The sequence below is a fragment of the Mus caroli genome, unplaced genomic scaffold (assembly GCF_978045245.1).
Source record: "Mus caroli unplaced genomic scaffold, Mus_caroli_1 scaffold_20, whole genome shotgun sequence".
Classification (NCBI taxonomy): Eukaryota; Metazoa; Chordata; class Mammalia; order Rodentia; family Muridae; genus Mus; species Mus caroli.
In genome coordinates, this window is record NW_028227275.1 from 40,135,791 (window position 1) to 40,424,148 (window position 288,358).

A 288,358-nucleotide genomic window follows, 5' to 3' on the forward strand; every position below is an offset into this window, starting at 1 on the left:
GCTTTATGTTTCTCCATGCACGGATCACATTTATTTACCGAAAGTATGCATTTATTTTTATAGTCAGGAAATATGTGAAATTATTTAGATGTGTTATGCATTTTATTGCTGGAAGCTAACTGCTGGTTATTCTTAATGCAACTCATTCCATTTCGTGAGGTTTCCCCTTTGGAAATTTTGTGAAGTGAATTTTCATAATGTATGGGGAAGACATTTTAGAGAATACTAACTATGCATTTCACAGGCTTGACTTCATAACTTTAAATATGAGCTGTGCCATTAATAAATATAAGACATTTGGCATTGTACCCTTAATCCAAAGAGTTTTTATAGCAACTCTTTAACAATTAGTAAAATGGAAAAACAAACTTTATAGCCATTTTATTAGGAAAAGATAGTTTTGCATAACCCTATAAAGACACACACACAAACACACGTGTGCACTCACACTCACATCCACACAGCATGGACTTTCCTATGGATTTTTTTTTTTTTGGCCAAAAATGCATGGAATATATTGCTTAGCTATAGAGAGATTATATATAATGACTATAATAATTTACACATTTTATCTCTGGTTTACATATGTATTGACAATCACTCATGTGAAATATACTTAATTGTTTTACACTTGTTAGTACAATAAGCATTCTTACTTAATGGGTAGAAGAATAAATGAAAGAAAATCTAATACTAAATTAATCCTTTCTTAATTAAGGATGAGTTTATTTATTTTACCATGATATGTCATGTTCAAATTGCTTTATCTAGCTTTTAAAATTGCCATAAGTTTTTTATTATTCATCTATTTTTTAGGCAGTGTCTATTCTCTAACTCCAATATTTAAAATCAATCTCAATTTATATCAAAATATTTTGAGTCAATTTATTATTACATTTTTAGTATCAATATATACTATTAGTATATAAAATATAGTATCTATACTGTCTGGTTTTGTCTGTTAACTTGACACAAGCTGGAATTAACACAGAGAAAGGAGTCTCTGTTGAGAAAATGCCTTCATGAGAACCAGCTGTAAGGCATTTCCTCAATTAGTGATCAATTGATAGGGTCCACTGCGGGTGGTGCCATCTCTAGGCTAGTAGTCCTGGGTCCTATAAGAAAGCAAGCTAAGCAAGCCAGGGGAAGCAAGCCAGTAAGTAACAGCCCTCCATGGCTCCTGTATCATTTCCTGACCTGCTTGAGTTCCAGTCCTAACTTCCTTTAGTGATGAATAACAATGCAGAAGTGTAAGCTGAATAAACCCTTTCCTCCCCAACTTGCTTCTTGGTCATGATGCTTTGTGCAGGAATACAAACCCTGACTAAGATAGTATCTAATCCTACCAATCTAAAACTCTAAAACTTTAAAAAAATTTGCTTTTACATTTGATTATAAAGCATATATATATATATATATATATATATATATATATATATATATATGTCAAATGCATATATATCTGCATTTTGGTTTTGGTTTTTTGGTTTGGTTTTTGTGTGTGTGTGTGAGAGAGACAAGGTATCTCAGTGAACCTGGAGCTTACTGCTTTAGTGAGACTGCTGATCAGCAGATCCTAGACAACCCCCTGTCTCTGATCTGCCAACAGTGGAATTACAGACAACTAACCTGTGTCTGGATTTTGACTTGGCTGCTGGAGATCTTGACTCAGTTCCTGTGTTTACATAGCATACATACTGACCGATCCATCTCACCAGCCCTGAGGTTTATAATTTGTAACGATTGGTGGGATTACTACAGTGAGGGTCCCTGCTGTGTGGTGTACATCTCTGCCATGAGGTCAATATCCCTGCCATTGAGTGGGTATTTGTCCCAGAAGGTATCCTTGCAGTGGAGGATCAATATCCCTGCCATGTAGTTAGTTAGTCAGTATGTCTACTTACACTTTCTCACTTTTTTTTTTCTAGACTCTCCATTTGTAGGTAGGGGAACTTGGTCTTGAGGATGGGCCCCAGTATGGAGTCTCTTCACATCATAGTGTTCTGAGGTTCCTCTCTGTCTGCTCTTGTTATATGGGGACAGTCTCTGATCAGTTTTCTTCCTTTCCAGTGCCCACAGTAAGCATACAACTATACCATAAGCTACCTGGACCACATGGAGCTTTTGCCTTTGGTCTTGAGCTAGATGGAAAATGAAGACCTTGCAGAAGTTATAAGTAATCAAAGAAGCAAATATTCCATCAAGTTCTCTGTGGCACTGGATGGCTGGAACCTTAGTTGCAGCCAGTAGGTGACATTGAGTCAGAGACACGCAACAATGCTCAGGCTAAACTCCTGGTCCACAGAAACCTGGAGGTAATGAATCCTCAGTGTGTTCTGTGGTTGAAGCTATAAAGTGTATATTAGCCAGCAACAGATAGCTTGCCTAGGCTCAGTGAGATTGTACTGGCTGGTTTTTCTGTGTCAACTTGACACAGGCTAGAGTTATCACAGAGAAAGGAGCATCAGTTGGGGAAAGGCCTCGATGAGATCCCACTGTGGGGCATTTTCTCAGTTGCTGATCAAGGTGGAGGGTGGGGAGGGCCCATTGTGGGTGGTGCCATCCCTGGGCTGGTAGTCTTGGGTTCTATAAGAGAGCAAGCTGAGCAAGCCAGGGGAAGCAAGCCAATAAGTGACATCCCTTTATGCCCTCTGCATCAGCTCTTGCTTTCTGACCTGCTTGAGTTTCAGTCCTGACTTTCTTTGCTGATGAACAGCAACATGGAAGTGTAAGCTGAATAAACCCTTTCCTCCCCAACTTGCTTCTTGCTCATGATGTTTGTGCAGGAATAGAAACCCTGACAAAGATAGGGGTCTTCAACGGTGTCATCAAAGGCCACTTCCTTTTCAGCCATGGTGGCAGGTGAGTTGGAAGTGGTTGGGGGATCCCAGGGTCGTGCATTGCAGGAAGGGTGAAGAGTCTACTAGCCAGGCCTACACACTCTTAGCCCCAGATGGTCCCACAACCTAGGCAGCAGTGAAACAACCAGCTGTTCCCGGATTTGGCCAATATTCCAGCTTTTTGCCCCCGCCCCCCCGCCCCCATAACAATGACCCAATATCAGTAGGAAGAAGTCATAGGCAATTTCATTGCCCCTTATTCATTTATTATCAACAAAAGGCTGGGATGTTTGGTTTCAGACCCCAGAAAAATAGACTGAGGCCCATATCTTACATACCAAAGCAGACTTAGCCTCTAGGTTCTCCCATCATCCCTCAGCCCCTACATGGTATATCCTGCCTCCAACCATGAACTTTCCAGCCCAGGGGCTGTCCTGGTCTTCCTCCAGAGGCTCTTCCCTATATAATACAGACATTTTGTTCTCTCTTATCCTCCTTTCTCTTTTTCTCTACACACACCTTCTTTTTTCCTTTTTCTTCCCCCTCTCTTCTCTCTCTTTTTCTATGGAGACTTCCATGGGGCCAGTGAACTCACCTGAGAGCAGCTTTCCAATAAACCTGCATTTAATAATATATATGGGTCTTCAGTTAAATTCTTAGTAACACACACACAAGCACACACTTGTCAACCAAAAACAAGGGAGAGGATTAAAAACTCTTAAAAGAGGGTACGTGTCTTATATACACTTTCCATTGCTCTAAAGAGACACCATGACCAAGGCAACTCTTATAAAGGACAACATTTTATTGGATCTGGTTTACTGGGTCTGAGTTTCTGTCCATTATCATCATGGCAGGAAGCATGGCAGCATCCAGGCATGCATGGCACTGGAGGAGCCAAGAGTTCTACACTTTAATCTGAAGATAACCAGGAACGGACTGATGATATTCCTCAGGAGGAAGCTCTCTAAGCCCAGCCCTACAATGCCACACTTCCTCCAACCAGGCCACACCTCCTAATAGTGCTACACCCTGGGCAAAGCATATTCAAACCACCACCAGTATGTATGGTTGTTTCATGTAAAAGACTGAGGGGGAAAACAAGTTTCCAAATTATGGCAAAAGAATTAGATATTGACACTAGATGCAGGAAAATAAAAAGATACAGAAAAGAACAGGTAGAGGTACACATGAACCTGCTCAGAGCTCCCATGGAAGGTTGTAGGAGCCACTTTTCTGAGACTTCAGGGCCAACTGTTAGCAGGAAGAACAGCCCATGAACAAGTGCTCATAGCGTTGACTTGTTCTAGCATCATGGGTGGTCTCCCTTTGGCCTGTTGGGTATTTTCACCGTCAAGTAACTTATATACACCGAGTAAGGATGGGAATTCTGCTCTTCAGATCTTATCTGCTCCAAGCTGTCTCTTGATACCTGCTGTCATGTTTTCTAAGAAGAACCTAGAGGAATTTAGTCTACTGTAGCAGAGCTGTCGGTGTATACATAATCAATTCTCTGTGTCATCACAGAGTTCTTTATCTGGTAAGTCCACTGTTCTCTAAAAGACAGAACCAATATAATATGTATTATAAAGGGGGGTTATTGGTTTGGCTTATATGATAAGATCTAGGTAACTCACAATGCTTATTTCTCCAAAGGAGAGGCTCAAATCTCTGTAGTTGCTGAGTCCAGAAGGTGAGATACATTATCAGTCCCTGAAATACTGAAGACTTGGAGGATTCCTGGATAGTCACTTATTTTCCTTCTAGTTTGGAAGACTGAAGAATCCAGGGTTTCTGATGTCAGGAAATGTTGGAATACACATACACATAATTTGTGTGTGTATGCATATGTGTGTGTGTGTGTCTGTGTGTGTGTGTATACACTCGTACATTCACTTTTTCCTTGGACCTCTTTGGATTAGGCCAAAGTTGGATAGTGCCACACACTTTCTTGGCAAGTTATTTTCCTCTTAGTTAATTGATCCTGTAATGTTCTACCAGAGGCTGCCTATGGTTTATCCTTGCAGTTCAGATAAACAACCTGAGTGCATAAATAATAGCCATTTCATGGCTACCTCTACCATGACTTTTGTCTGTGTCTAGCACAGCACAAACCCAGCTCTCTTATGATAGTTTAAAAGCCACAAATTCACTCCATCTATCTTGGGAACACTGCATACATTAGCTCTGTAGAAATGTCATCTTGAGGGTGGCTTATGCAGTTAACTGTGACATCCTTGTAAATGGAAAGCATATACTACGTCTCTGCATTGTGTTTGTCTCAAATTGTGCCAGCATACACACTTGGTCTTTTGCCAGAATCTGAGTGTGTGACAGGGCAAAGGGTGAGAATGCATCTTCTTTTCTACTGCAGTCAGTTGCTTCCTCTATTGAGGAGCTTTGTAGTTCATAGTTCCTGTTAAAGTTGTGTCAATCAATCCTTTAAAACTTTTCAGGACAGTGTTTCTGAACTGATGTCTTCTGTAATCCTATAGGGGCAGGTGAAAAAGCCTGAATTGTTGAACCCCTGCCAGGTCTGCTAGAATTCCCCACCTCTTACCTTTGTTCAGACATTACTACCACTGGAGTATAGACAGTGACTGTTTCCTCTGGGGAGAGGCACACCTTCCCTAAGTAAGGTGAGACCTGCATAGTGCACTTCATCAGAATGTTTGAATGTGGGAAAATTGCTGATGTCTCCAGGGACAGAAGTGAACATTTTAAGAATTAATCCAAAGTTTGGAAAAAGGGAGGTTCAGAAAAGGGTGGATCAGAGAGCCAACATGTTGACCATTCTATTCTATGCCTATGAGCCAGTAGGTGCCCTGCCATCTTCACAACACATGTTACTCTTACTTTTGATGGAGGCCTTCTGCAACAGAGTTGATTTGAGGGAAATAGGATTGTGGGAATGTGTGACCTTAGAGAATATAAGATGGCCGCTGAAAGACCTTGCTAGAATGGCATGCTGGGGATCTTCCGCTAGAATGTTGTGATGAACACTCCCTTCCCGGAATGACCCAGCAAAACAAGCTTTACAAGAAAGCAAGGCAGGTGCAGATAAAGACCAAAAATATTTCAGTTCCCTATTCTGGTGACTAGGACCTTACCTCACCGGAGTGGGGGGTGGGGGGTGGGGCTATCAATGCTGCTTAGGGAAGGTCATGAAACACTTGCCTCTCCAGAAGGGAGAGGATAATTACCATTTCTAAAGGGGGAATTAAAAGGTCTGAGTGGGCCAACAATGGGCTTAAACCAACTCATATGTTGTTACCAAAGTCTACCCTTAAAGTGTATAAAAAGTGTGTGCTTAGGAGATTTGGGGTTCCCTCTACCCGGATTGCAGGACGACCCCAGCACACTTGATCAATAAACCTATTGCTTGTTGCATCTATCTCTATCTCTCTGCTTCTGTGAGTGGGGCATCTTGGACATAAGGCTCTTTGGGTCGTACAGGATCTTCCCTCAGAATAGTGCACATCAGTCTGCCATAGAGGAATCTGATACCTCCAGCTGCACATGTGTGTTTATTCCTGATGTTTTACTCACTCTGTGGACATACCTGCACAATTGTGTTCCCTCCCTCAGATTTGTTTCAGATGCCTCCATATTTACATAGCCTAGACTCACGTTACTCATTTTGCTTGGGAATAGTGTGTATACTGGCTAGTTTTATGTCAACTTGACATAAACTAGAGTTGTCAGAGAGGGTTGAGCCTCAATTGGGAAAATGCCTCCATAAGATCAGGCTGTAGGGCATTTTCTTACTTAGTGATTGGTGCAGGAGTGCTCAACCAATTATGAGTAGTGCTGTCTCTAGAAATGGCCCTGGGTTCTATAAGAAAGCAGTCTGAGAAAGTCATAAGGAGGAAGCCACAAGCAGCTGCACTCCATGCCTCTGTATCAATTCCTGCTCCAGGTTCCTGCTTTGCTTGAGTTCTTAAACTAACTTCCTTTCATAATGAATTATTGAAAGACGCCCGTATCAAGTCTTGGGATGACAACCTCCCTCCCCTCCCCCCGAACTCACAAGAGACTGTCCTTGCTGCAATCACACGAGATTTATTGACAGGAACCAGCATGCTGGGGTCGACTCATATCCCATGCAGGGGTAGAGGAGTTCGACCCTGAATAGCTGGGAAAGGGGCTTTTTAAAGGAAAAAACACAACCCAAGGGGGTTAGCAAGGGCGTTGAAAGACCCACAATGTGAGGACTCCCCCACGTTCTGACTCAGGAGAGGTGACACCCCAAATCATTCATGAGAAACAGTCTTGATGCAAACTGCAAGAGGAGTTTTATTTTAGGCGTGCTCTGAGGCCCACAGTCGTACACCCACCACACAGGGTAGAGGACTGTGGAGCCCCAAGTAGCTGGGTAAGGGGGTATTTAAAGGAAGAAACCACAACTCAAGAGGGTGGGGAGGGCGTGGTTGGAAAATACCAAAAATACCAGCTAAGAGTCACAAGGAAGTGCAAAGTCACAAGGAATACCTGGTAATTGTGCCTGTTATTTCTCAAGACAGTTTCTATGAGTCCCTAACAATAGCACATTTCCATATCGGGTTCCAGGAGCAGTCAGGGTGACTTTCTTTGAATGAACACTCCCTGAACCCAGGAAGCAGGTGGGTGAAGGAATGTTGCTATCTGTTTTATGATTAGCATGCCTTGGAGCATTGAGTCACAAAGGTCACATTCTCAAGCCTAGGCCTAACTAAAGGCCTAGTCTTTTTGTTTTTATGGTACACTTTTTCATTCCCCACTTCTACTTGTTAGTAGTTCTAATCTTAGAACTAGACACCGTCTTCTCCCTGACATACTTGATCTTTTAGGGCATGGTACTGTTGTCTCAAAACTAAAAGCTGCATTGCACTAATTCTTGTTCTAATAAAGGTGACTAGCCTATTTAACACACATGGACCTATAATTAAAAGCAGAAGCAAAAACAAAGGTGTCCCATAAGGGTAGAAAGTAGGGTGGTCAAGAGTACAAGATAAGGGCCTTTCCAGCAAGTCTCAAGGTTTTCTGCACAGTGGCATCTAATTGAGTAGGCCTTCTGTAGCTGCTTCCATGCTTGCTGTCACACCCATTCAAGCGCCTTCAGCCTAGAGAACAAAGGCTGGGAAAGCAACACATTAGCACTATATACAGAGGCTATTTTTACCAGCGGAGGGGCCCCCCCATAGAGTAATTCATAGGGGGTCAGTCTAAACTGTTCATGTGTGTTCTTAACTCTGAAGAGCACAAAGGGTAGGAGAACTATCTATCCAATCATTAGCACCAGTCTTAGCTGTCAATTTGGTAAGGGTCTCTTTAATGGTTCTATTTATCTTCTCTACCTGTCCTGGGTTTTGGGGCCTGTAGGTACAATGTAACTTTCAATCAATCCCCAATATCGTGGCCAGTCCCTGACTTACCTGAGCAACAAAGGTATGCCAAGGAGCAATGATCCTGGCAATCAAGGAGCCTAAAGATTGTTATGGTGTCAGAAAGACCAGCTTTAGATACACCCCTGAAGACTATCAAGTTATGGACAAATTAGGGCTGGTAAAGGAAACCCCGTATGGGGTAGTAGAAACAGAAGAAGAAAAACTAGTCCTCCCACGGGGAAAAAGGATGCAAGTATGTTACCAACTTACATTACTTGACCCACTTGGGGGTCAAGAAATTAAAAGGTGTGGTTAGGTCCTCCGACTACTATGTTATAGGACTCTCTGACTTAGCAGAAGAAATAGCCAAAAGCTTCAAGGCCTGTGCTATGACTAATACAGGACACTCCATGTATACTCATGGGAAGAGGCTAAGGGGTGACCGGCCTGGGGCCTACTGGGAGGTAGATTTTACAGAAATTAAGCCAGCTAGGTATGGCAACAAGTACTTATTAATGTTTATAGACACCTTTTCAAGCTGGGTAGAAGCTTTTCCTACCAGGACTGAGATGGCCAATGTGGTAGCCAAGAAGATCCTAGAAGAAATCTTCCCAAGGTTTGGGATACCCAAAGTAATCAGGTCTGATAATGGACTTCACAATCTCTATATTCAACCTGTTCGTTTCCTTTCACTTTTAATACAGACTGATGGGTTGAAACAGTAGTTGGTAGCCCTTAATTGACATTACTGGTGTAAAAAAAGCCAAAATCAAAATACGCTCCATTTCCAAAACCCCCTTGGGCATGTGACTGGTCCACTGTGTCTATTGCCCTAAGAGAAAGATACCATCACAACTCCCTATTTGGACCCCTTTTAGAAACCAAGGATTCGTTTTAAAAAAATATTTATTTCTTTAATGTACATGAGTACACTGAAGAGGACATCAGATCTTATTACAGATGGTTATGAGCCACCATGTGATTCCTGATTGGTTGGCTCTGATTTGTGGGTTTTAGTTTCTTTTTATTTATTAATTTGTTTTTTTTTTTAAATCAGCTTTCATTTCAGCTTTTGTATTATTAACTCTATTTTATTAAATATCCATTTTTCTTTGAATTTTTTACTTGTTCATTTTTCTTATTTAAAAACTCTTGTTAATACTTAACTCTAAAGAATAAAGGCTTTCATTGTGCATGTAATTGAACATTTCTATATACTTGCTCTTGTACTTCCATCCAGTCTTTCCATGTACTTAACAGTTCACCTATCATTAACCATCACTCTGCCATGTCACCTATCAGACAAAATATACCCTGGAGTGTCTTGGGTAGCATCATATTTTGTTATAGCATCAGTGTCATGGCGGGCCTCCCATCCTCTTGATGCCCATAAATACCAGTTTAAGAAAAGGGATTGGATACATTGAGAATTAGAGGTGCTTTCTGTCAAATGTGAAGTTCCTGTGGAATTTTGGGTCCAGAGGGAAAAGGACATTGCAGTAGCTATGAATTCATCATCTTGTAACCAGTCCTTCTAATAACCCAGGGAAACAATAAGCACTCTTAGTCTGCCTTTGTTGTTACTACTGCTTTTATTATTATGACAGTCCAAAATGTCCTTATAGTTTGAATGTGAAAGTTCTCACAACCTCTCATGTGCTTGAAAACTTGGCAGTTAGCAGGCAGTGCTGTTTTGGGAGGTAAGGACATTTTGGGGAGGCATAACCTATCAGGGGAAAAGAACTGGGTCACAAGGAGGAATGGTGGTCTGGCAGATCTATATGACCAATGAATGCTTCAGACCCATTTCTCAAGACCTCCCATGACAATGCCTTCCCCATTCTCTGAAACTCTGAGCCAAAATAACCTATTTCCCTTAAGTTGCTTCTTGCCACAGATTTGGTCACAGGCATGACAGAACTACTAATATATTCCTGGGAGATAGCCTGTGAGAAAAATCATTATGGTTTGTAGCCAGCTATGACTGGTCCACTTTGGCTGTGACCCCCAGGAACAACCTTTGTGGGGAATGTTAGATAACCTACCTATGTAAAGCACAGGCTATGGATGAGTGTTGTCCTGATACTGCAAAGACACTCTTGGTTGACTGCATAGAGGTTGGATCTTCTTTGCTCCCGATACACTTGCACAGTATCTTTTGAATTGGACTTTGGCACTCCACTTTGACATAAGCATAGTGAGTTTGTTTCCTGATCCATGGGGCATTTGGTTTATATTGTGATCTATTGTTTTGGTTTTGAGTTTAATGTTTTTCCAGGATTTAAAATTATCATCCTTTTTTTCTTAACTATTTTTTCAACTTTTTTGATATCTTATGCTTTGGTTTGTTCATATTATTTTAAAATTTTGCTGTTATATATTACTTACATAAAATAAGGAATGTCACTATGGCATTCACTTGGATCATAGTCATCTGTTCTGTTTCTTATCCACAGTCATTTCATGTATTAAAACTTTCCTTATCATATTGTCTGCACCCACTCCCCCAACCATGTCACTTATTAGAAATGCTCTCAGTTGTCTTGAGGGACAGTGTATTTTGTTATAGTATCATTATTAGGGTAGAGCTACCATCCTATTGATGCCCATAAATAAGAGTTTAAGTAAAAGGAATTCAGTATCATGATTATTGTTACATCTGCACCAAAAGGCCATTTAATCAGACTGTATGTCCACTCTTGTCAAAACCATGTCCATACTCTAAAAAAAAAAGCACAAAATTGAGTCTTTCCTCATTGTTGCTACTGTGTTGGCTTTTGAAACATGCTCTTACCTTGTAACTCTGGCTGGTCTGGAACTCAATATATTGACCAGGCTGTCCTAGAACTGAATCTTCCTGTCTCTACATTCCCAGTGCTGGGACAAAAGATATGTGCAACTATGCTATTCTTAGTTAAAATGTTCTTTTTAATGTTTTGAATGTGAAAGGTCTCAGCCCCATCTCACATGTTTCAATGCTTGTGGTGCTGTTTACAGGGCTAAGGAACTCTTGAGAGGTGGAAGCTTAGCAGGAAGAATAGAATCACTAAGAAAATGATAACCTGACTATGGTGTAACCAACTGCTTCTGATGCCTCTCCTGAGCCACCAGCTCCTCCCAGGATGTCTGCTGAAATCCTGATTCAAATTGAACCCTTCCATTCTTAGACAAGTGGATGAATCTGGAGGATAACATCCTAAGTGAGGTAACCCAATCACAAAAGAACACACATGATATATACTCACTGATAAGTGGATATTAGCCCAGAAGCTCAGAATCCTTCTTAGAAGGGGGAACAAAATACCTATGGAAGGAGTTACAGAGACAAAGTTTGAAGCAGAGACTGAAAGAACCATCCAGAGACTTACCCACTTGGGACTCCATCCCATAAACAGTCATCAAACCTAGACACTATGGCAGATGCCAACAAGAGCTTGTGGACAGGAGCCTGATTTAGCTGTCTCCTGAGAGGCTCTGCCAGTGCCTGGCAAATACAGAAGTGGATGCTCACAATCATGCATAGGATGGAGCACAAGGTCCTCAGTGAAGGAGCTAGAGAAAGTACTCAAGTAGCTGAAGGGGTTTGAAGCCCCATAGGAGGAACATCAATATGAACTAGCCAGTACCCCCCAGAGCTCCTTGGAACTAAACCAACAATAAACAAACAAACAAAAACAAAAACAAAAAACATAAAACATGGTGGAACTCGTGGCTCTAGCTGTATATGTAGCAGAGGATGGCCTAGTCAGTCATCAATGAGAGGAGAGGCCCTTGGTCCTATGAAGGCTCTATGCCCCAGTATAGGGGAATGCCAGAACCAGGAATGGGAGTGGGAGGGTTAGGGGGAAGAGGGGAGATAGGGGATTTTCAGAGGGGAAATCAGGAAAGGGGCTAACATTTGAAATGTAAATAAAGAAAATATCTAATAAAAAAAGTTGAACCCTTCCTCTTCTAAGTTGCTTCTTGCCAGAGATTTGGTCACAGCCATGGGGAAAGTAACTAATGCAGGGGACAGAAGCTGAGAGGAACCACTTTGGCTTGTGCCTAGCTGGATTGGGTTCTTCCTTGCTGTGACATCACAAAGAACCCTTGTGAGGAGTGATAGACACTGGACATATAAGGCACTGATTAGGGCTTGGTTATGTCTTCACACTTCAGAGAAGCTGGAGTTGGTTGGAGAGCATTCATTCCTGTTGCTTATCAACTCAAAGTTTCCAGTCTGTGGACTCTGACATAAGGAGTTTCACAGTTTGTTGGTTTGAGCGTTGATGTGTTTTGTTCATTTTATTTATTCAGTTAACTGCTTTTGCTTTGGAGTTTGAGTTCATTTTCTTGTTCATTAATTGTTTTATTTTCAAACAATTTTTGTTTGACTTTTAAACTTTGGCTTTATTTTTTTCCTATTTATAATTGTGTTTACAATAACTGTACAAAGTGAGGAATTTCAGTATGACATTTCCATACATACATACAATGAATGTTAATATCCTGTTTTCCAGCTCTGTTATATTTCACAGCCACTGCATCTATTTAACAGGCTCCATTTTTTACATTAAGGTCTCATTCATCCACCCATGTCTCTAGCTAAACAAAACATGTGTCTATGGAACTGGCTTATTACATATAACAAACTATTTTTCCATGTATATTCTAGAACATGACAAAATTTCTTCATGGCTGAGCATGAAACTCTTCCCTTGAATCTGATTATATGCCCGTTGTTGAGGCATTTGTGAATATAAAATTATCCTGGGATTTTTAACAAGCATTGCTGAACACTTGTTAAATATGAAGCATCAAACCAGGATGTGGTGGCATATCCCTTAATGCCCAGTACTTGCAGGCAGAGGTAGGTAGATCTCTGAGTTTGAGGCCAGTCTGTAGAGAACAAGTTCCAGAACAGCCATGCCTACACAAACTCTGTCTTGAAAAACAAAAACCAGACAACAACAACAAATCCCCAAATCATGCAAAATCATTGTTGAAATGTGTTGGTGAACTTTGTGTCAAATATTAAATATTTTTACTCAGGATATTCCTGTAAATATTCTTAGAGAATACTGACTTACACTTTTCTATTTTAGTTGTGTCTTTATGTGATTTTGATATTGGAGTATTACTAGACTTGTAGAATAAGGTTTGAAATGTCCTCCCCTCTTCATTTGATAGAACAGTTCCAGGAGCACTGTATCCTTTATTTTTACTTTTTCCTCTTCTTTAACAGTTCGTGCATTTCATCAGCGAACCTATTGATTCTGAGATCTTTGTCGGAAGATAGAACTACTCCAATCTTGTTCCTTATATTGGTCTAACTGTTTTATAACATCTTATTTCAATTTTGATGTTGGTTGAGTGAGTCTAGAAAACTATCCATTCCTTTTAGATGGTCAACTCTCTGGAGTATATGTTTTCAAAAGATCCACTTGGGAATGGTGGTGCATATTTTTAATCCTAGCACTTAGTAAGCAGAAGCAGGTGAATCTCCATGATGTCCAGGCCAGCCTGATATGCACAGCAAGATCCAGGCCAGTCAAGGCTACATAGTAAAGTCTCTAGTGATCCTATCAGTTTAGTTGTGTCTGTTGAAACATCCGTTTTGCTTTTAATGTCATTAATTTGCATCTTCTCTTGGTTAGTTTTGTCAAGAATTTATCAGTTTTATTAATCCTTTAAAATCAGCAATTTCTTTGGTTTTTGTTTTGTCCATTTGGTATGCATTTAATTCCAGATCTTTCCTTTATCATGCTTTGTCATCTACTGCCTTTGTTGGTTTGGGTTGTGCTGGTCTTTCTATGACCTTAAAGTACCATCATTAGATTGTTTGGAGTACCTGTGGTTTTACTATGTATGAAGTTATAGCTATAAACTGTAAAAGTAACTTTTATTCTCCAGATGTAATTGCCATCTCAAAGGCTTACTGCTGAATAAACTGACCCTTTCTAGCTCTTTATGAATTCTAGGTTGCTTGTTCAACTCAACTATTCTGGTCGAAACTCATTTCTAAGCTGACTGATTCAAACTGGCTTTTTTCATCTGACTGAATTGTTCTGCTTGGCCTCAAACTAACTCTGTGTTAGGGTTAGTTAGGGTTAGTTAGGGTTTTACTGCTGTGAACAGAATCCATGACCAAGGTAAGTCTTATAAAAAACAACATTTAATTGGGGCTGGCTTACAGATTCAGAGGTTCAGTCCATTACCATCAAGGTGCAAGCATGGCAACATCCAGGTAGGCATGGTGAAGGCAGAGCTGAGAGTTCTATGTCTTCATCCAAAGGCTACTAGTGGAAGACTGACTTCCAGGCAACTAGGGCGAGGATCTTATGCCCACACCCACAGTGACACACCCATTCCAACCAGGTCACACCTATTCCAACAAGGCCACACCTCCAGATGGTGCCACTCCCTGGTTCAAGGATATACAAACCATCACACTGGCAATCTCTTCTGATGGCTCCTCCTCATTCTCTGGCTCATTCTGTCTTCCCCTGAAAACTGTGTGTCTGTAAAACTGGCTCCTCTCATATTTTCTCTCTCTCTCTCCTGCTCTAAGTTTCCTCTCCTTCTTGTGTTGTTGTATTAAGTAGTCTCTCTTTCCTATGTGGTTTTTGTGAGAATAGGTATTCTGCCAAATCTTTATCTGGTTGATCATTTTATCTACCCCTCAATTAGATTTCTCTTTCAAACATGGCTGATTTCTTCTACAAACTAATTTTACCTTCATTGTTAAGGATTAAAGTTGTGTATTAAGGGTATATATTCCAGCAAGAGAGATTAGAGGGATGTCATTCCAGCCAGATCAGTTGGACTTAGAAGTTTTTTCGATGTGATCCCTTGCCAGAGCAGCCATGTTTTTAGAGTAAAATTCCTTCCTAGGAATTTTACATGATCGTAGGAATTTACAAAAAACTTCCTTCCTAGAGCTGCCTTATTTTTCTAGCATTGTGTGATGATGATAGTGGTGCATTCTCCACAAGTGAAGGGGACTTAGGGAAAAGAAGTCTTTTGTTTTCAAAAATAAAATAGCGAGATGAAATGCAGTGTCCAGGTCTTCTCTGAGTCTCTTATAGCCTTTGTGGGAGGCCCAGCATTCCCTCTACACCTTTGAGACCTTCATATCCAGTTAATCTTGTTCTCAGTTACTCATCTCACAGTGTCCTCTGCTTTGTTGTGCTCGCTTCACATTCTCATAATGAATGGCTGTTTCCAAAAGTAGTTGAACTCATGCATATTCCCCAGTCAAAATATATAAAAGATCCGGATTAATGCCAGTCCTTAATTTTTAGCATCACCAAACATTGATTTCACCAAAATAGGTAAGAACTAAAACCCCTTTTTGTAGTCATTATTTCTAAGTCATCGTGATTTCTATTACCTAAGCCTGAGTTGGGGCTCTTTTCTTGTATTGGCTACAAATCTCTCTGTATATAAAGTTACCTAGGATTTTGCTCCAGGTGAAATGGAAGGATCCTCTTACTGGCATATGACATGATCCCAAATATATTTGTGTTTTCATGATCTTGCTGAATACCTTGGGGTTGGTGACAGTGAAGCTGTATCGGGCATATGTTCCTGACACACCTTTGTTATGTCCTTCTGTATGGTTAAGACTAGAAATACTTGTGACCTCTAATAATACTCAACTGTTAGGATTTCCTTGGTCTGAGAGTATAAAAAGTATTTCCTATTAGTGAATTACACTGCTATGAGTCAGGGCTTCCTATTTGTTTTACTAGAAATAGTACCAATGCTGGATGTGTTTCTGTAGACCCTCAGACTTGGAAGAAGAATGCCTCTAGAATTGTAGTATATTACAGTCTTAAACATTAAGCATTAAGTATCTCAGACTGGACAAGCTGGACAAGTGTCCTGCTTCAGGCTTTTAGACCACGTGGGGCAGAGAACACAGAGACTTTGGAACCTGCCTTGAAAAATCAATCAACCCTTCTCTTTCCTTTAATGTGACCAGTTGTTCTGATTCAGTTATGGACTGTACTAGAAATCAATCTAATACTGTACAAAAGGAAATGACAGTGGGCATTTAGAGGACTGGTTCTAGACATCTTTAGAGACATATGTGGAAATTTGCAGCTGCCTTGTATGATGTTATGTTTGCTGTGGATAAAAATGGAACAGGTTCTGGAATTAAGACAATTATGTAACATACTGCATTACCCCATCTAATCTTTTACTAATTGGGAATGCTACCTTTGTTATTGGCTCTGATAGTGAGTTCAGTGCTTCTTGTTTTAATTGTCTTTTGTTCAGTTGTGTTTCTGCACTGTCTGATGGTCAATCTGTAATGGTAGTACACAGACCAGTTTTTATTATGATTCTTGTAAATTTATCTGAACCTTGATATTCTGAAAAAGGCTTACAAATATTGGAAGAATTAGATAATGCTCTGACAAATGTATGGTTGGGCTGATCATTATTGGTGTTTTTGCTCTCGTAACTCTTATAGTCATTACTACTACTTCTGCATTGTTTTTAGCATGGGTAGTACAGACAGCTAGTTTTGTTAATCATCTTGCTGAAAATATAACCAATGCCCTGAGCATACAAGAGGAATTGGATACATGGCTAGAACAAAGATTTGATATACTGCAGATCATGAGAGATGAGGTGCAAGGAATGAAAATCAGAAGCCATTTGGAATGTCAAGGATATGGATTTGTACAACTCAAAAAATGTATAATGAGAGTCAGCGTAATTAGACCAGATTAAAAAGGCACTATCCAGGTATATGGCACAATACTAATATTTCTTTGTATTTATTAGCCCTGCATAAGAAAGACAAAGCTTTTCTTTTGATGCTGCTAGCATTGCAAATAATATTTTGTAAAAGCTACAGGCTGCTTTTCCTTCATGGTCCTTGTTTACATTTATCTTATTGGGCATAGCAGGATTTGGCTTGATGATGTTTTTTATGGCAGGTCTGTTACCTGTTCTTTTGAGAGAAATCATCAGAGTCAGGTTCAGTGTCTTCCCTAGCAGACATTGGTAGTCAATGACAGGTAAAATCATCTTGAAAAATCGTCTCAACCTAAGACAGGCCATGATTACAAAATTATTTAGGTGCCAATGACAGGTAAGAGCTGTGTTTTCAGATGGCAACCTAAGACAGACACAACATGACTGATAAGTTGCAAGGCTGTTAACTAAAAAAAACAAACACAAAAACAAACAAACAAACAAAAGAGGGTAAGATTCTCTCAGAGGTGGATCAACCTAAGACACTTCATGAATGCCAGAAATCATGTACCAATGACAGATGAGGTGCACATCTTGAAGGGATGCCTAAGACTGCACCAATAGCTGGGACAGCTTTGGCTTGCATGGATTAAAAGGCGGGACATGTGGGGAACACATCCAGAATTATCTTGGTCTGACTTCTTGCCTGTGACTAATTACGAATGAGTCTATGGACATCTGTCTTTGTTTTTAATTAAGATATGTGTTATATCCTGCCAAGTTCCTCGTCTTATGCATGCATCCTTGAGAGACTGCCTAAGTCTAAAGGAAATGGCCTTAGTCAAACATGGATACTGTGTACCATAAACTGATCATGTGAGCATTTGTGGTAGCATTTAACTTCCTGAAATTGGTCATGCTTTCTGTTGTTTACCTTTAAAAGACACTGAGAAAAGATACTCTTTGCTGTCATAATATTGACCAACAGCCCTCTTATATCTGTCTCTTGTATCTTCTTTCTGCCTTTCCTATAATCATCCTTACTCCCCTAGTCATGGTTCCTGCATTGACAGACCAGGAAGGCCCAACAAATTAGCTTCTCAGTTTGCTCATTTTTACTGTTAGGTAACATTCTGCTTTGTTTAATATATATTTTTTTTAAGATTTATTTATTTATTATATGTAAGTACACTGTAGCTGTCTTCAGACACTCCAGAAGAGGGCACCAGATCTCGTTACGGATGGTTGTGAGCCACCATGTGGTTGCTGGGATTTGAACTCTGGACCTTCAGAAGAGCAGTCGGGTGCTCTTACCCACTGAGCCATCTCACCAGTCCTTAATATTTTTTTTAAGATTTATTTATTTTACATATATGGGTACTTTTTTTTTTTCCATGTACACCAAAAGAAGAAATCAGATTCCATTACAGATGGTTTTGGGCTGCCAAGTAGTTGCTGGGAATTTAACTCAGGGCCTCTGGAAGAGAGTCAGTTTATCTCTTTAGCCATGTTTAATATTCTTAAATTGTTATTTTATAGATACCAGGTCCTGTATCAATGTTTTTGTTATCCTTTGTTATGCCACATTGTGAATAACAGCTTCTCTTGACAATATGGCAAAGCTTTTGGGGTATAGTCTTCATGGCACAGCGAATGTCCAGCTTAATTGCATGTTGCTGGCTGTTTCCAAAGTAGTTGAACTCATGCATATTCCCCAGTCAAAATATATAAAAGATCCGGTTTAATGCCATTCCTTAATTTTTAGCATCACCAAACATTGATTTCACCAAAATAGGTAAGAACTAAAATCCCTTTTTGTAGTCATTATTTCTAAGTCATCGTGATTACTATTACCTAAGCTTGAGTTGGGGCTCTTTTCTTGTATTGGCTACAAATCTCTCTATATATAAAGTGACCTAGGATTTTGCTCCTTAAGGGCCTTTGGGTTACATTAAACCTTTACCTTAGAAAGTATCTCTTCTAAAAAGCCTTAGTGTTCTCCTGTTGCAGGGCTCATCCTTCTCACTGAAAGACTATTTCTTATACTAATACTTATGGCCTGCAATGAGCTGTAAATGGCAGCTTCTACTTTATTGGGCTTTAAAACATTTTGACTGCTCTGCAGTGGTAGTGCATGCTTTTAATCACTGCACTTGGGAGGCAGAGGCAGGAGGATGTCTGAGTCAGCCTGGTCTACAAAGTGAGTTCCAGGAGAACCAGGGCTACACAGAGAAACCCAGTCCCAGAAAAACAAAAACAAAAGCAAAACAAAAAAAATTTTTGACTACAAGAGTTTTACCTTAATGTGGTTTAATGATCTTCATGATTTTTCCCATTATTGTTACTACTTTTGTTCACTGTTGTAATTTTGTAGGTGCAAAGCTTTTAAAAGTATCTTTTGTTAACTTATTTATGTATTCATTTTTAGAGTTTTATATTTATGCTTTTGTTAATATAACTCAGGTCAAAGTGAACATTAATCTGCAATAGAACCTCATCTCTTTATTAAACTACCCTGGATGTCTCTAAATATAAGTACTCTGATAGCTGTGTGACAATCCCAGTTAAGATCAGTGCCCCACAAAGGAAAGATCTAGAAGCTATTTTATAAAACTGAAGTTGATTTGAAGCTGTCATTTGGACCTTGCACAGGCTAAAGTCTGCACACGAGTCTATAAATTCCAAAAGCATCATGTGGTGAGCAGAAATCGATTCGCAAAGCCAAGGGCTGCTCTGGTATACATGTGCCAACAGGATCCATTTCAGAACATCGATTCCTTCTGCCAAGGTCAGCGTGCCAGGCCTGCTATCACCAAAGTAACCAGAGAATGCCAGAGTCCTCGGGCTTGAATCCTGGCTTCTTTTGAAAATTACACTGTGGCACTTTTTGTCCTTTCTCTTTTCTTTTCAATGATGGAAAACCTTTCTAAAATTCTAAAATGCAGTTGTCTTCCTTTCATGACAAACTGTTAATAGAGAAAGCAAAAAGCTATACATCCAAGGTCCCTTCACCCCTTCAAAATAACAATTTTCTCTTAGAGGTGGTTTTTAACTTCACAAAAGTTGAAAAAGGGTACAGTGGGTCATGTCATGCCCCATAGGTTGAAGATAAATACTAAGTTGAAGGCTCTTAGCTGTGCAGCCTTGACCTGGAGTTCAGGTGTGGGCGTAGCTTCGTTACTTACTCATTTAATTTACCAAGTAAACCTAGTGGCTAGTATTTCTCACCTTTCTAAGAGTGAACTGACACTGCCCTCACTATATGTAATTAGGACAAAGCCCTACGATGTAGGACTTTATAAGGGAGACAGAAAAGTCCAGACAAAATGGAAAGAAAACAGATCTAAGCTGAATATGGCATATAGGGTCACACCAATTTTGAGTATAAGGTACAAATGGGACCCTTTGACCTGATTGCTTCATTCTTAAATGGTAAACTAAACAGCCATGAAAATTTAATAGTGAGGAAATTAGTACCTTCTTATGTTTCAGACTGTGAAGTGGCACCAGGGAGACTCTGTGGCAGGCAGTAGGCAGTGTGTGGAGGTACTAGATCAAACCTGCAAGTTTTGCCCCTTCAACGTGCAATTCCTGATTAGAGACATTCTGGCAGGATACCTTCAGCATGCCACCCAAAAAAGGTATTTCGAAATAACTGTCTGTTTGTGGGATTCTGTGCATTTCTTAGAAGGAGAACTTTCCTTCCAAATGTTGTTTCAGCATTTTTATCCCCTCTTGGGCATTTCTTCTGTTTTCCTGTGGTTGAATTTCTTTGTTTCCTGAGTACTTGGGATGTTTCTTAACAGTTCCTCAATGTCTTTTCCTATATGCTTGTCCAGTCTCTCCCCTGGCAAATGACCACATTTAGTTTTCTTATGTTAAGGAAGCAATGCACATGGAGATTCTGGTGTAGCAACTCTTAACTGGGCTTTCTGCAGCCAAAAATCTATGGTCAGAACAGCATGAGGGCTTACAAATTTTGATATACATACCAAAGTCCTGAATTAAATGCAGCTCAGGAGAGAGAACAGACTAAGAGAAAGCTAAAAGGCATGACATCACATATTAGAGGGTTTATAGATAGAGGTAAGAAGCTACCACCCACGGATAGTGTTCACATTGTGCAGTGTTTGACTAGCTTTCATTGGAATCTGTTTCTGGCAGCATTTAAGCTCCCTCAAAGACAAACTGGTCGAATTTTCAAATGACAGACGCCTATTTGGTTTTGGCTGATCCATATAGTCTTGTTATTAGCTACTTCATTTCATCTTAGAATGGAAAGTGAAGGCTGAGAGTTCATTGTAGAGATAGTCTATGAAAGCTATCTAGCCTCAGGCTGGTATCTCGGAGATCTGAGCAGCAGTAGTATCCTATTTAATATACTCAACCATTTTTATTAAAGTCTAACACCTGGGGAATCATAGGAATATCAGTATTTGAAGTTATTTCTTTTAGAAAGAACACACATGCATCGATCGAGGGGGGAGGGGAAGGGGAGAGAGAGGGAGAGAGAGAGAGAGAGAGAGAGAGAGAGAGAGAGAGAGAGAGAGAGAGAGAGAGAGAGAGAGAGAGAGAGAGAGAGTATGGAGTTGATTTTCCAGTAAAATCTTAGGCAAGATTTTTCTAACCTGAGGTTCTCAGGCTTCTAGGTTTACCTAGTTTGCTATTGGAGGGCTTTGAGTTTTTTGCTTGTTTGTTTGTTTGTTTGTTTGTTTTTATTAGCTCTCCAATAATCCTTTTAAATCTGTAATTATTAATGTTAGAATTAATAAGTTTATACTCAAATGTGGTGCTGGATGTTAAGCAAAGTGCGTCACACATGCCAGGTAAGGGCTCTCTGACTTAGTTACTTCCACAGTGTTAGAGGCTCTTGCTTTCTATTAATTCTATCATATTTCATTTAGTAATTTTTCTACACAATAATATAGTTTGATAGCTTATTAAGAATGTAATATGCTGTTATACAAAATGTATAAAATTTACAGAAAAAAATTGCCTTAGAATTCTCTGATGAAAAGATATAATCCTACTACAGAAAGATCAGCATAAGCATTTGGTTATCTTCCAGATGGGTTTTTTATGATAATCATGTCTGGCTTACATTTAATAAAATAGGCATGATGTCAGCATTACTTTGGGTCCCATGAATAGATAGCATATGTAATTTTTATTTGTCAATTAAAAGTAGAATGAATAAGTGAGGTAGATGCAAATTAATTTCATAAGTAACTGAAAATAGTTCCATAAACTTTAGTTAGGCTGTTCAAGGAAAGAAAGAAAGCTTTGACTCTTTTGGTTGATGGGCTGTCAGTATGTCATGACAATTGTGTCTGTAACTGAGGGCTTGCAACACGCCGGGCTCTAGATGATGTATTGTAGTCATTCATCGTGGTGGCTAGATGTGAAGCAATGACAAGCAATTACTTATTGCATTTCTGTCACTTCCAACAAGCTATGAAAGAATATAGTGTATCAGCTATAAGTTCATGGCTCAGTATGTAGAAATTCACTTGTGCTTTTGGGCAGTTAGTGGAAAGATGACGGGCGGCAAATCTGATGGCCTGGGTCCTGCTCATGTTTCCATCCCATGTGGAAATTAACAACACAAAGGTACTCTTGGTTCTCCCCATGGAGGGAGCATCACCCTATCATGTCCCATCCTGTACTTATCACATGGTGTTGCATCCAAGTATCAGGGAGGAAGGGGTCCTCAGACTCTGGAGGTCCATGTTGCTATTTGCTTGGCCCTTCCAGCAAGTGATTCGTTGGCCAGGGATTCAGCTGAAGTCTTGAGAAGGCCACAACTGAGGAAGTTTAAAGATGAACTTGAGGTTTGTAACATAGAAAAGTAGAAATTTTGAAACATCTGATCCATGTAAGTCCTAGTCCTTCCTGAGGTTTAATACGGAAAGATGTGCTGTGAATGACTTCCAAGTCAACTGAGTAGAATTCAATTCCAATAAACAAAACCAAACCACAGCAGAAAGGGAATGTGGAGTGAGAGAGAACTTGACCTGTTGTCTGCAAGGCCTTTTGTTAAGAATAAGCTGAAGAGTGAGGTGGGTGTTGGAAATATGATTTTAGTAGTATTGGGGATCTTAGCATTATAATTATCTACCTTACCTTAATTTTTTTAAAGTACCTTGGACATACTAGGCAGGCACTATGTCACTGAGTTACTTACCAGTTACTCATGTGGCTGCTGAAAACAGCATATAAATGACAAGAGAAAGTGGCAAACAGACAAAATGAACCTTGCACAATGGCAGCACTGAGAGGCAGGTAGGGAGAGATACAGTGGGTGACTTATAGGGGGAGCCGAAAAGATGGACAAGAGAGGTGAGAAGAGATAATGTAGAAAGGAAAGAGTAGCTGGGAGCTCCAGGGAGGCAGGTGATGAGTGAAAATCTCAGGATGCATCAGAGAAACCTGAAACATGGACACAGGCTATCCATATCTAATCTATATCCATATAGAAGGATATATATCTTTTGCACTCATTTTTTAATTTAATTTTATTTTTTGTGTGAAAAGAGTCTCAATTCTGGACTGTCATATAAAATGTAACTACTCTTTCTCTTAACATTTGAGACAGAGTAACAGAATGCTAATTAGAAAAGGTGTCTAGAAAATTCCCAAGAGTATGTCAATGAATCCTAGAACTAAGACAGTTAGTAATTAAATGGTATTCACAAATGAGACCATGAGCTCATGCAAAACATTTGTAAATTACAAAGTGATGTGCTAATAAAGGTTTCAGTTACCACTATGCTGCTATAGTGTTGCTTGGCATAAGAATGGTTTCTTTTGTTTGTTTGTTTGTTTTTTGTTTTGTTTTGTTTTTATTTTCACTGTCAAACAAATACTTTATATAAGAATAATTCCCTTTAAGTATTTATATACATGTTACCATGTAACACTGTTAATCAAACCCATGGTTTACTTGTTTAAATAAGATTAAATAAGTTGCCTAGATCTTTTAGATCAAACCTCAGCATGGTATAATGAATACATGGGTTCCTTGGACAACAACAAGAAGCTCAATGTTCATAGTGTGTTCGAGTCTCTAGATCAAGGAGAGCTTTATTAAGTCATACGCGCTTTTGTGATGGTGCCAAGGTCTAAGTTTTGAAAACAAACTAATTCAGAAGATCTGCTCAAATAGTAGTTTTTCTAAACTAGGTGGAAGAGTATAATAAAATTCACTGAACTGGCAATTCAAAATTGCACTGTAGGGCTGGCGAGATGACTCATCGGTTAAGAGCACCGACTACTCTTCCAGAGGTCCTGAGTTCAAATCCCAGTAACCACATGGTGGCTCACAACCATCTGTAATGAAATCTGATCCCCTCTTCTGGAGTGTCTGAAGACAGCTACAGTGTACTCACATATAATGAATGAATGAATAAATAAATAAATAAATAAATAATCTTTTTAAAAAATTGCACTGTCATCCAGATATACATTTGGATACACTGTCTCTCACATACCTGATGCTGGACTATACGAGTTTTTCCCATTGAAATATACATTTAATTCTACATGGTCTTATGTTATATCCACTATATCTTCCTCCTGAAGAAGGTGATTTCTTTACCATGCAAAGATAGGCCTCTTTTCTACTTGAGCAAATTAGTTAAAACTCTGAATGTCTGGAGCTCAGATGATGTCCTTCTGTATCTAAAGGCAAACAGACCGCATTTTCTACAGGAGATGTGGCTGTTCTATGTGTGTACATATTGGATTTTATAAATTACCATAGAAATGCACCCCATTAATTAATTAATTTGACCATCTACTAGTTCCTTTGACAAATAATTCATTTGTTCTTGTTATATGCTTTTGGTGGTTTGAGTGAGAATGTCTGTAATAGGTTTATATATGTTTGAGTGCTTGATCCTCAGTTGCTGGAACTGGGAAGGATTAGGAGGTGTGGCCTTGCTGAAGGAAGTATGTCACTAGAGGTAGGTAGCCTTTGAGGTTTCAAAAGGTTACAGCATTTCCTGTTAGCGCTCTCTCTCTCTCTCTCTCTCTCTCTCTCTCTCTCTCTCTCTCTCTCTCTCTCTCTCTCTCTCTCTCTCTCATTTGTGGATCAGATGTAACCTCTTAGCTCCTGCCTATTGCCATGATCCCTGCCATGATGGTCATACACTCACTCTCTGAAACTTTAAGCCCCATGGTAATAGACAAGTCTCAAAAACAGTGCTCCAGGAAGAATGTGCTGTGACAAACTCATAAAGAATACACACATTCAAGTGCTAAAGGAAGTACTCAACAATTATTGGAACAAAGTCACGGAGAAACATGTTACAAACGAAAGATTCTTTGAAAATTAGCAACTTGAAGGGTTTGCTTCTAAGGTAACCTGTGTTCTCAAGGTTCCTCTGAGCAGAGAGCATTTCTTGGGCTTGGTTGTTAAAGGGTAGTGTCCCATTAACTGATTAAATGCTGTTGCATATTTCCATTTCTGTTTTCCTACTTTATGTAGGAACTTTATGCCCAACAACCTGCATGCATTTCAAAAGTACAGACTGAAAGTCTTGGTACATTTTTATGCCTCATCATCACAACCATAAATTAAGATTTCCAGTGTTCCAAGGTACGTTATGTCTTTTTTCAGCACAAACCTACAAACAACAGCCACAACTTTTCTGTATACTCCCTACCCCTACAACCAAACAGTTAGCTGCTTTTCCTTACTAGTGGTTAGTTTGTGGTTTCCACAATTTTAAATAAAGGGAAACAGTAAACACAGTTTTTGTATCTGGAATCTAAAGAAAATTTAAATCATTTTTATTGATCTTAAGTACATGTAATTAAAAAGCAACGTCATATGAGTATCGATCAGCACATATTCTGTGAAAGCAGTTACAATAAGTGTACTAGACCAGGGCCTATCTTTTGTCTGTAGTATAATCATTGAGACCCCCCTGCATTGTCAGATACGTTAGTAGTTTGCAGCTTCTATTGCTAATCACAACCTGTCTTGTATTTCCCACCTGGTTGATCCATTTACCTTTTGATTAACATTAGAGTTGTTTTTGACCTGGGGATGAATAAAGCTCTCTGAACATTTGAGTGGGACTTTAGGTGAATATGTAGACTAAAAGAGCTGGGTTTGTGTCTGTGCTTTGGTCACTGTAGAATTGTTTTCCAAGGTGGCTGTGTCATTTGTTTTACACTTCTGCCAGTAGTGTGTGAGGTCTTGTTGACCCATATGCTCACCAAAAGTTGGTATTGTGGATGGATCTAATTTAAGCCTTTTGAGAACGTGTGTGGTGAAGCCTCATTGTGGCTTTAATTTGCATTTTACTAATGGTTAATATATTTAATATGCTCATTCTTTTTCTTCTTTTACCCGCATCTGTTCTTTGTCTTTTGTTTTCTTATCTTCATTTAGATTAAGTACTTCTTTTATTACATTCTATCTCCACAGTTGGTATCTATTATGACCTGTCACATTTCCATTCTAGTAGCTTTACAAAAATTTATCAAAGTCTCTGTGTGTGTGTATATATATACATATATATGTATATATGTACAATACTCTATGTCCCCTCTTGTATCTTGTATTTTTACATACATTTTTGTCTATTATAAATTGTATAACCTACCATCTTTGCTTGAAACATCAATTACACACACACACACACACATACACATATGTGTGTATATATATATACGTATATATATGTATATATGTATATATATGTATATATATATGTGTGTGTATATATATATGTGTGTGTGTATATATATATATATATATATATATATATATATATATATATATTTAGTGCTGGATCAAACCTCACCAAATTCTCTACCCCTGAGTGCAGTTTAAACCCTAAACATTCAATTATTTATTTATTTATTTATTTATTTATTGGTTTTTCGAGACAGTGTTTCTTTGTGTAGCCCTAGCTGTCCTGGAACTCACTCTGTAGACCAGTCTGGCCTCCAACTCAGCCTCTGCCTCCCAAGTGCTGGGATTAAAGGCATGTGCCACCACTGCCCGACTAAGTTATTTTTTAAATACTTTAAAAAATCAGGAAAGTTTTTCTCTTTATCTATATTTCGTGTTTCTAGTGTTTTTTTTCTCTTCAATTTCAGCTTCAAACATCCATCTAGTATAATTTTCTTTCTTTTAAAGGTTTTTTTTTTATTATATTGTGTGTGGATGTGTGTGTCCATGACATACACACATGTCACAGCACATATGTGGAGTTTTGAGGACAGCTTCGTATACTCAGCTCTCTCCCTCAACCCTTACATGGGTTCCATTATCAAATTCAAGCCACTGTGTTTGCACTCTTGGGCATCAAGCAACTTTGTCACCTGAGCCATCTCCCCAGCCCCCGGTACTGTTTTCTGTTGGAATATACTCCAATGATGCTTTGGATGGTAAAATCTGTTGCCAGTCATTTTCTCAACCCTTGAGTCCTTGAAGATCTTCACATTGCCTATATTTTGGAAGCTCAAGGGACATGGGAGCCTGGCTGTTCACTCTTCATGGCTCCTTGATACTTTAAAGATTTTTTTAGTTTCTGAAGGGAAGAGATGCTATTCTTGACATTCTGTGTCCTTGCTTTTGGATTTATTGATCAAGCATTTTAGAGTTGCCATTATAATTGTTGATGAATTTAATATGATTAGTCAGGATTTCCTCATGTTTTATTCTGAGACCAAGAAGTACACATCCATTTTGGAATTACTGGAACGCTTCTGAGACTTGTTTTGTGTTTCATTCTGGTGAGTTTGGCTAATTTGGTCTGGGACTTTGAACAAAAGGATGAATTTCTTCCTCCCTCATGTAAAAAAATCTCACCTGTTTCTAAACGTTGTGAGTTCCAGGAACTGTTTTGCCCAATCCTCTTCAATGCATCTTTTTCTGGACCCACATCTATACACATTGCAATGCTCAGCCAAGTTGAAAAGTTAGAAAATTTTTCTTTAGGCAAAAGATAGAGAAGTGTATGGCTTGTCTCATTGACCTTCATCCTTCCAGAGGTCATGATTCAGGGGGTGCCTATTGAACAAGCTATGAAAAAGAAATCCCACATATGTTTTCTCTGACTTCTTGATTGCCTAAGAAAGGCAGAGGAGTCTAGTTATTTGTATTTTACTGAAAGAGAAATTCCAACACTGCTTTTATAACTGCTTAACTATGTGAAGATTCTTTTTAATTATTATAAATTTAAATTATATACAGAAGCCAGTGAAAATCTAAAGCATTTTTTATAGTGTAAAGTATAGACTTCTCAAAATCTACATTTTACTGAGGGCTATGGTTTCTCATAACTAAGGTTCTTCGGCTGGTATCTGTAAATTTTACATCTATCTATGTGATAGAGTACAATGAGAAAAATGATATTCTGCTTATGTCTGATATCTTCTTTGGACTTGGAGATACTTGGAAGAGGGTCATGAAGTCTGTAAACTCACATTAAGTGATAGAGCATCAACATAACCTAAAACAAAGTTATTCTAGATAGTGAAAAAATATCACCCTGACAAAACTGAATTCTTTAAGCATTTTTCTCCGTACCATAATTCCAGAATTTAACAGTTACTTCTATTTGGAAAAGCATTCTTAATATTAATTCAAACATTTCACTTTAGAATGTGATAATTCACCCATTCTTCCAGTGTGGGACAGTGAAATGTCACTTTCCATCAAGGCAAAGAGTAACAGTGTGATAGCTAAATTACACCATCATTTGCTCCTGTTTCAACAAGTGTATAAATTTAATTTTAATGCACCTAAGGTAGTATCTAAAAATCTATTGATTATCAAATATCACAAAAATAAACAGCTTCTCATTAAGTTTAAGAAACTCATAACTTAATTGGGTAGATAAGGCAAATACATAGGATAAGTTGAAAATAACATGTCATCACAATGAAAAACTGTTTTTGAAGAGGTAGGAGGTATGGGGTGATTGCATAGGTGATGTATCAGCCTATTACTGTTTCTCCTGTCCAAACCTCTATTTCCTCTGCTTGTCTGATGAAGAGTCTCAGAAGTGTAATGGATGTTTTTCAGTCTGTCTAGGTCATCTGTTGGCTGCAGAGCTGAAACTGCATCTGGGAACTGGATCTATTCTGATTGTATTAGATGATCACAGTTCTCCTTGCTCCTGTTTGGTTCATGCATCCCAGACCTGGGCTTGCTTGTGTAGTGAAACTGATATTAGAATCATAAGTCACAAAGTCAAGTGTGTACAAGCTTTACACATCAAGCTGCTGTGGGAGTGAAGGGCAAGTTGGTTAAGAACAAAATATACTAAGTAGCCTAGACTTCAGGAGGGTAACAGGAAATAATTCATGAAGCAAAAAGGCAAGAAAAAAGGTGAGCCCCGGGATTAGCTGGAGCCAGAAAAACCTGAGAACAAGTCGTGTGTGTGTGTGGGGGGGAGAGCTTTGACTTTTACCAATTTCTTCCCCAACTCTCCATTCTTTCTGTGTAACTTTCCATCCTTTGCCTTAATAACGTTCTGTTAAAGTTGTTCAATGAAGAATACAATCAACTGCAAATATGCTCTGATAAAACTGGATTGTTATAAATAGCTTACTGTCCTGTCATTTTTCAAGGCAAGGATTTATGATTTCTTCCTGAGCCAAGACCACGCCGGAGAAATAGCTGTGATGACTGTTCTTGAGACTTGCTTGTTTAGGTGAGGGCTGTGTGGCTATGGGAGGCAGCCTACAGGATAAACTTTGGGATAATACTTACAGCATGTTGTAAAAGATGTAGAAGAATCCATAGTGTGATGGCTCCCTGTAGGCAGAAGGAGACAGTTGCAAAGGACTCACAGCAAGAGCTGCTGGAGAAGGGGTGCTTCGATAGGATGTGAGCCTTGGACTGGATATTGTAATGCCTGAAAATGAATCCACATTAGCAATGTGAAGTGGTTTGTCCCACAGAAAACCGACTAGAGAGCTCCATGATATATCTGAGAGAAACATCTTCACCGTTGGAGAAGAGCCTGAGGATGATTCCTTTACATTTTAAAGTATCTTTACATACTAAGGTGAATGATGAGTGCAGTTCTAGGGTCCACACTTAGCTTTGGTAAAAACAACTGTTTCTTCTTGAGGGCAGTAGTTCAACCATCTGATTAAAGAATTTCTTGTGGATAGATAGCTCACCCACTGGCCCACCCCCCCTCTTTTTAGCCTTTGTTCTAATCTTAGCTAAGATTTCCATTTGGCCTTAATTAGTGATTGCTGGGCGTTGCCAGTCAATTGCATTCTAACCTTGAGAATGACTGTGTGATGGCATGAGTCATTTTCTCCCTGTGCTGTGGTCTGTGAGTTTATCCTGTACATCGTTTCTCCTTGAAGTGGTGGGTGGTCCCTATGCTGTGTATATTCAACAGGTCTTCCTGTACCTTTGATGCCACCGTTCTCTTCTGCTTATTAAAAACTGGGCTTGCAACTGTTTCCCTAATTTTTGGGAACATCATGGCCTTTTCAAAGTAATAAACAACTCAGCATCCTTGCCAGCAGTCCTAGCTGTTTTGTTTTTATACTTCACAGCCAGTATTGTGTACAAGTGACTTGTGACTAGCCTGAGGCTTCACATATGGTGATTTTTGTGAAGCAGAGTCCTCTACCTCATATGTATTTCCTTCTTAACTTGTATTATATTCAGGTCAATTGTACAGTTCCTAGACATCTAGTATTTGAGAAGTAAGGTCTAATGGAATAACCAATTGTTTCCCAATTCTCTTTTGCTCTTGATGCAATTAAAACAAAAACAAAGAAACTGTTCCTTCTCTACTTCTGCTCCTCCCCAAAGACACAATTTTAAGAGAGTTCCTAAGTGTCTGGCTGTACACATAAGATTCTGAATACAGAAACAAGATGTGTTGACAATACTAGCCTCCCACTGAATCCTTGGAGGAATACATTTATTCTACTTCTTAATATTTTTCTTAGCTGTATAAACAGACACTTCTCTTAGAAAAGTATTTCTCGGTCCATGGTGAAGATGTTCAGCAGTCCTGATCAAAACATATGAAGCACTCACAATCTGCTGCTTGTGGCTTTTCTATATTACACTACCACTGTTCTCTAGAATCCAGTGCCTCTGAGCTCTTTGTCTGTTGTCTCTCATGTTTGCCGGTTTTCATCCAAGTATCTTTATGGAAAATATTAGCACGTTATTTGTACCCTAGAATATAGAAATTTCTGGTTGCCTACTGTTGTATTTTCAGCCACGGCTCACATTTGTCAGACTGACCCTCTAGCATCAATGCATGGTGCCACACCCATTGTCATGGAATGAGGTGCTTTGCACTGCAGTTGCCATTTAGACTTTTTTTTGTTGTTGTTTTGCCATTTAGACTTTCTAAAGCAGAATGCCACAGTTTGAACTTGGGTCTTTCTTTTAGTTCTTATTTGGCTTACATCATTGACTCACTGTATGGCTCCATGAAGCAAGTCTCTTGAGGCTGCTTTGACATTATAAGTTACAAAATCTAGGGTCACTCCATTTATTATTGATCCACACGATCATTCAGTAAACAGTCAAGTCTTAGCTGTTTTTATGGCAATAGAAATATGTTATATAAACTGTAAGACATACCCCTGAATTCTCAGATTTTCCAGTATAATTGGTGACCTCAGAGCATATCTTGAAATTTCAAGAGAAGTCCTGATGACAAATATTTCATGGATAAGATCATTGCTGCAGAATTTAAAAAAAAAATTGTTTATGCAAGGAAACATTTATTTTTGGATCATAATAAAATTGCATCATTTCTCATTTCCATTTCTTCCCCTCAAACCCTTCTCTATCTTTGTCCTTGCTCTCTTTCAAATTAAACGCACATGTATACACACACACACACACACTTTAAAAATGAATCTTATTAAATAAATATGTTTTACTTGTTAATTACAGTAAAACCTTTGAGTGCTGTTAAATATTGGAATATAAATGCTGAGACTTGCTTCATGTGGCCATATGAAGAGTTATGCCCACTCTAGTTCCTACTCCTTGTCCTTAGCTTCTGCATGAAGGGGTGTTAGAAACACAAGTTGACCTTGGTTCTGTTTCCCTTAATACGTGACATGTTATCTAAGGCAGGTCTTAAGGAAACGGGCCTTTCAGATGTAGGGATTCTTAAGGTAGATTGCAAATAGCAAGTAGTGCAGAAAGATCTCTCAGTGGGGTCGTCACTGCCTGGGTTTCAGCTCTTTACTTCACTGGTTTGAGAAAGGATAGGAGGGAGCCCTGGTAGAAGAAAATCAATCATAGTAAGCTCATCAGAGTGGTGAGTAGGGGCTGGAGAGATGGCTCAGTGGTTAAGAGCACTGACTGCTCTTCCAAAGGTCCTGAGTTCAAATCCCAGCACCCACATGGTGGCTCACAACCATCTGTAATGAGATCGGATGCCCTCTTCTGGAGTGTGTCTGAAGACAGCTACAGTGTACTTACATATAATAAATAAATAAATAAATAAATAAATAAATCTTAAAAAAGAAAAAAAGAGTGGTGAGTAGTAGCTCAGCCTCTCATGAGAAGACCTGGATATCATAGTTTGCGCTCTGGCTTACTGAAGCTGCCTGACTTTAAAGACTCCAAACGGTACAGCAGCTTGTTTCATATATATATATGCATGTTTTTTATTGCCCACCAAATTTTTATTGGTGTGTGCTGGATGTAGGTACGGGCACTGGGCACTTGTGCTCTGGGAGAAAGCCCCCCACTCGTGAGCAAACAGCCTTTGTTTTGTAGGGGCTTCATGATGGTTTCCTGATCATCTTTGGTTGCTCTGCCTGTTAGGAGAGGTTACCTGGGTTATGGCAGTGTAGAAGCTGACAGGCTCCAGAGTGCTGCAATGAGATGGCAGCAGACACACAAAAAGAGATTTGCAATCGCCACATTAATATAAAGGCCAAGAGTGATACACAGTCTGGTCTAACCACCCCCTGGAAGCTGCACACTCTAGCTCAATTTACCTCTATTCCCATTATGACTTCTTCCTCCTTGAGACTTTGCTGTGTTCTAGGACATCTGGGATCTGGTTTCAAATTCTGTAGTGAAACACAGCCTCCTTCCCCTGGCTTGCTTAGGTCTCTTTGCCGGGTGTCTCAGTGTTCAATTGCTGTGAAGAGACACCATGATCATGACAGCTCATATAACAGAAAGCATTTCATTGGGTTTTGCTTACATTTTTAGAGGTATAGTCCATTATGAACATGCAGAGAAGCTAGCAAACATGTTGCTGGAGAAGGAGCTAAGAGTTCTATATCTAAATCTTCAGGGAACAGGAAGAGAGGGTGACACTGGACCCAGCTTAAGCTTCTAAAAACCCCAAAGCCCTCCCCCAGTGACACAGTTCTTCCAACAATGCCACATCTATTCTAACAAGACCAAACCTACTATAGTACCACTCCCCAATATCCAAACATTCAAATCTATGAGCCTATGGTGGCCATTTTTATTCAAACCATCACACTTGGATAAGCCTGTTCTTTGTCTTCTCATTCTAAAACTGCCAATTAGCCATTCATTGGTTGGCATTCATTGCTTTTGTCTTGAGAATTTATACCTTGATTCCTTCTTCTTTACAATACACTTGGATATTGAAGTACTGCAAACAAACAAACAAACAAACAAAAAAGTACAATCCATCATATTTCTTGCCTTCATTGTCTGCTTAAACCTGAGAAAGTAACAAAGTCATGACTGGGCTTTCTCTGTGGAGACCACATGCCCCTAAACTTTGTAATTTTAAAATATCTTAGCAGTGAAAGAGTTAGGTAATGACATTTATGCAAACGACCTACTCCCTCTTACCATAATGGGGCAGTCCTTCCTCTCTGGCAGGTCTCTAGACAGATTTGAGAAGTCTCAATTTTCAGGATGGTCAGCTGACTTGCTTATTGGAAGTTTGTTGCTTGTAGAAAGGTGGAATAGCTCCTTACATCTAGACCCTCAGTTTCTGCCTCTATCTTTGCTATAGGTGTGTCTGGCCATTTCTGGTGCAAGGTTGCCTGTTTTCCTCTTAGCTCCTGTCCTGGACATTCATTATCAAGGCACAAGATTACATTTCTCCTCACCTCTTTTATGTGTACGTATTTTTATTTTTTATTTTTTTTCTGGGTAGGTTGTGACATTCTGGTGACATTCTGAAATCAGAAAGTATTTACTTTATAATTCTCATTTTTTTTTTTTTAGATTAACGTAGATTGGAGTGCTTTTCTCTCCATCAGGCCCTGGCACATTTAATATTTATGTATTAGAGAACTCTTAGGAGATTATGATTTGGGAAAATTAATGAAGTGGAAACAGATGCTGAGAGATTAGAAAAGTACCACTTCTTATGTAAAACATGAACTCATTTATCTGAGTCTCAGAACAAAATATTGCTCTTTCAACTGGAGCACATGACTACTCTTGAAGCTAAATATATTCTATTAAGTGAACTAAGGTGTTGCTTATATACATGTGGCTGTACTTCCATTTGTTTTGTAAAACGAATGTAAGGGAAGGCACAGTGAATGCCCTGAACTAAACCACTCTGTGGATAGAAAGAAAAGTTTGAGGAACAAACTGCCAAGGTTATCTCTCAGGAGACAGAAAGGAACAAGGAAAGCAGGCATGGTTTTATGGCAGCGGGGTGAGATTCTTTGAACTGCTACAGGCTGTTTGGATTGACCTGGAACTAGAGGCCCTTGCCCAAGATAGTTGACCTTTGTGAGAGGATTAAGGGAGGCTTCTGGTGAATAGAACTTCACCTAAAGAAATATGCTTTCCTGGTGAACACAGAAACCTCCCTCTTATAGGATTCCCAAGGAATGCTGAATTTACCCAGTAACAATCCTTCTCTTTACCTGGCCAAAGTCCTTCTGTTTAGGACATCGTGATGATAGCTGGAAGTAACAAAGATCATGACAGAATTTGATGTAAGAATAAAAGGGTCTAACAGAGTAATTTGGTGGTCAATAGGAAGAAGAATTAATTGACTAAACAATTACATCTATCACATCTCTAAGTTTCTGGGGTATTTCAAAAGCCTAATTCTGAGCTGTATTACATGGTGGATATTTTAGCCTCTTAAAAAAAACAAAAACAAAAACAAAACAGGTTTTTCTAAGTTACCCTCCTGAACTCATGGAATGAGTTTGGTAGTATTCCTTTCCTTTTTATTTAGTGCAATAGATCACAGAATAATGGCATAAATTCTTTAAAGGTCTGGTAGAAGTTGATGTTGAATCTTTTCAGTTCTTGTCTTTTTCTGTCGGGTGACTACAGCATTGCTTCAAATGTTTGCTTGTTGTTGATCTTCTTAGGTTTACGTCCTGTTGGTTTGTTTTAACAAGCTCACTATGTCTAGAAACTCATCTGGGGTTTTCTTCTAGGCTGCCCAGCGGTTTTGAAATATGTTTGTAAACTACTTCCTAATGACCATGTGGATGTGATTGGCACCTGTTATTATGCTTCCCTTTTTAATTTCTAATTTATTAACTAGGCTCTTCTCTCTACAGAACTTGTCAATCTCCCTTATGGTTTTACAGAGCCATCTCCTTGTTTAATTTTTTTCTATGTTTCATTCTCTTAGTCCCCATTAACTTTTGCCCTCATTTGTATTAATTTTTCCATGTATTGCCTTCGAATTCACTTTACTTTTGTTCAACAAATATATTGAAGTACTTCAAGGTAATCATTTTTTAAATTAATTTAAAAAAATCAATTAATTAAAATATTCTCATATATATTCATTGTACATGGTACTGTGTCACATATGGACATTTTCATGGTTGCTTTTTTTTTTTGCTATTGATTTCTAGCTATATTACACTATGATTGGAAAAAATTTAAAAAATCATTTTGTTTCTTTTGAATTTGTTACTTTTTTTTTAAAGATTTATTTATTTATTTTATGTATACAAGTACACTGTAGCTGTTTTCAGAAACAACAGGAGAGGGTATCAGAAGAGGGTATCCCATTACAGATGGTCGTGAGCCACCATGTGTTTGCTGGGAATTGAACTCAGGGCCTTTGGAAAAGCAGTCAGTGCTCTTAACCTCTGAGCCATCCGTCTAACCCAAGACTTTCTTTATGACCTAAAACATAACTTACTTTGAAGAAAGTTCTATCAGCTGCAGAGAAGAGTTTGATACAATACTATTATAATGTCTTTTTTCCTCTGGGCATAACACAAGAGTCCCATCACTGTCTTGGAGTACAGAATACCCAGGATGTGTATTCATAATAACAAAATAATCAAAACAATACTAAGATAGCCACGTCTATGATAACATTCACTGAGCCATTAACCGTCTCCTTAGCATTCTAGGTATTAGGTACTCTAGACTACACCCCAGATGCAAGCAGTCCTAGGAGATACTCCAGGAAGTATCTTAAGATACTTAGGAGAGAAACAAAATATCCTACCCTAAAACATGGGTTCAGAGGTGAAATTAAAAGAAAAAGCAACAAAGTCAGTTGTAAATTTCTCTTTTGATACTGTGTTCCAAGATAAATGACAGCTTTTAACAAGACAAAACTCACTCCTGATTATAAAGGGTTTTTAAAATTACCTTATTAAAAATATGTATTTATTCTTTCACTTTATTTTCCAAAGCCTCTTTGAAGTAAACTGTGAAGTGCCTGAGTACCAGTGACCATGATGTCACACACCCGCTTCCTTCTCTTCTCAAGCACTCATTGTTGTTTACCTTTAACCAATGTGCTAGCTGGCTCTGAGGCCAGGCCTGCTCCTACAAGAGTGATTTCCAAAGTACTTCATCCCCCAGACCTTTCCTCTCTTCGATTCCTCACAAACGGGGTCAGCTTTTACAAGGTGGGTTTTTATTCTTCTGGTGAATGACATCAAATATTCTAACGACACATTTTGAGTAAAATACTGAAACCAAATAGGCTACAAAGACCCAGCTCAGAAATCTGAACATGTCTGGACTTGCAGTGCCACGGGCCACAAAAGGGCAAAGTCTTTTTCTCCCAAGGTGTGAAGATAATTTATTTGTGGAAGTGGTGTTTGTTTGTTTGTTTGTTTGTTTGTTTTTAAAAAAACGTGTCTGAAACCTATCACCTCGTGGTTATTATTACCAGAGCCCCCCCACCTTGTTAAGAAAACCATTTTGCAATTCAGCACACATCTGTAGCTGGTATGGTCCTCCAAACCAATCAGTCGAGAACAATACCTACATTCTAGTACATTCTAGGTCATTGTTCCAATCCCGGCCTGGTTGAACAATATCTTGGGATGGTTTTGTGATGTTTCTCCCCACCCCCACTACCCATATCAATACTTAAGGGTGCAGATGACTGTTAGGTAGTTCTGCAGTAAAAAGTCAGGCCCTGTGGTAGGTTTATCAGCAAATAGTTAAAACGAGTCTCGGTTGATTTCTGTAAAGTTTGACCTAATGAACGCCCATTTCATCAGTGAGAGCACTTGCCCAGTGGATATCACTGTGGTGGTGCCATCAGGGAATTCCCATCACATGCCAGCCAGAATTAGTGATAAGTCTGCCCTGTGGGTTCGCGCAGAGGAATTCGGCCTCCTGGAGTGAGGTTTGGGATGGTTTCTGATAGACACCAGGAGGCCAGTTTGGATTGAGAGCTGGCCCCTTCACTCACTTTGTGCGAGTGTTGGAACCCCTGGCTTCCGGTTTTGGTTTTCCTGTAACTCTGTCTTCACTATTCTCTTCTTTGTTTCCATCCCCCCTTTTAGAATGCATATATGATGCTATGAACAGAAATAAACGACTTATACAGTGAAACAAACAAAAAGATACTTAGGAGATAGGCAGGAATTTGAAGATAGGCGTGTCCCTATAATTCAGACCTGATTCTATAAAGTCGCCATCTATGATGAGGTAACCCTTTGCAGTGATGCAGCTGTTTTGAGGTCACCTAGATAAGTAACTCCTCACCCATGTATCTTAAGCAAGCCCGCTAAGCTCAGCTGTCAGTGTCTTATGTGAGGATAAGTGCCCTGTTATTTCTATTTGGGAAAAAGTCAGTGCAGCATATATTCTATAGTTACCTATGGCAAAGCTTAAATCTGAGATTTATTTTTAGTGTGGATGTAAATATTAAAGAGTCTGGGCTATTGAGGTGGTGGCAGAATTTTCTTTATGCTACATTGTTCTTGTTTCATGCCTCACAGAATGGGACAGACATGCAGAGTATGAGGAATAAGCAAGCAAAGAAAGCTTTCTTGGTCCAAAAGTAAAAGCTAAAACTCTTGGCTGTTGAGAAAGGACCCCCAAAGGTAGTTGCTGGACAGGGAAAGGGCATAGCAGGGGCTTAAATATCTCATGGTAAGAAAGGCAATGGATTGTATATGTTAATGTTGAAAGCCACCTGTAGGATAACAGAATAGTCATTGTTGTGGAGGGCCGTTCAAGAACCAAAGTCCCTACTGTACTCACCTGCACACATGCACACGCATAACTGACATCTGAATGTAGCATTTCCTTGACCTTTTCCTCCATCCCTAGCACTCTCCTTTTCCCATAGTTTGTTCATGACGCTTTTCTGATGTATTTGATTTGCTGAGCACTTCATTATGTCTCTATTTTTTTCCCCTTCAAAATCTTAATTTCCTGGCCTAATTTCTCATCCATATTGCTGTCTTTCTTTTGCTTCAAGTTTTTACTTAGGATTGAGCACGCATGTTTGGGGGGGGGGAGAGGGGGAAAGGGAGAGGGAGAGAGAGAAGAGGGAGGGGGAGAGGGGAGGAGAGGAGGGAGGGAAGGAAGTTGCAGCAGGGACGTGAGGTAACTGGTCATATTGCATCTGCAGTCAAGAAGTAGAGGAGACAAGATGGCTGAATGGTGGTGGCACAGCCCTCTACTTGCAGCTCTTGGCAGGCAGAGAAAGACAGATGCAAGTTTGAGGCCAGCCTGGTTTACAGAGTGAGGTGGATGAATGTTCCTACTCAGCTCTTTTTCTCCATGCTGGTCTGCCTAAACACATTACTTCTATGATACTACTTATCATAGTCATTCAAGACATTGCATATCTCTTACTGAAATTGAATTTATGATTAAAAATCTCTTGAGACCTATTTACTTCACTAGATTATTTGCCAAAAAAAATCGAGGGGGAATTCTAATTATGTAAAAACTTTTCTAGGAAGTGGAGGAGGTAGGAATATTTCCCAGATTTCTGAGAGATAGCATTATTTTAATATCAAAATCAGACAAATGCATTCTCTAATTTTCATTTTTATTTGCTTATTTGTGTGTGGGTCTGTGCACATGCAGTGTGTGTGTGTGTTGTCTTAGAAAACTTTCTATCCTGTTGAGACAGAGTCTTCTCTTTTATTGTGTCAATTTTAAAATTTATTTTTTTTCCTTTTGAGATTATTATTTAATTACATTGGTTCTTCTTTTCCTTTCCTCCCTCCAATCCCTCCAGTATACAAAATTAAACACCATTGTATACAACTACAAAAAGAAATTTGAGACATGTCATTTACAATATTACAAACAAGAGGAACAAAGTAATTAGGCCCCAATTTGAAATGAAAAAGTACTACAAAATTTAAACATTGAGGACTACAAAATATTGCTTAAAAAAAAGAAATAATTAAAGATGGTAGAAATAAGTCCACCTAATTTGTGAATAGAAGATCATTATTAAGATATCTGTGACTTGAGTCAGTTAACACAATTTCACTGTCCTATGACGCCTTTCAAAATGCTTACATTAATTCACTGACCAGCCTTAAGATTTGTTTAAAAATACAGAGGACCTCCAGGAAACAAATAAACCTTGAAAAGAAAAAAAAAAAAAGAGACATGTATTTGCAACAGTAATCAAAGCCTCATTAGATCAACCTAATGACAAAGACAGGTCACTTCTAGGACAGAGAAGTTAAGTTTCCTCAAACAAGGGGATGGTTACTCTCTAACCTGTCCAGCAGGTTGCTTCAAAGCAATGGTTCACAGATATACTCTCTCAGTACCAGCATGACCTGGAAGCCATAGAAATGATGGAGTTACTGAGCTTATGCAAGAGCTTCTAACTAGTCATACTCTCCATGGTAAGATACTGGTGTCTGTTTTCACAGGCTTTCTGGGTGACAATGATGCATGTTAAGGTTGGAGGAGAGTTACCCCAGCTTCTCCTTGCTAGAAATCTGTCAATACTTGGGAGACAGAAAAAAAGGTCTGCAGGCAGCGGCAGGTTTCAGGGACTCAGAGTAAAGAAAAGGCTGATAGCCTTTGTCCAAGAAATCCACATTAAATTTTATTCTAAATGTTGCCAGACTGAGCTGATAAATTAAAAATGAGATAATTTCAAGTCTAGTCATGAGGACGCTGATGATAATTTTGCTTGATGGTAAACAAACAGCTTTATCAAACACAATATGTTGTTTAGAATTAATACTCTGTAAATAGATGCTTAAGAGAACTATAAAAGTTGTAAAAGAAACTCAGAATTCTAAACCCTACAATATATCTTTAAAAGTCCCTCTCTCCTACTGTCTCTCTCTCTCTCTCACACACACACATACATGCATACACTATAAGCACACGTATATTTACAGTGATATTTCATACCTCATGAGACAGGATCAAAGGGCAGTTTTGATCGCTTTTAAAAACCAGAAGTAAACCAACCAAAGAGGGACCCATGGCCCTGGCTGCATATGTAGCAAAAAATGGCCTTGTCAGGCATCAATCGGAGAGGTCTTTGGTCCTCTAAAGGCTCAAAGCCCCAGTGTAGAGGAATGGCAGGGTAGTGAGGTAGGAGTTGGTGGGGGAGCACCCTCATAGAAGCAGGGAGAGGGGAGACAGAATAGGGGGTCTGCAGAGGGGAAACAGGGAAAGAGGATAGCTTTTGAAATGTAAGTATATAAAAAGGATTTGACCCCTCCAAAAAAAAAAAAATAACAACCAGAGATGAAGTTCTATGGGGGATGTTTTTGAGCTCTAAAGTAGTTTTCGGGATGGGGGCATTTATATGAATTAGAAATTTGAGTAGCTCTGATGCTAACCTACTGCTTCTAGTTCTAACTTCAGCATCTGAAAAATAAACAAGACCAAATGAGTAAGCAGGTTCAGGTTCACTGTGTGGTCTTCTGATCTTGCATAAGGGTGTGGTTTATCCCAATAGCCAAAGTGATTTCATCTCCAGTAAAACAAAGGAAAGGGGGAGGAGGGTAAAAAGGAGCTAGTATTTGCATTTCTGTTTCTCTAGAAAGAGCTCCGCTTCTTACACACACACACACACACACACAGTACACAGACCACATATACACACCAAACACACACACATACCACAATACCACACATACACACCAAACACACAACATAATACCACATACATACATACCACACATACACACACACACCACACATACACCAAACACACACACATATACATACACACACACACACACACACACACACACACAAACACACACACACACCCATTCTCACCTTTCTGTTCTCTTTCCTATCTGTCTATAAGAACACTAGGTCTCAATCTTAGACCATCGCCCTTCCTTGCAGGATGTGATGGTTACAATTATAGTCTCAGCCTTTTGGCATTTAATCAAAATAAAATTGATTACCATAAATGAAAAAAAGTCTCATAATCTTAATGCAGAATGTATCAGGAAGGAGAAAGTCCAGACTTTCAGGATTTGGCAGCCTGTCGAGCCTTCACTAAGTGCTCCCCACCTCACATCTCCTTTTTATCTGTTGATTCATAGTCATGATAATTTGTCCTCTGAGTACCAGAACATTGCCAAGAAAAGAAACTTGAAGCTGTGTGAGGAAGAACATAGAAGTCTCTTCTTGCATACCCCATTGACTGCTGGGATCTTTCTTTGTATTGAACTGGTTTTGTTGTTGTACTGAAAGACCTAACGGTTATTCATCCCCTGTTTATTGATCAAAGTCTGTACCACAATTCTTCCCCTAACTTCTAAGGATAACAACAATAACAACAACAGGACAAAGATGCTGACTGCTGGCTAGGTGACGTAAGTTTAAATATGGCTGCCTCTGCTTTCAGCATTGGTTGTTATTAGAAGCCTTGGATGCCAGAGGAGCTATGAATGTCAAGAGAGAGAGCTAGAGTAATATATTTTTCCTAGTCAGTAGCCTTTAATATGACCTCAGAACAAATATAATTTCCCTACTTGTAGAATCTGAAGTATGGCATGATCATGATACAAAACAGATATATTTTCTTCTAGAAGTTTAGATGAACTTTGCCCCAGACTTGTATAGACTATTACAAACTTTTTGTGCCAGGCACTATATTATAATGAATGCATGCATTTAGTTTGCTCAGAGCCCCTGAGGCTGCATAGGCAGCACAAGGAAGAAAGAGACAGCAAAGATGCATTACAGAAGCATGCATGGGCACCTTCAGTAAAAGAGAGCACCCACGCTATCCTGAACTTACATGGCTAGTAGAGCCCCTTGCATTATCTCTATCCTTAGCCTTTCAGAATTCTTTTTATGATGCATCTAATGCCACAGTGTAACTGCAGCCTCACATAAGAACAGAAAAGAAGCAGACTCACTTCCTGAAGAGGCCAAGCTCTTTATGAGTTTTGTCTTCCTCTCTTCCCCCTTAACAAACCCTGAGATTGCAATGAAGACTCCAAATGGGACCTCTCTGTATATAGAAAGAAAAGTTTACTGAGAGAACACGCTACTAGTTAGCACCCAAGAATAGAGATGTACATCTAAGTGAGAAAGTAAGCAAATTTTATATGCTAGCAAGAGGAGAGTCTGGTAGCAAGATGAGCTGAAGCAGGCTGTTAGGGGTCATTGGGAACTAGATGTCCTTGCCTCAGGTAGTTGACCATTGGGGCAGATGAGGAAGGAAATGGGTTTCCTGGTACACAGAAAGCTGCTGTGTGAGAACCCCAAGTTTAGGCTTCTGTTTACCCAGTAATAATCATTCTGATTATCTGGCCAGAGTTCTTCTGTTTAGGACATTGTGGCCTGGGGACATTTGGAGTCCCATTTTGAACCCAACACAAATAATCCTTTCTGTTAACACTTTTTCCTATGGTGTGCATTTTTCCTATGAGATTCCTCCAGAGTCTGTTTTCTCAAAGACCCTACTACTAATCCTAGCATAATGGGGACTTAGACTTCAATATGGAATTTGGGGGAAGAACATAAATATATCCATATAAATAACATTTAAGGATAAAGTTTTATTGGCTCCTTACATTATGCAATTAAATATGATTTTAATGGTGTTACAGGGAGACCACCACGGATAAGCACTCAGACACTGTTTATGGCCAATTGAAAACATTTATTCTAGCCATCTGGGACCACACTAAGGTATCTGGGTTCTGAGTGTAGCCCTGAGCATTAGAGTAAAGGGGTCTTTAAAGGTAAAAGCCACACACTGGAATCTAGCTGCTGGGGGAGGGCTTTGCAAAGCAAGCAGTTTAATAGAAACTATGTTAGCTGGGATACCTTGACCTCAAGGTTTCTGGAACCGAGTTGGCAAATTGTGGTTAAACCTGAATAGCCTTTCTGCACTGTAGTGCCCTGCCATATTCCCCATTGGTTCTATGGGCCTGAGTCAAATTACTGACTTGTCTTGTTTCTAGTGGTTTAACCATCAGTAGCGTAACTGAGTTTATTCTGTGTTTGATGTAGTTAGCCATGCAGTTGAGGATGCAAGGTCCCACCATTAGCCCATTCAGAATGAGAAGCAAGTCTAGATATTTCTGACAGTAAGGTGCTCATCCACAGAGATCAAATAAACAGAGCATGGTACCAACTATCTGATCTATGTCTCCTTCCTTCCCTTTCTTTCACGTTTCTATGTTCACGGCAAGGTTTTTCCTAATAACCACTGATTGAATAGCATAGAACCAGCAAGTTTTTTTCCAAGACCATGCAATGTACTCCCCATCTAAAAAAGGTGGGGGGCAAGGTGGAGAGGAACCCATTCTCTTTTAGTTCTGAAGTACTATCTCCAGCCAGGAAATAAAATTCTTCAAATGTCAAGTCTATCTGGGAACCAAGTTTCCTAAAGTTTTTGTTTTCAACAATCAAGACTGCAAGGCCTTGGCGGATGCATTGACTCTTCCTGCCCTTAGAAGGATTGGAACCAATTGGAGCCTGTTTTTCATTAACATTGGGTCAAGGCCAGTGTGAACTCTCCCCTCTTCTCCATTATAGGCGTATACTTGGAGTATAACATAGACCAATGTGCATCCAGTAGAGGTCATTGGTTATTTCAGGGAAACTGATTGTTACCTTCAGAGTTTGGGAACATCCAACTTCACCATAGCAATATTGGCAGCTATCAATGTGTCATAGCCACAGTTTCCACTGGAAGAGGGCCATTTCATTGTGGATAGTCATGTGTGACCTTTCAGCCTGGGGAAATTATATACCACCTTGGGGGTAGAAGTGGTGAAGGTCTCAGGATAACTCACTTCTTTTTCCACTTTAGATTGTTTTCTCCAATCAACAGAATTAACAAAAACACAGAGAGACATATAAAAATACACACAGGGAGACCAACCTAGTCAAACAGAGAAACAAGTAAAGACAACTGGGACTAGCCACCACACATTCATTCCTGAGAGTAGACCAGGGAAGTCCAGTGACATTCCACGTGGATACTGGACACAGGATCTACATTCATGTATGACCACACCTCTTGTGTCCAAACCATGAGTACCGGCTAAACTAACCTCCACAGGTATTCAGACCAGATTATGTTTTATTTACCTTTTTGGTTTTTTTTGAATGGCAGTGTTGGAGTCCCTCTGGAGTGTAAATGTAACTTTTATTTGCCAATCTAGTGTTGTCTTAGATGTTTACTGCTAAATAAGGTTATTCTTCCTAGCTCTTTCTGAACTCTGGCTGGCTGATTCAACTCAGCTGTTCTGTCTCAGACAAGCTGACTGATCCAATATGGCTTCTCTTGGCTTCTTACCAAATTGCTCTGCTTGGCCTCTAACTATGGCAAATTGCTCTAATCTTCTGGCTCCTTATTCTCGTGCTTTGATGGCCTGTGCTTACCTGTAATGGACTGTATGAACCCACTAATAAACTCAGTTCCACTGCACTGCACTCATCTCACTGACTCCCAACTGACAACTCCTTTTCCCTGCACTGCTCTTACATAGTATCTCTTTCATGTACTATTCTCATGAGAATTGGATGTATCCTATCTCTGACTCATTCAAATCAAATCTTTGATCCATCACTTAAATGTCACTTTCAAACACGGATGCTTCCTTCTACAAACTCATTTTTCTTTAAGGGTGGATACTAAGGTCTTGTCTGTATTCCAGCCAGATCACACAGATCTAGGACTTTAGAAGTGATCCCTTGCCAGAGCACCCATGCTGCTGGATTAAAATTCCTCTCCATGGGAGGATTTGGCAGTGATCAGTCAGAGAGGATTTTCCGGGACCCAGGAACATCTCAGGTTGTACACCTGCTCTGAGTCTTCTCCAGCCACTCTTCCCTGCTCCTGGAAGTTCCAAGGCACCTAAGTGTCAGAGGTCTCTGACATCTCATTGGTGCTGCCAAAATGTTACAAGGAGCCTCAAAGTGTTATAGGGAGCTCACTTGACCCCACCCTCTCAGTCAGTCTACAGGTTCTCCAGCATGGGGAGTGAGGATTAAAAAGAAAAAAGACAGTTAGACAACTTTGTAGCATGACCCCAGTCAACTCTGAGACTGATGGCAAATTTAATTTTCCCAATCTGCTTTTTATACCATTTTAATTACATGCAAGTATTAAGGGCGAGCAGTACAATAAGGAACGAACAAGGCAGTAAGCAAAGTCGGGGGAATACTGCCATGACAGTTGTTTAAAAGGGCTTGTCATAATGACCAAAAAACTTGAGCCCACTTCCCAGTCCAAGTACAAAATCTTGCCTGAAGCCTACTTCTTTTGTTGCACCCTAAAATTCCTGCCTTACTCCACTTCCCTATTAGAGCCTAAAGTTAGATTCTTGCCAAAACTTACTTCCTTATCATGCCCTAATGCCAGATTCCTGCCTGAGCTCACGTCTCTGTCATGGCCAATGTCAGATTCCTTCCTGAAGCCCATTTCCTTGTCCTTGGCCAATGTCAGACTCCTGTCAAGTGGCACCCCAAAAGACCCTCCACACCCACTAAAGATAACCACTCAGACACAATTTAAAGCCAATTGAAAGGCTTTATTCCAGCAGGCTAGGTATAATGTCTCAGATATTTGGGGCCTCAATAAAGTCTTGAGAATTTAGAGCTAGGGGCTTTTAAAAGCAAAAACTATAGTATCTTGATTGACAGCTGTAGGGGAGGTTTTGTGAAACCAAGCAGAAGCTAAGATAAATTAGCTGGAACATTTTGACCTTGGGTTCCTAGAATAGAGTTCAATAATTTTCCATAGGATTCTCCATTAAGGTGATCAAGTTCTAGATAGGCTTGAAATGTGCTAAGCAAGAATACAAGAAGGAGGAACATCTGCATTGTCTTGTCCTGTCACATGGTTTTTGAAAAATACATATAAATTTGTGAATATCAAAATTGTTCTGTGTTCTCAATTCTTTTGTCACAATGTCAAAAATAGAGAGATGACAAAATTTACCTTATTGGATATGAAGAAACATCAGTGTCTATAAAATTATTAGTATATATGTTGAACAAGTGAGCACAACCTTATGAGCAAATGTAGAATTGTACTCATGGCTCTATGTAATTGCATGCACTATATTAATCTGGTGGGGCAAGATTCCTGGACTGAGAGATGGTAAGATGCCTGTAACACCGACAGTGACTAAGGCAATAAAATCAATAGGCCTGGGTTTTAGATTTGGGATGGCTTTTTAAGGCAAACCTCAGATATTCAAGTTCTGCTGAGTCTACGAGGGAAAAGATTGTATAGGTGGATGGATGGTCAAAGCTCTTATAATGGGAACCTAGGGTTTGGAATCATTTTCATAGTCTATATTGACTATGTTAACTATATTATCTATGAGTAAAAAGATGAAATAAGGAAACGAAAGCATATGATTGCTTATGTATGGATGAGAAAGCTTGGTGTTGATAGAGAGAGCATAGCCAGTTACAAGCAGGCATACCTGGGCTGGGTGAGTCTAGAGTGGACATGACTCTGAGCCATATAAGGAGATGGAGGAGGGAAAGGAAGAGGGTAGAGAGGAGACCCAGGTACAGGAGCCAGGACTCCAAAGGCACAAAATGGACAGGTAACTAAAATGTCTGGATTATATAGGAAAGAGCCTCTGGGGGGAAAGGCAGCCAAGTCCTTAGGCTGGGGACTTCAGGGTAAAAGATATGGAATGTCAGCCATACCCTGTAACAAGTAGGGAATTGAGGATGCTCAGAGAACCAGGTCGACTTTCCCCAGGAAGCTAAGGCTCGTCAGTGTCATAGTATTACTGCTAACCTAAGTAGACCTTAGGAATTTATAAATCTTGATTATCAAATATACTTTATTTATTAAACATATGTTGTTACATAGTTAAATGTTTTAGAAGCCTGGTTTTTGAACAGTTAGTAAAGACACTAGTAGTTAGGTGTAAGTGTCTAAGCCAGCTTTTGTTAACTTGAATAGACCTCTATAACCTTAAATTTTTATTACCATATAGAGTATATTGTAAACCAGAGTTGAATTACATATACAGTATGTTTTAAGCAAATGTAACCTTAAATTTGTATTATCATACAAAAACCCATATTAGTCTAAAATATTTTGGAAAGTTGTTGCTTCTTTAGTCTACAAAAAGTTATAATGATAAACTAAGGGCTCAGTAGGACTGAGACGTGTTATAATTGTTGCTTGATACCATATGGTCATCTTAAGATTGTGAAGTCACATGGCAAGTCCCTTTTAACCTTAGTAAAGATGAGTGCCAGTGATGTGCAGCTTACAATTTGAAGGTCATCAGCCAAGATGGAGGGGAGCCACATGGTTGCTATCTCAATCATTTGTTTTCCTAGTAAATCTATTTTTAAAATAAGAATTGAATCCAAGTTTCATATACAGTATAGTCTAGACAAGAGCTGAGTTACATATATACCCATATATGTAACTTTATTTTATAGGCCTTTTCTTATAAGTTTTAAACTAAATTTTGTTACAAATTCTTTAGGCACACCCAGTGAATTTATACAATCTGAGATAGACTGTTTACACAATAGTCTTTAAGATTCCTTGAGAGCAGAGCACAGAGAAGTCATAAAGATAAAACATTTAAGAGTGGAAAATAAAAAGTAAAATATTAAGAGACAAGAGAGTTTGGGATTATTTGGGTGGCAGAAGTTGTTACAATATGCAAGAATTTGGAACTCCGAATGTCTTAGTCAGGGTCTCTATTCCCGCACAAACATCATGACCAAGAAGCAAGCTGGGGAGGAAAGGGTTTATTTGGCTTGCACTTCCATACTGCTGTTCATCACCAAGGAAGTCAGGACTGGAACTCAAGCAGGTCAGAAAGCAGGAGTTGATGCAGAAGGCCATGGAGGAATGTTCATTACTGGCTTGCTCAGCCTGCTCTCTTATAGAACCAAGACTACCAGCCCAGAGATGGTCCCACCCACAAGGGGCCTTTCCCCCTTGATCACTAATTGAGAAAATGCCTATTAGCTGGATCTCATGGAGGCATTTCTTCAACTAAAGCTCCTTTCTCTGTGATAACTCCAGCTGTGTCAAGTTGACACATAAAACCAGCCAGTACACTGAGTGTGCCATCTTTGGCTATTGAGTTAAATGGAGGCCGAGCTGAAGAAGTATTAAAAAAGTATAGCAAAGTAAAAACAAAATTCGAGGCTTTTGGGCCCAGGCTTGGGAGTGTAGCCTTTGTGGCTTAGTGCTCCAGGTACTGGTCATAAAACAGATAGCGACATTCCTCCACCTACCTGCTTCCTGGGTTCAATTCAAAGAATGGCACCCTGACCATTACTGGAACCTGCAATGCAAATGTGCTATCTTTAGGGGCTCTTAGATTGTTAGGGGCTCTTAGAAACTGTCTTGAGAGATAACCTGACACTTGTGACTTTATACTTCCTTGTGACTCTTAACTGGTATTTTTGGTATTTTCCAACAACGCCCTCCCCACCTCCATGAATTGTGGTTTCTTCCTTTAAATACCCCCTTACTCAGCTACTCGGGGCGCCATGGTCCTCTACCCCTGCGTGGTGTATGACCACAGGCCCGAGAACGCTCTCCAATAAAAATCCTCTTGCAGTTGCAGCAAGACCGTTTCTTGTGGGTGATTTTGGGGTGTCGCCTCTCCTGAGTCAGAACGTGAGGGAGTCCTCACGTTGTGGGTCTTTCAGAGCCATTTTCAGGAACACAGTGAGGCTTTAACCACATCTCTGAGCCCGAGAAAGGAACTGAGACTTAGGAAAAGGAGAAAAGGAGATGAATGAATTCCATCTGATAGGTTGTTTCTCTGCTGGTGAAATGAGACAATTTAAGCCAGATTAGATTATGTTAAATGCAGGTTTATTGGGGAGTTGTTCTGGGGGTGGGGCGTGTGGAAGAGAGTTCCCTGCCCAGAGGCTAGGGAAGTCACCATGGGAAGATTAAAGAGGGAAAGAAAAGGAAGAGAGAAAGGGCACGTGGTAGAGAAGAGGAGAGAAGAAGGAAAATATCTGGTTTTATAGGGAAGAGCCTCTGGGGGGAGGAGGGCCCAGCCCCTGGTTGGAAAGTTCTGGATTGGTGTCAGAGTATGGCAGCTAGGGACTGAGGGAAGCTGGGAGAACGTGGAGGCCAGGTCTATTTGATATGTGAAATATGCATCCCACTCCCTTGTCCCAGGTCTGAAACCAAACATATCATAGGGAGGACTGGGCAGCTAAGAGGGAAAGAACGGTGTCCTCACAAGGGACAAGGAGGAACAAGAAGGAACTCTACCTAAGGGAGGGTTCCAGTATCACAGAATCTGTGAGGGCCTAGAGGAGCTTCAGGACTTACCAGGCAGCTCCTAGGGGAAGGTGAGCTAACTCAAATGCCCTAGGAGGGCACAAGGAGAGATAGGACAGGTATCTGAGGGGAAGGATGCAATGAACCTGTTGCAGACCTAGAAGCTTGTAGGCAGCTTCTATGAGAAGGTGAGGGAGTTCCAGGAAGGAATCATGGAGCTGTGATGGAGCAGAGGGATAAGTGTTGTGGTAACAAGAATTTCAATCCAGGGCATCCCCAAGTGGACTGAGAGACATGTCCCAAATCATAGAGGAAAAATTATCCCTTTCCACGTGTTAGGTACCAGTAGGGCAGGAGGAAGTTTTCTGGCACACTGAAGTGGTTTTTGTAGTAAAAGCAGACAAAGCAGGGAGTTCTATAGTGACACCTAGTAGATGGGGAGAGACATGTAGTTAGAGGAGGAAAGAGCTAGACAGGTACACTGAGAGAGGCTTTTGGAAAAAAGAGGGTTTCAATGGAGGGAGAGGAGTGTCTTAGTAAATAGAATTGCCCACTTAATAGGACCCCCAAGGCTGTTGCAGTGAGATAAGATGCCCAAAAGAGCATAGCAGGGAGAGAGGACACTTACTGAGTACTAGGCAAGATGAATGGATGGTTAAAAAGATGGAGGGAAGAAGCAGCTGAAGAGGTGGACTCTAGAATCAAGTTTGATGGGTGACAAAAGCCAGAATAAGCACAGGATTCATAGGCACCTTGGGAGTGCTAGCTAGATCAGCCTGTAGCTGAGTTTCTTATGGAGGGAATTCATTTAGCTACTACAGGGTTTTGGTCCCAGACGAATGATAATGGGAATAGTAAAAAAAAAAAAAAAAAAAAAAAAAACAACAAAAAATAGCTGCTCCTCCGGTGAAACTGGAAAAACTTTATTTCAAATTGTCAAGGCTGTCTTCTGGGAAAGCAAGGAGAAGCGACAGAGAGGAAAGATTTCCAGAGTAAAATGGGTGAGGGTTTAGAAAGGGGGCTTGTGAACTGGGCTGAGGAAAGCTAAAGGCTAGCATTGACCTTGACAAGTTAATAGGCACCACCGTTATAAGTTAATGGAAAAGCCACTTCTTTAGCCAAAGGTAAGGAGAATTACTCTTTTAAGCAAGCAGGAACTTCCTTCAAGCTCCCCCCCTCCTCCAGGGAAAGGGGGCTTTGTCTAAGTGCCTGACCTTGGGAAAAGGACTTTTTTGGGGGAATAGTCAGTCCCCACTTGGGTAGAAAAATCTTATAAAAAATGGTTTTTAACTTTAGGATAAAACAAGATTTAGTCTGGTACTCACTGGACTTGCTTTGTCTGTTGTTTAGAAGAAAATGAACAAGCACAGAATTTCATCCTTCTCCCTGTTTAGGCTGTTGCCAAAAAGATAAGGGCATAGTATACATTCCAATCGCTCCCCCTCCCCCCCTTCCCTCCCTCCCCCACCTGGTTTTCAGTTGCAATCCTTTCAGAACTACTTGCTCTGCTCCTTACTGACTTTCCCTGCCACCACTCCTTTTCCTTCTCTGGATGATGCTGATTAACATTTGCTAATGTATGCTAATGAGCATTAATTACCATCTCTGATGTGAACAAAAGCAGTACTACAAAAGAAGGATAAATGGGGGGGAAGGGGTGTTCCTGCTTCATCCCCTCACTTCTTGATGCTCTTTTGGGAAATGACCTTCTCTGCTTTCCTGCCTCTCAAAATTCCTTAGTATTTTTTGTTTTATTCTGTTTATCCAGGACTTCTGACGGCCATTTGTCAGCACTTGGGATATTATAGACATGCTCTGGAGAGTTGAAAAGATTTCCTTTTTGCTCTAAATAATCCGAAGATAGAAGGGTAGCTGCTGGGATTTTACAGCACACGTTTGTTCTTTCATCTGGTGGTTATTTTGGTATCTGATTACTACAAAAGACTGTAGCCACGAAAGCTCCCAAGGGGAAGCGTTTCCCTTGCACGGCACTTATTTACCAGGACTGCCCTGCATGGAGGTAATTGCAGTGCTAGTGCACAGACTCTGATTATGTATTATGACAGCATGGTTTCAATAAGAGACTCCCCTCTCCTCCAAACAATCTAACCCAATGAACTGAGTAACGCTCACCACTTCTTGTTTTGTTTTGGTTTATTTATTTATTCTTCTTTTTTGCAACCACAAAGAACTCTGAATGCCTTCAAAAATAGCTATTTATTTGTTGAATTAGGTGTAGTTTAAAAAGGAAAAAGCCCTTGTCCAAAACCACAAAGCCTAAGGAGTTGTTTGTCTTTTTGTAGACTGCTGGGATCATGAAGGATCTAATTGTAGTTTCTCACATGTACTTCAGTGTGTAATTCTCCATCTGAAGAACTCCACCTCAGCATTTTAGATTTCTCTTCCAAAGTAGGGGTGGGAGAATTTGGAAGCATACCAGCTATTCACTTCAGCCTAGGTTTAATTATAATTTATTGTACAAAAAATGCAAAAGGAAGAAAGACAATAATTTGATGTGCCTTCCCTTCCCTTTTTTAGCCATGTGTGTGTACATATACATAAATGGAAATAACTCATCTATTCAGTAATATATAAATATATATATGTATATATATATATCAATGCAGATGTATATACATGAATATATATGGAAATTTATATATATATATTCAAATATACATAAACAGTGAATTACTTCCAATCTAAGGTATACCTTGAGTGAAGTTTCTTTTTCTTTCTGTTCTTCTAAGAGTTGACAACCTTTTGTCTTTTTAATCTCATAGTAAACATGTTTTTCCACTGGCTTCTTCCTGTTCAATTTGGCAACTTCAATATTTTATATTGCATTTCTAATAAGGCAGAGATCAGGTGCTAGTCGTTTTCTTCTTCTGGGCATCCCAGAGTCTCTACGAATGTGTATGATACAGAAGGAAGAACACTGGAACGTCAAACACCTTACCCGAGTACCAGCTTACTATTCTCTTTATGATTTTAAAACTATGGAAACTTAAAACAGCTTCATAGTATCTTTTAGACATTATAATATTAAAAAATATGACCATTTTAAAGTTGTTTTTATGTAAATTTGTTGTTATGTATTTGTTTAATATATATGAGTATACTGCAGAAGTCTTCAGACAACCAGAAGAGGGCATCAGATCCCATTACAGATGGTTGTGAGCCACCATATGGTTGATGGGAATTGAACTCAGGACCTCTGGAAGAGCAGTCAATGCTCTTAACTGCTGAGCCATTTCTCCAGCCCCTAATGTAAATTTTTATTAGGCGATTTTGAGATTTTGATAATATTGAAGTGTAATTGTTAGCATGCCTTCTGAGCACTGCCCCACAATTACCTGGCAATAACCAGGTATGCCTGGCTTACTACTATAAAAGTGACTGCTCACTCCCTCCTTGATGTCTTAACCTCTTTCTCTCTGCCCCTCTGCCCTTTCTCTCCCTGGCCCCTTTCTCTCTCCCCCCCCCCCCACCCCCATGTTCCTGGTTAGTCCTATGGATGGTACCTAAGGGGGAAGGGATGCCTTAGCATGGGACCACAGAGGAATCCCCGCCCACTTCATGATGCCTGGCTCTACCAAACATATCCTTGGCTTCTTTTTTATAAAGCACAACAGTGATGATCTCATTGTTTTTTCTACCCCTGAGAATTTTTAGATGTCTTCTAGTTTGCAGGTTTATTAAGATAGTTTATTGACAAGAGAATCAAGGAATTCTCTTTACTCAGTGGTTTCTAAAATTCTCAAGCTCCATCCCACCCCTGGGAGGAGTAGAACTGCTGCAGTGAATGTCACACACACACCATTTCTTACTAAAAACAGCAAAAATCAAAGGAAGGAGAAGAAAAAGAAGCCCAGTATGATGTGTTAGAATGGTGGGTCTCGTCGCAACAGCACACTAGGCCAAGACAGTTCCATGTGGAAGAGGTTTTATTGGAAGAGAGAGACAAGGTAGTGGCAGAAAGAGAAGAGGGGAAGAGAGTGAGGGAGGGAGGGGCATTCTCCTTATTTATATGGAGAATGACATAACACAGGTAAAGGTGGGAGGTAGCCAAGTGGATGTTAGGAATGTGATGCCTGTTGCCTTGGCAACTGGTCTGCTGGTCACAGGTTGAGCTGTCTCCTATGTAATCATAGATTTGGGATGTCCTGATGCCAACACAGTACATCATTGTCACTCAGTTTTGTTGTTAATGGTGGCTTTTTCTCTGTTTCATTCTCACAGATAGAGTAAATCAACAGAAACTTCGAGTTGGGCCTTTCTCTGATTGTGGTCTGATGACTTTGACTTCAATACATTATAAGGTTCACTGTCTAGAAAGTCGTCTCTAAAGCTAAATTTGTTCATTCATTTTGAAATTTGGATTTTTTTTGTCTAATATTTAGGAGAAACAATTATATTCAGGGCAGACATACACATGTATGCATGAACATGCACACACACACACACACACATGCACACAAGCATAAACTGTGTTCTCTATCAGTTTCTGCCTCATGTTAATTTTGTCTCTCTTGTGAAACACAATTTATGATTTAAGGGGCCTAGATGGCTGCAGATGTGGAGTTTTAAGAAGATTAAATTTCCCAACTTGTCTATTCATGAGATTTTACAAGTTTAGAGAGATTTAAGAAATGGCTACCTTCTGCTGGTTTTCTGATTTTTTTCCTTAAATGGAAGGATTTCAGGATTTTGTTAATTGTTATTATTTTACTTTGCAATACACCATCCCAGACTTTTACATTTTCATTGATGCAAAATATTGGTAGTGAAAATAGATGGAAATGATCTGTTTGGAAGAGGAAGAAGAGGAAGAGAAAGAAGGAGGAGGAGGAGGAGGAAGAAGAGGAAGATGAAGAAGAGGAAGAAGAGGAATAAGAATAGGAAGAATAAGAACAAGAAGAAGAAGAGGAGGAGGAGGAGAAAGAAGGAAAAAACCCAGAAAAAAGACAAAGGAAAATCATTATCTTACTCAAAAAACATATTTGAATGCAACAGAACCTTACAGTGGTTGCTAGGGAGTGCGGAATTCTGGGAAGAAAAGTACCTTATCTCATTAAAGGCCATTTATTTCTCCTGTCTCTTCTGCAAGATGAGTCTATCTTCATAGGAGTGGTCTTACCTTTCTGAAGGGTGTTCTCCTACCTGGTCCTACCTTTGTGAAACCTGTTCATCTTGAAGTTTAGGTTTTCAGCCAGGCAGGAGACTTCATTTTCTTGACCAGGAGTAGAAATAGATCTCTTCAATGGTCCCTAAGCACTAATGTGACATGCTAATCTCTGAAAATTTTAAGATCAGGGATGAGAACACTCAAACACTAACATTCTTGGCCTTCAGCCTGGACAGGCCCAATACCATTTTCAGTTCATAGTCAGAGACACGAATGAAGGTCCTTGTCCCTATACTGCCCTTTCCTATCTCTTGTTCTCAGTACTCTTTCTTTGCCCTTCACTTCTGTTTGTTTTTTTTACCTTCTTAGTGTTCTTATCTGGTCTTAAGGCTTTCAAGGATTTCCATGCTAATAATTTCAAGTTCATATTTTTAGCCTAATCTTTCTTTTGAACTTCAGGTTCAAATACTCAACCACCTATTTCATGCCATGACTGAATATCTTACAGGCATCTCATGTATAAACTCAACCTCAAAAAAAATCATTACAAAGGCATTTTTATTTTAATTATTGAATTAGATAAAAGCACTCCTTAAATCAAGGGTGTTTTATTTAAGACTTTATACATTCCTAACCCAAGCAATTGCTCTGTATATCTTTGTGGAAATATATTTACTAATAAAAAACAGAATTTTCAGTTTCCTAAAGAATAATCTGATGTAACAACATCACTTTATATGCTGAATTTGGTCAGAGGAATAAGCAATATGAGTTCTTCTGCCCACTTGTTTACTATCACCCTGAAATACAAAGGATGACTTTGAGAAGAACTGCAGATTAAATGAGAAAGCCCCAGACAACATCCACTTTTCTGAATAACTCCAGTGCTTCTGAATTATGACATTTTGCTGTTGTTTCCTTTTATGGTTTTTTAATTACCGTTTTTATTTGCATGAAATGAGGATCTGGGTTGCCTAGGAGTTCATCTGTTCCTACTGCATATTCTTCTCTTAAACAGGCACACTCTGATGTGGCTCCCTTACTGCCTCCAACATTTGGACAGATCTTGCTGTCTTTTCCCCTTTCACTGTCTTCTCATTACTCTCAGATAGAAGGGTTATTTTACAAGTAGAAGATCTATAGAGTTTTCAAAGCAGCCAATGAATTATGGGGAGGGGAGGCGGGGATCATAGGATTGGGAATAAGCCATGAGGAATTGCTAAGGAAAAAGATGGCTGCAGTCTTTTTCTAAAGATTGTGTGAAAAAGGAAGAACAATGCCTTAGACAGGGTGTGGCCTTACTCGGGTGTGGTCTTAGACTTCTTAACTTGATTCTTCAGCGCTGTTTTCAAACAGCACAGAATACAGAGCAGTGTATGTGCTTCCATTAAAATGAAGCTTGATCTAAGAATTTTGATAATCTTAAATCTTAATTTAGTTTTTGATGCTCATGATACCTTAGCTGAGAGTTTGGGAACAAATCGAGAATTACCTCAGTGACTATAAAAATGGTTTTGGTCAGAAAAAGGAATACTAGAGCAAAGACAGTACTCTGTGAGAATAAGAAGTGATCAGACACAGACCAGTCCACTCAGAGGGAAGGGGGCAGCTGTATTGCAAGATTCCTGGCATTAGGAATCAGTTAGTTTTTAGTTCCTTACTTGACACTACAGGGATATTTGGGTTTTATTTGATGGACAGTTAGAATTATCATTGCTCTACTAAGAAAAGATAATCCTGGACTCCAACTGTGCCCCACCTCTACCTGTTGTTAGAGAAAACCCAATTTCTGATGACGATGCTTTTGTTGAGTATGTGGCCTTTCCTAAAGATTGGATTATACTTTTGTTCACTTCATAGTTTTCCTATCTTGATTTTTTTTTTTAACCATCAGATCACATTCCAACAAGTGGCTCATTACAAATCAGCACAATATCATACTCATTTAAAAAAAATTGCTTTGGATTAATTGGTGTGCTAGCTAGTTTTATGTCAACTTGCCACAAGCTATAGAATTACCTGAAAGGAGGGAACCTCAATTCAGAAAATGCCTTCATAAGATCTAGTAGTAGGACATTTTTTAAAGACTTATTTATTTATTATATGTAAGTACACTGTAGCTGTCTCCAGACACACCAGAAGAGGGAGTCAGATCTCGTTACAGATGGTTGTGAGCCATCATGTGGTTGCTGGGATTTGAACTCAGGACCTTCTGAAGAGCAGTCGGTGCTCCTACTGAGCCATCTCAACAGTCCCAAGGACATTTCTTAATTAGGGATTTATGGGAGAGGGTTCAGCCCATTGTGGGTGGTGCCATCCCTGGGCTGGTGGTACTGGGTGGTACTGTGTTCTATAACAATGTTTCTCAACATTCCTAATGTTACAGCCCTTTAATACAGTTTCTCATGTTGTGGTGACAACCCTCAACCGTAGAATTATTTCATTGCTACTTCATAAATATAATTCAGCTACTGCTATACATTGTAATGTAAATGTCTGATATGGAGAATATGTAATATAACACCCCCAAAGGAGTTGCAACCTACCGATTGAGAACTGCTATTCTATAAGAAAGTAGGCTTTGCAAGCCATGGAGAGCAAGTCAGTAAGCAGTACCCTTCTATGGTTTCTGAGTCAGCTCAGGCCTTCAGGTTCCTGCCCTGCTGCAGTTCCCGTGCTCACTAGTTTTGATGATAAACTGTTATATCATTGGTTCTCAACCTTCCTAATGATGCAGCCCTCCACTTTTGTCCTCAGGTGGTTCCATATTTTACATGCTGGTAAGCACCTGCTCCAAGAACAGTCACATTGCATCAAAATGTCTTGCTAGGAAATTATTTAACTAAAGAAGCTTGGAGGTGTGGTTAACTGCAACTAAGGAACCTAGCCTATTATAGAATGTAGTCTGCTCACATGTGTCTGCCTTCATTACTACAAAGTTGCTGTAGGGACATAAAAATTCTACACTGTGCAGACCGAGTTCCAGTTAGCAATAGAAGGCATGTGTTCCACTCTGAACAAAAGAACATTTATTTCCACAGCCCAAGGCTGATGTTGATAAATAACGTTTTTTGCCTGTCTGAAAGTTTTTATGGAGATAATGTTTAAAAGCAAAAAAGTGCTTTCACAATAATCTGCTTTGTGGATGGAATTTACATCTCTGGGTGTGTGTTGCCTCTTTGATATGCCTGTCATCTGAAAAAGGACTTTTTGTTTTTCAGACAGAGTCTCAGTAGTAGGTAGTCTGAACTGGCCTGGAGTTTGCTATGTAGATGGCACTGGATTCAGACTCATAGAGATTGACCTGTTTGTACCTCCTGGATGCTGTGATTAAAGATTTGATGTTGACACAAAATCAAAATCACAATCAGAAGCTGTTTCTTCTGTCATACTATCATTTTTTTTTTGCCATCATGGCGTTTTTAGATTTATACTACCCCATCTTAAATTATAACAAGTTACTACACTTTGGGTTTCTGATGTTTTTAAACTTTGCTTGTATGTTTAGAGGTGGTATGCTTATATATACATGATGTGTACACATGTCCCCATATGTGAGTGCTCACATGGGCACATGAATGTGCAGGCCTGGAGTTGACATTGGGTGTCTTCCTCCATTATTCCACACTTTATTTATTGAGGCAGAGTTTCTCACTGAAGCCTGAGCTCAGGGATTCCCATTGTTAGCTTTCTGTCTAAACTCCGCCCCCACAGTTGCATGGCAACAGTCAGGTATGCTCCTCCCCACAGTTACCTGGCAATAGCCAGGTAGGGACCCACTATTAAAGGAGCTGCTTGTTCCCTCCTTCCTCTCTTACTCTTGCTTCCCTCTTGTTTTTCTCTTGCCCTCTTAAGCTCTTCCCTTCCCCCTTCCCTTCCTCCCTCTCTCGACATGCTCATGGCCATGGCCGGCCTCTATTTCTCTACTCTCTCCCTCTCTCTGCCTTTCTCTGCCTCTACTACCCTCTTTACTCCCCTTTTCATATCCTGAATAAACTATACTATACCTACATGTGGCTGGTCCCTCAGGGGGAAGGGATGACTCAGCATGAGCCCCGCTGAGACACCCCTTCCCTCCATACCTTATCACACCCCCATAGAACATATCTTATATCTCTTTATCTTTTTATAAACACATCACCCATTAGTCTAGCTAATCAGATAGTCAATCTGCCATGGCCTATGACCCTCAATTTCTGCCTCTGGAGTTCTGGAATTGCAGAAGGCTGCCACATATGCCTGGCGTTGAAAGTGTTCTAGGGTCTAAACTCCAATCCTTACAGGTCGGCAGCAAGTGCGCGATTGACTGAGCTACTCTCCAGCCTCTGGCTTTTAATTTCTGTAAGACTATTTGTAGAGCCCAACCTCTGACAAGTGGTGATGCCTGAAGTTATGAATTCAAGTTTAACATTAGGGGTTAATATTAGGAAGATTCTGCCAAATCTCACACTTTCAACATATAATTACACTTCTAAAACTGTTATAAAACCATTATATATTCCCTTACAAAAATGGAGCAACATTTTTAGGCTGCATTGAGTTTGGGTACAGAATAAACAGAAGTCTTGAATGTTAAAGTCATGGGTCATGGACACATGGATCACATGCAGGGACATTTAGCTGCACTGATATAAGGCACATATTTGTAACTAAAATTGGAAAGATCCAACTTTGATCATGTTTATACAGGATTTTTTGTAGTTTTGATTTTTGGCAAAATAGGTTAGAATGAATTATTCTCTTTTAAAATAATAAATTTGGTTATAGTTATGTATAGAAAAAAGGAAGCTGTTATATCCACAAGTGGCCTACTTGTGCAGACTCTGATACCTTGGTTTGTTTTAGGTTTTTGAGATAGGGTCTGCTATGTAACCCAGGCTGGCCTTGAACACATGGTCTTCCTGCCCCATTTTCCTGAGTGCTGTTATTCTGGGTGTGTTTTTAGTTCTGTAATTGTGTGTCAGTTTATATCCGTGAGAGTCTGAGGAAACACCAAATAGTAAACGGCAGTAGTCTGGGGAACTTGGCCTGGTGGGTACTGGGTTACCAAGTCCTAGCTTCCTCCATCATTTATGTTAAACACTTGAATTTTTTTTAAGTCAAATATTTTGTAATATTTGGATATTTTATATTTATCATACAATCAGGTAAAACAGTAGTTTCCAAAATGTAAATAGAAAAATGTTTTTAAAATATTTATTTTTTTATTTTGTGTGTATGAAGGTTTTGTGTGTATGTATGTATGTGTACCTCTTGTGTGTCTGGTGTGTTTGACAGCCAGGAGAGAATATCAGATCCCCTGGAGATGAAATTACAGACAGTTGTAAGCTGCCATGTGGGTGCTGGGAGTAGAATCTTGGACCCCCTGTAAGAACAAAAAGGACCCTTAACTTCTGAGCAATCTCTCCATCTCTAGGAAAAAAAAATGTGTTCTTACCTGCACAAAAATGTTATGATGAGAGTGATTGAGGTATAGGATGTTATTGACAGTTACACATGCATTCAAGTAATTGCTGCCCATGTCTCCTTTCTTCAACAGTGCAAATCCAAGTGGAGGAGAAAGAAGAGGATACAGAGGAAAGCTCAAGTAAGCAAGGGTGGGCTGCTTAGGAAGAGGTCCCTGTGCATGGGAGGGAATGCCCCTGCCATCTTGTTCCTTGAACTACTTTATAAAATCACAAGAATGTGTGGGCATGATTTTTTCTAGTCTCATTGATCACTGATGAGAATCTTTACTCAGCAGGTACATGCACAGCCTGAATATGCACATATACATGTGCACACACACACACACACACACGCACACACACACACACGCACACACACACCTTTTAAGTTGTTCACTATTATGTTTAACATTTTCTCTTCCATTTCTGTTCTATTTTCTTTGGGGGAAGCCTTGGTTGATGGCAAAATGAATTGGCTTGCAATGAAGTATAAAATCATCTATTTTGTGCTAGGCTTGGTGAGCAGAGGCAGCTGAATCTCTGAGTTAAAAGCTAGAGTTGACTATATAGTGAATTCCAGTCTACTGTTCTCCCTCTCCCTCTCCCTCTCCCTCTCCCTCTCCCTCTCCCTCTCCCTCTCCCTCTCCCTCTCCCTCTCCCTCTCCCTCTCCCTCTCCCTCTCCCTCTCCCTCTCCCTCTCCCTCTACCTCTCCCTCTACCTCTCCCCCCTCTCTACCTCTCCCCCCTCTCTACCTCTCCCACCCCCCTCTCTCTCTAGTTTGAACATGTCCAAGGTGATTATATACCAGGATGTTTGGGTTGATCAGATGGCTCAACTAAAACAAAAGGGTTCATCTGCCCTGTATACCCAGTCCCTAGACAGTCTATGTGAATTGCTCTATTGTTTTCACTTTGGCTAAGCTCAGCTCTTTCTAGGCACTCAGGCCACTCTTATTAAAAAGACTATTATGTGAGCAAATGTTTTGAATTTTTTAAACCAAAAATGAAATAGCATCTAAAGAAGAGTTCATTTAAGGGGCACCAGGCTGACATTTTAATACCCAGATACAGTAAGCAGACCACCAATGGTGCATTACTAAGACCTCCTCACCCCTCCCAGTCCCCTCGCCCAAATGAAAGCAGCCTGGAGCCTTACTATGCCTTAATGTCATTGCTTAAATGAGAATCAAGTCTGTTTAAAAAATGTCATTTAATAGACAACCTGAAACATTCTCTGCTTACAGTATAGAGCTTTAGAAACGAGATAAATTACGAAAGCGGGTAATTGGAATAGTATATATGTTACCCATGGTAAAATCATGTAGATTTAGTAGAATAGATTTTTCATGAATATTTCAAGCAAGTTTATTTAGAGCTCCCCCTATTCCCCATCCAGCTTTATGGTATATATAAAATCACAGACAGAGTTTTATGCACACCAGCCTGGCAGAAGAGTTCTGGCGCTCACAGTTCTTCCAAACTGACCCATCAGGATTAGCGGCTCAAGGAGCTGGGAGACACCAAGACCTTCTATCTTCCACCTTCACAGAGTTCACATACTAAGGAGCTGTTTTAAAACTTAGTTCCACTTAGACTGAAACCACACTGTGTAACAGCAGAATTCTTATACACACTGATTTTTGTTTATAGCTCAGAATGGGACTTACTCTGGTAGATATTGAAGTGTTCCCTGAATATATGTTTGTTCGGCAGATTGATTAGTCTATAGATATTAACTAGGTTAAACTGGTAAACTACACTTACATTTATCTTTATTTACTTATTTTTATTGTTATAAGAACATATAATAAGAGGTTTATCCTGTTAATGTTTTCACAAAGTGTGCAACATGCTACTGGTATACCTATTAGGATTGGTTTCAGGGTTCCAAAGAAACTCCGAGTCTGTAGATGCTCAAGAGCTTTCTATAAAATGTTGTAGCAATTTCTTACCTGTGGACAGCTGTGTTATATTTTAAATCATCTCTAGGTTTATCATGTCTAGGATGGTGTAAACACTCTTGAGATAGTATTAGGGGATAATGGTGAAGAAAAAAAAGTAAACATTCAGTAAAGACAGCTTTTTTTTTTTTTCCTACGTTTTTTAACCCATGGTTGATTGAGGCTATGGATATAAAATGCAAGAATATGAACAGCAGACTACGCTAGCATTACATTGTAGAGTAGATCCCTAGGACTTATTTTTTTAGCATCTGTAATTTTATGTCTGTTTCTAAAAACAGGCCATTTCTGGCTCTTCCTAGCCCCTGGCAGTCACAATTTCATTATTTACTTCTGAGCCTGAATAATTTAGGCTTTTCATCTAAGGGCAATCATGCAGTATTTTCTTTCTGTGTGTGGTTTATGTCACTGGATGTAGCACCTTCAGTGTTCATACACGTAAGATACAGCAATATTCCCAGCATTTGAGAGTCTGAGGATTCCATTATATGAACATAATACATATTCTGTTTCTGTTGACAGCCATTTTTGCTCTTCCTATATCTCAGCTGTGGTGAATAACACATCAGTGGCTATAGAATAACATCCCCCTTTCAGGATCTCAGTTTAGTTCTTTTGGGTAAATACCTGCTGTTGGCAATGCTTAAGCACCAGACACTTCTATTTACTATTTGAAGAATTTCATGTTTTTCATGGTGGCTGTGTCATTTTACCTTCCCCTGATCAGGACACGTGGGTTCTAATTTCTTTACATGCTTGCCATCAATTCCTATATATTTTTAATAATACTTGTCCTAATGAGTGAACCAATAACTCAGAGCAGATTTGGGTTTCATTTCTCTAATGATTAAACATGTTGAGCATCTCTATTAAAGGCCTTTAATAATTTTGAAGCATAGACCATTACTTTTATTTTTATTTTATTATTTATTCATAGGCATTCCTTATGCATTTTGGATATTAGTCCTCTGTAAGATACATGGTTTGCAAGTATATATTCTATTCTGTAGATTATCTTTTAGTGAACTGTTTCCATAGCCATGTAAAAGCTTTCCTTTGATGAAGTCCTATGGCTAAACACAATGATTCTTTTCTTGACGAGTACAAAGCAGGTAAACATGGCCCAAAGGTAGAGGAATAGAGACAGGTTTACTGCCTGCAGCTTCCACAAGAGCACTGGAGTTATTGCAAAAGCAGTGCCTTCTTTGAGTCAAGAAAACCTGAGGCTCTAATGCCGGCACTGAACCTAAACCTATTGATGTAAGACAGCTCTTTAGAGGTGGTACCTCCTGAGCACCCTTGTTTTATGATGTGCAATCTGGAGCATGATCTGGCTAAGGTTATAAATCAAGAAAGAAAATTAGTCAACACATTCTTGGGCATGATCAGTTAATGCTTATGGGCATATATTAAAAATGTCACAATGCTGGACAAAAATATTTCTAGCCACATTTAGCAGGGATCCTACAGGTGGTAGACAGAACATTTTAGTTCACTAAAGTGCTTTTCTCACAAATGTTTTTAGCTGAACCCATAGGAAAAGGAGATCTTGAAGTAGTGTGAATGTAGGACTTTGCCCTTAAGGGCACCTTCCTCTCTTGGCTCCTAACTGCCCTACTTATGATTTTTTCTTTGATGTCTTAGACTTTTTATGTTATATCCAAGAAAGCATTACTAAAATCGATATTATAAAGCCTTTCCAGGATATATTTTCGGAATTCTGAAATTTTGTGTCTTAAATCACATCTAATACATTTTTAGTTGAAATTTATTTATAGTGTCAACTAGGGTTTAAGTTTCTTTTTCATAGAATGACCTAGTTTTTCTAGTGTTAATTGTTGTGACCTTATTTTATGTAATTCGAGATGTTTTTGAGCATCACTTGACTATATATTTGTGTTTACTTTGGTGTTCTCTGTTCCCTACTATTGGGGTACATTGATTTTTGTATGTGTGTGTGTGTGTGTGTGTCAACATTTTGGTTTTATTACTTAATATTTATATTTTGGCATTAGGTAGTGTGTGGTACAGATTTCTTACTCCTTTTAGATTTTTATTTATTCTTTTCTAATTTCACAGATAGTTAATGTGTTTTGATCACATTCTCCCCATTATCTTTGGTTATTCTCTTCCTTCTTTTAATGAAGTCCTTCTTCTTCCAGTCAACATCTACCTCCTATTTTGATGCCATTTTTGATTGTGAGCTGCTGCATATAGCTAGAGTCCTCTGCATGTGACTAGGTCAGCAGTTATTTATTTGGTCAGGACAAATTACTAGTTGCCGTGTTCCTGAGATAAACGAGTATCCTCCATTTAACAAGTAACTGTCTATAGTTCCTTAGTGATGGACTGGGACTTAGGAGCCCCTATGCCATGCATGTGGGATGTGCAGGTAGCCACTGATGCTGTGAGCTTATAGATACAATAGTCACGTCATGTCTGGGAATAAGCTTTTTCACAGCACGTCCTCCCATGCTCTGACTCTTAACATTCTTTTTGTCCCTCTCATTTGCAGTGTTCCATGATCCTAAAAGGGGCTTAATATAGATGTCTCATTTGTTTAAGGCTGAGTACTCAAAAGTCATTTATTCTCAGAACTTTAACCACTTAAAGAGTCTCTGCATTGCATACTCCTTATTGTATCAATCAATCAATCAATCAATCAACCACTCAATCAATCAAACAAAGCTTATTTGGCCAAGGTTAAAGCACTATTAGTCCAGGGGTACAGCCAGATATATTTACTAAGCAGTTTATCAACATGTCTGTTAAGCAAATTAGCTGTAGTAGGTCCACATCCCTAAAGGACCAAAGACCTCCCAGTCACAGGGTTTTGATCAGGTATATAGTAGAAGGCATGAAATCCCTCCTGTGGAATGTATCTCAAATCCAACCAGGAAGTAGTTGGTTGCATTCATAGGAGTCATACTATTATTGTACCACTGAGTGCATCTTGCCTGGGAAGTTGGCATTGTAGTTTGCAGGATTCTGAGTTGTGTTCTTTTAAATAATGAACATTTTCTATTTTCAGTCCTTTTATTATTTCATATGAATATTTTGAATTTATTTCCTATTGAAAAAAATGATATTGAGATTGTTCTTGAGTTTTCATTGAATATTGCACACTACTATGGACATTTTTATAATACTCAATATCTCAAGACATGGATGTGCTATGTCCTTCTACTTGGGTCATCATTAACTGTTTTTTTTTAAATCTTTTTAAAGAATTTTCTAGTGTATATAAAGTTTTGGACTTCCTCAGTAAATTATTCAAAGCTAATTTGTTCCTTTTCAGGCCCTTCTATGTACAATTGCCTTGTTAAGCCCCCTTTTAGATCATTCATTCTTAGTATAAAACGGACAACTGAACTTTATATCTCAATATAGATTTTGTAAGTTCTGTGGTTCTTTACTAAATTCACTTATTTATTCTAACATGTTTGCAGAGTCTTGTGGTTTTTTCCACATGTAAGATTATCACATCTGTAAACTGGCAGTTTATTCGATTGAGAGCCTTTCCTTCTTTCTTCATTTTGCTGTGTGATGGTTCTAGTGCAGCCTTCTCAATACACTGTTTAAAAAAATTGATTTTTTTTGGCTTATTCAGTATTTAAGAGGGAAAACTTGTATTTTTTTCCCTCGACTATTGACCATACTAGTAGTATTTATACATGACCTTTATTATGGTGAGGTGATTTTTGCTAATCTTATTCTGTGAGAAGCTTTTACATGAACTTTTACATGTTCAGTTTTGTTCAGTGCTTTTCTACATCTATTCATGCAATCTTTGTCCTTCATTTGGTCAGTGTAGCAATGGAGCAGTGTCATCTTATTTGATTTTGGCATCTTGAACCATCCTTAGATCTCACTGATCAATCCTACTTGGCTATGGGTACGGTGTATAGTCCATTTACTCTGTTGCTATATTTAACTAATGTTTTGTTGTGAAATTTTGCAAATGATTTCGGATATAACAGTGGTGTGGGTCTCATGTAATAAGTTAAGACATCTTCTTCCTTTTCAATCTCCAAGTGTTTCATTGACTTGCATTAACTCTTCTCAAACGTTTGGAATTTATTGATCAATCAAGTAAATATAGAAACAATATATTTTTAAAAGGATATAAAAATACAGTTTTAGAAAAATAAGAAAGAATTATTTGGAGTAAACAATGAAAATTAGTTAGGTGTGGTATTTGACTGAAGCAGGATAATGGATTGAACCTACTAGCTTGTGACAGCCTGGCCACATTAAGCAAACTCCTAAAATGAATAATAAAATAGTAAAACTAGGGTGGATAATTTGAACTGGGAAGAGTATAAAGGATCTTTATCAATTTCTCTAAAACTGTTCTAGTTTGTAGAGATTTCCTTGTGAGCCCTGGTCTGTGTTCTAGGAAAAAGTAATAAATAAATACACAGTGCTTTATAATTTTACTATTACCTGTTAGATGGTAACCTCCAAACTTGAACCTGTTTTTAGTGTATGCTGAAATCATTGCTTTATCTTAACAAATAAAGACTGAAACTGTAAGGATTAATTGTAATGCAGAGATTCCATTTTTACATATTTGAACCACAAAGCAAATTAAGTTAGGTATGTTTGTTTGTGTATGGGGGAAACTGAAGGTTGCCATCACCAGTTTGTGACACAGTTACTAAAAAGCAAGAAGTTGTTTGTTAGTGAGAGAAAACTAGCAATTTCTGATGTGTCAACTGCTGTGTTCAGGTGAAGAAGAAGAAGATAAACTACCTAGAAGAGAGAGTTTGAGACCAAAGAGGAAACGGACCAGAGATGTCATCAATGAGGATGACCCAGAACCGGAGCCAGAGGATGAAGAAACAAGAAAGGCAAGAGAAAAAGAAAGGCGGAGGAGGCTGCGGAGAGGAGCGTAAGTTATTCCTCTGGTATAACTGACAGTATTGTTATGTAAAGCCACGAGACAGAAGGTTGCTGTATGTGAGGACTTCACTGGGATAAAATCAGTTATTAAATCTACTTTTAATAAGACAGGCTTAATCGGGTTATGCCATTTTACTATACACATACACACACAAATATATATACACATATACATACATATATATACATTTGTTGTTGTTTTGTTTTTTTAATTAATGTATTTATTTTATGTAAGTAAATAGCTCTCTTCAGATGCACCAGAAGAGGGCATAAGATCCCATTACAGATGGTTGTGAGCCACCATGTGGTTGCTTGGAATTGAACTCAGGACCTCTGGAAGAACAGTCAGTGTTCTTAACCACTGAGCCACCTCTCCAGGCCACACTTAAAAATATTTAAATACTAACATAAAAGTTTTTTTTTAAAAAGTGAACACACACTAAGAATGTATTATGAGAAATTCCCCTGTAAAAGACGCAAATTGTTACAGGTTGTTATAATGTTATGCTTGTTTTAAATATTTGAAAATTATAATATCATTTGTATACAGTGAAACCTAAGATACATAGAAGGTTCCAGAGGAATGAACTCAGGTCTCTTTCTCTTATGGAGAGGTATTTGGTAAAGTCGGACTAAACTGAATGTAAGAGCTATGAATACTTTCTATAGTTTTACAGGGTTATTAATAAAGGATACAAGTAGAAGTCTGAGTTGCTTGTAGTAGCCACAGCCTAAAATGCTAACTGCTCTGCATTTTATAGAAAAAAAATATGCTGGCCTGTGTTATAGAGCATCGGGGAAACACACACACACACACACACACACACACACACATATATACACATATACATACATATATATACATTTGTTGTTGTTTTGTTTTTTTAATTAATGTATTTATTTTATGTAAGTAAATAGCTCTCTTCAGATGCACCAGAAGAGGGCATAAGATCCCATTACAGATGGTTGTGAGCCACCATGTGGTTGCTTGGAATTGAACTCAGGACCTCTGGAAGAACAGTCAGTGTTCTTAACCACTGAGCCACCTCTCCAGGCCACACTTAAAAATATTTAAATACTAACATAAAAGTTTTTTTTTTAAAAAGTGAACACACACTAAGAATGTATTATGAGAAATTCCCCTGTAAAAGACGCAAATTGTTACAGGTTGTTATAATGTTATGCTTGTTTTAAATATTTGAAAATTATAATATCATTTGTATACAGTGAAACCTAAGATACATAGAAGGTTCCAGAGGAATGAACTCAGGTCTCTTTCTCTTATGGAGAGGTATTTGGTAAAGTCGGACTAAACTGAATGTAAGAGCTATGAATACTTTCTATAGTTTTACAGGGTTATTAATAAAGGATACAAGTAGAAGTCTGAGTTGCTTGTAGTAGCCACAGCCTAAAATGCTAACTGCTCTGCATTTTATAGAAAAAAAATATGCTGGCCTGTGTTATAGAGCATCGGGGAAACACACACACACACACACACACACACACACACACACACACACACACACACAATTTGTTTGTTGTTCTTATTTTGAAGATAGGGACTTAATATGCAAGCTTTGGCTGGCCTGGAACTCACTAGTAAACGAGGCTGGCCTCAGAAGTGCTAAGATTCAAGGTGTGAGCCACCACACACAGCTTATATTTATATTAAAAGTATTCAGCATTTTTTTAGCTCCAAAATTTTTACTTCTGACACTGTAGAGAGTCATGTGTTGAAATGCTATTTTTAAAAGATTATTGCTTGGATTACTGGAAATTTACAGATGGCAGGGAGGGAAAGTGTGCCTGCACACAGCTAATCATGGAAAACCTAGACCCTCTTGCAAGGAGTCAAGTGACAAGGCAGTCTGTCCCATAGGTTTGAAGGTCGCAGGGCTTTGTGGACTACCACGGGGCAGTAGGGTGCAATATTCCTCTACCTTGTCCACCTCTGAAGATACCTTTTAGTATTTGATACCTCTGTTATGTTATCCCTGAAATAATCATTATTAAATGAAACCATATGGAAATTTGTCAGGTAGAGAGGCAAAGCTGTATTTCTGTCTAGATGACAAGTAACCAGATTGGTTCTTAATGTTTTAGCGTCAGTTTTGAATTTCACTTCCACTGTTAATTCTTTTTCCTCCCTGAAATTTTCCTTTCCTCTTGACTACCATGATAACATTTGCTTTAAATTTTAACTGATACTTTTATTTGCATTTTCTTTTCAGTGAGAACTTTTTTTTTTTTAAACCAAAATGAAATCCAATTTCAAGACCCATGTAACATTATGATCGTTAGTGCCATTCCTATACAGGAATACGTCCTCTTAGCAAAGCTTGTTCTTCTTTGGAGGTATTTCCTCAGGTGAACATCATCCATGTAACCACGTGTGCCGTAAATTCCATAATCGAATTTGCTTTTTCTCCTCATTTATGTCTGAGGGGAAAATCTTTATGAGAAGATAAGTTGAGCTGGAATTTTTCTGCCTTAAGACATTCATTTAAAATGCTCAGCCTCTGGGAAACAGACCTGTGGCCATGCACTGGATCTTCTTCTATGAGAGTATCTCACCTCAGTTTATCTCACTCCCATTTTGAGAAGATTCAAAGCACCTTTATGTCACTCATCAACTCCCCAACCCTCTGTATAGCCAGCCAACTTTAGTTGCATACTGTTAGCATTTATTTACCATGGCTAGCTCTGACTAACATTTTAGCATCCGTTTTCTATGTAGTTGAAAATCTTTTGTTTAAATGGGATATGTTCTTGAAATTCATTTTGAAAAAAAAAAACTATTAGACAATCAAGGACAGATTGATTGAAGTGCATTAATGGCAAATGTTTTTCTTTTGATGTTCTAGCAAAGCCTCGGGGAGTTTCCCTTGCCCTCGCACAAATTTTCTAGCAAGTAACTCTAAGGTTGTAATGCTATCCTTGGTCATAGTTAAGACATATTGCCAAGTTAGATACTGTAGAGTATTTCTAGTGACATCACAGGCTTTTCTTGACCCACTTTTAAACGAGTAAGCAAAATGTTCATAGTAGTGAAAAAAAATTCAGTATGTTATGTTTCTTTGCCTCACAAATGCTGGTAAGCTTAAGATAGCCTTTCTTGCATAGAGCACTTCTGAATTTCAGAAGATAGAACATATGTGATATATATATATATATATATATATATATATATATATATAGTGTGTAAAAATGCTTTAAGTGGTTTCTAGATAAGCAGTTTTCATGTAACGGATGAAAGTGATATTTTAGTTGCTTGTGTACACTGTAAAGTACATCAGGATCCTCTTGGAGCTATCATCAACATTTAACAGCAAAGTTTTTAAACACATGGAAGCCTCAGGTCATGTAGGGTAGAATGTACATCTTCCCACGTCATTGTCACCTTGTGGAGCATTGCTGTGCTCTAGGATGCTTTGATTCAATTACTGGGTTCAGGATGATAACTCAATGCTATCCAGAAAAGTTTAATAATACATAAATGTTTCTTCAATAAATATTTATGCAGACCCCCAAATTCATAGTGTAGTAAGGGAGAGGGTACACAGACACAAATTATGGTGGAATAAGATAGAATATATGTGCTGGAGAGAAAATAGGAATAAAGTGTTTGGAGATCTAGAGAAGTAGACATTCCTGGAAAATGAGTATTAACCCTACATAGGAAGTAGGGGCTTAGTATTAGAAAGGTCTTTCTTAGATGCTCCCTGAGATTTGGCATGCAAATTTATAACCTTTGAGATCATTCAGGCATTGATTGGCTCGTTCTTTTATCTCACTGAAGACTGTCTTACACATGACTCATAGTGGAACTCAGCAATGAAGTACATTATCTTAGTTAATGTACATATGAATTATTCAGGTAAAGATTTGAAGTATCAAATAATTAGGTTACTAATTTTAAAGATTTTTGTTGTTGTTGTTGTTTTTTTGTTTTGTTTTGTTTTGAGACAGGGTTTCTCTGTATAGCCCTGGCTGTCCTGGAACTCACTCTGTAGACCAGGCTGACCTTGAACTCAGAAATCCGCCTGCCTCTGCTTCCCGAGTGCTGGGATTAAAGGCGTGCGCCACCACTACCCGGCTTTAAAGATCTTTTATTGCAAGCTGACTCCAGTCTTGATAATTCCACTCATCCATTCCATGCGCTAGCTTTCTTTCTCTTCAAGAGAGGTATGTTTTGATTTGTGTTCCTATCTATAGCTATATGGAAACAAGTTTAATTATCTTAAAACATTTACATTTAAAAACATATCTATCTTTTCTAAGACTAATTAACCCAACCTCTATATTGCTTCAAATTGTCAAATTATAAAAGTAACAAAAATTGTGATTAGAGATATAGTATTTTATGCCATTTTTACATAGCATCATAGGACTCAGGGTAATAAACACCAAATGATGAAATAGAAAGAGCCGAATGATAATGCACGTTACATCCTAGTACATGCCCCTATATAATTTTCTTGAACCAAGTTTCCTATTCTAAGCAAAATATTTGTCCTAGTTTTCTTTCTGTTGTTGTGATAAAAACACTGACCAAAAACCAGCTTGCTCAGGAAAGGAAGTTAGGATTTCTCACCACAATCTATCACTGAGGGAAGTCAAGGCAGGAAATCAAGCAAGAACAAACCATGGAGGAGAGCTGCTTACTGACTTCACCCATGGCTGGTGAAGTTTTCTTTCTTATACCCTGGTCCATCTGCCAAGCGTCAGTATCCTCCATAGTAGACTGGGCCATGCTACATCAGCTAGGATCAAGAAAATGCCTACTAGACATGCCTACAGGCCAGTCTGATGGAGGCAGTTCTTCAACTGAGGTTCTTTCTTCTCAAGTATCAAGTTGACAAGCAAGGTTACCCATTTGTATTGCCCCCAAACTACCACTAGAAGGTGTTATTTTACATGAGTAATCTAAATTTTATTTTGTATGAGTAATAAAGGCATGATTAGAAACTCCAGATTCACAACAAGTCTGCAAATCTGTCTCCCTGCATTATAATTAATCATTTAAAAATAGCTTTCCCCCATATTCCTATTGTGTCCAGTAATAAGCTTAGTGAACTATAAAATGTGTGTTTTTATTTTTAAAAAAAATGAATAATTTACAATTTCTTTTTTAGTCTGGGTCTAGTGAGTTGAATACTGAGAATCCTGTATGAGAGTTGTTAGCAGTTGTAAGTAAAATACTTAACTAGATCTTTGGAGAAGGCAAGCAGGAATATGAAATAGGATGGCACCAGCTGTAAAAAGCAGCTAGCGCTTGTGAGTTGGAATCCTGGGAAGGGTTAGAGTGAACATGTCGAGTGGAGAGGAAGGAGAAACGGAGGGAGCTGAAAGTGGAAGCTGGTCCCACATGGTGGAGATGAGGAAGCGAATTCTGCTAGCATTGGGAGAATTCTGCTAGAATTGGCAGAATAGAATCACTTCCAGCTCTGGGAGGGGCTTTTAGCTCCTGGAGTAAAGTGACGCTAGGGAGGAAGTGTCAGCCTGGGAGGCAAAAAGAAGTAGGCAGGAAGCCACAGGAAAAGATGGAGGGCACTTAGTAAATCTCACAGTCTGAACATAGCGTTGAAAAAGCAAACACATGGCTGGTAACAGAGCCACAGCCTCATACCATAATATTAAGTATGAAAGCGTGTATTTAAAATTGAGACAGTAGCCTAATAATTAAAACAACCTATTGCCAACAGTTTGATTTCTACAGTATAGTATTACATTGCTCCACTACGCCATGTGGCTTCTGTTTAGATTTTGTTTTCTTTAGCTTCTAGTTTTTCAACAGTAAGATCACAGAAAAAAAAAAAAAAAGAGAGAAGAAAAATTCCTTTGAAGGGGGCTTCAAAGCATTTGCTTCCACCAAAAGTATTTCAAGTTGAATTTTATCAAATGAAGTTTTTGGGTGTAATTAACAGATTAGGCTTCTTTTGAGAAACAGAATTTCCTTCTCCCTGTTTCAATTTTTCTCCCTTTTCTCTGGAGACAGGGCTAATTTAAAAATTCTAAGGACACTTCAAAGACATCTTCACCTTTAAGTTATTATCCTTATTGAAAAATAAGGATAGGAAGGAAACATAGAATTGGGGAGGATAGCTGCCAAGGGGAACAGAGGAGAGACGCGCGTGTATCTTGATGGATCTCTAACTCTCCTCTCCCCAGCTTCCTTGTTCTGACAGCCGGAGGCTGAAGACATAAAAGAACAGTTCCATTTTGAGCATTAGAATGCAAATGGCATTGTTGAAGGTTATAATAATCCTCAAGCCGGATTGCAAGTGTTGAGATGTGAATTCTAGACCTTAGGGAACGTCTCATTGGCTTTGGGCAGCTGAGTTGGCAAAGGGGGGCTGCGTATCTGACAGGCGTCCTTGTAGGTTTAGAAACGAAGTTTAACCTTTGGTTTCATTTCCTTTTAAAGGGAAGAAGAAGAAGAAATCGACGAAGAGGAATTAGAACGGTTAAAAGCACTGCTCGATGAGAATAGACAAATGATCGCTACTGTCAAATGTAAACCTTGGAAAATGGAGAAGAAAATTGAAGTTCTCAAGTAGGTTGCTCCTTTTCACATACAGAAACAGACATCTAAGAAATCTGATTACCTATGTATTATACATGATGTTATAGTCTCATGTATGCACAAGCTAGAGGGATTTGGGATTAATAATTACAAGCTGAAAACAATTTTGAGCAAAATCGGCACATGGATTCCTGTAACCTCTATGGTCGCCTTGAATCCTCTGCTCCTCAAACCGGGGTTCCCTTCCTTACTACGTCTCTTTAGAACAGTATGCTTGAACCTTACCGGGTTGCGTGGTTACTTACTCTTGTTTCTCTGTGGAGTTTATAGACTCTAATGAACTTTTCCATCGTAGTTCTCATGAAAGCACAGGGAGACTGTTATACTGGCAGAGCAGTGCACAGGATTCCGATTAAGGATTATGCTGCCAGCTGGTCCTTGATCACGTCGCAGAGACCCAATTTCAGTTTCATGACTGCTGAGGTGGGTGCAAACACACCCAGCACACGGCTTTCGAAACTTCTTGGATGCAAAGAGAAACAAGCATCTCTCTTTGGGAGCAGGGGTTGCTTGTATGAGTGCACATGTGTAGGGTATGGTAACATTGTTTCCTTGTTGTGATTTTGGGAGTGACAGGTGGTGTGCAAAGGAACATGTCTGGATTGATGCCTATGTCTTCCTCTCTCAATCTTGCTACAGATGCTGTATTTTTCCATTAGACTGTTTTATATATGGTGGTGTGTTTCTAAAACCATCTTCCTTCCAGCCCATTTCCAGAATGATGCTGTCAAATGGTAGGAACACCTAGTTGTAGCTGGTCCTGATTAAAGGAACTGAAGGAGCAATCCGGATTCTGCTCCTCTAGACCTGATTCTTCTAGAGCCGGTGTGTTATTTCAGGAAATTATTTTACAATTTAGCTCCCCAGGAATCCAGTTATTTCATTTAAAAGAAAGAAAGAAAGAAGAAAGGAAGGAAGGAGGGAAGGGAGGGAGGAAGGGAGGAAGGAAGGAAGGAAGGAAGGAAGGAAGGAAGGAAGGAAGGAAGGAAGAAAGGAAGGAAGGAAAAAAAAGAAAGAAAAGGAAGAAGAAGACCTTACCTTTTGTTTTTGGATCTGGATGTCCTTTACAGAGTTTGTGTCAGGTTTTACCTTGTGAATTAAGGTTTTCTGGGCTCCAAACAATACTGTTTCCAGTGGTAAGCACCACTCTTTTCTACGCTCCCCCCCCACCTCTGAGTGTGTGTGTGTGTGTGCACATACAGTATCTGTGTATATCTGTGCATATAGCCCATGCACTTGTCAAAATACTTTTCAGTTAATGCGATGGTAATACACTGACATAGGTTTTGAAGTATTTTTATTTGGCAAATTAGAAGCCTTTTCTGGCTCCTAAAATATATTTTGAGATATAAATAGCTCATAAAATCTTCCAACCTGGGATACACACATGCAAATATATAGAGATGTTCAAATATTAGAAAGTAGTAATGCCATGAAGTTCCAAAGAATAAAATGGAGGAAGAATGTCAAGGAGCAGCCTGGAGCTATAGAAGAACAATTTTACTCACATACACACACACACACTCAAACACACATAAACACTCACATACATGCACACACATACACATGCATATACAGGTATGCATGCATATATACATGTAGGCATACATGCACACATACACACACACACACACACTCACACACTCACGCACACATAGCTCCTTTACTTGCATTTCCCATGTAGGACAATAGGACAGTTGAATAGATATGGGTTTCAAATTTGAGTTTGAATTTCTTGTCTTCAGTTTATTGGCTGAACAAAATTGGAGGACAAGCGTAGTTGTTCTTCCCCACTATCTCCCATGAAATTATAGACGATGTGCCATGGGAAGCACTTGGCACAGTGTCAACCAAAGCACAAGTCTTGAAAGCCCCACTGGGAACAGACTCCTTGCCCCATGCCCTGCAGTATGATAGAACACAGGGAAGAGCTGGAACCTGACAAGGTTGGGTAGCAGGAAACCGAGCTATAGGGAGCCCCCAGGGGATGGTGACACACTGGGGGTATATGGATTAATTACCATATTTTAAAGTGTTAGCAGAAGAAAATAGAGGATATCTTGACAGTTTGGCAGAGTCTGAGGCAGACCACTCCCAGGTCTCCAGAATGCTTTTAATATGCTTTGGCTATAGTCTTGTGCATTTCAGAGTATGCCAGCTTAGGCTGGACTGTAGAAATTAGTGGCTTTCTGAACACAGAGAAATAGGAATCAGAATGAAAAGAAGGGCAAACTTAGCCACAGCACCAAGACATGAGTTGAGAATGAGAGCTCAGAGTGCATACAGAATTAGGTAGTTTTTGTTTGGCTACTGTGGTATCATTTTTTCCTTAATATTTTTTAAAAGTATTTCTTTTATGTATATGAGTACACTGTAGCTGTCTTCAAAAACACCAGAAGAAGGTATTGGACCCCATTATTGATGGTTGTGAGCCACCATGTGGTTGCTGGGAATTGAACTCAGGACCTCTGGAAGAGGAGTCAGTGCTCTTAACTGCTGAGCCATCTCTCCAGCCTCCAAATTATTAACATTGAATCACAGCAAAATGTACACTAACAAAATTAGCCACTTTTTAAAATAATCATTTTCTTTTACGTATGTATACCTTTTAAATGCAGGAGATTTTATGTTTTAAAAAAAAATGTGTTATGTTCAGCTTCTTATAGACAAGTGGCACACCACATTCCTACTTGAAACAGCTGGAGTTAGGCAAGAGCTGTCCTGTATAAGTTATTCACTCTCAGTTTGAACCAGATTCTGCACTGCTCTTTTTTTTTTTTTTTTTTTTTTTTTTTTTTGCTTGTTTGTTTGTTGTTTTCTGCTTGGTTGGCCCTTGCAGGCATTCAGATCCTCTGCCTCCTAAGAGACCAGCTGGGGAATCAGCTGGGTACCAAGACAGTGATTCAGAGCAGCCTAGTCAAAGTCAGCCACAGCGTAGAAGAGATAAACTGTGGTTGTTCACTTGTGGGCATAGCTCATTATCTCAAGATGATTCTTCAAGGCTGGGCAACTTGACTCAGAGTCCATGGCTCTATGTACCAGTGGTGCCCAGTGTTGTGGCCTCCCTAGTTTTCCTGTGGGCAGAAGATGTTAATATTAATGTTGCATTTATCTTCCTCTGCAGGCTTTGAAGCTGTGTGAGCTAGCTTCTCCCATATAGATTCCAACCACACTGTCAGCCGGTGCTCACTGCCTCATAGAATGTGTGCCGGGAAGTTCCCCTGACTCTGCTTTGCTAGGGCAAGGGAGCCAGAGAGCCTTTCCTCTGCCTCTATCTCTTTCAGAGTGTGCTGGCTAGTTACTGTCAACTTGACACAAGCTAGAGTCATCTGAGAGGAGGGAACCTCAATTGAGAAAATACCTACATAAGATCGGACTTCAGGCAAGGCTGTAGGGCATTTTCTTAATTAATGATTGATGTGTGAGTCCTGGGTTTTATAAGAAAGCAAGCTGATCTAACCGTGGAAAGCACGCCAGTAAGAAGTGTTCTTCCGTGGTCTCTACATCCACTCCCATCTCCAGGTTCCTGCCCTGTCTGTGTTCCTGTCCTGACTTTTTTCAATGATGAATAGTGATGTGGACATGTAAGCCAAATAAATACTTTCTTCCCCAAGTTGCTTTTGGCCATGGTGTTTCATCACAGCAGTGGTAACTCTAATTAAGACACAGAAAAATCTATTTGGGAAATGTTTTCAAGACTATGTTTTATTCATAGAAGCAGCCTCAACGACTGTTGGTGCTAAGTCTGATCAACCAAGACCATAGGCTCACCATTATTGGAACAGGTATTTTGTCACAGGTTTAGGTTTGTGTGGGACACCAAGACTTCCCTTTGTGCTCTGGACTCTAAAAATATATAATATTTCTAAAACTGATTGCAGGTAGGGACAATGTATTTGAACTTTCAATAATCATTCTCAAATCCTTAATGCTTTTTGAGATTGTAATATAATTACATCATTCTCCCTCCCCTCCAAACTCTTCAGTATAGCCTACCTTTCAATTCATGGCCTCATTTTTCAATGTTGTCATGTTTGTGTGTGTGTGTGTGTGTAAATAAAGCTTTTCAGCTTATATACTGTTACTTGTATATATGTTTTCAGAGATAAACTTTTAAAAAACATTTACCACTAGGAATAGAAGCATCTTCAGGACTCCCAGTCAAAAGACAGTGATGGAGCCAGGGATGTCACTCAGTAGCAGAGTGACATCCCTGGCTATGCATGTAGGAGGCTCTTGGTTCAATTGCCAGTGCTGCAAAAGTGGGTGAGGAGGAGAACTGGGTAAGCAGTTACTATGTAGGTAGGAAGCTGTGGGAATGTTTAGAACGTGTATAGTCTTTAACCAGATATGCATAAATCTTTGCGTAGATGGCCCAAGATGGAAGTGTTTTCTTTTTTATTCTAAAAAATCACCAATAAGAAAGCAGGATCTAGAGACACTGCTGAGCTCTGAGAAGCAGAACGTATTAAGTCCATCACTCTGAGGAGTGAGCACAGGGCGAGGGGAAAGTGGTGCTGTATTTCTCATTGATCCGAAAGCCAAGGGTAATTTATATTCCTTATCTATAAAACTTTTTTTCTATTGTGAGTAATAAGTATATTGCATATTTTAGTTACTCACAGATATTCGCAGAGGTTGGATGGCTAGATCTTCTTGCTTGCAAAGGCAGCCACACTCACCTGGCTGTAACTAATAAGGGTGAAATAACACACCTGGGCAGAAAATAGCTGGTGTACTTACTACTCGCCAGAAACAAAACCTTTGACTGTAACACAGCATTATGACTAAAGCTAACTTGCAAGTACATTATTTTGTTGCTAAGATGTAGCCTTTAAAAAATCAAGGGACTGCCCGGGCATGGTGACACATGTCTTTAATCCTAGCACTTGGGAGACAGAGGCAGGCTATCTCTGTGAGTGTGAGGCCAGCTTGATCTACAAAATGAGTTCCAGGACAACCAGGGCTCTGATATACAGAGAAACCCTGCCTCGGAAAAAAAAAAAAAAAAAAAAAACCCACAAAAGACAAAAATGAACACAATCACACATCCCAAGGGACTAGACTGTGATCTTAGGCTATCTTGAACTTCAACAATTTACAAATCCAAGAGGGTGGATTGTCTGTAGTTTTCAAACTGGTGTCCTCAGAAGTCAAGTGGTTTAGTCAAATCAGTTCAGGGCAAGGAAGGCCAGAGTAAGAAGAAGGCCACAATGTGGTTCTTGCCAGCTACCCCTAGCAAGGGCCCATGCTGTGCTATTATAAGTGTTTGCCTATGAAACACTCATGGGAGAATGAACGCTTCTGTGGACATTAAAAGAACCATCACAAAATGACTCCTATATGGGTACTGACTAATGCTTATTTTAGGGAGGGAATAATTCTAACTTTTCATAAATCAACAAATAAGAGTGAGGTCTTTATTTCATGGGGTTGGCTCATAGAACATCAAATAGTATGATATACGTTAGATACTAATGAAAATTAGACATCATATTAAATAATTTCTATGCTTTGTGGAACCCTGACCCAAATGGTTCTAGGATCTGTCCATTTTTGTATCTGTGATTTACTAGTTATGAATGAAAAGCCAAGTAAGTTACCCTTAGCATCTCATTCATTGGGGATTATCAGTCGTGAAGCTAATATTTCCCCCTGTTCAGTGTCACTCACCCTAACCCCATTCACTGGCTTTTTATGCACTTATTTCCCCTTTAGTTTTTTGGGTGAGGAAGTTACCATATTTCTAGAAAAGTGAGACCAGACTACAGGTGATTTCCTGTGCTCAGCTCTTAGTCCCAGCCCCATTCTGTGGGCTTGTGTTTACTATGAGCAGTTGTCATGTGATATGGAACATACATATTTTCTTCATCAGACATCGTAAGGAAATGAAAGATAGCACAAATGAGGACTTCTCTGCATGTGTATACACTGAGCTCAAACTTTATCATGCTGGTTTCTTTTTTAGCTAAGACCTATAATGATACACGGGTCTCCCTGTCCGACTCCTCAGACCATCCAGTGACTAGATATCATTTTTCACCCAAAGAACAAGACATTTAAACCCGTGCATCTAAATCTCTGTAAATGGCAAGTAACCAATTAGCGCTTCCTCCCGGAAGTGGGCGTGGTTCTGCTGTTGTTGGACCTGCATTCTTAAGGCAAGAGAACTATGGCCACAGCTGCTCTGGACAGTTCCATGATTGGTGACCAGGTGAACAGAGGACAGTATAGAGCTGACTCAAGTGCCCCAAGATCTGCTACTTTGCATAGTGAAAGTGCTTTCAGCTGTCCACATTTTTATTTAATTTTAATTCATTTTATTTTTTGAGTTGTTCTTAAGAAAGTCACACTAAATAGGCTGACCTCAAGTTTGGTTCTTTCTTCCGTAGTCTCAAGAGCTAGAACTCCAGGTACATCTTACCATGTCTGCTTCTCTTATGACCGGTTTTGAGCTGCTTGCAATTAAAAAAAAATTCCCCCTTTCATTGAAAATTGGTTTTTTCCTCACATAATTTATCCTTGTGACAGTTCCCTCTTCCAGTTCTTTCCCACATCCCCTCTTGTCTTTCTGTCTCTCATTAGAAAACAAAAACACAGCTGGGCAGCATGGTGCTGTCTCAGCAGAGACAGGTAGATTCCTGAGATCCAGGCTAGCCTGGTCTACAGAGCAAGTGCTAGGACAGGGTGTGGGGGCTATACAGAGAAACTTTGTCTGGAAAACAAAAACAAAAACCCAAACCAACCAATCAACCAACCAAACAGACAAACAAAAAATGAAAACAAGCCAGGCGTGGTGGTGCACGCCTTTAATCCCAGCTCTTGGGAGGCAGAGGCAGGTGAATTTTTGAGTTTGAGGCCAGCCTGGTCTACAGAGTGAGTTCCAGGACAGCCAGGGCGATACAAAACAAACAAACAAACAAAACCCCCCAAAACCAAACCAACCAGCCAAACAAACAGGCTTCTAAGGAATCGTAATAAAATATAATTAGATAAAATGAAAAAAATAACACACCAGAATTGGGGAAAAAAATACCAAAACCAAAACCAACAAATAGAAGGAAAGAGTACAAGAGAAAGCATTTGTTCTCCCACTCTGGGTTCTCATAGTGACACTAACCTAGGAGTCATAATCTATGCATTAATGACCTGGTGCAGACCCCGGCAGGCCCTGTGCATGCTGCCTCGGTCTCAGTGAGCTTTGATCGTGTTGGTTTAGATGGTCTTGTTTTCTTGGTGCCCTCCATCTCCTCAGGTTTTTAAACTCTTTCCATCTCTTCTTCCACAGGGTTTTGAGCCCCATGAAGGGAGGGATTTGATGGAGACATCCCATTTTAGAGCCAAGTGCTCACTTCCTTCACCATGTCTGACTATTGCTCTCTGTATTTCATTTCATTTGCTACAGGGGGAAGCTTCTCTGACGGTGGCTGAGCAATGCACTGATCTGAGTATAGCAGCCTTAGCAGAATGTCATTAGGAGTCATCTTATTGCTACTTTTTTTTAGAATTGTAGTGCTGATTTTACTCTAGGTCCTTGACTATCTAGTCTGTGTCTAGGCTACATAAGCAGTGTTGGATATAGGTTCTATCTCCTGGAATAGGTCTCAAGTCCAATTAGATATAGATTGGTTACTCTCACAAGACTTGTGCCACAAGGTATGAGGTATGCAGATTACCGTTGTAGATCACAGGGTTTGTGGCTGGCTTGGTGTTTACATTTCTATTTTGGTAGTGTGCAGAGTACCTTCCCGTACCAAAGACACTCTCGTGTAGCAGTAAAAGGCTCTATGGAGGCACCAGCTCAATGTCTCAATGTTCCATGAGTTGTGAAGGTATTGTGTTCAGCAATTGGTCCTTTCTGTCAGTTTCTGGAGAGTGACCTAGAGGCTTGGCAATAGCCTGAGTTGTTCAGGCATTCCCATGAGACCCCTTTGAACAACAACTCAATCAGATATAACCCAGTCCCACTACTGGAAGCTTCATTTGGTGACAAGAGGTGGCTAGCTGTGGCTCTGTCACTCCTATTACTTGGCAATTTTGTTTAGATGACCTTCATTTATGTATATATTTTAGGAAGCTTCTATTATAGTAGTCTCCATACCACCCCTCAAATGGCCCTTAATATTAATTTCCTTGTATTCTCCCAACCCTCTCTTCCCTCTCCTTCCCCACTTGATCCTTCCATTCCAGCCTCTCCATCCATTCACAACTATCGATCTATTTCCCTTTCCTAATAAGATCTATCTATTCCCCCAACTACCTTACTCTATACCAGACCTAACTTATGGATTGCATCTTCGTTAAGCAGCCAATTTCCATATAGAAGCAAGTACATAATGGATTTGCCTCTCTAGGTCTGAGATAATTCACTCAGGATGATTTTTCTCTAATTCCATCCAATTATCTACAAATCTCTTGATTTCATTAAAATCCAAACCAAAACAACAAAAGTATGGCTGAGTAATACTATGCTGTGAAAATGGACTCCATTTTTCTTTATTCATTCTTCTGTGACGGACACCCAGGTTCTTCCCCATTGCTGGACATTATGAGCAGAGCAGCGACGAGGACGGTTGCGTGAGTGTCTCTGTGGTAGAATGCAGTGCACTTTGGGTATATGTCCATGAGTTGTTTACCTGAAGATTGAGGTAGACTGATTTCCATTTTCTTGAGGTGCCACCACACTGATTTTGACAGTGGCTCTACCAGTTCTTTACTCTCCCCAGGAATGGATGAATGTTTTCCTTACTCTACATCTTTGCCAGCATGAGCTGTCATTTATTTTATTGATCTTTGCCATTTTGATGAGTGCAAGATGAAATCTTAAAGTGGTTTTGATTTGCATTTCCCTAATGGGTAAGGATGTTGAACAATTCTTTGTTTCTCAGTCTTTTGAGTTTTCTTTTTTTTTTTTTTTTTTTGAGAGTTCTGTTTGGATCTGTACCCCATTTACATTGAGTTATTTATTTTCTTAAAAGTTTTTTGAGTTCTTTATGTATTTGGATATTAGCCCTTTGTCAGACATGTATCAGTGTTCTGTTCAGGAAGTTATCTCATGTGCTAATGCATTTAAGGCTATTCTCCACTTTCTTTTCTATCAGGTTCAGTGTATCTGATTCTATGTTTAGGTGTTTGATCTATTTGGAGTTGAGTTTTGTCTAGGGTGATAAGTATGGATCTATTTGGGTTCTTCTATATGTTAGTGTCCAGGTTGACCAGCACCATTTGTTTAAGATGCTGTCTTTTTTTTTTTCAGCATGAATTTCCAGCTTTCTTATAAAAACATAGGACCATAGTTGTACAGATTTATATCTGGATCTTCAATTTGATTATGTTGATCAATGTGTCTGCTTTGTACCATTCAATTTGATTATGTTGATCAATGTGTCTGTTTTGTACCAATCTTATTGTCTGTTTTTATTACTACATTTCTGTAGTACAATTTGAGATTGGGGATGGTCGTATCTCTAGGCATTCTTTTATTATTTTGGATTGTTTTAGCTTTGCTAGTTTTGTGTGTGTATGCATTTGTTTCCATATGAAGCTGAAAATTGTTATTTCAAGACCTGTGAAGAATTCTGTTGAAATTCTGATGAGAATCACATTGAATCTATAGATTGCTTTGGTAGGATGGCCATTTTTACTATATCAATCCTACTGATCCATGAGCACGGGTATCTTTCTGTCTTCTGATATCTTCTTCTGTGTCTTAAAGTTTTCATCATACAAGATTTTTACTTGCTTGGCTAGAGTTACCCACATGATATTTTATATTACCTGAGGCTATTATAAAAGATGTTGTTTCCCTTAGTTTTTTTCTCAGTCTGTTTGTCTTTTATATATAGAAGTTTTATTGATTTCTCTGAGTTTATTTTATATCCAGCTACTTTGCTGAAAGTGTTTATTAGATCTGTGGAATATTGAGGATCACTCATGAATGCTATCATAGCATCTGCAAATATATTTTGACTTCTTCTCTTCCAATTACTTCCCGATTGACCTCCATCAGTTCTCTTATTGTTCTAGCTAAGACATCAAGTACTATATTGAATAGGTATGGAGAGAGCCTTTTTCCTGATTTTATTTGAATTGGTTTGAGTGTCTTTCCATTTAAGTTGATGTTGGCTATGGGCTTGCTGCAGCTTCCTTTATTAATATTGAGGTCATCCCTTGTACCCTTCATCTTCTAAGCCTCTTATCATGAAGGCCTGTTCTATTGAAAGCCTTTTCTGTGTCAGATGTGATGATCACGTTGCTTTTGTATTTCAGTTTATTTATACGGTGGACTACATTTATCATTTTATGTTTGTTGAACATACATCACTACATCTATGGGATGATCATGGCAAATAATCTTTATGATGTGTTCCAGGATTTGGTGTGCAGGTATCTTATTGAGTTCACAGAGGAAGTTGGCCTGTAATCCTCTTTCATTCTTTGTGTTTTTATGTGGTTTGGGTATCAGGGTAAGTGGTCATACAAAATACATTAAGCAACATGGTTTCTGTTTCTATTTTGTGGAATAATTTGAGAAGTATTTGCATCAACTCTTCTTTGAAAGTCTTGTTTAACATTTTTTCTTTTTTCCTTTCTTTTTCTTTTTTTCTTTTCTTTTCTTTTTCTTTTTCTTTTTTCTTTTTTTTTTTTTTTTTACTAAAACCACCTGGCTCTGGGGTTTTTTCTTTTTGTTTTTTTTTTTTTTTTTTTTTTTTGTTGTTGTTCTTATTTGGTTGGTAGATTTTTAATTATTGTTTCCATTTTGGTAGGGAGGTGTTAGGTGTTATAGAACTGTTTAGATCGGATCTTGAATTAACTTTGGTAAGTGGTATGTATTAAAAAAAATCATCAATTTCTCCAAGACTTTCATAGTTTTTTGTTTGTTTGTTTGATATTTTCTTTATTTACATTTTAAATGTTATCCCTTTTCTCGGTTTGTGCCCCCATCGGGATCCCCCTTTTCCACCCCCCCATTTCTATTAGGGTTTTTCCTTACCCATCCATCCACTTTCACCTCCCTGCCCTCACATTCTCCTACATTGGGGCATAGAGCCTTCAGAGGACCAACGGTCTCTTCTTCTATTGATGCCCAACAAGGCAATCCTCTGCTACATGTGCAGCTGGAGCCATGGGTCCCTCCATGTGTACTTCTTGGTTGGTGGTTTAGTCTCTGGGAGCTCTGGAGGGTTTGGTTGGTTGATGTTGTTGTTCTTCCTATGGGGTTGTAAACCCCTTCAGCTCCTTCAGTCCTTTCTCTAACTCCTTCATTGGGGTTCCCATGCTCAGTCCAATGGTTGGCTGCAAGCAACCACCTCTGTATTTGTCAGGCACTGGCAGAACCTCTCAGGAAGAGCTCTATCAGGCTCTTGTCAGCAAGCACTTATTGGCATCCACAACAGTGTCTGGGTTTGGTGATTGTATATGGGATGGATCCCCAGGTTGGTCAGTCTCTGCATGGTCATTTCTTCAGTCTCTGCTCCACACTTTTTCTCTGTAACACCTTATATGGGTGTTTTGTTCCCCCTTCTAAGAAGGATCAAAGTATCCACACTTTGGTCTTCCTTCTTCTTGAGTTTCATGTGGTCTGTGAATTGTATCTTGGGTATCCCAAACTAATATTCACTTATCAATGAGTGCATACCATGTGTGTTCTTTTGGGACTGGGTTACCTCACTCAGAATGATATTTTCTAGTTCCATCTATTTGCCTAAGAATTTCATGAATTCATTTTTTTAATAGCAGAGTAGTACTCCATTGTGTAAATATACCACATTTTATGTATCCATTCCTCTGTTGAAGGACATATGGGTTCTTTCCAACTTTTGACTGTTATAAGTAAGGCTGCTATGAACATAGTGGAGCATGTGTCCTTATTATACGTTAGAGCATCTTTTGGTTAGATGCCCAGGAGTGGTATAGCTGGGTCCTCAGGTAATTCTATGTTAAATTTTCTGAGGAACCACCAGACTGATTTTCAGAGTGGTTGTACTAGCTTGCAATCCCACAAATAATGAGGAGTGTTCCTCTTCCTCCATATCCTCGACAGCATCTGCTGTCACCTGAGTTTTTGATCTTAGCTATTCTGACTGGTGATTACCATAGATGGAGAAACCAAGATATTCCATGACAAAACAAAATTTACACAATATCTTTCCACAAATCCAATCCTACAAAAGATAATAGGTGGAAAACACCAACACAAGGAGGGAAACTACACTCTAGAAAAAGCAAGAACATAATCTTCTTTCAACAAACCCAAAGAAACATAACCACACAAACATAATTCAACCTCTAATAACAAAAATAACAGGAAGCAGCAATCACTTATCCTTAATCTCTCTTAACATCGATGAACTCAATTCCCCAATAAAAAGACATAGATTAACAGACTGCATAAGTAAACAGGACCCAGCATTTTGCTGCATACAGGAAATGCACCTCGGTGATAAAGACAGACACTACTTCAGTAAAAGGCTGGAAAAAAAAAATCCAAGTAAATGGTCCCAAGAAACAAACTGGAGTAGCCACTCTAATATCTAATAAAATCGACTTTCAACCAAAAGTCATCAAAAAAGATAAGAAAGGACACTTCATACTCGTGAAAGGAAAAATCTACCAAGACGAACTCTCAATTCTCAGTATCTATGCTCCAAATGCAAGGGGTATCAGTTTTTAAAGTCTGTCCTTAGGATTCTCTGGATTTCCTCAGCATATGTTATATCCACTTTTTTTCTCTATAATTTTTGTACTTTGGATATTATCTCTCTGACTTCTAGCTAGTTTGGATAAGGGTTTGTCAAATTTGTTCATTTTCTCTAAAAACCAACTCTTGGTTTTACTGATTCTTCAGTTCTTTCTTTCTTCCTTTCTTTCTTTCTTTCTTTCTTTCTTTCTTTCTTTCTTTCTTCCTTCCTTCCTTCCTTCCTTCCTTCCTTTCTTTCTTTCTTTCTTTCTTTCTTTCTTTCTTTCTTTCTTTCTTTCTTTGTCAAACAAGTTTTTCTTTGGATAATCTGTCTATTGGTGAGAGTAGGGTCATATAGTCTCCAATTATTAGAGTATGGGACAAAATATGATTTTAACTGGAATAGTGTTATTAAGGTGTAAGGGTCAATATGTGACTTTAGCTGTAGTAGTGTTTCTTGCTTGTTGGTTTTTGTTTTAATAAGCTTCAGTGCCCTGTGTTTGATGCATAGATTGTATGAATTGCTATGTTGTCTTGGTGGGTTTTTCCTTTGACATGTATGTATGTAGTGTCCTTCCCTGTCTCCTCAGGTTAGTTTTGTTTTGAAGCTTATTTTGCCTTGTTTTGAAGAAAATGGCCTATTCTCTTGTAAATACCGATTCTCATCCTTTTACTTGAAATGTGTTTACCCTTGATATTAAACTACATTTCTTGGATATAGCAGGATGATCCTGTTGTAGCATCTATTCTGCTAGTCTGTGTCTTTTTATTGGAGAAGAGACCACTGATGTTGAGAGATATCAGTGAGCAGTGTCTCTTGGTTCCTGTTATTTGATTGCTATAGTGTGTTTGATCTTTATATATTTGATCATCTGGGATTATTCATTTCTTGTGTTTTCTTGGTGTAGTGAACCTCTTAAGGTACATTTCACACCCTGATAAAAGCTCTCATTTTGTAATCTAGAATTTTCTCTCATGCTGCTTATTGTGAATAATTTGTCTTTCTCTAGTTGTCTTTAGTTCCTCTTTTTTTTCATTCCTTTTAAAATCAAAGAAGAAAACATTTTATTGAGAAAAATTAGTTCCAGACTAATATCAGAAAGTTCCCATTAAATTTTAGAGTTCACGTGTGTCAGTTGCCAACCTCATTGTTGCTACATCAGAATGTAACCTCATATAATATAATTAAGTAAAAAAAAAAAGTATGAATATCTTCTTGTCTTAGGATTTAGCCTATTGATCGATAATTCACCTGTGAGTACTTAACTTGTTTGAAAGTACTATTGGCATTATTGTGAATGCTGAACAAACTGCTATGATTCATTTTACTAATTTTTTAAAAATATTTTGAAACTCTCTCTTAGAGGCTATTAAAAGGAGTAGTAACAAAATGTGCTCCATTTTCCTCTTGGAATTTACATGTTTTACAATTTTTTTCTTTGCTAAGATGAGCTTTGAAATTCATGATCAATAGACTTTGGCCTACTAGGAACCTTTGTCTGCTTCAAGAGTCACCTTCCTCATCTCTACCGCACCATTTGACCATGGTGATTTACAGGTGTTCTGATCCTTGCTTTGGATCGTAAGGGTCCTCAGGTGACCCTACGAGTGCTGCTTCTGTGTCCTTCGAAGGTGGTGCAGCTGACCATTGCTTTTGTACCTACTTTAAAATTTCAAGCACGTGGGCTGGTTAAATCTGCCAAAAGATCTGCCTCACCAAAAGTGGACAACGGAAAGATGTAAATCATGGAAAACTGACTCTAAATATGCTAATGTTCAAGGATATTTTCCCAAGATTGTTGGTAATAAACCTTACTCAATAATTGCCACATTTACTTATACAAAGTTTAAAAAAGTTTATTTTGTTTATATTTTTAAAAAGGACTATGAACTTCAAATAAATAGGGTTTTTTAATGTATCACCATTTAAAGATAATAAATAGTAAGTGCTAGGGATAATAAAGTCCTAAAGTTGTTTTCCAGATAAATAATAGCTTGCTTACTATCATGTAGTTAGTATTGTGGATGGGACATAGTGACTGTACATGCTAAGCATATATTCTATCACCGAATTATACCCACAACCATCATAATTGCAAATCATAGATCCATGCTTTTTTTTTTTTTGTATAGAATAGAGTTTTTTCAGGGCATGGGGAGGGGGAGTTAAGAGGGCAGTAGAGACCAAGACAGGCACAGAGAGTGAGCAGAGAATTAGAGGCCAGTGTGAGCATGTGGAGAGAGGAGGGAGGATAATGGAGGGGGGAGGGGGGAGAGGACAGAGGGAGAGCAGGAAGGCAAGAGAGCAAGAGAAATCGATCTGTATTTCTTATAACCTTATCTGTCACTGTATGATGCATGATAAAACCCACTGAATCAGTTTCTTAGCATTCGAGAACTCCCTACTTTCCAAAAAGTTCTGATAAAACTCAAATAACTAGACTTACATTCTTTAGCAGTTAAGCTGTAAGTAACAGCTAGTTTTCACAACTTTTATTAGACTAAAAATATAATGTTAATTTGAAAGGTGATAAAACAAGATGAATTAGTTATCACGTAAGATTATCTAGAAATGACTTTGAATATATTTGATCTAATACATTAACAGTAGAACCTGATAAGCACAAATGCTAATAATCAGAAAAAAAAATGAGTTTTTGCTGTTTTTGGAAAACATCATACTGACCTTGGGTAAGGCACATATTGTAAATATAACCTAGTTGATAATAAAAGAACAACTGGCTGGGTGTGGTGGGACACACCTTTAATCCCAGCACTTGGGAGGCAGAGGCAGGCAGATTTCTGAGTTCGAGGCCACCTGGTCTACAAAGTGAGTTCTAGGACAGCCAGGGCTATACAGAGAAACCCTGTCTCGAAAAACCAAAACCAAACCAACCAACCAAACAAACAAACAAACAACTAAGGCCTTTTTGAGGCTGTCTTTATGGCAATGATGAAGCAATGCAAAATGGTATACTATTTTGGTGTGTCTAAAGAAATTTGTTAGTGTATGAAACAATGGTTATACCTTGTTTTAAGTATGTTTAACATATTGAAAATGCATGTTTGAAGAACATTATTAGAATATCATAACTAGCTGAGATGAGAGTAAGAAATGGGAATAATTGTATATTTCTAATATAACATGATTTCCTCCTTTACATATAAGAATTAGAAAATTTTGAATGAGAAGAATCAGTGTTTTCACATAGTTGTATTGATTGTGAGTATCATATATGTATAGGTTTACAAATATACTTCTATATATTACATATAATATATTAATATAGGCAGTGTGACATTTATGTGGACACGTATGACTTATATAGATTGATTTTTTATATTTTTGCAGACACTGTTATTGTATTTCATGACAAGCACTTGGCCATGGGGTCAATATAGTTTAGAGGGGAAGCCATGGAAAGACTCTGTGAAATAGTATTCCAAGTCAACTCATCAGAGAGACCAGCCCACATAGAAGCGTAATGTACTCTGTGGATGACCTATCTAAGCTTTGGTTCCAGCACAGAGGATAGCCTGCCATTCTGAGTTTGTTCTAGGGTGAGCAATCAGACTTGCCAGGCAGTCCTGATTACTGCAGAATGGATTGGACTTCCACGATTTCGAAAATACCATTTTAAATTGCTTGCCCACTCATGGATCAAAAACCAGAACACATAGTTCTAACAGATAATGGAGATTTCTGTAGGAACAATTTAGACCCAAACAGTCCCAGATAACACTGGCAGCATTTGCAAAAAGAAAATCCTGACTCTTACAACTGTTTAAAAAGATAATCATAGGAACACACAGGTATTGTGGTGAAGAATTTTGCCAGTCTTTCAAAGCAGAATGCTTCTTATTCACAGGCAGCATCCTGAGAATTTCTTTCTTTTTTTTTTTTCTTCACAGTATTCAGAATTCATTAGCAAAATGCTTCATTAGAAAACACATGCCAGAAATACATGCCAGAAGCAGAATTAGCACTTTGTTTTCCAAGCCACATCCATGATCTTGGAAAGAGTTTAGTGTTAATGTATTTATCTAAGATTATAGACATGCGTCACGCACGGCAGAAATGCAACCGTTGATAGAGAAATCCTGCAAACCAATGCCTGTAATGCCTTTGCATCCTCCTCAGGTCTGCAAGCCCCATGTTCCTCATGCTTTCCAGTTTACTTATTATCTGCAGTCTCAACTGCATCCTCACAGCTTTTAAGCCCCTACTGTTCTTGTCCCTTTAGTGTTATTATAAACATTTTTAGGGCCAATACTCATTCTTCTTAGTATAGTTTAAGATACAGGAAGAATTCTCCAGGTTTTAAAACAGTTTTACAAACACTTAACATCCTGTAGAAAGGATGGCTAAATAAGAGAATGAGACACCGATAGAACTAAAATAAGGGCTAGAGAGATGACCCTAGCCTTAAGAGCACTTGCTGATCTGCTAGAAGGACTGAGTTCAATACCCAGAACCTAGGTTGAATGCCTCATAACTGTCTGTCACTTCAGTGACACACACATGCGTATACACACACACACACACACACACACAAATAAATAAATGTGTTGACTAGAATTTTGCATGGATCTTCTTTGTAGCTATGCAAGTATTATGATGGCTAAAGCTATGCTTTAAGTTTAAATTACTGTGCTTAAGACATCTATAAAACAAACAAACAAACAAGCAAACAAAAATGCCTTCAATATGTAAGCCCCAGTTGCTCAAGGACAGATAGCTTCTTGGAATGCTGGGGGCTGTTTATGTAAGCTAGGAAGCCACATGTTCATTTCTATAAGCAAGTTTGGTTGCTCCAACTGCACAGGATGTGTTTAGATGTGCTCCACACTTAGATGGGAGGTACATAAGCAGGAAGTACGTTAGGATGTATGCTGGTTCCTCATTGGATGAAGACAGACAGTAGTACATGGCCTTGTGGGTTTTGCTATTATAAGCCTCTGATTAATGTAATTCAGCATGATACTCTGGGAATTCTAGATTTGGATTTGGCCATTGTGATAGCCAGTATTTAATAAAACTTGCTTCGAATTTGACTCAAAAATTGTGGTAGTGGTTTTATTCTTGGCCAGTGGGATGAACCATATCTGTTTCAGTGTTGCATGTTGATGCTGGGAATAGTTTTCTCATCATGGAGGGAAAAAGCATACCCTTGCCCTTAGCAAAGTCTTTGCTGATGAAAACAGTTAAAGTAATGTCTTGAGTTTGCTGTCTTCAACTTGAAATCTTCTGATTTTAGGATTCATTTGTGGCATTAAGGTCACATTTTCATCAAATCTCATTTCTGTTCAAAAACTAGCTCCATAATTGCCTGTTGAGGAATCTCTAGATGATTCAGCAGTTGATCCACTGGTCCATAACCTCATACACCCTAACATCTAGGTCGTAATGCTGCTTTCATAATATTCAAGGGACTCATTAAAACAAATGGTCAGATCATCAACAGCAAATAGACATAAAACCTCCTTACGGTACTCAGCAGAAATATAGAGTGAAATGTTTAAAAAATCACAACTATAGATTTTTTTCATACTAAATGTCAATCCATAATCTGGTTTGTATTGGGCTGTAGAGATAGAAAAAAAAATAGTACTTTTCCTTCCACTTTTAGGTTTGTTGGCTTAGACTCTGTGAGTTAAACTAACAAAAACCATATTAACATGAGAAAAACAAAGTTTATTGCGATGCTCAGTGAGCTTGCACAGAAGTCCACTGAATGATAAGTAACTCCAGGAGTGGCTTCAGCAGGACTTTGAATCTTAACCACAGGACACACGTCTAGAGAGGGCAAGAAACAGGAAAGAGGACTTTGACTTTACAGAGTGGCAAACTGTAGAAGTAAAATATGATGAGGCTCCAATGAAAGCTAGGGTTCCTATGGTAAAATTCACAGATGACCCTTCTGAGCTGGTAAACAGGAGGGAAGACCTTTGGATGTCTGCCCTGCTTTTAGCCAAATAAGAATACAGAGAACTTATATTTGTGATTTCTCATTTGCTTCAGCTCACAGTAGTCCTTCTGCTCTATTTCTGACACATTTTAGAATACATGGTATACACGTAAGTGAAATCTTTTGGGGCATTGATTCTGTTATCTCTCAATGTCTCCTGCTGAGAGTAGGACAGTCTTAACAGTTATTTGACATTTTTCTACAGAGGAATGACAGTCAACATTTGAAACCCAGGATAGGCTCTTAGCTTCAGAGGAAGAATGTATGTTGTTCTGTTCCCTGCTACTGTAATACAAAGAATTCTTTGTAATATATAAAATGAATCTTAATTACGGACAGGATAGAGTTGGGAAGACGTAATTGCAAGTGGAAAGATTATCTACTATACTTAAAATGTTAAACACAAAAAAATCTCCCTCTATTTGATTACCTTACTTCATCTCAAATTGCCTTGAGGTATTTGGCTGACCTTCATGGTACCAATAAAACTTGAATTTTTCATTTGAGTTTTAAGCCAGTCCCAAAAATCAGCATTGTCTTAGAGATTCAATGTCATATTTACTCTTTTTTTTTTTTTTTATCGCTGAGATAAACACCATGACCAAAGCAACTCAGGGAGAATATGTATTATTCCATCATTCAACTGCCAGGTCACAGTCATCACGGGGGAAGTTAGGGCAGGAAGCCAATCTGAAGGCAGAAACTGAAGCAGAACACGGAGTACTGCTTCCTCATTTGCTCTGCTTGGCTTGCTCAGCCTGCTTTCTTATACAACCCAGGACCACCAGCCCAGGGTTGGCACCGCCCACCGTGGGCTAGGGTCTTCCACATTAATCATTAACCAGGAAAATGCTTCTACAGGCCTACAGTTTGCCTACAGGCCAGTCTGTTGTACTGTCTCATTTGAGATTCTGTCTTTCCAGATGACGCTAACTTGTGTCAAACTGACAAAAAAAAAAAAAAAAAAAAAAAAGAACAAGTTCATGTAGATAACAAAGATGTCTATTTCAAACCTGAACTATTTCTGTTGTAATAAATTTAATCTGATAAAAATCTGATCAGCTTAAGGTTTGTAACACATTTCCCTGAGTTTTATGGCTGGTAGAGAAGAAAATTCCTTTTCTATGCAGATGTTGTGAAAATTCCTTCCCTTGGGGAGACACAAGCATTATCTTTCCTCTTCCTAAAGTCTCAATGATGAACAGAGACAAAAGTCCACCCAAGTTCACTGTGGAGAACCTATGAGTTCCCTGGGTTTCCTTATAGAGCATAGGTGAGAGTTTACTTACAGTCATGCAGATGTTCCTCCCCCCTAAAAACCACATCTGGAAAGCTTTCCCAGCATGGATGAGGGCTTCCTTGTAGTTGCCTGGCAGGAGCACCCTGCCCTTCCCATTTCCAACATATATCCTCTCTCTGCTTCCCCCAAATCCCAAGGGCAGATTCTGTTAGGGCAGATTTGTTTTTTTCTGGTTCTGAATGGGGGCTGGATACCCTGGAAAGATTTTTACAAACCTACCTGTGCACTCTTTCTAGGAGGGGAGGTCAATAGGCCTCAATAGTCAATAGGCTGTGCTAAGCCTTTGCAAGGAGATCCAACACAACTCATGAAGACAAAAGCCTGACTGGGAAGGTTGTCCTGTATAATAGTAGAACATTCCAATGTTGCTAATGAACGTTTTGAGAAGCGTGGTTCTACTGGGAACCACGAGTTTCAGAGGAAAACAATAGGTCAGGCAAGCTATGAAGCTCAATTGCCCTTGAGTTAGGACAGAGGCTGCACCAGTGATGCATGGTTATCAGTAGAAATAGAGACAAACTCCAGAGAACAGGAGGAGGCTAGAAAACTGCGGTAAAAAGCTCTCAAGCATAGGACTTTCATACCTCCTGTTTGAATAAAATGGGTGTTTGGGTGTGGTCTTTCTATTTTATGGGAAGTCCAACCTGTTCGGGTTATGCTCCATTTTTTATGAGGTTCAGGTGCTTCTCTGCCATTCTTTTATAAGACAGTTAAAAAAAATTGTTGTTGTTGCTATTGTTGTCGAAAGACAGAGAGGTGTGTGTAGGGGGAAAGAAACAAAATAAAACAAAACAACAATAAAACAACAACAAAACCAGGCATGTTGTGGTGGCTTAAATGAAAATGGCCCCCATACACTCATAGAGAGTGGCACTATTAGGAGGCGTGGCCATGGGAGGAAGTGTGTTGTTGGGGTGGGCTTTGCTGTTTCAGATGCTCAAGCCAGGTCTGGTGTCACTCTCTTCCATCTCCCTGCCAATCCAGATATAAATCTCCCAGCTACTTCTCCAGCACTATGTCTGTCTGCATACTGCCATGTTTCCTGCCATGAAAAAAAATGGACTAAACTTCAGAACGTGTAAGCCAGCCCCAAGTAAATGTTTTCCTTTATAGGAGTTGCCTTTATCATGGTGTCTCTTCATAACCATGGAAATGCTAAGACACATGTGGGTGCAGATGCCCACTGAAGCCAGACGAGGTCAGAACTGGAGTTATAGGCTAACATGGGAACTGGAACCAGAATGTCAGCCCTGTGAACAGCAGAAAGCCTCTTAACTATAGGATGCAGTTTTTAGCCCCTTGATGTTCTAGTCTCCAGTTGATATTCCTATCTCTCACAAGGATAGTCTGAAAAAAAATACATACACACGTATTATGTGTATATATATATATATATAAACACACACATATATATATACACATATACACTATATTTTATGTATGTATACATTTACACATTTATATATGTGAATGGTATTTATTTAAAAGTATGCTAAAATAATCCAGATATATAAACTTAGAAGTTATATCAATGCATATGAATTATTTTTCTTTTTACTTTGCTTCATGCTATCAGATGGTCAATTAAATGGTCTCTCTTAAGGGGTGTGAAATAGTGAATCAGGAATATGAAAATAAGTTTATTCACAAATGTAATTAAGAAGGCTCAGAACAGGCAGAGTACTGCTTACCTGAAGGGACATTAAAAACAAACAAACAAACATCAATTACACATATCGCAGCTTTTCAGCTCTACTCTCTGAAAGTTAAACTACCCATATGAAGACCTCTTAAAGGTAGTCTCAGCCAAGGATATTTGACTCAATGCCAGATTTGGCCTCTAACTTACACATTGCACTTGTTAGGGACACTGGAGAGATATCCATCCTTTCATCTCATTCCTAGAGAATGTGATTTAAGTGATTTGAAGTTACAGCTGGGAACTCTTCAAGATCAGACAGTAATGCAAAGATGCCGGTGTCAAGAAACCATGGCTCAACCGCCTTGCAGTGCTCTCACCAGTGTTAATCTGCTCAATTAGAAGTGTTGGAATTCACTTGTATGCTGTGTGTTTCTTTATATGCCCTAGTTCAATTTCCTAAAATTGAAGTGGAAGACGGCCATGACAGAGAGGTGCTGTTAATCGCAGTTAACTATTTTACAGTGCATATGCTGGTTGTCAACTAAACTAAGCATCCTCTATTGCCTTTGAAAGATATAAAAGCACCCTCCCTCATTGTCATTTCCACTTTGTAGAGGAAGCAATTGAGCATCCCAGCTCTCCTTGTTAATGTCATTAGAATCTCCTTTAAAACAACACATGCATTGACTCAGTACTTCAAGTATTAGGATAACTTGAATAATTATGCCAGCCTAATTATGAAGATATATTATCCAGGAAGTCTATGTATGGTCTTTATGGTGCATGAAAATAACTTCTTATTTCTGTAATTCTGCTTGAATTTCTCAGCAATATTTCAGAAAGGTCTGAGTTTTGTAGATAATTTGGTTAATTAGTTTTGAAATTTCAGTACTTATTATCAAGAATCCTTCCATTTTCTGATTCCTTTACTGTGAGGTGTTCATGAACAAAATTTTTGATTATCCTTACTAGCCTAAGCACCAATTTTGAAATGTCTCTCATTTGTCTGAGCAAGAAGAAATTGGTTGCTTCACTCAACCATCAAACTGAAAGCAAGAGGGAAAGGAAGCCAAGTTAACCTAACCAAATAGGGGCACATTTCAGGAGTGAGAATGTGTCAAAGGCAGAATGGCATGTCCTGACTCTTCTGTGCAGTCAGGGTTGTATCATATGCTTCAGGCAATTTATCTGTTTTGTAAATTAGGCCTAAGTGTGCTCCTTTTCAGCTAACTGTGAAAGCATTCTTGAAAGCCCATGAAACCTTATTATTCTAATTACTATCACAAGGGGCTGATGAATGAATGATGAGGCCAGGTATTATTGTCATTAAATAGACCATACTCAATTATTCATCCCCAGGTCTGGGGTTACAGCCCAGAGTGCAGTGCACACTGTACCAGGACTCTGAGACCCAGAGACCAGATTACAGTCTTGGTAGATGGCATTTGTTAAAAGCAATTCAAAGGGGGCGGGGGGGGGGTTTAGCACAGATCTTTCAGTCAGATATTTGGGTGATTTGCAACCTGTAGATGTTTAAGGTTTACATGTGAAGGTTATTTTTATGTTAACCATATAGTGAAGATTCCTTAAGTTATCCAGATAACTACATATAGGTAAGAAAGTAGATTCACTGTAGGGAAAAAAGATACATATGTTTTCTTGATTTTTTTTTAATGACTGTCTTTCTGCTTTCTGGTGTTTATCCAGGCATCCTACAGTGAAGGCCACCGTATTTCCATATTTGTGCATTTTCCTTTTGCACCTTGTATCTATTTGCATAGAGCAAGATGTTTTGGTTAACAATCTGTTATCACGAAGCACACGATTGGCAAGCACTTGTTTTCTTCACCCTGAAGCTGCACTGCTTCATGACAAAGGTCAGCCATAAACACAATGTTAAGGAAAGGTGTTCCACTATAGCCCTGCTCTGTACAGCCGTGTCCCCCCTTCTGGACCTGTTCATAACAGTGGTGCTTTTTAATCAAATCTATAATCATTGGATTTGGGGGACGACAAGAAACTCTTCCTTGTAAACAGTAATTCCTGGCTCACTCTATGGCCTTTGTCTCAGCTCACTCTATGGCCTTTGGCTTTGTTTCAAAAGCACCCCCAAGATTTTTGATAAATGAACTCTATTTTATTTAAACAACTACTCTGGTCGTTGTGATATTAGGAGCTAGGGAGTAGTTAAGTTTGTTCTTCTGTGATCCTTTTGTTTGTGTGTGTGTGTGTGTGTGTGTGTGTGTGTGAGAGAGAGAGAGAGAGAGAGAGAGAGAGAGAGAGAGAGAGAGAGAGAGAGAGAAACAAAAATCAGGACATAAGGACATAGGGATGCTCATGTTAGATTTTGCAGGGACCAGTGGTCTGGACTTCCTCTGCAAACCAGACAGAGTAGGATAGAGACTGCATTGGTTACTCTTCTGTTGCTGTGATAAACTACCCTGACAAAAGTTACTGAAAGAAGAAAGGATTTATTTTGGCTTATGGTTCCAGAGGGACAGAGCACACCATGCTGGGGAAGCCATGACAACAGGAAGGAACAGGATGGCAGCGGGAACAGAAAACTGACTGACGACATCTTTATCTACACACAGAAAACAGAGCAGGAAGTTGTATCGGGCTATAAAACCACAAAGCCTGCTCCCCTCCTCCCAGTGTCATACTTCCTCCCATAAGGCTAGATCTTCAAAAGGTTCTATAACCTCACCAAACATCTCCACCACTTAGGAGACAAGCATTTGACACATGAGCTTTGAGGGACCTTTCACATTCAGATAACCATAGATGGTATTTGAAAGACAAACGCTAATGCTACACTTGAGGTCAAGGAAACTATCAGTAACTAATGAAAGAAACAATAAAAACTTTTAAATATTCAAACAAAAGTGTATCTTTAATAACTAACAACATCTGTATTAGTGTCACCCAAATATGGTCCCGTATTATTAAATGATTTGGAGTTGATTTTTTTAATCATTGTAATTTGGCTGTAATATTCACTTCCTTCTCTCTAAAGTTTTGCTGATTTAATGTTCATCAATTCATAAGATTAGCATAATTATCTGTTCACACAATTAAAAACTTTGGCCCCAACGAAGAGTAGAATAGCTATTTTCTTATACTTCTGGCTTTTTAGATTAAAAAAAAAAAAGACATGCTTTCTAATGGTCCATCATGTAGAAAGTGTTCTATATTCAACAGGGTAAACAGAATGTGACTCATAATAAAAATTAAGTATCTACAGTCCTGGATATGTGTTCTTTCTGTTTAAGAAAATAATCTATGATAGTTGAACTTTTGGTTTTGAATGATTGAAAAGTATCCAGCAAGCAAAAGTAAATGAACAAATTAGTAACAGAGAGAAGCATCAGACAGATAAGCCCCACCCAGCAGAAAAGGCTGGAGTAGTGTGACTGAGAGAGCAGACAAAGGTAGCATCATTAAGTCAGGGCCTTATAGACACTGAGCAGAAACCAACTGGGGAGGCTGAAGACATCAGGTGGAGTTCCACATTGAACTCTCTCTCCATGGAAGAGCTCTTGGCTTCCTTCTCCCACAGAAAACATTTTTTACAGTAGAGATATTAAAAAAAACCCTGTTCTTAGATGTTTACCTTCCAGTTGTTCTCAAAAGGATGCAATGTTTTTAATGCCTTCCACTCTTGCTGGGTTTTGTTTTCCTTCTCTTTTCGCTATCATACGACTAGGGACAAGTATCCCGAGGACAAAGGGTTTTGGAGGATACAAGGAAGGACCTTCTTGCTTCCAAAATTCCCTTCCAACAGGCTTGAACAGCATGTGAGAGTTTACCATTGGCAGTACAATATGCTCACAAATTGGTCATTTTGTTACAGTTAAATAAGAAATTCTGATGTATTTTGTTCTCTATATGTATTTATTATAACAAACAATGATATGATAACTCATATATATATATATATATATATATATATATGCATGTGTGTGTGTTTTAAGATTAGAAATGTTGATGCCATATAATTGAATTATAGTCAGTTCTGTTATGATACAAGATATAATCACACTTTCCTCCAAAAGCTCACTTCAGTATATTAACTTGAACAATAAACACAATGAGTTTTATAGGGAACCCATAGTTGGAACACAATTATTCGGAAACATTTCTAGTGATACATTAAAAACAAAAAGAAAAAAAAGTGAGAAAGATAGCATTAGCATTCAATACAGGTTAAGAAATATATGTGTTCTACAGTCCATGTGGCAGGATGCTTTGAGAAGGACTTGGAAGCTGCTTGTAGAAGTTTTTTAAAATGGTTGCTGCTTGTGAATTTTCAAGTGTGAGGGAGGTCATCTTGACAGTGAGTGGGTGTGGCCATTCTGGTACTGTAAGTGAGGCAGTGAGACAAGCTGTGTGCATTCTGGGTGTTTCTTATGCTTTTTGGCATTGATGAGTATACTCTTCTATGTGCAATATTTCTGGTGAATAAAATTACAAACAAACAAAGCCAAGATACATGTTTTGCTCATCAGCCAATTCTATTACAATGCTTATTTCCAAACACTAAAATTTGTTCTAATGTGACTAATAATAGAATTGGCTTCAAGACTCCCGGCATTTGCATCTCATCTTGTTCCTGCAACTCCCTTGGAAAGGAGTGAAGGAATTGTTGAGATATTGTTGGTTGGGAAATCCTGACCTGTTAAAGGCCCTGCAGTAACTGGGACCTTGTGCCAGAACCTGACCAGGTAAGTGGGAGTCCTGACCGTGGCCGTTTGCATCTGAAAAGCATGACTCATGAGCACAGGGCTGGAAAGCATTGTAAGCATGGGCAAGGCTGTGGGGTCAGAACATAGGGGCTGCTTAGAACTAGCAGAACCTCATCTGTACTTAGAGCCTCTAGCTCAGCATCTTACAAAGTCTGTGCCTCTGTTCCAGACTTAAGATCTGTATGACAAATGGTGCTTAAGTACGATGCTTGCTTTGTTGCAAGGGTCTGAAAAGTGCGTCATGAGATCTCAGTTTATAGTATCTTACACTGTTTAGTTAAGCATTTTAAAATGTTGCAACTGCTTTAGATATTATTTTTCAACCATTTTTTCCAACCCAGAGTTCATCCCAAATATCAGAGTATTTGACAAAGCTAGAGTAGTTAACTCTGCCATTTCTAGAGCATTGCCAATTAAATCTCAGAGAATAATTAGGAAGGGCACAATCTGATACCTGGGAATGGATACCCTTAATGTTTGTAAGTGAATGTCGAACATACAATCACTAGATCCAATTTTGCAGTCAACTTTATGTCTTCTTATTGAGTATCTTCCATGACCAAGATCAACAACACAGGTCAATTGCCTTGCTGTTCATGAATGACTTTGGGAGTTGTTTGCTGGCTATAGAGATTTCACCATGGTGAGTGTGTCTGTGTGCTAGACCATCCATTGGACACTTGCTCTCAGGGTATAAGGAAGGACCATTACTATCTGAGCTAAGGTTGCTAGTATTTGGTAGTTTTTTGATCACTGTATATTACAAGGTTCTGTGCTTCTTAGTGTGGTTACTGAGGAACATCATCTATAAAAACTTTCTCTAACCTTCATCTTCTTTTATTTTCATTTTTTTCTAGACAAGGTTTCTCTGAGTAGCCCTGGCTGTCCTGAAACTCACTCTGTAGACCAGGCTGGCCTCGAACTCAGAAATCCACCTGCCTCTGCCTCCCAAGTGCTAGGATTAAAGGCATGCGCCACCACTGCCGGGCTCTAACCTTCATCTTAAAAGATTTACTCTGCATGGTAGTGAGTTCTCATAGTTAGGCCTGAAGGGTTTCATTTGCAAAGCCACACTTTTAGAGGCCACCCAACTGACCTCACACTGCACCTGCAGAATCACAATCTACTTAAATTGTTCTTCTCACCTGGTCACATGTTCTCTTGGCCCCCAGAGAAGAGAAGCCAGAACCACCTCAAATTTTAAAGTTCTTTTCCTGGAACAGACAACAACAAAATGAGTATGTTAACCAGGTAGGGCTGATAGAATTCAGGCTGGGTGGCAAAAGTACGTTGGCTAGTTATCCATAGTGAGGGTGCTTGCAGCGTCTCAGTTACAGATAGACAACTAGTTGTGTGCCCTTGTTAATTTCTTCTGTCCTTACATGGTGGACAGAGGATAGCAAGTTCTGACTGTGGGACAGGACTCTCTTCAACTAAGGGTTCTTATTTCACAACCTAATTGTCATTTGTATGTGTGATATTTTAGTTGCTGTCCTCAGACACTGTGGTGCCCATAAAATGACATTACCTGTGGCATTGTCAGCATGGGGGTTTGTGCATGGCATATGAACAAACACAAAATTGACCAACGATGTATTTCTCAGCCCATATCCCTTCAGAATGTGTCCTTGTTAGAACACAGTCTTGTTGTTCAGTGACTTGGGTTATAGATCGTGAAGTGACCCCATAGCTGTCACTCTGGGGATTATACTAACAGGGTGGGGTGTGCAGAGCCAGCATTCGGTACCTAACAACAATCAAAGGCATGCATTTAACATGTTTACATTCTACATTTGATAAATTAGTGTACTTTTTAATGGACATTGATATAAGTACTGAAAATGTATTGCTATTTGGGAGTCACGACTACAATTTCAAGTTTGAAAAATTAAAATCCCATTTAAATCTAAAGTTTAAGCTTAAATCCCTTTCTGAATTTGAGACCTAGACTCTGTTTTGGAGTGTGACTTTTGTGTTTTAAGCCATGACTGCTCTCATGAAATTAAATACCAGGTCAATTTGTCCTCAACTTTTTCTTGTTTTCCATTATCTATTTTAAAGGAATCATTTTTTTTAAAGGGAAAAAATAAAGAATTCTGGTTGCCAGAACCTGACATTTAGGTATAATTTTCAACTTTGGGTATAATTTTCTATGTATTAGAAATAAGAACGAGGAGGAGGATGCTCTGTTTTGACACTTGGCACAAAAATCCCCTGCCTTCTGATGACTCCAGGTGATTAATAAGTGAGACTAAAAATATCTTCCTCTTCCTGGTCAGAATTAATAAACAATTAAACATGCATTAAAGGTTTCTGGGTTATAGATTTTTACAAAGATAACCTAAAATCATGTTTGCATATTTGACATGAAGGTAGAAGTGTCACTGTGTAGGCAATCAAAACAGGTATGAGGGAGGGGTGCAAACCAGAGTGTGGGAGGAACAGAGAAATATGTTCAATATACTATATAACAAATAAGAATCTTTAGGTTATAAAATGTAGCATAGATGCAGTTGCTATGGGTTTGGGGAATCCAGAAGAAAGAAGATAGAAGACCCAACAAAATTCAATGTGTCCTACTTGTGTGTCAACACGTGTCTGCCCACCTCTTCTTTTCTTGTCACAGGGAAGCAAAGAAATTTGTGAGTGAGAATGAAGGCGCTCTTGGGAAAGGAAAGGGAAAGAAGTGGTTTGCATTTAAGATGATGATGGCCAAGGTAAGCATTTTCATAACTCAGTCTGGCCAGTGTCACAGTGACCCCGAGAGAGAGAGAACACTGTGTCTGTTTTGAGGGGGCAGAGCCAGTTGGTTTGCATACAGCCAAGTCTCATATGGTAAATGCATGGTCTATAGCTGTTGTTTTAAATTTGTGGGGTGGGGTAGTGCGGATTTAGGATTATCCTTTAAGACAGAGTGAAAATTTTAAATAGTTGCAAACACTGGTTTATACCATTTATACCTTTTATGTTATTTATAATGTGCATGAATTTACTACTTCTAAAGAGTATAAGACTGCAGCTGGTCTACATTTTTTTTTTTTTTTTAGACAGAGTTTCTCTGTATAGCCCTGGCTGTCCTGGAGCTCACTTTGTAGACCAGGCTGCCTTCGAACTCAGAAATCTGCCTGCCTCTGCCTCCCAAGTGCTGAGTTCAAAGGCCTGTGCCACCACCGCCCAGCACTGGTCTACTTTTATTTCCTGAAGGTTATAGGACCTCTGGTCAAGGCTTTTTTCTAGGTGTCTTTAAGTTTAAGGGCCATAATCTCCCTATCCCACCCCATACCCTTCTCCTTTTCTATCAGGAACATCAATTATAAGCTGAAAAGAAGAGAAAATAATAGTCACACAAATACAGGTTTTAGAGAAATATAGGGAAGAAGCTTGCTTTTATATGCACTTACTGTGGCCAAGTATAACACTGAATTTCTCTGTAAAGTTACACTTCTCACAGTGCAGTAGGTGCACAGGTATTATTAGCCTTTATTTATAAATTCTATATATCTGTATGTAAGTGTACTCTATTCAGAGAGAGATTAGCAAGGAAACTGAAGCTCTTTATTTCCATTTAAATGCGCACAAATAGTTAAGTTTATTTGCCCTTTATCTTTTAAATGCATTTGGTCATTCTCTCTGTGACTGAGCTTCAGCTTCCTTTCTTGCTTCTTTAGTGCATAACTGGGGTTACGGAATGCAGCTCTTGTTGCTGTGGGGGCTACAGTTCATGTTTAAAGGTATTGCATTATGCATTGTATGAATATGTCACAATTTACATATTCACATATTCTACTGCAGATGGACATTTGGGCCGTTCCTAGGCTTGAGTACTCTTTTGAACTTAAGATTTAGACTGTTGCATCTACTTCTCTTTCACACTGTCCTGTCAGAATGACCACATATGGAAGATTTTTTTTTTTTTTTTTTGCCTCACTCCAATTTTTCCTTAGTCCTCTTAACCATGGATAACCCAACGCTATGGAGTCAAGTGGAAGGAAGACTTTTGAAAAATAAATTCATTATTTTTCTGTGATGCCGTCTCTTTCTATTTTGTTTTCCATTGTCTTTTCTCAAAATGAAGTGTCCCATGTAAATGATGATCATGAATTAAAATGACCTGTGTTCACACGGGCTACTTTAGGAGACCAGAAGCGTTTGAAGGAAGATGCTATGTCTTATTCATAAGTCTACCAGTTTCTCATGCATTGACTATTAAATGTGGAGTTTATGGCAATCACCTGACTAAAACAAGTATCATATTCCTGTCTGGTAGAATATATCGATCTTTCTGAATGGTCAGTATAGTCCCTCTAAAACAGAATCAATGCGTGTGTGTGCGTATTTTTTCTGTTTTTTTTTTTTTTTTTTCTGAATCTGGTGTGTGACAGTGTTGTTCAGACTGTCCTTGACATTGCTATTTTTGTGGTTCAGTCTCCCAAGTAACTGGGATTGTAAGCATGTCTGACAATCGATATTTCTTTTTTTTAATTAAGTTATGTGGGAAATGGTGGTAAATAGAGATGGAAGTGAATCCTGCTGTTATGCCATTTTTACAGAACAGCAGTATTTCATGCCAGAGAGCTCCCTGGAAGCCATTGTCTTGTCAGTTGGGGAAATGGGAGGACAGAGATCTAGAAACACAAGAGATTGTTCTTTACTAGTGTTTGACTTTGTTTTCAGAAATGGGCGAAATTCCTCCGAGATTTTGAGAACTTCAAGGCAGCTTGCGTCCCATGGGAAAACAAAATCAAGGCAATTGAAAGTAAGTATTCACCAGACCTAATTAGACAAGGAAAGCTCTCCGAGAATAAAGTCTCATCAGCTTTTCCCGCACCTTTTCCCCATTTAGAGACTCTTGGGAAAATTGTAAACCAACCAAACTGCTGCCACAACCAACAAAGCAAAGCTTGACTCCATCGTTGTGAGGCTTTGCGTTAGTTGGCTGGATGCTGAGATGGAACACCTGAGCTAATAGGTGTAAAAAGACAGAATGTTTATTTTGGCTCACTGCTTCAATTCACATCACCTGGCTCTAGTGCACTGGGCCAGCGGTGGTGGTGGCTTAGTGCTGGGATTGTGTGGTAGGAGTAGCCTGATCCCTGCACAAGGCAGAGAGGATGAAAAGCAAGAGGGAAGGAGGGGCCTTGGTGCTGTTCCACTTTCCAGGTTGTGTTCTCAGTGATTTAACTTCCTCCTCCTCCTCCTCCTCCTCCTCCTCCTTTTCCTCCTCCCTCTCCTCCTCCTCCTCTTCCTCCTCCTCCTCCTGCCTCTCCTCCTCCTTCTTCTCCTCCTTCTCCTCAAGATGCTCCAACCTCTGAGGGGGAGGGGGGAGGCATTCCAGATTCAAACTGTGTCATGGCACTAGAACTTATCAAGGACAACACTGGAGATGTCACTTTCTTGTTTCAGTCTAGGCAGAAGTACATTGCTTCCAGGCAGGAGACCTAGTACTGTGTCCAAGGACACTGCCCATATTGGGAAGGCAGTGAATAATAAACTGTGAACACAGACTCTTTGAAACGTTACACGATCACCCAAAGGATCATTTTTAAAAACAATAAGACTTTTTTTTTCTTTAGTTTGTGCATATTTTTATTAAATAATGTGGAAAAGGCCTAACTACAAGCTGGAAGTTATAATGTAGGTATAATGTATACACACCTCTTTAAACTGAAAAAACAAGTATCATTGACATAAGACACTGCAAATTTAGGTACAGTAACAGAGTACCATCTTACTTATTACAGTATACAATTTCCAGAATGAATTCATCAAGATATACAAGAATATCCCATTTACATGGACGATCCCTGTTTCACTTCATAATGTTATGACAATGCAGACCCTGTTTTGTAAAAACAATAAGACTTAATAGCTCACATCCAAATATATACAGAAGAGTAAACATAAAGAATTTGCTCTCTTGATGTCATATTGGACTTTCATTCTGTGTGACACTCAGCATGTACAGACATGCCAAAGCTTGTTTAATACAGTTCCATTTGCATAGAATAAAGCAACTAAACTTTAAATACTGTATAAGAGAGTGCATCAGTAAAAATATTCTATGTAGAGAAACATAGATATTTGGAGAAAAAAAATCACAATTTTGTCAGGTGTGGTTCCTAGGGTTATAGCAAAGATAATGCCTATCCAAATCTGAAGCTGGTTTTCCTGCTGGCTAAATATGACATTGCATAATTGATACAGGAGATAAAACAGCTGATTCCTATTTCACTGACATGATTAGGCATGTTTAGCGGTGGCTGTCTCTCAGGCCTTGGCCCCTCATTAAATGAGTCATTAACGGCAGTGAATTAAAATATAACAGCCCATGATTTTCATGTCTCTCCATGTGTTCCTCATAGCATGCCTTTCTTGCCAGATTTTCTTTCAATGTTTCTCCCTATTCAAAATTCTATTTTTAAAGTGAATCTTTTTAAATATAATCTCACTCCACGTTATGCTTACTTTTTTTAATAGACATGAAAGCAGGTATTTTGTTTTGTTTATACCCAGAGCCCACTTGGCACTCAACAAATATGTATTGAATAAAATTACAGATGTATTTTCCAAAGGTTTACTTCACTTTACATATTAATAGGAGGGGTTTCATGTACATGAAAAAAATGATATTCTAGAATCCCTAGGTTTCAATGACACAGCTGAAATATATAATCTAGCCCCAAAGAACAGCACATATGGAACATTAAGGTCTTGTTTAAGGACCAGCAAGATGTCTGAGTGGGTAGGTACCATTAAGCTTGATGAGCTAAGTTCATTCTTCCGGACCCACACGGAGGAGGGAGTCAGATCCATGGACTGGCCTTTGACTCACACATATGCATCATGACATGAACACAATAAGATAAAAGTTTAATATGATTTCAAAGCTAGAAAACATATCCAAAGAAAGACCTTGATCAAATAACATGGAAAAAACTTTGGGTTAGTCCTTACTCTGCCAAAGATTTACTGTCTTTCTTTCAACAAGTTGTTTTAGCCCTCTGGTCTTTACGACACTTCCAGATCAGATGTGAGACATATTATGAGAAATTTGTTATTTGGAAAGAGATGTAGAAAATATACAATACCAAAGAACTATTTCTTTTCTTTTTAAAATACACTAGAACATGTAGGTTCCAGCCTGATTCAGTTGCAATGCTGTGTTAATATGTGTTTTATAAACAAAGGTGAAATTATCTTGGTTATAATTGAATACAGGAGTGAAATATATATGTATACATGAATTATTTATACACATGTACACACACACACACACACACACACACAATCATCAGCTAGCCATTGTGTCATAGACATCACTCGAAATTTCCACTTCCTTCTTCCTCCAGTAAATTTGAAGCAGCTAAGATGGTCAGTTAACCAAGTATGGATAACTTCCCTTTCCAGGTATAGTTTGTTGTTTGAGTGGTTGTCCTATTTCTTCACTGGGACCCATCCTTTTCCTCAGCTATGAAGGACTGGCCTCCTATCAGCCACTACTTTAACTACGACTTACCCAATGACACATGGGTCCAACACTCCACCAACATCTCTTCCCTGGGTTGTAATGTGTCTATTGGATGCGCATTTCCTTCCGAGTACTTAGCACTACCGTAGTAGTAGTTGAGCACAGTGATAGCACAGCCGAGAGAGAAAGTGTGCCTAGTTCCAGCCTATGTAGCTGTTTACTTTGACCAAGATTTTCAGAAGCTTCTTGCTTTCTGTGCATGACTAGCACCTCTGCCAGGTCAGTAGATGATGAGTGCCACAGAATCTATGGGCAGTTATTGTATTTGGGGAATGTGTTTCAATTTCTCAGCTATTTACTCTGAGGATGTTATTTGATCATATATGTCTATTCTGTAGCATCCCAATGTGCTATTATAGTCATAAGCACATCACATACTTTCAGATTTTGGTCTAAGGTAGAACTCATGAAATGTGAAGGACTGTGCTCTTTGAGCTGTTGAGTGTAATTACCACCTCATAGGCATCATTCTACCTGGAAACGTTTATTCCTAGCATGGTCTTTGAGGCTGACCTGAAGGAAGAATGAAAAGCAATGTAATGTGGGCTCTGTTCTCTAATGGTTAAGGCCATTTTGTCTCTGTCATCTGTACCCTTTGGATGGTCTATTTTTATCTCTGCTCCTCTATTGTTATACCCAGGGCATCATATGAATTTTTTAGGTTTGGTTGTTATACAAAACCATTTCCAGCCCAACAATACATTATATATAATTTATAATGAGGTTTAGATGTGTAGTGACATTTAAAATTATTTATGCTCTTGAGTGAAAATTAGTGCAAAATTTAAATGGAATACAGATTTTCTACTATGTGCCTATTTAATTATATTCTCAAATTCCTTTCAGAATAAAGCTGGCAAATATGTTCCATATTTATAAAATACATTTCATAATAAAAGTAACATGAGTGCTTTTCTCTGAAAGAAATGACAGTTTAATTATACAAGAGCTCCAGAAAGATTATTTTATTCCTTTGAATATTAGGACCATTTTTAATATATGTCTCATGTTATTTTCAAAATGATCTTGGCATTTGTTAATTTCAAAAATGCTCAGTGAAAGCCTACTGTGGCCTAGGTATCTTTCTAAGCACCATAGATACTGACAAAGATAGACTAAACCCTGCCCGTCCTGGCTTACTTTGGCATGTGTTGATGTTGTGGGCAGTTTGGGTGGAGAGGACAATAAAATGTAAACTAGAGAATAAAAAATGGTATTGATTATGTAAGTGGCATGTGCCCATGTGCTAACTAAGTAGTAGCATGCTGTGCCCTTTTTGGGGGAGGGGTTCAAGATAGGATTTCTCTGTGTAGCCTTGGCTGTCCTAGAACTCACTTTGTAGATCAGGCTGGCCTAAAACTCAGAGATCTTGTCTCTGCCTCCTAATCTCTGTTTTATTATTGGCAAATTATTCATGGCCACACATCATTTGTGTGATCCTGGGGTCATGACCCACAATTTACTTTATAGAGTCCTGGATTGCTCCCGGTAACAAAAGTCTGTTGTGATAGCTATACTTCTCAGGCTAGAAATTAGTTCAAAAAGGTAACCAGGAGCCCAAAGTCTAACTCCCGTATTACCCTGCTGGTCTGCGCAGCACAGGAAACACAAAGTAATCATGGCACGAGATTTTCTACCTCTCGGCTCATTTGAAAAAATACTGCTTTGTATGCTAGTTGAATGGTGGTGTTCACATTGTATGCATAAGGCAGGCCATTTGCTTGTCTTTTTCCATTCAGTAATATGTCCTCTCTCTCTCTCTCTCTCTCTCTCTCTCTCTCTCTGGTCTCTGGTGTGTGTGTGTGTTATTAACCATCTGTTCAAGAGAAAATTATGTATAATGACAGCCTACAAATTACATTCCTTAATAATAAATAACCAGAGGGAGAGGTGAAGCCTTAATCTTTAATTTAAAAGAGACACAAGAAAATTCATGACAAGAATATGCATGTACTTAATTTTCACTTTAATACACATGAAAGAGTTTTAACACATTTATAATGTACTATAAAAGCAGCATTTATCAGCTGTGTTAAAAAATGAAAAGAATGAGCTATTTATGGGTGCACACCAAATTGTGAATTTAAACAGCCTTAGAAATTACTTATATTCTTTCAGAGATGCATGCTCATTTCATATTATTTTACATATTATATTTAAAAATAATTTAACTATAATTCTGCTTGAGAAGACTTCACATCATGGTTAAGAGGGCTCTAGAGTTGGAAACAAAGATTTGTAGCTGAGCACAGTGTGGCTTTGAAGGCTGGCTTCTTACTTACCACTAGTGTTCCCAGCTCACAGGGACCTGTTGCCTAGGTGGGCTAGGACACTGATCCATTGCATTTCAATTACAATTAATCAATCTGCTTCACTCATTTTCTCTGTTTCAATGTGTGTGTGTGTGTGTGTGTGTGTGTGTGTATGTATGTGAGAGAGAGAGAGAGACAGAGAGACAGAGACAGAAACAGAGAGAGACAGACTAACAGCTCAACACCATCAGCATCTAGCAGCAGCTAAAGTGGATGTTGGTGAAGTTTTTAGTCTACTGGACTGGCTGACTGTTGAGGGATGTAAGCTGCAGTCATCATCGTCATCATCATACTGGTGGACAAGACTATTTTTCATTTGCACTCTTTCAGCTACACTGCGTAAATAAGGGTCTTCTCTTTAGCGAATGCCAGCAACTTTCATCTGCTTTTTTGTTGAGATGGGAAAAGGTACCCTGGTCCTTGGATGTTACCAATTGCCCAACTGTATCATCTATAGTATATCTGTTTTGCTATTTCACCTTTACCCACTATAGGATGAATATGGATGGAACATGGCCTCTGGATCCCCCAGTCCATCTGACTATGTCTGAATCTTTTCTAAACTCATTCTCATTTTAATGGAGTCAATTTTACTGAATTTCATTTTCTTTTTACTTAGGATTCTGTAAAGAGTTCACTTTCAAATAAAAGAGTCATGGAATTGCTTTCAAGAAACCCAAATTTCATTTTGGATACTTCAGACATAGAAAAGATGTTTGGTCCATAGTGTAGATATGTGGGTTGGAGGAGGGGACGCTTTCTCAAATGTGCATTTTGCTTTTGCATTTTAGTATTTTAAACTATATTCCCGAGGAGCTTATTTGCCTGTAGTTGTGTGTGAGAACTGAATCTGAGGAGCATAGTCGTAACAGGATCAATAAAGCTGACTAGGAACAAGCAGGTTGGGAGGGTGGAAGGAAGGCAGGATGCAAGGATAGAAGGAAGGGCATATGGGAAGAAGGGAGAGAAAGTAATGAAATGGGAAGGAGGAAGGAAGAAGGAAAGAGGGAAGAAAAGGAGAACGAGAGGGATGGAGGAAGGAAGAGAGATTCCATATCCTGTACTCAGCATCATTCATCAGGGCATCTATCATGTGCTTGCACAGAAAGCTTTGCCACAGGTGCTTAGAGGCAGTTGCTTGATCTGCTCCAGGAACTGAGGACAGTTTCAATAAAACATGATTAGTGAGCCTGACTAAGAAGCCTCAGATAGTTGTTACCAGAGAACAGAGATAAGAGCTGTGCAATGGTATGAAACCACTGGGAGCCAAGGAGATGATCAGATGTCCCTGGGGGGTCAGGCCTGCTCTAGGGCTGTGCTGGCTGGCTAGTATACAAGGCTGCCGTACCTTGGCAGGGGCGGGTCACAGATAACCGTAACCATCTGCCATGAGTCCAAGCTCACTTGCGGATGTGAACACAAATTCTTAGACATCAAAGTCATCGATTTCTTCCTAAATGTCTACTTAGAAAGTGACCTCTTTTCAAGTTTCTTAAAATCAAACAAACAAACAAACAAAAAAACCAAACAAACAACTGCAAACAAAAATCAAAACTAACAACAAACCCTGCTCCTGCATTGTGGGAATAAATGGAACAGTGACTGAAGAATAGCCCAAGTTTCAGAATGAGAGGCATTAAGAGTATAAAGTCAGCCTCACCTTTGCAAGCACAGGCTGGGATTTGCACTGTTGGAGCTTTCCCTTACCTGTAAGAAGGCTTCCCTAATAAGAAAGTTTCAAAGCCAGAGGGCTAAAGAAAAGCATTGGTCCCTATGGGACATTTGCTCAATAAATCAAAGGGACTGACACAGGGTTTCTGAGGCTATACAATGACCTTCCTTGGATGACTGAAAGTGGTAATCAGTACCTAGATGCTGAACCTGAAGTGACCACCAAAGAACCCGGGGCTTTTTTATAGCCTACCATATCTCATCCTGAGTTTTAGAATTTCTTTATTTTTCTTTTTAATTTTAAATTTTACATATACTAATGATTTGCTTCCATGCATATCTGTGCATTACAAGTTGGCCTGCTGTCCAAAGGAGGCCAGAAAAGGGTGTTAGATCCTCTGGAACTAGAGTTACCCACCATGTGGGTCCTGGGAATTGAATTTGGGTCTTTTTGAAGAGTAGCCAGTGCTCTTAACCACTGAGCCATCTCTACAGTCTAGAATCCTTACTCTTTTCCCACTAACCTCAGATTTTAGATGTTTTCTGTTTATGCATTTGTGTTCTCCTCAGTTAGTGAGAATTGGACAGAACTCTGCTTTTCCTCTGAGCAGGTGTGAGTTGACAGAGTCTGGTCCAATGCTGTCTATTGTGTGCCCCAACACTCATATCAGATTTTGAAAAGGCATGCACAGATCTGACCTCCAGCCTCACTACTTAGCACCTGCCCATTATCCTTCATAACTTTTTAAAACAAAATACTACTGATGCTTTGGGGCACCCTACCCAGCATGGTTTAACCTCCAGTCAACTGCATCTCTCGAAATTTCTCTCTTCCATTGGACTCCAGCCACACAGGCTGTAGTTTTGTTTGGCTGCTAAAAGCTCATGCCTGTCCCAGGATCCTTGATCTCATTGTTAACTCTGCCTGGGTGCCTCTTTTCTCAGCTGGGGATGTTGCTACTTTCCATTTCTGCTCTAGCATCATCTTCTCTAACACCTTCCTACACAAACAGATCTAAAGGAGCTCCTCTTATCAGGCAGTGGTGGTGGATGCCTTTAATCTCAGCACCCAGGAAGCAGAAGCAGGCTGATCTCTGAGACTGAGCCAGTCTGGTTCACAGAGATAGTTTCAATACAGCCAGGACAGAAACCATGCCTTGGAAAAACAATCAAAAATTAAAAAAAAAATTAAAAAGGAAGAAAAAGAAAAGAAAAGGAAGAATGGAAAAAAGAAAGAAAGAAAAGAAAGGAAGAAAGAAAGAAAGAAAGAAAGAAAGAAAGAAAGAAAGAAAGAAAGAAAGAAAGAAAGAGAAACTCCTCTCAATTCCCTTCCTGTAGGACCTGTCTGGGTATTCTTCTCATTCACACACCCATTATAAAGTCTTTATATGTTTTTGGGTACATACAGTCTATTTGTAGTTTGCCTCACTGAAACATCATTCCTTGGAACAGCCATACCACCTGTAATACCGTCTTCTATATTGATGAAAAATTCTGCCACAAGGTACTCAGGCCATGTGCTATGACGTTCAGCATCTATCTCCATACAATGCAAAGGGGTTAGAGCCATTCACAAGGACACAGTCAACGTGTCTGTGAGAAGTGTGTGCTTGGTGTGTTTATCATTCGTCCAAGAGAAAGAGCACTGCACTCACCATGATTGTCCCCAGCCGGGCACTAGAGCTATTGCTTTCCATGTGTCTACTTACTGAACTCATGGACTAAAACACATGCTGTAGGTGGTGCTAGTAGCTGCTAAACTGAAGGGGGTTCTCCCTCAGATGGACCCTGAAGGTACAGGTTGGATTTTACATGACATTCTGCAGAGCTTCACGCTGCATCCTAGGAAGTACCGAAATACCCTCTCCTGAGAGAAAGAAGAGCGATCGCCAATATAAAGTGGTCCAATGTACTTCCATTTTTAAAAATTTATTTTTATTTATGAGTGACTCTGTGTGTGTGTGTGTGTGTGTGTGTGTGTGTATGTTGGTTAGGAGCAGATGCATGCAGGTACCTGATTAACCAAGAGAGGGCATCTGACTTCTTGGAGCTGGCGTTAAGGCTGGCATTAAGGTTGCCTGACAGTTGGTGCTGGGATCTGAGCTTCTTATTCTCTGGTAGAACAGGAAGTGTTCTTCATTGCTGAGCTCTCTGTCCAGTTCTAAGCATGATTACTTTGGAGGACCACTAAGAGAAGGCTGGTTCTCATTGGTGCTGTTGTTGTTTTGACTCTCCTTTAGTCTTTTAATTTTCTTTGTAACAGGTCAGTTTGGTTCCTCAGTTGCCTCGTACTTCCTGTTCCTCAGGTGGATGTACGGCGTCAACATGGTTCTCTTTGTGTTGACCTTCAGCCTCATCATGTTACCGGAGGTAAGCTCTGACTTCCAATAAGGGATACTGAAAAAAAAGGCTTAAGTGATTTCTGTTGACCCCCAACCTCCCCATCCCCATTGTTCTTTCTTTCTTAAATAGAGTGACTGACTATGGTCATTTCACAAGAGCTAGGATTTACAACAAGCTTAACCTTTAAAATAGTACCTACCTATAGCCAAAGGTCCTAATCATTGTTCAAGGGTATATGACCCTCATGGAATGTTTATGCCTAAGTGTGCACTTTATGTGGGAAAATTCATGGCTTTAGTGAGAATCGTATTGGTTTCCACCCCAAAGTTAAGCACTATTGGTCAATGAGGAGACTTGTTATAAATACTGAACTCTTGTTTATTTTGTCAAATTTGCTTTCAAAATTCTTCTTCACGCAATTGAAAGTTCTAGTTCTTCTAAACAGATAGAACATAGCACTAGCTTCATTTTCCTAAAATAGGTTTCTCTTGTGTCAAGTACATAGTTGATGGGGTCAGTGGCCAGAGAGGGTGTTAGGATCAAGTCAGAAAAATAGAGGGCTCAGACTGAGGAATAAACAAAACCCTGAGTGTATGTAGGGAAGAATGAGTGGAGGCCAAACCACAGGGACTAGGAAGCTTCACTCACATGAAGAGGCTTTGACTTCTTTGGGTATTTATCCTGCAAAAGCTTGGTGGGGTTTCTTTAACCTACAAAGGACCTGTTCTGTTGACAAGTGCTAAGTTATTTATTATTTTACGTAATTTGGTCTGGCTCTAGGACCCACACCTCTTTTATCATCCAGATTTTGCATATTAGTCAGCTAGTTTTATAATTCCCGTGACAATTCCAGGGAGTATTTGAGTCTGGTTGGCTCAGATGACAGCGGTAATAGATTCTCCCAAGTTACAAGTTTCAGGCAGTGTAGCCAAAATGTGTGCCTCTCACCCATTTCAAAGGAAGCCAGACTATTTTTGCTTCTCTATCTAAGGAAACCCAAAACTCTACACTCTATCACTGCCCACTGGTGCCCTCCTCAGCTCCTCAGCAGGAAAAGCCAGGAGTCTTTTAGTCATATTCTGTGTGAGCTCTATGTGAACGAAAGAGAAGGCTGTGGGTGATTCTTTGAAACTCTACAAGCACACTGCACTGAGGGAATGAGCTGGGAACTTCCTGCCTTTGGATACCTGGCCACAGATACTATAGGACACCTTGTTTCATGAGCAATTATTTCTTACTCCAGAACAGGAACAAAAGAGGACGAGCTCCCTGTGTGCTAGCAGACACACCGGCATCTCCCAACCACGTGATCTTATTTCATAGCTGTCTTTATCCAGTTCTGAGGCGTGTGACCTTTTGGCCCAGACTTACATGTGTCCTTTCAAGCCAGATACCTCCATTACCTTTGTTCTCTAGCCCTTCTGACTTTGGAGTGAAGCCATGTGGGAAGAAAGTACTTCCTATTCTGGTCAGAGGAAGAAACCAAAGCAGCTAAAGGGTTTCGGTGGAAGATCATGCCATTTGTGCAGAGGAAATCAGCAGGGACTAATTTCTAGCCTTTGGCTGGTCAGCCTTTGCAATCAGGCTTTAAACTGTGCTCGCCAACCCCCTTAGAGAGAGGGAAAGTTCGTTTTGCCTGTGAAACAGCTTATTGTTGGCAACCTATGGGGGCTGGAGGAGCTTTTATGGATCCTTCCTTTGACCCTATTTGTACTTTGTTCCTAGTCCACTATTCTTGGTGATGTTCTCTCTTTAGTCCACAGCACCGATTCAGGGCAGAAACTCTGAACTGAGATGGCACAGATGCCCCTATGATCGAGTGTTTGCTTCCAGCAGACACTTTATTGATTACATGGCTGGTTTTCCTAGGCTTCAGTCCCTTCCCATGAAATGTCTATCCAGATATCTCCCCTCTTAAGGGAAGCTCTCTTAGGAAACTGTGTCCATTTGGATGAACATTTTGGTACCCTTCTATTAAATTCGTTTACTATCGTGGTAGAAATGAGCTTAGGGCTACTCAGCAAGCCTTTTGGGGCCTGTGGTTGGCCTGCTTTGCTCTTCATTCAGTGAACTCAGGGTGTAGGGTCTTTATATCCTTTGTTCTTAATTCTGGCTTTAGTGAATTCCCAGAAAATGAGACCCCCACACAGAAACCCACAGAGTCCGAATGAGAAACTTTCCAAAGGATATTTAAAATAAAACCATTTGTGGTCACCTGCGGGGCTCAGGTTTTGTTAACTGCTCATTTTGCTTTCTTCTCTAGTACCTCTGGGGTTTACCGTATGGCAGCTTACCTAGGAAAACAGTCCCAAGAGCTGAAGAAGCATCTGCTGCCAACTTTGGTGTGTTGTATGACTTCAATGTAAGTCCCCCACATATCTGTCTGCAGCAGACCTTGTTGTTGTGCTCCGGAAACTCTATGCCCCCTTACATAGGTTACCTAGGTGGGAAAGCTAGCACTAAGGGTCTTAAGAGAGATATCCCTGCCTCCTGTCTGTAAAAGACTGTACGTGTCAAAGTGTGTCTGTGTGTATAAATAAGGTTTACATACATCAGAACATGATTTAATAGGATTATTGAATATGGAGTAAAGATGAGCTCAGATCCCAAAGATTTAAATCAAATTTTCTTCTCTCCTTGAATAAAGAACAAGAGAATGTTTTGCAAATGTGCTTTTTGAAAAATGTTATGGGATTTTTGGGGGATTCTATGCTAACTCCTTCGCCATCCTACACAAGAATATACAATTACTTAATAATCACTACTAAATTTTTTTTAAAAAACACTTATGTACTGAGAAATATAAAATTCTACAAAATACTAAAAAATAAAAATAAAAAAAGTACTAATTCACTGTGATACCAAAATAAATAGAATTCTGTTGTAGCACCAGCATTAGTTTTACTCCACACCATACTTTGCTGTACTTGTCATCTTAGCAAACCCCTGGAAAAGGGAACCTAAACTAAGCAATTGCTTCTATCAGATTAGCCTATGAGCATGTCTATGGGGCCTTTGCTTGATTTATGATTCATGTGGGAAAGCCCAGCCTATTGTGTGTGCTGCCATCCCTGGATAGGTGGGCTTACACTATTTAGGAAAGGTAGCAAGCCAGGTAAAGCAAGCCAGTGTCAGCACTTCTCCATAAATTTCTATTTTCTTTAGTTCCTGCCTCCAGGTTCCTGCCTTGAGTTCTGTCCCGAAATCCCATGATGATGAACCATAATCTGTCTGTTTAAATAAATCTTTTCTCCCCAAGTTGGTTTTGATCAATATTTTATCATATCAACAATAAGCAAGTTACAACATTTAATTATTGTGGCACAGATTTATTGCTGCCCATTGAAAAATTGTTTTGGGGTATAATTCACGTCTGTGATGGTGCAATTCTATAAATTCCTTTCAAAATACTAACAGGATCGAGATGTTTGGAACTATGTGAATAGAGAGGCTCCAAGGCAAGTTTAGGAAGTTGATAATTCAGTCAATTTTCTAGAGAATTGTAAATGAGAATCACATTTTGCATATTTGACATGATAAGGATTAAAAAACCCAGATTTCCTATTTATAGTCAATATGTGCATTTACAGATATTTTGACTTCTAAATTTGAAGCTTCTTGAGATGGGAAAAATGTCTGCTCCATTATTCTTTTCAGTTCCTAATATGGTCCTCAGCAAACTGGTAGAGAGCTCTCAAGAACCCTGGTTTCTCTCTTCAAAGTTTGACTGCTTCTAGATTTTTTTCCCCCTCAAATAGATGAATCAGATGGCATTTAGTCTTACGAATCTCATCAAATAGCAATACTGAGTGATGGGAAGATTGTCTTATTAGATCGATGTGATGAAAAGCACAGAAATAAATTTGTGTGATCAGTACCAGAAGACACAGATTTTAAGACAGAGTTCCAGACTCTTAAAAAGTACATCAAGCTATGGAGGAAACATGAAGCCCAGAATCAGTAGTAAGTCTGCCATTTTGAGTCATCTTTGTTGAACATTTCACTAAAGTCAATATTTGCTCATTGAATATGAGCAGCAATGCATTAACCTTACAAAAATGGATGTCATGTGCCTCTTGATCCACTGTAGTATTTTAATAGGAGAAAGATAGATTCACCATGATTTGGGGAAGAAGAATTGATCACAGTAGTAGCAGGAGATAAAGCCAACCAGCCACGGGAGATTTCGGGTAAGTGGCCACTGGCTACTTGCCTGACTGGGCCTGGGGTAGCAGGGAAGGTTTAGGAGTGCCCAGCCTTTGAGGAACCTAAGGAATTAAGAAATACGCTAATGTGTATGTGTGTCTTTCATTCACGGATCTAAAGATAGTTCCTGGGTGGCTATACCTCTTTGACTCTGGCACTAGTACATCCACCCAGGAACTATCTTTGGGCATTCCGAAACCTTTTCCTGCTATCCCAGGCCCAGTTAGAGAAGTGTCCAATGGCCACTTACCTGAAATCACACATGGTTGGTTGGCTTTATCTCCTGCTGCTACTATGTTCCATCTTTCTTCACCGAGTCTTAATGAATCGTTCTCGTTCCTCTACATCCTACCTGCACAACTCTAAGTGTCCTACCTTGTGCTTAAGCATTGGCTGTTGGCATCTTTATTGATCCATGAAAAACCCATTGGGGACAAGGACCTTCAGTGTCTGAATACACAGAGTCTTTTTTTTTTTTTTTTGGTTTCTAGAGACAGGGTTTCTCTGTCCTGGAACTCACTCTGTAGACCAGGCTGGCCTTGAACTCAGAAATCTGCCTGCCTCTGCCTTCCAGGTGCTAGGATTGAAGGCGTGCGCCACCACGCCCAGCTCAGAGTCTTGACTGAATCAAAACATTAGAACCAATCTCCAACTGATAGGCAATATGATGTGCTGCACACCATGTTAGCATAACAGAAACAAGAATAACAACAATAAGAGGGGTCTGAGGAGTCCTGTTCATGTGTAGCATTTTAGTTACTCTTCTATTGCACTGGCAGGGAACTATGACTAAAGTCACTTATAAAAGAAAGAATTTTGTTCTTTGAGATTTTCCTTTCTTTTCTTTCTTTTCTTTTTCTCTTCTTTTCTTTTCTGTTATTTTCTTTATTTACATCTCAAATGTTATCTCCTCCTATCTTTCCCTTCCTTCCCACCCCTGCCTCTATGAGGGTGCTCCACCATACACCTACCCACTCCTGTCCCACCACCCTAGCATCCCCCTACACTGGGGCATCGGGCCTATACAGGACCAAGGGCCTCTCCTTCCATTGATGCCAGAAAAGACAGTCCTCTGCTATATGCGCCCCTGGAGCCATGGGTCGCTCCATGTATATTCTGTGGTTGGTGGTTTCATTCCTGGGAGCGCTGAGGGGTCTGATTGGTTGATATTGTTATTCTTCCTATGGTTGCAAACCCCTTCAGCTACTTCAGTCCTTCCCCTAACTCCTCCTTTGGGGTCCCTATGCTCAGTCTGATGGTTGACTGAGAACATCCAAATTGGTCAGGCTCTGACAGAGCCTCTCAGGGGATAGCTATACCAGGTCCTATCAATCGCTACTTGGCATCAGCAATAGTGTCTGTGTTTGGTGTCTGCAGATGGGATGGATCTCTAGGCAGGGCAGTCACTGGATGGCCTTTCCTTTAGTCTGTGCTCCACTCTTTGTCCTTGTATTTCCTTTAGACAGGAACAATTCTGGATTAATATTTTTGAGATGGGTGGGTGGTCCCATCCCTCGGCTGAGCCTGACCTTCGGATATGGTCTCTAGAGGTTCTTCTTCCCCTTTGTTGGGTATTTCAGCTAATGTCATCCCAGTTGGGTCCTGAGAGACTCTTGCTTTCCTGGTATCTTAGACCGTCTAGTGGCCACTTCCTGTTCCCCATCTCCCACTGCTACACACCTCCCTACAATTTTCTGACCCTCTGTACTTGTCCCTCATCTTCCCCAACCCCCGTGTCCTCCCACACCTGATCTTGCCCCCATTTTTCCTCTCCTCTTTTCTCCCAGGTCTCTCTTTCTGTCTACCTTAAAGAACACACATGGCATGTGCCCACTGATAAGTGGATATTAGGCAAAAAATTCGGAATAATCATGATTCAACTTACAGACCACATGAAGCTCAAGAAGCAGGAAGACTAAAGTGTGAATGCTTCAGTCCAACTTAGAAGGGGGAATAAAAGAAAGAATTTAATTGGCTTGTGATTCCAGAGGGTGACAGTTATGATAGTACAGTGAAGGCAGGAAAATAGGCAGCAGGAGCAGCAGCTGAGATTACACATCTCGATTCACAAGTAGGAGGCAGAAGGTATATACTGGGAATAATGTGAGTCCTTGGGAATCTCAAAGCCCACCCTCATTGGCACACCTCCTCCAAGAATGCCATGCCTCCTAATCTTTCCTGAACAGTTCCATCAACTGGGACCAAGCATTCAAACACAAGAGCCTATGGGGGTCATGTTCTTTCAAGCCACCATATATGATTAATTCTGCTTCAGAAGGGCTGTGTTTTATAGGAGATAATTTTTTAAAGACTTTAAAAAAAAGTCTCCTAACCTTGAGACCTTACTTTTTTCAGTTTTATTGTGGTATAATTTACAGACCATTAAATTCACCCATGTAAGTGTGTGACTTGATAACTTAAAGTATATCTATGTGACAGTAATCATAAGCCATCTTTAGTGCCTGTCTGCAGTCAAGCCTTCACCTCCCAAACTCACACAGATTTTGCATCTATTTCTTCCCTTATGCATTTGCCTTTTCCAAATTTTTTTTGTACAAATAAATGCAGTCGTATGACATGTTGGGTACTTGTCTGGTATCTTTCATTTGTTATGTTTTAGGTTATGCTACACATGGGTCGTAATTTATTGCACAGAAAGAACACTGCATTGCACGCATTTAATTGCCTTTGTTTCTTCATTCACTGGCGAATGATGCATTTCTCCAATGTTTGGGTTATTTTGATAATGCTACTGTGAGGATTCACTTGAGTGCTGTTTGTGGGTTCCCACTTTCGTTCCTTTGTGTGGATAAGTCAGAGAAGAGTTACCGAGTAAGTTATGTGCCTACCTTTTAGCCAGTTACTGCTGTCCAGAGTGTGTGAACATTAAATGTTTCCACAGTAGGACTTAAGGATTAATACTCATCCACAACTTTAACAGTTGGCATTCTTATACTTTTTGATTTTAGTATTCTCTATTGAATTATAATAGCATTTTTTAAAGTTCACATTTTCTTATTGCACATTGACAGCATAGTTGCTTAGACCATGGAGGTACAAAGAGATGTCATGGCATTTTAATATAGAATGAAATGATTAGATCAAGCTAATTAACCTATCATGGACCTCGAATATTTGATAATTTTTATGATGAGAACATTTACTGTCTTAATGATATTTAAGTGTGCAGTACTCGGTTATTTGCTATGTTTTTTAATAGGTATAAATATAGATATAAAAATCTTATATATGTTGCTCCTGCCCAAGTGAATCTTTTTGTTCTTTAATTACCATTACTTGGCTCCTCCCTTTCCTATGCTCTGGAAGCTTCATTCCATTTCTTGTCTCTGTGTTTTGTTGATTAGATTGCTCATAAGCGAGAACATGTGGTATTTGTCTTTCTGTTTGGCTTAGGAAGCAAGGAGCAGTTAGGAAACAGAACAGCAGCACGAGGCTTATTATATCAGACTATGCTGGGTTTGTGTTTCAGGCAAGGTAATGAGAGATCTTTTACATCATTATCACAAAAGAAATATATGCAGCCTCTAATGAGGAGTCACTGAAGGATCCTTGGGAAATAAAATTAGCAAATTGCTCATTGAATGTTATTATTCTTACAGAGACATTAATATGGTTGCTTTATGACACATTTAAGTTTTATGGGTCTTAAAGTTTGAGAGCCTTAGTTTGCTTTGTTTGCTCCGAAGACCTTATTCTAACTTTGCAGGGGAAGAGTTTGACTAATATGAGGAATATTCTGTTTTTCCATTTGTGTCAGGAGAAAGATTCACTCCACCCTAGCATTAACAGAACTGAGTGTGTGTGTGGAGGGGTAACAGTTGTACAGATAACTATGTAGACAATGATAACCACAGATTAACCTATAACAGGGTAACCTAAAGTCAAAGAGCTTAACAACTAGAAGATGATGCATTTGTAACTAACCCTTCTTCTAGGAAAGGTGACCTTCACTACTCCTACTTTGCAGTTTGGGAAACAAAGCTCCCGAGCTTTGCAATTCTTTTTCCTCAGTTCTTCAGGTAGTAAATGGCAGGGCTGGGACACTTAGCACAACTCTGAAGCTAGAAGGTGCTTCTATATGAGCTGCCGGAGGTCCCTGAAGCAACTAGAATTTTAAGTTCAGAATTAGGAAAATAGGAGAATTTCATACATGGGATTATTGTAGAAATTATCCAACCCATGACCAACATTCTAAACACGAGGACAAGTGAGAACAGGATCTTTGGTTGAACAAGCCCTAATCAGATTTTCTACCCATGTCATGTGTGCCAGCAACAACATTTCTATCCTAATTTTCAGTAGAATTCTCGTGGCTGTTTCTAGAAAATTGATTGGCTTTGTGCAATTCTGTGTCTACCCCAGAGGGAAGGAATAGAAGTGGTTTGATCCCATTATCAACTTTAATAGTAAACTTGCAGTTTCCAAATCAGCTCCTCAAGTGCAAAGACAGACTTACATTTCTTGCCTAGTCTTTGACTCAACCATCTGAATGCGACTTCACAGATCAATTTTCTTTATATCACAAGGTGAGTCCAGAATCCTACCACACTTCCTCAGAGGAGAAGAGAGAGCTCTGCCTTCTGGCCTCCCACGACACACCAGAAAGAAAAGCTGTGTAGTGACAATTCTGGAGTGTGTTTTGGTTTAAGAAACACAAATATAAGGATATATTTTCATTTTAATCCCAGGTATGGGATATGCAGCTTCTTCAAATTATTCACCGCAGCTGATTATGTTTGCCTTGGGCTCTGGCAGGGGAGTGATTTTGCCAGATGAAGGTAGTTTCTGTGATTGTGTGATGCTTGGAATTCTGGGGCCTCTTCAGAAGGTATATACATGCATAGGCCCTGAGAGATGGGGTTGGTGTGTTTTGGTTGTTGGTTGTTCATGGTTACAGCTTGTTAAGTAATTGTGTGCAAAGACAACAAAAATTTATGACAATGAAGATAATGCTTGTCCCAAGGACCTTAATGCCTTTAATCAGTAGGAAGTAGTTTAACAATAACATTGCCCCCTTTCTGACCTGGACTTTATTGAGGAATCTCAATCTCTCTGTCTCTGTCTCTGTCTCTGTCTCTGTCTGCCTCTCTCTCTCTCTCTCTCTCTCTCTCTCTCTCTCTCTCTCTCTCTCTCTCTCTCTCTCTGTCTCTTATCTAGTGTTTAGAGGTTTGAAATACTAGAAGAGGTGGAGGATGGTGGAAGAACCCACTAAGTAGCCAAAGGCAGCTCCTACAAAGTGTGCTCAGGTCTAGGATAGAGACGACCATGGCTTAGATTATTTTCTCCATGTCAATTTAGCTAGACCATTCTACCCAGACGAAGGAAGAAAAGAAAGTCCTTAAGTCTGCATTTACAAAACAGTAAAAGCAGATGCAAGTATGACCTCTTGTGGTAGAAGAATCTACTAAATAGGGTGAGAAAACCTGTTAAGTGAGTGGGATGTTCCAAGTAGCTTCTAATTTACTAAACCTCATTTGGGAATCTTGGAACTCCAATTCCAGTTTAGTTCTGTCACTTGGAAGCATTTTCTTCAACTTATCAATGTCTTTAATTAGTAGTAGACAAGTATCGTGTAACACATGTGAGAGTAGCTTATTTTATGATTCCTCAGAGTCACAAATTATCATCTACAGAGCAAGATAGTTTTGATCCTTTTATTGAGCACCAAATGATAGGTCTTACTATTCAGGAGGGAAATCTATTTTATTAAAATTGCAAGAAATAGACTAATATGTATGCTATAAACAAAATAGGCAGAAATGTTATAACCAGAATTAGTAGGATTAGAAAAATTGAATTTAGGTCTATGTTAATCATCATTCTGTCACTACAAGAGAATATTAATTTATGTAGAGATTATTAATTTATACAGAGATAATTACTATTGAGGAAAGGCTTATTTTGTTTATTGTTCTGGAGAGTCTGTTTCAAGGTCAGGTATAACTATGGCTTTGAGCATCTGATGACAATGGTAGGGAGTGGGTTGTGGAACAAACAACTCACCTCATGCCTCAAAGAAAAAAGAGGAAGAAGAGACAATACCCTTGAAGAATTTTCTTTCTGATGTTCACAACAAGCATCTCCACTTAGAGACTATATCCCACCAGTATCAGACTGAGGACATTTCACACATGGGCTTTGGGAGGTGAGGGGAGACAAGATACAGACGGCAGCAATTGGTAACAAAGAAGACATCTCTGTTGACAGGATACTTAAAGACACAAGGATGAGGTGGGGAAAGGGGGAGAAACCATAGCTTCCATATCATAGTAAGGAGAAGAAAGGAAGGGCAAGGTAGAATTTGGAAGGTGCTTAAGCTGACAACAAACACTGAGATCACAGCATTGAAGAAACATGCTTAGAATAAAAGGGAATGCAGTCAGCTTTTCCGCTTGAGAGCATCTTGTAGAGTGTGGATGGCTAAATAATGAATCAACGTTGCCTTCCATTTTCCATGGGTCATAAGGATGTGGGAATTAGAAGAAGGCTTTAAAAGGTCAGGAGAGAAGAGATAACATAATCATAAACATTAAATTTGACATCTAACATCACACTTTATCTTCATAACCAGCCTTCAAGATAGAGGCTATTAATATTTTTACAGCTGCCAAAGGCAACACAGATAGTTAAAGGATACAGTGCAATTCTAACTGAAGTCTGGTGGACTTCCTTGTCAAGTTGTGTGTTTTACTTTAATATCTCATTTCAAGCCTGGTTCTGTCATATCCCCACCTTGAAGCTTGTCCTCAAAGGACCTTGGTTTGCAATAGTAGGGATGCTCATAGATAGGGGTTGGTTTCTTTTTTAGCCAGTGTCAACATCTCTGTTAAATAACGTTTCAGAGTAACTGTGCTTTCTTTGGGATGCAGCTCATGTCAGTTTCTTCTTTTCTTATTGTATTGACCACACTCTGAGAGATTTTTGTGTCATCCATGTAGAATAACATATTCTATATTTCAGTAGTTCAAATGCATCTTTATTTTCAGGGAGTCAATTTTAAAAGGCAAATGGCTTTAAAAGTCTTGAGAAATAGGCAACAAAACTATCATACATGAGAGGGTATTTTGAGGGAAATTCTTAATGGAGAAGAAAGGAGAAGGAAGCAAAAGCTAGATAAGTAAAGCATCAGAGGTGGATCACTGGGAAGAGAGGCCCCTTTGTCTTGCAAACTTTATATGCCCCAGTACAGGGGAACACCAGGGCCAAGAAGTGGGAGTGGGTGGGTAGGGGGAGCAGGGTGGGAGGGTATAGGGAACTTTCCAGATAGCATTTGAAATGTAAATAAAGAAAATATCTAATAAAAAAACTGAAGAGGAAAGACTATTTGGGAGAATCTGTATTGCTCCACTGTCTTAGGGTTTCTATTGCTGTGAAGGGCCACCATGATCAAGTCAACTCTTATAAAGAAAAAGTATTTAATTGAGCTGGCTTAGAGTTTCAGAGGCTTAGTCCGTTATCATCATGGTGGGAAGCATGACACTGCCCAGGCCTGTCTCCAAAGTGGCATACTTTCTCCAACAAGGCCACAATTACTCCAAAAGGCCAAACCTGTGAATATTGCCATTCCCTATTGCCAAGCACTCAAACACATGAATGTGTTTATGGGGGCCATTCCTATTCAAACCACCATATCCACCATAACTTGGTTCTATCATAGATGTCCCATATGTTCAATTAATGGACTGGTATTATGCATTGTATGTGGACTCAGTATGAAGCATCATGTTGTACTCTGGTGGGATCCAAAGTGTGAAAGCTGGAGGCTGTCTCTGGAAGGGGCTCTAAGCAGCATACCTCTACCCAAGGAGTCTTTCAGCCTGTCATTGACTTTACCTTCCTCAGAGCACTTAGTATCTCCATTGTTGAACTTTAGCAGGTTTAAAATACAGGCAACATGCATGTTTTGGCATAGCCATTGTTTGGGCTTAGTCCAGGACTAGGTCAGCAGACCTACATAATCCTCCTTTGGTGACATGACCCATAGTTAAGCTTCTTGTGGAGAAAAACAAGCTTGTAGGTTTCCCTTTCCCTGGAGATGTGGGTCTTCCCTGAGCTATTTATTCTATGACTGGAAGAGGTGAGGGTCTTCTCATCTGAGTGTCTGATGACATTCTCATAGCCTGCATGGAACAGGGTAGAATGTTATCCAGGCACGTGGGGACAGATGTGTAGCAGTATCTGAGGCATGTTACTCCTTGGCTAACGTGTTTGCTTCATTTCCTCAAGATCTGGTGCAATTTACTCAATAGGCTCATAGAGGTTCAGTCAAGGAGGAGAAAACTGAAATCCTGCTTTACATCCTAAATTTTTCTCTTGGTTCATTAGTTTCTTATCCTGCTACTTGAAGACTTCATTAAAACCTGTGTAATTGGTGAAAGTGGTTCTTTGGTCTGCTTTTAGATTTCATGTTGTCCAGGACTTGTGGAATTGGGAATGCCACACCCTATCTTGGCTTCCTTTACTTTAGCAACAAATACCAGATTCTATTACTTCAGTCAAACCACACCTGGCTAGACAAAGATGAGGGTTCCTGGGAAGAGATGGCTTTGGAGGCGGGTGCCTGCTGTACTTACATCAGGACTACAAGATTATTTCTTTGTGTGTAATAACAGAAATGAGTCTCCTTTTGCATCATTCTGCAAACATTCAATAAGCATTGGCCAGGTGACAGGCATTAAGCAAAGATGAGCAAAGCCCAAACCAAGCCTTTGTCTTCACGAATATAAAACCTTAGCAGAGCAGTCAAATAACACTCACTCACACACACACACACACACACACACACACACACACACACACACACAAACACAAAGTAACAACCAGACTAAGAGACATCTAGTTTCAGAAGAATTGTACTGGTGAAACTGGCATAGGGAAGGGAAAGAAGTGAATAAAAGGAAAAGCGATTTCTGAGAAAATAACCCTGAATCTGCATGATGTCCTGACCTGAGAAAGGTGGGACACTCTAGTAAGTAGAAGAGAATAGCAATTAGCTTGTGTTGGGGAAGATAAGAGAATGTGAAAGCATGTGAGATCCTCTCAAATCCAGAACATTTTTTTTTTTTTACCCCTTAGAGTAGTAACTCAAAGTAGTTTAAGCAGGTTATTGATGAATCACGACATCATCAGGCTTAAATTTTGAGAGGAGCAGGAACTGAATAAAGGTGGGCAAGCTGAAGAGTGGAGAGCAGTCCATCAGTATATGGTGATCAGTGACTTGGGCTGTGTGAAAAGCAGCATTCACCTGGCACATTTAAACACCAATATATTAGATTACAACCCCACATCCTACTAACTTAGGTTCATACATTTAGAAGTCAATCAACCAGAAAGACTCCTTAATATGACTTTTTTTTTAACCTCCAATGTGCAGAACAAAGGAAAAGCACGTGCGTATCTGTGTATGAGTGTGTGTATGTGCATGTGTATATATGTACGTGTGCATGCATGTGTGTGTGTCCAGAGATCAAAACCAGAGTCTTATATATCTTGTACGTGTATAGGCAGATGCTCTGTCTAGAAGCTTCTTCCCCAGCTGGTGGAAAGAAACTACACAGGAGAGCATCTTTCCAACTCTGACATCCTCTCAATTTTTTTTTTCAGATATGAGTTTTAGATGATGTAGACAAATTAGCTTCTTTTTTGTAACTTTAGTGTCTCTTAGATACTTTTTGATGTTTTAATTCATAATATTGAGCATAAGATTCTACTTGTCATGTTACTATGTTGAATGATAACCTGTGATTTATTAATATGAATAAGCAGAGATGAATGATTTAGGTGGCAATCTAAAGATGCTTATTCTGACTGAGGTCTGCTAATCATCACGGAAAGCAATTTCTTTATTGACTTAGCCATTGCCAAACAAATCGAATGCGAGAAACTGGAGAGCCTAAGCAATGAACATGTTCCCTGCCCATGGTGACGCTACAGTCTAATTGGCTGTGAAAACCAACAGTTGTTACACAAGGCTACATTTTCAAATGATCAGATCCATCTTTTGGGCATATTAAAGTACAATGCTGTTTCTTTATGGGGCCAATGTTCAGGTTTACTGGAATTTTATTAAATAGAGTTTTGAGAGAAGTCTGTCAAACTGTTGTTATTTCCTATCCTAGTTTTGAATAATTTGTTTGGAAAGGAGAGGCAGATAGCCATAAAAAATTCCATGTTCACTGCTTACAGAGACCTAATTAGAGGACCAATTTGAGACCCATAGCCTAATTGTCTTACTAATATGGAACTATTAGTTAGGCCACTTGACCCTGAGGTGTGCTTATTCCCTAGAGAAGGAATGGACCTTCTTTGGGCTGAACCACTCCAGGAAATTTCAGTTTACCAAGCAGAGAAGCCAGTCCACCTTTCCCAACTGGAAAAGAGAAGAGGACTAGAGGAGGGCTGTTAACTCATGGGGCTCAGTGTACCTGCAGATCCTGAGAAAAATTTTCTCTTTAAGAACTGGCTCTTGAAAAGTCAGCAGAAGCCACAGCCCAGGAAGACAATTTCAGGATGCTCAGAGACTGACTGTATTCAAGAGATAAGAGATGGCACAGAAGGGTCTTGAAGCATTTTGCACACACATAGAGATAGCCAGTGAAGACCCTTGTGATTATAAGTGTGTGTGTGTGTGTGTGCTCACGTATGTGTGACCTTAGGAAAATGTATTTGTTTTTGTTAATGTTTATATGTTTGCCTGTTTCTCTATATATGCACCTTGTGTGTACAGGTGCCCATGGAAGACTGAGAAGGCATTAAGTTCCTTGGAACTGGGGTTTTAGGTGGTTATGAGCTATCTGACATGGATGTAAAGAACTAAACTAAGATTTCAGCAAGAGCAGCAAGTGCTCTTGACAACTGAGCCACCTCTTCAACCCAAGACTCAGCATTTGTGGGAATGTTGGGGATTACAAGTCAAGTTCTCATGCTCTCATGGTAGACCCTTCAGAACTGAACCATTTCCCAGTCCCTATCAGATGATGACCTTTTAAAGTCACGCGAGGAACCATCAAAAGGCAGCAGTGCAGTGATGGGATCTCTGTACAATGGAAAAATGAGGCAGAAAATAGGATTTAGCTAGTGACTGGATATAGGCTATGGATAAAAATGAGACAACAATATAAATTACCAGGTTTCTAGCAGAGGTAACATGGTACCTTGAGAAAGGAGAAAGAAGCCAATTTGGGAAACTATTTAAAATGTGTTAATCCTCATCTGTGGATCATCATGATGGAATGAGATATGCCACCGACACTGGGCTATGGGCTCATAGTATTTGTTATGGGCACAAAGTATCTGGGCATGGTGGTCCAAGGGGAGGAAAATGCAAGAACTTTCTACAAAATGCACAAGTTATCTATGATACAGTGCAATTAATGAAAAAGAAAAAGACCATTATGGGATTCACACACACTCTACTTGGAATCTTACTACACACTACCTTTAAGATGCCAGACAACCTCCCCTGACCTCTTGACAGCCACATGTAAAATAATTTATTAATAACATACCAGGCTGATAGAAAAGCTAAATTAAATTATTTATCTGCACATTGCAGATGTTTTAAACACCTGCTTTGAGTATCTAGCTCAAGGAAATGTTCTCTTTTGTTGGAGGGAAAAATATAAATGCTCCAAAGATAAAACTCTGATGTGGATAAGTCAGAAGCCAAAGAAAGATGTAACAACATCTCTGGCCTGCTCAGGAGGCAGAGAGACAAGGGCATCGATCCACAGGTAGACAACCAAACAAATGATTTTTGTCACAGCTTTGACAAATGGAGCCTTTGATAATAATCTGCTAAAGAAATAGTCTGTGGAGGCTAAGCCCTGCTTCGTCTCTCTAATAGACACAATATGCATCAAGAACCATATAGCGAGTGTCATCATGGTAGGGCACAGAGTATATGTCAGGAGTAGTATAACTGTGTCATGTGCTAATATTATTTTGAGTTTTTAGAGAAGCCTCTGTACTTATTTCCATAGTGGCTACAAGGATTTATAGTCCCACTGTAGTGCACAAGGAGTCCTTTCTCCACAGCCTTGCCAGTATTTGTTGTCACTGTTGTTAGCCATAGATGAACAAGTAAGAAAAATGGGGTGTATACACCATGGGATTGTATTCGGCTGTAAAGAAAGATGAAGTCACAATATTCAGAGGAAAATGAAAGAACTGGAAAGTATTCTGTTAAGCAAAGTTTTGAGACTCAGAAAGATGTGTATGTTTGTGTGTGGGTGTAGGGGCCAAGAACAGGGAAAAAGTGGTCTTAGAATAGGGCTGGGAAGGGCAGAAGAGGAACAACATGGAACTTGCAAAAGAGCCAGTGGGGAGAGTAGACAGAAGGGGACCCGGGGACAGGGAAGGGCTGGGGAAGACAACAGAGACAATGAATGAGAAAGTGTTGCAGAGAAGCTCATTACCCTGTATGCTAATTAAAATGCTACCAACAAAAGAAACAAACAAAGAAGAGCCCTGCAGTGTCTGGTCTAGGTTTTGGGGTCTGCATTTCCATAAGAACAAAGGAAGCTTGGAAGCTTAGAAGTGGAAGATAGTGGGTCTGATTGGTAACACAGAGAAAGCTAGGGTAGCTCCCCGCTATTGTCCATAGGATCAGGCTGTTTTGTGACATTAACTGAGGCTCCTGTTGGGTGTTCTCAGCCTCCACATTCTTTGTTTCTTTTAGACAGTAAATGAGTTTGCCCATCTCTTTCTCCCATACTCCCAAACCTTCTTAATTAATTGGAAGAGGTAAAAGATTAAACAAACAAACAAACAAACAAACAACAACAACAATAACAACAAAAACCCTAAAACCCCAAACCCCAAACCCAAAAAACCTCAGTATGGAAATGGTGGACAGACTCAGTTCCTGCAGAACTGCCCACTTCAGTGGCATGCTTCATAAAAACCTACGTCCATTGTCTATCAGTTGTAGCTTTTTTTTTTGCCTACAAAATAGTTGTTTGGCAGTTACTGTAAATTAATGAGCTGCTAAAAATTGTGAAATTTAAATCTTACCGTCCTCAGGATAGCGTTTTGCCTTTAACAGGGAGGGAGTATTTATTTAGCATTATATGAAATCACCAATACTTCTAATGTGGATATTTTGCATGCAGAACTCTTAAGGAGGGCACTAATCCAGTTTTCTCCTCTATCTCTTGTGTTGTATTTGCCAAATTCTGAGTTCTCGGTAAATATTATACAAACACACAAGTTAATTCCTAGTGACAAGATAATCAAAACCTTGTAGATTTCTCTCTTTTTGTGGCAATACTTGGGTGACTATGGACCAGCGCAATTGCAGTCTTCAAGACTGGTTTTATTCAACAACACACAAACATACTGCCCAGAACTAGAAAGGAATTTTCTGTGCTGATTTGAAGCTTGGCTGTGGCTGTAGTGTCTCTGTCACAGATTTGGGGGTGGAGCAGAGAATTCTCCTGCAGGGAAACCGGGGCCAACTAACAGAGCAACTGAATATAGCCTTGGCTGGCCTAGGAGTCATTGCTATTTTGGTCACTTCCAGATGTGCGCTGCTATAGTTTAAAGCCTTTAAGGGGAGGGGAAAGACACGTGGCTTGCCCACTGCAAGGCTGGGGGTGGGGGGTGTTCCTCTCCTAGGACTCTCAACTGGTATTTCACCATCACTATTCTCGTAAGATGGATTTGATGCATCTTTTGAAATTAAAATTAAATTTAGCAATGCTCATGTACACACTTGATTGCATGGGCAGCAATAGGTGAATAGAAGGAAGCTTTGTGAATAACCAGTACTGTCACATCCCCCTTCGCCCCATACACATGAGCATCAAGAAGACTCTCCCCTACATTGGTACAATCTACTATTTATGAAGTGACAGCTTTGAATGGATGTTGAATGGGACATGCTGTAGATGAGCAAGCTGCCTTCAGTAACTATTGTGCTGACCTAGCCAGCTGCTCTTGATGCACTCTGGTCTCTTCTCATGCTGTTTCAGAATGTCTTCTTAGCCCTGATAATATTGTGATTATAAATTATAAAAGACGTCAGTCTATGATATTTACAGACATGGCGATGAAACACTTTGAAACCTTTTCAAAAAATAACATGTCCAAGGACCATTTCCTGTTAGATTGATGATAATGCCCTGTCTTATTTCTTTCTTTCCCTGTGAAGATATGGTGCTCATGCAATCCACATCTTGGGAGACAGAAAGCACAGGAGAATTGAGAAGCTCAGTAGTCATATGCATGGGGTGTGTGGAAAAACTGCCTCGAGTTACATAACTTTTTTAAGGTCGAATTTGTTCACCTGAAAAATATGACTCAGGGTTGCAGCTACTGAATATTCATATGTGTTAGCTGAGGGGCAATGTTGTGGTAAATAACTTCTCCATTATCTAACTAAGTTGTGAACTAACTAGAGGAAACAATAAAGTTAAGCCAGGTGTGAAAGTGCAGTATCTTTTATGGAAAAGAAGGTTTCGCAGCCAAACCTTGTGCCGGGGCAGGTGTCCATTTGCATGGGCAGACAAAGCCAGTGTGTGCTCCCAGAGGGCAAGGGTGAGCTCTCTCTTACCACAGCGGCTCTACCCTCAGACTTGCTTCTGCTTCTTGGGCTGCAGTGAGGAATTTGAGAAAGGCCGGGGATGTTATACTTAGAGAATTTATACTTGTGAAAGAAATATTCGGGTGAGGAAGAATGCAGGACCCAGAAACGACAGCTTCTCAGGGTTCACTAGTCAGTCCTATAGGAAGAAATAATGTGACCAACTACTTCTAAATTATCAACAAAACATATCAGCTGATACAGTTACTGTAGCGAGTATTACAGGGTTGCATTAGGAAATGGATAAGGGCTGGTTGCTGAGAAAAATAAATGGTGTAGAAAATGTCATGTGTTGTCCCATGCTTATAAAAAATAAACAAACAAATAAAGAGCTGAGGATGTAGTCTTTAAACTGAACAGAGGTCAAATGTCTGGTCTCATCAGATTCTGTTCTCATTGTTTTGACACAAAGAAACCAGCACAGTGGCTTAGGACAGGCAAGAAGAGAACTTAACTAGATGAATGTAAAACAACTCAGCATGCAAGAGCGAGCCAGAAACTCCCACCAGCACACAGTCCCCTGGTGTGAAGATTTATGTATTCTTGGCATTTTGCCCAATTACCCTATTTGATTTCTTATTGGACATAAATTAGCCCCTTACTCCTTAATAGAAGCTTATATGAATTGTTTAACTCCAAATATTCTGATAGGTTGAACTGGCCAAGGTTTGCCAGGTATATAATCAATAACCAATATATATGGAAATATAGTTTACATTTTATATATGAGTCTATATATTACACACAATTAAAAAATTAATAAAGCCTATGGAACATTATTTATAGTACACTCATATATAATATATATGAAGATAATCATTTTACAAAATTGATCCACAATTATCAAGGCCGAGACATCCCATAATCTTCTATCTATAAGCTAGAGACCTCTGAAGACTGTAGATTAAGTCCAAGTACCATGAGCACCTGCAAACTCACTATGTGAGCTGCAGTCTGAGGGTAGGACATGCTGAGAAGAGGCTGCCCAGCTCAGGCATTGAGACAGGTAATGCAGGGTGCACATTTCTTCTCTGTCCATCATTATTCTACTCAGGGTCTCATTGAATGTGGTGTTCGGATGCTGGTAACAGTGATTTGCTTTACTAAGTTCACCTACACCGATGCTAATCTCATGAGAAACACATCCAATGACACACCAGAAACTGTTTAACAGGATTTCCAGCAACCATTCACCCACAGACTTAACTGTCACAGATGGGCTCCATTTCTTAAGATTAAAAAATAGTGAATACACTGACCTATAGAGTACAGAGGGGCTTAGCAGATGGTTATTTGCCTATAGTCCTTTCATCTCATGTTGCCTTAGGTAAATCCCCAAACTCATTTGAAGTGTGTGTGTGTGTGTGTGTGTGAACATTTTATTTTCTGCTGGTTCTTAGGGTACTAATGACAAAAGTTGAAAACTAGTTTTCAGCCCTTGTTAGCATCATGTTTGAGCTAGCCATCATCTTTGTTTAAGTCATCTTTCTTAATTCCTCTCTTCATTCTCCTTCTAAGACTTACTACCCAGGGCACTTTCTTCCTTGTCTCTCTATGTTGCTGTACCACCATGTCCTCCTCCTATACTGGTAGGTCTTACGGTCCTACCATTGGGCTGATGTAAATGATATCTAAGACAGCCAACTGGCTTTTGTAAGAGTTTCAAAAATAAGTCACCTGATTTCAAAAACACAAAACAAACCAAAACAAAAAAGAACCCAAACTGTCCAATTATTTCACAAAGCAAAACAGTTACATGATTCTCAAAGAGATGAGAGACAGGAGCTAGGGAGTGGATATGTGATATGATGTTATGGAAAGAATGCTTCAGAATTGAAAGTGTGAGAGAGAAAGGTGATAGTAGAGAAAGTAGCATCATAATAATTCCAGGTTCTGTGTGCAAGAAGGGGGACCATTTGATGACTTCAGGAGATGGTGATGTACCCGGACAGATAATTTGGGGGAGGAATGATGTATTGCACTGATGAGTATGGCTGTTATGAAGAAGTGGTATCAGTATGCCCAAAGAATGCCCATTGGTTCCAATATCATTTCACCTGCTTACTTGTGCTAAGAGATATCTGAGACACAGCCTCTATGGTTAAGGGGGGACTGATCTAATTATGTCTGAAGTGTCAGTAAATGGACACTCAGTTCAAGATTTCCCCTACATGTATGTTATGCAAATTCTTTAAGTGGTACCATGACAATTGTTTTGATGTTTAACTCAATGGACATTTTACAGCAATAGCTCCACATTGGGGACAACCTACACTTGGTTAAAATTTTATCATTTAGATGTCACGGAAGTTCAGCTGAATCAAGAAGCTGTCAATCAAAATGACAACTGAGACATTAACTCTCTGAAACAAAACAATAGGGCTCATGTCAGACTGTGAACTCAGTCAAAATTAATATCACACTATTATTTTTTTTCTTTTATAAGAAAAATTTTATTTTTTATTTATTTTTTTAAATTTCATTTTTTTTCTTTTTTACTAATTCACTTTACAACCTGATCACTGTTCCCCTCCTGGTCACTCCCTCTCACAATCCTTCCCCCATCCCCTCTCCCCTCTTCTGAGCAGGTGTGTATCTCCACCCAACCCTCACCATGACACTTCAAGTCTCTGCCAGGCTAGTCATTTGCTCTCCCTCTGAGACCACACAAGGCAGCCCAGCTAGTAGAACATATCCCACACACAGGCAACTGCTTTTGGGATAGCTTCCATTCCAGTTGTTCAGGACCCACATGAAGGTCAAGCTGCACATCTGTTACATATGAGCAGGGAGGCCTAGGTCTAACCTGTGTATGCTCTTTGGTTGGTGGTTCAGATTCTGAGAGCCCCAAGGGTCCAGATTAGTTGACACTGTAGGTCTTCCTGTGGATTCCTATCCGCTTCGGGCCCCACAATCCTTTCTTCTATTCCTCCATATGAGTCTACCCACTGTTTGACTGTGAGTGTCTGTATCTGTCTGAGTCAGCTGCTGGGTAGAACCTCTTAAAGTCCATTTTTTTTTCCTTTGTGTTGCTCTTCACAACATCTGCTAAGTGGTTTTGTTGTTGGATTTCAGGGCCTGGCACAGTACTCTGTCCTCTTTTATGGCTATTATGACAATAAACGCACGATCGGATGGCTGAATTTCCGGCTACCTCTTTCCTACTTCCTGGTGGGGATTATGTGCATTGGATACAGCTTTCTGGTTGTCCTCAAAGCGTAAGTTTTTAATCTAATTTATGGAATCAATTAGAATCATTTTGAGATTTGGGTATAATTTTGATACTATTTCAGGTTTAGAGAATGGTAAGTGTGTAGAGGTGAATCAGCACCCATGTTAACGGATTACATCCTCAAAACAAAAGTGTTTGTCACAAACACAGGTCTTTGGGGCACTCACTTCACAGGGTCAGAAGGTGGCAGTACCCAAAGATGGAAATACAATCAGTGGGAGAGTACTTGCAAGGCTCTGTCCCCACACCTGAATAAAAAGTCATTACCTAGGATTATGCTTTGCATTAATAGACCTGTAACGACTAAAATAATATTCTGGGAAGTGAATTCAAATTATTTAAAATTTAGATTCTTTAAATTCAAGGTATTGAATAAGGCAAACACAATAGATGTGAAATGTTTTTAGTGGTAATACAGAGAAAATAAATGTAATTTTGATAATAGAATTTATTTTTTGAGTATTAACACTTCATCATGTTATCCACATAAAATTATCGATGTGGTATTCTATGTATTCTGGGCACAGTTACTAGGTCATTGATGTCTGTTGTACTGCCCATGGATCATATTTCTGGTGCTTGGCAAACTCTTGCTCTTGGAGAGCTCACATTTTAAAGATGTTCCAGGAGGTATGGCTGGTCTTTCAAGTTTGCCCAAAGATAACCATTTAAGATGGTGGCTAGGTACTAACTCTTCTTTCTCTTCTCAAAATTATTTGTATTTGAGCCAGGCCAGTCTGATTTTGGGCCTCTTCTTGTCATGGAGCTTTGGGGATTAAAGTGATTGAAAGTTCTGGCTCTATCAGGATATTCATGGCTTCCACTCCCACTGCCAACATTGGAAACAATATTTGGTAGAAGAATAGATGATATCTGAATGTTTGTATCTTGTCATGATACATGTTGTCATGATATCTTGTTGAAATCATTTGTCATGTTTTCTATTGCCACCTCCTACTTGAATCCTCTGTACTATTGGGATAATAGTGGATTTATGGGATTCATCACTTGAATAGACAGGGACCTGTCTTAAGGTTTCCATTGCTGAGAAGAGACACCATGACCAAGGCAATGCTTATAGGAGACACCATTTAACTGGGGCTGGCTTACAGGTTCAGAGGTTAGTTTATTATCATCATGGCAAGAAGCATGGCAGGGTCCAGGCAGATATAGCACTGGAGAAGGAGCCAAGAGTTCTACAACTTGATCTTATAGCAGTTAGGAGAAGACTTTCAGGCAGCTAGGAAGAAGGTCTCAAAACCACTCCCAAAGTGACATACTTCCTCAGAATAGGGCCACTCCCTGGACCAAGCTTATTCAAAGCACCACAGGACCTGACTACTAAAGTCAAGGAGGGTATATAATAGCATTGTCACCTTGCCTGTACTTCATAAACCTTACCCACAAAGTGGGAGGAAAATCTACTTTAAATGATCTAAGTTAGAAAGTAAAATAAAAAAGATATTATTTTGAGTGTTCAAAGTAGAATTCTTCGTTAGCCTAGGACTCTCCTGTTTTAGGTCTGAAGGTCATGGGAATTCTTGGCAAATGAGTGGTTGGCTGCCTTAATTTTCTGTTATCTCCTCCCTCTTTAAAGACCTGAAACCCTTATCATAAATGCAATACATATGTTTTAAAGGCAGACTAGCACAGATGAACGCTGTAATGCTCACTGTGGCTAGGAAACCATCATTTTCTCTAGTGTTTGAAGCTAATAATCTCAAACTGAAAGTGATTTACTTCTCAAATCTAGATGTTCTTACCAAAGCAATTCTATAAGCCAAAATTTCTGGATTTAACTGGCACAGCTCACATCTATCAAACTGCAGGAAAGACCTGAATAATTCATTGATGGCATGCTGAAGAAGGAGCTTATTAATGCCACCCTAGCCCGGAAGGCTTTCCCAAGGCTTCCTTACTGCAAGTCGCCCTGAAAGTGCCTATATTCACTTCTGTTTAGGAGTCTGGCAATAATAGTACTCATAGAATAGACTAAAACATCCTCCTGTGCCTTATATTGTTTCATGTAAGCTGTAAATGATGTTAAAGTTTTATCTACATATACTAGCTTGTATGTATCCTAAACCAACATATATCATAAACTGATATAAGCATAAACACAAGTAGTTTTTTAAAGTAGGAAAGTTGGTAATCTCCATATTTCTGAATCTCTAACAAAACCTATTTTCCTAACATGTACTTACCATGTATCATTAAAACTGTTAGTTATGGGCCGGGCATGGTGGCACACGCCTTTAATCCTAGCACTCAGGAGGCAGAGGCAGATGGATTTCTGAGTTTGAGGCTAGCCTGGTCTACAAAGTGAGTTCCAGGACATCCAGGGCTACACAAAGAAACCCTGTCTCAAAACAAAACAAAACAAAACAAAACAACCCAAAAAACCAAAAACCAAAATCAAAAAACAAAAAACCATTAGTTATTCCAGTTTTTTATAGTTCTTGTATTTTTTATTTATTTATTTATTTATTTATTTATTTATTTATTTATTTATTTATTTGAGACAGGGTCTCATATATCTCAGGCTGACCTGGAGGAAGTTATTTCTTCCAAAGTGATGGAATTACAAGCATGTACAACCATGCTTGGTTTATGTCATGCTGAGGATTCAAGGCAAAGCCTCATGCATGCGAGGCGAGTACTCTACGGAGCTCCATCTCCAGAGAAAACCTTTCACCTCCCAAACATTACAAAGCAACTGTAATACTATTTTACAGACTATAAAATAAACGAGCACTGAAGACCATCTGCCCTTAGGACTTGTTTCAAACCATTGTTTTTGTAGGTGAAAAGTTCTCTTACTATTCTCCACCTGTGCTCTTCGCCTTCCCTTGGACCAGTTTGTTCCTCCAGGCTGTTTTGTGAAGTGAGCTGAGGACATATCAGTTATTCTCACAGAGTAGATGGAAAATTTAAGGTTCAGTGGCTTTATGACCAGGCCAAGCTCACATGGCCAGAACGGAGTTTTGAACACCAGTCTCTAAGTGATTCTCAACTTGTGGGGTCATGAGCCCTTGGGGGTGTAATAACCCTTTCATGGGAGTCTTTTAAGACCATTGGAAAACAGATATTTATGCTATGATTCATAACATTAGCAACATTACAGTTATGAATTAACTTAGTTAATGTGGGTCAGCACATGGGGAACTCTATTAAAGGGTCACAGCACGAGGAAGGTTGGGAACCATCGCTCTACCTGCATTTTCATTTTCCTAATCTCTGAGGAAGATACATCTATCCATCGCATAGTGACAAAGATGTATCTCTACCTTCTTCTGGATGGCCTCTTATAGTTTTACAGAAGGCCTCTTATAGTTTTACAATCTATATTAAAATTATTCTTGCTGGGTGGTACTGGCACACACCTTTAACCCCAGTGCTTGGGAGGCAAAAGCAGGTAGATGTCTGTGAGTTCAACACCAGCCTGACCAACAGAGACAGCCAAGACTATAAAGTAAAATCCTGTCTCAGTTTTCCCCAAATAATAATTTAAGTAAGTAAGTAAGTGAATAAATAAATAAATAACATCTTTTGTCCATTTTAAGACCCTTTAGAATAAAAATGCTTTGATATGGCTCTTGTGCTAAATTTTCCTTAAAATATCAGCTTATGAAACCTAAGTATATTACAAGACATTTTCATAATATTTCCACCACAGATGATAATGTTCGCTGTTTCTAATGATGACATCAGACCCTAAGGCTGCCTTTCAAGGCTCTGTGAGACCATGAGAAAGGCTCATGTTCCTTGCCTATGGGAACATGACCTCCTGGCAGATTCACCATAGCACATGACTGGCTCCTCCTCTTCTCCAACTACAGTTGGCCTTCTTTCAAAGGTGCTTGGAACAGAAGGGCAGTGACATATGAGAGACCTAAAGTCATGTTCCATTTCATGTCACTGCTTTATGAGCTGGATCTAGACTTAGGAGTTTCAAAATGCAAAATTCTCCTCTCACAAACACCATCCAGGATGAATGGTGAAGCTGACATTGTCAACCCTTTTATAATGTCAGGACAGACTGGAAAACAATCCCATAGCATACGTGCATACAAAAAGCTATTCGTGATATAAGTGTTTTGTGGCAAACCTTTTCCCAGTGCCAAGTTGGCCTCTATTTTTTTTAAACAATTTATAATATCTTTACAAGAACCAATCTAAGGAGTTATCCAGTGCCTGGAAACTTAATGATGGATAGGATGAAGTCTTTGCTGTCATGGTGCTCGGTGAGGGAAATGAACTGTAAGCAAAGGCAGTGATTCGGGCCTCAGTCTATGACTTTTTTATTACACTGTTTTGTTTTTTTGTTTTTTAATTTTTTTAATTTTTTAAATTTTTTTATTTTTTTACAATCCAGTCTTTGTCTCAGTTTCCTTTGAAGAGGAAAGGTTCAGGCTGCTTTGTATATCACCCTTAAAATAATCCTACCTTCTCTCTTTAAGGGATTTATTTGGTCAGCTTCCTGCCCGCCTCTATAGGTATTTAAATCATCAGTTTTATAGTAGTTTTTGATCGCCACAGAATGAGAAAATTAAGTAATATGAAACCCATAAAACTTAAACATCAGTGTTCCCATTGTCTATTTATATCAATAAGCCTATTTAGAGATGTATTCCAGACGTTGCATTTCCAGTTTTCCTGTGACTGCTGTTTTCTCATTCCTCGCCCGCCTTTCCTTCTCCTTTCTGGCTGCTGAATTACACTCCTGCTTTTACAGGATGACCAAAAATATTGGTGACGATGGCGGTGGCGATGACAACACTTTCAACTTCAGCTGGAAGGTGTTCTGTAGCTGGGACTATCTGATTGGTAACCCCGAAACAGCCGACAACAAGTTTAACTCTATCACAATGAACTTTAAGGTAAAGGCACAGACCCCAGAAGCTGACTTCTAAGACTAACATAGAGAGGTGTTCAACCTCAATCATCAAATATCTTGACAGTTATGAGACAGATGCTCTCGTCATTGCTGCGGACCACGAGGTCGGCACGAGTCTGATTATGACAAAAAGACCCTGTGACCCAGAGCAGCTGTATCTTTGTCTCTGGGACTTTTCTTCTCCAAATTTAGTAATAAAATAATGCTATTTGGTTAAAATAGTTCACAGGTTATAAATATCATATAGTTCAGATAATATGACAGTGCTCACCAGCTATTTACAGAAACATGTAGGCTCGGTATGTAAATTGATCCTAAGACCTTAGGAAATGTCTTCAGAAATAAGACTGGGAGAGCAGACTTTACACAGATGTGCAAATCCAGTGTTTGGGAGATGGAGGCAGGAGGATCAGGAATTCAAGTTCAGTCTCAGCTACAAAGTGAGTTCGAGGCCAGCATAAGCTATATTGTTTCATAAAAGTCAAGCCTTACATTCCATCTCCCCTGCTTCTCCCCCCCCCCCCAAAAAAAAAAGGACCGGGCGAGTGCCATTTAGAATGAAGCTTCTCCTAGTGTTATGATTTAAGAGTATTCTCTCTTTTTCTCGATTGCTCTCTGTTATTATTTTTATGCTGGGATGTTTTAGAAGGGTCTTGTGTAGCCCAGGCTAGCCTCAAGCTTGCTATTTAGCAGATGCTGGCCCCAAACTTATGACCCTCTTGCCCTACCAGTTCACTAACTGGCCATTTTCTGTCTATATTAACCCACTTTACGGAATTTCAGATTTTAGTTTCCATTTTTTATGCCTTTTTTGTTTTTGCTTTTTCTTCTCATCTCATGATCCTTCTCACGGCTGTGTCTCTCTCCCGTTCTGCTGTGCCTGGCTGCAGGAAGCCATCATAGAAGAGAGAGCCGCCCAGGTGGAGGAGAACATCCACCTCATCAGATTCCTGAGGTTTCTCGCTAACTTCTTCGTGTTCCTAACACTTGGTGCAAGTGGATACCTCATCTTTTGGGCTGTGAAGCGATCCCAGGAGTTTGCCCAGCAAGATCCTGACACCCTTGGGTGGTGGGAAAAAAATGAAGTTCGTCTCTGCATGCTTTTGACGTGCTAAGAAACTGCGACTTGCTGTTTTGTGGGTTGTGTGCTTCTGTAGCTGAGTGTGAGACAAGGATGCTCTCTGCCTACCGCTCCCCGTTCTGCTCCCCGGCTAACCACCCGCATCGAACATTTTCCACTATAGTGCAGTCATTTCTGTTGTGCTATTGGGGCTTTGATGTCAGCAAAGATGGGCAGTTAGAATAGCGAAGGGAGAAGAAAATATGCTGCAGAGAGAAGGATAGATAGATCATAGTAGATTGTGTGGCAGGTAAAGTTAGGAAAACCAGAGTGTCAGCCTGGAAGTTTGATTTCAAATCTAAGGCTCTTCCTATAACCCAACATTGCTTCCTCCAAAGATGTCACGTCCATAACTGAAATGCCAGGTCCTGATTCTTTTGTTCCCCGTCCCTATGCCTATCTCATAGGAAGCATCATACTGCCTGCCTCATTTTCCAGGCTTTTCACATGAATTCTAATGACATACCTTAGTCTCTTCCTTAACAGAGCCTTTGACCCTCATCTATCAAATGAGGAAGGCTAGGTCTTGGCCAGTTTTGTTCACAAATAATTGAATCTTTTCAATTACTGTGTAGGAGAGAGGTGACTAGGGTACATATTTAGTGTTAGAGTCTCAGTCATCCTGGGTTGTTGCTAGAGCCTGGTCCCTTTCATAACATGTTTCTGTGGACCACATGACACTAATGTGGATTTGGGCATTTTCAAAGCATGCACAGTTTTATGCCATGAGATGGTTAGGTTTTCCAGATGGAAAAAATTTTCAAAGCTCTGTAGATGGAAGAATTTTGAGGTGTACAGTTTCTTCGAAATGTCCTGGCTGGCAAGTGGTAATTGAAATATTAAAAAGCCTCGACATCAAAGCAGTATAGAAGCTTAAGAAGTGGTAACAGCAGAAACAAACCACACATTTAGAGATAACAGTATCCTAGTTGTTCCATGGAAACCTGTTAAGTGGCAGTTATTAAGTAGAGGATTTTTCTCCTTAAATGAAAAAACAAAACAAACAAACAAACCAAAAAACAAAACAAAACCCCAGCATAAAGCATTTACCAAGTTTGTTTTCAAAATACTCTCATTAATGTTAACAACAATTATAAGTGAAATGTTCAGTGTGCTCCGGCCCATAGCACAATGGTCATATTTCAGTATAAATGAACCACACTAAATGATAAATGGTCGCTTGTCATTAGCTTTCCTCCCATCACTCAGGAGGCTGAGATAGAGGTTTAGTGAGTTTGAAGCCACCTGGGCACAGTGAATTCTATGCCAGCCTATCTCAGTATACAGAAAAGAATTAGTCTTTGTAGGGACTAGTTTATTATCTGTTTTAGAGGGACTCTGATCTCTAGATACAAATGACAATAATGGGGACTCAAAAATATAACCCCGCACAAAGGGTAAATTGTCTTTGTATATGGTTGCACAGAATATGCTCAGTTTTTATGTTCAGTTGGAAATATTTCATGCTGATTTTATATTATATCATGCTGAGTTGTGTATCCTCTTGATCATTCTAATAAGGTATTCTTAGCTAAAAACTTGGAAAAAAATAGCAACTATAGTCTAAATATATTCTGGTAGTTCTAATCACTCAAAATATGGAGTGTACAGGGAGAAATAAGAAAATGTTTAGGGCTAACAGTTTGAGCCCAGGTATTTAGAGAACAGGTTGCAAAAGTCACTTCCAGTCTTTTCTTTCTCTTCATCTCATTGTCAAACAGATACTTTCCAAAGTGCCGTGCATCAACATATCAGAATCAGCAGCCACGTAGAACATCTGTGTTCTCTGGGCAGAGCGATGAAACTTGCACACTAATCATACCAAGGAAACATATGGGCACACACACACACACACACACACACGAACTCATATAAACAACCTGTAAATATGAGTTGGATATTGCCTTTGTTTAATTGAGACCAAATATTAAGAATGCATGGCTTATCTTTAGTTTTATAAAATATTAAAGGGACCGCTCTGAAAATCTTTCCACCCGTGTCTCCTTGTAGATGAACATGGTTATGTCCCTCCTGGGGATGTTCTGTCCCACACTGTTTGACTTATTTGCTGAACTAGAAGATTACCATCCTCTCATTGCTCTGAAGTGGCTCCTGGGGCGCATTTTTGCTCTTCTTCTAGGCAACTTGTATGTATTCATTCTCGCCTTGATGGATGAGATTAACAACAAGGTGAGTCTAGGGTCTTGATTGTCCTTGTCATTAGTGTGCCAGTTTCCCAGTCTGCAGATTACCAGAATTGCCTCTGAAACGGTGCTGTGTTATTTTCCTTGCCATTTTTTTTTTTTTTGATTTCTAGATTGAAGAGGAGAAGCTCGTGAAGGCCAATATTACCCTGTGGGAAGCCAACATGATTAAGGCTTACAATGAATCTCTCTCTGGGCTCTCTGGGAACACCACAGGAGCACCCTTTTTCGTTCATCCTGCAGATGTCCCTCGAGGTCCCTGCTGGGAAACAATGGTGGGGCAGGTAACATTATAAAGAGAAGTACCTGTCCTTAGTGGTCCAATGCGCTGAATATTTCTTTTAAAATTCTAAGGCTTTTTGTCTCTTATTTATTAATAAAAATGGAGGCTGTTTGTTGAAGATTTAGCATTTGCTGCCTCTGAATTTCAAATTTATTAGCTCAGGGAGACAGATATAAACACTTTCTCTTTTTTTACAGTCTTTTATGGTCGTGTATAAAAAGATAGCTTACAATCGTGCGAAGAGAACCATGCCTCCTATTATATTCTAACAAAGCACCCAAATTTAGATACAGACTCAAATGGCATTCATGTGGAGCTCTAGTTAGTGTTATTTGTTTTTATAAAAAAAAAAAAGTGCTCTTTGAGTGTAATACTCTAGTGGTTTTATGATATCAATTTTTACCTAATAATTTGCCCTTCAGCCTTAAAGGAAATGCTATTTTAAGTTATTTGTTTTTATAATGGTTATGTAAGTGACCCTGGTTTATGACTAGTGATATCTTACCAGATAAAAGAAATAAGATCTCCTTGCTTACGGTCCAATAGAGGAAATTAAAAGCTGAACACAAACAACCAGAGATGCTGCTTCAGCTCCCCCTCTTCTGTACAGACTCTTTATGCTCTGTGAAGCTTGTAGTTTTATCTCATTGGAGAAAGCACGCTTAATGTGCATTCAACTTTAGTTCATGAAATACAGTAAAGTTTAAGTATATCTTAGTGTTCCTAGAAGACAGCAGTTCAGCTGTATCAGTCACGTAGTCTTTGTGAATTATTTGACCAGATTTTTAAAGTAATATTTTCTGTAGGCTAAGAAAATAGACCTGGTGAGATGGCTCAGCAGGTAAGAGCACCGACTACTCTTCTGAAGTCCTGAGTTCAAATCCCAGCAACCACATGGTGGCTCATAACTACCCGTAATGAGATCTGACACCCTCTTCTGGTGTGTCTAAAGACAGCTACAGTGTACTTATTTATAATAATAAATAAATATTTTTTAAAAAAACCAATATATTAGCACAAGTCTTACTGAAGTAACGCAATGTAAGGTAATGTGAATGCAAAAAAAAAAAAAAAAAAACTCACATTTTTCGGTCTGATGTCCATGAAACTACAATTAAGTCAATTGTGATTTCAGTTCTGGGAGGGAAAATTAAATAACTTATATACAACAGTAGAATTATGTGATTGAAGATAGACTAGAGAACGTATAGTCTGAAAAAATATTGTGTCTTATTTTACTTTGTAAGCATTTGAGGATCAGATAAGCTCCTTAGTGCTGGCTTCCAGATATTCAGGACTTTCTAGAAACATCTAGAAATATACATGAAGAAAAAAATAAAAGTTGTCTGCATTTAAAAGAGAGATACTTGTGGGCTACAGTGTAGTGGGTAGAACAGGGGTCTTCCAAGTTGTTCACATGCTGCTAGCTCTCAGAATCTCTGAGCCTGTTACCTTACTTGGCAAAATGCACTTTACAGACTTAGGAGCTTATCAGATTGAAAGGCCCTGAACTAAGTTGAAGCAGGCTAGTAAAATCACAAGGGGTCTCTCTTAAGAAGGGGCAGAGAGCCAAAGATAGAGAATAGAGATCTGACAATGGAAGCAGAGCTTGGAATGATGTACTTTAGAGATGGAGGAAGGAGCAAATGGCTGAAGGAGTGTGGACAACCTCTAGTGTTAGAAAAGTTAGAGAAAGAGATTCTCCCCATATCTGGGCTTTGATTTTCGACTTCTGACTTCCTGAACTGTGAGAAAGTAGTTGTATTATTAGTGAACAAGGTTTATGGTAATTTGTTCTATCAGAAACAGGCAGACACTTGTGGGTATGTGTTGCTCCTTGTGAAGAAGGTTCTGAGGAGCCATTTAATCACCTAATCTACCCCCTTGATCTGGGTTTAGTTCTGAAACACTTAGAATCCACACTCTGCAAACTTAGTGTTTAAGACATTTTTGGCTGGAATATGCTAGGAAACCTATCCTTTGACAGGCAAACACCCACCCACTAAACAGGATCAGAAGAAATAGCTGTAAAGAATAAGATATAGGCTGGCTATTTCTGAGTAAGGAGACAGATTAATTAGATGTGACATAGCATCCTTAGACAAATTTATATTTCTGATGTAGAAGCTTCCGTGATATTTACCCATCATGCAAACTCACAATAAAACACAAACTATGTATTTAATTTGTTGGGGTACAGGGATCACCTCACAAACTACATGAACACCAATCTCAGTCACACAGGTCTAGTTTATTGAGCATACACCCCAGAATTGATCAACCAGGGCCACAGTCCAGACTTAGAAACTGAATCATGACTCCAAGTTAAGATTCTACAGGAATTTTAAACCCCCAATTCACAAACACCTGTCCTAAGTTATTCCACCAATCAGGATTTAGGTATAGAGGATTTCCTTAGGAACATGTCTTCGTTGGACATTTATCTTGTTTCCATTGGTTGGAGTATTTAATTGTGACGGGGGACTTGCCTTGTGTAATATCGATGTCTTAACTTGTCTACCAGGATGGGACTTGTCTAACATTCAAGTCTGCGCTTGCCAACCAAGATGTACATGTGCGTGTACATGTAACAGTTATACTTACATGTACATGTCTGTTTCTGCCAACTAGGATGTCAGTACCCTGGGAGGTCTTGGGAACTTAAATCTTACTAGACCCCTCCTCAAAATGGAAGTCTTATTTTAAATAGTTTCTTACATTGGTTCAAGTGTCTCTCTTAAGTTGGGGTCCATCCCAGGGTCAGCTAATACCATAAAAGCTTATACGCAGGTGTAGGGAGTGCTGCTGGGTGGTCGGTTTGGGCCCAGGGTTATTGTGGGTAACTATACAAACAGTTCTACTGATTTTTATCTTAATTGGTTTCCAAGGGCATAAAACTTAACAGAATATATACTCAATTTTGGCATTAGAAAAATTCCTAGTAACAGCAAAAAAATATGAGAAAGTTTCATTATAATGGCAGGCTAGCCAGGTAACTATTACCAAGGACTTAACATTTTACTTAGGTCTTAACATTCCATCTAGGCCTTAATACTTTATCTAGGCCTTAACAAATTCTCCCTATTTAAGGCCTAGAACATGCTGCATGTCTCAGAACATGTTGTATGTCTCAGAATATGATTATGTCTCCGAACATGATGTATGTCTAAGAACATGCTGTATCTCTCAGAACATATTGTGCATCTCAGAACATGCTGTGTTAAGAGACATATCCCTTCCCCTGTTGGCTGTTCTGTGTCTCCCATAAGTCCTTGATACCCCTTTGAAAAAACAAAGCAGAAGGAAGGGGAGCTATAGGCTGTTGACGAGGTGGATAGGATCTGAGAGAGTAAAGGCAACGTGGAGACAGCTTTGAGTGCTGGTGAATACTGGCCCTCACGGTATCCATATCTCCATCATTGCATCTGAAAACATTTCAACTCTTTAGCCATTTTACTTAAATGAAGATGTAGTAAAAGTAGCTGAGTTTACATAATTATGAAGATGTACTCTGGAAGGTCATGGTTCCATGGGATTATTTCAGATGCTTGCTCCTCCTTTCCATGAATACCAGCCACTTTGTCCTCTTTTATGATTCTGTGGCACTCAAAGCTCTCTTGGTTCTTCAAACAACAACAACAACCAAAACAAAACAAACCAAACAACAACAAACAACAAACAAACAAACAAAGAAACAAACAATAAACCCTTACAACAAATTGGGTTTCCTTTGAGCTCTGTAGTGTTTCCTCAAATAGTAATTAGTACCTCCACTGGTATTTGAGAGACAAACAACAGAACCTTAACTGTGGGCCAAGTAGGGGTTGGGGATTTAACTCAGTGGTAGAGCACTTGCTTAGCAAGCACAAGGCCCTGCGTTCATTCCTCAGCTCTGGAAAAACAAAACAAAACAACAAACAAACAATAAAACTGTGGTCCAAGTAGGCATGTGAAGCTATTGCTGACATAGTATTTTAAAAAAAAATAAGAAGCGAAGGGCTGATGACCAGAGTGAGAGTGGCTAACATTGATTGCCCTCTTGTGTGTCAAGCATTAACTTCTTGAAAATTTAAGCCACCTGAATATCATCACTGTATGGATGAGAATACAGAGAGATTTGCTCACGACCTTGCAGGAAGTCAATGGCAGGAGCTAAATCTCACCTATGGAAAAGGGATGTAGAGTTTTCATCTTTATTCAGTGCTGAATTGTCCCCATGAAATACAATTGTCACCAGGCACAATCTGTGGGCTTCTCCCTTGGAACTCATATATATATATACCTTTATACTATCGTTATACATTGTTCTGCCTTGACCTGTTTGTGACTTTTTGGGGTTTACAGACCTAAGCTATCCAGACATCTCAGCTAAATGCCTGGGAAAGAGGTTGTGATGTGTGAGATGCTCTTCAGGGGGCTTTGTCCAGTGTGACAGGAATTGAGCTTAGATGATATTCTTGAGGTGGCTGAGCCACTATTTTAGGGTTCTCTTTTCTTGATAGCTTTGCATCTCTTCCCCAGTCTGTAAATGGATACTTAGAGTTTGCAATACTATAGTCAGGTCCTCCCTAGGAATTCTATGTAAATAGAATTGGGAAAGGATAAAGAGTAAAATTCAGATTGGACATAGAAACACAAAATCCTCCCAACCTACCCCTAGTTCACGGTAGTTAGGTAATTGTCAGTCAGCATCTGGTTTTAACATTGACCAGGGAGTAAAAGGGAGAATGAGAACGTAAAGGTCACATTTCAAAACAGCTAGGAGTTACTGGCACTCATTCATCCACTCCATATTTACTTAGTGAGTAATATGTACCCAGCATTGTTGGATACTAGAGGTATAAATGGGTTAAAAGTTGGACCACAGTTTTGTGAAAATTACAACTTTTTTTTTCAGGAAGAGGCAAGGCCATTAACAATGTCATTATAGAAAGATTTCAAAAATACATTGGCAATGAGACAAAGATAAAATGCATGGAACTGAGTGTTTTTTTATAGCACTTCCCTGTATAATTCAAGCAAAGGAGGCTTGCCCCAGTCATGCTCTAATAATTGCTATCTGTTGGTACAAACTGAGACAGGAAGTGAATTAGGTGAGGTTAGTTGATGAAGACTATATGCAGGGTCAAGTACCCTGAAAGAGGGAGGGGTATGATGGTCTGAAATAAGACCAATGGGACTGGAAAAAAAAACCAAAACAAAGAAGAGTAATACAAGAATAATACAGAGCGCTGCATGCAGGAATCTTTCCCCTCTCCCCTGTAAGGATGAGGAACCACTTGTCCCAGTTTGAAAACACCTACGGGCAAAGGCTCTCTTTCCTTTCTATCATTTTTTTTTCTTTTGATTCCTCTGCTTTGAGGTCAAAATGCCCTTCTTCTTATAGTCATTTGTCACAGGTGTTGCTTTGCATGGGCATTAATGCTAAAATAATTTAAAAATGCATATTAATTTTTCAATAATCTTTTGCCTTTATTTTATTTACATTATAGTTAACTTGTTCCTAAGGGAGTTGATGCATATATTTCATTTATATTCTAAAACAAATGTTAGTTATTAAGATTTCACATGGTACACCGACATGCCACGGAAGGTAATGGTGGCTCACCAGGTGGGGAGTTTGGGACACTGAGGTCTGAAGCATGTGGCTGGAAATTCACTGATGACTGTCAAATGCTTACTTTCCCTATGAGACAATTTTTAGAGAACCCATCTAGATGGATGGAAGCCAAATCAAAGACTTCATATAGACTAATAGTACTACTTTTTCTTATTTTTTCTTGAGATGGGGTCTCACAGACCTCAGGCTAGATTTGAATTTACAGTGTAACTGAGGCTGACCTTGAACTTCAGATCTTCCTGACTCTACCTCCTGAGTGCTAGGATCACTGGTTCTACCCCAGCTGGATTACACAGTGCTGGGGGTTAAACCCAGTGTTTTGTCCGTGCTAGCTGCTCACTCTGCCATCTGAACTAAATTCCCATCCTTGAGCAGCAGTACTCCTGCAAAACTATAACTTTACATATTCAGTGTCTTTAGCCTTCAAGGCACAAATTATTGGAGAGAAACAGAAAAGGTACAGCAGGAATGAGCTATGGTGGGGAAAATTTGTAACTGTCATTTTTGACTAGTATTTAATGTCATATGCTTTTACGAGGTAAGAATGACCCTCCTGTCTGCCTCACAATGCATACACTTTGTCCTTAATTCAAACCCACACCGCAGAAGGGATTTGATTTTCCTAGAACTTTTTTATACAAGTATACATATTATATACACTCATATACACATATATGCATATATACATGAGGTACTTTGTATAAAATATGTTCATCCTACATATCTTGATCTGTATTTTTTAATAACTCATTTTAAAAACATTTGAAAAAAAATCACTGTTGTAGTTTGAATATGAAGTATCCTCTATAGGCTCAAGTGTTTGAAAACTTGATTGTGAGCTGATGGTGATGTTTGGAAAGGTGGTCAAATATTTAGAAGTTAGAGCCATGCTGGAGACAGTGGGTAACTGTGGTGAGTTCTGGGGAGGCATTAGCCTGAACCCCACTGCTGTTCAGTCTTTGCTTCCTCGCTGTGTTGGTAATGTGATCAGCTACGGCACATTGATGCTATGATGCTTCCCTGGTTAATGGATCATGTTCCCTTCAACTGTAAGCCAAGGAAAACCCTACTCTCTTACATAGCTTCTTGTCACCAATTTGGCCAACAAGAAGGAAGATAACTAATACAAGTGCTTTTTAAAGAACATCATTGAAGTGTGATCAGTTTACCATACTCTTTACATGTTAAAAAAATATACAATTCAATGCCAGGTAGAAATCTAAAATTTCTGCATGGACAGTATATATATATATATATATATATATATATATATATATATATATTTTTACCCACTTTTAAACTTTAGTATAATGTTTCTCAATCAAAAGAAGATGCCAGTATAGTGATTCAAGGATGGAGACAGTTTGAGAGTAACCAAATACAATGAAGTTATTTTTCATTGACTAGATATGCCTTAATCTTTTCTTTTATCATTAACTGTAGTCTTCAAGCCAGTGACAGAAACACGACAGTTTTGATACCAACATTAAGGTTATCTGAAGACCGAAATGTGTGCACTAATAAAGATTGTATCACACCAGGAATTTGTGCGTCTCACCGTTTCTGACGTCCTGACCACTTATGTCACAATCCTCATTGGCGACTTCCTCAGAGCATGTTTCGTGAGGTTCTGCAATTACTGCTGGTGCTGGGACTTAGAATATGGATATGTAAGTATGATACTGACTTTTCCTGTGTTAGATTCCTTTTCCTCTGTGATTCATTGATGATACACTTTCTACAAGTGGCAGGATGCCTCCGAGTTACATGAGTGAGGTCACCTTGTGAGATGCCATCAGTATGTATGTCAGAAGAGCCCAGACTTAAGCATCATATTTTCTAATACTGAATTAAAATTAGCTCAGGCTTTTCAAAGTAATGGACGAAGAACTGTCTGTTAAAATGTTGAAGGAAATCTTGGCCCCACAGGCAGTTCCCTTCCCATGAAGCCAATTTGTGCTGATATAAGATCTCTGTAAACTGTATCCTCTGTATCTCCCTGTGAATTTTGCTGCTGGACTAGTTAATTACCATGCGCCAGTTGCTATGTGGTACATGAGGGACTGAAAGGATTCAGTGAATATGGTGTTGCCTTTCTGAGACTCACAGGCTAATAAGAGCCTGACAGAGATAACAGCAGGAGACTGTGGAGATTTCAAGGAAGACCCAGTTTGCTGACAGGGCTTTACTAAATGGAGCCCAGGGGCAGTCTAGCTTTCTGAAACAATAGCACAGGTTTCTCTGAGCCCCTCTGGTATTGCCTTTATCATCAGCCCTTTCCTCTAAGCCCAAGTTAAAATCTCCCTCAAACTGAAGGCGAGCGGCAGAGCATACATGGTTCTGTGGTCTAACCCTGCCAACGGACCTTCGTTGCTCATTTGTGCAAGTAAAATTGGTTTCAGTAAATCCTTCAAAATAGGAACTGAGGGACTGATGGAACCCCATGCTTAAGTTCCCAATGGCTTTGAGCATCGTGAATGTGCCCCAGATACCATTTTAGGGCTCTCAGTACCTGAAAGTTTGTTTCTTTCCTTTCTGCCTCAGTCTACTTGCTATGTTCTAATTTCCACCAATATGGACTTTTAAAAAAGATTTCAAGCACAAGATGGTCTTTTCATTTGCCCTTTCTATTTCTCCTTCAAAGGGATGCTGCTATCCTAGAATTGGACATGGCCAGGTCCTTCCTGTCATTAGGCATTCCTTTAGTATGTCACCTCCACAGAGTTCTTCTCTGGCCACCAGTCTAACCTAGCCCATCAAATGCTATTGCAACTTATAGTTTTGTTTTATGTGGAAGATGCACAGCTACTTCATATTTCTTTTTAAACTGCTATTGCCTTCTCCTTTTACAATGAGGCATTCATTAAACACCACTACCACCACCACCACCACCACCACCACCACCACATCAGAACAAAAAACAAATAAACAAATGTCTGTTATTTGAACCAGGCTCGAGACATATCAAGTGTTCTGTGCTGACTGTGTAGTTCAACTTGTATCTCCACATCCTGACACCATCAGGTCATCCATGGCAGCTGGAAGAACTCTGTCTTTCTGTAGGCAGTTGATCTGGTTCTGTGTTCTAAGTCAGTAATGATTCTCTCCCTACCAGTGAAGGGCTATTCGCTATCTTGACTTTGAGTCAGTGCCTTTTATTAGATCATCCCTGACATCCTCAATTAAGGTGTCCCCGTGGATCAGGCAAAAGCAGTTAGGTAATGTTCTCTGGTACATGGCCATGAGGTAATGCAGCAGATCCCAGATGCCCTGCACAGCTCTCCTATTGCTCTCTATGAGGTATTCTTCTGGCTTGAATTCATTTCTATTTTCCTTGCCTGATTCAGCTCTTCTGAAGCAGACATAAAAATTGCCATCACTTTCTTAGATCATGGCTTCTCTTTTGTTTACCTTTTATCCCTTGATGCTTTCTTCTTAAGTGGTAGAAAAGTTGACTGTGAGTATGAAGTCAATATAACATGACCTGGATGCATAAAAGCTGTAATTAAATGACTAAAATTTATTATTTATGGTGTGCTGACAGAGCTCTTGGGTTAGTACAAAGCACAGGAAACGAGTTTCTGTTTTTAAGTCATAACGAATTTTCTCTCATATTACCTTTGGAAGGTTCTTTGAAGGGAAAGCATAGAATCAAAACAAGTTATAAAATGTTAATGTTGGATGACATATCTTTTTTGTTTTGTCGATCATATCATCCTGCCAACTGGCTGACTAATTTCCTTGGAAGCCTGCTGGGGCTGGCTACTTTGAGCAAATCCATGCAAGGTGCTGAGGGGCATAGAGATGAGGAAGCTGGAGCCCACAGAGAGGATGCAACTTTGACCTGAAGTCTTGATTTTAATTTGTCTGTCCAGTGTTTAGATTTTTTTTTTTAATGATCTAATACTTTTAAAGCTGGGAACTTCTACATAATACATCGTCTTTGTTGAGATGTTAGAGAGCATGTCTAATATTATCCCAAATTATTTCCAAATGAGAAAAGCAGGCTTAAGTGCAGAAATAACACTGTCTACTATTAGGATATTCGCTCTTCCATTTTACAAACTCCACTACTCTTACTGTACAAGCTCTGAGAATCAAGAAAGGCACACAACATAAATGGCAAGGACAGAGTAATTGTCCTGGGTCTTTGTAGGAGTGTGTGTGTGTGTGTGTATGTGTGTATATGTGTATATATACAGAAAATGAGGGAGATTGGGAGAGAGGGAGGGAGGGAGGGAGAGAGGGAGAGAGAGAGAGAGAGAGAGAGAGAGAGAGAGAGAGAGAGAGAGAGAGAGAGAGAGTGGATGGGGGCGGGTGGAGAGGTATGCCTCCATCAATACAGAGACCTTGTGGAGGAAGTGGCATCTGAGTTGATCTTGAAGGTTGAATAGGATTTCAAGATGAAGGAGACATTCCCCAGAAGAGACAAATGAGACAGGGTCCCAGAGGGGAAATGTACAGTGTGTTTCTGCTCTTGCTTTAGGTTTGTTAATTGACAATTTGGTCTATAAATCACTTACCATGAATAAAAGGAAAATTTAAGATGAGGTGAGGAGAGAGTTCCAAGACGCTTCAGGAACCGAGAAAAAACCTGGCCATTTCTGTCACAGGATGCTATTTCTTTTCTTCTTGGAATTACAAAGATATAGTGAGATTATTGTAGAGAAATTAGAAAGTTTAATCAAGTTAAATATAAAAATAAAAATCACAGTTGGATGTGGTGGCACATGCCTCTAATCCCAGCACTCAGAAGACAAAAGCAAGCATATCTTTGTGAGCTCGAGGCCACTCTGATTTACATAGTGAGTTCCTGTCTTAAAAAAAAATAAAGAAATAAAAATAAAAAATAACAGTGGATGCAGAGGGAGGGTAGATTTGGGGAAAACAACTGGAAAGAGAGTAGAGGAGAACCATGGTTGGGATATAAAATAAATAAACGATAAAATAAAAATAAATAAAAAGCACAGATAATTCTAGTGAGGTTATATAAATTATCTGAAGTAAATAATCTTATTTATATGTGCATAAATATTATGTATTTATATATTTCATTATATATTAAATATGCATATTTGTGTATGTATATGTACATGTGTGTTCATACAGGGATAGATAATCTATGTGCCTATTTTTGGGGACCTCACTGGATGTGTTACCACATCTTCATGTTACTAACTGCTAGACTATAGCATGTAATTCCTTTGAGAGCTGGGGACTGAGCCCAAGGCCTTGGTCATAGTCTACCACCAGTCACCTTAGACCTCTATCACATAAATTTATTTATTTTTATTATTGTAGATTAATTATATAAAACAATGTGATTTTCTATGATATTTATGACTATGATACACTCCAACAAGTATATAATATTTCTTTATCATAGTCATGCCTTGGTTGTTCTTTCCCATTCGCCGCCCCCCCCCCCTTCAATACTGCTGATTATCTAAGCTTTAATGTCACATCGATTTTAGCGACCCCTCCATTCCATGCATGATGGAAAACCTTCAAACCCTGTTTTTTTTTAAAGATTTATTTATTTATTTATTTATTTATTTATTTATATCAGTGTACTCATGTACACTGCAGCTATCTTCAGACACACATTAGAAGAGGGCAGCAGATCCCATCACAGATGGTTATGAGCCACCACGTGGTATGGTTACTGGGAATTGAACTCAGGACCTCTGTAAGAGCAGTCAGTGCTCTTAACTGCTGAGCCATCTCTCCAGCCCCAAGAGAAAAAATTCTTAAAGTAAGGAAATTACTAAAAAGCTACAAAACAAAGCATTCTGGTGGACAAATTGCCAAGATCATGGCTGCTTTCCTTTTAATGCTGATACAATCACCTAGTAAGCATGTTTGTTATTCATTATGAAAAGCAGCATATGCAATATCCTTCAGATGATGAAGTTTTGCTTGGATAGAGTCCCTCTGCTCCGATGACACTACAAAGTTCCCAAGTGTGAGCACCCCTGGACCACCTGGGGATTGATGTAGTCTCATGGGTGCTGTCCCTACTTATGTTGGCATACAGTGACTTGTTGGTAGGAAAAAAATAAGTCCACTCTGGGCTTTAGTCATGGTCATCCAGCTGGTGAGCGTGAGCAAGGGTGCCGGGCCCCAGTGGCAGCCTGGAAGCTTTGCTCTATGTCATAAGCTCTGGGCTGCCCTTAGCACTCAGTATTCATTGGTTTTGCCTGTTCTGTGGTGCGGGACCTTACACATGTTAGGCAAGAGCTCTGCCACAAAGCCCCAGCCGTTATTCTTATTTTCATATCCATCCTCATGAGAGGAATGCACAACACACTCAAGGTTCAGAAACTCAATACCCTTCCCTAGGTCACGGAACTAAGGCTCAGCAGAACCCAAGCTCCCGGCTCCATATCCTGTGCTCCTCTGCCAACCCTCCTGCCTTCCAACTTCACAGCAGCGGGCTGCCTCGGTGATCTTTGGCACCGAGATCTCCAGGAACTGCCTCTTCATAGAAACTTCTGGCCACTATCTGATGGGATGTCCTATACAGTATAATGTTCCACTAAGGGCTTTTATCGTAAAGCTGGTTAATACCTTCCTTTTGGGCCTAAGACAACCTACCTGAGTCACTAGTATTGCGTATAGTCAGGCATAGCCATGCCTGGTTCTATGCAGTGTTAGGAACTGAACCCAGGGCTTCACGTCCTACATGCTAAACAAGCAGTCTACAAAGTAAGCATCAGCCCAAGTCCCGGGGATTAGCTTTTGTCTCATCCGTGCCCTTGGCCTTCTGTCTAAAGTCCAAGTATAACCAGGGCTGAGAAGTCGAGTCACCACCCACCACCTGACATTCCTACTGTGAATTTTTATGAGTCTATCTTATTTTTATCACGGTGATTTTCATTTTCATTAGTTTTTCCACTAATGACATAATTTTGTTCTTTTAAAATATATGGTTTTCAATGGTTTTGTGATACTCTATAGATGGATATAGAATACTTTACAGCAGTTCATTTGTCGTCACTTGAACTATATTTTTACTAAAATACCTGCCATGATGACATTTAATTATATTAATGTAGATATCATCATAGCAACATCATTATGCTATCCACAAATTTGTTCTTATAATGAATTTCCCTAAGTTTATTTGCTTGGTCAGATAAAAGGTAGTTTTTCCTCCCCTAAAATTCTTTTATTTTGTTTCTTTTTTGCTGTTGTTGTTCAACAATTCAATGAAAATATCTTTACCTAGCATTTGATTCACACTGATAATAAGCTTGGTGTTTATCCACAAACTGAGTCAAGAGATCTGAAGAGATGTAGGATTGAATGCCGGCATGTGTGAACAAATTCACAATCATCTATATATGCTTGTATTTTTTAAGGAAATCTTTGCTGTATTCATAGCGATTGAAACCATGAGAGATTTCCTTGAGATCTGATGGAGAGGCTCAAGATTTTCCGTCAACATGTATGATATCTGATTGGCGTTCTATCATTTGGCCTTTGATAACAGTCTATTTTTATATAGAATTTACTACATATCTGAAGTGTTACAGATAATTTACACTTGTAAATTATTTCTTCATTCAGAGTAAACAAACTGTCAATGCTGTGAAGGAGTTTTTATTTTTATTCCATAACCAGCTCCAAATAAAGGCTTCAAGTCTGTTAAAATTAATGACATATAGCCAGATGGAGTTACAACTAAACACCCCTGACTATTTTACTTCAACCATTAACCATATTTCTACCATGATATCTCTTTAACCATGCTATTTAAAGACTCTGCCAAAGAATGAAGTCTTTGGCTTCTCCTATGTCTTCAGTCTATGTCTTTTAAAACATTAAGTGCTGCCTGGATTAGACACATTCAGTAGAATGGACCAAACACAAATGAGTGGAGGGTTAGATGATGCTCCCTGGGTAGACACACAGATGTCTGAAATTGCCATCAGGAAGACAGCATGATGCAGAGGCAGTAAGAAGGCTTGGGTGTACCTTGATGGAGCAACAATGAGTGAACAGGCTTCCTCTGATGCTGCACCCTAGTATGTGGATACGGTTGATGAAGGGAGCATCATCCTGCTTCTCAGCGAGGTTGAAGGACACAGCCTCAAGGTCTGAGTCATCCTGGGAGTCGAAGCTCAAGCATATCCTAAATCCATGCTACTCAAATTTAGTCATGTATTGGCGTCCACACATGACCTAGGAAAATTTAGTAATTCTACTCAGTTGCTCTGGGGCAGGAACCAGATATTAACTTCTTACCCCTCCTTGCTGACCTGCTGAGCCCAGTCTGGAGACCACACACAAACACGGCTGCCCTGGATCTACAACCCAGACTGCCCTGCAGCACCAAGTAGAGTTGTTCAGCTGTGGGAATTGGAAATTGTGTGAAAGTGGTCAGGAAGGTCATTTCAAAGGCGGAGGAGTGTATTGACTCTGAGATCTTGGATTACATGTTGTAACATCTGTATGGTGGCATTCTGCTCCAGATAACTCAATTTACAGGGACACAATGGTTTTCCCCCCAAGTGTTTGTCCAGTGAACCATCTGTCTTCCCTGGGTAGATGCCTGATTCTAACCTACTGCCAGGTCTGCAAAATAAAATAATATGGCTTCCATTCCCTTCGTGATTATCTTCTGACCAAAGTCCTTCTCTTGCTCACAGGGTAGGTGTGGTGAGCAGCCATAGATGAACTTCCTACACTACTCTCAGTACCTCATCTCAGGTTTCAAGGAGACATGCTGTTTCCCCCTTTCTCATGCATTTACTTTTTAGTGCATTTTCCCTACTTCAGAGGCAATTAAACAATTATAAGTTAATTGATATTTGATGAGGTATTGGTTTGATACTTAACATAGCATACTTGTTTTAATACTTATAATATAATCTCATGTTTTCAGAAAGCTCAGTTCCCAAAGAAGACACTCCAAGTCATATACATATCTGCATCACTATTTTGCCTTCTCATAAATGTGTCTTATTTAGAGTATGGTATTGTGGTTCTACTCTGTGACATAGTGGATTCCATTTCTAAAGTGTTCATGAAGAAGCAATGCCTTTTAAACAACTGGGCTTAGATTTCAATAAATATGAGATTTTAGGTTACAGAGGGATGCCAGAAATTTTCTAGTTAAGGAATAGGTGGCCATTTTCTGAAAAGGGCTGGGTGATATTTTAGACATTACAAGTGCTATACTCTCTGCTTCAGCCAGGAAGCTCTGTTTTAATCTAATCTGTGAGAGACAATGCATGAAAGAGGAGGTGCTGCTCTGTCCTAAATAACAACAACAACAACAACAAAAAAATCACTGACAAAAGCCGATGACCATATTGGGTTCATGGACTGTATCATGCTGATTCCTAGCCTATTTAGTTTATTTTATCAGTTTATCTGTGAAGAAACTGGGTCCTAAAGAGATGAGTAACTGGTCCAGTTCATGTTTTCAGAAAACACTGGGACAAAGTTTACTCCTCAAATCACGTTAGATGTCTATATGTAAAGACTACAGGGCCCAGAGGACATCCTGATATCCTTCCTGTTTCCCACCAGTTTAGATAAACATCACTTTATTCCTTTACCTGCCTTTGCTGTGTTTGGGGAGTATAGGGGATTCCCAGGGTGTCCTTTGTGCTTTGTTTTAAAAGATTTATTTGTTTTTATTTTATGTGAATGTGTGAGTATCTACCTGTATGCATGTGCACCACACATGTGTCAGTACCCTTAGCAATCAGAAGGTATTGGATCATTTGGAACTGCAACTACACGTACCTGTGAGCCCTTCTTTGTAAGCGCTGGGAACTGAACTGAGGCCTTTGCCACAAGTGCTCTTGGTCCAGTTCCTCCCTTTTGCCTTTCTAGTCAACTAGTTAAGTGTCAAGCACCTCATGCATGTGACTTTGTGGGAGAGTAAAAGAGTAAGAACCCAAAGTGTTGACTTTGTTACATGTCCCACACTTGGCTAAATCCTGGTACCAAAGGAGACCACAGTTGAAAGTTTGATTCTCGAAATGACAGGAAAAAACTCTTCCAAGCCACTGATGGAACAGACCTCCCAACTGAGCACTGTTCAAATGTGTACTGGGATCACACAGGCTCTGGAAAAAAAATTATGCGCCAAGCAAAAAGCATAGAGAGGACAGGACAAAGCCCTCCTGGGATAGGGAGATCTAGAGCTCATAGTGTCCAAATCAAAGACATTGTTGCTTTCTTCTTCCCTCCCTCCCTCCCTTCCTCTCTCCCTCTCTCCAGTTCTCCCTTCTTCCCTCCCTCTCCTCCCACACTTTATTTCCTTCATCCCTCGCTTCTTTCCTTTCTTCCTCCATCCCTCCTATCGTCCTTCTAGTTCTCTTTCTCCTTCCTTCCTTCCTTCCTTCCTTCCTTCCTTCCTTCCTTCCTTCCTTCCTTCCTTCCTTCCTTCCTTCCTTCCTTCCTCCCTCTCTCCCTCCCTCCCTCCCTCCCTTCCTCCTTCCCTCCCTCCTCCCCTTTCTCCCTCCCTTTCTCCATTTCTTCTTTTTCATCTCTCTATATAGGATCTTACCTATCCAAAGCTAGCTTCTGACTTGCTGTGTAGACCCAAGAATGATCTTGAACATCCAAGTCTTCCTGCTTCACCCCCTCCCCCAATGTTCAGATTACAGGCGTGCACTTCCATACATGTTTTATGTTGGACTAGGGTATAAAGGTGAGGTTTTATGCATGTCAGGTAAGTTAGATCTCTGATTTAATGAGCTTTTGAGGTGAAGAACACTTTCTGTTGTTGATTTTAGAATATAAACTTTAGCCTAACTGTTTTGTATCTTGTGGCCATTGTGCTTCCAAAACAAAACAAAACAAAACCCAACCCAACCCAACCCAACTCAACCCAACCAAACCAAAACCAAAAACATCCCCAAAAACCCTGCAGGCTAAATACTTTACATGTATCAACTGTCTAATTATATTGAGTGAGTTAATATTAAAATCACCTAGGTCTTCTTTTTTGTCTTTACTGAACACACAGGGATATTATTTTTTTTTACTATGTCTCATCTTAATTCTTATTCTACTATGTTTTCTATTTATACCCTAGATCAATTTCAAAGTAGATTGTCTACATTTTTAAGTTATGAAGGAAAAATAATAGTATTTGTGGGTGGAGGAAATGATATAAATGAAGCTGGAATTCTTAAGACTTTTGAGAAGAGGCCCTGAAAGTCATAAATTTTTTGTGGAGGGGGCATTCAAATCAGAGACTAGTCTAATTACATATGCTGCCATATTATTTAAGTTTGTCCTTTGGTAATTTCAGATGTGTATATAATACATGCTGGTATTTTCTTCTTTTACAATTTATTTTGAATCTGCCTCTTAAGTTCTTAGGTATAAAAACAATGAGATAGTCTTGGGTCAAAGTGGTATGTTTAAGTGTATGTGGCCATGTGTATGTATGTATGTGCATGGATGGATAGATATTTATATGTATATGTATATATATATATATATGTGTGTGTGTCTATGTCCATATTAATATGTGTATTTATGTGCATATAAGTATATGCATGTATGAATGTGTATATATATGTGGGTTGATGAATGAAGTTATTATTGGGGCTGGAGAGAGTAAGATTTCAAGTACTGCTAGGAGTCTATCACTCTCCAGGCCTGTCTTGTGCTGTCTTCTTGATCTTCTCAATTTATATGTTCAATTTGCTAGTCTACCCTGAGCTAATCTATTGCAAACTAAGTAGGAACCAATTTTATTGACCATGCTAATTAATAGGACATCCATCATTTTAGAAGCTTTCCTACTAGGACGGCTAAGGTGTTACCAGGAAGACTTTGGAAGGGCTGCCCTGGGACCAACACCTACTGCAATATATTGGTGGCCCCTTTACAAGAGCAGCTTTTTCCTAAGTTGGACAAGATTGTTTATGATATGATAACTGAGCATTTGGTTTAGTATTTTCTGCATTTTGCTATATTTCTTTTTCTATATTTACTTTATTGTAAGGTTATTTCACATTTTTGTTAAAAATGTTAAATATACAAAATTCTGTGTCATTCCCATTTGCTGATGACTTACTGGCCTTTTTCAATGTTTATAGGGCTTTCTTATATATTCTTAAGAAACCAAATAGAGTTATTTATAAGATAATACATGAAAATACTAACTAGACTAATATATTTTTATTTAACGTTAAAGCACATTTTTCACTGATGCAATAGTCTTCCAAAATGGTCAAAGTTATCAGGAACAATATATTATGGTACAAAGTATTTTGTATGTTCCTATTATTGGCCACTTAAATGGTTTCATCATTCCTCATTAACTTATCAGCATTTCAGGTCACACTGTTAAGATAAATTTCTACCAGTAGACTCACCAGGTCAAAGAAAGCAAGAGAGCGAATGCAAGTTGTCATGCTTGGCAGGGAGCAACTTTCCCCACTAAGCCATTTTACAGCCCTGTGACTGGCTTCTAACATGAGTCTCTGGATGTTGTAAGGTTTCCATGCTTCTCATTTTATGTATTCTAGTCATTATTCTGCTCCTGTCATTAAGGGAAGCAGTGGGTCTAGGCATGTTGACATGAAACCACTTGTCGGGTGTATTAGTTCAAGATGCTAACCCAGTGTATGTATCTTCTCTAGCCTTCATACACAGAATTCGACATCAGTGGCAACGTCCTCGCTCTGATCTTCAACCAAGGCATGATCTGGTATGTCAGCTGTTGGATACTTGAGCATTTATGGAGAAATCTCCAAGGTCATTATTGTAGAAGGAATTGCAGTTAAGAGTCAAAGAATGTCCCCATTCTGTGAGTCCCAGTTCTCTATTTTCTGAGGTACCGATAGATGGTATGGATAGCTTAATTTTCCTCCACATTTGAAATCATCAGTCAACCGGCAGAGTTCCCCTCCAATAAAAATTAGTAGTCTATGATCTTTATGCTGGAGTGATTTGAAGATTCTCTTCTTTCTGCCTGTCACACCAGAATCCAATAGGAAAACATCAGTCATCTATAGCCAGTCCTGTCGTCTCCCATAAGGAATGAACTAAGGTGTTGTACATTACTTTGGAAAAACCGGTAACAATTTCTTGTCACTACTAAACATGTGAAAAGCATATTTGATAACTTTCTTAAAAAAAAATCTTACCAATTCAAACAGCTTATAGGAAGTTCAAGTTAAAAATAAGATCTTCATTTTGTAATGTGTTAAACAGGGCCATTTGCACAAGGAAATTTCTATTTTGATAAGAAAAGATTGTCATATTTTTTATTAAGTGGAAGCATTTTCACTATGAGTTCTGACAGGTTATGATAAGTTGATAGAGTGAAAATCAGTTTTGAGTTTTTTTAAAATTGAATCGCAGCATGCAATTCATTTGAGGATGATATGTTAGAATCTGTCTCTCCCTGTGGAGCACCCCAGCCCTCAGGCAGTTACAGGGAGCTACATTTTCTTCCTAGCGACATGTGCTGAAGGTAGTATTTTGTGCTACCAGCTACAATGCTGTCTTACCACACCTGCCAGGGTAGTGTTAGTTAGTATTTCTTCTTCTTCTTCTTCTCCTCCTCCTCCTCCTCCTTTTTCTCTTTCTCTTTCTTTCTCCTTCTTTTTCTCTTTCTCCTCCTCCTCCTTCTCCTCTTTCTTCTCCTTCCCCCTCTTCCTCCTTCTCCTCATCCTTCTTCTTCAATAAACTTCATATACTATTCAAATTTTTTCAGCTAAATTATTAAACCCAATGTATGCTGACAGAGCCTGGAGCCCTCTGAAAACATGAAAACCATTTTACTTCAGTAATGTTAGACCTATCCCCAACTTCCATATGAGAACTGTCAAATTTGTGCCTCCATAGGTGAACCAGTCCAAATAATATAAAAAGGTTTATTTTCTTGGTTGTCAGGTCAGACTTGGTTCAGAATGTAAGTCCTGTTCCCTTCCTTAGTTTCTAATTTTTGTAAATATTGGCTCCCCCAGTCACTGAGTGGAACACATCCTTTGTTGTCTATGTAGGGAGAAATGACACAGTTGCCTATCAGGGAACACTCATAAGGCGGGAGAGGAAGAAAGCACCTCCTATGGGTTTTGATCTCTTACCTCCTGGAGGAAAAGTATCTGGCACAGCAGGAAGTGAGCAGCACAGCTACTAGAGTGACATAGACTCTCTTCCCCCTACCTGTGGCATCCATACCAGTGTGTCTGGACTGGTGATGCTGCTGGAGTAGACTGACAATGAATATCTATTGTATTCTTTCTGATTGGCTTAGAAATCACTTTTTTGTCAGAAAAGCCATTGTAATTGCCACCTGGATTGATTTTGCTTGTAATTTTGTGACTAATCTGCTATTATTTATACTACAATACTGAGAAAATATAACTTTTTTTTAATAGTTTGCTAGTGAGCAGAAAACTGCATGCTTAAAATCTCTGCACTGGTACTTTGTGCTCATTCTTCTATACTGGGCAGGATCTCTTAGGGTGAATTTGATTAGGACTTTAGGGACAAGGGTATATAATTTTAGGAAAGTCTAGGTTTTAAATTACATACAAAATTTTGTTTGAGTCAATTAGGCTGTGCATAAATGAAACAGAACACTCCAGATCTTTACAATTCAAGAAGTGATTTATGTTTTGTGATTATACTGAAGAAATGAACACTCCTGAGTCCCAGAGGCAAACTATTATGCTATTATTTACCACGAGGTCAGTACTTTGCATGGATATGTTTTGTCCAACTTCCAAGAGGTTGCTGATGGACTCGGGATGTAGTATAATAGGAAACTGTAGGAGGGAACATGTAAGAATAGTAGATTCTTTCTGCACAGGGTCCATACACACTGTGATTCTGTTCCTTCATAAATACGAGGAGCTAGTGCTCAAGTTAGCCATTTTCTATCAAAATAATCAAAACATGAAAGGGGTTTTTATATTCCATTCCATTGGTGTGTGACTAGAGACAATCAATTATTGCTTTGAGTTGAAAATTAAATATTACTTATGCAGATGTCATTAAAGTGAAAACATTTGTTTAACTTAATTACGGTTTAACTTAATGATCAATAAAACTTCTTTTGCACACTTAGTTTAATACCAAATACCATACATTTCCATAATATTATGCTGAAATGTGAAAAGCAATAGTTTTAAAACCACAGAATATAGAAGAGACAGTAGACATTAATTGGTGGTAGGAGAGACAAGTGTTTCAGATCCATTGGGTACCTTCCATCTTGTCCTGTCATCTTTCTCTTGTCATTTTTTTCCCTCAGTTTTTCAGGTTTGAGTAATTTACCCAATATATTCATGGCTTTGGAGCAATAAGGGGAGACAAATAAAGACATGTCCCTTTGCTGTTTGTTATCTGAGAAGAAAGCCACTTTATAAAGCAAAGACAGTAAAATGATGATAGATGATGGCATTAGGTCTGGGTAAGGCACTTAGTGGGATGAACTGATTTCAAGTCAGAAACCAAGATGAGACGAGCATTAAGATTGAGGAATTGGTATGTCAGAACTTGTCTTTTCTAGGTTATGCCTCTCAAGGTATGGGTTCATCATGTTTGTGTTCATTTTGAAATTATCGTGTACCTATTGTATTAGATCAGGGGTCTCTAAGGAACAGAACTAATGGAATAAAGTACATGTATCTATGATGTTTCAGAGCAGCACACACACTAGGTCTGGTTGTCTCTTGAAAGAAAAGTCAAAGGTCTGGTGATAATTCAGTCTATGAGACTGGAATTCTCATCAGTTGCAGTCTGGTGCTGCAGTATCAAGGAGATCCTATCTAGCCCTGAATTTTCAGTTAGTGGAATTCCAAAGAAGTTCTAATACTAGTGAGGGGATGGCTCAGGATAGATGAGCTTGCCAGTGAGATTAAAGGCAAGCAGACAGAAAGCACACGCTTCCTTCTTCCATGTCCTTTCATGTGGGATGCCACCAGAAAGTGTGGCTCAGATTTAAGGTAGCTCTTCTGATCTCAAATGATATAGATTCAGGCTGTGTCTCCAGCCACAAACCATCAAACCAAGAAAAACCACTCACATGTATGCCAAGCTGCTTGGGTTCTAATTTTCTTCAAATGGAGTCAAGTTGACAACCAAAATTAGTCATCACAAGTCCACCTCTTGTCAACTTGACACACAATCTCTTCCTATCGTGTTTAATTTCCAAATGAAAATGGTAATCAAGTTTTAATTATGCTTAACATAACTATTTCACATTCAACCACAAATGTATTATAGAGTGACTGGTAATATCCCTTGAGGGACATTCTTTTGGTACTATAGATCACTTACATATGGTATTTGTATACACACACACACACACAGACACACACACATGCAAAGAGAGAGACAGAGACAGACAAAGAGCCAGAGAGAAAGAGGGAGAGATAATTTTAGGAAAATCTAGTTTTCTGAATTTTGTCTTAGACTCAGTTAGGCTGTGTATAAATGAAACAGGACCCCTGACATCTTCACAATTTAAAGGAAATATCTGGTGCAGGCTTTGATTGCATGCCTTATCCTTAATTTAGAGATGTTTACTGATGCAATACCCTCTACCTGGAACATTGCTCTCAGGGTAGCTGAAAGAGAAGAACACAAAATCACAGAGGACTGGTAAAGTTTTCACCCAGAGCCGAAGTATCTTATGTGTAATCATAATTTATTGGTCCTAACAAGTCATGTTTACAACCCTGAGTTTTAGAACAAGGTGGGCCTGATTAGTGCCAAGTTTGTAATTCTAATTAACTGGTACAACTGGTAACTTTTTATATACTTTTTTGAATTCCAACTTTCTTCTTGCTAGTTTCTGGCAAAGATACACAGTGCTGTTTTAAAATCTATCTTCCCATTAAAACATAACTTCTTACAAAGTTTACAGTCAGTTCACTATGACATCATTCAGATTTGTTGCTTGGCATCCTACAAACAAGATAATTGAAATTGTGGCAAGATTTCATATTTCAAAGGATAACTTTAGGATGTTTCAAGTGCAATTAATGCAGAAGGTAATTTCTGTTCCCAATTTAAAAATGTCTCTTTAGTCTCCTAAGCTTTCCTTGACTTGGTTCTTTGGGTTTTTCCCCTATTGTCATTAAAATACCCCTACAAAAGCAATTTACAGAACTAATGATTTGTTATAGTTCACAATTCCAGGTGACAGCCCATCATATCAGGGATGTCAAGGTAGCAGAAACTTGAAAAAGCTTGTCATATTACATCTATAATAACTGCTAGATTGAAGCCCAGATTGTGGTACAAATAAACTTTCTCATCAAACAAAACAGAAATTAATTTTTCATGAAATGACTAAGACATCAAGTAAACAATGACATCACCTGAGCAGCTTTAGTTCAAAATAGTATTTTATAGTACTTTTAGAAAGTCAGTTACAGAATACAGCATTTTCTAGATTAAGAAAAACTAAATTTAAATGGCTGTCAATGAATGCAGCATGTTAGATATCAATAGCTTTCTCATCAGCTCTCAAGCACCATAGTTACTACAAAGATAAAAAATATCATTAGACTACACTTGTTTTGTTTTCCTCTTTCACTAAGCAAAAGTTATCAGTGGAAAATGTGACTGACCAGATTTTACAGTTTACTTAAACAGGATGCAAGCTCTTAAAGGTCTGTCATTTGAAAACTTGTATTTGGAAACAATTAGTCAATGATAGAAGTATTGGAAGGAATTATGTTTACTTTAAAGGCAGAAGAAATAAGGATGCAAATGAATTGTAACATTTGTTTATTCATGGTGTTTGTATTTGCTAATGAGACATTTAGTTTATGACAATTTCTATTTTAAAATTATATAAAATACCTATACAAATAGAGCAAATAGTAAAACATGTTTAGAAGGTGGGAGTAGTCTAGTCAGGACCATTTATAGACACAGTCTTTATGGTTGGATTTGGCGACATGATTTTGGTAAGAAGAGCAATGTAAAATGAGCAGGTAGGTACAACTTGGTTCTAGAGTAAAGAGTTGGAACTGAGCAATGTTCTGATTCCTCCTAGGATGGGCTCCTTCTTCGCTCCTAGCCTCCCAGGCATCAACATCCTCCGTCTCCACACATCCATGTATTTCCAGTGCTGGGCTGTGATGTGCTGTAATGTTCCAGAGGCCAGGGTGTTCAAAGCTTCCAGATCCAACAACTTCTACCTTGGCATGCTGCTACTCATCCTCTTCCTGTCCACCATGCCGGTCCTGTACATGATTGTCTCCCTTCCGCCATCTTTTGATTGCGGGCCCTTCAGGTTTCTTGTATTTCAGATATGACTTGGGCATAGTGTTCATTTAGGGGTTGAAATAAGAATCTCTACTGACTGTATAGGGTTTTTTAAAAAAATGACACTTATTTCATTGGTAGAAATGAGATTCTCTAGTAGTCATGTCATCATGTGAAATGGAATATCTCAGACAATTTCCATGTATTTTGTCAATTGGGAATCAAAGGGGGAAAATATTTATGCTGCTCTAGATTTTGTAAGGATAAAATATACATGCTGGATGTAGCTCTTTCCACATTGAGATAGCCAGGGTCAAGGCTTGACTATATTAGTCTAGACATGAATGTTTTCTTGATACTCGTACATCATCACATTCACACATAAATTAACCATCGTTAGATTTCATCTGAACCTTGAAAAAAAATCCCACCCATTAAAAAGAGGTGGGATCTTCATAAAATAATGAAACGTGTTGAAAGAGTGTTACATACATTGTGATCCAAAAAGCCTCCACCAACTGAAAATTTGTACGCTCCTTAGTTTCGCATCCATATTCTACCCACATGTCACTCTAGTAAGTAATCAAGATTCAGGCAAGTACTTTGACTCAAGTCAAAGCTAGCTTTTCTGTAGTTTTCTATGGCAAACATCAAAACGCAGAGTTTCTGGGATTTTGAGGATGAGGTTTCATTCCCTAAAAGCCACTCATAAACCTACTGTGGGTCCCCCACTTATCTCCACATGTTCTTTTTGGTTGGCATGCATCTGATGAAGAGAAGGTGAAGGCAGGAAGCCTTGAGACTGTCGGACCCAAAATGGTCTGATCAAATAAAATTTTCCCTTTGTGCTGTCACACCCAGGAGATTTAACTAAAGACGGTCTTTAACAGAAGGAGGTTTGCTGCCTGAGACTAAGTACAAAAGGGGCACATTTTCATACTAATAATTGCCAGAGTTATTGTTTTACTGGAAAAGAGAATTGATGCTAAATGAGAACTAAGTCAGAAAATAGTTCAGAACTAGCTGGTGTCTATCAGATTTGGAGAAATTGACATTGATAAGCACCATGTACACTTGTGTGTGCATGTGGAAGCATACATATGCTCACATATCGGTTGGCAAGTAGGCATGAAATAAATAATGCAGACAGTGACATCTGGAGACTAAAGAAGAGATTGCAGTCTTGAAGCCAAGCTATTAATCTAAGTAAGAGCAAGATTCAAAGCAGAAGCCCTGGAGTAATCTTCCATTAACTGAAACTTACCCCTGTGATGTTGTACTTGAGTGTACAGTTTATCCTCTTAAGCTACATTCTATCTGGCTTCCTGGATTGCTCAGCGATACCAACTTACACTGAGTTTTACTGCGAAACAAAAGATTGCAACAATAGCCCAGTGTGTGATTTTTACCATAACTTTCTGATTGGTAAATTTAGGTGCAATGACATTATCAATATCCGTATTTTGAAATCAGGGAGCTTTGCATGTTTTCAGTGGAGCATCAGAAAGTTCAATTCCAGTTGGTTTTTCTGCCAGCTTCTTTTGGAGCAAACCAATGTTTAACTCACCCCATGGCACCCCATTCCTACCCTATCCCCACCTCACTCCAAGGATCAGAAAGGCGCTCTGCTCTAGAATGAGACCAGGAAACACATATTCTGTGATTTGTCAGCCTTAGAAACTGGGAGATGAGAATTTTCCTCCTGCTGCGGATAAGTTCCTAGACCACATCTGGTCCCCGGTTGGGCAGCAAATGAGCAACAGTGAATTTAAAGGAGGTTTATATGAAACTAGAATTTTGTCTTCAGATTTGAACTATCCAGTTACCCTCAAGTTACTGGTATGTTTTCAGTTAAGATGTCTATAGGCCAGTTACCTATCCAGCGAAGCAATTTTCCAGTTGCCTTCTATCAAGTTTTCTAGAAAATTGATTAAAAAGTAATTAAGTAGAATTAATTGAAACTGTTGGGTAATTTCAAAATCAGTTCTTTGATAACAATATGAAGAAAATACTTCTAATTGTTCAGTCATGCCTCTTCCAGTCGGCTACCTTCCTCACACCTGCATTAATTCTGAACAGTTTATAGTTCGAGTTTCCCTGCCCTTCTCCTTATATTGCAGTAATATTTTTTCTTGCCATTAAACAATCATCCTATATAATATAAAATGTCTAGAAACACTTAACAAGTATATACTGTGCATACTCTCAAGGGCCTAAACGAACAGCTCAATGGACCTGTGCAGAGATCAGCAATCTGAGATCAGACAATAGATCTGAGCTTATATGGAGCTTTAACAGTGAGCAGAGCGCTTGAAGCTACTGCCACCATTCGTCACTTATGGTTAGATGTTATGTGTCAGCTTTTACCCGTCCTTTGTGAAAGAAAATTCTAAATTCCATAGTCTCATAACTACTTGTCACACTATGCTTGTCGAAAAGACAGTATTTGTTTTAATTTGTAGCTCAGGAATTAACTCCATGTGATCTGGGGATTGTGGGGCATATCAATTTTGTCTAAATTAAAAGATTAAAAAACAAAAGTAAATATATAAAACACTATACTAACTTTTAAACTAAAATAGATCTACTTGACTTTTCTGTGCGTTATAATGTTTTATAGCAGGATCAGTATACATATTCAAAGGGAGTAACTTGGCACAATGAACAGTCCATCAATTCTAGACATTCTACTGTGAATTAAAATATTCTGCACGCAGTTTCCCAGTTTATAGGAACTGATGTTCCTGTAACCTAAATCCTTAGCTGGTTTATGCTGGGAGCTGTCCAGCAGCCGAGACCCGAGTTGGAAAGGCTTCTCCTTCAGGAGGGTAGCTACCCTATTTAGATTTCTGATACACAAGGTCTGAAGGGCATTGAGTAGAAGCCCTTGTGTAAAATGAGATATTTAGATTATTTGTACATTTTATTCCAGTAGTCTATTTCTTGTGTTCATTTTCAAAGCCAATTAAAATTGAATGTATTGCATACAGAGTTCAGCCAGAGCTTCCTCCTAGAGCAGTTGGCTCGGGAGTGATTTATTTGCCACATATAAAATACCACTCAATCAAATTTTAGAGGTACAATATTAAAAATTCTTCTGAAGCTATGAATAATTTTCCTAAGTGCTTTGCCTTCATGTGTGCATTGGGATGAGCCTGTTCATATTACATTCCTTGGTTAACAACACGTAGTCTGAAGTATTAGATGTGTTGCTGAATATCAGATTCTTAACTCAAAGAGAAACTATGCAATGTTGGAGAAATATTTTGTTATCATATTGTAACCATGTTTTTACCTTTGTTTTAAATTCAACCCTGCACCCACTCCCACCACCAGTGGTAAAAACAGGATGTTTGAAGTCATCGGTGAGACCCTGGAACATGACTTCCCAAGCTGGATGGCGAAGATCCTGAGGCAGCTTTCTAACCCTGGCCTTGTCATTGCTGTCATTCTGGTGATGGTGTATGTGTTTGATCTCAGGCTCCATTCGAGTCTTCTCTTCTCCCCAAAGTGTTGTGAGGAAACCTAACCAAACTCCTTGCTGACTACGTGAGGGTGGGCACTAAACTGCTCAAACCATCTTCTGTTCCTGCTGCATGGGATTCACAGCCATCTGCATCTGTCTCTGCCTCCCTAAGATGATAAGATTTGTTCCCAAGGAACCAAAATCATGATCAGTAAACAGCTAATGCCAGGGAAACATAAATGCTAATGATAAGTCTAATCAGCATGCTGAGCTTCCCTTCCCAGCACAGCCTCTACCTCTTGTTCCATAAAGCAGATGGTGTGAGTACAGAAATGATGAGGCTCTGTGTTAATATTGCCCCTGGGGACCCGCTAGGCTATATTTTAGGGTTAAAGGCCCAAGGAGCATTAGAAACTACTCAGTTATTTTTTTAAAGGAGGGCTGTCAGTAACTATGCATTCATAGGGACAGTATCAGAGGAGCAGAGAATCTCCCAGTTTCTCTCGTCTATCCCTGCAAAGTCAGAGTGGTTTACAAAAAAAGTTGGCAAAAGAATTCCGTTTCTATCTTTCTTCCACTGGCTTTGGACTTTGGACCTCAGCAGCATATGCTTGCTCTTGAAGAACCAAGTCAGACATTCCCCATTTCACTTGCCAGCCCCTCTTAAGGAGAAAGTCTGGGATTGCCTCTGCTTTAGGCCAAGGGCAAGAAGCATGAAACTATGTCTAGGGAAGCTGTGTTTACAATGCTGATGTTGTGTTGGACTGGCTTAAAAGTGAAAGGAACAAAAATTAGGGCTGAAACGCCAATTAGATTGTTATGAACAAGCTTGATGCTAACCTAGTTATTGTGACCATTCCTGTTGGTCATTGTCATGGCTATAGTCACAGAAAGAGGTAGGAGCAAGGTCCATCTTCATTTTTATAAATTAACAAAGTAGCTTATAGGCCCAGCATGCTCGTTCCTAAATGAGACACATACTATCATGGTAAAGTGGGTCATAGGTACACTCATTTTAATAAATCCAGTGTCCTCAGCTTTATACCCTCACCCTTTCCAGATGGGAGAGAGAATAACTCGGGACTAATTCAACAGTAACAAAGATTACTGTTGCACATCATAGAACCTTATTATGAATCTGAGACTTGATCTTTGAGTTATACCTGTTAGAAGCATCAATCACCAGGTGGCCCTTGAATTGATTTTCTTCTCCACAATTTCTTGAGCATGTAGTGCCAGAGAGCATGTTAATAAGGATCCTGTGGCCTTTGGTTCATTCGCAAGTCTTTTTAGTAGTATAGATGGAATCTTGTCTAACACAGAGAGACACACAACAAAAAGGCAGCGTTTGCTACTCTCTTTGTAGTTTATTAGGAGACTTGTTTTTAAACAAAAGGGCAACACTATTAGAACTCCTCTCCCTAAAGCTGCACTAATCTACTCCAGGAATTTACATTGTTTCAGGTGTCCTGTAGTGACTAAATTTTACCTCAATAAACTTAAGAAGACGCTGTACTGGTTACATTGTTATTAACAGGTGGATGCTCTGCTTCCAAATGAAGAGGTTGATCAGTGCAACAAAGACTCCTCTTTCTCTCTGGGTTCAGTTATTTCTGGAATCAATGGGACTAGGAAAAGTCACTTGTTAGGAATGATCCAAGGCTGTTAAGAAACTGTTGATACTATAACAAAGCACTGTGGGCTACACATCTGTTGAACCTCATCTGTAGCTCTCCTGGGACACTTATAGCCCAATGGCAAAAAACTGGCATATCTGGCAGACTCAGGGCATACTCTGAAAGATAAAGGAGTAAATAGTATAGTCCAGATTAAAGAAACGATCATGACATGTAAAAAGCATTCTAGGTTCAAGAACTAAAGCAGTCTATGGTACTGAATCTGAGTCTATGGTACTGAATCTGAGTCTATGGTACTGAATCTGATGTGTGAGCCACAGTTTCACCGTCTTTGACAGAGAGGAAAGGCAGCAGCATAAAAGGGTTAAAAAGATGTCCTCGAAGGGGTTGAATTTCCCTGTAAGTTGCTGACTTAAAATCCAAATTGCAGCTTATTACTGATTCCCCCCCCCCAAATCTCATGGTCTTGTGTTCTCCTTTAAGAGGCTCCTACAATTGGATTAGATTTTTATTACCGTTAATTAGAGAACGTTACAAACATTTTGAATTTCCCAGTAGATTATATTAAATCCACTTGGATGGTTTTCAGTGTTCACATAACATTTAAGTTAGTTTTCTGTAGGTGCTGGCAGTCAATGTGAGGCAAGGAAGTAAATGTGAGACACACTCATTTAAGATCTTCAGGGAATCACAGAACTTGATTTCTGAAAGTGATTTCTGAACGTGAGACTTACATTCTCCTATATCCAGAAGCTTTCATATTCATATTCTACACACACACACACACACACACACACACACACACACACACACACACACAATTTCATGCTGTCCAATGCCCCAGATGTTTTCATGTATGTAATTTCAGGCAGGCTCTAGCTAACCACATAAGAAATAAACCCAACTAAACCATGTCAGTAATTATGCTGCTAGCACCAGATGGCTCATAAAGGATATTCTCTGGCATGTGGGTGGGCAGAAAAATGTGTTCAATCTCCAGTTATTTGCAGGGAGGCCAGTAGCAGCCATCTTTCATTTTTTTTATTGCAATGCCCTTTGCTGCTTTATTTTGCCCTAAGAGAAGATGAGGATATTTATTTTGCCAGAATTGTTGAGCTGGAATTTGTTCTTTCTAGAATTATAAACGTCATTTAAAATCCAAAATTATTCGTCAGTTAAACAGTTTCTTTATGAAGGAGGGAAAATGCAAAAATCATGTTAATGGGAGAAAAATCATGTTAATAAAGTTATGCCCTTGAGGATTGTATTCTCAGTTGTAAAGGCTGAAAGCCGAACATAGATGTTCACAGTATTCAACACATTGCCTAGACTTTAGCAGACTTGCCATTTTTTCCTTTTTTCTTTGAAAATGTTTATTTTATATATGTGAGTACATTGTCACTGTCTGGTTGGTTGATATTGTTGTTCTTCCTATTGAGCTGCAAACCCCTTCAACTCAATCAATTCTTTCTCTAACTCCTCCATTGGGGACCCTGAGCTCAGTCCAATGGTTGGCTACAAGAATCCACCTCTGCATTTGTCAGGGACTGGCAGAGCCTCTCAGGAGACAGCTATATTAGACTCCTGTCAGCAAGCACTTCTTGGCATCCACAATAGTGTCTGGGTTTGGTGATTGTATATAGGATGGGTCCCCAGGTGGGGCAGTCTCTGGATGGCCTTTTCTTAAGTCTCTACTCCATACACTTTTTCTCCGTATTTCCTCCTGTGAGTATTTTGTTCCCCATTCTAAGAAGGACCAAAGCAGCCACACTGTGGTCTTCCTTCTTCTTGAGCTTTTTGTGGTCTGTGAATTGTATTTTGGGCATTCCAAACTTTTGTGTTGTGAGCCACCACATGGTTGCTGGAAGTGAGCTCAGAACCTCTGGAAGAGCAACCAGTGCTCCAAACTACTGAGCCATCTCTCCAGCCCAGACTTGTCATTTTTATTGTTGCCATTGCCATTGTTCAGAAGGTAGATGTGATTAGAATTTAAATTGACAATAATACATGTCCAAGATGCTAATGTTAGCTCTTCTGGAATGGTGGATGTCATACTAGGTGGCAGATCAAAAGCCTTTGGACTGACTTTCTGGCTTCGTCTTATTCATTGTATAATTTTAACTATACTTTATATCAATGGTACTGGGGGATTGAACTGGTGGCTTTGTTTATCCTGAACAACTATTACTGTATCCCCAAGATTCCACTAAGTTTCCTAAACTGGCCTTGAACTTGCAATGTAGCCTAACCAGTGAACATGAAATTCTCTTGCTTCAGCCCCCCTCCTAAGTAATTGGGAATACTGAGATCTGGGTTCTAGGCATACCTCTTTACTTCTCTGGACCTCAAGTCTTACTTGCATGATATCACCTTTTGAATAGAAAGTACCTTATGTCCATTTTCAGGCTGTTATTGTTTAATATAATCTTAAGGAGAATCATGGGAAACTAATAAATGATGTAAATTTTATTTTATCCTATTTTATTTTTAAATTTTAGCCTGACCATCTATTATCTCAATGCTACTGCCAAGGGCCAGAAAGCAGCAAATCTGGATCTCAAAAAGAAGATGAAACAGGTATAATATAATTTATTTAAATATTATATATATATATAATATTTAAATTATATATATATATATATATATATATATATATATAAACATACTTACCAATGTCAAGTAGAAGAAATCTGAATGTATTCTTCTCTCCTTTTTATTGTGTAGCAAGCTTTGGAGAACAAAATGCGAAACAAGAAAATGGCAGCGGCTCGAGCAGGTTGGAGATGTGGTTTTGTTTGGCGGTTTTGTGTTCCTAACAGTACACTCTTGCTCTCCCCATGAGGCATTCGATGGCCAGGCATCATTGCCCTCGGGAGGTCATCCCACGCTTCCTTCCATCCATTGTCTCAGATCTTCCCAAGCATCTATCTGAGGCATTGATTTCTTTTCCATGGGAGTGGATAAAAAAAGGATGGAAAATTTCAATAATGTAGACGAAAGGCGATCTTAACAACTGACAGAAAACTATGAATGTTTTCCCCTAGTAGCATACAAATAGCAATTGCATTAGGGCTCATCCTGACTAGTTTTATGCATGGGAAAATTGGAAGATTACCAACAGAATCCTCTTCTGAAGTCACTGTCTTTGCTGTCAGAAGTCTGTTCTACCCCATTGCCTTTCACTTTGATTATTTTCTTACACTGAGGATTGAGCCCATGGTCAACCCATTGCTGTATTAAAAAGCTTTATCCTCCGCTCTCTTTTTATTTGAGTATTTTGGTCTGGGCTGTCATTGTGATTCCCAGGCTGGCCTTATATGCAGTTTATCACTAGGGATTTCCTTAAACTTAAAATCTTCTGGCTTTGGACTACAAAAAAAAAAAAAAAAAAAAAAAAAAAGAGCTAGGATTACCTCTGTACGTTAGCAGCTGGGCTATACTGGTTTTAAAACCTCTTCAGTGTTTAAAATATAGTTGACCTTCCAACTGCTCAGCATCTGCATTTACAGATGTGCCATGTGCAGTGACTTGTAAGAAAAATAAATTGCAAATTTACTGGGCATATATGCATTTTTATTTACTGACACTATTCCACAATATTACAACTAGGTTTTCTGCGTCAATAAGGGTGGGGCTACACCTGATACCCTACAGATATGACAATAAAGGCCACCTATATTAGCAAACGTAGTGATGAGTCTTGATCTACCACTACTACCTCTACCACCATCCCAATGAAAGCACAAAGATACCAAATAACCTCAGTGAAAAATTTTTTTCTAATGTTCCTAGCTTTATTTATGACTTCATTCCTAACCTTAAAATTATTTCTTGATAGGAGAACTTAAACCTCATGTAAGTAACTTCAAAAATATTCAACTTAAATCAATTTAATTTTTAAAAAGAGACATTTAGTAAATCACATGAACTAGGTCCTCTATGGCTTCAGAACTGTTTTGCTGTTGTTGTTTTTGCCAAGCTGAAGGTTAAAACTTGTTTGTGTTGAGCAAGTCACTGGGTACACTGAAATTCCATGTATCTTTTCTTAAATATGAAAACCATTTTTTGTTTTGTTTTTGTTGTTGTTTTTGTTGATGATTTTTAGTGAAATTTCGAGATAAGGTCTAAGTCTCTCAGGCTGTTGTCTTAAAACTCTGGTGTCTTACACTGTGCAGCCTGAGTGGCCTTGAAATCGCTATCCTGCTTCATCCTCTTCAGTAGCTGGGATCATGGCTGAATCCTGAGCCCCAGATGGTACTTTAGATCCTGCACTTATAATGTGCTCAGCATGATGCCCAGTTCGGAATGAACCAAACAAGAACAGGCTGCTTCCACTGCAGCTGACTGGTACCAAGGTAGTATTTGATCCACTTCCAAGACCTCACCCACAGACTATAACTCCTAGGAGAACTGAGCTGTGAATTTGAATAGCTTCATGGAAACAAGGGGATTTCTTTCCTTGAAATTCCATGGGATCATCTCATTTTAGACTGAGGCCACTAGGGTCATACTATTTTCCTTGGAACCAGTCGCTGGATCTGGGCAAGAGTAGAGTGGGTGATTGCAGCCTTCGAGGGCTTGTCCCAGAACGTAGGCTTGCTTAGCTTCCCCACCGTATACAGAATGCACTGAGGAGGGCCCGGAAGTTTAAGCAAAGGGGAAAGGTGCCAGATGCTCCCAAAGAGCATGACTCAAGACATTTGCTTTTCTGTCCCCTTTAAACTCAACGTTTTAAAAGTAATTGTTTTCTTCAAGCATGCAGAAATGTAGCATCAATGATGAAGAGCTGACATGAGCCACGACAGTGATGTTCATTTCATGCACTAGTCTTCTCCTAACCAAAGCTACGTAGGAGCACTGCAGCAGAAATGTTCACTGTTGTGAATTCCTTTTCAACAAACAGCACCTCGTCCCTATTCTAAACAGCTGTGTCCCATTCTCAGCATCCCACACCCAACTGCAGCAAGGCACAATTTTAGCTCTCTTACTTGGTTCTTAAGGTAATAAACTTCAAACTGAATTTTTTTTTTATTGTTTCTTGACTGCTTCTTTATATCATCAATTAATCATTGATTACAGTGGGAAGAAGGATTTGGCTCTTTCATATCTACTCGCTAAGCACTCTCTGCCCATATGTACTTATTTGGGTTGAGATGTGATTTTTGCATATACTAATTTTCTCAAGATTAATACTTTTTTTATGTTTCACCAATCTAATATCTAAATGTCTCCTACTCCTCCAATCATATCTCTGTTGTTTGTGCTCTTATCAGTGGGCCTTTCTACTCTGGAAACTCAGGTTCTTTAAATGCATGGAATTCTGGAATTCCTTGTCAGTGACTTCTTTTCATCCATTTGCTACTTGTGGGATTCTTAATATCTGACATCTTGGACCAGTTCTTTAAATTCTTATTTTGTTCATTATAGTCTGTTTTTTGTTTGTCTGGTTTTTGTTTGTTTTGCTTTAACAATTATTGTTTCCATAGATTTAATTTCCCAATTTTCTTTTGGTATTTTCATTTCTGCTATCATAATTTGACTTTTGCCAAACAACCTTATTGTCTAAATGGCATCCTGCTCTCGAAGGCAACAGCATCTTGTCTTTTCTTCATGAAAGTAGTAACTCCTCTTTTTGAAGCTTCATGAGTTTCATGGTATCCTTTCTCAGAGCTGCTTTGTCTTCGTCCCACATTAGTTAGCATTTTGACCTATCCTCGGCTTATCTGTGGCTCTGGGCATCCTAGAGAGAAAGCAAGTTTGTAAATCTGAGTATATTAAGGGGTGTGGGGAAAGACCTTCAGGAACCCCATCTTAGTATCTTTAAGGTTTTCTTCCCAGGCACATTCCATGTCCTAGAAAAGTCAGGGTCAAACTTCAGCCTACAGAACAGGTTTGCCTAGCAAAGGGGTGGGGACAAGGACATGGGTCTCAACTTTCAGCTTATAAATCACGTATGCTTCATGCCTTTACTCTGGTACTCAGTAGTTTTCTAGATATTAAACACCTTTTTATTTATTTAATTTTTTTGTTTTTAACCTTTTCCCGGGAAAAAAAAAAGCCCATCAAACTTCTGCCAGTACAGGAAGTTAGTTACCCAGTGGTGCCAAGGAAGGAATTGATCTGAGGCTCTGATTGCCTTTTTGTTTTGTTTATTTTCTAAGATAAAGTCTTAGGTCTCAGACTGGTCTCCGACTTCTAATGTATCTCAAGACTGATCTTGAGTCTTGAACTCAAGATCCTCTGGTTTCAGTCTCTAAAGTCCTAGAATCACTGCCAAGTATCAATGTATTCCTGCTCAGCCTTATTCTAATTGCCTCTTAGATAGCTGAACCCCCATCCCTATCTCCTGACAACTCTAGTATCTTTGGAGATTTTTCTGTGTAAATTCTGTTGCTTCTCACATATATTTTCCTCCAATGGTTTAGGATTTCTGTTTGGTCAAACTGACAAGTTTCTTGTTTACCTATTGGTTTTCCTCTTTCCAAAATCACTGGTGCTTCTGACCTCTCCTTCATAGCAGGCATTCATACTTCCACCCAAAGGTTTTGTTTGTTCAATCTGGTGTACTTACCTTCATCGTCTAGGCAAATATTGTCTCCTATGTCAAGAGAGCAGTGAGTTTATTTTTCTTCATAATGATTCTGCTTAATCCACACAATTACTTGGACAGTGTTTACCTACTGGGACACGGTCTGCCTAAGGGGATTGATGAGCATTGATTAGTTTTTGCAAGACATGAGGGATTAGAAGCATCCTGATAGCTTCTATGGAACTTAATATTACCAGTTAGTGTCTTACATTGTGAGTGGAAAGTATTGATTTCTATGACACAAATTCTAGTTAAGATTTACTGTTATATTTATTGCTTAAAATAATGGTATAAAGTATAATATGATAATTATCCAGTTCCCATAATGTTTGCAGCTACTCAGAACATGCCTACTGAGGATCTAATGACAAAAAGGAACTCTTTCATCTGAAAACGATGTGTTTCTGTATTAATTACACAAACAGTATTACCAAACAAGCAGTCTCTAGAGTTTGTGAGCACTTTGTAAAATGGCATAGAGATAGTTCAACTATAAAATTCCAAATATTGTTGTAAAGTGGAACAAATTGGGAAGATAACAGATATTGAAGTACCTCATTTAGAACCATTATGTGAACCAAAAGCTAAATTTTCATTTCCCCTTCTTCATCTCTCTTTCTCTCTCTCTCTCTTGTTTTAAACAGCTGCAGCTGCTGGTGGCCAGTAATTTTATCAAATGTCCAGGAGGTGCCCAGAAGTACTCTTCACTTCCGTCTTTGTATGGACAGAGCGAGGGGCAGTGAACTGCTGCTCTATGCTCTACCACCAATGCACCATCATGGCCGCAGTCATGACCATCTGTCAAGGAATCATCAGCCCTCTTTGAGCAAGAAGAACCTCACCATATTATGGATTTTTCAAGATTCTGATTCTCTCTCTCTCTCTGTCTCTCTCTCTCTGTCTCTCTCTCTCTGTGTCTCTCTCTCTCTGTCTCTCTCTCTGTCTCTCTCTCTCTCTTCCCTGACATGTTCTCAAACAAATGGAGTTTAAATGTGGGTGTGATGTAGTGATACAAATTACTGGGTAAAAATGACAGGATATTTTTAAAAATTCAACATTTCCTCATATGGACTTTTTCTTACACACTGGTCTAGTTTCTTAACTGGGAGGAGAGCTATTACAACATCCTTTGCCATCTAAATTTGAAACTATCTGCATGAAGCTTTCGTTGTGATCATTCATTCACTTACTGTTTCATGTGCACTGTTTTTTTTACTAAGTCATTAGGATGGTAGAGTTGACTCGGTTCTCACCTATATAAATGTCACATTCATAAAATACAAATTTTAAGAGAATTGGCCCACTTTTTTCAGAGAAAATATATTTTCTCTGTCGCCTCTTTTATTTATTTATTTATTTATTTATTTATTTATTTAGTCTTGCTACCCATGAACCCAATCCTTATATCGGCACTTTTGTATCTGCAGCTGGATTCAGTATGAAAATAAAGAGGCTTTTCAGGAGAAATGTGACATGTAATTTGATATTCCCTCTATTGCTGACTTAACAACAGTTTATCACCATGAGGAGGCATGCAATTCTTAGACAAACTGTACCTTTATGAGTTTAGGAGAAGAAAAAAGCATAAATGAGTGCTGTCCAGTCAGAGTCTCCTAGTTGAAACCTCAATGGTAATCTTTCCTGAATTTAGACTGTTGTTTTTGCTTTTTTTTTTTTTTTTGTTGTTGTTGAGATTAGGCCTTTAGTTGAAGCTTTAGCTTATAGCCATGTTTAAGCATGTTTATCTAAAGTTTGAGCTGACTGAACGGTAGCACTCAGTGCCCTCCTCGTCTTGTGCTGTGAATTTAGTAATATCTTCTAACTCACAGCATCCTTTTCCAGAGCTAAGCCAAACTCAATTCCCTGCAGTTCACATGCTGAGTTTTGTTGCCCTTTGACCCACTTCTTCTCTTTAATCTTCTCTTGGCCATGGAATGATCATACTGTTCTCTTGCCAATTCCTGACTCGGTTCTTCCAATTACCTTGTCCAGATTGGCACCTAGTCCCAGTCACTCTCCTAACTGTATTCCTTAGAATCTTGTATCTGTATTCTCAGCGTAGCATTTGTATATTTTCTGTGATTTTTCATGGTTGTTATTCTTATATGCATGGATAATCTTTCCTATCTAGATGGTAGCTCTATAGGAACATAGATTATATCTTCTCATTCTTTTATATGTCTCATACAGTGCTATGCACAGTTGGACACTGCATAAATGCTTCTTAATTAAATTGAATCAATTTGACTTATCGCAGTTGAGACAAAACTTGTGTTAGTTGTGTGGAAAATGTTCTATGATATAAGAAATGGATTAACTGCTGTCAGACTTTTGTTATCACTAGACTATAATGCAGCAAATAAAGATAGTGTTGATTTCTATGAGGGTTGTTCTTGCTCTGTGTGGTAATACAGAAACTTAGTTTAAGGTGTCACCAAATTCAGAAGCAAATTGTTGCTCTGGCTCAAGATCTGCTTCTTAACGATGAAAGCGAAGACAACATACCAGCGTCCCTCTCCTAAACTCAGCATACTTTTAGAAAGTATTTTAATCTTATAAATACTCAGACTTCATTTGCTAAGCTTGTCTTTCCACATATTAACAATCAACCTTGGGTTTTAAAAGCACTAACATACACTCTCCTATTTAATTTAAGCATTTTAGAAATTCATCTTTAAGTCCTCACAGAGCTCCAGAGAGCATGTCTATATGATTGACTCCATAAACAAAGGTCTAGAACAGAGAATTCTAGATCCAAAGATGTCCTGCATAGCTTTTCACTGGGCTGATTATACAGCTAGAGGTTAGGTCTATATTGTTTCTATGGCCAAAGCAAGGGAACAAAAAATAGACTGTAAATTATCTACTTTCTGAGTAGAATAAAAAAAAAACCTTTGAGAAATATACTTAAAATAACTTTAATTATCTCGAGAGATTTACAATGCTGGAAAAATAAACTGCACTTTAACATACTCTTTGAATGATTTCCTTTGCTCCCAGGGGGCATATAATTTAGGCTATATCTGGGGATTTGTAATAATAAAAAGTTCAGCTGTACTGTTTTCTTATTCTAATATGTCCCCACAAGACCTAGAGACAGAAACATACACCAAAAGATTAATTCAGCAGGATTCAAATATGAGAAGATTAAGAATGGTATTGTGGATGTTCTTAGCTTTCAATGATGTCTGCACTTAATTTTTGGAAGACTTTGAGAGTTAAGAATAACTTAAAAAAACAATAGTTTAGATCACAAGACATACCTAGTTTCATTTTACTTCTCTTAACATATTCAGTGCCATAGAAAGTGTTTCAGAATACTTTAATGATAATTGTCATAGTCAGGGTTTGTATTCCTGTACAAAATATCATGACCTAGAAGCAAGTTAGGGAAGAAAGGGTTTATTCAGTTTATATGACCACATTGCTGTTCATCACCAAATGAAGTCAGGACTAGAACTCAAGCAGGTCTGGAAGCAGGAGCTGCTGTAGAAACCAGGAAGGGATGTTACTTACTGACTTGCTAACAGAATACTGGCCTCTAAGGATGAGGGTCTTAAAATCTACACTCACAGTGACACTCCTACTCCAACAAGGCCACACTTACTCCAACAGAACCACACCTTCTAAAAGTGCCACTCCCTTGGCCAAGCATGGCCATCACAACTGCATATAAACATCTTTAATATTATAGATTAACTATTGCAGAGTTGTAGGTTTAGATTTTAATATGCTCTCCTTCAGTTTGCATCCTTTTAGACCAGTTCTGTACAGAAACACTGAGTCTAGACTGCTATGTCAATATATTTCAGAACACTTTAAGTCAGCTTGTTGCTATGTGTATATTCTTTCTTATTACTTAATATATGTTTGCTATTTTATAGAATTTATTTTGAAGCCACTAAATTTTTCTCATAATGCTGTTTTATTTTTGGCTACATAAAGCAGTCCATTCAGGAACTAAGTTGTTAAGAGTTTTACATTTAGGTGAACTGGTATCATCATGGTTATATAGCAATTCTCAAGGTTGAAATAAAGTGTTATCCATATTCTTAAGCTAAGTCAACATGCTATCTGTATATGCAAAGTTTTATTTTATTTGATATGTAAAATTTTTTTCATAGTTATATTTATGTTTAGATTATAACTATATTGTAATATATAAATGGTTCAAAATTATATTTGTTTAGATTATCACTATATTTATTGTTAAATATAACTGGTTCAAGATTATTGTTCCCAAATGAGACAGGTACACTTTGTAATTTTTCTTGTGTTGACATATTTGTGTTGCCATCATTCACAAAGGCCACATTTCTCAGGTGAATGTTACCATTCAAAACAAAAGAATTTTACATTTCTATCTAATAATATTTTAAGCTAGGTTTCATTGTGAAGAGACACTATTTTGGTTATATTTGGTTAATTCAAAAACACAAAGGTGAAATTTATTTTTGATAATGTGACTGCTAAGAAATTTACATGGGACTGTCACTTGTATTTGTGGCTCCCGTCCTTGATCATTTCTATTGGGTTACATTCTGAAACACTCTGAACTTATGCAAGAATTTTTTTGGTGGGGGCTTTAATTAATCACTCTGAACACTACGATTTAGGTCTTTGGAAATCTTCTAATACTTTGACAGTTCTGCTTGCTTCCCCAGCAGCAAGGATGTGTGGGGAGTCCGGAAAAGACTGGATTTTAAATGCCTCCCAAGGGCCCATGCATTATAGGCTTGGTCCCAAAGTCAACCAGTAGGAGGCTGGGCCTGCAGAGGAGTATTTAGATCAACATGAGTGAGTTCAGAGTGCATTGTGGGACTCGGATTTCCTCCCTTCTTCCTCTTAGATATGACGTAAGAGGTTTGATTCCCTTGGGTATTTTGTTAGAGTGATGGAAAGCTGCTAAATTCATGTGGACGTGGGATAAGTTAGAGTCCATGGGAGACAGGATTTGCAGATAAAACTGACAGAGTTGTTTGGGAGGTGATTCCCAGGGAGTAGAACACACGTGGTCCAGCTGTGGTGCTTGGAAAGCAAAGCTTGGCACAGCTTCCGGGGCACAGAGCATCAATGCGATACAACAACCATCTGATGGCTGTTTGAAAACACAGGCAGTGGCCCACTTGCAATGATTCTGGCTTGCAACCAATGGCAGGCAGGTTCTGGAACGAAGGACAGAAGGAGCAAAGCAAGAGCCGGGGCAAGTCACAAAGGAAACCTGACATGCCAATCAGAAACTGTGGACACTCGTTGTAAGATGGAAAACTGCATGCTGCCCGTGTCTATGATTCAAAACATTTATCCTGGATCCCAACAAAGGATGGTAAGATCCAGAAAAAAATGATTTTTTTTTTTAATTTTAGTAAAACAACAGTAGAGACCTTTAAAAATTGCCAGCTCCAGAGAGCCAGGGCTCACTAGATTTCCTGAATTGTCATCAAGGAAGATATTGTCTTGTGATGTCTTCATTGTCTGGTTGAGGTGTGGCATACAGTGTGGAGCGTGAAGGATGTGCTGCAGATATGCATGGCTGCTTTTGCATTGCCTGCTCTGTACTGATGTGATCGATGGTGTACTAGAATGCCAGGCTCTTTCTTTGGGATGCACGAATCTTATTTTCAAGACAACGTCAACACTAAAGTACTGTTTCTCGGACCTATGCACTTGAAACCAAGGCAAACACTTTTTTGACATGTGCATTTATTTCCTTCACAGGCTTGTCAAGCTTCTTGAGTGTGGGCTGTGCTGCTGATACGTGTTCTGATCCATGAAGCACCATAGTACCAATAAGAAGCCTGACCCTTGGATCAAGCACACTAACTCTCCTCCCAGTTGTCAGAATTATGTAACTTTTATCCACATTTCAGCCTTTAGAGGATGGGCAGAAACAAGAAACGCAGAATTTAAAAATCTATAAAATAACAAGTGATACTCTCTTAGTTAGGGTTTCATTTGCTGTGACCAAAAAGTGGGTTGGAAAGGAAAGGGTTTATTTGACTTTCACAGTACTGTTCGCCACAGATGGAAGTCAGGACAGGGACTCAAACAGGGCAGAATCCTGGAGGCAGGAGGCAGAGGCCATGGAGAGGCGCTGCTTCCTGGTTTGCTACCCTGGCTTGCTCAGCCTGCCAGGACCACCAGCTCAGGGCTGGCCCCGCCCACAATGGGCTGGGCCCTCCCCCATTCATCACTGATTGAGAAAGTGCCTTACAGCTGGATCTCATGGAAGCATTTCCTCAACTGAGGCTCCTTCCTTTCTGATAACTCTAGTTTGTGTCGAGTTTGCTCAAAACCAGCCAGGACAGATACTTAAGTGTTCTTGGCTAAATCCAGTAAGACCTTTTAGAGGGAAACTTGGAGTTACATTCAGGGCCAGGTTGATGACAGAGGTATGTTTCCCAGAGTTCAACAAGGGTAATTATCATTTCCTTTTTATGTATTACTTATGCATTTATATTATATCTTTTGAGTGAGTGTGCGTGTGTGTGTGTGTGTGTGTGTGTGTGTGTGTGTGTGTGTGTGTGTGTGTGTGTGTTGTACGCACAGGTGCTCACGTTGAGGTTGATGGCGATCTGCAGGAGTCCATTCTCTTTTCTATCATGTGTGTTCTCAGGCTGGCAGCAAGCTTCTTTATTTGCTGAAACTTCTTCCTCACCAATGACAGAGATAGACACATGTCACTCACCAGTTATTATCTCAGTGTAGTGAGCATGTATGAATATCCATGTATCCTCATCTGGTAAGGTGAGTAACACTACCAACAGGCATGGAAACGTTTATGAGCAATGAACGCCAGACACTGCATTAGTCTTTGAAACCCAGCATCAAAGAGCAGACCCCTTTCTATCGAGAGAATACAAGCAATAAACCATCACAGAAACAAATGACACAAATGCCTGTGCAATTTAAACAATCCCCAACTAATAGTAGCTAAAGTAGGATACAGTAAGTTCAATGTGATTGAGCTGCCGTGGGCCTCCGGTTGACTCCATTCCCCTGCTGCTGCTGTTCTTCATGGTCATCCCGTGATACTGGCATGGGGTCCTCTGGTGCAACTTTGCTTCACCAATAGCTTCTTATAGGCTCTGTTCGTGGCACTAAGCCTCTGCTTCCTTACATGACCCCTTTAGTTCTGGGCCATCAACTGCAACTGAGAATGAATCTTCCTCAATGGCCTTCCATGGCCTCTCACAGTACCAAGCCTCAGTTGCTCTCCGTGACCCTTCATGCTTTCAACATCAGTATGACTTTGGAGAGATTCTTACACATTCAGCTGCAGTATGAGGTACAAACCTGGCTACCTCTGGAACACAGATTCTTTGTGCTCTCAGAAAACATTTTCCATAAGATTTTACCTCAGTGATGCTGGACTCTTCTTAATTGCCACTAATATCTTAGCTCTAATTAACATCAATTGTCCCTTCTATTCTTTACCCTAAAGCCAGAACCACATGGCCAAAGCTATTGAGTTCTGCAGCTTGCTAGGGCTAGAATATGCCCCACCCCTGTTCTATTACATTATCACTATCTTTCTGTTTTCCCTGCCTAAGGTTGGCTGTTCAGGAACTTGCTTTGTAAATTGATCTTGAACTCCTAGATCTGCATAGTTTTGTCTTCTGAATGCTGGGATTAAAGACATATACCACCACACCTGGATCTAAGCTTTTCTCTAATTGCTCTGCATCAGGCTGGCCTTGAACCCAGAGATCTGCTTGCCTCTATCTCCTGGGATTAAAGGCTTTTATTACCATGCCTGGACCCAAGCTTCGCATGGCTGCTGTTCCTCAAGGTCCTCATCAAAACCCTGTGTCTTCCATTGTAGTTCATTCCAGATTAAAAGTCCAAGTGAGTAGTACTCTATTGTGTAAATGTACCACATTTTTTGTATCCATTCCTCTGTTGAGGGGCATCTGGGTTCTTTCCAGCTTCTGGCTATTATAAATAAGGCTGCTATGAACATAGTGGAGCAGGTTTCTTTCTTACCAGTAGGAACATCTTCTGGATATATGCCCAGGAGAGGTATTGCGGGATCCTCCAGTAGTACTATGTCAAATTTTCTGAGGAACCGTCAGACTGATTTCCAGAGTGGTTGTACAAGCTTGCAATCCCACCAACAATGGAGGAGTATTCCTCTTTCTCCACATCCTCGCCAGCATCTGCTGTCACCTGAATGTTTGATCTTAGCCATTCTGACTGGTGTGAGATGGAATCTCAGGGTTGTTTTGATTTGCATTTCTCTGATGATTAAGGATGTTGAACATTTTTTCAAGTGCTTCTCAGCCATTCTGTATTCCTCAGGTGAGAATTCTTTGTTTAGCTCTGAGCCCCATATCCAGGGATCCATCCCATAATTAGCCTCCAAATGATGACACCATTGCATACACTAGGAAGCGCTTGCTGAAAGGACCCTGATATAGCTGTCTCTTGTGAGACTGGGCCGGGGCCTAGCAAACACAGAAGTGGATGCTCACAGTCAGCTATTAGATGGATCACAGGGCCCCCAATGGAGGAGCTAGAGAAAGTACCCAAGGAGCTAAAGAGATCTGCAACCCTGTAGGTGCAACAACATTATGAACTAACCAGTACCCTGGAGCTCTTGACTCTAGCTGCATATGTCTCAAAAGATGGCCTAGTCCGCCATCACTGGAAAGAGAGGCCCATTGGACACACAAACTTTATATGCCCCAGTACAGGGGAACGCCAGGGCCAAAAAAATGGGAATGGATGGGTAGGGAAGTGGGGGGGGGAGGGTATGGGGGACTTTTGGGATAGCATTGGAAATGTAATTGAGGAAAATACGTAATAAAAAAATATTAAAAAAAAGTCCAAGTGAAAGCAATAATCACAAGGGCACAGTAATACACAGTATGTAGTTTTATTGACTCCTAAAGAAGAAGAATAAAGTATATAGAATGAAAGATGATCATAATCATGTTACTGAAATAAGTCAGATTCAGAAAACCAAATATTGTCCAGACTGTCTAAACTGAACAACACATAGCAGGATAGAGTGGTAATATGACCAGACTGAAAAGTGATAAAACAGAAATGAGGTGTTTTATTCATTTACTTATTTATTCATTTTAATATATTTTTTTATATTTCTTAACTTCTTGAAAAAATATTTTGATCATATTTTCCCCACCACAGCTCCTCCCGGTGCATCACTTTCCATTCTTTCTCTTAAAACAAAACAAAACAAAAACAAAACAAAACAAAACACCAAAAAACAAACAAACCAGAAATCAATCAAGCAAACAAAAAAGCCAAAAGACAACAGCAAAACAAAACAAAACACACTTAGTCTATTTTGTGTTAGTAACTACTTCTGGTCACCAGACTGTCGTGGTGTGTTGTGATGTGTCAGTGTTGTTTTATTAGAGAAAACTGATTTTACCAGAAGCTGTTGAAAGACTCCAAAACTCCCAAAGGGAGGCACTTACTCAAGCCTCGGGTCAGCCGCGCACCCAAGAAGACACTGAGACCGAACTTAAGAGAGAGTAAGATTTAATACTACAGCAATGACAAGAAAGAACATAAAAAGCACATATACCAGATATCTGGGGTCGAAACTCGCAGAGGAGATTCGGCAATTAGCCCAAACTTTTCACAAGCTTTTATAGGAAATAGCCAGGTAAAAAGTACAAGTTTTACGTCACCAAGGTGTTCTGCCAAGGGGCTTTACATAACCAAGGGGTCGTGTCCTATATTTTGGCAATGTACTCGATCTATTGGAACATTCTGGGACAGTACCAGGAGGCCCCTATCTCAAAAATGTTCTTGGCATAGTCTTCAGTTGGGAGGGGTAGGACTAGGTTTTTTCCAGGAGACCCCTTTATCTAAAAAATGTTCTTGGAGCAGTTTCCAATTGGGAGGGGGTACCTTGGGGTAAAAAGTTCAGGAGTGCTCCGGGAACTATCTCTGGATGGGAGGGGTAAGAGAACTCTGAGCTGAAGAGTTCATGGAGAGTTCAGGTGTCCAGTAATTAACTCTTTCACTGTCAATTTCCAACAGCTCCTTGGTAGGGGTAGAAGGTTTTGTTCACCTCCAATTTCCATTGCTGGGACTTTATCTGGTTTGAACTTGTACATGACTTGTGTGTGTTATCAGAGTCTCTGTGAGTCCTGTTGTGTCTGGAAGGCATTGTTTCCTTGGAGTCATCTGTAATCTTTGGCTCTCCTCTCCTTCTCTTCGAGACAGATCTATGAGCCTTGAGGGGAAGGCTTTGATGAAGACATCAGGTTGGAAGGCTGAGTGTTCCAAAGTTCACTGTCTGAACCTCGTTCAGTTGTGGGCCTTTGTGCTAATTACCACCTACGGTAAAGAGAAAGTTCTTTGATGAGGGATTAGAGTTTAGTGATGTACTGACCTATGGGAACAGCACTATGTCATCAGGAGTCATTATATTGCTATGCTCATTTAGCAAAATGGTAGTATTAGTTTTCCCCATAAGGCCCGTGAACAACAAACTTGTCAGGTGGTTGGTTATTTTAGGAATACCAAACATAGTTTCCATCTCATGCAGGAGGCCTTAAATGCTCCCCCCCTCCGTGTACCCCCATAATATTTTCACCAAAATGACACCTGTGTATCTTGCAGACAGGTCTCTGTTGTAGGTCCCAGGGCTTATAGCTGTATGAGAGTGATGATTGCTGTTCTCCTCTGGTAGTGCCTCCCAGAACTATGAACACTAGTCAGCAGGATGAAGCTTCACAACGTCTCCATCTTTGAGGACATAGGTAGGTGGTGTCTTTGGCAATGGAACCTTATCATCAGGTTGTGGAGGCTAGCCAATGGCATTACCAAGAGGTTGTGATGCTTAGGGGCATCCATGGATCTCTTTGGCCAACAACTGAACCTGTAAACTACCGCTGTCACTGGATAATTTACTTGGTGTTCTTGGGGGCATTTTTCTTCCCCATTATATGATGACTTCATTTAAATTCCTTTAATGTATGTATTTATTTGAGGACACATCTACAGTTGTAGGTTTCCATTGTATTTTCAAGTGGCCATTAACATTAGTCATCTCTCCCCTTATTCCCTCTTTTATCCTTTCTCATCCCCCTGTTTAATTCTCCTATGATACTTTCCCCTTTATCTCTTTATATCTATTTTTCCTTCCTTGCAAGATCCCCTTCTCCTCTCTAGTTCCTTATTGAAACAAAATTTCCTAAGTTTTAGAGTCTAAAGTTTAAAAGTTAACATCTGCATAAAAGAGGAACATGCTATATTTGTCTCTTGGGTCCTTAATTACCCCACTCAGTATGGTTGTAGTTTTGCTTCAACCATTTATCTGTAAACTTCATAATTACATTTTTCTTAACTGCTATATAATAATATTCCACTGTGTAAATGTACCATACTTTCATTTATCAGCTGATGGACATCTAGGTTGTTTCTAATTTCTTGGTATTATAAATAGAATAGCAATGAACATGGAGGAGCAAGTATCAGTAGAGGCATTCTTTATTCCAGATTTATGCTTTCAACTACATGGGAACTATCCTTCATTTTTACTTATATTTTCTCCTGTAAATTGTATCATGCACCAAGATGCCAGTAACAGACTTATACAAAAAGTGAAGCTCTCTGCTGTGGGCTATAATATGATGAAGAGAGTAGGTCTGATATTATTAGGCTTCAACTACTCCTGCACTCTGATTCTCAGCAGAGACTGGAACTGCATGTCATATGCAAGAGCTCTCCTTACTACCATTCTTTAGACAACAGTTTAACTGCTTGTGCACCATGTACATTGTATCAAGCAGTAGTTCTTGGTAGCTGTTAATAACAAAGAGCTCAGAGATTTCAGTTATACAGAAGCTGGAAACCTGAATTATCACATCATATCTGAACATATTTTATCTTGGGAGCTGGGGAGATGGTTCAGTGTATGCTCACACAGACACACAGAGACACACACACATACCTTAAATACTTAAAAATTTAATTTGTACATATAAAGCATTCATAGTCTACTGGGAAGATGCTCTACAATGCATAGTTTTAATATTTCTGATAAAAATTCTGTAAATAGTCTGCTTATTATATTCATTAGTTTATTCATTAAAGTTTTTTGTTATTTTGTTTTTTTTTTTTTCTCCTTTGAAAATGAATATATTTTCTCCTGGATCACAAGTTTTATTCTCAACCTAGAACTGGGACTTCAGCCTGGGTCTCAAATGTGTTACCACAAGGTGGCACTAAAGCTTCTCGTACCATCCTACAGGGAGCTAAAGCTAGAGAATGCACTGTATGTAACCTGGCCATTTCAGGCTATTTATTGCCTGCAGAAATTGTGTGAAGCTTGGTTTAGTTCAGAACTGGCCCCTGCTCAGAAAAAAGTATATAGAAAAAATGTAGCCTATGATTTTTTCTTTTTATTGCTTTTGCTTTACATATTTATATTTTATGATATGTGTTATAGGCGGCAGTATGGCCAGGTTACAGTTTGCAGTCTCTAGCTTTAGCTAGAGAACATGAACGGTATCACTAATAATATGTGCTTGTTTTATAAACAGAATATCATAGATTAGATTACTTAATTGTGGTTTGAATGTGAAATGTTTTCCATAGGTTCATGTAGAGCATGATATTTATGTTACCTCTAGTGAGAATTTTGGTCTCTTTAAAAAACACAGAAAAGAAATGTGATTTTATTTTAATTCCAGGTATGAGATTATAGGGCTGCTTCAAATTGTCCTCAGAAGCTGACTGTGATTTGCCCCGTGCTGTAGCAGGGAAGTGATTTTTCCAGGTACAGATAGTTTCAGTGATTGTGGGACATTTGGAATTCTGGGGACTTTCCAGAGGATGTATAAATTGCTAGGTCCCTGAGAGGCAGTGGGGGTTAGAGAAGTCCAAAAATAACACCGCCCCCTTCCCCTCTATCGTTTTTTTCTCTCCTATCTAGTATTAGGGATTTGAAAAGGTGGGGAAAGGTGGAGAAAGGTAGAAGAAAGAACGCAGAAACTTGTAAAAGACCATTTGCAATTACCTGTTCTCCTTCTACGTTCCCATTCCTTCACAGCAAAAAATCATGCCTTCTCTACCATGATAGAATGCTCTTCCCAAATTGTAAGCCAAGACAAATCTTTTCTTCTTGAAGTTGCTTTTGTGTTTTATCATATCAACACGCAAAGCTACTAGAAATAACAGACAGCAACTCACAACGCTGGAGGCTAGGAAGCCCAAGACGGAGGACACACATTTGGGAAGGTCATTCTTGCTGCATCATAAGTTGAAACATGGCACACAGGGACAGGAGAATGAACAGGGATATGAACCCATTTTTAAAGGAGATGCCACTTTTGTGGTAACCCATTTCTGTGATAAAATTTATGAATGCTAGCTCAATTTGTCATTTTAAAAGCCATTCCTCTCCACACAGCTGCACTGAAGATTACATTTTCACATATGAACTTTGGGGGACACATTCAGACCTTCATGGTTGTAATATATAATTTCAGGATTCACAAGAGCCAGAAAAATAGGTACCTGGGGGAGAAAAGAGCATTTGAGATACTGAAACAAATTTACTTATGGACACAGGGCTAGTTAGAGTGAGCAGAGTTAATTCATGGGGCTTGACCATTCTCTTTGCAACCCAGAAGACTCAAAGGCAGTTTGAGGCATGAAAAGATAATGGGTGAGACAATAAATGGCTCTCACCCTTTCTTCTCTGCCAACATGGAACATCAGCTTAAAAATGCAATCTGGATAAGCTGCTAGCATTGAGACATAGAGTTATCTTTCTAATAATTTTACTCATATGTACTTGGGGAGCATGTCAGGTGTATTGCATAAAATAAAATAGCTGTCATTTACTTCTTAAAATCAGATGCTAAAAATTCTCAGAAAGTCAATGATGTTGTTCCGTTTAAATTAACCCATCTTTGGTTATGGCCTCATCAGGATGCTTGCTGGTTGAGGAGTGACTGCATCCAAGATTGTCAGAGGAACTTAGTTCAGACAGATGGGCTCTAGAAGAATTGTTTAAGCTTGGGAAAATACTAGAATCCAGAAACTTTTCATGACCATGGTAGAGTGTAAAACTGAAAAAGATTAAGATTCTATTTCTAAGCAAATAAATCCCAGGCCAGGGGTACTAGCTTTACTATTTGAAACGGGAATGTCTACAAAAAAGGGACCACTTTTCCAGCACTTCCAGTATTTATAGAAGCTTGACCTCTCTGAATTTTTTAAAAATTGTATTTAATAATTTTTACAGTCCAGATTTTATCTCCTCCCAGTCCATCCTCCAACTGTTCCACATTCCATACCTCCTCCCCATCCTCCTGTCTCCACAAGGATGTCCCCACCCCCCACTCCCCATCCCACAAGACTACTCCCTACTTCCTGGGGCCTCCAGTCTCCTGAGGGTTAGGTGTATCTTCTCTGACTGAGTTCAGATCCAGCCATCCTCTGCTGTATTGGTGACCTCATATCAGCTGGTGTATGCTGCCTGGTTGGTGATCCATCTGAATTCTTTAAAAACGTTCATTGGCCATTTATTATGTGTCAGGGAATGAGAACAAAAAACTACATGGATGTTAGAAGAACTAGTAAGTGGAGTTTAAACTTGGGTGTAAAAGTCCAAGCAAGACTTTTATCATTCACAATGGTCCTGGCTGCTCATGTCTGCCAATCTTTATCTCCTTCAGACACATAACAATCTTTGGAGAAATTTAAAACAGAAAACTGAAATGGCATGGCTGAAGCCTCAGACCAGCTAGAGTGATGGTCTTGGAAAGATAATTCTCTTTATCTTTGGTTAAAGGAGGCACAGAGGAGTCAGCCAGTTCACCCACTAACCCCGAAGAATAATATGCCATCCTCTTTGTGTGTGGCTTTTTACATACGCATAGGTGTGGCTAGAGTCTTCAGTTCCATGAGGCATTCTTTAACTTATGTTTTGTTTTTGAAACTTATGCTATTTTTCCTCAAACTTCTTGCTATTTAATTGTCAAGTAAACATTGAAAAAGCATAGGTACCATAAATATTTTTATAACATTACAAGGCTTATATCAAACAGGTATTTAAGTTAATCTATCGCAAATATTTAAAATGGTTATAAATGTATTTTACTTTACTCTTCTAAATATTTAATGAAAACCCACAAACATCAGACTTGAAATTATCCTTATTGCTTTAAACATTTTATGAAAATTCCATGTTGTCCTTTGTGAGGGTGACCTCTGGTAGCCTTTTTCTATATGCTGACCAAGATAAAATTTCCACTCACATTATCAGAGACATCCAAGTTATGCAGGCACATAAGGAAACAGTCCAACCAGAAGCAGTTTCTGGACTGCTTCCAGTTGTATCTGAAGGAGGGTAGACCACTGCTGTCAATTACAGTTCCTCTTCCAGTCAAGTAACAATGAAGAATTCACAATGAAGATTCCGAGGGTCAGAGATGAGTCTATACCAAGCACTGAACACTCAAACAAATGTGGATGTTAACAGAGTGCCTCTGAGGATTTTGCAGTTTGTAGAAGCTGAATTGCAAAGCTCAGCTCATAGCTGAAACAACAGGACGTTAATGCTAAATGAATGCACTTGCCAGAGGAACTGATGGAAACCACTTTCTTAGGACAAAGAGTTTCCAGTGTTCACAGATCATTTTAATAAATTCTGTGTTTTCAATGTTCATGACCCCTGCATCCGAGAAACTCGTCTTCATGCAGAAACATGCAAGAATGTACAGCTCCATCTTTTGAGGGAAAGCTATTTCCTAGCAGAAGCCTCTTCACTTGGTTGAGACATAGACTTTGGAATCGGTACAGGAAGAACCACGATGCAATTGCCGAAGACAAACTGTTTCCTATGTTTACAAATCATTTATTTCTAAAATGCTTAAAGTTCACAAGCTGAATTGCTTGTCTGTGCTGTGCATGATTGTAGCCTCACTTCAGGGAGAAATGAATTCTTGACAGTCAGGAAACTGTGCAAAAAATCACTTTCATAAGTAATCAGGATAGTTTATGTACATTTTGAATTAACAACCACGTTGGGTTTAGTCTTTGAAGGAAGGAAAGCTTGAGGGACGTTATCTTTCCAGAAATGTTCAGAAATAAGAAAAATACACAAAAGCAGGCCCTTGTGGACCTTCCTTGATGTACTGTCCAGCACATGCCAGTGGCTGTTTGTTCTGTCATAACATCTAAGAACTGCAGATGAAATACTAGATCATCGAAGAAAATCCATCTCAAATGGTATCAAATTTTGATCTCTTCAGGGCATCTGTTGCTGGCTCAGCTTGAAAGTATAGAAGTATATTTACTTATAACGTAGAAGTATGTTCCTGTCCCTTTAATATCCTTGGTGTTATAGTGTTTGGTATCACTTTAATGAGTCTTACATTATTTGAGTAAGACCCCAAATTGTCATGCATGGTCCTTGTGGTTTGCTTTCTTAACAATGCCTTCTTGCCCTGTATATGTGTGTGTGCTTTTGTTTGTATATGCATATGTGTGCATATGCATGTATATGTAAGCATATGTGTGCTTGTGAGCATGTATGTATGTGTGCATGTGTTTGTGTGTGCATGCCTATATGTATATGTATGTGTATGTGTATGTGTATGTGTATGTGTATGTGTATGTGTATGTGTATGTGTATGTGTATGTGTATGTGTTTGTGTATGTGTATGTGTATGTGTATGTGTATGTGTATGTGTATGTGAATGTGTATGTGTATATGTATATGTATGTGTGCCTATATGCCTTGGTCCTGTGAAGGTTCTACGCCCCAGTATAGGGGTATACCAAGGCTGGGAAGCAGGAGTGGGTGAGTTGGGGAGTCAGGGGAGGGGGTAGGGGGTAGGGGATAGGGGGCTTTCGGAGGGCAAACTAGGAAAGGGGATAACATTTCAAATGTAAATAAAGAAATATCAAATTAAAAAGAAAGAGAAGTATTAAAGGGTATTATCAAGAACAGTCACAGGGCTGGAGAGATGGCTCAGCTTTTATTTTTCCTTTTTAAAGAGGTCAATGACATGAGAAGAACATGGACCACAGAATTAACTAAGTGGGAGCCATAGGGGCTCACATGGGTCTGAAGCAGCCATCTCAGAGCCTGAATGGCTCTGTACTAGGTTCTCTACATACATGTGGAGTTTTAGCTTAGAGTGTTTGTGTGACTCCTATCAGTGGGAATGCGGTATGTTTTAGACTCTTGCCTGCTCTGAGGACCCTTTTTCTCCTATGAGGTTGCCTCATCCAACTTTAATGAGGCTTTGTGCTTTGGATCACTGCATTGTGTTATATGCACTGTTCAGTTGCGATTCCCGGGAGGCTTGCTCTTTTCTGAAGGGAAATGGTGGTTTAGTCAATCTGGTGGAGAAAGAAGGGGAGAAGACTTGGAGGAATGGAGGGAGGGAAGAGTATGGTAGGGTTGTAGTATATGAAAAAATAATACATGCTTTAAAAAAGGAGAAAAATACTTCTTAGTCTTTTGAATTTTTTTCTTTTGTTGTTGTTGGATGGCTCAGCTCTTAAGACAAGTGACTGCTCTTCCAGGGGTCCTGAGTTCAATTCCCAGCAACCACATGGTGGCTCACAATCATCTGGAATGGGATGCAATGTCCTCTTATGGTAGGTCTGAAGGAAATAACAGTGTACTCACATGCATTAAATAAATAAATCTTAAAAAAAAACAGTATGTGTGTGTGTGTGTGTATGTGTGTGTGTGTATGTGTGTGTGTGTGTTGTGCATATGCATTCACGTTTAGGGGTGCTAATGTGTCTGGTGCGTGAGAGTATGACAGAAAATCGGTGTTTGAAGAAAAGTTTCTTGTTTGATGCTGTGTATGTCAGATTAGCTTCCATGAGTTGGGATTTCCTCTGTCCTCACCTCCCATCCTGCCGCAGTGGCACTGGGATTATGAACATATCATACTCTGGCTTTTGCTTTGAAGGATCAAAAATGAGATTACCATACTTGCATGACAGGTTATCTCCACAATGTTCCCAGCCCAACCTCCCATTCCTTAACAATTTCATAAGATAAAATTCACATAGTCTACAATGCTGGCAATTTATGATCATAACATTAAATATGTTGATGTAGCCTGTTCGCTAGCCTTGCCTGCATTCACAATATGGTGAAGCCACCACCCTTTTCTAGCTGGAAAGCGTTTCCTAAACCTCAAAGCAACTCTCATTTCTAAGTGGTTCCTCTTGGCCTCTCTCTCTCTCCAGCCAATCTGCTTTATGTCTCACCTGTTTCCCCTTTCCTGACCCACTGCTTTAAATGTGAGTGTTCTGACAAGCACTTTTGCTGCCTGTGACCTTGTCTGACAATACCACTCTGTTTCCATTTCCAACATCATTAAAAGTTGATTCTTTAGCTCAGGGCACTATCTCCCTTCAGAGTCACTAAGATGCCACTGTCTGTGACTGCCTGTCTGCTGTCTTACCTACCTGATGCTCTATCACCTACCTCTCTGCAGCCAGAACTCCCTGATTTCTCTGTGCATATGAAAAACATGAATTGAGAACTTTTGTCAATTAATTTCAGTACTTAATACTCACCACTGTGATCAGAGAAAATTTGTGGGGGAGGGGTATTTGGGTCAGAAGCAAATGTCAGATTCGACTCGCCTCCAAATAACTATTTCTAAACAAGTCCACTTCCCTTGTGTCCTAATAGCTTTTCTCTTGTACTACCTCTGCTGGATTGTGGGCTAGAGGAGAGGTGGAACCCTTAGTAAAGCAGGTTGAAAAAAATTTATGACTACACAGATCTCTAGAGACCCTACCCCAACTATACATCTGAGTATAAAACCAAGAAAAAACAAACAAACTATAGCCTGACAGGAAGATAGTGTTCAGAATGTGATTGCTATTCAGAAGGACAACTTGCCAAACTGCAAAACTAAACATGTACATACCATTATATTCTATTATCTTTGGGCCATTCAAGTTCTTTCCTAATGACTGTGTTTTTATTCTAATTGAAACAAAAAATTGCCATTTCATCCACTACAGAACACTACATTACATGAGAATTCAATCTCTACAGTATAACTAAAACCAACCTAAAGTTATGTGTTGCTTTTAAACATAGAATTGGCCCAATAAGAAAGGCTGAGAAAATTCCAAAAGTCAAGAGAATGAAGGAATCTGAAATCTTGGAGAAAATCAAGCCCTTCAATCCTTAAGGGTGTTCAGGCTTGAGGGACTGAGGTTTGAGCATTCAGGTAAGAGGAGCAGTGAGCCCGTCCAGAGGAGAGCTTCAGTCTTTCTTCTTTGCCATATGTGCATAAAAATACAGTATAACTGATGCTCTTTAGCGTCCTTTAGTTAAGCAATGATTTGGCACAATTTGTCTTAGTTAAATCAATATTAAAAAAATACACCACTAACTGGAGCATTAGAAATTACTGGAAGTATAAATAAGCCTGTAGCAAAAGAAAGTCACTGAAATAAAAAAAAAATACAATGGGTGATCTAAGCAGCTGATTAAGTACATCTGAATACAGAGCAGGTGAGCTGGAGACCTGGTAAGTTAATTAAAGGGGCAGTGCAAGGGCAGGAAGACAAAGGATTTAAAAAGAGGTCAAAAGCAGTTAGATCGAACGCAGTTAGAATAAGAAGGTTCCCCATAAAACGAGTGAAATAAAAACTAAGAAACCTGCAAAATGAATGCAGGTCATAAAACACAGATTTAAATGTCAATCAAATGCCATAGAAACACCCTTAAACATAGCATAGTAAAAATGGTAATGGCAAAGATTAAGCACCCAAAAAAAGAGGACAGTGGCCTTTGAGTGGGAAAAAATATCCTGGCAATACAGAAATATAATTTACCCTAGAATTTCAGGGAAAAGGGAAGAGGTGCTGTAATTTCTGATAATGGCAGAACCAATAATCTGGGCTAGAGCCAGAAGGTAAGAACAACTGGAAAGACCATGCCTGCCTAACCGCTGCCATGCTGTTTCTATCGTTATTAACTCTGGAACTGTAAGTCAAAAATAAATTCTTTTTTTGTTTGTTTTTAAACAAATCTCTCAAGTCTATGAAATGTGCTAATTTGAGATACAGCATCACAGCAGACCCCATTATGCATGGAGGTTTCTGAAGAGGGATATGAGGTTTGTGATGGTTTGTATATGGTTGGCCTAGGGAATGTCACTAATAGGAGGTGTAGCCTTGTTGAAGTAGGTGTGTCACTGTGGGCATGGGCTTTTATAGCCTCATCCTAGCTGCCTGAAAGTCAGGCTTCTCATAGCAGCCTTCAGATGAAGATGTAGAACTCTCAGCTCTGCCTGCACCATGCCTGCCTGGATGCTGCTCTGCTCCTGCCTTGATGATAATGGACTGAACCTCTGAACCTGTAAGCCATCCTCAATTAAAACAAAATTAGGTAGTACCAGGTACAATCATCAAATATCCATGTTTAAAAAGTTGAGGTGAAAATTTGAGAAGATACATAGTAATTAAAACAAACATGCAAACAAAGCCCAAAACCCCCAACCAACCAACCAACCAAACAAACAACCAACCAAACAACCAAACAAACAGACAAAGCCCAACCCAACAAGGAGCTATTTTCTGAACCCCATGATCTATCTCAAGAACTCAGTGGATCAATCTTTGTAACAAACAGTGCATGGTTGAGGGTAGAAAAGATGAGTTGATTGGGGTGGAAGCAGCTGTCCAGAGTGACTCATGGAAAGAACAGTTAAATCCAGATAAGACAGGATGGATGAGCCAGGCATCAGTGATGTGATCTCACTAGACATACTCGGTCCTAGAGGGAACAGAGACAAGGAGCAGAATCAACCTCAGAGGAACAGATTCAGACTTAAGAAGTTTTATTAAGTTGAAGCAAAAGAAAGCCAGTTATAAAGACCCCATGGTAAAGTCAAAGCAGCAATGCTGATGGAGCCAATGGAAGAAACCAGCTGAGTAACAACTGAGAAGCTCAAAGTCTTTAGCTCAGCAGTTGATTGTGCAGCAACAGCCAAAGAAGCACGGGATGAGTCTGGAAAGTGGGAGCACAGCTGATCTCCTGTTATTTCTCACCCAGGAGGCTAAAGTACATTAGACTGTGGAATCGTATTTCTACATTATTTTTAATTAATGTGATCAAAGGTATACGGTAAGAATAAGGGCAAACTAAACACACATTCGTACATGTAAGATGCCAGATATAATCCAGAAGAAACAAATTCTACCTAAAATGCGGGAAATGAACCTGAATGAGAAGTATTTTCAGGTAAAATTATTTCTGGTATGAACTTGGAGATGCAAGAACAATACCAACAAGAAATATGTAAACATAACAGAACGAATGTGATTGAAGGACTTATAAAGTGGGATTTTCCCATAGCTGTAACTGGTGTGCCTATTTAACATCTTACAACTTTAGGCAATGTACACATATGAGTAAAAAAAGGAGGTCTCTAAAGAACAAATTTCTCCTTCTAGCTGAGCTGAAATAAAGATGTATTCACCTTCCATCCTATATTAGTCAGGCTCCTGTAACTATAACTGAATACTAAAGTAGTGACATGATAGGAGAAAAGGATGATTTTGCTCACAATTCTGCAGGTTTCACGGTCAAAGTCAGTCCACCTCACTGCTTTTTATCCATGGCCAAGCATCATGGCAAGGGTGTGCAACAGGGTAGCTGCTTGCTCCAAGGTAGGAAGAAGTGAATTGAGAAAAGGAGGGGCTCAGGGTTTCATGTAACATTTGAGTGTCTGCTGAGGATGAAGTGGGACCTCCCACTAAGACCCACTTGAAGTCTCTATCTCTCCTATAACAGTTGCTGGGGATTAATCTTTCAATGCACAGTCATTACAGGAACATTCCAGATCCAGACTATAATAAACCTATAACAAATCATTCTTCTCAAATTCTTTGAGACACTTGAGAAAGGAATTCTTTCACCTCCTCCTCTAAAGCCATGATTATCTTGACTTAGGAGAAAGAAGGAAGGGAAGAGAACCATTGCCAGACTACTGAATAGTGCAGACTAATAATTCTTTAGAAGCGAGATTTGTAAATAAAACAAATGTTTAGCTTTTAAATGGCAATAGTATGCAAAAAGATGCTATTTCAATGAACAAATGAAATTGGTCAGAGAAATGGAAAATTTCAGTTTGGTAAATCAATCAAGGATTTTCAAGGAAGATGGTGGTCTAGAAGCTGCATCTGTATGACCTGGCCAAAGACAGGAGTAAGGATTTTTTTTTTTTCAAAACGATGGAGCTAAGGAGATAGTTCAGGGCACTCATTTGTAACCATTGTACTTGGGGGAAGGGAGGAAGGGAGCAAGCTGATTTCTGGAACTCAAACACTAGCTATTCAATCTATTCAGCAGGTGATCAATAGGATCTCTGAGAGACTTTTTCTGGAAAATAATGCGCAGAGCAATATAGGAAGAGAGTCAACATTGACCGTTGCACTCCATATGTCTATGTACAGGTGTGTGCCCCCATCACCCACTCATGCACTCTCTCTCACGTGTGCATTTATGTTTGTGTGTGTGTGTGTGTGTGTGTGTGAAAGAGAGACAGAGAGGCAAAGACAGAGATAGAGGGGGGGGAAGGGGGGAAGGAGGGAGGGAGAGGGAGGGAGGGAGAGGGGGGCTCTCTGAAATGATTGAGGGAAGAAAAGAAGAGCAAGACTATTTAGTATTTTCTCCAGAAAGAACAATTTTTTTCTTCAGAATCAGCTGACATGAAGGTCCTCTCCCCTCTTGAACAGGAGTAAATTTGTAGAGAAAAGAGGCAGGGTGTGAAGTGGAAGTCCAAAGCTGAGGTTTGAAATAAGTGCTGTCCTCACTGCTCAGGCATTTCTTCTTATTTTTCCCCTCAACTTTAGATAAGGTAGAATTAGCTTGGAGGAGAATCTGCAAGTGAAAAAATGCCTCCTTCGAATTGTGGACAAGTCTCTGGGTCATTTTATTGATTAATAGTTGACATAGGAGGGTCTGCCCACAGGGAGCAGTAACCCCTCTTGGAAGGTGGTCCCTAGTTGTATAAGAACGCAACCTAAGCCTTGTTGCACAGAATTCCTCTACAGCCTCTGCTTCAGCTCTTGCCTTCAGCTTTCTGTCTTTAGTTCCTGATCTGACTTCCTTCAGTAACAAAGTGTGACCTGAGAGTTGTAAGATGAATTAAACCTTCTGGTTATCACAAACAAGGCTGCTATGAACTTAGTGGAACATGTGCCTTGTGGCTTGGTGGGGCATCTTTTGGGTATATTGCCAAGAGTGATATAGCTGGGTCTTCAGGTAGATAAATTTCCAACATTTTGAGGAATCTCCGGATTGATTTCCAGAGTGGTTGTACCAGTTTGCATTCCTAACAGCAATAGAAGAATGTTCCTCTTTCTCCTCATTTTCACCAATATGTGCTGTCACCTAAGGTTTTGATTAGACCTAAAGTGGGATTCAGCTCAAGGGGAGGCCCCAAGGACTGACACTATTACTGAGGCTATGGAGTGCTCACAAAAAGGGACCAATCATGATGCAGATATTTACATCCAACCAATGGAGAGAATCTGCTGACCCCTATAGTTAAATTAGAAAGAAGCTGAGGGGGAGGGCAACCCTTGTAGGAGAGCCAGCAGTTGAGAGATATCTCAGACACTGGGCCACCAACCAGGCAGCATACACCAGGTGATATGAGGCCACAACACATATACAGCTGAGGACTGCTGAGTTTGGGTTTAGCCAGAGAAGATGCACCTAGCCTTCAAAAGACTTGAGTCAAATAAACAACACAATGGAATGTCAACAGAAAAGGCCAAGCAGAAGGGTGAATTTCAGAAATGAAGGTCAGGGTTGAAATAATAATATCCATGTAAAAAACTCATGTACAAATATGAGAGTGAGCAAAACTTACAAGGATCTGGGATATATTCAAGAGTCTAAACCAAATATTTCATGGGACAGAAATCAGCACTGTGATAAACAGCAAGAGCATCATCCATGTATTTAATAAAATTATAGCAGGACATAATTTCACAAACTGAGAACTTTATAGCACCAAATAAACATGACCAGTGAAGAACCTTTCTATGACTTATGATAAAGCTCTCAGAATTTATGGGGAGAGAAATCACAAAATGAGTCTGAGGTGAGCTAGGCCTACTATGAAGCTGATTTGACACAGCATGCCAAGAACCTGACATTTTATCTCCCAAAGAGCAATAGGAACCATTGAACAGCCAATGGATGTTCACTTGAGATCTCATCCAACTTTGTGAAGAAACGGTGACTGAGGGAAGACTGGTGGGTTGTTTACTGACCATTTACTAAATCTCCTTGTCCCTATAAATGACATACATGCCACATGTTCCTTAAGTATCTGGAGAACTTCCTTTCCTATAGCTTAGTATAAACATGCAAAAGCAACACTATCTTAGAAGGTGTGTCCCAGGACCCTAGGGGACCATTTGAATGAGCCAGAATTTTGAACTACTAATAGGTTGTGAACATGCCACTTGCAATGATGAATTAACACATATGACAGTGAATGTAAAATTCCACAGCTTAGCAGAAAGGACCAAACAAAACAAAACAAAACAAAACAAACAAACAAACAAAAAACAAACCAAAAAACCAAAAAACAAAAAACCATCTTCTCAATTTGATTCCAAAAAGGATTTGATAAAATTTAGCATCATTTAATGATCAAACAAATCAACAATGTAAGCATAGAAAACTGTTCCTCAACACACCAAACTCTTAGCTAGCATTCTGCTGAGTGGAAATGTGAATTCTGTCCTCTAGAAGAAGACACGGGGCAAGATGTTCAGTCTCCTTCCTCTCATTCTGTGTCACATTGGAAGTCCTATTCAGAGTACTAGCAAGAGAAATAAAAGAAGGATTTTAAATAAAAAAGAGGTGGTCAAATGATTTCCATTTGTGAGTAGCACAATTTTGTAAATTTCAAAGCATAAAGACTTTACACACACACATACACACACATACACACAAGGACACACAAACACACACTGAAGGGAAGTGGAGAAACAAATTTAGGTAAGGCACAGGATTTAAAAAAACAATATATAAAAATCAGTCATAACTGTACATTATAATGGACTTTCTGAGAAAGAAATGTTCACAAGGGTTAGGAGATAACAGACCCTTTGGAAAAATCATTTGCATTCTGGCCACTTATTGCAGGACATTGACCTGTATAGAAAGTACTGTGATTTATCAACCTCCTTTGTGTTCCATGTCAATAATTAGGTGGATTTGTAGCAGTGCATGAGAACATTCATCAGATGGACTTTTGTGCTCCTTGGTCAGTAAATAAGCAACTCTTTAAAAGGCTATGAGAGTAGGTCTTAAAATAATCATTAACTATGTTGATGTAATCTTTAAGGCATTAAGGTTTGGATAGCTTGTAATCCCGAGGAAATATTAACCAACGTTGGCCATTCATCCATTTTCTAATCAATAGGTGATATCTAAACCAAGGATGACTACTTATTCCTGAAAGGTCTTTTAAAAAACAGCCCGAGTTGATTCACAATAGGTTCACACATGAGATCACAGAGCAACATATGAAATGTATCTGTGAATGCTGGTGGCCTACAACATCACTTTGAACTAGGTAGAGAAAAGGGCTGAAAGAAGCTTACAATTATGAAGCTGTGACTTGTTCTCCAACACCACAACATTGATGGGAAGTCTTCTCTGTAACTATTTTTACTGTGAGATTTGTAGAACTAACATCATCATGCACCTGTTGCCATGACCAACAGACATAAATATTCCAGAACACCATGTTGATCATGAAGCTCTTATATTCCTCCATAGAAATTTGCTCCAATCAATGAATCATGTGATTTATCCACTAAATTCTACTTTAATATAACACATACTTTGTCTTTAATATAACATATACTTACGATGCCACACATCTTTTTATCATTGATATGTATTTGAAGAAAAGTTCATGAAATGATATTAACCTACAGAACATGCAGTACACAGGTACATATTATATTTTGTAACCACCCCCCAGCCTGAAACCTGGCTGAACAGGTTTCACTGTTAGCACGAAGAGAGCATCCGGGGTCGTTCTGCCACTCCCACTGCTACTGCCTGCCGCCTAGCTGTTCCGGAGCTATCACATGGTCACCTGAAACTGGACTCCAAGGATGATTTGGCGGGAATGGGCCCCTTCCCCTTCTTCATAACCCAGTGTCTGGGAATAGTAAAATTGAACCTTGAGCAGACTACTTGTCTTGGTTCCATTCTCTCTCGCGTCGTCTACCTCTCTCTTCTCTTCCAGATTCCAGGATGCCTCCCAGGCTAGAACCCAGACATGTGAGCCGCTGGCCGGCTGCAAGAATATTTCACAGTATTTTTTCAAAATGCTGTCCTTAACAACTCACTAGGTTGATTTGATACTCTCAGAGCAAACTTTGCTTTGATAATTACTTTGATTATTGGATTATTTGGTTAAAAATGAACACTCTGTGAAAAATGAAATTGTACCCAACTAGCTCAGGATGAACCAATTATCTCTCAACCAAACCTAAAGGAACAACTAAGCCCTAGAGATGACTTACCTGCACAACACCATCTGAGAATACAATGTTTGTGACTGTGCACAAATGGCTCATTCTGGTAACTGGGTCCAGATAACTCTTATAGACAAGGTGAGCTGTGTTAAGTCATCAAAACTATCAACCAAAAATGTCTCTCACTTCAAAGAAAATAAGGGACAGGTTAATATTCTTGAGTGAAATATGATTCACTATTGTTCAGGAACATGGATCCGGTTTGCCCTAAAAGCAAGCCCCAATTTGCAAATGTTATTATGAACTTTTTATAGGTATAGGTTGTAGGCAGCCTATAACAGAGCAAGGTACAGATACCACCAAAGTCCTACTTGGTAAACCAATGTGTTTTACTGGGGTCACTTATAAGAATACAGGAGATAGGTTACTTACAGGAGCAGAGACAACTCAAAGACAGCTCTATCGCTGAAGTATGCACCTTAGCCTGGGTGACAGCTCAGAAACCTGGAACCTGGTGCACACAGCACAGACTGAAGGCAGCTCAATATGTTGAAAAGTGATCCACTTAGTCTAAATCTCATTCAGGAAGTTTGATCATGTCTCAAAGTCTTCACTGCAGTTTAACTCATCTGAGAGTCTTTTGCAGCTTGGCTTATCAGAGAGTGACTCACAGTAGTCTTTATTGTTTACTCTTCGAAGGGAGGGACCTGGTGAATATAGTCAGTTTCAGGGACTTCCTGAAACTATTTTGAATGGTTTATCTTCTGTCTTAAGGTGAGTCCCTAAAGGATTGAATGTTTCATTCACAGAGGAAGCTGCCATACAACAAAAGTATACACCAAAAGAAAATCAGAAATCAAGGCATTTTCAAATACATTGATTGGTGTATCATATAGCCAGTTAAAGCAAAGTAGGAAAGATCTGCTATAGGTCTCAGAAATTCTGTGATTTGGGTTGGTGGAATTTTTAAGTACATTCTAAATGATGTTGCCAGAAAATCTCAAGGCTACCAGGCTAGCAGAAAAGGTTGTCAATGATTAGCTACTGGTGTTGGGGAAGGAGTATCACAAAAGGCCTGAGATAATTTGGCTCTGGAACGCTGAAAATCTTCATAATCATGATGTGTTTTTACCTGTCAATCTGTTCTAGAGGGTATATAACATGAGGCTTTTATTTTTGAAAGTTCAGTTTATGAACTAAATGACATGAAGAACAATTCACATCATCATCAAAGACGCAAGGTAATCTCTGAGCTCGACCTTCCACTTAGTAATGTGTTATCTTACCATTGCTATTGTAAATTTGTCCAAAAGCAACTCAGATATATTCTCTTGCAGGCTCATTTATATTGGAGCCCTAAAAGTGGTATAAAAATGATCATAGATTTTGGAACCTAGAGATCTGAAATCAGGTTCAGTGGATGTCGTAAAGCATCCGTTTGCCCTAGAGGCCCTAAAGGAGAAGCTGAGTCCTTACCTTTTCTATATCTTTTTGCTTCCAGCCACTCTTTCTTTAGTTCTGGCCTCTTTAACCACTTTAAGCACATCATTTCCTTTCATTGATCACTTTGTCTTTGTTGTGATAGTTAAATCTCTGCCTCTCTTATATCAATGTATTTAGGACAATGGTGGTGTAGGTGAAAATGGCCCATATAGGCTTATATATCTGAGTATGTGAACCATATTTGGTAGAACTATTTGAGAAGGATTAGGAGGTGTGGCCTTTTGGAGGACGTGTATCACTGGGAGTGGGCTATAAGGTTTCAAAAGCCCATGCCATTCCAGGTTAGGTTCCTTCACTCTTGTATGCTCTCTTTCAATCTCTCTCTCTCTCTCTCTCTCTCTCTCTCTCTCTCTCTCTCTCTCTCTCTGTCTCTTCTCTCTCTGTCTCTCTCTGTATCTCCCTGTTTCTCTCTCTGTCTGTCTGTCTGTCTCTCACCCCCCTCCACATCATGATTTTTGTCTCAACAAATAAGCTCCCAGCCACTGTTCCAACAATCTTCCTGCCTGCCTGCTGCCATGTTCCTTACCTTTATGGTAATGGACCCACCCCTAAAGCACAATGAACACTTCATTCTATAAGTTGCCTTGGTTTTGCTATTTTGCACAGTAGAAGAAAAGTAACTAAGGACAAGGGCCTATTATGAACATGGTGAAATATCATCTCAAAATTCTCACTTGCATTTGAAAATGCTCTTTTACCATATAATAACAGCAAACTTGCCTGAAGAAATAAACAAGTATAGCTTATATCTCAAAAAAGGAAAAAATAGTTCAAGACTGAGAGTTTTGGCAACACCCTCCATTCAATGTTCAGAGTTAAGTCCTCCAACCTTTACATTGTGCCCTCAAACATATGGTTATATTATCCTGGTTAAGTGTGTGTGTGTGTGTGTGTGTGTGTGTGTGTGTGAGAGAGAGAGAGAGAGAGAGAGAGAGAGAGAGAGAGAGAGAGAGAGAGAGAGAGAGGAGCTTCCCAGTTACCTGGCTCCTCCTAGTAAGTTCCTCTGTTTGCTGTTTGTCTGCCTTACTATAAGTGCCCATTGTATTACAAGGATAGCTTTGGAACTATCACTTAGCCTGTTGCAAATATACACAGTATAACAAAGGAAAGTCACATCGGTTTTTAACATGCATAATTTTAAGACATGAGAATTAGCATTGTATTGGTTGTTCTCTCATCACTGTAACCAAGTATCTGACCAAAGAAATTATTTGTTTTGGCTTATGGATTCTGAGATTTCAGACCACAGAATTGGGTCTCTTTGTTCTAGTCCAGATGTTAACAGGAGTTAATATAGTAGGAGTATAGCAATTGAGGTTCTTCATGTGTTGGCACATAGAGAGAAGGGGACTGACAGCCAAGTATAGCTTTCTTTCCTTAAACATAGGCTTAACCTACTAAAGTTTCAAGTATAGCATCTGGGGACCAAGTGTTCAGAACAGCTATTAAAGTTTGACTTCAACTGTTTAAACTAGAGGTGAAAACTAAATACACCACCAATCTTAATTGACTCAAACATTTACTTTAGGTTGAGTTTAAAATTCTCTCCTATTTCTATCCATGCTTTTGGGTTGTATATTATTTATCTTCTATTGCCTTTGTTACAGATATTACTTCTGATAGGTGAATATACATTGGCTTAAATTACTTTGCAGGGGTATGAGAGTGGTTTCTGTCTAACCTTTAACTCTTAGAACTCACCTTTTGATGTAGAAGGTTCTAAGCCCTCTGTCCTAACCCAGCCATTTTCTGAACAGGTATCCATCAAAGACCTAGGAGTTGTATTATGTATTCACAGATCACTGATTAATTCTCCAATTTCCTTTCCATACGTCTTAAATCATCAGATTACTGCTCAAACATTCTGAAATTCTGTTGTATTAGATATTGCTATCAGAGAAACAAGATAGATATAATGAAGATATATTGCAAAGGAATTTATTAGATTAGCTTTAATAGATTATCTATTCATCCCAGGAGGTTTAATTGCCTCAGACATTTCAGTCTGGTATTGAAGTCCTAAAGGATTCCTAGGGAGTTGCTGGCTTTCAGCCCTCATTGGAAGGCAAGAGAAGCTTGGTTCTGATATCATCCAAGGATGGCAGAAAAAGGGGTTTCTACATGACAGATACCATGTAATCACCAGCAAGAAGTGAAGATGGGTAGGGACTGTTTTCATAAACTAAATTCCAAAATGAGAGTATATCAACCAAGGATCTGAGTATGTTGACACTTCATTCAGTTTTTCAGTGATATTACTGTCCTCTGGCAAATTCTGTAGGACAAGGGACATTGCTCTGAATTTGTGAGTTTCTGAGTTTAAGCTGGGAAAGATCACTTGATATAAACAAGTGTTGTGTGTTTTGTGCTTCTGTTCATTGCAAGATAACCCATCACTCAACTGTGAATTTTAGGATAGGTTCCTCCATGAAAAACATTTTTATGCTAAAACTAACCATGAAGGTTAACCCGTACTCTGCGTTTCCCTAGTGAAAAGTATTCAGATGTGTATTTCATTTGTGGCAAGTTCAAATAATCATGGATTAAATGATTGGATGCATTTGAGTTTAGGGTAGAGATACAGAGATAGTTTGGGGAAGTGGGAAAGGATGAATGATGCCTAGTAAGGATACAATGGGCCATGAAGCTCAGACAGGATTCTATGTCCATGTGGTGGCTTTTACCTTTTTCATCTTACAGTTATTTCTTTTTGAGTTGTATTATCATTGTTTTAATATAGTCTATAAATGGCATGTAACTAAGAGACAGTCAAATTCTGAGAACTTAACTATTAAAGAGTTTAGCAAATCATGGAAGCAAATTCACCCAAGAGGAGTAGACGGCAGGAAATAATCAAACTCAGGGGTGAAATCAACCAAGTGGAAATAAGAAGAACTATTCAAAGAATCAACCAAATGAGGAGCTGGTTCTTTGAGAAAACCAACAAGATAGATAAATCCTTAGCCAGACTCACTAGAGGGCACAGGGACAGCATCCTAATTAACAAAATCAGAACTGAAAAGGGAGACATAACAACAGATCCTGAAGAAATCGAAAACACCATCAGATCCTTCTACAAAAGGCTATGCTCAAAAACCAAAAAAACCAAAAAAACAAAAAACAAAAAACAAAAAAACAAAACAAAAACGGGAAAACCTGAATGAAATGGACAAATTTCTAGACAGATACCAGGTACCAAAGTTAAGTCAGGATCAGATTAATGACCTAAACAGTCCCATATCCCCTAAAGAAATACAAGCAGTCATTAATAGTCTCCCAACCCAAAAAAGCCCAAAACCAGATGGGTTTAGTGCAGAGTTCTATCAGAACTGTAAAGAAGATCTTATTCCAGTTCTTCTCAAACTATTCCACAAAATAGAAACAGAAGGTACTCTACCCAGTTCAATCTACGAAACCACAATTACTCTGATACCTAAACGACAGAAAAACCCAACAAAGATAGAGAACTTCAGACCAATTTCCCCTATGAATATCGATGCAAAAATACTCAATAAAATTCTCGCTAACCAAATCCAAGAACACATCAAAACAATCATCCATCCTGACCAAGTAGGTTTCATTCAAGGGATGCAGAGATGGTTTAATATACAGAAATCCATCAATGTAATCCACTATATAAACAAACTAAAAAAAAACCCACATGATCATATCATTAGATGCTGAGAAAGCATTTGACAAAATCCAACACCCATTCATGATAAAAGACTTGGAAAGGTCAGGATTTTAAGGTCCATACCTAAACATGATAAAAGCAATCTACAGCAAACCAGTAGCCAACTTCAAAGTAAATGGTGAGAAGCTGGAAGCAATCCCACTAAAATCAGGGACTAGACAAGGCTGCCCACTTTCTCCCTACCTATTCAACATTGTACTTGAAGTCCTTGCCAGAGCAATTCAACAACAAAAGGAGATAAAGGGAATACAAATTGGAAAGGAAGAAGTCAAAATATCACTTTTTGCAGATGATATGATAGTATATATAAGTGACCCTAAAAATTCCACCAGAGAACTCCTAAACCTGATAAACAGCTTCAGTGAAGTAGCTGGATATAAAATTAACTCAAACAAATCAGTGGCCTTTCTCTACACAAAGGATAAACAGGCTGAGAAAAACATTAGGGAAACAACACTCTTCACAATAGACACAAAAAATATAAAATACCTTGGTGAAACTCTAACTAAGGAAGTGAAAGATCTGTATGATAAGAACTTCAAGTCTCTGAAGAAAGAAATTAAAGAATATTTGAGAAGATGGAAAGATCTCCCATGCTCATGGATTGGCAGGATCAATATAGTAAAAAATGACTATCTTGCCAAAAGCAATCTACAGATTCAATGCAATCTCCATCAAAATTCCAACTCAATTCTTCAACGAATTAGAAAGGGCAATTTGCAAATTCATCTGGAATAAGAAAAAACCTAGGATAGCAAAAACTATTCTCAACAATAAAAGAACCTCTGGTGGATTTACCATGCCTGACATTAAGCTGTTCTACAGAGCAATTGTGATAAAAACTGCATGGTACGGGAACAATGACAGACAGGTAGATCAATAGAATAGAATTCAAGACCTAGAAATGAATCCACACACCTGAATGAATCACCTGATCTTTGACAAGGGAGCTAAAACCATCCAGTGGAAAAAAGACAGCATTTTTAACAAATGGTGCTGGCACAACTGGTGGTTATCATGTAGAAGAATGTGAATTGATCCATTCTTATCTCTTTGTATTAAGGTCAAGTCTAAGTGGATCAAGGAAGTCCACATAAAACCAGAGACACTGAAACTTATAGAGGAAAAGTGGGGAAAAGCCTTGAAGATATGGGCACAGGGGAAAATTTCCTGAATAGAACAGCAATGGCTTGTGCTGTAAGATCAAGAATTGACAAATGGGACCTCATAAAATTACAAAGCTTCCGTAAGGCAAAAGACACTATCAATAAGACAAAAAGGCCACCAACAGATTGGGAAAGGATCTTTACCAGTCCTAAATCAGATAGGGGACTAATATCCAATATATATATAAAGAATTCAAGAAGGTGGACTCCAGAAAATCAAATAATCCCATTAAAAATGGGGCTCAGAGCTGAACAAAGAATTCTCACCTGAGGAATACCGAATGGCAGAGAAGCACCTGAAAAAATGTTCAACATCCTTAATCATCAGGGAAATGCAAATCAAAACAACCCTGGGATTCCACCTCACACTAGTCAGAATGGCTAAGGTCAAAAATTCAGGTGACAGCAGATACTGGCAAGGATGTGGAGAAAGAGGGACACTCCTCCATTGCTGGTGGGATTGCAAGCTTGTACAACTACTCTGGGAATCAGTCTAGCGGTTGCTCAGAAAATTGGACATAGTACTACCGGAGGATCCAGCAATACCTCTCCTGGGCACATATCCAGAAGATGTTCCAACTGGTAAGAAGGACACATGCTCCCCTATGTTCATAGCAGCCTTATTGATAATAGCCAGAAGCTGGAAAGCACCTAGATGTCCCTCAACAGAGTAATGTATACAGAAAATGTGGTACATTAACACAATGGAGTACTACTCAGCTATTAAAAAGAATGAATTTATGAAATTCCTAGGCAAATGGATGTACCTGGAGGGTATCATCCTGAGTGAAGTAACCCAATCACAAAAGAACTTCACATGGTATGTACTCACTGATAAGTGGATATTAGCCCAGAAACTTTGAATATTCAAGATACAAGATACAATTTGCAAAACACATGTAACTCAAGAAGAACGAAGACTAAAGTGGGGACACTTTGCCCCTTCTTAGAATTGGGAACAAAACACCCATGGATGGAGTTACAGAGACAAAGTTTGGAGCTGAGACGAAAGGATGGAGCATCTAGAGATTGTCACACCCAAGGATCCATCCCATTATCAGCATCCAAACGCTGACACCATTGCATACACCAACAAGATTTTGCTGGAAGGATCCTAATATAGCTGTCTCTTGTGAGGCTATGCTGGTGCCTGGCAAACACAGAAGTGGATGCTCAAAGTCAGCTATTGGATGGAACACAGGACGCCCATTGGAGGAGCTAGAGAAAGAACCCAAGGAGCTAAAGGGGTCTGCAATCCTATAGGTGGAACAACAATATGAACTAACCAGTACCCCTCAGAGCTCGTGTCTCTAGTTGCATATGTATCAGAAAATGGCCTAGTCGGCCATCACTGGGAAGAGAGGCCCCTTGGTATTGCAAACTTTATATGCCCCAGTACAGGGGAACGCCATGGCCAAGAAGCGGAGTGCGTGGGTAGGAGAGCAGGGTCAGGGGTGGGGGGTTATGCGTGATTTTGGGGATAGCATTTGAAATGTAAATGAAGAAAATATCTAATAAACAAACAAACAAAAAACAAAAAACACCTAGTCTTGTGTTGGCAAGGTCATCTCAAAGCCCATGCCACCCACGTTTCGAGAGATGGCTTTGGCTTATAAGGTTTAGTAAAACTTGTTTAAGCTCAAATAATTATCTTATAGAGGCTTTTACTCGCAGTTTACTTTAGAAGCTTTACTATCCAATTAGATGCCTGAGATAGTACTGCATTTTAGTCGCAGACAGAAGGACAATGATAAAATATGTGAGGACCCAAAAAATATCAGATGAGAAATTTTGTTCAATAGAGAATAGGAGGTGAGCAGAAATTGGCCCACAAATGCACACACTTAATTCCAATGTGTGCTTCTTAGCATCCATTTGACAATGAAGGGCGACTTTGTACAAAACATTTAAGTCTAAACAGGCATAAGAATGATATGGTAGCAGATAAAATGTAGTCATTAAGAAACATAAAGGCATATTCATCATGGGTTAATTCATCCATGCTGAAAGAAGCAGCAGGGTTTATGGCATAAATCAGAGCAAGCGTCTGAGTTCCATGAACCATTCTGGATCCTACAACAAATCACCAGAGAGTGGACAACTTTTAAAGAAGAGATATTTATTGCTAAAAGGTCTGGAGGCTAAAAGTTCTAGCATGATCAGCTTGTATGGGAACCCACTTCTTGGTATCAGACTCCTGATTTTTTTTTTTTAATGGATCTACACATTGAAGACATTGGCAGAAGAAGCAGGTGACAAAGATGTTAGAATGCTTGCCTATCATGCATGAGGCTTTTGGTTTTTTTTTTATTATAATTAGATATTTTCTTTTTTTACATTTTAAATGTTATCCCCTTTCCTAGTTTTCCCTCTGAAAATCCCCTATCCCCTCCACCCTCCCCCTGCTCCCCAATTTATGAAATTCTTAGGCAAATGGATCTATCTGGAGGATACGATCCCCAGTGAGGTAACCCCTTCACAAAAGAAGTCACTTGATGTGCACTCACTGATAAGTGGTGGATATTAGCTCAGAAACCTAGAATAACCAAGATACAATTTCCAAAACACAAGAAAGTCAAGAAGTTGGAAGACCAACGTGTGGATACTTCATTTCTGGGCAAAGTGTCCTCACTTTGGTCTTCGCTCTTCTTGATTTTCTTGTGTTTTGCAAATTGTTTCTTGGGTATTATAAGTTTATGGGCTAATATCCACTTATCAGTGAGTGTATATCATGTATATTCTTTTGTGATTAGGTTACCTCCAGATCCATCCATTTGTCTAAGAATTTCATAAATTCATTGTTTTTAATAGCTGTGTAGCACTCCATTATATAAATGTACCATATTTTCTGTATCCATTCCTCTGTTGAGGGACATCTGGGTCCTTTTCAGCTTCTGGCTATTATAAATAAGGCTGCTATGAACATAGTGGAGCATGTGTCCTTTTTACCAGTTGGAACATCTTCTGGATATATGCCCAGGAGAGGTATTGTGGGATCCTCCGGTAGTACTATGTCCAATTTTCTGAGGAACCGCCACACTGATTCCCAGAGTGGTTGTACAAGCTTGCAATCCCACCAACAATGGAGGAGTGTTCCTCTTTCTCCACATCCTCGCAAGCATCTGCTGTCACCTGAATTTTTGATCTTAGCCATTCTGACTAGTGTGAGGTGGAATCTCAGGGTTGTTTTGATTTGCATTTCCCTGATGATTAAGGATGTTGAACATTTTTTCAGGTGCTTCTCAGCCATTCGGTATTCCTCAGGTGAGAATTCTTTGTTTAGCTCTGAGCCCCATTTTTAATGGGGTTATTTGATTTTTCTGGAGTCCATCTTCTTGAGTTCTTTATATATATTGGATATTAGTCCCCTAACTAATAAAAAAAAAAACAAAAAAAGAAACAAACAAACAAAAAAAAGGAAAGCACTTAGAATTCATAAGAAACCGCTTTTGTAATGGAGCTGTATACAACGTGTTGGCTGCTGAGCTGGTTTCAGTGATAGAGAAGTTGTGGTTTATGCATTTTTTGGTATAAGTAAAGCATTGACAAGAGTTGGAAGCCATTGCTTAATTATAATCTCATGTGTGTATGTGTGTGTGTGTGTGTATGCAATTTAGATTTTAACTGAGAAGAAAATGATTACAAACTCTTTATCCAGGATCCCAAATGAAAATGTGTATCTTTGTGTCTAGTCTTGAGAGGTGGTACCTGGTTCCCATCATTTTACTTAGTGATTCTCACTCTTTCTTTTTTTTTTTTTGTTTTTTTTTGTTTTGTTTTTTTTTTTTTTTTTTCGAGACAGGGTTTTTCTGTGTAGCCCTGGCTGTCCTGGAACTCACTTTGTAGACCAGGCTGGCCTCGAACTCAGAAATCCGCCTGCCTCTGCCTCCCGAGTGCTGGGATTAAAGGCGTGCGCCACCACGCCCGGCTATTCTCACTCTTTCTAATGCTATGACCCTTTATTACAGTTCCTCATGTTGTAGTGACCCTCAAACACAAATTTATTTTGCTACTTCATAACTGTAATTTTGCTATTGTTATGAATCATAATGTACTTTTCTATAAAGTAAGTTCTGGGCTTGGTAACAGTTACCTCAGAAATACCAGTCATAGCTTGGCAGTTATAAGCAGAAAATATCAGCTGGTCAACGGAGGTAAAAGCTCAGGAATGACTGGTGACAACATACGGCTTAGTAAATATTTGTTGAAGAGTAATAGACAGGTGTGGTAATTGTCTCTAAACTCGTCTTTAGCTCCATGCAGCTATTTGAATCCACAAATAACCGACTCTGCAAAATGCAGCTATTTGGGTATTGGCCAGAGCATTACTTTGCATGCTGTGTAACAGCTGTTGGACAAGTATGCATTTAACTCAAATTTGACTCAAAAGGCATTTGTAAAAGAAAAAAGAAGTTTCCAAAATGACAACGAGAGATAGAGATAGACGATAGATGATAGATGGATAGATAGGTAGAGAGAGAGATAGATAGGATGATAGATCGACAGATATAAGATTTAGGTAGGAAGAACGTACATTTCTAGCCCAATAATCAGAGGTGCAGGGTACTTAAGGACATCTAAAAGGTACTGTTTGAGAATCCAAAGGAACGGTCTGTACTCCAGATCCAACCTGCCTCCTATTTTTGCCAAACATAATATTTTAAAAACCACCCATTCATTCTTCTCTTGACTATTGTTCCATTTAAACAGCATAGACGAAGTGACAACAGGATTGATATGTCCCAGGAAGATGAAAACATTTCCTATCTGTTTCATGAGAAAAAGTCTTCCATTCCCTGCTAGGATGAGCAAAAGGTTAACCTAAATTCCATGAGTGTAACTACACACTGGGAGACCCTACGATGAGCTTATGCCTATGTGGGGATCATTATATGAATAGCAAGGTAGGGCTGGAAAAGAGGAATAACATACAGGGGATGCTTTGCCTGGAGTGCGATTTCAGCCTTATACAGCAAGGTCAGTGATCATAAGATGTAATTCTCTGCCTTTATAAAATGAGAAGCTAGGACCAAGGCAGAAAGAGAAAAAGGTTCCCCAAACCCCTGTTTCTGTTCCCGTGCAGGGGAGGTGGCAATTTCACTGTGAAGAAGTTATCACTAATTCTTATTAACTAGAACATCTGAAGGAATGTTCCTTCCATATCTTGTGCTGGGGCTTCAACACAGAGAAGCATTGTATTCAAAATGAAAATGCTCGAGTTAAAAATTGCCCATTACAAAGTTCACACAGCATTGAGACAGAATTCAAACGCTAGGGAGTGCTATTTACCATCTCTCTTTGTACACTGCCTAGATTCCAGGTCCCAGACTCTAACAGAACTCAGTGGTTCTCAACCTTCTTAATGCTGAGACCCTTCAATACAGCTCCTCATGTAGTGGTGACCTCCAACCATAAAATTATTTCATTGTTGCATCATAACTGTAATGTTGCTACAGTTATGAATCATAATGTAATTATCTGATGTCCAGGATAGGCAACCCCTAAGGGGGTCCTGACCCACAGATTGAGAACTACTGACTTCACAGGTGCAGACCCTCCCAAGAGCTGACATTACTTTCACTTTAAAACAATTTCCACAAATGACCTCGGCAGAATAATCTTCTAGGGTCTGTGAGTAACAGTGAACTCTGACTGAAAAGTCATGCACAGTTTTCTGTTCCCACCAAAAAGGACAAAGACAATTTGAGGATTCAATTTGACACTAAGTCTGCTTAGCTAGACAGGAAATAGACCTGATGGGCTGTATTTTTAAAGGTGGCCAAAACCAGAGCCTTTCTCCCCGGCAGCATCCTGACCTGGGGTATGGATGTATATTCTGACAGCTTTCCTTCACCCCTAGCTCCTACTGAGGACAAGAGACTTTTCTTTTTCATTTTACAAATTTCCTGTTTCCTAGTCTATTACAGAGAAGGGAAAGTTATGAAGTAATATAAAATGTCTTAAAAAGTCCAGAAAATTATAACTGGCTTTGAGTGTTCACAGCAGCTGCATATACACCCTTAACAGAGATTTGGCTTTGTATGTTAATTCATCTGCCAATAGTGTAGAAGAGCCTCCCGGTGGAGTGGTGCCCTTTCAGCCCTGCCCTGAGTCTGCCCATCCAATCATATCCCGATATGCAAATGACCCTTAGTGCATGGAGAGAAAAAGGAGCAAGTGCTCTTTCAGAACCAATTTGCTGAGCCTGTCACCTGTGTTCCAGGAGCCAAACCAGCAATGTCTTCGCCTGAACAACCTGCAGTCCCTGCCCCGCTGGCCAACTTGATGATTCAACATACCAAGGTGAGCTGAGCTTTCCCCAGGGGACTGGTTAAAGCACAGGTTGGTTGAAGTCTCTGTAAGAGCTTTCCTTTATACAGAGTGGAATTAAATGAATATAAAAATAGCTCTGAATGAAACTGAAGTTCAGGGTGCAGATATTGAAATTCAGACTTTTCTACATGATCTAAGGGGATCTCTCATAGATGCTATGATTTTGTGACACAATAGTAAGAAAATTCACAAGTGTCTAACCTCTGTGTTTCTATAGGTGTTAAATGGCACAGCATGAACATTTTTGAGACAGGGAAAGACACACATTTAGGCAACATTTAATACCTCAACTTTAATCTATAGACCTCTCAAACGTCCAACGTATTTAAATGTTATTTATGTCTTTGCTGCATCTCAACAGATCTTTATAAACAATGAATGGCATGATTCGGTGAGTGGCAAGAAATTTCCTGTCCTTAACCCTGCAACTGAGGAGGTCATCTGCCACGTGGAAGAAGGGGACAAGGTATGTTGCCCAGCATCTGCGGTTTTACTTTACACCAAGAATCTTTGTTTCTCACCACTTTGAGCTCAAAGCCCACTGAAAGGTCAGTGAAAGACATGAAAAGATGGTTACTCAGGCAGTTAGGTACATTTCCATTTGTCCTTGACATAAGAAAATTTACCACATAAACACCTGGTAGAAAGTAAATATCCATAATACACAGAACTTAAAGAAGCTAAAATTGAGAGAAAAAGAGACTTACTACCACCACCACCACCACCACCACATCATCTCAGGCTATAGATTGGACGTTAGCATTTCTGTGTAGCCTGGAAATTGAGAATAGGTTGACATCATCCAAAATATCAGTGGTCTGAGGCTGCCAGTAGCATAGTGAAGCATGAAATATTACATATCTCTTTTCTTAAGGGTTAGCATTAACATTTGATATGGGGCATGGAGTTTTTAAAATAGTAATATACTTAGGGTGCATAGACTAAACCTTCCAGCTGCTCATTCTTTCTCCATGTAGATAAAAAAAAATGACCCAGGAAGACTATGAATGTACTAATGGATAATTAGAAGGAAAAACCCCGAAATATCTATTAAAGTAAGTGTTTCTGACAGGTGTGAAAGAAAACTAGTCTGATTACTATTTGATGCTAGTTAACAGAAAGTCGTATTCTTGCTACTTGAATGCTGAAAGCTTGAATACTTAGTTCCAGGAGACATCTTGCTTTGGCAGTGGGGTTGATTGCACCAGGAAGACAAAATTCTCTGCCTGGGTTTAGTAGAAATTTGGAGACTTTGCTGGGGCAGTCAGTGAGGTCTAAGGTGCAGAAGGGAAGGCTGGTGACCATCTCAGTATCCTTGAAAATGAGCACTGATCTGCCCTGTGCTTAGGGACAACTGCCCCTCCCATAGAAGACATCCAAGAGACAAATTCATACCCAGCCAAGCTGCAAGTCATGTCACAGTGCCAGTCTGGTTGGCTGGGCAAATGGTTCCTCTAAGGAAATTGTCAGTGATAAGCAAAAGCTTGTTTCATTACCACATTCCTGTATCTGTATCCTGTTTAGAATTATTAAACAAATTGTATTTTTTCAAATAGTTGATGCTGAAACAGTAGTTGTGGAGAATCTAATGGAGAGTGGCTAGCATGGCGTAGTGGAAGGTCCTAACTTGGTAAAGTGCACAGTCACAAGAAACCAGTTATGCTGGATTGACTTATTAGGTCACAGGCTAAAGGTTGGTTTTGGAAATTCCATTCACCACAGAATGGGGCTGCCAATGGGCCACATCCTGTCTTTCTTGATATCACAAGGGTGGGGCAGGGGCCAGAACAAAAGCACGTTAGAAAGTTGTGTACCTGTGGGTGGGAAGGATTTTCTTTCCACTTCAGTGGCTCCTTTAGGAACCACTGATTCATTCTGGGGTATGAGCTAATCAATAATTGGAGGGATAAAATTAAATGGCCATTAAAGTAATTGCTGAGGACAGGTGTGAAAGAAAACTGACCTGATTACTGTCTTCTCGCTCTCTGAGTGAAGTTAACATGTGGGTATACATTCCAGGAGAGATGGAAGCATTCAGACCCTCCCTAACTAAGTAGTCTTTTGAATTCCCACTTTCATTCAAAGTGTCTATATACATTCAGCTTATAGGCTCTGACTTCAAAACAGGAATATCTTGTTTTTGTCAATCCACATGATTTGATGCTAGCAAGTCAAAGTTAACGTAAACACTGTTTTTTGTTTAATTCCAAAATATCTTTAAAGTGCTAGCCCTTGAACAAAAATCTACAAATTACGCATGTTGAAGTTAAAAAATACAGTAAACAATAAAAAACAAACCATTTTGGACTGACTAGAAACCAAACAGAGCTTTGCCCTTTGGACAGTGGATGAAGCCAGCAGTTGCAACCTGGCAGCCTTATAGAGATGGTAGGAAGTGAAGAGAATGAATGAGAGGCTGTTTAGCATGTAAACAGTAAAGGCCTGTGCAGTCCAGGATAGAAAAGCTGAAAGAATGTGTTTTATTGGACTAGGATGCTGTAGCCATTTTCACACCTGGTGGTAGTCTTCTAGGATCACAGTTAACTCCATCTTGTGAGCATTTGGCATTTCTGCCACATAGAAGATGTGAGACAGAGACAGCTTTCTGTGAGTTTAAAGATAAGAAAAAAAATGCCACAAATCAGTGGTGGCACAATGGATTTCAGTTTAGAAGAGTGGAGTATCCGTTGCACCCCCAAAGTCTACACTGGTGAATTATACCCTGGGATCTGAAATCTGTAGCTACTGACACAGAGGGTGGCAAGAGGCCCATCTCAGAGGTGTGCACACTGAGTGCACAGACTATTTTGGCCATTATTCTCGAAACAGTACCGTTTACCAGCTACTTACCTAGCATTGGTACTCAGCCTCAGAAGTACAGGGATGCAAAGAATGTCTGTGTGCTGTTTATAAATTCTACGTACATTTAGCACTCCTGATTTCAGGTTGTTTTTCCGGTGACTTGGGGGAAATTGTGCTCATAATTTGATAGTGAGATGTTGAGTTGTATGTTCCTCCTTCATTGTCCTATAATTCCTATAATTTAAATGGCTAAATCTTGTGAATTTATTGCTATTCAATACAGTCTGGTAGCATGGAAAGACACAAATGTTTATTTATGTTTAGATATGGCACATACCCAACAGATAGAGTGCCATCCAGTGAATATATATTCAGATGCATCAAAACTTTAAAGAAGAAATAAGAATTCATTTTTTTATTATTATTAAAGATTTACTCTCCCTATAAGATTAAACATCTTTTTTGAGGAAAGAGAGTCATGGCCCAAATGATGAGACCACAAGAATGGTTTTATTTATAGAAGCTGTTTTTAGAGCAGGATTTCTTGTTTGTTTGTCTGGTTTGGTTTGGTCTTTGATTTTCTACATGTGAGATTACTTATCTCAAGCCATTCATCTCTCCAGCTCTTGGAGAGACCACGAGGCTCAAGAGAGCCCTTAGTAAACAATGGCCAATGACAAAACACTGCACAGAAGGACCCAGGCACAGTTTGTGTGACACTAGTTTAAACTGTGTGGTTTTAAAAGCCACAGTAATATTATTCTCAAGGTACATTACAAAGAGATGAACCCCACTGCTCCCTTGATCACCTGGATTTATGGTGTTCCATGAATCAGTGAGTCCCATAGACAAAAAGTTGTAGAATAGTCTTTCCATACCTGCTTTTTGCCGTTGATTTGATGAAGAAAAAAAGCCCATGAAAGAATAACATAAGCAGCAGAGATGCTTTCAGCAGGTATACTGGAGGAGACTAGAAGAAATGGAGGGACCATGGCAAAGCTAAGCAGGGAGGTGGCTCAGGAAACCTAAAGGGGAAATGCAGTGCTCATAAAGTACATGAGAAAAACCAAGGAAGCTAAGCAAAGTGTGTGGGGCTTTATTCTATTAAGTATTATATGATGAATAATGGAAACTGGCTTTTCTACTTACTCAGAGCCTAGAGTGACTAAGTGGATGACTTTGTACACAATTGGGAAATAAGGTGCTTATCATTGAAATGCTTAGAAATTTGAACGTGAAACACCAACACAAAGCTCATATATTTGCACAGTTGTTCCACCAGTTGGGTAACTGTTAGGAAAGGCTGTGCAACATTGCAGACATGAAGTTCTAAGTGACAGATATAGCACCATGAAGCAGGGCATGTGGCTTACCACCAACTTATTAGTCCCGAGATCTCCTGTCTCTTCTTGCTTCAATTTCTCCATTTGTGAAAGGAGGAATAAATTTGTCCCACTGCATTTTCTGAAAAAAAAAAAAAAGACCCAATGTGTGTAAATTAACTAGAAATTATTTCAAATAAAATAAAGTGTCTTCTTACAACAAGATAAAGTGACAACTATTAAACATACAATCTCTTGGTCTTGCAAACTTTATATGCCCCAGTACAGGGGAACACCAGGGCCAAGAAGTAGGAGTGGGTGGGTAGGGGAGCAGGGCGGGGGGAGGGTATAGGGATAGAATTTGAAATGTAAATGAAGACAATATCGAATAAAAAATTGAAAAAAGTTTAACTATTTGATAGACAACTGGAACAGATTCTAAATAGTCAAGACAAAACAATTTCAACGTACTACAGTGAGGTATGGAGACTTGGCTTCTCTTTGTGAGGACTGTGTCATGCTTTATAAGGTTATGTTGTTGTGCTTGCTCATCTAGTATTTTGAACATTATGAATGGGCTGATCTGTGATTTCCAGGCTGATGTTGACAAAGCTGTGAAGGCTGCAAGACAGGCTTTCCAGATTGGCTCCCCATGGCGCACCATGGATGCTTCAGAGAGGGGCCGCCTGCTGAACAAGCTGGCTGACTTAATGGAGAGAGATCGTCTGCTGCTGGCTGTGAGTATTAACCAGAGAGCTCCCAAGGGCACTCGATGTTTCAATGTTTCAACTGACCAGTCAGTCTGGTTTAAAGAGTACAATGACAAACTTCCCCCTGCTTTGCTCTAGAACTTCTCAGAGTCCAGAATCCAGTTTCACTATATTCATCAAACCTTTTGTATGCTCTCAGGGGTTATGCATTTTCATTTTAATTGTTAGAGAAGTCATTATAGAACATGGATGGAGGATACATTTACTAGTCTTTTCAGCTCTGAATTTTGGTAAAGCCAATTGAAAACGAAGTGGTACCCAGGTTACAGTTCTGAGTAAATTGCATTAGTTTTAGACTTTTTTTTTTTTTTTTGGTGAAGTCAGTATTCTTTTTTATTTCATTTTTTTCATTTATTAACAGATTATGTATTACTACACACATTTATGAACTGCTGCTCTTTATATTGTAGATAAAATGTTCTACACATTAGGTTTTATTTTATTACTCCAAGGGCTAAATTTCCTTAAATCTTTAATATATACATGCATTTGTAGGTTGCATTTTTTTTTTTTTTTTTTTTTTTTTTTTTTGGTTTTTCGAGACAGGGTTTCTCTGTATAGCCCTGGCTGTCCTGGAACTCACTTTGTAGACCAGGCTGGTCTCGAACTCAGAAATCCACCTGCCTCTGCCTACCGAGTGCGGGGATTAAAGGCGAGTGCCACCACGCCCAGCTTGTAGGTTGCATTTTTCATCTTTAGGGGCTGAGAATGTGTTTATATTTAGAAATAGGGTCTCAAAAGTTGTAATTAGTGAAAATGAAGCCATCAGTATAGTCATTAATCACATATGAATAATGACATGATTATACAAAATTGTCATATTATGTACAAAAAGAGAAATAACCATACAATGACACAAAGAGAATAAAATTATACAGGCCAAGATCAGAGGTATCAGTAAAAAGAAGCCATGCCAATATTCCATTTTTTTTTTCATATTATGGGCTGTATAACCCCAGACTGTGCGCTAACATAAAGTTGTCTGTCTTTAGATTGTGTCAGGTATTTTTCCTTTCTTTTCTTTTATTTATTAGATATTTTCTTTATTTACATTTCAAATGTTATCCCCATTCCTAGTTTTTCCTCCAAAATTCCCCTATCCCCTCCCCCCTCCCCCTGCTCTTCAACCCACCCATTCCCATTCCTGGTCCTGGCATTCCCCTATACTGGGGCTTAGAGCCTTCACAGGACCAAGGGCCTCTCCTCCCATTGATGACCGACTAGGCCATCATCTGCTGCATATATAGCTAGAGCCACAAGTTCCACCATTCTTTGATTGGTGGTGTAGTTCCAAGAAGCTCTGGAGGTACAGTTTAGTTCATATTGATGTTCCTCCTATGGGGCTTCATTCCCCTTCATCTCCCTGGATATTTCTCTGGCTCCTTCATTGGGGACCTTGTGCTCCGTCCAATGGATGACTCTGAGCATCCACTTCTGTATTAGCCAGGCACTGGCAGACCCTTGCAGGGAACAACATTATCAGGCTCCTGTCAGCAGCCTCTTGTTGGCATCTTCCTAGTGACTGGGTTTGGTGTTTGTTTATGGGGTGGATCCCCAAGTGGGGCAGTCTCTGGATGGTCGTTCCTTCAGTCTCTGCTCTGAACTTTGTCTCTGCAACTCCTTCCATGGGTATTAGTGACAATGGGATTCAAACCTTGATTTTATTAGAAAATATCAGCAATTCACCAATTATTAATAATCATGTATTTGCTCAAAACATGTAAAAATAGAATCCATACCTCTGTGATATAAATCTATACTAATTGGGATATTCTATTGGAAGAAATGAGAATTTCCCAAAGCTTAGCTCTTTCCATCTATCTCAACTGTAGAGTGAAAAGTGTGACTTCCTCTGTCAGCATGAGAGCCACAGGGAGAACGGAACAGGCATATAAAGAAAGTCACATTTGATTTAATTTTAGGATAGTAGTGGGCAGTATGAAACCTGTGCATCTTGCCATGTGACCAAATGTATGATTTGCAAGCATCCTATACAGTCTACACAAAGTTGGAGAGGAAAGAAGATTCTGCTAGATAAGAAAATGTGCAACTTCACAATCTTCCTCCTCTCTTTTGAAAATAGGTTCTTTTCTCATACTATATATCCTGATTATAGTTTCTCCTCGCTCTATTCCTCCCAGTACCTCCCTCCTCTCCTGTGGATCCACCCCTTTTCTATCTCTTATTAGCAAAGAACAGGCTTCTAAGAGATAACAACAAAACATGATAAAATGTAACTAATAAGATGAGACAGAAAATATTATATCAAAGTTGGTCATGGCCACCCAACAGGAGGAAACAAGTCTGAAGGGCGGACACGAGCATCAGAGACCCATTTGTTCTCACAGGAACATCATGAAAATACTAAGCTAAAAGCTGTAGTATGTGCTGAGGACCTGACGCATACCCATCAATGCCCTGTACCTTCTGCTTCAGTGTCTGTGGGATAATGTGTACCTTACTTAGGCCCTGGTGCCTTCATTTCCTCTGGCTCTTGCATTATTTCTGTCTTCTCTACTGTAGGGTTCCCTAAGATCTGAAGGGAGGCATTGTTGAAATAACTATGACACAATTTCCCAAACAGGTTTAGAGTTGAATATGGTAAATCCCTAATAAAAGATGCCAGTGTTACAATTGTGTGAACTGACTGTTTCTATGAGAATATGATAATGATTATGGCATTGTGAATAGTTGCACACACCAAATTGTTGGTACAGTCAGATATCAAGTACAATCTAATTGGACCTCTGATAGAACAAAGAGACTAAGAGTTATTTTCACATCTGACTACTTATGTGACCAGTTCTTGGATACGGCTTAACCAGGACACATTTAGAACCTGACAGAAATAGGACCAGAATCAGCCAATCAGAATCTTATCATCTCTCCCACCAGGATCTTGCTATTTGTCATTTGATTCTTTCTCAAGCTGTTTCATAAACAAACAAACAAACAAACACTAGGTGTAAGATTCCTTATACTTCTAACACTCTCTACTACATAAATACTAAAAAAAAATCACTATATATTCTTGATATATTTTTTATTGTTGAAAGTTTAGTTTAGACTTTGCTATTCTTTTTTTTATTCTTTTTTTTTTCCTTCAGACAATGGAATCGATGAATGCTGGGAAAGTCTTTGCTCATGCATACCTTTTGGATGTAGAGGTCAGCATAAAAGCATTACAGTACTTCGCAGGCTGGGCTGACAAGATCCATGGCCAAACAATACCCAGTGGTAAGTCCATATAGGATACTAGTGGCATGATGGTACAGGGTAAGGCTACTGTTGAAGAGCTGAGAACCTTCAAATTCTCTCTGATAGAGATGCCAATCAATGAGATAAATAATTACTTTTCTCTTCATTTTGTTCCAATACAGTTATGCTGATGGCAGTTCTGTTAGGAGTCAACATGTACATAGTTTAAACAGTATTAAAGTACGAACAATACCAATAGATTCAACTACTAATTTGAGTGAGAAGTTTCAGGGTTGAAACTTTTCAAAGATGGCTGCCAAAATTATTTATTTGAGTTTCATTCCCATAAAGACATCTCTGTGCCTGTTCAAGCCCAGTGTACTTAGACCACTTTTATTCAACAACCCAACTTATGCCAATGTGTTTCAAAAGCTTCAAAGCAAGATGAGAATCTGATTTCTAGCTGAGTTATCAATCTTTTCGTGGAAACGTTGTGTACGTATTTCTTAGCAAGGTAGGCAAGTAATAGCACAGGCATGATGAATATTCATTCCATGTGAAGAAAGACCCAGTTGGGGATGGAATAAAGGTAGTTTCACATCTGAGATGTAATGACTTTAGGATCTCAAATAATGCACTTGCAGTTCTGTCCCCGATGGGCACTGACCATCTAACTGAAGGATTCAGTATGGAAGGTGGGCACCAGGAAGTCAGAAGATAAGGATGAGAACACACAGACACCACGAAGGGGGCTCTTCCGTGGCTCTTATTCCACTTTTAGGAAACATAGAAGAAACTGTTGAAAGTGCCCGTGGTTTCTGACAGGAAAAGTACTTGCTGTGGTAGCAGTAAGCTCCTGTAGAAGTCAGAATAAAACACAGAACAACAAATTTCCCAAGGCACAGGACTTGGGCAAGTCCAGATGGAAAAGAACCATGTTTCACTTAAGACATGTTTTGTTTTTTGTTTTTGTTTTTATTTTTTCCATAGATTAAAGAACATTGCTTTTGTGTTCAGTAGGCAAAAGACACAAAACCAACAATTCTAAGTCAGTAGAAAGACTGCTTACATTTTTTACTATTTTAAGTAATTTTTTAAAAACAAGTTTATACTCCTGGGAGACTTGAGACATTGGAAACATTTGCATGTGGCTCAGCCCTTACCTGGAGAGGATATCACTCCTAGCTCATTTCTGTACCACTTTGTGCACGAGGGTGATGATGAAGGCAGCCATCTTGGTATTACAGGAATGGAGTTAACTGCCTGTCAGATATTTTCCCACCTTGTCTCTTAGATTCATGGACCTCAGTCTTTAGATTCAAATTGCTCTTTGAGGGCTCCATTGTTCATGTTATTAGCTGTGTAAATAGAATCTTTTGTTTTCCTTTTGCTATTCACCCCAACCTCACATCTCCATGCCATGCCTACACAGCCGTTTGCCTTTAATGGATGTGTGTGCTTTGTTTTTCAGATGGAAACATATTCACTTATACAAGGCGTGAACCTATTGGGGTGTGTGGCCAAATCATCCCTGTAAGTTTTCTTTCATGATTCTCAATATGGGAAAGAAATGCCTAATCCCATTGATATGGCAATGAAGCCCACTCCCACACAAGTGAAGCTTTTGCGATGGTTATATGTGAAGTAAATTCAACAAGCAGGACTGCCTGAAGCTTATTGTCCCGTAACTGAGCTTCTTAGATATGAGCTAGCTGGTCCCGAAACCCTTCAATATACTGCTGTGTCCTTGGAGGGCATTTCAATGTTATCACATGAGCCCTCAGTGTTGACTGAATGGGTTGCTTTGGAAATTGTGTGATGTCCTGGTTTCATGAGCTGTGCTTTGTAAGTATATGGCAAAATATCATCATGGCTCCTCTCTATGCTGGGACTCAATTTTTGTAGGATACAGCAGGACCCACCAGTCCCAACACTTCTGTCTCTGCCTTGAGACTTTTCATTATTGATAGTAGCTGCAGCAAGATTGTTCAAATCCTGGAATATATATATATATATATATATATATATATATATATGTATAAAATGAAGTAATAATCTCCATGACAACTGGAAAAATTGTATGGCTTGCACTGTACCTTTAGGTAGTAGGATTGGGTATTCAAAATTCTTCTGTCAGAAAATCATATTCTGAATGGAGCCAGATTTTTCTCTAAGCTTAGCACATAGGACACTGGCTAGATATAGCCAACATAATTTAAAAGGTTAAATTAAAATAGAGTGAAATGTCCTAATATTTTTTGAATGATAGTCACTTTCATTTAATGAGACGGGGCATATCAATGTATTTAATGAAAATGCTCATTATTTCAAAAGCTTAAAAACACTCAAACATCTACATCATTCTACCAGCCAGTAGCATTGGATAAGTCTAGACATTAGAGTCTCCTGTTTTGTTCTGTCGTTTTGGGAAAACATACCCTGTGCTATACACATGTTAGCCAGGCGTGTATTATGCCCCAGATCTAAATTTCTGGACTAATCCTGAGGATATCCATCTAAAGTCGAAAGAACTATTTTTGCCATTCATGGGCGATGAATGAATTAAATAGAGAATGAGTCATGTATCTGACTTTTGACAAACTGCCAGTTGTTATGCAGGGATCTAAATTCAAGCACTCACCCTCTAGATGGGACACCTTTCTGCCTTTAACAATATTGTCTGTCCTGTGCTGAGCCTAGGTTTCTAATGTCAAGAGCATGTGCATGTCGAAATCCCTGGAATCACTCTCCAGCACGCATATACTCAAAATCTCCTGGATATGAATTTTCTAGATTATAATATTGAATAAAATACACTAAGTGTCTTCTAGGGAGAAATAGGAAGAGGGTTCTACATGTGTAAAACATAAGTAACTTACAACATGCTTAACTATATGTGAAACATTGCAGTAAAAAAATTTTTTTTTGTATTTTCTTGAGAATTCAAGATAACAAGACTTGATTAAATTCTGTAGTTCTTCCCTGTGTCCTTCTCCTCCATGGATGATTTTGGGCGTTTTATCATTTGCTAGTTTCTTTTATGAAGTTATATAAAATAAACTAGATAATTACACACAACTTCTGAAGTATTAGCCAACTTTTCTCAGGGTGGCATGATCAACAAAGGTGATTTTGAGAGATGCAAAGACTCCATCGTTCCATTTTGATTTTCAGTGGAATGGTCCGTTGATTATATTCACTTGGAAGTTAGGCCCTGCCCTTAGCTGTGGGAACACCGTGGTTGTCAAGCCAGCAGAGCAAACTCCTCTCACGGCTCTTCACATGGCGTCTTTAATAAAAGAGGTGAGTTTTCCGAATCTAAACATGCAGTCAAATTCTGGTCCCAGTTTCCCTTACAGGCTGTGTTCACATGTACCATGAACTTTGATGTTCCCACATGACTCCTGCTCAGTCATGCAGATAAATGTAGCAGAGCTAAGGGCGGGGGTGTTGTCAGTCAGCACAAATCTCTCGCCACACAAATCAGAGTTTTGTAGCTAGTCACCTTGTAAACTGTGACTTATGTTGTTTAAATCTCATAAACTTAAGCTCACAAGGAACTACAACTTTATTTTCAAATGCTGAAATGTTGAGCTGTATCTTCCCCTCCAGGTTATAACTGGCTTGGTTGCTTCTGTAAACTATTTAAAGGTTATTAGTTTTAATGTCTCTAAGGATTGATGGCTACTATGCCAATATGTTTCTAGTTTTGTTGTTGGAGACAATAAATTCTACCTTTCTGCATAGGTAACTTAATATACATTCCTATATCCTTCCAATTGAATTCTTTTATAAAAATTTGACAGTTAAGCCTTTGAGTGATGTTCAGTTGTCACAATGTTGTTGCCAACATGACACATCTAAGTACCTCAGTTGAGAAATTGTCTTTATCAGATTGGCCTGTGGCCATGTCTGTGGGACAATTTTGTTTGCTTACTGATGTAGCAAGGCCCAGCTCACTGAGAATAGTTATCCCTAGGCATTTGGGCCTGGGTTATACGAGGAAAGCTGCTGAGCCAGCCAGAAACTAAGGCATTGTGTAGCATTTCTCTGTGGTCTGTGCTTTAGTTCTTGGCTCCAGGTTCCTCCCTTGGCTTCCCTTAATGATGGACTATACCTATTATCCAAATAAACCCCTTCCCAAGTTTGTTTTGTTCAATGTTTTATCACAACAAGCATGGAGCAACTAATTCAAGTTATGATAGACTTGTCCTTAAAGCATAGTATCCCTCAGGGCCCTTGGAGGTATGTTCATATGGATGAGAAATTAAAAACAGTAATGAAGAAAGAGTAAATACACCTAGATGAGTTTTCTTGTTAGAAGAACTCTCAAGGTGAACGCATGAAACAATACAATGTCTCACTAGGTCTTTTGTGAATTGAGTTCTTGATCTGTTAATTGCTTATTTCTTAACTTGTAGGCAGGGTTTCCTCCTGGCGTGGTGAACATTGTCCCTGGTTATGGGCCAACTGCAGGGGGAGCCATCTCCTCCCACATGGACATCGACAAAGTGTCCTTCACAGGATCAACAGAGGTAGGGCCATTTGATGGAACATCTCATGTCTAACAGATGCATGCTCTCTGCAGCTGTTTCTTAGCCTATGTGTTCTTTAAAAGAGTTGCTTAATGGTTTGTTCCTTATTCTAGACTCAAAGTATGCCTATGAAACACAAGGGGATACATTTTGGATAAAAGAATACTTGTTACTAATTTGGAAAGATTATAGTAAACTAGTTTTTAGTATATTCACTACCATCTCTTACAAGAAATAGCCTCTGAAGATGGCAGATGATTAATAAACTGTAGGGTAGAAAATACAAATTGGGCCACAGATTTGTATGAATTACTGTCTCTGGATTAAGAAAATTAAATGGTACAGTCTTGTCCTTAGCTTCTTGGTTGGGACTCTGTCTACTGAGCATGCTCTGAGAGGGAGACAAATCTGCTTCCTTCCACGCTCCTGCTGGGAGACCCTGAGTTCTTAGTGTGTCTGTCACCACTGTGGAGAGATACAAAGTAGAAAATCAGGAACCAGCCACAGCCACAACAAGTCGTAACAAGACTCAGCAAAGGGAGAGAGAGAGAGAGAGAGAGAGAGAGAGAGAGAGAGAGAGAGGAGAGAGAGAGAGAGGACTAGAAAAGAGGTGTGTAATTTGTAATTCTGGGGATTGCATGAGTTTCTGTTACAAACTAAAGAATAGTTAGATATAATGCAGTTTCAAGCAAAGCCATATTTTAACATATAATTCTTGGGATTGCATGAGTTCCTGTTATGAACAAAAGGAAATTTAGACATTATGCTGTTTGAAGTAAAGTTGTGCTAGGTTGTAATGTTCTTAGCTGTTCAACAGAAAAGATACTGCATTAGTCATTGGTATGTGATAAAAAGGGAAAATGGATAGATCTGATTAAGCTACTCTCACAAGAAACAAGTTGGATGGAGACGGTAACTTGATACTTAAAAAGTTCTATTGAAGGGATCAAAAGAAGAAAAATTCATTCAGACATGGAACTTGTTAGAGGTTTTAAGGAATAAATTACTTTAAGACTGAGAAGAGAAAATATTCTAAATAGTGAATTGAGAATAAGTTCATTTTCTTATTATTGCAGTTAGCCACATCAACATTATTTTAAACTTCCCAGAGAATTGATTTAAGAAGACATTGACTTTTTCATCTTTTCAAATGTGTGTGTTTATGTTTCTCTGTGTATTTGTCTTTCATAGACAGGAGAAAAATAGTGTATCATGAAAATCTGTGATTGAGATAGGGAAAAAATAACCACAGATTCACAATTTTCTCCGATAGAAACTGTGGAAGGCTCTCTATGATGTGATGATAACATTAGCAGTTGTGATGCAGCAGGAGAGGCTGCGATCACAGCAGATGGAGGAAGCAGGGTCGAAGAAGCCTGGAATTCTACACCATATACAAAGGGGATTCGAGAGGCTTCTGAAGCCAGATCATAGGGGCACTTCTCTAGTTTGTCTCTGCCAGAGGTCACTGGTCCTTGAGCATGGCAGTTTGTTTATCATGTGACCTTCTTAACTAATCCTCAACTCTGTGCCATTTTGTCATTCCCATAATTCTATTCCTATGCCCATTTACCTTCTGAAAAAGAAACAACAGAATTAGAAGACCAGGAAACTTCTGGGTCCATACGAAGGGGAATGTCTCAGAAAACAGAAAAGTCCTTCCCAATATGAGGTTCTGTATTTGAAAAGCACAGGCACTATAACACCTACTTTCTATGGTTTCACACAGATAAGGAGGAGAGCACACAGATGGCCCCATTGTGTGTTTGTGAAACATCCCCAGTTTCTGCTTTCTGTTCCCACTCATTCTCTTTCTCATGTTAATTTAGGAGGTGTGTCACTGTGTCCTCTCAGGTCCTTCACATCCAGGGGGCTTTGTCATGTATATAGGCATAAGCCCTTCTTCCCTGACTCCTTTCTCACTCCTGTTTCTAACCAGTTTTCACTTTAGTTCTCTTATCATCTGTAGTTTTTTATAGAGATTTTAATACTTTGCATTCTCCAAGAAAATGTTAGCTATGATAGCCTCCTTTCTACTGTAAACTTATATTTAAGAAATAAGTGAGAAAAAGAGATATTGGAATTCATTATCTAGAAAACATAAAATTCTTAATCATCTTAGGTGAAAATGGTAGTAAGAAATATGTTGTAACAGTTGGACACAATGGAATTCAGAAGGAGTCTCAGCAGTTGAGAGGTAAAAGCCAGAAGATCCTAAGTTCAAGGCCAGATTAAGCTGCTAAGGAGCTACTCTTAGAAAATGAAAGAAAAGACAAAAGAAGAAAAGGAAAGGGGAAACAGGAAGGAAGGACTGGGGAAAGAGAGAAGAGGAGGAAGAAACTATGGAGTAATAATTGAGTATAAGTTTAAAATAAATTTCAGGCAGGGTTTCCCTAAGTATGTTCAATATCCATTTATTTTTCTATTGATCCAATTTCAGAGTTAAATTTATTCATGGATATTGTTTTCTTATTGCTTTTATGTTTGTACAGTCCCATTGTTCCCCCGACTCCCTTGTCCACCCTCCAGTTCCTCATCCCATTCCTCCTCCCCATCTCCAAGGGGATGTCCCCCATCCCCTATCAGGCCTCCCCACTCCTTGGGGCCTCAAGTCTTTTGATGGGTAGGTGCATCTCCTCTTACTGAGGTCAGACCAGGCTGTCTTCTGCTGTATATGTGTCCTTGGCAGACTAGCTAGTGTATACTGCCTGGTTAATGTCTGAGAGATCTCAGGGGTCCAGGTTAGTTGAGACTGCTGGTCTTCCTATGGGGATGCCCTCCTCCTCAGGTTCTTTCAGGCTTTCCCTAATTCAACCACAGGGGTCCCCGACTTCAATACAATGGTTGGGTGTCAGTATCTGCTACTGTCTCAGTCATCTGCTTGTTGGGTCTTTTGAAGGACAGCCATGCTAGGCTCCTATCTGTAAGCATACCATAGCATCAGTAATAGTGTCAGGTCTTGGAGTCTCCCCTTGGGATAGATCCAAATTTGAGTCGGACACTGGACCTCCTTTCTCTCGGTCTCTTCTCCATTTTTGTCCCTGTAGTTCTTTTAGACTGAAAATCTTAGCAAATTAATTCTCTGTTGCCTATTACACAATAGCAGTTCATTCTCCATATTGACTTAAATATTATTTTATTGTTCTGATGAAATATAAACCTTTCATTACATTCCAGTATGTGGAATAGGAAAAGAGCCAGACAATAAAAAAAAGGTTACCTCTAAAAAACAACATAAAGACTAATTTAGCCTACTGTTCTCTCAATATGTATAAAATGAAGAATCAATAATAATTAAACCAGGATTCAGAAGGCAAAAACAAAAATGATCATAGGTAATACTCTAGACAGGAAAGGATATAAATACAAAATAAGATAAAACAAAAGAAGTGTATTTTCTTGAAAAAAAATAGAATTAAAGAAAAAATGAGAATTGTGGGATTCTAGCTAAATGTAGTAAAATGGATCTCCCTCTCCCTCTCCCTCTCCCTCTCCCTCTCCCTCTCCCTCTCCCTCTCCCTCTCCCTCTCCCTCTCCCTCTCCCTCTCCCTCTCCCTCTCCCTCTCCCTCTCCCTCTCCCTCTCCTGGCTATCTCTTTTTCTCTGTCTCTTTCTCTCTATGCATCTTCTGTGCAAATTACTGTGTGTTTGAGATGGAGAAGAGAAGGAAGGAAGGAAGGAAGGAAGGAAGGAAGGAAGGAAGGAAGGAAGAGGGAGACAGAGGTGTGGGGAAGGAGGGAGGATTAGCTGTGAGCCCACTCTTGTAAATAGGCAAAGAGGCATTTGGGATTTTTATACAAATATAGATGACACCATTTGAGACTGACTCAGGTACCTCTCTGTGTGCTTCTTCAGGAAACCAGAGGGAAAAAAATCATGTCCATCTAGAATCCTCAGAAAAGGACTTAAGAAAGATCTGTGCTAGGAGCTGATCCCAAATAAAGAACCAACATGGTGGCAGTCCAGACCGGAAAGAATGCTAGTTTGGATGGACAGAGTTCTCTGAAGGTCACTAGAGGGATGGGATGTCAATACCTGGGGTGTTGCTGAGTATTCCTGATCAAATACAGAGAGGAAATTCTGATGAAAACGAAAAATAATCTCTTGTCTGTCCTGTCCACACATGAAGTCAGCTCTCACAGACTTGATGTCTGCCCACACATGAAGTCATTTCTCACAGTTGAGATGTCTGCTCACCTTCCCATGAGCACTTTCTGATTTACCTTGCATTTTCAGACGTGATGATGGAAGCTTTTACACCTGAAGATGCCAGATCTTGAACAAAACCATTTAATGCTGCTTCCAAATGAAATTGAATGGTAGCAGAAATGTCCTATAAGTTGAAAGTATGAAATGAATCTGTCTAAACGAGAACATGCCAAGGCTCCTCCTTTGTGATGTGTGATTTCAGGTTGGCAAATTAATCAAGGAAGCTGCAGGGAAAAGCAATCTGAAGAGAGTCACCCTGGAGCTGGGGGGAAAGAGCCCTTGCATTGTGTTTGCAGATGCTGACTGTGAGTACAGGTCCTTCCTAAGCATCTCATCATCTTCCTCCTGATGCCTGATCCTGTCACAGTCACCTAGAGTCTTACAAATGACTTTCCTTCAAGGGGAAAGGGATTAACAAGCAACTATAGTGACTCTGGGAAGCTTTTAAATTGTTCCATAATGAAGATAAATTAAGCAGAAATACAATTTTTCCTGGATTGGAATAGAATGCTACTTCTCATTGTGAATCAGAGATAGCATAAATGGACTACACATAGCATTTATGATGTGTTTTTGATAGTTCCATCTAACAGAAATTGCTATTCATAGAATTCATTGATGTCACTATTGTGATCTTTAATGGAGATATTAGAACGTACTACTTGGTTAACAGAATTACTAGCCTTTCACTCTGTAATTAGTCCACAGATTCACACCAAATTTCTACAACCATGAACTGAGTATTTCTCATTTATAAAATACTACTTCCTTTTGTTTAGAATCAACAATATTCTATTGTAAAAATGCAGGCATATTTTACCATCTAAACTAAGTGAAGAGTTTGTATGCTTTTATGATTGAGGCTTGAGTTAGATTTTGAATTTTTTTTTCTAGAGAAAGGACAGGATGATTTATTCTCATGTGAGTTTTACTTGTTTGAGTGTGTCGTTTTCAGAAAAACGTAGCACTTTCTGTTGACCAAAATTTTCAATAATATTATGAAATTATTAAACACAATAAGTAATTCTGATATCTATTGTCAACTAGTTAAAACCTGACACATAAAGGAAATATGATTTCCTGAAGAATTAAAAATGGAAAAATATGGAATTATTTGTAATAATATTTGGTCTTATCAAATCTACATTCCTCAGAAGCCATACCAGATACCGTCTTTTCAGATTTCCTTTGTTTTTTTTTTCATTTTTATGGTAAATAAAGTTTAATTTATTACCTGACTTCTAAGTGGTGGCATATATTGAGTATGTCTAATCAAATGATTTATCATTTTTCTTTATTACCATACGGCATCTGAGAAATATAATTGTGTGTGTATTCTTTGGAAAATATTTCTTCTCTCCCTCCTGTGACTGTTTCCTTTGCAGTGGACAGTGCTGTTGAGTTTGCACACCAAGGAGTTTTCTTCCACCAGGGTCAGATTTGTGTTGCAGCATCCAGGCTTTTTGTTGAGGAATCAATTTACGATGAGTTTGTGAGGAAGAGTGTGGAGCGAGCAAAGAAATACGTTCTAGGAAATCCTCTGAACTCAGGAATAAATCAAGGTCCTCAGGTGAGTAAACACTGAAAAGATAGCATTTCAGAAGGAAAACCAATCTTTTTATGCCTAATTAAGATTGAGTAAGCTTAACTTCTTAAATGTGCTCATTGCTAGCTGATATTATCTTCATCTGGTCATTTAAAGAATCTAACTTCCAACAGCAAGGACATGATTCTGTTCTGTGTTGGCCATTTTTTAAAAAGTTCTAGAAACATTGTAAGAGCCATGTGGGAATTTTGCATCAAAAGAAGGGCTGGGGAAATGGATCAATACCTAAAACATTTGTCTTATATCTCTGAGGACCTGAGTTCTGGACTAACACTCACATAAAAACTGGATGTGTGTAGGAGCACATCTGTAATCCTTGTGTTCAAGAGGGTGAGCTAGCCAGTTCAACTGGAGCTATGAGTTCAGGAGCCTGCCTCAGTGGATAAAACTGAAAGCCATTGAAGAAGATACCCAGTGTCAACCTTTGTCACACACACACACATGTACGTGTACCTTTATACATGCAGGTACACACAGATGGACCAGCATTTGCTCCCACATGTCCTCACATACATGCTAATACATACAGCTGCCCACCACACTCACATATACACACCAAAATGAAGGAAAGATTTGAAATGTTATCAATTCCTTCATTCATCAATTGGCAAGACTCTTGTTATCAATTCCTTCATTCATCAATTGGCAATTCCTACAGACAATTCTTAGTCTGGAAAATTGTACATATGGCTGCCGATTCACTCTCATAACCAATCTTTCATCTCAGCTGCCATTCTACAGGTCTAGGTAGTAGGACATTACCGAATGTACTGGCTATTTTTGTGTCAACTTGACACAGCTGGAGTTATCACAGAGAAAGGAGCTCCGGTTGAGGAAATGCCTCCATGAGATCCAACTGTAAGGCATTTTCTCAATTAGTGATCAAGGGGGAAAGGCCCCTTGTGGGTGGGACCATCCCTAGGCTGGTAGTCTTGGGTTCTATAAGAGAGTAGGCTGAGCAAGCCAGGGGAGGCAAGCCAGTAAAGAACATCCCTCCATGGCCTCTGTATCAGCTCCTGCTCCCTGACCTGTCTGAGTTCCAGTCCTGACTTCCTTTGGTGATGAACAGCAGCATGGAAGTGTAAGCCGAATAAACCCTTTCCTCCCCAACTTGCTTCTTGGTCATGATGTTTGTGCAGGAATAGAAACCCTGACTAAGACACCGAATCTTCTGCAGGCTCCTCAGTTTCTGTGGTGTAATGATAGTATAAGATGTTCTTGGAGTTCCTGTTTTCTGCGCTGCTGACAGGTTTCTCTCTTTAGGTGTCAAAAGCCAGGAATTCCCAGGGCTCTGGGTTTCTTCTTCATAGTTAGATCCACTGTAAATATGAATGGCTTTGTTTCTTTCACTCAAAAGTCACCTTTTCCTTTTGTTCTTGGCCTGTTTGTTGTTCAAGCTCTTGGCCCTTTGATTCTAAGTTCACTCCTGCCTCTGGATCCTGCTCTGAATCAGTGATCCGCAACCGGAAGCAGTTTTCCACACACCCACAGGGGACACTGACCTTCTCTGGAAACTGAGTTGTTATAACAAGTTGAGGGGATCTACTCACATCTAATGAACAGAGGAAGGGACTCTGCGGCTGAAGACCGTACAGTGAACAGGAAAGCACACAATAGCCTTTATTTCCCTAAATGCCAGTAGATTCACTCCTGAGAGCTGTGCTCTTTCTGGGGCCTGGATGTTGACTTTTGTATCGTCACTCTTTCACATTAAATATGCTACAGTGTGTACCCTACCAACATAAACATCATTGAATTTTAAAATAAGCATAACCTAAATTCAATTAAAAAAATTGGAGGACATTGCTACCGACTATACCTTGAGAGAGGAGTCTGACAAAACCATAAAATTGAAAGGATACGTGGTCACTGGTTTCTCTGGATGCAATTAATTTGCAAGAATGTTTTGGAGTTGTCTACTTAGCATAAATACCCAAACAGGAAAATCTTAGGACAAAACCACTGGCAAGTATGGAAAACCCAAAGCAGTAGGGTGACTGTCAAGCGAAACCATTATTGTTTTATATCAATGGCATTGTATTTTTTTTTTTACCACTGAGTTCAGAGATTATATAGAAGTAATTGCTGATTTTTATCAGATTTGGTATTTTTTTTTCAATTTTGTTGTTAAGTTTGTCTCATAGTCTAGAAAAAATGTGTAATTCTGAGTGCTTTTGTTGACACTATTTCTTGTCCTAATTATCTATTGGTCTGTCTACATAAACATAAAATACTTTGATCATTAGATATATGATGAGAAGGCAGAAGATACGTAGTGTAGATGAATGGTATGCTGGGACTTTGACCAGCACAAGAGTTTTGGAAGTTCCAGGTGTAACTATGCTTATATACTCTCTCTCTCTCTCTCTCTCTCTCTCTCTCTCTCTCTCTCTCTCTCTCTCTCTCCTGTAATAAAAAGGAGCTTATGGGAAGAGACACACATTGACCAAGCTCTTGGTTAGTATCTCATCTAATGCTGGCTGAGTTACCAAGTCTTTCTAAACAGAGTTTTGGAATTCATACTGAGTCACAACCAAATTGGTAAGGAGAAGTTTAGGCCATATGTTCGTGTATGAAAACTATTTTTTACAATTTTCTGGATTCATTTTTGAAAGATTAGCAAGTAAATGTATTTGAGTCTTGCAGAAGTTATAATAGGTTAATAGGTGTGTTGTTTATTTTACATTACATATTAGTGTTCATAAACGGATAGGTTTTTTTCATTTATAAAGTATTTTCTATCTGACTTCATCCACACACATACACAATATATATAAATGTGGATATGAAATGAGTAGTTTCGTTTGAAAAAGAAATTTGACCTTATTTTCTACTCAGTTTATTTGCCAATAAAGAGGACATAGTAACATTAATCTTGAGGATACATTACACACTGAAATGAGACAATGTCATATATAGGCACATCTAACACCATGATTATTTTGCTGCATATTCATAAATCTCTATTAAATAAATAACAACTAAGCCTTTTATGTATGGTAACAATCAAGTTCACCTCTTAGATGTAATAAGGATTTTTTTTTACATTTTTTATTAGATATTTTCTTCATTTACATTTCAAATACTATCCCAAAAGTCCCCTATACCCTCCCCCCTGCCCTGCTCCCCTACCCACTCACTCCCACTTCTTGGCCCTGGTGTCCCCCTGTACTGGGGCGTATAAAGTTTGCTAGACCAAGGGGCCTCTCTTCACAATGATGGCTGACTAGGCCGTTGTAATAAGAATTTTTTAATTTGAGAATTTAAAAAAATTTGAGAATTTTATGTGAGGCATTTTTACTCTTCTCTTTTCTACCCTCCATCTCTTCCCTTGTTCTCTCCCTCATTCCACCTGAGTGGTATCTTCTTTAATTATTGCTGCACATATCTAAATATGATGTATATAGCCTGTTGAGTGCATGTGCTGTAGCTTATATGTGTTGAGAGTTTACTTATTGGGACTGAATAACCTATCAAGAGTTCTTCTTTGATATTCCTGAATTCCTCTGACATCTGCTATTCATTTCCTGTGCTTCTTCCTGTGCTGTAGATTCTTACGAGATTTTCTCGATCCATGTCAGCTTGTCAGTTGATTTTTGTCATTGTGTGGGTCTTGATTAGAGGAGCTCACTTTTGAGATTTCATGGGTACAACTTCCAAGTCATATACAGAGAAGACATTTTCTCCCAGCAGACATCCTGCTTCCCTATTATTTAAATAATACCATGGCTTTTATAAACTTCCTGGCTCTTAATTTACAATGCTTTCCAGGCTGTAGTGTGGTGTTGTATTGAGATGTATCAACTGAGTTAATATATTTTAATATCTATTTTCAATGCTCTTGTTGGACTATGGTTGTCAAATGTGTTTTCCATAGATATGCTTGTGTTTTTTAAATTATCATTTATCTGATTTTTAGCATGTGAAATCTAGAGAATCAGAAAATTTTTATATCCAAAGATTTAAAGGATATATTTTTATACCATCACAACAATATCATGATATATGTATTTTTCTAGCCTGGCCACAAAACAATAAAGGCCTCTTCTACACACAAGAATCATTGAATGGGGCCAGATAATTGATAAAGAAAGCCAAGATTATCCAGAAAGTCAATCTGAAACCTTACAAATCATATTGAACATGTCCTTATTGAGCAGATCTAATAGCAATGGCACTTAGTCTTGTTATATTGATAAAAAAGCGATACCAATGATTCTCATTTTAGAATTCCATAATAGGCTAGAAATGAAGAGATTATTTTGGATGGGGGTTATTCCTTTCAGTGACATGCACAGGAAATTTTACAGCAACATGGTACCACATACTGTTCCACAGTTTCTAAAATTATAACTGGTTGTGGTGGCATTTACTCTACCTGCACGCTGGAACTGAGTGGAGGGCAATTAGAGAGCATGCATGGTATCTCTTCTGATTCTTCAAAGACTGAGGAGATTGACAGAGCCCAAGAATATGAAGAATGCTATTTTCAAGTCATGACAAGAGACATGTTGAATAGGCAAAAACCTGACTCTCTTCTTAGTGCTTTGATTGCTGTTTGTTTGTTTGTTTGTTTAGTGTACCTCTTCCCTGCACTATCTCCCCTCTGATAGCCTGTTTTCACCAATAATGTGAGATCTAAGAGATAATCATTTACCCTTCCATGAGAGCTAAGGGGAAGACCCCATAGTCCAATGCAGTGTGGGACGAGTAGGATTATTCTGATATCACCAAACAGAACTCTAACATCCTTTTCATTCTTACTTATGTAAAATATTAGTTAAAATATTGTCTCAGTGAGAGGGGAGACCCTTAGTTCTGTGAAGGCTTGATGCCCCAGTCTAGGAGAATGCTAGGGCGGTGAGGCAGGAGTGGGTGGGTGGGTGGGTGGGGGAGCCCCCTCATAAAAGCAGGGAGAGGGGGAGGGGATAGGGGATTTATTGAGGGGAAACCGGGAAACGGGATACCATTTGAAATGTAAATAAATAAATATCCAATAAAAACATTGCACATTCATGGTAACTGCTGTATGTTTAGACATAGTTTATCTGTTGAAGTACTAAGAGGATAAACAGAACGCGCTAGCTGTTGGGATGCAACCTACTGAGTTGAACTGAGGATGATCTCAAACTATGGTAACTAGAGATGCCAGGTCATGAATGGCTTAGAGGTGTGCTGGCTTTGTTTCTGTCTCCGAAGAAAAGAGGTCTCTGACCATCAAAAGCATGTGATTCTCAAGTGATATATACCCACTGAACCTGAGTCAAAGTCCTCTGTCTCACTTCATTTCTCTTTCTTACTCAAGACTAAGATCCCAGACCTATGCATTTAATCATTAACAACTTTTTTTCTTCCAATGTGAACAAAAACCAGTTGTAAGAAAGTTTTATGTATTCTCATGTCACCAGATTCTATTCTTTCCTAACTGTACTAAATTTAAATACATTCAATCATTCTTTCCTGAAAATTCATGAAAAAGAAAACGTACTGGAAAATGAGATAACTGTATTTCACCTGCTTTGAATGATCAGATTTAATACGAATATCCTGGCATTTTTGACACCTTCATTCACAACATGTTATCTTTATCATTGCTCCTTTGCCTGTGGTTTCTTCCAACTAGATTGACAAGGAGCAACATGATAAAATACTTGGTCTCATTGAGAGTGGGAAGAAAGAAGGAGCCAAGCTGGAGTGTGGTGGAGGTCGCTGGGGGAACAAAGGCTTCTTTGTCCAACCCACAGTCTTCTCCAATGTAACTGATGAGATGCGCATTGCCAAAGAGGAGGTAATATTTCCCCATGGGTCTGTTGTTGTGTTTGCTGTGTTCTCTCTGTGTGTAAGCTGTGGTTCCCTCTAAAAACTCAGCTTGTTGAATATCATTTTTCTGAAATGACTGATGATAAAGTTTTAAATATTTTGTGAACATGACTGAGCACTGAGGAATCCAGTAGGTCCACAAAGAGTTATCAAACACACAATAAGTCACAATAGTTTTTATAATTGCTTCATTCACAGCCTTAAAGAAATGGGAATTGATGCTGTCATTTGTTAAAACAAGAACAATTATGCACATATTAAGTTACATATGCCAGGCACAGAAGAACAAGTATTCACTGATCTCAGTTATAAGAACATAAAAAAGTCAACCTAACCTCATAGAGACAGAGTGGACTGGCTTTGTAAGGGAAATGAGGGTGACTCTTAGGAGCACAATCTAAGGACCATCAATAAAGATGGTACCCAGATATTCAACATATAAGTAAGAAGAACAATGTGATTAAAATGGTAGCTGTATACTTCACAAGCCTGAGGGCTTTTAATATATGCAATGATATGTATAGTTGAACAATAGAAGTGTCATGTACTATACCCCAATAAGAAGATACTATGACTCAAATACATGGAATCATAATTTCCCATTCAATGAATTTATACTCATGTCCTTGATGTGACAGAGGATCTGATAGCTTATTTTTGTTGCCTCCATCATATCAACAAATAAAGAGATAAAGAGAATATTAACTTTACACGCAAAGGAAATAAATATAAAGAACAGAAATAAAAGTCATATGTAGGTGGATAATTCACCATATTTATGTTCACTCCTCAACTGCATTTGAATTTCTGTACTTATTGGGCAAGTCTTCTTTGATTAGAGTTATTGCTGTAGAACTTGATGAACAGGGGTAGGGAAGAAATAAAGCAGAAAATAGTCTTCACTCAGGGAAACATTTATTGTCTTCCTATAATGTATCTAGTAGGAATATCTCATTTGCTGCTTCAAAATGGGAGCCAAGAGTCTATACCATGCCAGCTAAATTGCTGCAACTCTGTGTAAAGCCTCCAAAGTCCTGCTCCATCTGCTTCCCATTTCCAATGTTCACACTGTTATGTTTCCCAGTTATGGGGTCACCATAGCTTAGAATTTCAGGATCTGTCCCCAGCCTTCAGGGAATGGTCCCTAACTGCTTTATATAACTCAAATAGACTCAGAACCATTTTTTACCAATCTATGTTCACATTTCCAAGGAAATTGTAGTAGCATTCAAAGAAGCCTCTCTTTTATTTAATTGTGATTAACATCTTATTAGAATATAGAAATTTAATATCTAGAGAAATATCCAAATGTTTCCTCTTACCTGGAGGGTGAGATATAAACTGAGTTGCATATGGGTTTTACTGACTAGATTCCAGTAGAAGTAAAGTGCTGACTCACTTTAGATTTGACAAGCTGTGACTCCAGCCCCTGACAGAGACTTCAGGATTTGGTTTGAAAGGATGATTCTGGAGTTAGGTTTCCTGTAATAAGTTTGGTTGTTTGTTTCTTTGTTGGTAATGCTGTAAGGTTGGGTGACTAGTAGAATCTGAGTAAAAACTTGTGCTATGTGCTATTTTAGCCAAGTTTTATAATTATAAAAGTATCCAAGTAAAAAATGAATGATACTTAAATCAACAATACATTGCTGTTTAAAACATAAACATTGTTTTCAATCATTGCCTATTTGTTACTATTAGAGCAAAGCACTGCTTTCTTGGTCTTGTTGTTTTGTGCAATAACTTAAACAGTGAAGGAAACTGTAGTTAAATTTTAAGATGTTTATAAGAAAATGATGCAGTTAGTGAATTGATGTTCAGTTCTTCCATTTTGGGCAGCTCTATTGCAGGATATAAGAATACATTCTGCAGTAACAATTGGTGTCTGCCCCACATAGAATGTGATGCACAATCACAACCTCTTTATATGTTGACTGGCCATAGTCAACTATTCTAATTCTAACATATAGGTCTTAGATGAAAGATAGCTCCTTAGCCAATGAAGAATGGTTTCTAGGCAAGCATATGTACTGTGTTTAAAGCATATATAGTTTCTATACTGTTAACCTGTTTTTCTGTCATCCTTTGGTAGATATTTGGACCAGTGCAACAAATCATGAAATTTAAGTCTGTAGATGATGTGATCAAGAGAGCAAACAATACTATGTATGGTCTAGCAGCAGGAGTCTTCACTAAAGACCTGGATAGGGCCATCACTGTGTCATCTGCTCTGCAGGCTGGGGTGGTGTGGTAAGTGCAGCTGAAGTAAGGTGTGTCCTTCCGATATCAGCCATGTAGGCAGACTGACTTGATTTCCTCTAGACTTGAACTTTCAAAAAACTTATTTGGTCTGTTATGAAGGTAGTTTCTGTAAATAAAAACAAAAGACATTATTATCAGGCAGTTTTTCAAATTACTTGTGTAGCACATTGACCATTTTATGGCTATTTAATCTAATAATATATATTATGTATATATTATTATTATTATTTTATGGCTATTTAATCATATATATATATATACACACGTTGTTAGATAATTTCAGGACAATGGGCACTCTGCTATGAATATGTGAGATGAAAGGAAACTTCTATCACAGTCAAGTTTACATTGGACAGTTTATATTGGTACCTTATGGAAGTTATTATTGTTGCTATTATCAACTTGCCATGCTTAAAATGAAGCCTAAGGTGTTATATTAGCTGAGTGCATACTCTATCCTGGTCTCCTTTATGCTTTTTAATATGAGACAGGAACTCACTTTCTTGCTCAGTCTGGCCTTGGACTCACTCTGTGGCCCATACTTGTGCTGGATTTCTTACCCTCCTGCAGCATGCTCCTGAGTAGCTGGGCTGGGTATGATGCTATTCTTTATAAAACTTAATTTATGTGTATGGGTATTTGGCTTGAATGTGTCTGTGCATCATGTGAGTTTCTAAGGCATACAGAAACCAGAAGAGAGCTGATAGTGGGATTATAGACCATTGAAAGCCACAAGGATTTGGGTACTGGGATCCTACTCGAGCTCTTCATAATAGCAGCAAGTACTGTTAACTCTAGGTCATCTCCCCATTCTTTTCTCTAGCTCTTGATTTAGTTTCTTCTTTGATTTTTTTAAAATTAAGATTCATTCATTTATTTATTTAATGTATATGACTAAGCTACCTTCATGCACACCAGAAGGGGGCATCAGATCACATTCCAAATGGCTGTGAACCACCATGTGGTTGCTGGGAGTTGAACTCAAGACCTCTGGAAGAGCAACCAGTGCTCGTAACCACTGAGCCAACTCTCTGGTCCTTGTTATTTGATTCTTACAATTTAACTTTAATACAAATTCTCAGGTTGTGCCTCTCAAAGGCTGTGCTCCACTTCTGGACTCTTTCTCCAGCGTCCCTTGTCTCATCAAGCCTCCCTTCCCGCAGTCCCAGCTATAGCACATGCTGTTTTCATTCTCTCACCTGGATCAGTTAAGGGAAATCAGGCACAGAAAACCATCCTAAGGGACACAGCCAGGCAGTTCTTGATCCTCTTGATAGCTTGAAGAATCTTTTCTTCCTATCAAAGCGAGTAACCATTTAGCAACTATAGGCTCAAAGTTGCAGTGTTTCTTCTTCCTTCCTTCCTTCCTTCCTTCCTTCCTTCCTTCCTTCCTTCCTTCCTTCCTTCCTTCCTTCCTTCCTTCCTTCCTTCCTTCTTTCCCTCCCTCCCTCCTTTCTTTCTTTCTTTCTTTCTTTCTTTCTTTCTTTCTTTCTTTCTTTCTTTCTTTCTTTCTTTCTTTCTTTCTTCCTTTCTTCCTTCCTTCCTTCCTTCCTTCCTTCCTTCCTTCCTTCCTTCCTTCCTGTCTGTCTGTCTGTCTGTCTTTCTTTCTTTCTTTCTTTCTTTCTTTCTTTCTTTCTTTCTTTCTTTCTAAGATTTATTTATTTATTATATATTAGTACACTGTAGCTGTCTTCAGACACACCACAAGAAGGCATCAGATCTCATTACGGATGATTGTGAGCTACCATGTAGTTGCTGGGATTTGAACTCAGTACCTCTAGAAGAGCAGCCAGTGCTCTTAACTACTGTACCACCTCTCCAGTCCCCACAAAGTATTTCTTAATTCATCATTTTATCTCACCTGACAGCTACTATTTGTTATCCCAAACCTTATCTTTGATTAAAGAAAAAAAAAAAAAAAGAAAAGAAAACCAGATTAAGTAACTTATCACGATCGTACACTGAATGTTAGAGGTGAGAGACTGACCTTTCAGCACTCTAGAGAAAAACCTTCTCGACTTTCGCCATGTACAAGTTTAACCAGCAGGACATTAAAATGTCAAATCCAAAATGCTCTAAACGATGGCAATGTAATGTTTGGATTTTGGATCATTTAAAATGTGATATTTTCAAATATAAATTTTCAACCAGTAAAATTGATCTGAGTAATTCCTAGTCTGAAGAACCGCCAACACTAAAACAGTTGTGCATTTCAGAGAAGGAATACTCCCTGAGAGCTTCAAACTATGTAATGCGGGGCTGAGATGATTCAGCAAGGAAAGTGCTTGGTGTGCAAGCATAAGAAATGAGCTTCATTCTAGCTTCCATGGAAAAGCCAGACATTCTGGCCTGTGCTTTTGACTCTGTCATTGTGGCCATAGTCAGAGGCAGAAGCATGCTTGGAATTTAAGTCAGGCAATTTAGCTCTATTGATAAGCTCCAGGCTCAGTGGGAGATGTGGTCTCAAAAGGTAAGATGGAGAGAAAATGAAAAACTAAACCAAAACCAACACTTTACCTATAGCCTCCGTTTAGTTTCCTAAATGTGCCCATGTGTGCATGTATGTGAGTGCACGTGCACGCGCACACACACCATAAATGAAAAATGTATATAAACAACGAAATGAGGGATAAGGTTGTGAATCAAACATCTCAATCATAGTATGTCTCAGTGATTTACTCTGGCATAGATCTTTTATTCAATGAAACCCTTCAAAACTGCTGTATAATATTAATATAAAATTAGCATTAGGCACTATAGCTCAAAATCTTGTTGTTGTTTTTCTTTAATAGTGGCATTTCTTCTCAAGTTTCTTAAAGGAAATAAATCAAATTCTCATTTATTTTGCATAAATACTGATCAACAGATTTTTCCCCCTACAATCAAAGTAGTAGTAAATTCAGCATTTCTAACTCATACATATTCATATTCTACATTTACTAAGAACTTGGTGTGTACTATGTATTTTTATAAATCATCTGGCAGAGGTCAACAGGAACACTATAAAATATTAAAACATCTTCCTCTCTACATTAACATTAAAATCATTGTTCCTGGCCTGCACAACTGTACCCCTCAGCACTCCTCCGCCTAACCTTGGTCTATTTGTAAGCTCCTCTTCAATTCTATTCTCATTTTATACTATTTTTTTTTCTGTAGAAACATCTTCAAAAATATTCCTAAATCTAATACCAGATTGAATAATTAGGCTCAATTCCTGCCATCACATCTGTTTAAACCATCTATTGATCAATGAATGAAACAAATGAGATAAATACTGACAAATATCTCTCTAAAGAGAGTTGATTTTAGGCTGCTAAGTGTATAAACGTCAAGATTATTACAAAACTTCCTGCATAGAGGCGTTTAACGAACAGCATTTAATCCAGGCTTCAGACACTTATGTATGGTACATTGATTCTTCCCTCTGTGATGATTCAAACTAACTTTAAAAAAAAATAACTACTCACACCTATAGTTGTATTCTTCATTTCTAGGTAATATGTAGATGCTTTCTGCATTATAAATTATAGCACTGCTTTTTATCTCAGTGATCGTATTAAGTTGAAACAAAGGAATTCTTAATGCAATCTCTGAATAAATTTGCAGTTTAGAAATTATAGCATGAGTTCATTGTTTTCTATAGTAGGCTTCTCTTCTGTGTTTTAGGGTGAACTGCTATTTGGCTGCCCCTGTCCAATGCCCATTTGGTGGATTCAAGATGTCTGGAAATGGGCGAGAAATGTAAGTTAAACTTTGCATTTCAATAAATACCTAAGTTTGTGAAAAGGAGTACCACTCCCAGGAAACTGATCTATTCTCACTACTGAGGTAAACTCCATCCATATTTAGTACCAAATAGGATTTTAAATTTTGGAAATACTCCCTAAGTGTATAAAAGCAATAGCAGATTGAATATAATTCATTAAGCTACAACCATCTAGGATTGTGCTAAGTTCACCCCAACTTGATAACTAAATTATCGCCTGCTTTTAGAATGGCCTACGGTATATGTGAATAGAAGCTATTTAGGAAACATTTTCAGAATGTAGGGAAAAGGACAAACATGATCTTGATATGCTAGTAATTAAATATTGAATTACTCTAGGTATTCAAATATACCTCCTAAATAAATGAGGGTTGCCTGACCGCAATCTGATAAGGTGATGTCTACCTAAAATCAGTGATGCATCTGTTAAATAAGCCACTTGCTGCACAATGTCTCTAGAGAATTGCTGAGGTGATTACCACTAATGACTCCTTTCAAGAGTTAGAATGTGGTTCATTCTGAAAGGCAGACCAACAGAATTCACAAATTTGGAAGCAGGGTTCCCAAAGGACCTCCTATAGTGAACTCAGATGACTTTTTGATTTTCTTGGCTGTATTAGTCAAATCAGTTTAGCAAACATTTGTCTGAACCTTTGATAAGGCTTATTTCTTGGCACTGAGTAGAGGCAGACATAGCTTAGCCTCACACACATCACACAGACTGTCATGGAAAGCTCAGCTGTTCTGTGCAGGTTTACTAGAAATATAACCTTGACCTCATCTAGATATACGGAATTACAATCAATAGTTGATGACTAGCCCAGGCGTTTTGTGTACAAAAGAGCTAGAAGCCAGAGCTAGTAATGTATAGAGTTTTCTCAGCTAAGGAGAAATGTAAGCAGATAGATGTTCTTGTGGTCTGAATTAAAATAATACATATACAGTGTTTCTGAGGAAGATGACTCAGGGCAGCCTAAATGTGACAATATACTTATAAGTCCCCTGAGAGTGCTCAGTGCCTTAATAATCCTAAATACAATGGAAAGCAAATTTGTCAAAATTACAGGCTACTTTGTTTGCCTCTTTGACATAAACTATTAAAACACTACATTTTAATGAACTTTAGTCAGTCAAGCTCCTCAATTATGTTGAAAAACATGTTGTTGAGATTTTCTTTTCTTTTCTTTCTTTTTTTTTCTTTCTTTTTTTTTCTTTCTTTCTTTCTTTCTTTTTTTAAAAAAGATTTATTTATTTATTTATTACTATATGTAAGTACACTGTAGCTGTCTTCACACACCCCAGAAGAGGGCATCAGATCTCATTACGGATGGTTGTAAGCCATCATGTGGTTGCTGGGATTTGAACTCGGGACCTTCAGAAGAGCAGTCAGTGCTCTTAACTGCTGAGCCATTGAGATTTTCAAGGGATACGTGAAGATACTTAAATTACACACACAAAAATCAATATATAGGGATTATTGATTGCTCGGGAGAATCAGACATCTTTGATATATATGGCTAAATCGGGAGAATATCTGGTTGAGAAGTACCACCATGCAGCTCCTTGGCAATCCTAGGTGTGTATAGGTCCTGAGAATAGACCTATATACATGTAATTCAATAATCATATTCAAGCAATGCAGAACGTACCTGAGTGCAATCCTTCCAAACTAATTCATCCACCATGTGGAAACAAATCATAATTCCCAAAATTGGTTTCAGGTAAAGTCCTAATAAGTTACGGTGGTACCCAGAGACAGACTTGACGCAGTTTCTGTTCAGTTGGGGTTGGCTTGAAATAAATCTATTATGGAATGTTAAGTAATAGAGACCTAAAATCTGAGAAGCCTGAATCAGGCAGGCCACGTTTTAGTTTCTTTCCTTCTTAAAAAGGAATATTAAAAAAAAAATAAAGATTCCAACAACAAAGATTAGGTGTCCGTGTGTCCCGGAATCAGAAGAAACCGTTAAAACTGCAGCTTTAGACGAACAGAGCACCCTGAATGAAAGAGAATGTTGATCATTCTATACCTGCTCATCACCACCACTTCTGGGCCAGGCAGATGATGAATGCAGGCTCCAGTGCAGCTGGCTGATATTCTGCTGCTCTTCAGTGACCAAACACTGCAAGGTGACCTACACCTCTCTTAGTTATTGGTCTGATAAAATCTGACCAGGCCGATTTATGTAGTAGTAAATGCATGATCAAATAGAATATTATAAATAATATCTTCTCTGAAAATAAGCCAAGTATGTAATTATTTAAAATAAGAGTTAAGTTTAAGAATATTTTTTCTTGGTCATAAAGCTTATAGTTATCTAGAAGCAATATGAACTGCCGTGTATTCAGTAAACATTTTATATCATCCCTAGTCAGATAAGCAAGAAAAAACTACCACCAAATTACTAGGGATTATATTGATTTACAAACACTACACTACACAATCATATTTATTGACAATTTTCTTCCCTCTCTAGGGGTGAACATGGTCTTTATGAATACACTGAGCTCAAGACAGTTGCAATGCAAGTATCTCAGAAGAACTCATAAAGAAGCCAGCAGAGTGAAGAAAAACTCTCAGCAGTGGCTCCACATCTCATACAGTCACCAGAAAGTGGTGTTTTGCCATAATTTCTTCTTCTGTTGAGTTCTTTAAACGTAAGGAATTCATCAGTATTACTGTTACTCCTAGAAAAAGATGTAGCTTAATCTGACAGAATCCGTGTCTTCTAATCCATGAACCCAATTCATATCGCAGAACAAAAGGATACATTAAGGTGCAAGCTCTCTGAAACTCTGTCATGATAAGGTGTTTTCCATTGTAGCTACTTGTCTAGGGTACACACTTGGCAAGGAGGACCAGTCCTGACGTAAGCTCTGTCCCACACTGATTCCTTGAACTTCTTACCATGCATGATAACTGAAAAGTTAGCTGCTCTATTCCTTGGGGGTTATTCCTCTGAGTGTTGTGAAATATTTTCCAGAATGCCATGACTGCTTGTCAAATGAAATGCCTCCCTGTAATTCGAATGCAAAGCTTAATAAAGGCAATCTCACATGATTTTGTTCAGTTTGAATTTTTAAAATATATATTAACTCTTTGGGAGTGTCCTATATATGTGCAATGCATTGTGATCATCTACAACCCCACTCTCCCCTCTGACTCTTCCCAGATCTGCATTTAAGTACATCTACATCCCAACTTCATGTACTTTTACATTATTTATTGTGACACACTGAATCCAGTAATGCTGCCCCCACGCACATGAGTGTGGAGCCATTCACTGGGGTATTAGCAATCTATCAGGAGCCTCTGGAGAAAACTGACTTTCCTTCTGCTGGCAGCCATCAGGAGCTAATAGCTCCACTTAGGAAGATGGCTTGTGTGCTATTCCTCCATTTATGCTATACTGTTGACAGAATACCCACAGAATCTAAGAAGTTAAACGAGAAGGAAGGCCCAAGTGAGGATGCTTTAATCTGACTTAGAAGGGGGAACAAAATATTTTTTTTGTAATTATTTGAGAAGTATTGCTGTTACTTTTCTTTCATAGAATTCTGCACTGAATCATCCTGCCCTTGGAAAGTTTTTAGTCAAGAGATTTTTTTTTAATATTTTTTATTACATCTTTTCCTCAATTACATTTCCAATGCTATCTCAAAAGTGCCCCATACCCTCCCCCCCACTCCCCTACCCACCCATTCCCACTTTTTGACCCTGGCATTCCCCTGTACTGGGGCATATAAAGTTTGCATGTCCAATGGGCCTCTCTTTCCAGTGATGGCCGACTAGGCCATCTTTTGATACATATGCAGCTAGAGTCAAGAGCTCCGGGGTACTGGTTAGTTCATAATGTTGTTCCACCCATAGGGTTGCGGATCCCTTCAGCTCCTTGGGTACTTTCTCCAGCTCCTCCATTGGGGGCCCTGTGATCCATCCACTAGATGACTGTGAGCATCCACTTCTGTGTTTGCCAGGCCCCGGCATAGTTTCACAAGAGACAGCTTTTAATCACTGGTTTGTTTGTTTTTTCATTTCTTCTTATAGCTAGTTTTAATTCTTTTCTTCATCTCAGTTTAAATTTTGTAGGTCATATGTGACTTAGCTTCATCCATTTCTTTTAGATTTTTAAACTTAATTGAGTATACATTTTCCAAGTATCTCATCTGATTCTTTGAATTTTCTCAGTGTGCATTGCACTGTCTCTGTTTACCTCTACTTTATTAATTAGGGCCTGTGGTGGTTTGAATATGCTTGGCCCAAGGAGTGGAACTAGTGGGAGGTGTGACCTTGTTGGAGTAGGTGTGGCCTTGTTGGAGCAGGTGTGTCACTGTGGGCATGGGCTTTAAGACCCTCATCCTAGTTGCCTGGAAGTCAGTCTTCTACTAGCAGCCTTCAGATGAAGATGTAGGACTCTCAGCAACTCCAGCCCCCTGCCTGTCTGGACACTGCAATGCTCCTACCTTGATGATACTGAACTGAACCTCTGAACCTGTAAGCCAGCTCCAATCAAATGTTGTCTTTTATAAGAGTTGCCTTGGGCATGGCATCTGTTCACAGCTGTAAAATCCTAATTAAGATTGGGCCTTTTTATTTTCTCTCTTTCTTCTGGTTAATTTGACCAAAGGTTTACTGATCTTATTTTTCTTTTCGAAAAACTAACTCTTCACATAGTTCAATTTTTGTCTTCTTTCTTTTTCATTTTTATTTTATTAATTTCTTCCCTGGTCTTTATAATTCTTCTCCATATAATGATGTTTTGTTTTGTTTTGTTTTTTTGTTTTTCAAGACAGGGTTTCTCTGTATAGCCCTGGCTGTCCTGGAACTCACTCTGTAGACCAGGCTGGCCTCAAACTCAGAAATCCTCCTGTTTCTGCCACCCAAGTGCTGGGATTAAAGGCGTGCGCCACCACCATTGGTTCTATATAATGATTTTGATAGGGTTTTTTTCCCTTGTTTTTTCAATGCCTTAATGTTAATCATTAAATTATTTATTGGAAATCTCTATTTTTTTTTTAGTGGTATAAACCTCTCTATTAGGATTTCTTCCACTGAAGTCCAAAAGATTTGAATATGCAGTATTTTTATCTTAATAATTCTAGGATATTTTCAATTTGCTTTTTATTTCTTCAGCTACATATTCATCATTCAACAGTGTGTTTTTAAAATCTCTTCTAATTTATCTGTTTTCTGTAGTTTCTCTTGCTGTTAATTTCTAGCCTTATCTCATTGTGGTAGGGTGGAATACAAAATAATGTTCCAGTTTTCAACTTTTCTGAGACTGGGTTTATGGCATAACATGTGATATCTTTTAAAGAAGATTACATAATCTGTGACAAGAGTGTTTTCTTTTCTGTCTTGGTAGATGTCTGTTAGGACAACCTGATACGTACTATCTCCAATGCCAATCTTTCTTACTTTTTTGTTCCCAATTTATTCATCTCATGTTGAGAAGTCACTCAGTGAGACTATGTGGAGCATAATTAATAACTTTAAATCTAGAAAATTTAACGTGCCTTTTGATTTTTTCAATCAATATATTGTGTTTCATAAACTACTTGAGTTTATACATTTTGTTGGATGATGTTAGATGAGCTGGTATTTGTTATAATATATATATATATATATATATATATATATATATATATATATATATATACTTTCCACTTGCTGGATCATTTTCTGACAATATGAAGTGGTCCCTCTATACTGTCTTTATCTTCAGATTATATTTGGTTTGATGTTCATTTTGTCAAATAGCAGAACACTACCTACTTGTTTCCTAAGTCCATTTTCTCAGCACATCTTTTCCCATCCATTCACCCTATGATATAGTTTACTTATTTAGTTTTTTTGTATATGTGTCTCTTATAGGCCACAAAGGCATTCTGTTTACGAATCCAGTCTGGTGGTTTTTGTTTGTTTTGTTTTGTTTTCTGGGAGAACTGAGATCACCACTATCAAGAGCTGTTACTGCAAATTACATGTTGCTTCTCAGCATTTTGCTGATTTCATCATTCATTGTACTTGTGAATGCTTTAGTTTTGCCTATTTTTTTCCCTCCTGAAGTTCCTTAAATGTGCTTCTCTTTCCTTTCAGACTGAAGCAGTGCTTCTAGAATCCATTTGTAGGGCATATTTATCCCCTTTAGCTTGTTTTTTAAAGTCATAACCTTCAATTATGACAGTTTTGCTATGTTAGCCTTCTTGCAGTTGGTTATATTTCAGGGAGTTTGAACTACTATTACTACTACTACTACTACTACTACTACTACTACTACTACTACTACTGAAGCCCTTCTTGATATTAATGTTTTAATAGAAACGTCTTATGTCATCTATCACTCTGATGAGCTGGCCTTTGTATGTAAGTCAGTGCTTCTCTCTCACAACTGTCAATGTACTTTCTTTGTTCTATACATTTAGTTTTTAACTATATGTACTATGATCCAGGGATAATTTTTTCTTCTCCTGTTCGTTTGGTGTTCTGTGCTTGTCTCACATCTGCATGATCTTTTCTTCCCTGGATTTGGGTAATTTTTTCTATGACCTTAGCAAAACCATTTTATTTCCCTTTTTCATGAAAAAACTGTTTTCTTTTAGTGCACCATTCATAGGTTTTTGCCTTTTTATTGTACACCAGGTTCTTGTATGTTCTGTTTATAAATTAAAAGTTTATCATTGACCTTGACTGCATGATCCAACATGTTTTGTCCTGATATTCTGATAGTCTATCTTATGTATGTGATTTATTCTATTGGTAGGTTTGTTCCTAATGTTTTTATTTGATGTATTATTATTGTTCATCATCATATCTTTCTGTTTTTTTAAATATATCTATCATGTTATAATTATATCATAAATTGACTACTTTATTTCATTCAGGTCTTTGCAATATTATCTCTAAAAAGCCATATATTAATTAATTAATTTTCTTTTTATTAAAAAGAAAGTTTTTTCTCACATAATATATCCTGATTATTATTTCTCCTTCCTGTTTTCTTCCCAGTTACTTCTCCCTTCCCTACTCCCATCTGAATCTAGCCCCCTTCGGTTTCCTATTAAAAAACAAACATGCTTATAAAGGCTAATAATAAAGTAAATATAGCAAGCTAAAGCCCAAATTAACACATTGGAATGGGACAAAACAAGCAGTATGTCTGCCTGCATGCTGTCATGCTTCCCACCATGATGATGATGGGTTAAACTTCTGAAACTGTAAGCCTGCCCTAATTAAATATTTGCCTTTATAAGAGTTGTCTTGGTCATGGTGTCTCTTCACAGCAATGGCAACTCCAACCAAGACATAGGGTAAGATTGTTGCTTCAATTTTGTTGTTGTTTTAATTTGGGTTCTCTCTTCTCTCAGTGGAGGTTTTAGTAGTGTTCAGGAGAGACTATGTTGTCTGACAGCTGTACTGGTGTTTACCTCTGTTACCACTATGTTCCAGGCAGTAGGCTCTTCCTGTAGTTCACTTCTTGGAGGTGAGTATTGTTTTAAGCAAAAGTCACTATCCAGCTGTTAACCCACTCTGATAAACAGAGGGGCAGTTGGTGACAAGATAATCACTTGTAAAGGACTGAGTGTTCTCAGAGTAAAAGCTTCTTGATAGTGTTCTGACTAGTTGACAATCTTGACAATGCCAGATACTGTGGTGTGAGTGGAAAGGAAAAAGAAAGGAGGTAAAGCATCATGGGAAGATTTGTTATTAGTTTTAAGATTTGTGATAATATTAGTTTGTTAGATGGAAAATATAGAAGACATACTCATATAGGAGTAGAAAGAATGGAAGCCAAGGGATGAAGGGGTGAAAGCATTTATTTCTTGGTTAACAGTAGACTAAAAAGAAGCATGAAGATCTATGCCTGGGCATCATAAACAAGGTTTTCTTTTCAGCTTTGGGAGAAGTGACACTAGGAGGAAAGGATGAGGGGTACCTAAAGGAAAGAAAGGAGACAGGATTAGAAGAAGAACTCAGAGAAGTTGTGAACTGTAGGGCACAGTGTTAGCTCGCTAAGTGTTGGAGTGGGTATAGAGAGCTGGTTGGAAATTACTAGCTGGCTTGGATGTTGATTCTATGTGTTTGGCAGATCTGCTACATTATCTTCCTAGCACCCGTTCAGGATATTCCAACTGCTGGTTTCTGCAAGTGCTCTTCTTCTCTTGTGGACTCCAGGCTTCTCTTTTTTCCTGAGTTTCCTGGCAGAGCAACTTGTTGTCAGTGAGCCCAGGCAGCTTAGGCAAAGTGTGTAGAGCCAAGGTTGATGTGACCCTGTTTGCACAGCAACAAGGGGAGGGTATGTGGTGCTTAAAGCACATTTTAGAACTCATGCATAGCTTCTACAAATTTGTGATCCATTGTTAGGATGGTTGCGATAGGATAGCAGTCACTGCAGACCCCTTCTGTGAAATCCCTAGAGGGATTTGAAGATTCCTGGTGTACATCTGTCAGCTTACCAGAGTCTGCCAGAGTGCATAGCGATATTAATTGAAGTTTGATCAATAAGTCCAGTACAATGATAGAGAACCATGGTTGGTGTTTCATGAAATGAATTCTGGGAACTGGAGAAACACCTCATTCCTGTTCCTTCAATTTCCATAATTATAGTCAGCCACTTCTTCTAGTGTGGTTTCTAGGCCTATCTTATCTAGGAGTACCAACTCGAACATTTTAATTCTATTTTATTTAAGATGTGATTTTAGTGTGTGTGTGTGTGTGTGTGTGTGTGTAAGTGCTACATGGAGGTCAGAGAGCATCTTGGGATAACTGATTCTTTTTTTCTACCATGTGGGACTTAGCAATGTAACTCAGGTCTTCAGGACTTGGTTGCAAGTGTCTTTACCCCCGGAGCCACATAGTGGGCCACAGCATGCAATTGTAAGGCATATTACTGGGCTATGGTGATAAAATATCCTATCACCAAAAAGCAGAGCTAAGCTGAGTAAATACAGTGTTATCTATCCATCCTCAGTCCAGCAAAGAAACACTCTATTTGTCAGAATAATATTTGGAGTGAATAGTATGTATTTGAGACAGATCGGGTCAGTACTTGATAAACATTTATTGAATTACTGTGAAGTTCTGGTCATACACGTTATACCACTATGGCACTTCCAAGATGATTTAAGTTACTGGAGAACAGTTACACAGTCATCCTTACATGTAAAAAAATATAGGAAGGAAAAACATAATCAAAATGAGGTGTCAATAACCTTGGGTGCAGTAATGCATAAAGGACTATAATATTTGAGGGAAATGAAGATGAATTAATGCAGGAAATATGACTGCATAGGAACCTTAAGAGTGAGTTAATTTTCAGAGCCTAAAGAGAAAGACCACATTGTCCTTTCTCAGGCTGATTCATGGAAATGTTTCTGGAAGCGCTCCGTGTGCTGTGTTCTCCTGGAGTGTGCAGTGACACAGGGAGAACATTCGAGCGGTTGGGAAGTGCTAGAAGAAGCTTCGTTTTGTTTCATAATGACATTTTCCTAAGTTCTGTTTAGTAACAAGCTTGCCTTTCTGCCCGCCTCATCTAACAGCAATGCACATTCTGGAAGCCTTGCTGGGAGGTGTAGTTCTGGCAGTGGCAGCAATTGGTGCTGGAGGGAGGGGTGTTCTGAAGATCAAAGGATCCATCATGATGCCCTCTGTGTAAAACCCACAGCCCACGCTCCCTTTATGCCCTGTATTGAGAACCTTCTCATTTTGACCTGGGCTTCCATGGGGGAAAACAAGGTGGGCTCAAGTGAAAACAAGAGAGTACTTATTTGTGCGTTGATGTAGTTATTCTAAAATATTCTTACTTGGCTGACTTAAAGTTTATGGCTAGGAATCTTTAGACTAGCAGTTTCCAGACTCAAGTTCTCAATTTTTGTAATAAAATGGCTTATCATTTCCAAATAGGAGACACTGTGTCACACTGAGTTTGAAGCACTAATGCTGCCTGAGTCACACGTAAGCAATGAGAGGGTCAATAAAGTCACCTGTTCCTGAAATAATGGTAACTTCAACTTCAAGCTTTGTTAAGCTTTATAAACATAAGCCTTTTCTATTTGGCTGCCTTTTAAGATTTAGACCATAATGCCTGCCATTTTAAAAACTGGAGGATGGAAGTTACTAGAAAACTGAAAGGTGTTTTGTCACTGAGAATGAAAACTATTCAAATATAGAGGACGATTGCATTATCTTAACCCCAAAGAGTGCCTATACTTTTACCCAGGTTTTTCCACGTGTTTTAGCCATGTATAAATATGTCAGCCAGAAGACTGTGGCAATGGAGCCCACAAAGGCATTTCTCATTTATCACTGAGAAGGCTGAGCATGGAACAAGACAAAAGCCAGAAGGGGTTTGATTATTTGAAAGTTAAATCTTCCTTGTTTAAAAAAGACATTACAGGATTAAACAAGAAATTTCTGCTTTACATTATCTGGTCCTGAATATTGTATTTCTTTAATCAAATGAGCGGCATATCAACATTGATAATTAAAACTTTGGAAAGTTTCAGAATTTATTGCTGGGCTCTGTTTAGGGAATTTTATGAAGAATTTAGTTTTGTAATTATAGGCTTGATTTCATTGCCCACATTGTCTATTGGACAAAAGAATTTTCATCTTCACAAATAGAAAGCTAAGGGACAAAAATTGAAAATTTCTATTCAAGCTAGGGCAGTTTCAGGCCTCAGATACAGATCATCAAATGTCTGGTTTAGTGAGATATTTTTTGTGTTCTTTTCTTTTCCTACTAACTTTTAAAAGTCTTGATAATTTAGTTAAAAAACAAAATTTCATCAAATTTACTGACTGGTCAATGAAGAGTCAAAATGTTGTAGAGGGAATACAGACAACTGTAAAGGACATTCTAGGTGTGAAAGTCCTTGTTCTATGTGACTTTGTTTGTAGGTGACATTCAGAAGTTATTTGCTTCACACAAAAGTGAACGATCCTACATTACAATGCTTAAATCTACTATAAAAGGTGAGAAATATATTCAAAACTGTATAATCATAAATAGAACATACAGTGTCTATGGTTAGTGGTAAGAAATCCTATAATTATTTCCATCAGAAAAAAAAATGGTTTCACCCTGCTTTCATGGGAGGGCAACCATAGCTGCCCTTGTAATAGTGAGTGTAACCCAAGCATGCAAAGGAAACAGACTGTAAGTTGGAAATAAGAAATGAAATTGGGAAGGTGCAATTTATATAGTAAATCTCCTATGTATTTGGCAATTAATGCTACACGGGAAATTATATTATTTATATTCAAAATCAAGTATCTTACCAATTAGACAAAAAAAAAAGTCTCCTAAAACAGTTTGGTAATGTGTTGACATTGAACTTTACATGTACTTCTTTTAAATAATGCAGTGAGACCACATACCTTCTGCCCAGTTTCCCCTAGTTGTATCAACTTGCAAACACTGACAGAAGTTCACAAGTGAGACACTGAGACCCTGACAGCCCTGGCCAGGCCCTGTGCTTCAGGAGTCCCTGGTGCTGGTGTTCAGGTTAGAATCCTGTCTTTCCCTCACCTCTGGCCTGTGCCTTGAGAAAGGTATGGTTGTTCTTCTGCATTCATGTTTCATGACAAACCATTGGGGTTTTGTTGTGAATTTTGCACATACTTGCCAGGAGGTCCCTCTGTAACACAGAGGGCCTTGAACTTGCTTCATCTCCCCTGCTCGGCTGGCATGACAGCCCTCCTCTAAGAAACTCAGAATATATTTCTGTTTTATAACATGTTGTGTTAAGCATTCAGATAGTAGAAATATCTTTTCCTCATCTTGTCTTTCTTTGTATTGAAGTCTAGATTAGAGCTTTTAATGTCCAAGAGATATAACGATTTGTTCAAGTTCAAAAAGCAGTGAACTAACAGGCAAAGGTTGTGCGTAAGTGCAGCTGTTTTGTCTCAGACTGCAATTTCAGGAGCTAAAGAAGTGTCAAGGGACAGGAAGAACGAAGACTACTGGAGAAAAAAAGGAAGGCCGTGCTGAGAGACAGCTGGAAGGTGACATTCCAAAAGAATGTTTCATGAGACAGCAAAGTAGCTAATGTCACACCTGACCCTGAATGAAGGCCGTGTCCCTTCATTTCTAAAAGGCTCATCTGTTTTCATACAGTCAACCCACCACTTATACATTCTTACTTTGACCTTTCAATGATGATTTTGACATCCTAATGGCTGGTTCTCTTCCCTTTTTATTACTAAGGATACTATAGAACAGGGTGAGAACAGACAATAAAAGATTCAAAGGTACGTATTAGAGAAAAGAGCCTCTGTTACTCCATATTTCCTCTTTGTGCATGGGTCTGTCAATTTATCTCCAGGTACCTTTCCATCTAATAGATAGACAAAGGCATGAAAACACACATAGAATGGTGAAGGGTTGAAAGGAAGACTGCAAAGATTTCTGAATCTTATAGACAAATATTGGAAGTTAAAGACTCCTTATCAGATAGTTATAGAGTCTTCTCAAAACACAGTTGTGAACACTCTGGAAGTAAGAGCTATGTACCAAAAGATTAGTGAACCACTAGTTGAGAGGCAGTCCCATCTTGCTCCCAGCTGAAAGAGTTGGGGCAGATGAAAATGTTTAGTTACAACCAGCCTGCGGATGACTGTAAGTTCTGAATAATGAAAACAAAAAATAAAATAGCCCAGCTTTATCACTCTAACGAGCTATTGGGGCATCAAGATCTCAGTCCTCAGAGTGCCACAATAGGCAGAGAACTGGTGGAGAAAAGTAAGTAATAACAGGCCATTGTTACTTATTTTTTCTTGTTATTTTGAGCCATATTTTTGAGAGAACAACAACAACAAAAAACTAGGTGTGGTTTCCCATAGGTTGATGATGAAATTTAAATGAATGGTTTTGCTGGGCTTTTGAAACTCCCCTTGGACCTTCTCTGATCTATAAAGTCCTTTAGAAGCAAGATAGGACAAGCAGCTCTAACAAGATGGTGCCCAGCAGCTACCGGAAAGCACTGAATCGCATCTACCAGTCACTCATTTTAATTGAGCTCCCAGAACATTTCGATTGTAGCAGGTTTGTTTGCCATAAAATTAACTGGGAAATTAGAATAACATGACCAAAAAATCAAACTTCTTCCATTAGAATTTCACAAATCCTTTCCAGCAGCCAGCGGGCTTAAGTTTATGAATGGGAACACATTTAACAGACTTCCAGGCCAAACTAACTGTGCATTATAGTTACTATGTACTAATTTCAGCATTATAGTTACTCTGTACTAATTTCAGCATTATAGTTACTATGTACTAATTTCAGCATTATATTTACTATGTACTAATTTCAGCATTATAGTTACTATGTACTAATTTCATGTAGAGACACTAATGGAGCCAGCGGATTGTGGCACACACTTTTAATCCCAGCACAGAGGTGGGCAGATCTCTGAGTTTGAGGCCAGCCTGGTCTATAAAGTGAGTTCCAGGATAGCCAGGGATACAAAGAGAAATCATGTCTTAAAAAAACAAACAAAGACATTAATGGTTCCTTATGTAGGTAATATTTCCTAAAATATTAATATATCAAGAAACATTTATTACATGGGAGGTCCATCTTTCTTCCAAGACACTACTTGTCACGATCAAATGGGGGCTTCTGAAACACAAACGCTGAGTTAGTGAAGGAGTCAAAACTGATATTTCTTCTTATTCCTTTCTAACCCATGTCTTCACCACCTCCCATTAGCTGAGCACATGTTTTATTCCTTAGGTTGAAGTCTAACATGAGTTAGCTGGGGTGGGAGGTTAAGTAGTGTGTGGTTGTGAACATCTCAATGGGCTGAGTTTTCCCTTGAGCCCTTTGAGTTCCCCTGGAGGGATTTGCCTTTGTATTTAAGGCATTTCCAATATTGAGGTTCTTAGACCATCATAAACACTCGGTCACATGAACAATTCCTTATGCTAGGGCTTTTGTTCTATTACAGCTATAAAACAACCCAGTCTTCTCCTTCAATTAATGAATCTCTGATTAACTATGCTAACAAGTGCTGCTATACACCTTTTCAAGTGAATAAATTAAATTGTGTTCCCAAGCACTCAAAGTTAAAAAGGGAAGAGCTACAGATATGTCTGAGAGACCAAGGACTTGCCCAATATTTCTTAGACTCCATGCTCAATCCTCATAAAAATAATGAGATAATACCTTTGAAATGTAGTTAGCTTAAAGTGTGGATGTCAATGTAGTATAACAGGTGCCTTTCTATGAATATATTATACAGAAGAAAAATTCATGTACTTTGGCTATGTGGTAATGGGTCATATAAGAATTCAAGTTGAGCCAAGCCTTGAGAAGTGAGCAGATAAGAGCAATCCTCCATTGTGTAAATGTACCATAATTTCTGTATCCATTCCTCTGTTGAGGGACATCTGGGTCCTTTCCAGCTTCTGGCTATTATAAATAGGGCTGCTATGAACATAGTGGAGCATGTGTCCTTCTTACCGGTTGGGACATCTTCTGGATATATGCCCAGGAGCGGTATTCCTGGATCCTCCTGTAGTACTATGTCCAATTTTCTGAGGAACCGCCAGACTGATTTCCAGAGTGGTTGTACAAGCTTGCAATCCCACCAACAATGGAGAAGTGTTCCTCTTTCTCCACATCCTCGCCAGCATCTGCTGTCACCTGAATTTTTGATCTTAGCCATTCTGACTGGTGTGAGGTGGAATCTCAGGGTTGTTTTGATTTGCATTTCCCTGATGATTAAGGATGTTGAACATTTTTTCAGGTGCTTCTCTGCCATTCGGTATTCCTCAGGTGAGAATTCTTTGTTCAGTTCTGAGCCCCATTTTTTAATGGGGTTATTTGACTTTCTGGAGTCCACCTTCTTGAGTTCTTTATATATTTGGATATTAGTCCCTTATCTGATTTAGGATAGGTAAAGATCCTTTCCCAATCTGTTGGTGGTTTTTTTGTCTTATTGATGGTGTCTTTAGCCTTGCAGAAGCTTTGTAGTTTCATGAGGTCCCACTTGTCAATTCTCGATCTTACAGCACAAGCCATTACTGTTCTATTCAGGAATTTTTCCCCTGTGCCCATATCTTCAAGGCTTTTCCCCACTTTCTCCTCTATAAGTTTCAGTGTCTCTGGTTTTATGTGAAGTTCCTTGATCCACTTAGACTTGACCTTAGTACAAGGAGATAGGAATGGATCGATTCGCATTCTTCTACATGTTAACAACCAGTTGTGCCAGCACCATTTGTTGAAAATGCTGTCTTTCTTCCACTGGATGTTTTTAGCTCCCTTGTCGAAGATCAAGTGACCGTAGGTGTGTGGGTTCATTTCTGGGTCTTCAATTCTATTCCATTGGTCTATTTGTCTGTCACTATACCAGTACCATGCAGTTTTTATCACAATTGCTCTGTAGTAGAGCTTTAGGTCTGGCATGGTGATTCCACCAGAGGTTCTTTTATCCTTGAGAAGAGTTTTTGCTATCCTAGGTTTTTTGTTATTCCAGATGAATTTGCAGATTGCACTTTCTAATTCGTTGAAGAATTGATTTGGAATTTTGATGGGGATTGCATTGAATCTGTAGATTGCTTTTGGCAAGATAGCCATTTTTACAATGTTGATCCTGCCAATCCATGAGCATGGGAGATCTTTCCATCTTCTGAGATCTTCTATAATTTCTTTCTTCAGAGACTTGAAGTTTTTATTATACAGATCTTTCACTTCCTTAGTTAGAGTCACGCCAAGATATTTTATATTATTTGTGACTATTGAGAAGGGTGTTGTTTCCCTAATTTCTTTCTCAGCCTGTTTATTCTTTGTGTAGAGAAAGGCCATTGATTTGTTTGAGTTAATTTTATATCCAGCTACTTCACCGAAGCTGTTTATCAGGCTTAGGAGTTCTCTGGTGGAATTTTTAGGGTCACTTATATATACTATCATATCATCTACAAAGAGTGATATTTTGACTTCATCTTTTCCAATTTGTATCCCTTTGATCTCCTTTTGTTGTTGAATTGCTCTGGCTAGGAGTACTACTCAGCTATTAAAAAGAATGAATTTATGAAATTCCTAGCCAAATGGATGGACCTGGAGGGCATCATCTTGAGTGAAGTAACACAATCACAAAAGAACTCACACAATATGTATTCACTGATAAGTGGATATTAGCCCAAAACTTAGGATACCCAAGATATAAGATACAATTTGCTAAACGCATGAAACTCAAGAAGAATGAAGACCAAAGTGTGGACACTGTGCACCTTCTTAGAATTGGCAACAAAACACCCAGGGAAGGAGTTACAGAGACAAAGTTCGTAGCTGTGATGAAAGGATGGACCATTTAGAGACTGCTGTATCCAGGGATCCATCCCATAATCAGCTTCTAAACGCTGACACCATTGCATACACTAGCAAGATTTTGCTGAAAGGACCCAAATATAGCTGTCTCTTGTGAGATGATACCGGGGCATAGCAAACACAGGAGTGGATGTTCACAGTCAGCTATTGGATGTATCACAGGGCTCCCAATGGAGAAGCTAGAGAAAGTAACCAAGGAGCTAAAGGGATCTGCAACCCTATTGTTGGAACAACATGATGTACTAACCAGAACCCCGGAGCTCTTGTCTCTAGCGGCATATGTATCGAAAGATGGCCTAGTCGGCCATCAATGGAAAGAGAGGCCCATTGGACTTGCAAACTTTATATGCCCCAATATAGGGGAATGCCAGGGCCAAAAGAATGGGAATGGGTGGGTAGGGAAGTGGGGGGCGCTATGGGGGACTTTTGGGATAGCATTGGAAATGTAATTGAGGAAAATATGTAATAAAAATATTAAAAATTAAAAAAAAAAAAGAGCAATCCTCCATGGCCTCTGCATTCATTCCTGCCTTGATCTCCCTGGATAATGAGCCACAAGCTACAAGATGAAATAAACTCTTTCCCAAGTTGATTTTTGTTGTGGTGTTTTATCCCAGCAATAGATATCCTAAGTAAGAAGTGTGTCTGTTCTCTCTTGCCATCCTATAGGATCCTGAGACTGAACTCCAGTCCTTAGGCCTGTAGGTAAGCTCTTCTACGCTGAGCCATGTGGCTGGCTGGACAGGACTTAAATGAATACAATTTAAGGAAGGAAAGGGACATTAATTCATTCAAGATATGTGACTCTCTAAGAGGGTAGTGACAAACTGGAATGGGATCCAACATAATAATTGTGATTTCTTTCTTCCTGTTCTAATTCCTCAGAAAATTATGTCTCCTTCAAAGGTCTGCAGCCTGCTGGCCTGTAGCCTAATCATGATTCTTTTAGCTTCATGCAGTGGTCAGTTACAGAAAAAAGATATAGGGATGATAACAGCCTAAAGGTATTTGCTCTTTGAAGGGTTTGCAAATTAGGTGGGTTAGCATGGATTTAAGGTGTGTGTGTGTGTGTGTGTGTGTGTGTGTGTGTGTGTGTATGTGTGTTATTTCAAAGCTAAAAAGAATTCAGAGTGTTAAGTTCTGAATATCACAAAATTGGCTTAGATGAGTATGTTTAGAATGTTGTTATGGCCACAAATGGGGGCCAACATCAACTTACAAAATGCATAGAAACAAAACCCTAATGGTTGATTCCTGACTCCACACAAGGGGCAGCCATAAAGTGTTTCAAATTGTCTGGTTTCTAAGCTAAAATTTTCCTTGTGTTTAGAACAGAGTTGTCAAAATTGCACTTTGCATGATCGTGGGAGTGACGAGGCCTATGGAATGTTTAATGTCTAATGGCCATCACCAAGAGAGGACTTCACACAAAATGGTCTTCTTCTCTTTGCTATCTCCAGTATTAGAGAAGTCCTTGGCAGATCTAATTACTTTGTAAAAAGCTTTTGCAAAGATCAGAATATGCTGAAGTGCAGCTAGTTCACTGGACCCTGATAATGTGTTTGTTTCCCTGGAGATAACAAAAATAGAAAATATATGATAATGTTAGTGAACCCAGTTTTGCCAAACAGTCCAGGCATAAGGGAGTGATATATGAAGAGTGAAAATAGCAGGCAACCATCACTAATTTCTTTACAATCTTGTGGTTTAAATGAGAATAGTCTCCATAGGCTCCTATATTTGAGTGCTTCATCACCAGGGAGTGGAACTGTTTGAAAGGATTATATCACTGTGGGTGGGATTGGAGGTTTCCAAAGCTATGCAAGGATCAGCCTTCTGTCTCCTTGTCTCTATCTTGTCTATGTCTCTATCTCTGTCTCTCTTTGTCTCTGTGTCTCTCTGTCCCTTGTCTCTGTTTCTGTCTCTGTATCTCTCTGTCTCTCTGTCTCTCTCTGTTTCTCTCTCTCTGTCTCTGTCTCCCCCCACCCCCAACTCTCTCTCTCTGTGAGTGTGTGTGGTTGCAGTTCAGGATGTATCTTTCAACTACTTCTCCAGAACCATGCCTGACTGCCACCATGGTTCCTGCCATGATGATAATGGACTTTGTCTCTGAAACTGTAAGCAATCCTCCAATTAAATGCTTTCTTTTATAAATTACCTTGCTCATGCTGTCTTTTGCCAGCAATAGAACACTGACTTAGACAAATCTACAGTATGTTTATATCCAATTTTCTAACTTCCAGAATTCAAGAAGATAATTCCAGTATTAAGTCCTGCATATAAAACAGGGTGTACGAATAAGATGATGCGAGGGTGCACAGGCCAATCTGATGGGAGTAATTACTCAATTGAGATTCCCTCTCAGCAGATATGCCTAGATTTATGTCTAGTTAACAAAATCTAACAATGACAACTTCTGGTTGAATTATGTTGTTTTTTGGGAAGTTTTTGTAGTCAACCAGAATGATGGCAAAGTCAGACCATTTCTATGGAAGTTAACAGAGCACATAATGAAAGCATTGCTAAAGAGTTGTCTCTGCCTGGGGATTTGTGTGTGGCTAGATGACTTATAGTCAGCTGGGTCCTTAACAAAAGGCTATGTTTAAGCAAATACTTTCTATTGTCCCTTGCCAGGTATGCCAGACAAAAAATTCAGGCCAGTCATTTATTAGCACAGCTGCATGCAGTGATGTTTACAGGTTTTCTGTGTCCTTGTCTCTCTATAGAATATTGTCTTTGCCCATTTACAAAGCCCAGGACAGAGACAATGAAGATATTTCCGAACATATAAGTTACTCACAATGAGTGGAGAGCTACCCTTCTTCAATTGCTAAGAATCTCATGAAATGATTTATATATAATCAGCGTAAAGCATAGATTTGTTCTCTTTTTGGCTTCTAAAAACCTAAATAAATCAGTAGCAATAATAATATACATGGAAAAGAACTTATCTTATTCTTGAAAATCACATGTGGCCACAGCCCTGTGTCCAATTAAAGGGACAGAGTTGGATATCAGGTGTTTTCAATTCCAGTCACATGTCTAGAATAGTTATTTGATAAAGAGGACTAGTGGCTCTTTAGCATCCGTCTCTTAATGACTTCTTGGATTACACAACATATATATTAACTTCTGAAAAGCTTAGTGTGTTTCCACTGGTGAGGTCTTCGATGGGTCTCAAGATGTGTATTAGAATGTCAGGTTTGTCCACAGCCAAACAGTGGATGGAGCCTGCGGACTCTTATAGAAGAACAGGAGGAAGGATTGCAGCCCCTAAGGGGATAGGAACTCCACAGGAAGACCAACAGATTCAACTAACCTGGAACCTCAGGGCTCTCAGAGAATTGCCAACCAAAGAACATACACTAGGCCTCCCCACACAGACATCCAGCTTGGTCTTCATGTAGATCCCAAACAACTAGAGAGGGAATATCCCTAAAGCTGTTGTCTGTACATGGGATGTGTTCTAGTTGGGCTGCCTAGTCTGGCCTCAGTGGGAGGGGAAGCACCTAGTCTTGAAAAGACCTAATGTGTCAGGCTGGGGGGTCCCCACCTCCTCAGAGGAAAAGGGGCAGGAGGAAGGAGGAAGGATTGTGGGAGGGGTGGCTGGGAGGAGGCAGTGAGCCTTATGTAAGGTAAATAAGTAAAAATAATAATAAAAAGTAATAAAAGAAAAAAGCATGTCATATCTGTTTATCAAGCAATGCACTGTAATCTGAATAAAAATTTTAATAAACATAAACTGACATTGTTTAAGCTTGAATGTTTTAGGTTTAAGCTTATGTTGTGCCAATAAATTATCCTATTACCGAAAAGTAGTATTCAATTGATCATAGAAAACATTGCAAATAAAAGCCTAATTGACTGATTATCAAAAGGGTAATGAACCTTCTCATTTGGTAGAGAAATTCTAAAAGGGAAAAAAAATCAAAAAACCTGTACAGAAAGATAATTACTGTATTCGTCTTTTATAAACAGGTATCAAAGTCTTGCACAGATCTGTTCAAAGGTGTTACATTGAATAGTCAAATAGTAAATGGTCCATTGTCTCAAGGTGATTTAAGAGGAAAAATACTCCAGTCAGGTAAAAAGAAAGGAATGTATAATGGACAAGAAACTTATAGAAACCCTGAGTGCACTAACATGCAAAGAAATTGAGATGAAGTAAGAGGGAACTGAAAATGTCTTCATGAAAGAAATTTGACTGGTTATGAATTTTATGATGAGTTGATTTTTCAGTGGACAAAAGGCAAGAAAACATTTGCCATTTCTCAGGACAACTTACAGAACTGTAGTTTCATGTTATGTTGAGGGAAAACGTATTGTGGGCTTTGAGAAGTCTTATAACCTGCTTAGTTTTGTTACATCGTGATATTTATTTTAACAAAACAAAACTTGCCTTTCTGCTTGTTTGTCTTGTTGGAAGGTGCTGTTCTCACTGCAGGAAGCACTGAAGCTGGAGGAGGGAGCACTTTTAAGATCAAAGAAGTCTCTGGGGTGGTGTGCTCCCAGCACATACCCACCCCTACTACATCCTTCACCAAGGTCCTTTTCATTCAGGACTGCTCCCACGTGGAAAGCAAGGTGGGATCAAAGGAAAACAAGAGACATTTGTGCCTTTGTGTATGTATTCTAAAATGTTCTTAGTTCCATGAGTTAAAAAGAAGGCTAGGAATCTTGACTAGCAATGCCCAGGCTGAGATTCTATAGTAAAGTAGTGTGTAATTTCCACGTTGTAGCCACCTTGTGACACTAATGTTCTGACACTCTAATAACTGCCCTTGTCACAATTAGGTGTGAAAATCAATGAAAGGCCTTGGTTCCTGAGACCTGGAGGAATTGCTATGTCAACACTCACAAACAGTAGAAACCTATGAGAACTGTAATTTTTATTTGCATTGTAAGACTCAGGAATGATTACTATTCTATAAACTGAAGGAATCACAAAGTATGAGACTTCATGTCCAAATACAGAAGGTTTCATTTTCCCTAAAACTGAATGGTGGGTTTAGCTGTGGGAACAGGTCACAGTGTAACACAGCATGTGGGAATAGATCACAGTGTAACTGCACCTAGACGTTTTCATATAACACAGAGAAGGCTGAACACAGAGCCAGATGAGAGCCAGAAGCATGTCTGAGCACTCAGAAATTAAATCTTTCTTATATAAATAAGACATTACAGGATTAAACAGAAAGTATCTGCTTCAGCCTGTGTCATACTATGGCTCTAAAATTATTTATGTTCCATTATTTGTTTCAAATCCATAGCAGCAGTAAATCTTAAAACTCTGTAAAGTTAGAGAATTTCTTCTCAGTTCACAGACAAGCAATGTTGAGCAAGAACTTAGTTCAGTAACCCTAAATATGATCTCAGGATAGTCACGTCATGACCGGACACAATAGCTTCATTCTCTGGGAAGCTCAAACTCTGCCAAAAGTGGATCATACAGTTTAGGCAGAGGCAGCATCAGATCCAAGATACAGATTTTCAAATAGCTTCTCGCATGAGCTATTTTTTTTCCTTTCTTTATTTTCCTTACTCCCCTTTACTTATCAAGGTACACATTTATGGATTCATCTTAAAATAATTGGACAAAAACTGGGCAGGCATCTCCACTTCTTGCTATCAGTATAAAATCCATCCAACTTAAGGTATAGTGTTTAGGTATATCTTTCTAGAATTAACAGAATGATAAAATAAAATGAAACGATTCTCTTGATGGTGTGGAAAGGGTTTTATGGATTAAGTATACATGTGTGGCATGAATGGACATATATGTGCATGCTCATATCTATATGTGTGTACATACATATCTGTTTGCAAGTATATACTGCTTGTATTGTTGCTTGTATGCTTTGTATGTTTGTTGAGACCACAGATTGATGTCTCATGCCTTCCTCTTCTATTCTCCACATTATATATTGCAGCATGGTCTCTCATTAGAATCAAAGGTTTACTGACTTGTCTAGTCTAGCTAGCCATCTATCCTGTATTAATAAGTTCTGAGGATCCGATTTTCTTTTCAGATGAGAAGACTCCTGAGATCAGCTCCTTTACCCACTGAGCCAGCAGCTGTATGGTGTTTTGGTTTGGTTGTATTGTGTTGTTGTTATTGTTGAAACTGATCCAAATCTCCAGCTGTGTACTTGCCCATGTATAACTAGTCTCAAACGTGCTACTGTGTGGCATTCTTGTAGAACACTGAATTAACCAAGCTACATTATTTTAAGTGACAAACCTCCTATTGGGGTTTCACTTTTTAATTTGTCTGTGGAGATCCAGTTCTGCTTTCTCATTTTAATGAGCAGATACTGTCTAGCAAGAAGAGTTAGTGGCTAGATTCCCGAGAAAGACTCAGGGACTAGAGGAAGGTGTGAAGACTTTCTGTTGTGGAACCAGTACTGTGGGACTATGCAACATATTATCTTGATGAAGACATTAATGAGGAAAGCCTGGTTCCATGACCAGCCTGACACTCTGTGTGCATGTGGAGAGTGCACATAGGAGAATAAACTCAGAGTTCACTTTGGGACTGTAGGGAATTCCAGACCATGTCTAAAAACTGATATTTAGATTCTTATTAGTCTAGAGGGAAATTTGTTCTTTTCTGTAGCTATGGATGAAAATTCCTCAATGACTACAAGTTTAAATGCATCTCAATGTGAAGGAGGGACAGGAAAGAAAAGGCAACGTTCAAACATGGACCTTAGCACAATGTGGTAGCTAGTTTCATGAGAATGTAGTGTTTACATTCTGGTTTTCATTTCTGATTACAGAGATGTTCCTAAAAGGCTGATGTTGTATTACTCTGAAGTAATTTCACCCCAGTTTAGAAGTTAGTTTGGCCTCTTTTTTCCTTCAACAATAATATTTTTTATTGATTCTTTGGTAATTTCACATTATGCACCAGATCAGACACACTTCCCAGTTCTTCCATGTCTGTCCTCCCCATTGTGATCTCCCTTCCTTAAACAAAATGAACAGAAATCCAAGTCTAATTTACGTTATCTACATACTCAAGGAGCATGGTTATTAGTAACTCTGTGGTTACACAGTGCACTCACATCAACATGACTTTCCCATCCCCATCCCAGGCAGCGAAGCCTGGGCATATTACCAAGGCTACAGTCAGCAGCATAGACTACATACATCCACAGGGATCGTGGGCTTCATCATGATCTGAGGCAGCAGCATGGACCACTGACACCCACATGGCCTTGGGAGACATCAAGGACCATGGTGGTCTTTTTAGGAGATACAGTCCTCAAAGTGAACTGTTCCTCATCTGCCACCTTCTTTGTTGCCTAGAGCCAGGGTGATCCCATGGCTCAGCAGCTTGTTCAGGAGCTGCGTCCGCATCTGCATAAGCTCCAGGCTGCTGCACACTACCCCACCGACCTTACTAGGCAAGGACCAGTTCCACTGTTGACCTCATCCCTCTCTCATACCCATCACTGCCATCACATCTCCAGTTCGGTGTTTTTACACAGACCATGTACTGCTCCATTTTTTTGTTTGTCCCATCTCTCTATCACATATTTGTCCATCATAGTGGTGCCTGCCTCTGAGGCAAGGTAGCCTCTTGTTTTTTATCAGGCTGTTTACTTAAGCGATTTAGTGACAAGGCTAAAACTTCATTAAGTTTATTGAATGGTCAGTGAAGAGTCAAAAGGCTGTGGAAGGAATACTGAGAATCAAAGAGGAAATGCAGGGTGTGAAGTCCTTGTCCTAGGTGGGCTTGATAGTGATAGAATTTCATAAGTGAAATACTGAAATCCTCACAGTCCAGGAAAAGAAAACTCCCAGCACCCTATGGGTGCCTGCTAATGGCTTTCAGACAATATATGGGTCCCTTGCTCTCATCCTTAAGACATAGCTAACAAAACATAATTTGGTCCTTTTGTATTAGTATTTTCTGAAAAGTCAGTGGCACTTTTCAGATTACAGAAATAGTATACTTTTCTTCTCTTTATTTGTTAAACACCTGATCTGTCAGGTATGTCTGGTCTGTTCTTAATGATCTCCTCTGGCAACTAGATCTACTGAGAGAAGTCAGGCATGGAAAAAAAAGAGCCGTGGGAGAATGTTCTTGCTTTTCTCTGGAGTACACTTTCATGAAGGAGAGTAATGATACAACATCATCTTTCTTATCTTTGCCCTAAGAACTCTGAAGGTCTCTGTGTTCCTTCATTAGAACAATGATTTCTTGAGTGTCTTACTTCATCTGGGGCAGAGAGATATGGTTATAGAGTCTCAGTAACAATTTAAAATCATGAAGGTTCTCTGATGATTTCTAAAAGGAACAATAGGTTGAGTTCATCTCTCCAAACATATAAGGCAATGCCATTTTTTATGCAAGTCTTGACAAAATGTAGAGAAGTTGGGGAAACATCTTTAGAGTTGACATTTTCTTATAGGGAAATTATGATTAATAAGAAAAAGCAGTGTGGAACTAAACAGTGGAGAAAGAGTCAAGGGAGAGGGTAGCTGTTGTATGCACATATTGAATGTGGAGGAAGAAATACACTTAATTAAAGGGGCAGGATTCTTTCTGACTTCAAGGTCCAAGTCAATAGTGAATTTCATCCAGAGGGCTTCCTGTCTGTCTCTTTTCTCTCATCTTCTAGGCATATGGATTTTTGTGTGCCCAATGGCTTAGTCAGCTAATCTATTATCAGATCTTTATTTTCTCAGCTTTCATCTGTTTCTTGCTCTTGTTCACATGCTGGACTAAGAACATGACAGACTGAGACATAAAGGCATACATAATTCAACTTTCTCAGATGCAGAACACATCCTAATTCTTTTTTGTAATTCAGTAACAAACAAAGCATTCCAAGTAAATCTATGTCTTAATGTCCTGGTCTTTAGCAAATAATGGGTGGCATTTCTAAAAATACCTTATATATAAAATTCCTGTATGGGATTTACCACAAGCCTCATTTCCCCCATATTCTCTTCCTAAACTCACTAAATCTGGTGATAATACAAAAGTGTGGACACCAGCCATCAGGAAACAGAGGCTGAAAGAGTGTCCGGGCCACTGAATATCAACTCTTGAGTTACTCATTGGAGAGGCAGCAGGCAGACAAGAATAATCAGATCAGAAACATACCACCATTACACAAGGAGGTATCACATCATTTAAATAAACCCAGCTCACATAAAAACTTGTCAGATCAGTAAAATGAGGATCAGTAGCTCACACTTCAGAGGATTGTAAAAGATAATCAGTGTAAGGATTTAATTGATGCTAACGATGAACAGAGCAGGTAGCTCTGCCTGTAAGGCACGGTTCACAGTAGTGAGCAGTGCAGTCATTCACTGAATATTAACAGAACCAGACTTTTGTGAGGAACGTTTGCACACATTATTAGATTGACTCGCCCCCCCCCCCCCTTGTTTTGTGTGTGTGTGTGTGTGTGTGTGTTTTGCCAGAGACTGAACTCTGAGCCTCATGTGTGCTAGGCAAGCACTCTACAACAGACCTAAACCCCAGCTCAAGTTTTGCTTTTTTATACTTTGTTCTTGCTTTTCTGGAACTCACTCTGTAGCAGGTAGGCTTAGTATTCTCATTCTACCTGCCTCACCCTCCATATAGATAGTTTTAACATCCACATCTGGCATATATTTGCATTTTATAACAGGTCTTCTTGAGTTTGGATCCTTCTCCTCTTTTCTTCTTTCTTTCTTCTCTGTATCACATACTTATGGTACAAGGTATGTATCACAGGAAGAAAATGAATGTAGAAAACATTAATTATTCGGTACCAGTTGGTTTTAGTATACCATTGACTACTTGTTACATCAAATTATCAATATTCTCCTTAAAACAGTCTTTCAAATTGTCAAAATATACTAATGTACTTTGGAGTATTAACTAGCCACTCAGCGAAGTCATGAGATTTGTAGCTCATCATAAGCATCCCACAAGCTATATGTGAAGGACTTGGACTAACACTGTTAAAACTTATGAAAAAAATGATGCTGCTTTTAAACGTAGAAATATCAAAGGTCTCAAGACAAACATAATACTCTTCTTGGTCTTTTTGAAAACAACATGAGAAAAAACCTTACTGTCATCCTGCCAGACACTACATAAATAAAACACTGCACAAAATACTCTGAAACCAAAGTGTGTATCACAGGAATAAAATGCCAGTTAACTAAGGATGACCACTGAAGTAATTTAAAAGTTCTTTACCTTATCAATATTATAGTCATCAGGGAAATCTAAATCAAAACCACCCTGAGATTCCACCTTCCACCAATCAGAATGACTAAGATCTGATTTTTTGTGATCCGTCACTTAAAAAGTGATAGAATATGCTGGCGAGGATGTGGAGAAAGAGGAACACTTCCATTGCTGGTGAGGATGCAAACTGGTACATTCACTCTGGAAATCAATCTGGCGGTTCCTCAGAAAATTGGGAATAGGTCTATCTGAAGACCCAGCTATACCATTCCTGGGTATATACCCAAAAGATAGCCCAGCATACCACAAGGACATGTGCTCTACTATGTTCATAGCAGCCTTATTTGTAATAGCCAGAAGCTTAAAACAACTGAATGTCCCTCAACCAAAGAATCGATACAGAAAATGTGGTTCATTTACACAATGGAATACTACTCAGCTATTAAGAACAAGGACATCCTGAGTTTTGCAGGCAAATGGATGGAACTAGAAAATATCATCCTGAGTGAGGTAACCCAGACCCAAAAGGACATGCATGGTATTTACTCACTGATAAGTGGATATTAGCCAAAATGTACAGAATACCCATGATACAACAATATCGTTGTTCCCGTCTAAATGAAATGCAGAGACAAAAATGGAGCAGAGACTGAATGAAAGACCATCCAGTGACTGGCCCAACTTGAGATCCATCCCATCCCATGCACAGTCAGCAAACCCTGACACTACTGATGCCATGTTGTGCTTGTATACAAGAGACTAGCGTGACTGTCCACTTGCTGAGGTCCTGCCTCAGAATGAGGAGGGTCCAGAGAAAGGCAGGAATGGGTACTGTGCTGATTCAATAATGACTTGGAATCAGTGGTAGATGCAAACTGCTAGTTCTGGTACTCTCTGTGTTCCCTGACTCTTCTTTATACTTCATCTTGATCCTAATTCATTCGGAGAGAGCCTGAACACAATCTTTTATTTACTTAAGCTACATCATCAAGGCTTTGATCATTGTTAACAATTATCAGGAATTCTTAAATTTACATAAACTCTTTCAGTTCTGGATCAGCACTCTCCATCCCCATTTCCTTAGAGCAAAACCAAGCACCCAGCAAAAGCACATTTCTTCATAGGTTTACACAGCCTATTCCTTATGGGTAGCTGGGTCCAGCTCTTCTAGGTTTCTAGTACAGCAGACAGCAGTCTTCAGTAACTGCTCCCATGAAAGAATAGAAAAATGACAAATTACTAAAATTAAAGTAATTCCTCACAAAGTTTTGAATTTATGTAAGTAAAACAGTTGGGTCTCTAATATTTTTCCAGGCATTGTTATCTTCAAGTCTTCAGTCAGCTAGAAAAACAGAGCCCTAACTTTTATATGCTTCTACATAATCTTTTAATTCTTTAATCTTCATTTCCTTATCCTATCAATTCCTCATGCACTTTCCTTCTAATACTATTTATTCCTAAATCATATATAGATATATATATAGATCTATCTATCTATCTATCTATCTATCTATCTATCTATCTATCTATCTATATATGTATATGTGTGTATATACTCCTATTTTTCTATCCATGACCTTTAACTCTCTATACTTAATGTCTCTTAGTTCATCCTGGATAATCAATGCAACAGTCAATGGACCAAAGGGTACACATGCTTTCTCATGATCCCAAATTCGGGGCCAAGTCTGGCAGTGAGCCATTTCTAAAAAGGACCATGTAAGCTTTTTATGGCCCTTATGATTATGTCATAGATCCTTGTCTAGATCCTTTCCCATGACCCTGAAGGCCAAGTGGAGTGCCTGTTCCTCATCTTCCACAGCCTCATGACCATCTCCATTCCTCATCCCTGAAAACTACATCTGTTTCATTTACTATGGCACACCTCCCCTTACACAGCCCTGCCAGACCCAGAATTTCCCCCTTTTTGTTTTAATTTGAAAGCATGTAAATCGAGTGTGAGTGAATTTACTGTCCCTGGATCTGCTTGATGAAGACTGGAAGAAGAAACAATACAAGAAGAAATAAGCTCAGAGCAATTCCACCATTAATCAACAGGATGATGACGAGACATATTCACTCACTGCAGAAGCAAAGACACCAGGCACTTCTTCCACAGAAGTAGATCCAGTGTCTGTGTCACCTGTCTCAACTGTTCTTCAATGGAGATTCTCAGCATCAATAGACAATTGAGTATTATTCCATCAACCTAGAATTTTATTTCATTCATCCTCAGAAACATTAGACTCTAAAGGAGTAACACAGACCCAGCGGAATAATGAGTGCCACTGAACTGAAAGCCCAGTCTTAATATTTTGAATTTGACTTCCCATAAAGAGAATTGCTTCCGTCAAGGCATTAAGTCTATTCTGAAGACCACTGTCAATTGTCTCTTGTAACAGTAATGCTACTGAAACATTTTTGATAGCTGATGCACATGATGAGCAATATGAACTTCTCTAACCAAAGATATGGTGGATAATGCAAAACTAGAGAACACTCTAGTTAATGCAGTAATCCCCAATATTAGGGATGTCACGAATCTTTTTGATCTTTTAAGCATTAGAGTGGCTTGATGAAAAGCCTTGGTTCCAGGATTAGAAAACCAAGAGCCAAAAACGTTAACAGGCAATAAAATATAAGGTGGCTGACAGAGTATGATATAAACATCCTTAGAAGATGGTCCAGTACAATTGGACAAAACACAATTAATATATTTGATAAAAGAGGCTCTACCAGCAGCTGACTGAGACAGATGCAGATACAGCCAACCATTGGCCTGAAGTCAGGGACCCCTATGGAAAAGTTAGGGGAAGGATGGAAGTAGGTGACGGTTTTGGCAACCCCATAGGGAGTCCAACAGTATCAACCAACCTGGACCCCTCAGGTCTCCCAGAGGCTAAGCCATCAATCAAAGAGCATATATGGGCTGGTCTACAGTCCCCTGCACATATGTAGCAGAGGACTGCCTTATCTGACCTCAGTGGGAGAGGATGTGCCTAATCCTGTAGAGACTTGATGTCTCAGGGAAGGGGGATAATAGGGTTGTGTGAGGGGTTGGGCTGGGGAAGCACTCTCTCAGAGGCAACAGGGAGGAGGTGGAGCACTCTGGGAGGGGGGTCAGCATTTGGAAGTGAATAAATAAAATAATTTAATAAAAATAAAATTGAAATAATATATAATGGTAAAATTATCATCAGAACAAACAGAGATTTAATTTATGATTTGCCCTGGGATGTAGCAGTAATTTTACTTAGCACTAAGAACTTCAAATGTTCTAGAAAAGTTTTTATTATTGCTCTTTGTAATTCCTCCAAAGAAACTTGATAGGTTTGATGACACCTGCAAACTTCCCTTTGATACTGGTTTTATATACCATGAAATTCAGTAAATAATCAGTGTTTTTAAAAAAAAGAGACCAAAAGCAAACCTATAATAGTATATACTAGATAGAGAAATGTTTTTATAAGGTATAAATGTATATATGTAATTTATATACATATATATCCATAAATTATAAATTATATCCATAATTAAAAAACTAAATTCTATGAAATCCACAGAGGTAGATCATCTAACTTAACCAGAGAGCAGAAATGCTCAGAAAAGACATTATAGCAAAACTGTTACTTTATGCTTGAGGATTCGAATGATTTGATCTGTCAACAAATCAGGGATCTTAAAGATCTCCCTATTCCACTAATCTCAGAGCTGCTTCCTTAGCATTGCTCCAACTTCATCAGCAAATTTTACCTCTGAGAAATTCATGTTCACACTCAGTTCCAAACACTTTTCCTTTACTCTTCCAGGAAACTCTTCTTTTCTTATATTTCTCAGGTCTTTAACAACAATCAAAAAGGCTTAGTTTGATCCACTTGCAAATTTTGTTCAGAATGTGAGTCTCCAGAACCTCTATAGATATCTAGAAAATTCACTATGTAAATGAAAACTCCTGCAAAGGAGGGTTTATAGAAACTGGTGGACTGGTAAAATTTCTGTGCTGTGGAGCGATTAGAATGCCGCATGTCCAGAGACCAGTTGCCTTGTCTTGGAGTCATTCTAGCCCACCAGAAGAGCTATGCATGTCCCCCACCACCATGTCTTAACTAATACCTTGTAACTCATAGATAGAAACTTTTTGGATACTATTAACTCACTAACCCCCCTGATCCCTAAGCTAGGTTTTGTCATCAGACCTATAGAAAGTTTTCTTATCTTGCTGTAACAACCTCCAATGTAGCCAGAAATGTATCTTACACTTTCGCTGATTTGTGACTTTCTTTTGATCTATCATACATCAGGAAACCAAGTCTACATTTGGACTAATGTAAATTTGTGTTCTTGGGCCATGGTCATTCAAAAGTGTTACAGCATAAACTATTTTTAGAGAGAGACAAGTGCTGCAATTTTTATATTAGCACTTGCTTATCATACGCCAACATCAAACATTTTGCCTTGGCAATGGTGTGACAATACACATTCAGTAGAGACAATACTGGACTTTGAGTCTCACTCATCCCATAGGCATTTGGTCCCTGGAAGGAGCTCTTGTGTAGTGGTTAACAAGAGCAAGATGTATCATCAGTTAGCTCAGTACCATAAGGAAAGATGATCTTCATGCCACACTGCAATCCACTGCTAAGCTGTTGTATTTGTTATATTTGATGTATATGTGCATTGTTTTATAAGGATATTTCTACTTAATATGTGCTTCTCAATGAGCAACATCATGATAAATGGTAAGTAAATGATAAACGATACATAAAAAGTGGAAGCCGCATTTTGGTTCATGTTGTTTCATTTGCCACTTGGATCATTATTATTGCTCCACTAGCTTGATTTCCTTTCAAAACATTCCAAGCTACCCCTAACTCCACAGCCAAAGTGATCAAGTGAACACACAAATTAAGCACAATAGATTATCCTTTCTTAGACACAAACCCTTTAAAGATTTCTCAGCCATATTACTTGCTTTTCTCACTACATTCCCATATTTCCTCCACTCCATTCACAAAAAGCTTCCTTGTATTTTCTACGTACTCCACTGCCTTAGCAATGGCAACTCTACTTGGATCAGTCTTCCAAGCATGGTGCTCATGACATTACTCCATTACCTTTACAACTTTAACCCAATGTCATTGTTCCTCAAAAGCCAACTGTGAAAACCCAAATAAAGTTACCAAGTCACCCCTACTTCCTTCTGCTCTCCATATCTTTTCCAATTTCTCCATAATTCTCATGTGCTTCTGATCCCTTGTCTGGACATGGATCTGGAATGTTTGCCCGAAGCCTCTGTTCTGAATGCATGGGGAGCAGGGCAGCCTGTGGTGTTATCAGGAGGTGGTTGAATCTTCAGGAGGTAAGACCTAGTAGAAGGAAGTGTGCTCACTGGGTTATGCCCTTGAAGGAGATGTTGGGATCCTATTCCTTTCCTGTCACTCTTTGATTTTTGGCAACCATGAGGGGAACAGGCCTCATCCAGCTTTGTGCTCCACCATGGTGTTCTGAATCACTACCTGATCAGCAATTGAAACTATCAGCCATGGACTGATAGGTCTGAAAAGGAGGCAAAAAACCTCTCCACTCCTTTAAGATGAGTTCCCTGCTTCTTTTGTCACAATGATAGAAAGCTAAGATTATGTTTTCCTAAATAATTTATTTTTAAATTTGACTCTTTTTTTCTCATTTTTTATTAGATATTTTCTTTATTTACATTTCAAATGCTATCCCGAAAGTTCCCTATACCCTCCCCCTTTGACTCAGTTTTAATGCATAGTGTTTATTCTGTGAAAGCAACAGGAGGGCAGGGATTTCTCTCCATTTGCATTCCTAGCATTCGAAGAAGTTTTATAGTTGTAAAAGGAAGCATACAATTATGAAGGAAGGGTCAGGGAAGAAGGGAGAAAAGAAAGAAAGGGAGATAAATGATTGGAGAGATGGCATGAAGAAATAGAAGCAGAAAGGAAATGAAAGCTAACAACGACATAATTGAGTACTCTATGCAATGAGATCTATGGGGGTAAAGTTTCACTCTCTAAACATGGTATTGATCTTCAATCTCAAGAACTCAAGGCAGCTGGGAGTGATGGATGAGCCAATTTGAAGTCCTTCAAATTTTATTAATATATCTGGGACTTATTATTGAAAACCTATAAATATTCTTTCTCTTTCAACCCTTCTCTTCTTCTCTCTCAGTTACCAGTGAATCCTAAACCATTCCTCTACTTTGTACCTGGACCTTTCGAAAGCTGAATTCTATTTTCTCTCTGTTGTATTGCTATGTGCCATTGTGTTGCAATGTGCCATTGTAGTTGCTATGTGCCATTGTATAGATATGTGCCATTGTGTTGCTATGTGTTGCTATGCACTTGACAATTATAATTTCTCCATGGTTGGACATCTTCATCTATGACCCAAAAAATTGGACAGGGTCAAGAGGTGACAACAATTATGATGTCCTTTTCTTTTATTTGGTTAATAATATTATACTGATATACTTTTAATACTAATCATTAAATATCAAGGAAGTAGGCAAAGGCTTTTGTTTTGTAGGATACTGTAACATTTTTCTAACTTTAAAAGTATTTCAAATTTTTAAAATTTAAAAATATTATGTACTTTTATTTGATGATTCTATTATTTTAAAGTATTGTCTGGAAAAGAACGTATGTCAAATACAAACCCTCCCCTAGAGCTTATATAGGAAAATGCTGTTATGGGTCATCTAAGAACTGCTATCACAATGCCAGTCAAAGAAATGGGAGACAGGATGTGTGGCTAAAAGATGATTTCTATTCAAGTCGAGTTGAGTCCAGCAGAATCCATATACCTATGGTTCCCCTTGGATTCTCCATACCATTACTACTTAAATCTCCTTGCTGTCCACATGGTTTCCTTTTTATTTATTCTGCATATACTTACTAAGTAAGACCTTGTATGCATGTAGTAACACAAAGTTTGTGGGATTAACCAATGATATTTAATTGGATTTAAGGCCCACTCTATGACAAGATGCTGTTGAGTATGTTTGTGGTGGCCACCTCTGCTGTACATGCAGCCTACCCTTAAGAGTAGTGAGATGTCCTTTGAGGAAACTAAATTTTCATTTGCAAGTGGTTATAAGTTGGAGATTGATTCTGGGTTAGGGCTGGAGACATGTTTCCACGTCTCCTTTCTTTGTCCCACAAAAAGACAATGAAACTCCTATTAAGCCTGGTTCCAGAACAGAATGAAGGGGAATCGAGGTCTCTTCCTGACAAGGGGGCTGTGAGAGCAGGGCACCACACCTGAACAAAGCTTAAGCTCATTTTACTCTCTTGGGAATATGGCAGAAAACGTTTTATAAATGGTTCTGTTTGGATATGGCTTTCTTTTGATCTTCTTTTTTGTTCTCTTTCATTTTTTTCTTCTTCTGACATTCTTTGGTGTTGAATAAATGATACCATAAGAGAACAGGAGATTCTCTTCTCTTCTTTTTTATTTTCTTTTCACCTGAAATGTAATTATTGTACTAATAGTAGCCAATATTTATCAATTTATTTATTTATTTCTTCAATTCTTTTAGCAATCCATAAGAAGTTTCCAATTCTACCATTCATAAAAGACATTGCTGATGATGTAGCAGAGCAGAAGGCTGCCCACAGTCACAGGTGTCCTGGCTGATTGGGGTTTTGGATAGCAGCCACTTCCTAACATCTGGAGAGACCTCTTATTCACAGTGGATGCATTCTCAGTCACAATAACAGATGGTGACACATTGACATAATAGTTAAAGAGAAATGATGATAACAAAAACCAAAACTAAAACCAATCCAAACCAAACCAAACCATACCATACCAAACCAAACCAAACCAAACCAAACCAAACCAAACCAAACCAAACCAAACCAAACCAAACCAAACCAAACCAAACCAAACCAAGCAACAACAACAACAACAACAACAAAAAACAAAAACAAAAACAAAAAAAAAACCAAAAAAACAAAACCAGCAAGACCACTGGAGAGGAGAAGCATTCCCTGGTAATTCCAAATGTTCTCATCCTGCAAGAAGTCAAAGAAACATTAACCAAACAGTTGAAGATTAACCCTTTAATAATCTGTCTTCTGACTCCACCTGGTGGAAACACTAAAATTCATATAAAATGAGCTCCTCAGAAGGACTGTAGACGCAATACTTTGAGGTAATCATATGTCAAGTGCCCTCAGTCCCATAATATGCCCCTCTTAAACACAGTTTTCCAATGTATTTTAGAGGTTCAAAATCCCTATATAGCTCATTGTACAAAGTGATTTCTGGTTAGCTCATATCTATGAGAAGTCCTGGCAAGGAGCTACACGTATTAGTAACAAGTCATAGAAGGAAACACAGGGGTAGTGATAATTGAAATTTCAGTTCTATATCACTATCATAAGAATTTCTCCAACTTATTCATTCCTTAGCTGGAATGTCGGGACATCTCAGTTGTTTTTACTATGAATTTTCTGTAAAGACCATGTTTTAGAGTAATTCATAGGTGGATAGGCTAGGATAACACTTTCTTTATTCATCTTCTCACAGCAGCAGACCTTTAATTTCTGCTTCTAGGGAACGGAAATTTCAAATAGCATCAGGCATCTGCCTATAGTGGTCTTGAAAACCTTGTGGAAAGTTAATTTCCTCCAGCTGTGTAGCTTATTTTGGTCCTCTATTCCTAAATGGTGCTTTGTCTATGAATGGAGTCTTTTATTTAACATACATTTAATACATTTAATTTCTTTTGAGAATTTCCTACCTGCGTAGTATACTTTACTCCTCCATTTCCCTTCCTAGCTCCTCCTCTAAATTCTGACCTTCTTCTCAATTCATAATCTCTTCTATAATTATTATCATGCATTATTATGGACATGTGAAAAGGAGACAGTGCAAGAAGCAAATGACTATCCAACATCTCGCTACTGTAGAGCTTCGGGGAACTTTGGGGTTTTTGTTGGTTTGTTTGTTTTTGAAAATTACTTATTTTACTTTTGTGAGATTATAATTACCTCACTTCCGCTTTCCCTTTTCTTTCTTCAAATCTTTCGACACCCTTTCCTTGCTCACTTTTAAATGTATTGCCTCTTTTTCATTAATTGCTGGTTCTTTGTACTGACTAGTGTGTCTTCAGCAGGTGGAGTCGGAGACCAGTTTACTAAAGAGTTATACCTCAGAAGTTCATGGGATGATGTGATGATGCCAGTTTTTTATCATATTTAACTGTTGTGCCAATATGACCTCACTTATGGATATGACTTAAGGCTCACACTTCTGCTTCAAAGAAAAACTTATTACAGATGATTCAAGAAAAATTATATATATATATATATATATATATATATATATATATATATATATGAATGTCACAGAGATTTAGATGAATTTAGAAGAGAAACAAACATATAAATGCCAGGAATAGGAGTGGCTGTCTATACTCACTGTCAATATTATTTGCACTCATTCATTGCATCCATTAAGTAAGCTATGGAACTGAACATATGGGGGAGATAGAAATCAAACAAATAATATCACATATATATATATGTGTATATATAAAACACTATAAATTCTATAAATGTTATAAATAACATTTTAAAAGAGAATGAGTGATATGGGGATGTAATTTTAATTAAGATGCTAGTATGCTAGTGAATATAATTTCTTTAAGTGACTGTTAAGTATAGACCTAACAATGTGAATAGGAGTTGGTCAGATTCAGAACCACAAAGGTTTGTTCGCTTAGCAGGTAACTGAACCAGAAATAATTAATCTGTTTCATACACATGTAATATCACTAGGACTATTATTTTAACAATTTTTAAAATATGGGGTAAATATATATTCAGAGATTTAAGTGTGTGTGTGTGTTCATGTGGTAAATGGAGGAAATCTTAGCATTGCTATAGAAACCTACACATGATCTTAGCCAAAAGGCTGAGAAACAATGCTGTAGAAATCTGTAAAATATACTTTGGATAAATTGAGATTTGCCCATTATATTTGCTTCATGTCATACAAGGAAGTAGACATAATAAATTTATTGTCAAGCCCATGTTTCCTACACTACTTCCCAATGTAATTTGCAAGAACATGAAGAGAATTTTCCTTGTATTTTGTTAGCTGATTTCTTAGTCCATGACATTAAGTAGCAGATCAGGTTCTTTTCAACTTAGGGGACATAAAGACAATAAACTTAAGTTATGCCTATAAACTGTAAACTTAAACCTGTTAGAGACTTTGTCATTCCTTTTATTTTTTTAACATGTATTGTATGAATACAGTGTAATAGAAATAATTGACTGTATTTGATCATTGCTAAACCATTTTCTTACATTGAAAGATTTCCTTCTGACTCTAGATAGAAAGCAATTCATTGCCAGAGATAAGATGAATTAAGTTTTAAACCCCATTTCAACCTTCAGAATTAATAGATATTTCTTTTGGGCACCTAGGCAAGGTTCACAGAGAAAATCATTCAAAATAAGCTGCAGCAATGACCCCCATGAAGATTACAGTATTTATGAATGGATATAACTAAGTATAAATATAACTTTTGCTTTTTTTTTCCTTTTGATAGTCCTATATTGAACCTGGGTGTGATGGTTTGTATATCCTTGGACCAGGGAGTGGCACCATCTGAAGGTGTGGCCTTGTTGGAATAGGTGTGACCTGGTTGGAATGGGTGTGTCACTGTGGGTGTGGGTATAAGATCCTCACCCTAGTTGCCTGGAAGTCAGTCTTCCACTAGCAGCCTTTGGATGAAGACATAGAACTCTTGGCTCCTCCTGTGCCATGCCTGCCTGGATACTGCCATGCTCCCACCTTGATGATAATGGACTGAACCTCTGAACCTGTAAGCCAGCCCCAATTAAATGTTGTCTCTTATAAGACTTGCCTTGGTCATGGTGTCTATTCACAGCAGTAAAACCCTAACTAATACAGAAGTTGGTACCAGGAGTAGGGTATTGCTGTGATAGGCCTGACCATGCTTTTATTTGAAAGAATGTGGATTTGGGGACTTTGTATTTGGAAAGCAATGGAATGCTTTAAATGGGGCTTAATGGGTCATCCTAGTAGAAATATGGAAGATTTTGTTGCTTTGAGTAATTTGAACTGTGTTGACCTGGCCCAAGAGATTTCAAAGAAGAAGAATTTCAGAATGTGGCATAAAGACTGTTTTTGTGGTATTTTGGTGAAGAATGTGGCTAATTTTTGCCCTTGTCTGAAAAGTATGCCTGAAACTAAGATAAAGAGACTCAGATTAATTGCATTGACAAAGGAAATTTCAAAAAAGCCCAGCAGAGACTTTGTTCTCTGGTTAAGTCTTATGAAGAGAAGTTTGAACAAGCATAGCAAGCTTAGAAAGAAAAAATATAAATTATATGGTTTGAGTATTAAAGGAGTACCAGGAAGTGAAATGGAGCAAAATCTTGTGTTCTAGGAGATAAAGATTAAGGGAGTGGGACCTTGGGGCAAGATCCTACCCAGCTAAATTAGATCCAGGCATGGTAGTACACACCTTTAATCCCATGGGACAAGCATGCTGATCTCTACATTCAAGCTCAATCTACAGAGCAAGAACCAGGATAGCCAAGCTTAGGTAGTGAAGGATTTAGAAAACATAAAGCTAGTGATAATGTAATAATACAAGGGGATCATGTTCTAGTTCCTGTAAGCAGCAGAACTCGGCAGCTTCAGCCATGTGCCTCTGGCTCTAGAGTTAAGAATGGAAGTAACTACTGGGAAAATTGATGCTGGTTAGCTGGAGCTAAGGAATTAGCGGTGATTAAGAAGAGACCAGCATCGTTGAGGTGAAATCTTCTGGAAATTGTTTTCTGGGAGCACAAAGAAGCTGTGTTCCAGAGATACCCAAGGTTGTGCCTCATGCTGCGGCTGGACTTGGTAATGTGTAAGAGTCACTCAGGTGGTACTGCTTGTGAAGGAATGAAGGGATCATGGAGAGTTCTATGTCTTCATCCAAAGGCTGCTAGTGGAAGACTGACTTCCAGGCAACTAGGGTGAGGATCTTATGCCCACACCCACAGTGACACACTGTGATGGTTTGTATATCCTTGGACCAGGGAGTGGCACCATCTGAAGGTGTGGCCTTGTTGGAATAGGTGTGACCTGGTTGGAATGGGTGTGTCACTGTGGGAGTGGGTATAAGATCCTCACCCTAGTTGCCTGGAAGTCAGTCTTCCACTAGCAGCCTTTGGATGAAGACATAGAACTCTTGGCTCCTCCTGTGCCATGCCTGC

General features: G+C 39.0%; 2 protein-coding genes across 2 annotated transcripts; both read left to right on the top strand.

Annotated features, from left to right (window-relative positions):
- Positions 1 to 60,400: 60,400 nt before the first annotated feature.
- On the top strand, positions 60,401 to 180,731 carry Tmc1 (transmembrane channel like 1). Its single transcript, XM_021152462.1, has 19 exons — positions 60,401 to 60,491; positions 67,044 to 67,206; positions 73,645 to 73,773; positions 102,765 to 102,855; positions 104,813 to 104,894; positions 113,913 to 114,019; positions 116,256 to 116,354; positions 135,879 to 136,021; positions 140,771 to 140,915; positions 141,823 to 142,017; positions 144,063 to 144,242; positions 144,370 to 144,540; positions 151,701 to 151,829; positions 162,780 to 162,847; positions 168,161 to 168,400; positions 171,709 to 171,834; positions 175,974 to 176,052; positions 176,200 to 176,251; positions 180,709 to 180,731. Exons 1-19 carry the CDS (start codon positions 60,401 to 60,403, stop codon positions 180,729 to 180,731), a joined length of 2,313 nt encoding a protein of 770 aa, XP_021008121.1.
- A 38,373-nt stretch (positions 180,732 to 219,104) lies between these two features.
- On the top strand, positions 219,105 to 252,618 carry LOC110285566 (aldehyde dehydrogenase, cytosolic 1). Its single transcript, XM_021151817.3, has 13 exons — positions 219,105 to 219,238; positions 219,630 to 219,734; positions 223,989 to 224,129; positions 227,270 to 227,399; positions 228,832 to 228,893; positions 230,535 to 230,663; positions 231,782 to 231,895; positions 236,306 to 236,408; positions 237,489 to 237,673; positions 243,333 to 243,497; positions 245,619 to 245,776; positions 249,458 to 249,532; positions 252,035 to 252,618. Exons 1-13 carry the CDS (start codon positions 219,173 to 219,175, stop codon positions 252,105 to 252,107), a joined length of 1,506 nt encoding a protein of 501 aa, XP_021007476.1. The 5' UTR covers positions 219,105 to 219,172; the 3' UTR covers positions 252,108 to 252,618.
- The last annotated feature ends 35,740 nt before the right edge of the window (positions 252,619 to 288,358 follow it).

What these genes read in the sequence shown, in the direction of transcription:
- Tmc1 (XM_021152462.1), top strand. Translation starts at nt 60,401, where the DNA reads ATGCATTCAAGTAATTGCTGCCCATGTCTCCTTTCTTCAACAGTGCAA. An exon ending in GGATACAGAGGAAAGCTCAA is followed by an intron (nt 60,492 to 67,043) that starts GTAAGCAAGGGT and finishes TGCTGTGTTCAG; the next exon opens with GTGAAGAAGAAGAAGATAAA. An exon ending in CAAAATCAAGGCAATTGAAA is followed by an intron (nt 104,895 to 113,912) that starts GTAAGTATTCAC and finishes TCTTTGTAACAG; the next exon opens with GTCAGTTTGGTTCCTCAGTT.
- LOC110285566 (XM_021151817.3), top strand. Translation starts at nt 219,173, where the DNA reads ATGTCTTCGCCTGAACAACCTGCAGTCCCTGCCCCGCTGGCCAACTTG. An exon ending in TGGCCAAACAATACCCAGTG is followed by an intron (nt 227,400 to 228,831) that starts GTAAGTCCATAT and finishes TTTGTTTTTCAG; the next exon opens with ATGGAAACATATTCACTTAT. An exon ending in TCTGGAAATGGGCGAGAAAT is followed by an intron (nt 249,533 to 252,034) that starts GTAAGTTAAACT and finishes TTCCCTCTCTAG; the next exon opens with GGGTGAACATGGTCTTTATG.